Raw genomic sequence first — 286,182 nt, 5'->3', positions numbered from 1 at the left:
AAGTACCCAAGTGCAGCTTTACACCTCGTACTGAACCATTTCACTTGTAATTTTCACCCAAGTTTTAATGTGCCTTTGCAACGTTATATGCAAAATAAAACACGCCACTGTTAGGACACGTGCGAAGTCCTTGTCCGCCTCATTTTTCATCATAATAGGCGATTATTACTTCTCCACCAGGGAGGCTCCAACCGTAACAGACTGGCTTTGCGAAAATGGTCGTGGGGACGGATTTATGATTTCCACAGCCTTGAGAGAAGGAAAGCGCTAACAAGGGGTTGGCTTCTAAGCCAATCCTGGCTGCCTCCAGCAGGCGACGCAAGAGGGACAGGGTTGGTCTGCCACGGGCCGAGTGGAGGTGACGGGTTTCATATCCTTGTATCAATCACTGCGAAACAAAAGGAAAATCCTTTCATTAGGCTAAAAGACAGGCAGGAGGAGAAGAGGCTGCTTGTGACAATTCCGGCAGACAGATGGCTTGGGCGATACTGCCTTGTTAAAAACCAAGGGGGCTGGGGGAGATCACAAATCAGCGAGCCAGTCTGCGGATCCTCTAATTTGGAGTATTTTGCTTGGTCCTAATTAGAGAAGAGCAAGTACTGTTGTTTGGGGATGTACCCCCTCCCAGCGTTGATGTGACTACCCTTTATTTTTGTAGTCATGTTGTAACTGTGTGTGTGTGTGCCTGGCTGAGCTTCACTGACTCACTCGCTGACTGACTCACTCACTCTTGCGGGGAGTCATAAACATTGTTGGGGACATCCTGATACGACAGCGTCCTGAAATTTGGCACACTCAGTGCAAGGCAGTCCGATTAGCTGAGAGATTTGGGGATCTGTGCGAGAATCTCCCTAGCACTATATAGCAGCTGGGGCAGGAGGGGGTGTCTGAGTCGAAATGGGGGTGGGGGTGCTACTTGGTCTGAACTTTGAGTCAGAAGTCCAGGACACAAGCTCAGTGGGGAGTGGGGCGAAAGCAGGCTGTAGTTAACCATTTGACATTACCATCTAAGTCACCCACCCCCAACCTTTTGTAGAGTTTGAAATTATAAAAACAGAAGAAGAGCCCTGCTGGATTGAACCAGTGGCTCATCTGCATCCCATCTCAGACAGTGGCCAGCGAAGATTCCAGTCCAGTAGCACCTTAAAGAAGAATTACATTTCCAGGATATGAGCTTTTGAGAATCAAAGCTCCCTTCGAGAGTCAAAGCATAAGTCAAATATTATTATTAGCTCCCTTCGTCAGCTAGTGGAGAAGGCCAGCAAGAAGGAACAGCGGCCGAGGCCACCCTCTGTTCTCCCGTGGCTTTGTTAATCAGAGGTTTGTCTGTTTGTGTCCGCAAGTCGGAGCCAACTTGTGACCCTGTAGGGTTTTCAAGAGACGTAGTTGGCTGTTGCCTGCCTCCGCATAGCAACTGTGGCATTCCTTGGTGGTCTCCCATCCAAATACTGACCAGGGCCAACCCTGCTTAGCTTCTGAGATTTGATGATGTCGGGCTAGCTTGACCGTCCAGGTCAGGGTGTTCCGGGGTTTTATGAATTTGTATGAATTTAACTAAGACCCGCCCTCTTAGTTAATTGCACCATTGGCCTGCTGTGTGGGGAGCAAAGAGGAAGATTTAACCCTCCCCTCCCTATTCCACTTTTCTGACCCCCAACAGACCCCCTCCCTATGGTCTTCTTTGGAAAGTTTCCTGTTTGTGCTGCCAAAGTGAGCAAATAATAGCTGTGGAGAGTCGGTGAGTTTGGGGAAACGAAATAGGAAGAATATGATAACCATCTCGCCCACTGACCCAGTCCTGCTGTTTACCAATCAAAACGCTCTTGAAATCCATTCATGGGTTATCCAGGACTAGAAGTCTGGCCCAAGTAGCCCTTCGACTGGTAGAGCTCCTTCCACACTAGAATCATAGAATTGTAGGGCTGGAAGGGACCTCCAGGGTCATCTAGTCCAACCCCCTGCCCAATGCAGGAAATCCACAACTACCTCCCCCCCCACACACACACACCCAGTGACCCCTGCTCCATGCCCAGAAGATACAAAAATACAAGAATCAATCTATATAAATATAAAGTGTATTCAAGTGCAAAGTGACCAGTGCTGATGTACTTCTAATATTCATACAAAATGTTCCCGTATACAAAATAGTTATAAATATTATTATTAAAGACACACAAAACTGTTGTCAGCCATATAGATAAAGTCCACAGATTCTGTTATGTAAAGTTAGTGTCTTATTCTTTATCCTTTGTAGCTAAAGCCAAGAAGAGGATGACTTTATACTTACAGAGCTTGATTCTTGTATTTTTGTATTTCCCTCCAATTGTGGTTTTCCACTGAGTTGTTTGGTTTTCGATATTGGGGGTACCTTCTGTTTGGTTACTCCATGCCCAGAAGATAGCAAAACACCGTCAGGATCCCTGGCCAAACTGGCCTGGGGGAAATTGCTACCTAACCCCAAAGTGGGAATCGGCATTACCCTGGGCATGTAAGAAGGGGCCACAATAACCAAGCAGTGATGCAACCCTTCATGCCCTCCCTCTCATGCTCTGCCCAGGTTCACAGCATCAGCATTGCTGTCAGATGGCCATCTAGCCCCTGCTTAAAAACCTCCAAAGAAGGAGAGCCCACCACCTCCCAAGGAAGCCTGTTCCACTGGGGGACTGCTCTGTCAGGAAGTTTTTCCTAATGTTTAGCTGAAAACTCTTTTGATTTAGTTTCAACTCATTGGTTCTGGTCCAACCTTTTGAATGGCCACTAGCTGAATGGCATCCAAGCCCAGCACCGTCCTAAGGACCAGAAAAAATTATATCATGTGCCACAGGACTTGGACTTTTGTTCTACTGCCGGACTACCTGCCTGAAACTTCCCACAGTAGCCGAGAAGCTGAATGTTGGTACTCGTCTACTGGCAATTTTTAAACAATCCAAACGGGATATTTGTACATATTTTCCTGAAAGTACAGGAGGACTGTGGTGTTTCCAATCTATCTGGTAGTGGAGAGTGCCGTCAAGCCGTAGCTGAGGTACGTTGACACCTGGTGGCGTTTCTGTGGCAAGAGAGTAACACGGGTGGCTTGCCATTGCCAGCTTCTGCAACCCTGGTCTTTGTTGCAGGTCTCCCATCCAATTACTAACTAAGGCCAACCTTGCTTAACTGCTGAGATCTGACATGATAGGGCTTGCCTGGGCTATCCAGGTTAGGGCTGCAGTCTATCTAGAAAGGTAGAATTTGGCACATCGGTATCTTGCGAAAGCTGGAGACTGTTACAGTGAACGTAAACACTTAGAACATGAAGTTTTCCTTTTCACAAAAGCCAGTTTTGCATCACCAAGCAAGCTGAGAGTGTCAGAGCTTCTGTGACTCATTATGTTCTTTAACCAGATTATGATTTAATGGGTGGGGGGGGAGACTTCCCGTTGCCGAGAGGTGTATCTGATGCATGCAGAATGCGAGCATCGTTCACTAGCAGGTTATTGCCACAGACTGAAGCCAATTTTAGTGATGCCCGGATGTGTCCACACAACCCAGGGGATGAAATTTGTTATACGTGCTGTCCAAGACAGGCCGACTAGAAAACTTGCAAGACAGGCATTTTTGTGCACTTCTTACTCAAAAAGAGGTGTATGTATTCCAAAGTGGTTAAGGTGCTCCTACACCAATGAGAAATTTGAACTTTGGTATATGTCTCGTCTAAGACTGTGAGGACTGTGGAGATTTTTACGTCTAGTGTTCTAAAGCTGAACCACAGAGCTTTTTTTAAAGAGAAGGCAGAAGTCTGGCAAAACAGCAAGAAAATTTCACATAATACTAATAATAACATTCGATTTATACACCACCCTTCAGGACAACTTAACACCCACTCAAAGCGGTTTACAAAGTGTGTTATTACTATCCTCACAATAATAATCACCCTGTGAGGTGGGTGGAGCTGAGAGAGCTCCAAGAAGCTGTGACTGACCCAAGGTCACCCAGCTGGCTTCAGGTGGAGGAGTGGGGAATCAAACCCGGTTCTCCAGATTAGAGTCCCACTGCTCTTAACCACTACACCAAACTGGCTCTCTGAGGTGCCAAGAGAGTTCTGTTGCTCTTTCAGACACCTGTCATTTGGGAAAGAGGAGTGAATTCCTGTAGTATTTTCACCTTTCACCCCAAAGTGGCTTACAACATCCTTCTCCCTACCTCTATTTTATCCTCACAACAACCCAGTGTGTTAGGTTTTGCCACGGCTTTTTTTCAGCTGGAACGCGGTGGAACGGAGTTCCGGCACCTCTTGAAAATGGTCACATGGCTGGTGGTCCCACCCCCTGATCTCCAGACAGGGGAGTTTAGATCGCCCTCCGCACCGCTCCAGCCACCAGCCATGTGACCATTTTCGCCGAGGGCGATTTCAACTTTAAAAAACTCCCTCCTTGTTCCAGCTGACCCAAAGTGACGTCATTGTGCGGTCCTGAGTTCCACCACTGAGTTCCACCACCTCTTTTCCCAGAAAAAAAAGCCCTGGGTTTTGCTGAGAGTGAGTGGCCCAAAGTCACGCCACAAGCCTTCCCATAGAGTGGGGATTCGAACCTGGGCCTCCCAAATCCCTATCAAACACTAACCTCCACACCACACTGGCTCCCTGTGTATCTGTGCATCTTCATTCACCAAGATACATATATACGTTCACCATGTTCTTGACCGGCCATACGTTAGATAGCAACAATCTACACAGGTTTCCTGCCAGAATTATGACCCACCTAATTGTCCAAGCACAAGTTCCTTAGTACAGCAGTATTGGAGAGGGGTGTGTATGCAAAGAAGAAACAGTCCAACCGCTGCGCCCCAACATTTTCTGCAACATTTCAGGGCATCTTTCGATTGTTTCCACGGCCACAAATGCCACGAGAATGACCCTGACATCCATGGATTTGCTGACACAGTGAAAACACCATTCTACAGTTGCTCGAGTAGATAATAATAAAATCGAATAGGTTACAGTAACCTCCAAATGAAAGGATGTCCCTTTTTCAGGGGAGGAAAATTGCTGGGGGCGGGGGGGGGGGGCGGTCCCTCAAGATCTGAGGTGACCTCCAATCCGAGCAGAGGTGATAATGTCATTTGGGGAGGGGGGGGACAAGCCCACATTTAAAAGCTTCCTAGGGCTATCCCTGGGGACTCTTGTAGTGAAAGGCGAAGCAGGTAAAGAGCCAGCCAGGCTTTCCAGATTCTTCACATTTCGTTCTTAAATTTTCCTTTGCCTAACCACAGAGATGGCCGTTTGTGATGCCGAGCCCTCTCCTAATATAGCCGCTCTTTGTTTTGGTGCCAGAGCATGTGGTCCTCCCTCCCTCCCCGGCCACCAAAGAGTTAAAAAGGCTGTGCCTTGAGCAAGGATGTGCAAGCAGCAGGCTCGGCCGATGGGTTTCTATGGCAACCTCACACTCTGCTTTCTCATGCTACTTTAGCACTTCTGTTGCCTAGGCAATAGCATCCCGGGGTGTTGTGCATCTCCAAAGCTCCTGTTTTGTTTTTGTAAAAAAGGGGGGGTGCTGTTGGAAAGGCCCAGAGGGATAGGAGGGGAGTGGTGTTGGGGGTGGAGGGGGAGGAAATCGATAAAAAGGCGTCAAGATGAGTCAAGGAGCCTTCCCCAAGACCTGCCATGACCTCCTGGGAGAGGGCAGCCTCTGAGATAGACATCCAGCAGGCAGCAAGCTTTTTCAGGCAAACCTGCTCTCTGGGTACCTTGGAAAATGGGCTGTGATAGGACAGCCCCCTTTCCCTGACTGCTCTCCCGCAACTGCTCAATTATCTCAATGTTGAGCAGGAGTGCCCTTGAAGGAGAACGTGGCACGGCAGCGAGGCCTTCTTCCCACCCTGCTTCATACAGTCTGTGATGTTTCCTCAACACTCCGTTTCCAAAATCAAACGAAAGTCTTTCAATATGATTGCTCCTGAAAGCACGTCATGAAATGAACGCGGTTAGTCTTCAAGGTACCACAGGACTTTGGTTTTGCTACAGTAGGCTCAGGAGGCTACTAGAGGCGTCATGAACTGGGGGAAAGGGGTTCGTTGCGGTTCGTGGTTCATTGCGTTTCACAAACCACGAACCACCATGAACTCGCCTGGTTCGCGAACAGGTTCGTTTGGTTCGTCGGTTCATCACTTCCAGGGCTGCAGAAGGCCTGCAGAAAGCCCGTCCCCCCCATTGCCTAGGTAACAGATTGATCAGCACCAGGCCTTCTGCAGTGACAAACCGAAAAATGAACCATAAAAACTAAAAACCATAGCGGTTCGTCAGAAACGAGCTCCAACGAACCGCCGGTTCATGACCAAAAAAACAGCCCAGTTTGTGACAAACTTTGGTTAATATTTCGGTTCGTGCCCATCTCTAGTGGCTACACGTTTCTCTAGCCATGATGCTACGTTTCAAGAGACTCTCGCAACATCCCAAAGGCACCCAATAGCATGACGAAGAAATATGGGGCCCTGCAGGCCTGAGTAGCCTTACGTGGCGGGAACCACCAGAGGCGAGAGAGGCATTTTGTTATTCCTCTCCCCTCTTCCTGCGCTGTGGTGCCCCCAAATGCATCCCTCTGTTTGCCCCATATATACTTGCTGTTTCCGTTCATCCACCTTGGAGAAAAGTAGAGCATCGAACATGGGGACACGGTTGTGGTGAAAGCAATTTGCACTCCACCCCAGATGCTGCCCCCCCCCAACCCTTAGCTACAGGGATATCGTATATAGTTACAACCTGCCTTTGTGTGTGGAGTACACAATCCTCTCCACCCCACCCTAATACTATTGCAATTTTTTTAAAAAAAAACACCTGTTCCCTTCATAACTTCCCAATATCCACAGTGAAGGGCACAGTTGTTAAATTATGCATCTTCTGTTACCATGCCCTGACCTGAATAGCCCAGGTGAGTAAGATTTCATCAGATCTCAGAAGCTAAGCAGGGTCAGCCTTGGTTGGTAATTGGATGGGAGACCTCCAACGAAGACCAAAGGTTGTAGAGGCAGACAATGGCAAGCCACCTCTATGAGTCTCTTGCCATGAAAACCCCACCAGGAGTCACCGTAATTCAGCTATGATTTGAGGGCATTCTCCACCAATCCATATTACCATATTCCTTCACAATTTAAAATATTATGAACAGGGCTGGGGGGTGAAATTGGCTTTGGATAACATATTCAAATACCACCACCCTATTCTAATAAAAGGCTGCACAAGCTTCCAGCAGAATCACAGAATCATAGAGTTGGAAGGGGCCTTACAGACCATCTAGTTCAACCCCCTGAAGATTGATTCCAGGGGCAGCTGTTCCCAGGGTTGGCTCCATGGAGGTGGGAAGAGAGAGAGAGGTAAATCATTTCTTTGTCCTGCCTCCAGTGAATTGCCCTCCAGTCAGGGATTTTTTTCTGGGAAAAGAGGTGGTGGAACTCAGTGGTGGAACACAAGACTACACAATGACATCACTTTGGGTCAGCTGGAACAAGGGGGTAGTTTTTTAAAGTTTAAATCGCCCTCGGTGAAAATGATCACATGGCTGGTGGTCCCACCCCCTGATCTCCAGACAGAGGGGAGTTTAGATTGCCCTCCGTGCCACTGCATAGAGGCCAATCTAAACTCCCCTCTGTCTGGAGATTGGGGGCGGGGCCACCAGCCATATGACCATTTTCAAGAGGTGCCGAAACTCCGTTCTACCGCGTTACAGCTGAAAAAAAGCCCTGCCTCCAGTTAAACCCGGCTCATCCCACTTCAAACTGTCGGTGGAGGATTGTTTGTTAGAATATTTCTCCTGTTCATTAAAAAAAACCCAAACTGTCCCTCCTTTCATAAGAAAAACTAGCCTCTCAGGAGGAAGGGTTTTAGCCTTGCCTTTTCCCTGCCTTCTAACTTTCCTCATGCTGAGAGGTTTTATTTAATATGGAAAGGCATTCCAAAATTCAATTGCCCAGTTGTTCTCTGAAGTGGTATAGTCCAGGAAGAGCTGTACCACCCTGTGTTTCTGTTCATTTAATCCAACCTGGAAACTGTGGCCCTGACCTAGATAGCCCAGGACAGCCTGATCCTGTCAGATCCCAGAAGCTAAACAGAGTTAGCCTTGTTAGTAATTGGATGGGAGATCTCCAAAAACGGCAAATCACCTCTGCTAGTAGCTTGCCATGAAAACCCCACCAGGGGTCGCCATAAGTCAGATACGACTTGAGGGCCGGATTTTGTTTTTTCAGAAGCTGTGGCACCTTATCATACCTTCCTCCATTCAAAGTGAAATAGGTGCTCTTCAATCAAAGTCAGGTTGAATTTCCATTGGCATTCCTTCAGAACCCATTCCCCACATTTCCCCAGTGTCATGAGAGCGGGCACAAGTACGTTCCAGTTCTCAGCACCCCATCCTGAAACAAAATTATGCAAAAGAAAGTGGAGGGCAAGGGGAGGAGATAGGCCAGGCTACGCAAACGAAGGAGCAGGGCTATACAGGCAGGGGCTGGCTCAGTTGTCAAAGCCTCCCACCGAGTTCTGCGATACAAACTAAATCAAGTGGTAGAGGGAATTGGGCCCCTACCAACGGTTACCAACATCCAGGTGGGGCCTGGAGTTCTCCCGGAATTACAACTGAACTACAGACTACAGAGATAAGTTCCTCCGGAGGATATGGCAGCGTCAGAGGGTGAACTCTAGAATCACATCTCCACTGAGCTCTTTCCCCTCCACAAACAATACCTTTGCCAGACACAGCCCCCAAATCTCCAGGAATTCCCCAACCACACTACCCCTACCCCAAACAAAGTCGGGCACTATTCTGTCTGGAAGAGCAGTATATAAGCACAGTTATTATTATGAGCTGCTGTGGCATAGACATTAAGTGGTTGGGCTGTCAATCAGGACTCTGCTGGTTCGAGTCCTGCTACTGCCATGAGCTCAGCAGATGGCCTTGGGCAAGCCACTCTTCTCAGCCCAGCTCTGCCAATGTATTGTGGGGATAATAACACACTGACCATATACACCACTCTGAGTGGGGCACTAATTTGTCTGGAAGAGCTCTATATAACTGCAGTTATTATTGTAATATTGCACAAGGGGGCAAAAACCTGCCTGCCCATTCCTGGCCTTCTTCAACCTGAAACCCCATGGCGGGTGGGGGGGGGTTAACTGTACCCAGGCCCAGCGGATGCAACAAGGCCTAGCCCCACCCCACCCACCCCACACTTCAATTTCACCTGTTTGTAATGGTGAGCCTTTCTTCTACCTGTGACAAAGAAGGCTTGCTTACTTTGGAGTAAGCACCATTAAATATAGGAGCCTTACTTTTGCGTCAGTAAGTACAGGACTGGGTGGCAAATCCCTTTGGTTTCTTCTCTTTTTAAAGTAGCTATAACCAATGCTTTTTTAAGAAACGGACTTGGAGCAAAGAAAGAAAGAATCATTCAGGTTGCCAACTCTGTGTTGGGAAATTCCCGGAGATTTGGGAGTAGAGCCTCACCAAGAATATGATGCAATAGAGTCCACCCTCCAAAATACCTGTTTTCTTCAGGGGAACTGATATCTCTAATCTGGGAATTGCAATTGAAGTTGCAATGCCAGGAGATCTCCAGGCCCTAGCCAGAGTCTGGCAACCCAGGTGTAGCACAAAAGTGTCATATTCTGGAGAGAAAACCCCAATTTGCAATGGCCAGAATTCTTGTACCATCTTGCCTGTAAATGAATCCCCCAACCCTGTTCTGAATTCTCATTGCCCTCTGGATGAAATTGAAAATGGTGCCCGATGCAAGACCACTACTTGAGGAAGACATGGTGGGGGCAGAGTAGATCCTGCTCCTATTGAGGGTTAAGTCTTTTTTGCATGCCATCTGGAAATATTTCAGGAATTTGATGAACGCTGTAGGGGGAGGGGCTGCTTTGATTGTCAGGAACAGGCGGAGAATGTCTGACGTGTGAAAGGATGAGTCGAGTGGGAGAAAGACCAGAGCGTCCTCTCTCTCCTTCTCGGTGGAGGGGATAGCTCTGTTGTTGTTTTTTTTACTAGGGTGCATTCATCATAGAAGACCAACTGAGCAGGGACGGATGGGATTTTGGAGAACAATTCTCCACAATTGCCAGTTCCTGAGCATTAACTCATACTAGTCAACAACACCCAGGCTCCATGTGTGTGTATGTGCCGTTGTCTCCGACCTATGGCAACCCTATGAATGAAAGACCTCCAAAACATACTATCATTAACAGACTTGCTCAGATCTTGCAAACTGGAGGACGTGGCTTCTTTTATTGAGTCAAGCCATCTCGTTTGAAGACTTCCTCTTTTCCTACTGCCTTCCACTTTTCCTAGCATTATTTGACTTTTCCAAAGAATCTTGTCTTCTCATGATGTGACTAAAGTACGAAGGCCTCAGTTTTATCATTTTAGCTTCTAGGGAGAATTTGGGGTTTATTTGATCTAGTGTTTGTTTGTTTGGCTTCTGGAGGACGTGGCTTCTTTTATTGAGTCAAGCCGTCTCATTTTAGGTCTTCCTCTTTTCCTACTGCCTTCCACGTTTCCTAGTTCAGACCATGGCCTGCCCAATTTAGGGTTGCCAGCTTCTCAACTGGCCTCTGTAGCTGTGCCTTTAAGAGATGCCTGCTATGCAGAAGGCAATCAAGTTTGCAAATTGAGGTGCCGGGTCTGCAGATTGCCAAGAGGCAGGATATTTCAGTAAGTGTTGTTCTCCATGCCATGAAAAGCGTCACCTGCTTGTTTCTGCGCTTCAAGATGCACTCAAAGGCAGAGCTGATCATTTTTTAAAAAATCCTTCCCTTGGTTCTATTCTTGGCTTGCTGATTTCTCTATCTTCCTAATCAAACTAGGGTTGCCAACTCTGGATTCAGAAATTCCTGGAGATTGCTGGAGGAAGTGGAACCTGGAGAATGTGGTGTTTGATGGACTTCAGCGGGGCAGGGCTCATTTCAAGGGGGAACGCACAGGAACTCAGTTCCGGAAGTTCCCCAAAGAGGTCACGTCAGGTGGCCCCGCCCACCTGACTCGCGGCCATTTTGGGCCCATTTTGGCCTGGATTGGGGCTGAAATGGCCTGGATCGGGCCTCTGGCGGGTGGTGGATCACTCTCCCACTCATCAGCGGCCCGATCCTGACCATTTTGGGCCCCTTTTCAGCCATTTTCAGCCCCTTTTTGCCATTTTGGGCCCAATTTTAGCCCTTACTGGCCAGGATTGGGTTCCAAACAGCCAGAATAGGTGATGTCAGGGGGTGTGGCATATGCAAATCAGGTATGCTAATGACACACGTCCAGTGATGGCAAGAGGCGTGGCATATGCTAATGAGCTGTGCTAATGAGTTGTGCTAATGAGTTCCTCCAGCTCTTTTTCTACAAAATGACCCCTGCAGCGGGGTATAATGCCACAGAGTCCATTTTCTCCAGGGGGACTAACTGAACTCTCTTGTCTGGAGATTAATTGTAATTCTGGGAGATTTCCATGCCCCACCCAGAAGATGGCAAACCTGAATCAAATTCACCAGCTGACTGGTAGATCCCATGATTTGCCTCCAGAAGAGTCCTGTGTTCAAATTTAGCATTGGAAGGGCATCTCAAGTCACCGGTCCTCCAGTCCTCTGCTTGCACCTCTGAGAACATTTGAATTACAGTGACTCCTTTGGCCTTTGGCTGAACCCAGGTGACATTTCAGCCCACCAAATCAGGGTGTTTTTATTTATCTACTTCATTCATAACCTTCCTTTCTCCCCAGCTGATATTCTAATACACATTACTGTACCTAAACATAGAGGAAACCCACCTTCTCCCTTTCAGATTTCGTAGGGTGCATGATATTTTTCAAAGCCTGATTTGCACATTCATCTTTGATGATGACAAAGGGTTAGTCTGTGGTAGAAAATAAAACAAAAGCCCAGAGGCACCTTTAAAACTAACAACTTTTATTTCCAGATGAGCTTTTGTGAGTCAGAGCTCACTTCTTCATATATGTACGGAAATCAAACTGAGAAGTTTTCTTATGGGGCAAAATAGTAGTCTGGTAGCACCTTTAAGATTAACCAACTTTATTGTAGCATAAGCTTTCGAGAACCACAGCTCTCTTCATCAGATGCATCATAGTAAAGAGTCCAGTAGCACCTTTAAGACTAACCAACTTTATTGTAGCATAAGCTTTCGAGAACCACAGCTCTCTTCGTCAGATGCATCATAGTAAAGAGTCCAGTAGCACCTTTAAGATTAACCAACTTTATTGTAGCATAAGCTTTCGAGAACCACAGCTCTCTTCGTCAGATGCATCATAGTAAAGAGTCCAGTAGCACCTTTAAGACTAACCAACTTTATTGTAGCATAAGCTTTTGAGAACCACAGCTCTCTTCGGCAGATGCATCATAGTAAAGAGTCCGGTAGCACCTTTAAGACTAACCAACTATATTGTAGCATAAGCTTTCAAGAACCACGAAGAGAACTGTAGTCTTAAAAGTGCTACTGGACTCTTTACTATTTTGCAACTACAGACTAACATGGCTAACTCCTCTGGATCTTATGGGGCAGGTTACCGGGGTGGGGAAGGAGGAATTAAGGCAGAGGGTGAATGTGGTCATTACACTTTTATGTGTAGATTCACTATGTGGCAGAAAAGGAGGTAGAAAGGTGTGAGCTTGTCCCATGAGAAGGATTCTCAGTTTGAGTTCCATGCATATCAGAAAATGTGTGGTGAATCACAGAAGCTCATCTTGAAATAAATGCTGTGAGTCTTTAAGGTACCACTGGACGTTAGTTCTACGTTCATCTTTGTCACTTAACTGCTGGTACATATTAGGGTTCCCAACTCGGTTGGACAATGCCTGGAGATTTTGGGGGGAGGCTGGGGAGAGTGTGGGTGGGGGAGGATCTCAGCATAGACGTGGAGCTATAGTCCACCCTCCAAAGCTGCCATTTTCTTCAGAGGAACTGATCTCTGTAGACTGGAGATCACTTGGAATTCTGGGAAATTTTCCAGGCCCCACCTAAAGGTTGGTAACCCTAACATGCCATCATGCTAACATGTATGAATGCCATCACAGATCTGTCATGTTTGTAGCCCATCATAACTCCGAGGAGCTCAGGGCAACATACATTCTTTCCCCTTCACTATTTTGCATTCACAACAAGCTTGTGTTGGATCCAGACAAACGTTTTCCATGGGCATAAGGATTTCCACCTACACAGTGTGAGTTTCCCACCTTCCCATGGTAGCCTGAAATGCCTCCTGAAATCCTGTTCATTCTGGGAGAGAAAAGACTCCTAGGAATAGTATTCTGGGCTGCTGCAGGGGAGGAGAAATGGGAAAATTGTGCCTGCAGAAAACCTTAGCCTGGATCCAAGCTCTATGAGGTAGGTTAGGTTGAGAGAAAGGAGCTTCATGGCTCTGTGGGGATTTGAACCTGTCTTTCCCAGGTTCAAGACCAGGACTCTAACTCAGGAGTCCCCAGCCTTTCTGAGCCTTCAGGCACCTTTGGCATTTTGGGAAGGGGTGGCGAGCGTTGTGCTAAAATGGCTGCCACGGAAGGCGCCAAACCCAAAATGGCTGCTAGGGAAGGCAGAGCCAAACCCGACACCTCCTTGCAAAAGAATCACAGAAGGAGAATAAAATGAAATGAAGGAAAGGGGGGGGGGGAGGAAAGGGGGGGACCAAAAAAGAGAAAGGGGAATAAAAAGAAGGAAAGCCTGAAGGGGAAATGGAATCACACGCTGCCTAAGAGAGGTACTTTCCTGTCCACCCGATTAGCCAGGGACTGTGGCTACTATTGCAGTGGAAACCCCTTTCATTTGAATGAGGGCTGACAACAGCATGCCTTTCCTTACCATGGCCCCATCCATCTTCTCTTAATGCTTGGCAGGTGTTAGGGGAAGCACTGGAAGGCACCATGATGCATACAGGTGCCACATTGGGGAACCCTGCTCTAACCACTAGTCCACACTGGCTCTCCTCTAATGCCACAGATGGATCTTCTATCATCCCCGCAGGTTTGATTCCTCACTCCTCTGCTTGAAGCCGGCTGGGTGACCTTGGGTCAGTCACAGCTCTCTCAGAGCTCTCTCAGCCCTGCCTACCTCACAGGGTGATTGTCATGAGGATAAAAATAACACACCTTGTAAACCGCTCTGAGTGGGCGTTAAGTTGTCCCGAAGGGCAGTATATAAATTGAATCTTATTATTGTTATTAATTCTTTTCAATGAAGTCTGTTCACAGATGCAGCTGCCAGATTCCACGGGTGGGAAATCAAGCGATGGCCAAGAACGTGTGACTCAGCAGGGCCTGTGCTTTGCAACCTGCCAAGAGGAAAGACAACCAGTCTTGGAGGCGGCAAACCCCATCAGTTCTGGCAAGGCACATGCTAAGGCCTCCAGTCGTGTTTGTAATAGGGTTGCCAGCTCCAAGTTGGGAAATTCCTGGAGATTGGTGTGTGTGTGTGTGTGTGTGTGTGTGAAACCTGGAGAAACCTGGAAAAAGTGGGGTTTGGGGAGGGAAAGGACCTTGGCATGGCATAAGTCCATAGAGTCCACCCCCCAAAGTAGCCATTTTCTCCAGGTGAACTGATCTCTGTGGCCTGGAGACCAGTCGTAATTCCAGGAGACCTCCAGCCACTACCTGGAGGCTGGCAACCCTAGTTTGTAAACAAGCCGTGCTTCTGCCCCTCCCTCCCGCCTCTCCTGCCCCCCCCCCCATCTCCCCAGGCGTATGTATTGTGACAGCCTCAATCTGGCGCCCCTTCCCGAACTGCAACATCCACCTCCTGTTGGGCCTGGCTGCTTCCTCTTTGCTCCAACTCTCATGCCGTCGGTTGCCACGGCAACGCTAGCTATGGCGACAGACGGAGAGATGACAGCTTATGAATATGGACGAGCAGCGGCAGGTGAAAGATTTCTGCCTGCGGGGGGGTGGGAAGAAGCAGGTCAAGTCAAAGCCTCAACGCCGAAGACGCTTTACAAGCGCGGGCACCTGATCTGCCGGTGTCAGGTGAACCAGGGGTCAGTTCAGACATGCAGGTACCTCCATTTCTCGTCCCCGGTGACTCACCACAGAGCGCACACACTGGCTTCAATATAAGCACTGAGTTTAAAATGGCACAAAAGCTCCGGCGGTGGCATTTGATCTGCAGTGGTTCAGTCCATCAGATGATGAGGGGGCACGTGTGACCCGTCCCGTGTTGTTGGCGCTTTGAAATGGGCTCTTTGGGGGAACCTGAAAAATAAAGCCTGCTCTATGAGACAGAAAACACCTTGCACCAGAGCAGTTTCAGGCGGGTAGCCATGCGAGTCTGTAGTAGAAGAGCAAGATTTGGGTCCAGCAGCGCCTTAGAGACCAACTAGATGTCCAGGGTATGAGCTTTCGAGAGGCAGAGCACCCTTGGTCACACTCAGGTGCTACGGACCCGAATCCTGCCCTTGCAACGGGGCAGTATTCTGCCATGTGGTCTCATTCCTGGGCCAGCGTGAAAAGCACGAATGCAGCTGTAAGACAGATGGGGCGCAGGAGGGCAAAGGACAGGGGGACAGGAGCGCTCGGCCCGAACCAGCTCTTCCGCTGGTGCAGCACTGCAGGCTCCAAAAGGGAATATTAACTGTTCTGAATGGACAAAAGGGATTTTGTCCATTTGAGGGATTCAAATGTACAAGTTGCTCCCAGAGGATGCCGAGATGGCCCCAATCATGGACAGCTTTGAAAGGGGATTAGAGAGATTCGTGGAGGACGGGTCCCTCAGGGCCTGCCAGCTTAGCTCTCAGTAACTTCACTGCATGGATCCACAGGGACGTGAGTGAAAGCTTTATTGAGATTCTAACCGGACGGCACCGCAGGCGTTTCTTGTCAGGAATGATGCCCCCCCGCCCAACTAGGCATAACAAACCCTTCAGGCACAACTCCCTCTACTCTAAACCCCTTCCCCTTTTTAGCTAGGTCCCCATCTATGCGGAAATGGAAAGTGAAGAGAAAGTAGCATTGTTACAGCTAGTTCAGTTCAGCCTTGGCCACGCTGATAACCACATTCCTTCCTTAGCGTCTCACTGCTTCTCGAGCCGTTTCTCCGGCACTCCCAAAGTATGTCACAGAGGATCAGCTCTGCAGCCCGACCCCCCCCCCCAAATATGGCAGGGGCCACAACTCTGACAATCAGCAGCTTCTAGCCATGGGGATTAAAGGGAACCTTCACATTCAGACACACAGTCTCTGAATATATATGCTAAGAGGCAATGCTTTGGCCTCTGCATAGGGCTGCCAGGTCCCTCTATCCTCTCAGCGGGAAGATAGGGGCCTGGAGCTTACCCTCGTGTGCGTGTGTGCGCGCATGTGTGCACTCCGGCGGTAGCATGATGAAGTTACTTCTTAGGAAGTTATTAAATATTGGTTTGGAATTATTAAGATTTTAATGGGAAATTCATATGATTGTGAACAGGGCTTATTTCGAGGGGGAACACGCAGGAATGCAGTTCCGGCAGTTCCCCAAAGAGGTCACATGACAGGTGGCCCCGCCCACCCGACTCTTGGCCATTTGGGCCAATTTCGGCCTGGACTGGGGCTGAAACGGCCTGGATTGGGCCTCTGAGGGTGGTGGATCAATGTCCCACTCAGTTGCGGCCCGATCCTGACCATTTTGGGTCCCTTTTCGGCCATTTTCAGCCCCTTTTTGCCATTTTGGGCCCAGTTTTGGCCCTGAATGGCCAGGATTGGGTCCAAAACAGCCAGGATAGGTGATGCCAGGGGGTGTGGCATATGCAAATCAGTTATGCCCACGACACACTTCTGGAGATGGCAAGGGGTGTGGCATATGCTAATAAGTTATGCTAATGAGTTCCTCCAGCTCTTTTTCTACAAAATGACCCCTGATTGTGAAAAATATATAATTTTATAGTTATTAGCCTTTTACAACTGTTGCAGTACCTCTTTCTTAGTATTCTGCTTGTTAATGCTTCTGAGGAGTTGCGCCTGGCTACAGCACCATAAGGGTTGTTATTATTATTAAGGCTCTTTAGGATATTATTGGCTACAAATATCTTCACCATCCACAGATGTTTATTTTAAAATGATCTCTTCCCTAACACAATCTATATATCACCCTTTAGTTATCCGCCCTGAGCCCGCTCGCGGGGAGGGCAGAATAGAAATTTGAAATAAGTAAATAAGTAAAATAAACATCTGTGGATGCTGAAGATATTTGTAGCCAATAATATCCTAAAGAGCCTTAATAATAATAACAACAACTATTTTATTTATTTACTTATTTCAAATTTCTATTCTGCTCTCCCTGTGAGCGGGCTTAGGGCGGATAACAATGCACAGTACAAAAAGTCTAAGCATATATATAATACAGATATTGTAAGACCAGGCCAGTGCTCACAATACTGGAACAGCAGCTGAGATTTCCAGGCTGTACCTGGAGGCTGCAGTTCTTCACACTTGAATCCTGAATCCCACTTCACCTTTGCTTTAAAAGATCTCTTATATAATTGCAGAGGTTACCTCAGAAGCATTAACAAACAGAATACTAAGAAAGAGGTACTGCAACAGTTGTAAAAGGACTAATAACTATAATTTATATATCGCCCTTTAGGTTGACTTAACACCCACTCAGAGCGGTTTACAAAGTATGTCATTATTATCCCCACAAGAAAACACCCTGTGAGGTGGGTGGGGCTGAGAGAGCTCTGAGAGAGCTGTGACTGACTCAAGGTCACCCAGCTGGCTTCAAGCGGAGGAGTGAGGAATCAAACCTGATTCTCCAGATTAGAGTCCCGCATTGTTAAGCACTACACCCAACTGGCTCTCTTGCTGTGAAGAAACTGGACTGGAATGAACGAGGATTCCTACAATAATGTATTTTAACGTGAAGGGCTTGGAGAAAAGGCTGCAAGCACCCTTTAAAAAACATTAACAGGTATGCAGACTATGTACCATGTGCAGCCCATCCACTCAACCTTGGTGGAGTAAAGGCAGTGTCTACTGTGCCTGAAGTTTTTGACTATTTTGGTATTTTGCAGGAGCTATATATTTTATTTCTTGGATCTCCATGAGATGGGGAATTTTAAACACAGAACCAAGCTACAAGTGACGCCTGACACAGGTTAGACACTTGTCAGCTTCCCTCAAGTTTTGATGGGAAATGTAGGCGTTCTGGTCTTGCAGCTTGGCTCTCCGACTGCTGTCCAATGGACTTTTCATCTGTCACTTGTTCAACATTCCGCCAAGCTGCCTACATTTCCCATCAAAACTTGAGGGAAGCTGACACGTGTCCAATCACAGGGCTCACAGGGCAATCTAGATTTTTCCCTAAAGAGTTTAAGTGTAGCTAGATGGTCTGCACAATATGACACAGTCCGGGCAATTAAAAATAGATATACAGATATTTTACAAACTCTTCAAACATATTTTTGAAGATTCAGAAGAGAAGCCTGAATGTAAACGAGATACAAAGAATTTATACCACAAGTTGGTAAGGTCAGAATATGCTATTTTAACAGTTGTTTGGGAAGAAGTTCTTGAGTGTTTCAGCAAAACAAGCAAGAAACTCCAAACCCTTGGTTTTGATGTATTTGAAGGTTATCTTCTGCTATTATCTTTACTTTCATTTGTTAAAGAACTCCGAGAAAATTCAGCTGACTGGATTGCACACTATGAATCAGAAGAAAAAGGTTTGTGTGAAGATATCTTCACACAAGTTATTTTGATGCTTCCAAATGCATTGTTGCAAAGAAATGTTCAGATGGAACAAGTGGTAGGGCTTCTTTAAAAGGAGCTGAGAAATTTAGGATAGAAGTATAGAAATTTGTCAATTTTCCCTCTCTACGGAAGCTAAAATTGTATTTTGTAAAATGTGCTTCATGTAGTATGTATTCTCCTAGGTGTCTAAAATAAAAAGATTATATTAACTGTGGTCTTTGCTATGTCTTATTTTATCATTCTATGATGCATCATGCTTGTATACAGCGTTTCCCTAACTTTCATCTCCCATAACTCGGAAACGAGAAAGCATAGCCTAGGAAATTTTTATTCATCCAAGTGGCTTTGACATGTGAGATAACCCAGTACAGCTATTTTAAACAAAATCTGAGATGCAGCAGTTAAACTTTTTTAAAAATTGTGGTGATGTGCCATGTGCCCATTAGTTACTAGGGTTGCCATGTCCAGGTTGGAAAATTCCTGGAGATTTTGGGGGTGGAGCCTGGAAAGAGTGGCATTTGGGGAGGGGAGTGTTGGCACAGTGTGGTTTGAACTGTAGCTGAGCTATAAATAAGGCTTCCACACTCTTATAGTAGTAAAAGTGTATGTACAGTTTATTTTACAGTGACTTATATACAAGACTTTGTTCTCAGTGTCAAAGTGCTTCGCCAAGCACATACTGGAACAAGCTCCACACTTACACCAGAAACAGCTGGCTTATATACATTTATAGCACCCCCCAGTGTCCAATCCCAGCCCATCAGGTGAGGTGACTAAGCTGTTTCTTTGCTCTTGCATCATCCAAGGACCTGTCAAATAGATCTATTACATCAGTTATGACAGACAGACCTAAACAGCAAGATGCACACATGCTTCTTGGCTCATTATGTCAACAGGGAGGAGCCTCAATGGGGTATAATGCTATAGAGTCCACCCTCCAAAGCACCCATTTTCTCCAGGGGAACGGATCTCTGTGGCCTGGAAATAAGTTGTAATTCTAGGAGATCTCCAACCACCACCTGGAGGCTGGCAACCCAGACCTCGTTGCTGGTGGAAAGGGGTCACAGTATGGCCCATTTTCAAGGGCTCCGCCCCACCACCCTGTTCTCCGCCATTTGGGCCTCGAGGTCCTTGCAAGGGCAGCGAGGCCTTTTGGACCTTGTCGGATGTTGCCCTATTGTTGGTTGCGAAGGGGCCCCCATAACCGTTCAAGCTTCAGGGCCCCAAAAACGTAGGTCCGCCCTTGATTAGGAGAAAGGATCATCAGAGGTGAAGGAGGACAAGATTCATGTAGAATTTCGGGATGAGCAGAAGGCTGGCACAGTTCCTCCCTCGCGTATGACACCTGGTTTCTTTTGGCTGGATCCAACCAAGGTGCATCCAGTCCGGTTTCCAGTCTATCAATGGAAAGACGGACATATCTGGATGCTGACAAGCACAAGAGGAAGGCAATCGCATTTCCCTGTTTTTTGCCCCCTGCATCTGATCCTCAGAGATCTACTGCCTCTGGACACAGGATTTCTATTTAGTGTCTGCGGCTAATACCTCTTAATTGGCCTGTCCGTGAGCCAATGGACTGTATCACACCTTGTGACAGTGAATTCCAGAAGTGAATTATGCATCCTACACTCTTTTTTTTCTCATTCTGAGCCGATTGCCAACCAGTTTCCTTGGATAAGTCAATTCTGTTATGAGAGTCTTTGCCGTGTACACACACACACACCCCATTACATTTGCAGGTATTTAACTCTCTATGACATCTTTCAGCCCCCCTTTTTCTTAAGCAGACAGACAGCTACTGCTTCAGCTATTCCTTATATTCAGAGGCGCGCCATTCCTTCCCCTTTATGCCTAACGCAAGAATATTCCTGTTTCATAGAACAGACACCTCTTGGAAGAGTTTCAGGTGGGTGGGCAGGTTGGTCTGCAGTCAAAGAGTAAGCATCGTGTCCAGTAGAACCTTAAAGACCAACAAAATGTCCAGGGTATAAGCTTTTGAGAGTCAAAGCCTTCTTCATCAAACTAAGGGAGCTCTGGCTCTAGAAAGCATGTGTGTGTGTGTGTGATGTGCCATCAAGTCACCTCTGACCTATGGCGACCCTATGAATGAAAGACCTTGAAAGCATCCTATCGTTAACAGACTTGCTCAGATCTTGCAAACTGGAGGATGTGGCTTCCTTTATTGAGTCAAGCCATCTCGTTTGAGGTCTTCTTTTCCCACTGCCTTCCACTTTTCCTAGCATCTAGAAAACTTATACCCTGGAACTCTTGTTGGTCTCTCCACTGCTACTGGACTCAAACCTTGCCCCTTCTGGAACAGCCATTCGGAATCCTTTTCGCTCTCTTTACTCCAAAGATCAGCCCAACCTCATGTATCCACACAGACTTCTCCGAAGGGTATTATTGCATTCTGTTGATTCAAATAAAATACTTGCGATTTTATTTCAAGGTGGATTCGGGGTACCGAATTGCCCCTTATTAAGGGTTCTCGAGTCACATTTAATGCCAACACCCCCCCCCCCCCAAAAACATGCCTGGAGCCGATTGGCCATTTAGTTTCCAGGGAAATTTCCTGGTGGGCTGCTGAGCTAAGAGGGTCACTGGTGGCCGAGTCTAACAGCCACATCCAACAACGTTGCTCGGGCCTTGAGGCCACTTGGCTGATTGTTGATGAGAGTCATCGGTGTCAGCTCCCCACTGTCTCCTTGACTGTTAGCCGGTTGAAAGAGGAAGCTTATACAGGAGAGTTGTCAGGTGTGTCAGCCCCAGCGCTGCTTCATCATTGCAAACAAATTATAATTGAAAGAACATTTCTATTCTAAGTACTCATCCAGAGAGTTCGCAGCCTGCTGCTTCTCTGCATGATTTAGGATTTGCATCACCATAATCAGGTTCTGCAGATAGGATTCTCCACTGTCTGGAGAAAAAAAATGTCCTGTCTCTTTAACAGAGGCCTAATGGGCAGTTATTTACTCCCAAGCGATGAAAAGTTTAGCTGCCCACTTCCGTATATTAAGCCTCTACTAAAGGGACAGGACATTTTTGTACAGGCTTATCGGCAACCTTATCTACAGGGGATGGGCAACTGGCTCTTGTCTGCCAAGGGTCAAGAGGTGTCAGTATCCTAGGTGGTAGCAGAGCAGAGCAGAAAAAAAGTGTTCAACCCCATGAGGACAAGATAGGTAAAGGTAAAGGTAGTCCCCTGTACAAGCACTGAGTCATTACTGACCCATGGGGGGATGTCGCACCACGACGTTTTCTTGGCAGGTGGTTTGCCATTGCCTTCCCCAGTCATCTACACTTTACCCCCAGGAAACTGGGTACTCGTTTTACTGACCTCGGAAGGATGGAAGGCTGAGTCATCCTTGAGCCGGCTACCTGTACCCAGCTTCCGCCAGGATCGAACTCAGGTCATCATGAGCAGAGCTTGGGCTGCAGTACTGCTGCTTACCACTCTGCACCACGGGGCTCTTAGGACAAGATACATGCAGTATAATCTAACGCAAGAAAAGGTAAGTTTCACAGTTGGTAGCTGATGAGCAGGTGGGATGCTTGCAGTGCCAAATGAGCTTCTCAGCCTGACTTGCTCCAGGGCCGTTTTCACTTCCCAGTCTGCTCCCGTCTTCTGCCGCTCACTGGCTTAAGCTGTTTGGAAATATTGCTGGAGCTGGAGCGACAGAAGAGGTTTCAGAGGCAGAAGCCATTTTAACAACTCTGCAGGAGGAGTGCAACTGCGGGGGCTGCGCTGTGTGGGAAGTGTCTGCCTTCTGGAGAATGCAGCCTGTGTCGATGGCTGCTCCCCATCCGTTCCTGCTCAGCCAGCATACTGAAGAAGAAGGCTGCCACACAAGTCGCACCTCATCTGGAATCTGGGTCAAAACGTAAGGCTCCTTTTGGATCGGAAATGTGTTCGGCAAACTACCAGCTAGATCTCGGATGCTGCCATGAGCACCTAAGATTTCAAGGCACGCTTAACTCTCTGTACAACGTGATGGCATATGAAATGGTTTTGCAAGATCCACCCGTCGACCAAGGGTTTATTAGACTTCTTCTATGTCAAAGCAGCAATCCACTGATATCCCAGGACTAAAACCAGTGGAAATCAGTGACAGTGAGGGAATGAGTGTACTTTTGCAATCCAGATCCATCCAAAATTGGGTTGATTTTTACATCTCTGTGCAAAGGATATAGATTTGAGTAGCCTTAAGACTGCAAAACCCATGATATAGTGTAACTGTGAGCAAATTATGCATGCTCAAAAACCAGAACAACTTTATAAAAAAGATTTAAGTCTATAAAACCCATTATTCAGCACAGATACATGAGAAATGCATATTTTATTTTATTTACAAAATTGATACCCCACCTTTCTGCCCTCAGAAGGGCCACTAAGGCAGCTGCCAAATTAAAACATACATAATAAAATCAAATTTTAAAACCATTAAAACCAAACAAAAAGAAAAATACCATAGCATTAAAACAATTAAAACCAGAACTAAAATTCACACAAAGACATAAAAACAACAATTAAAACAGGAGGCAGGAAGGAAGGATCAAGTGAGGGAACAAACAAACAAAAATGTCTTCACCCACTGGCAGAAAATAGCTACAGAAAAGGGAAATCTCCCTGGAAAGGCAGATCCAGAATTTTGGTGCCACAACCAAAAGGTCCTCTCCTGATTTGCCACCCACCTAATCTCAGAAAGCGGGTCACCCAAACCAGGACTTCCAAAGATGCCTGCAGCAGTCAGATAGGTTCATAACAGAGTGTGTGTGTGGGGGGGGTGTCCTTCAAGTATGTTGGTCCCAAACCATATAGGTCACCACCAGCACCTTGAATTGTGCCCCTGAAACAAAGTGGTAGCCAGTGTAGATAGGCTAAGAGTTAAGCTACAAGAGACGAATTACACAAGGAGGAGCATGTGAAGGGAGTCGCAATGTTAGCCAGGAAGCTGAGTTTTAAAAGAGATCGGAAGGCTTTGTCAATTTCCCCTCTCTACAGAGCCAGGGATGTTTGTTTATTTCTTCTTTGCCTCTTAAAAATGGAAGTGAAATTGACAGTACCTTCCAGAGGCAAAGAGGAAATTAACAAACCCTCTGAGCAGGGATCTCCCTGGTTCTGTATAGAGAGGGGAAATTGACAAAGCCTTCTGATTTCTTTTAAAATTCAGCTTCCCTGCTAACATTGTGACTCCCTTCACCTGCTCCTCCTCGTGTAATTCATCTCTTGTAGCTTGGCTCTAAGACGAAGGATCTGGTCCATGTGACTCACTCCCGTCAACATTCTGGCTGCAGCATTCTGTAGCAACTTCAGCTATTATGCATTTATATACCTATTACCTTTGCTTATTGAAATACCTTTGAAAAATATGACTGTACTAACTTACACTGTGTAATCTGCCTTGACACTCAGTGAGAAAGGTGGAGTATAAATAACACAAATCAAATTAAAATAAAACAAATGGATAAACTAGTAACAGGTAGTAATATTAGGAGTGGGACTAGTAATATTAGGATTGTTCTGGGGTCTGGCTGCCTGGTTTAGAATTTGGTGAGCGGAAGGGGTGTGTGAGGAGAATACCACTCAGTAGATATGGGACTGATGTAATATTTCTGGATCCACTGACAAAGACTACCAGAGTGAGGGGTGACTTACAAGGCTTACAACAACTTTACTATGAAGAGCAACTAAAATGACTTCTAAAGTAGCACAGTCCTGGGGGAAACCAAAATGATATCAGTCCCCAATAGGGTTGCCAAGGCTTGGCCTGGCAACAAAGTGTGAGAGTTGGGAGTGGAGGTGGGAATGTAGGGGGGCATGAGAGAGCAGTAGCTCTAGGAATCACTGAAACTCTATGGTAAAGCTCTATGGTGATTCCTAGAGCTACACTTGTCAATTCCAGGTTGTTTTCAGAAGTGTTGTGCTGGAGCCTTTCCCCCCTTTTATTTTTCTCTCACCACTACAACGGATCAAATCCCTGGGAGTTTGCCCACCATCCATAGGCCAATGGTAAACCTAATCCTCTCTAGGCATCGCTGGGTTGTGATTCCTACAGAGGTGTGACACCACCGTCTAAGCCTGTTGACCTCCATGGCCTTAGAAGTGTGTAAGTCTGCTTATGCAGCACTATTCTAGAACTGCCTGTCATCTTGGGGCGAAGTCCTCAAAATGATCTCTTCCCTAACGCTGCTCAATATAAGGGAAAGCCTCTGAATTAAATGTTCTGTCGCTACAGCTGACAGGGGTGCGGACCGTTCTGCAGAGTTACACGTAGATCTTGCCACCAAAAGAAAACTGTTCTGTCCTTCCAAAAGTGTTGTTTGCGCCAGTTGATTCGGTCCAGCTAGCTAGGGGAGGGCTTTGCATTGGCTTTAAATTCGAATGACGACTTCTATGTGCTTGATGTTCGGTTCTTTTTGTTGCTGTTCCTGCTAAGAAATCAGGGTTGCTAACTGGCTAGGAGAAAAGTGTCCTGTCCTCTGAACAGAGGCATCATCATCATCATCATCATCATCATCATCATCATTATCATCATCATCTATTTGATTTATAGCCCACCCTCCCCAAGCGAGCTCAGAGTGGGTTACAATAAGAAATCAAATACAGAAATACAGTAAAATCACAGATTTTAAACATAAGCATATCAAGAAATATAAAAAGGGTGGAGGACTGGATCGATTTCTTATGGCTGCTCCTGCATGTGTGTGTGTGTGTGGGGGGAAGATGGCCATATAGTTCCCCCCCAGGTAGGAGACCAGCAGGGAGGCTCATTGATGGATTTAATGTTGGCCTCAACCTATGCCTGGCGGAACATCGGCACACTTTCCAACTCTGCCATAGGATTTTGAGCCATGGTGACCAGAATGATACACAGTGTTCAGATGAAGCTGCACCACATATCTAAGCAGGGGTACTGCAGTACTGGCGGCTTTATTTTCTTCCTTCGGGGACTGGATCCTCAACTCGGCTCAGAACAAGTCCGGCAGGATGAAAGCTCGGTGGAATCACACCACTGTTCACTGATTCCTGTTGTCTCAAGTGGCCTATCAGCTCTCCGTGTTCCCTTCCAGAATTTGCTTAAGCCAGGGCTTAACTTTTTGGTTGGTTCCTCTTATTCTCTCCCATGCAGTTCTCTTGGTTTCTCTCTCTCTCTCTCTCTCTCTCGGGTAGCATTCAATGATCACACACACACATACACCTTTGTGTTTCTGTCAGGGGAATAGAGATGGAGATTGGTCCAAAGTCCCCTAGGGATAACAACAGCAACAACAGTATGCATATATACTGGTCTTCTGGACAGATTAATGCCCCACTCAGAGCAGTGAATAAAGTCAGTGTTAGTATTATCTCCACAATACAGCTGAGGAGCTGGGGCTGGGAGGAGTGGCTTACTCAAGGCCACCTGCTGAGCTCATGGCAGCAGTGGGAGTCGAACCAGCAGAGTGCTGATTCACAGCTCAACCACTTAACCACTATGCTACAGCAGCTCTTCATGACTGAGCAGGATTTGAACCCAGGCCAGAGGAGCTTTGACTCTTGAAAATTCATACCCTGGAAACCTTGTTGCTCCTTAAGGTGCTACTGGATTCGAATCTTGCTCTTCTACTGCAGACCAGCACAGTTACCTACCTGAAACCGAGTCCAGTACTGGTGTTCATATGGCATGGTAAGGCAAGCCTGGCTCGGTTTGCTTTATGGCTTCCGTATTGAAGAACTGGCCCTCACGCACGGCGCTGCCTCAAATGAAGCACAGGCCATGAATTTTCACTCAATAACTCCCCTTGAAATTTCTCTCCCAGATTGCATCACATCCTGTTGGGGGGACCAGAACCATGCCTTGCCATTGAGTGCATCTATTTGCATTCGCAAGCCCTTTCTGTCCTTCTGTTCTGCCTGCAGCTGCAGGGGTGGCCGCCGCAGATCTCTCTCTAGAATGCCAAACGGAGGGGGCGGGGCTCTGAGCTGCAGTCTCATTCAAGAGATTTTATGAATAAAAATGACCTACGTGTGTGTCTGGCTGGCGTTTTGGTGGATCTGCGCACGGCTGTCGGCAAAGGGGCTTGCAGGTCTCCTGAGCCTGTTGGCACAGATGCAACCTCCAGCAGGTGCAAATAAAGAAAAGCATGCAGCAAGTATAAGCACTCTTTTACTTCTGTGCACAGTTATGTAACCTTCCCTCCACCCCCCACCCCGTCTGCACATTCAGGCCATCTCTCCCCAATGTCTTCAACACCCACACAATGTCTCTTTCTTTAGCCATTCATCAGCTGCACTCCTCCAGTTTTTATGCTCTTCCTGCAGTCTTCGACACGCTCAACGGCGGTGCTCTCCGTCCTCAAACTTTCGAAGCCTGGGCCCTCCTCCTTAGGGCCTCTTTTCTCACCAGGATGGTTCGCCTTCCCAAGTTTTCTCGCCCGCAGCAGCAGTTCCCCACGTCTATCGCGCCACTGCCTTCCCTCGCTCACTTCCACCAACTTGTCGAACTCACACTCCCCCTTGCACACCCACGCTGCGACACATCTCGGTTACACAACCACAGGGCTGGAGCTGTGCCTTCATCCTAGCAGTGCCGTCTTTCACTGGGCAGTCCTGAGAACGGCTCAGTTTTCCAGCTGGGGTGAGCCAGACGGACGGAGGGTTCCTGGGTACCCCCAAACTCTGGGTATGCGCAAAGGCGGTGTCCTCTTTTGCCCCCTTTCCCTGGCTGGCGGGGGTGTTTTCGCGCTTGGCCTGTCCCTTTGTGGCAGAGCTCCTAAGGAGGTAGCAGCGAGCGCTGCAGAGTTGCCTGCCAGAGCCTAGTGGAATTTCTCAATGCAGCCTGGCAGACGGAGCGGCGGTGCGTTAAGGAGCTGGCCGTGGTGCTGAATATTAATACTGCCCGTTTGCGCCAAAGGTGGCTTCTCGGCAAAGCTCGGGAGCTGCTCCTTCCTGGCTGGAAGATAGATTGGGAGCGGGAAATGGGGCGGAGGGGGGCGGGGGGAGGAAAGGAGCAGCCTCCCCCCCCCAGCCGTGCTCATTGAGAAAATGCTCTAGTACCATCTCCGCATGCTGTTTCTGCGACATCACCAGCCCATTGCAGAGAACAGACACAGAACTAAACAGGTTATGTAATATAACATTCCTGCTCCAGAGTAGCATCTTCCCCCTCCCCTCCTTTGAAGAAACTCGGAGGAAGGGATTTGTTCACACACACACACCCCAAAGTAACTCATAAAGGTGGCCAGATTGCCAGTGACCCATCCTGTAACATCTGGCTTCATCTTTTGACTTGATGTAAAACTTTACCATTCTTTGAGAGCCAGTTTGGTGTAGTGGTTAAGAGCACGGGACTCTAATCTGGAGAGCCGGGTTTGATTCCTCACTCCGCCGCTTGAAGCCAGCTGGGTGACCTTGGGCTAGTCACAGCTCTCTGGAGCTCTCTCAGTCCCACCCACCTCACAGGGTGTTTTGTTGTGGGGATAATAATGGCATACTTTGTAAACAGCTCTGAATGGGCATTAAGTTTTCCTGAAGGGTGGTATATAAATAGAATGTTGTTGTTGTTATTATTATTTCTCAGGTTTTGAATGGGGTGGGTTTCTTTTTCAGATGTAATGGGGAGAAGCATGGGCCTTGCTTGGCTTATTTATTGTTCTTAGTATTCGTTATTAACCTTGGGAAATCATATTTCATTCATTTTCATAGTAGCCACATTTATAACCACTACCATTATAGCCAAATGACCTGGGGCTGAGACTGACTCACTGAATGCATTTAGGGCCAGCCAGTGCCTGGACCCCAAGCCAACAATCTATTTCCTGTGGTTATATAATTTGTTTAGTTCCATCTTATTCTGGACATGGAAATGATGGAGTCTCTGCTTACAGGTTTAACAAAATGAACTCATGAAGCTGCCCTATACTGAGTCACACTATTGATAAGAACAGCAGGACTCTAATCTGGAGAGCCAGGTTTGATTCCCCACTCCTCTGTTTGAAGCCAGCTGGGTGATCTTGGGTCAATCACAACTTCTTGGAGCTCTCCTAGCCCCACCCACCTCACAGAGTGATTGTCATGAGGATAATAATAACACACTAAACTGCTTTGAGTGCATGTTCAGTTGTCCTAAAAGGTGGTATATAAATCAAATGCTGTTGTTATTGTTACTGTTGCTATCAAAGACTGTATCGTCTACCCTGACTGGCAGGGGCTCATCAGGGGCTCACGTCAAGGTCTTTCACATCACCTACTACCTTGCAACAGATATTAAAGTTTTGCTTTGTGCTAAATCCAAAAAATATATTATTAAATATCTTACATAGTAATATTACAAAAGTACACAGCAAACTTTTTAAATATATGGTGACGGTGGCGAGGGTAGTATATGCAACAAAATGGAAGGCAGACTCTTGTCCAGATGTGACTAAATGGATATACAAACTGTATAAATATGTATCTATGGCTAAATTAACTTCCTATATGCAAAAGAGACCATAGGAAAAAGGGAAATACCTTTTTGACCATGTAGCTGGAAATTAAGAAGAACTAAGAATAGTTATTATGGAAGGAGACCAATTAGAACATTAATATCTTATAATGTTGAAGATGAAACGTTGCATGTAAAATCTCAAGTATAAGTAAGGGATGGAGAAGAGCAAGATTCTGTAGCTTAAACATATTGTTATACAGTCAGTTGATGTTTATGTATTGTTTATTGTCTTTTTCTTTTCAAATAATAATTTAAAAAATATCACCCACTACATGAACTTTTTAAATTGGAGTTTGAACTTGAGTTTTTCTGCATGCAAAGCAGATTTTCAGCCATTGAGCCAAGACCTCTTTCCTTCTTTGGATGGACAAGAGTGGTATTTGATGAGTGAATAATAGTATAATCAGATAGGTAACGTGAAAGTAGGTTGCTCTGGGAAAGGATACACACAAAACTTGCCTTATAGTAAATCAGACCCTTGGCCCATCTAGGTCAATATTGCCTACTCAGACCGGCGGCGGCTCTCCAGGGTCTCAGGCAGAGGTCTTTCACATGACCTGTTAGCTGAGAGATGGCGGGGGTTGAACCAGGGAAGCTCTTCCACTGAGCCACAGCCCCTCCCCGGGCTTTGGTTAAAGTCTTAAAGAGGAACTGGAAAGTGGCTGCGAACAAAGAGAAGAAGGCTGCTTCATTACAAGTGCAGAGAAGTTACAGACAGTAGCGGAAGCTGGAGAAAAGAACAGTTCTAGAACCTAAAAGCAGCAGCAAGATCAGCTTTAAAGAAGATGACGCCAAAAAGGGGGGACAAGGGGGAGGAGAGGTCCCAGGTGCTTTGTTGTCAACAATCCCCCATAAATCACACGTCATTTCCAACAATGCATTTCATAGTAATTTCATACAGTCATTTCATCGAGAGCTGAGTAATCAGGCAGGGAGAGAGGACGGGTAGTTGCACAGAACGGACGAAGCAACGCCCTTCTTCACACCAGACATCATAAACTCAGGGAATTCACTGCTGCAGGATGTGGTGATGGCTTTGGGGTGGGGTAGGGCTCTGGGGTAGGTCAGCCTGCCTTGCATGCAGAAGGCTGGTGCGTTATGTGACTTTTAAAAGAGAGAGGCCTGCAGGTCCAGAGGCCGCGTACCTCTGAATGCCAGTTGCTGAAGGATAGCAACAAAGAAGGCTTTGGTCTCTTCTGGGGCCCTTGGGTGGCTGCACAATGCCAGAGAAGGTGGATCTTCGGTCACATCCAGAATGGCTTGCCTTCTGGTTAGCAATCTGTACTACGCCGCACCCATCCCTCTCCTTTCTTGGCATATCATCCTTGCTTTCCCCCTCTCTGTTTCTCCCCCCCCCGCCTGCCATTAGATGGTATGGCCCTTATACCAGGCACCTGGTTTGTTTGTGTGTGTTTTTTTTCTGCCAGGCATTACGGGCATCCCGCTGTACAAATGAATGGACGAACAAATAAACAACCAGCCACCGTCAAGGGGGAACACGAGAGAGCTTTCATGTGGAGTCTAGAGGTTTGTTTTGGTCTGGAGCCTACGACTGCACAGCGTGTTCTTTGCGCCGGTTGCATTTTTATGCCGAGTGGCTCCCACAGCCCCTAAGCAGCATGTCGAAGGGGCCGAGGAACCAGGCTGTAGATCACAGGTCTCGCCGGCTGACATTTTACGCGACCAGCGTGGGCAATAACAGGGTCTGCATTCTGATCACTCTTAATGGTGCAGGGCAAGGATCCTTTATCGTCCTTACACGCCGCTTGTCTGCGTCAAGGTGATGCAGATGCTAATTGATTCCCCCTGAAAAACCAGCAGAGGCTGTAGCAGCAACGCAGGGGGGTGGGGAAAGATGAATGGGGCTCTTTCCCCCCTTCTTCTTTTCTTCCAAGGGAACCATTCAGAAGAATATGGGAGGACAGGGGGAAAAAAGAGGCATTTGTGTTTGGCTCTTGCCTCACTCCTGAAGTTTTGAGAAGGGAGGTATTTTGTTTCTTGGAAAAGTGAGGGTGGGGAGACACTCCCCCTGCACACACATGAAATGGGGAGCGCGCCTTCCAAGCTTATGATGCAGAATGAGCAGAAAGCCTGAGCAGCACATCGCGGTGCCAGAGATGGGAACAAAGAGATAATTAGTGGGAGGGGGCGGGTGTCGGAAATAATCATTGATACCTCTTTTCTCTGTGTTTGTCAATAGCTTCCGCAGTGGGTATTAAGCATTCAGGTCTGACCTTCACTGGGCGTTCGTAAGGATGGCACCGCCGCCTTCTGTGCTTCTTCGAGATGATTCCATCGACTGAATCAGAAGCGGCTGTTTATTCCTCCTCTGCCCATGTCATGTTTTGAGTCCCCAAGATCTGAACGGGATGCTCATCTCACAGCTATGGAGCATGTGAAAGGAAGACTCGTTTCCTCTCCTCTCCACACACGCCCGTTTAACGCAGAGAGAACCAAAACAGCAGGTTCATCCAGAGAATCTGAGCTGGAGGAGAGCTTGCCGACAAAGCCTCTTCAGCTATGAACCTGTTCCAGGTGCACAGGTGTAGGTGGGGCGTTAAAACAGCCCAGGAGCAAGCCAAGCCATGCGCCAGAACTGGGAGCGCTGCAGCGTTTGCTCTACTCAGACCCCACCCTTGCTCTGGTCCATATCTGAGTTGAGAGGGCCCTGCAGCACGGCTTTCATCAATGTAAGAGTAGCTCTCTAGGGCAGTGGCCTGCTAGGAACCCACAAGATACCCAGGGTATAAGCTTAACTCTCGAAAGCTTTGTGGTAGAAAATGCCCTCGAGTCATAGCTTACTTATGGCGACCCCTGGTGGGATTTTCATGGCAAGAGACTAACAGAGGTGGTTTGCCCTTGCCTGCCTCTGCAACCTTGGGTCCAAACTACATCTGACAGAAGTTGGACACTTGTCAGCTTCCCTCAAGTTTTGATGGGAAATGTAGGCAGCTTGGCGGAATGTTGGACAAGTGACAGTTGAAAAGTCCATTGGACAGCAGTCGGAGAGCCAAGCTGCAAGACCAGGACGCCTACATTTCCCATCAAAACTTGAGGGAAGCTGACAAGTGTGTAACTAGTGTCAGGTGTCACTTGTAGTTTGGCTCTTGGTTTTTGTTGGCAGTCTCCTGTCCAGCTACTAACCAAGGCTGACCCGGCTTAGCTTCTGAGATCTGACAAGATCAGGCTCACCTGGGCTATCCAGGTCAAGGATTCCAAAGCTTATATCCTGGAAATTGTGTTCATATTTAACGTGCTAGTGGATTTGAATTTTTCTCTTCTGCAGAACAAAACTGCTACCCACATGAAACCATAAATCCAGTTTCCATAAATCCAGTTTCCACCACAGGTCCTGCTGCATCCTGACAATCTACACTGGAGCATTCGTATTCATGTGCTTGACTGCATTTTGCAAGAAGGGATATATGTCCATAGGGGAGAGGCTATGCCTCAGTGGTAGAGTGTCTGGTTGGCAGGTGGAAGGTCCCAGTTTCAGTTCCCAGCATCTCCAGTTGAAAGGACCAGGCAGAGGAGATGGGAAAGACCTCCACCTGAGACCCTGGAGGGCTGCTACCAGCATAAGTAGGCAATTCGTATCTTGATGGACCAAGGGTCATATTCAATAGATGGCAACTTCATGCGTTCATGACAGCAGGCTGGATCTTGGCAGGTGTTCCACAGGTAAGGGAGAAGGAGCCTTTCTCTTAATCATGGGGAAAGTGAATTGTGGGGGCTGTGGGGACAAAAGTCATGTATGGGATGGGGGTTGAAATGAGGAAGCGAATCAGGCCGGAGCAAGCAGAAAAGCTGGTAGGATCCAGGGCACCTACTGGAAATCCTCCTCTAACCCCCCAAAGCTGTTTCAAACATTTCAAGTGACAACAAGTTCAACTTAGTGCAACAGTCTGTCCCCAGGTGGCTTTACTTGCTCTGTGCTGGACTGTTAGCCTCTTTGAGGTAAGCTCCACACAGAGTTGCCAGCTCCTGGTTGGGAAATCCCTGGTGATCTGGGGGATGGAGCCCTGGGAGGCCAAGGTTTGGGAAGGGGAGGGACCTCAGCTGGATATAATGCCATAGGGTCCACCTTCCAACGCAGCCATTTTTTCCAGGGGAATGGACCTCTGTCAGGTGGAGAGCAATTCTAATTCCAAGAGTTCGCCAGCCAACACCTGGAGTTTGGGAACCATAGCTCCATACCACCAGTGTCCCACGTTCAGACTTTTTTAGTCATCAGGGTGCCTTGAAGTTGGTGTGGGCCAAATTCTAAGTTTCTAAGTCATGCGAAAGCACCCTCGTCATTCTGATGCCCCCTCAGACAGTGTGGGTGGCCCATATTTCTTTGTAATGTTCACATAGGAAGAAAAGACTGAAAAAGTCCATAAAGGGTTGTACAGCGACTCAAGAGCTAGAAGTGGTCAAAATGAAGTTCGTAATTGAATGCCTATTTTCATGCTGCTATGCTCTTCCCTTCCCTTCCGTGCTTTAAACATTTATACCCCACCTTTCCAAATAGTTCAATGTGGCTCCACTCTCATGTGATCTATTCCCTCTTCCTGAACACATCCACATCGGCCAGCAATGCCAATGGTTTTAACCTATAAGGCCTTTAGCGGACTGGGACCAGCATATCTAAGGGACCGCCTCTCAACATATACGCCCTGGAGGGTGCTTCAATCAGCTGGAAAAATATCAGCTGGTGATCCCTATAACAACAACAACAACAACAACAACAACAACATTCACTTTATATACCGCCTTTCAGGACAACTTAACACCCACTCAGAGCGGTTTACAAAGTATGTCATTATTATCCCCACAACAATAATCACCCTGTGAGGTGAGTGGGGCTGAGAGAGCTCCAGACAACTGTGACTGACCCAAGGTCACCCAGCTGGCTTCAAGTGGAGGAGTGGGGAATCAAACCCAGCTCTCCAGATTAGAGTCCCATGCTCTTAACCACTGGCTCTCAACCAGAGCCAGGGCCTTTTTGATCCTGGCACCGACCTGCTGGAACACTCTGCCTGCAGAAACTCAGGCCCAACCAGACATATTATCCTTTCATTGGGCCTGAAAGACAGAATTGTTCCACCAGCCGTATGGTTGTGGCTGGGGTGTAGGGTGCCTCCCCGCTCGCCTCCTGTCGTGTGTGTGTGTGTGTGTGTTTGTGAACCTCTCCAAGCTTTCCATCAGACTGGCTGCTCTTTCCACCTCCCACCCCTTGAATGTTAATAGGGCAGGGCATATTTTGGGGGCCGCCCTCTTGAGTTTTATTGTTTGAACTGAGTTTTATCATTGTATGATTTTGTGTTTTATGTATGTTTTAATGTGTTTTAACCTGGTTGTTACTCCACTCGGAGCCTGCCATGGGGAGAGCAGACAAAAAAATGAAATGAAATGATAAATGAAATCAATGCTCCCAATGTCTCCTTCCCTGCTACTATCTCTTAATTATTCTTCATTCTGTAAAAAAAACCATAGGTTGCCACCAAAATCTTTTCCCCCTTCAACCAGTCTCTCAACTTCAGGGACTAAAAATGCAGTACTTTGTTCCTGGGGGCGGGGGGGGAGGGAGGGTCTATGCCCATATCCACCCATCAAATAGTTGTGCGATGGTAGTTCCTGGCTGAAATTTATATTCTCAGCCGCATGGGGGCTGACTTGAACCACAACTATGGTATATGGATTCTTCTGCACCATCTTTCCGAAAGGGCAAACAGTAGCTCTCTGGGGCCTGTTTCTGACCAGGAAAATGGTGGATGGGGGACAATTAAGCCTTAGGGTTGCCAGCCTCCAGGTAGTGGCTGGAGATCTCCCAGAATTGCAACTGGTCTCCAGGCCACAGCGATCAGTTCACCTGGAGAAAATGGCCACTTTTGGGGGTGGACTCTATGGAATTATGCCATGCCAAGGTCCTTTCCCTCCCCAAACCCCACTTTCTCCAAGTTTCTCCAGGTTTCACTCCCTAGATCTCCAGGAATTTCCCAACTTGGAGCTGGCAGCCCTATTAAGCCTCCTCTTCCTACACACCTTGGTCCCAATCCAAGTTGTTTCCCCCCTGAATCTAAGTTTCAGCAAGGACTTTCCAGTGACTGTCCCAGAGCAGACTTGAGTATGTACAAAGAGAGTGCCTTGTTCTATTATTATTATTATTATTATTATTATTATTATTATTATTATTATTATTATTATGCTACAATAAAATTGGTTAGTCTTAAAGGTGCTACTGGACTCTTTTTGATTTCGCTACTACAGACTAACATGGCTAACTCCTCTGGATCTATTATTATTTATTTATTCGATTTGTAATCAGCTCTTCCCACAAGCGGGCTCACAGTGGCTAACATGCATAGAGTCAATGCAGTACAAATATATCCACAGTTAAAATAACATTATATAAAATATAAGAACAGCGTTTAAAACTGGTAGCAATACAGCAACCTTCTCCAGCAGCACTATAGTGCAGCCCTCTATATTTATATAGTTAGACCCAGTTCAATATGCCCAAGGCTCTCTCTTGGTCCTTATGGGCAGTTGAAATCCGTGTGAGGCAACGCTGGTAATACACTGTGTTTAGTGGGACTTAGGTTAGGTATGTTCTGCTATTTCTCTGGTATTTCTCTGAATAAATACAAGACAGACATAACCTGTTCCAAAGAGCTGCTTCAAAATGGGACTTTGAATAGACAAGCCAAGGAGCTTTTAATCCCGGTAATTAAGGTCTTTTGCAAAACCTCTCACGCTGGTTTGTTCCTACAAGAAACAATCTTCCCCTTTGTTCTATAATTTTTAGCTCAATTCCACCCTTTCGATCAGCCCTGTAATAAGTTTCCGGTGGGTAATTGTGTTAGTCCATAGTAGCAGGACAAAATTTGAGTCCAGTAGCACCTTGAAGCCCAATTAAATTTTTCCAAGATATAAGCTTTCGTGACTCAGAAGAACTCACTTTGTCAGATACCCTCTAATAAGGTTTCTCATGACCACCAAACTGTACAGTAATATTTGTGAAAATTTTCACCCTTGTGAGGAGCCTTATAGCAAAAGTTCTCCCAGGTGAGCGCCATCTTCCTCCACCATCCTATGTTCAATTTTTTGAAGACAGTCTTCAACAGAACAATATTTTGTAATTGGACATTGGTTGCCCTCTCTCTTGACGCATCCGAGCTAGCGGCATCAAATTGCTGCTAGTCAATGTAACGCATAAAAAAGAGTTCCTAAGACAGCTGTTTTGTCTTGAGTTAGGAGAACTAGGCTCACTTGATTACCCAAAGGGGCCCTCAGTATCTGATGCCTGCATAACCCTGTCAGTATACCCTAATACAGACCTGAATTTTGCTGTTTATACCCTAGGCAGTTAATTACATTAGGACATTGATTTTGGAGCAGTGGCAACGATGTTCAATTCTTGAGCCTAGCTAGAGTAATGAAGCCAGCCAATAAAAACAGCGATACATTAGGGCTGGAATGCCAGTCAACTAACTGGCCCCGTGTTGCCAATTGACCACCTATGATTTGATTGCAGGCAAATATTGACAACTCTTCCACGAAGCCTAAAATGCCAGCGTATAGATGTCCGCTTTCACCTTTGTAAAATTTCATTTTGCTGTCATTTGTTAGCAAGGTCGGAGGCAGACTGTTTGCCTCTGCTTCCAGCCCTGGTGTGTGTGTCAAGGGAGAACACATTAGTACATCAGAGCGTCTCCTGCTGGCCACTTGCTACCATTGCAAGCATTTCAGAACCTCACAAGCGATCGCCGCAATTGAAGGTCATTGAATAGGAATGCTCAGGGTTAAATCTGATATTTGTAGTCTGATGCTAGAGTTTCAGGATAAAAGCCAAAGACCAGCAGTTCAATCACATCTTCAGAAACCTTACTCAACGTTGCTGAAAGCAATATTAAACAGGAGTCCACCACTGCCTTAAAGAGTTTAAAAAATATATGGATTCCTGCTTAATTTTGCTACAAGAGACTAACACAGCTCCTCTTCTGGACTTGAAAGCTATCATAATTCCTCACTTTAAAAAAAAGTTATTGTTTCAGACTATCTGATTTATTTTTGCAAGTAGCGTGTGTATGTTGTAACCCGCCTTGAGCATCAGACATAGTAGAGAGGTAGTAGATATGCTGGACAGACAGACAGACAGACAGACAGACAGACAGACAGACAGACAGACAGACAGACAGACAGACAGACAGACAGACAGATATTGAACCGATTGATGAGAAAGTTAATGCCTTATAAATACCTGGCTGGAATGTAGAATCAATAAATCAATTAAAGAGATTTGTATACCACTTTTCCTGTCGCTCAAAGCGATCTTGGTCAACATTTGACCAATCATTTGTCCAAATCATTTTTGACCAGCCAAACAATCTCTCTCTTTCTCTCCTCTCTCTCTTCTCTTCTGTAATTTGAATAATTGTTCTTGCTCCAATAGAAAACAGGGTCTTCCTGGCCTGAGTCTGGATAATTTTGGCTATTCCTCAAGTGCATTCGCTTGAGGATGTGTCAATAAAGTAGGATGTGTCAATAAAGTAGGAAATGGAGGTTCACAGGAGGCTGTGTGTCATAACTATGTATCAATCCCATTTTTTATTTCTGGACATATCTTTATAAGTTTTCACTGTCCTGGGGTAGCATCCAGAGTTAACTTGGGAAGAGGAGGGGAGAAGCAGAGAGGCAGGGTGGTGTAGTGGTAAGAGTGTTGGAATTAAGCAAATGGAACTTGGGTTTATACCCCCCCCCCTCAGACCTGAAATTCCCACTTGGGCCTTTCAATCAGTCAATGAGTCTATAGTTTTACAGGACTGGTGTGGGGAAAATATTATTCAATATCACTCCAGTGATGCTTTGAACAGGATCTGATGTATAGGCAATTATCAATTAATTAGTTCCTCTGGGTTTCTGATCAATAATAATAACAGTGTGCTTCTATACTGCCCTTCTGGAAAGATTAGTGCTCCGATCAGAGCAGTGAACAAAGTCAGTGTTATTATTATCCCCACAATCCAGCTGGAGAGCTGGAACTGAGAGGAGTGGCTTGCCCAAGGCCGCCTACTGAGCTCATGGCAGGAGTGGTATTCGAACCAGCAGAGTGCTGATTCTCATCCCAGCCACTTAACCACTACGCTAAAGCAGCAGGGACTAGCTGTTTTGTTAGCACTTAGCTGGCAGTGAATATGATCGGCCAAGAGTCACAATTACCTAGAGAAGGCTCATGTGATCAGCCTATGCTTGATCATATGATGCCATGTGCATTTCTATACTTTAAAAAGTGCTATATATTGACTCAATAAAAATATTGCAGAAACAAAGAAAACACAGGGACCACGAAAAACCAATCCAGCTTTTATGTTCCAAATTGTAGAACTGAAATATACAATGCACTGGAGCTTGATATATATAATTACTCTTTTTTCGAAAAAAGAGTTTGGAACAGATTGACTTTGAAAATAGAAAGGATTGAATGCTCATTTTGCAAGTGTATGGAAATGTTGTGGCTTTGGAAGAAGCATAACTCTTGCGAAACGGGAAAATTGCAAGCCGGCAAGCCCGTTGCCATCTCCAGCCGGGAGGTTTGGTGTTAATTTTTGACTCAGTAATTATATATATCAAGCTCCAGTGCACTGTATATTTCAGTTCTACAATTTGGAACATAAAAGCTGGATTGGTTTTTCGTGGTCCCTGTGTTTTCTTTGTTTCTGCATTGACTCTGGGATATCCCCCCATTTTTTCTTTCTTCCAATAAAAATATTGACAAAATATCAAATGGGGCTCAGGAGTCAGGGCCCACTACTGGATTGTTCATTTAGGACCCATTCTGGGCTCTGTAGCCATGTTGAGTTGAATTTATTACATTTGTATACTGCCCTCCCTGCACACAGGCTCAGGGCGGCTTACAACAACAATTAAATACAAAATTTAAAATATACACTTGGAACCACAATAAAACACATGAAAACCCATCAGTGACTAGGCATCAATGTTCACGCAAGAGGCTGTGCTGAAACTATAACATGCAGATAGTACAGATGGAGCAGTCACTCTCAGGGCAACATGGCGGGGGAATGGCTATCAGGTCAGGCCTCCGCCATGGACCTGGAGGAACATCTCCGATTTATTGTGGAACTGCAATCAATCCCACATTTCTGGATTGATATCTCCCCCCCCCCACCTCCCTGGCATTTGTATTAGAATGGTGATACAAAAAGTCTTTCAAAGGACTGCCCTTTCCCAACAGCCTGGCCTGTCAACTGAGACGCCTCTCCATGTGCCATCCTGACATTTCATGCCCAAAACATTCCGCATGGGCGAGTTATCTCCGTCGCTGGAGTTCTGAAGACAGTCTGTGCGGCTTCCGAAATTGTAGGCTGTGCCTTCTGTAGCTCTCTTCCTGGCCCCTGCCTTCGCCTTATGCAGAATGGCAGGCCCGGCTCACTGCTGTTTTCAGCATTTGACAAACTGCTGACAAATTGGAAAGGATTCCCAATCTGATGACTAGTTCATTGACAAAAGGAATCAAAGGGGGAAAGGGCTGCCAAGATTGTGACAGTAACCTTGTGGCTTATTTGGCAAGCCAGCTCTGGGAGTTGGTGGGAGGAGGCAGCGTTGGCCCCTGGCCTTTCTCTGATTAGGGGATGCTTTCCCCAGAAGCCCCCCAATTCCTGGAGCCACCAGCGCTACAAACAATATACATTGTGGAAGGCAGCACCGTAAGTGATAGTTAAATATATTTGCAGTTTTGCACGCCTTAAATTCACCAAGACAGAAAGGGGATTCAGTATGTAGCTACCCCAAATGAAATGACACCAGCCTGCTATTTGCTACAACTTTTCTGGAACATCTTTGAGAAAAAGGAGCATGCTGTTAATTTATTTATCTCCGTGGAAGAAGATCACGTCCTTAACTTTCTTCATACAGAGCCATCCAGGCATATGTTATAAACTCGTTCCCCTGCTCCATACTCTGCCCCAAAGTGTTTGCAATCTATATCTCGACTGTTATGGAGACAAAGGGGAAGTGGAATGCTAACCAAGAAGAGGAGAACAGGAGGAAGGGAACAGGGCAACATGAGACGAACGAGCTCTGGGGTGTGGCCCTGAGCGTGGTTGATAGGCATATGATGTAAGAACCTTGTGGGCGCTAATCTGGTGGAGAAGTGCTCAGTGCAAGGATGAGAATCCAGAATCTTCTGTACGCTGCCTAGCGCCATGCTGTCAGGTTCTGATTGCGTTTAAACCAAAGAGACTCCATTTTAATCTTGTCCGTATATTAAGTGTTTCTTTTGCAGGTGGCAAGCCTTCTGAGGAAAGCTTACAGAGAGAAGAGGAATGTTGTGTCTACACATATCTGCCTTTCCGACACCCTTGAGAAACTTTCACTTTCTCACCCTCGGGCCGATTGTTTTGAGAACTGAGGGGGAGGATGGGGCCTGCAGGGAACTGCTATTCTGTACCTCAGCTTTTGCTTGGCATTCGTAACAATTTTCAAGTTCAGCTAAGATCCGTGTATCTTGGAATGTGTACTCTATTGGTTGTTTATCTCCAGTAAAGCCTTTTGAAGTCAATGGACGTTTGTCTTATTGCAAGAGGCAGGCTGAGTTGCAACTTTTAGCAAGCCGCATTCTGACACATGCAAGAGGAAAAGCGAGACAGAAAAATACAGCTGCACACGGTTTGACTTCCTTTACGAGCCTCACTCGTTCTCGTTAACAAGTTCTCCCATTCTTCTTCAATCTTGCCCTAGACATCAGGGGCAATGATTTATCCCAGGTGTGCTTTGCTTGCAAAAATTCGAAAGTGCCTCGATCACTTCGCCCTTTGGTGATACTTTCACTCCTAGACTGTTGCAAATTTTATCTTATTTATTTAACAAAAACGTATATTTCATCTTTCTGCCTTCATAAGGGCCATCCAGGTAGCTAACCAATCAAAACATACATAATAAAAATCGTATGTGGTTTTCGAAAGCTTATGCTACAATAAAGTTGGTTAGTCTTAAAGGTGCTACTCCGGACTAACATAGCTAACTCCTCTGGATTTATGTGTTGATTTGCATTATCAAAATCAATCACATTTGGGGCTCGTTTGTAAATATGACAAAATCATTCTGGAGTGGTCAGATTACCCCCCCCCAATGCCCCCTATAAATATCTCCTATTCCTATATCTCTGACAAGTTTAAGTTCTTCAAGTCTATCAATATGCCTCCACCACAGTCTTTTTAAAAAACGTGTGACCACTTTTTAAGTCTTTTCCCATCTATCTTTTAATCTTCCTTGTGGTTTCTCTCATTGGCGCAATTTGTTAGCAGGGCTTTTTTCAGGGGGAACGCGGGGGAATGGAGTTCCGGCACCTCTTGAAAATACTCGGCAATCGTGCTTGAAAATGATATGATTTCAAAGAATCCCATGTGTTTCTTCCTCATTTCCCTCTTGAGAGTTCCGCCACTTCTTTTCCCAGAAAAAAACCCCAGTTAGCACCCTTTTGGAACTGCCACGTTCAGACCTGAACACCATGTGGTGAAGGAGATCTTGCTGGTGTTGAGAAGGATGGTGGTGTGTTTTCTGGCATCGTCAACACAATGCCTGCATTAACACAAGCCAAAATGGCATTTACCTTTCGGCCACAACAGCACATCTTTGCGTCATGCTTGGTAACGCAGTGGGACCAGCAATGCCAGAATTCTCCCTTCCCAATTAACAGCTCCAAATGCCACTCCTGCTGTATATCAGAACCACAACGGGAAAGAAATCTAGCACCTATGTCTATTTTCTTACCTGGAGAGATACAGTGAATCAGTGTTCTCTTGCCCATTGAAAAAAGCTGCTGTCCCCTCAAAGCAGCAAGCAGCCACAGAGCAAAAATAGCTGCACAGTGTGAAACGATGTTGCTTGGGAGAAAACTGTAGCAGATTATGGAACCGGAGAAGTCAGAGGAACAAAGCTGCAGGATTCGGAGGAATGAATAGACATTTGCCCAGCTTCCCTGGCATGCACATGTTGCTGAGCAAGAGAGGGTCCTCGTGAGAAAAACGGGACATTTTGAAGTTGGAATTTATTGGCAGATGACCATGTTGTGATGAACGGGGAGAGCGAGAGCCCTCCCTTGGAAGGGAAACAAGAGGACAAAATGTTTGTGGTAGCGGTGGGATTTGAGACTGGTGGCACTTAAGAGATTTTCAGAGGGTAAGCTTTTCGAGAGTCTCTAGCTTTGAGAGCCAGGTTGGTGTAGTGGTTAAGAGCATGGGACTCTAATCTGGAGAGCCGGGTTTGATTCCCCTCTCCTCCACCTGAAGCCAGCTGGGTGACCTTGGGCTAGTCACAGCTCTCTCAGAGCTCTCTCAACCCCACCCAGCTCACAGGGTGATTGTTGTTGTGAGGATAATAATAACATACTTTGTAAACCACTCTGAGTGAGCATTAAGTTGTCCTGAAGGGCGGTATATAAATTGAATGTTGCTGCTGCTGCTGCTGTTATTATTATTATAACTCCCTTCTTCACACAGCGGGAAAGGCTTTGCCCGGGGTTGTAGGCATGCTGTTCTTTCTACATATAGGGATGAATTCCAGAAAAGGATCTACTATGGCTGCTTTCTCACACATTGGATAATGCACTTTTATAATGCGCTTGAGCAACTGGCCGTTTCCACACTACTCACCTTCAATCGGAACGCCGCAGAACGTTGCAAAAAAAATTTGCAGAAGATAGCATTTTCTCTCGCGAGTTTTGTGCGACATCGCGCAAAACTCGTGCGAGAAAACGTTATCTTCCGCAGTTTTTTTCACAATGTTCTGGGGCGTTCCGATTGAAGGTGAGTAGTGTGGAAACAGCCATCGTTTGCAACGGAAGTCTCCATTTTCAACTTCAGCAACAGTTTCCAACTGGATTTTCAACTTAATGCCATTTTCATCTCCCCCATTTTATCCTCACAACAACCCTGTGAGGTAGGTTAGGCTGCGAGAGACTGGCCCAAGGTCACCCAGTGAGCTTCCATGGCAGAGCGGGGATTTGAACCTGGAGTCTCCCAGACCCTGGTCTGATGCTCTAACCACTACACCACACCGCTTCACGATGCCATGCATGGACTAATTTCACCATAGAGGAGCGTCTGGAATAACTGGCACCTAAATATGGAACATGCTTCAAGCATTACTTTACTCAAGAGGCCCTAATGTATTTCCCGGTCACAGTTGCATCTCCTCAAAGTTAGCTTGATATATGTGGCACTACCTCCACCGCATCCTGACAACAATCCTGTAAGGTAGACCAGGTTGCCCTGACTTGGATGGCCCAGGCTAGCCTAATCTCGTCAGATCTTGGAAACTAAGCAGGGTCGGCCCTGGTTAGTACTGAATGGGAGACCACCAAAGAAGACCAGGGTTGCTATGCAGAGGCAGAGATCCAGAGGAATTAGCCGTGTTAGTCTGTAGTTGCAAAACAGTAAAGAGTCCAGTAGCACCTTTAAGACTAACCAACTTTATTGTAGCATAAGCTTTTGAGAGCCACAGCTCTCTTCATCAGATGCATGGGCATCGGACTCCATGCATCCAACGAAGAGATCTGTGGTTCTCGAAAGCTTATTATGCAAAGGCAGGCAACAGAAAACCACCTCTGAATGTCTCTTGCCTTGAAAACCTCTGGGGTTGCCATGTCTGCTGCAATTTGACAGCACTTTCCACCACCAGTCTGGGTTGAGAGCTTATACTCAAGGGCACCAAGTGATCTTTGTGGCTGAGCAAGGACTGGAATCCTGGCCTTCTCTACCCCTCTATGTGCTACACCAAGATCTCTCTCTCCCATGCAAGGTTTTAAAGGCAGTCTTATTTATTTTAAAGACATTAAATTTATTATTCATTACTTATTTATTTATTAAATAAAGTCTTTATTTATTTCCTTACTTCATTTATACATCATAGGACTGCCACCAGTCTCCCAGCCTCTGCCCCCTGCTGCCACCCACCTGGCTGGTGGGAGGAAAGGCTCCTGGAGATGGGCCAAGGAGGCAAAAAACCTTCCAGGCCAGCGAGCAGCGAGCGCACTCCCCATGGGTGTGGTGATGTCACTTCTGGGAGTGACATCATCACACTCAGTGGCGGGCATGCGCCTGCCCTTCACAGGGCCAATTTGAATGTGATCGCATTGTGCCGTGCCAGGACCGCGAGAAGTTGGAAAAGGTGAGTGACAGGTCCCTTCCTTCCCGCTGAGAGGGTAAGAGGACATGGCAACCCTCATACCCCACCTTTGTCCCCAACGGGGACCCAAGTCGGCATCCATTCTTCTCTCTTCCTTTTTATCCCCACAACAACTCTGTGATGTAGGTCTGGCCAAGAGTGGGTGACTGGCCCAAGGTCAACCAGCAAGCTTCCAGGGCAGAGTAGGGATTCGAACCTGGCTCTCCCAGACTCCCTGACAACTCTTAACAGAAACCGAAAGGTTTCATGGGCACATCCACACAATTTTAAAGAAGTCCAAGGTGAAGCCAGTCAAAAGTCTAGATCTGAAGAGGAAGTGCTTTGCCCCACCCAGGTCTCCAGCCAGAGCTGTCAGCTTGTGTTAGAGATGCTGTGTGGTCCAGAAAAGAGCAAAAAGCCTGACCTGCAGCCAGTCAACTGCAGGATTCTTGGGGAACCTCCTTATTCTCGTCAGTGCCTGAAGATAGAGAGCCCCGAACTCTGCATGTACACCATCCCAGCAAGTTCCCTAGGCAAGGGGGAGGAATGTGACGTTCTTAATCTCGGAGTCTCCAGCTGCTATAGGCACACAGTGCGATTTCTCGGGTAAAAGGCACTGTTCCAGCCACCCTTGTTTGGCAATTTGCAGGTCATCCCTCTGTGTCTGTCACCTTCTAAGTTTAGCACTCGCTCTCCGATGGGCAACTACCGTCTCTGTGAAAAGGAAACTGCTGGATAGCAATAGAACGCTGCAGATACAGGCGACAGGGACCCTTCTCCAGACAGTCCAGTCCAAAAAGACGCAGAAGCCTGCAAGGTTACATGCCACTTGCAGGGGGATCCAGGCAAGATGAGGATCAAGGGGAGACGGAGCATCCGGGAAGGAGTGGATCTGATTGGCACTGAAGGAGCAGTCCTTGCCCTGTTGGAAGAGGTGCCTGCTTTGGGGAGGGGGTGTGCGCTCTTAGACCTGACTCTGCTTTGGGACAGACAAGAAGGTGCAACCAGAAGCACTATCTGTCCATTAAATCCGATGTGCCTAATGGACGCCTTCTTGGAGCTAAACAAGAGACGAATTACACGAGGATGCTCACGTGAAGGGAGTCGCAATGTTAGCCGGGAAGCTGAGTTTTAAAAGATAGATTAGTAAAGAATCCAGTCGCCCCTTTAAGACTAACCAACTTTATTGTAGCATAAGCTTTCGAGAGCCACAGCTCTCTTCATCAGATGATGAAGAGAGCTGTGGCTCTTGAAAGCTTATGCTACAATAAAGTTGGTTAGTCTTAAAGGTGTGACTGGACTCTTTAGTATTTTGCTACTACGGACGAACACGACTGCCTCTTTTGGACAAAAAACAGATAGGAAGGCTTTGTCAATTTCCCCTCTCTATAGAGCCAGCAAAGATTGCTCCTCAGAGGGTTTGTTTATTTCCTCTTCACCTCCTAGAAGAGGAGGTGAAACTGACACAGCCTTCTGGAGGCAAAGAGGAAATTAGTGTAATTCGTCTCTTGTAGTTTAGCTCTTAGAGATCCAGAATCTCACCATTGTCACCAATGCCTCTAGAGCAGAGTTCACCACCATTCATATCTTACATCCCAGCGTGGTGGAGTGGTTCGAGTTCTGAACTCGGATCTGGGAGACCCAGGTTCGAATCCCCATTCTGCTGTGAAAGCCTGCAGGGTGACCGTGGGCCAGCCATAGCCTAACCTACCTCACAGGGGTGTTGTGAGGATAAAATGGAGAAGAGGAGAACAATGTAAGCCACTTTGAATTTCCATTGGGGAGAAAAGCGGGGTATAAATGATGCAAACAAACAAAATCAGTTCTTCCATGTCTTTGAAATCTACTAATCTCACACTGTGTAAGCTGCTTTGAGTCTCAGTGAGAAAAGTGGACTATAAATAAAATCAATAAAAATAAAACAAATCCTGGGACCACAATGATAGAAACAGTAAGTCCGCTTTTTATGTTGTTTTAAGGACATACAAAACACAGCAGTATTTTGGGTTGTAAAATTTTATTGCTGTGTCTTTAAATGGACAATCTCTAGCAGGTAGGGCTGGTGGAACGGGAGAGTAGGAGAAACACTGAGCATGCCCCAGCTCACAGATGGATAGTCAGTGGCTGGTTGGGTAGGCAGGAGACAGACAGCACGTCATATTTGCACGTGGACCATGAACAGCTAAAAGACCAATAAGTGGGTTGTAGATCAAATCAAGCCTGAACTCTCTCTAAAAGCTAAAATGACAAAACTAAGGCTATCCTACTTTGGTCACATCATGGGAAGTCAAGACTCTGGAAAAGTCAATAATGCTGGGGAAAGTGGAAGGCAGTAGGAAAAGAGGAAGACCTAAAATGAAATGGCTGGACTCAATAAAAGAAGCCACGTCCTCCAGTTTGCAGGATCTGAGCAAGGCTGTTAATGACAGGACGTTTTGGAGGTCTTTCATTCACGGGGTTGCCATAGGTTGGAAGCGACTTGACAGCACATAACATGCACAGGAGGACAGAAGGAGAGCAAATTCTTAGTAATATTCTGAAAATTCTTCATTCTACCCACTCTATTTTTGTCTACCACTGCTGGTTAGAACCACTGCTCCAAAACATTCTGTTTCTACAGGGGGCTTCCCTCGGAGATGGCCTGGCAGCAGTGGGGGAACCAAGAGCACGCCAAGGCCAGTACACACGCTACTGGTATATTCCCAGGCCTGTGTCAGGGTGCTGATTTTGAGCTGCAATCCCCCCCTCCCCTGGGATTCACCGCTTACAAACTTTGCAAGACTACTGGTAACTAAGGCTATCTTACCAAGCTGCAAGGCTAATACTGATTTTAAGCATTTTATTCTGATGCTGATGACTTTTAAACACCGTTTCAACTTATTTCCCTGCCACCTTCTTGAAAATGTGACATGGACATATTTTTAATACCCAACAGCCTGTGTCTGGTCCAACCTTTTACATCCAGTATTCTCAGGGCTCATTTCGAGGGGAACGCACAGGAACGCAGTTCCGGCAGTTCCCCAAAGAGGTCACATGTCAGGTGGCCCCGCTCACCTGACTCTCGGCCGTTTGGGGCCTGTTTCAGCCTGGATTGGGGCCGAAATGGACCAGATCGGGCCTCTGACAGGAGGTGGATCACTCTTCTGCTCAACAGCAGCCCAATCCTGACCATTTGGGGCCCCTTTTCAGCCATTTTTAGCCCCTTTTTGCCATTTTGGGCCCAATTTCAGCCCTGAATGGCCAGGATTGGGTCCAAAACAGCCAGGATAGGTGATGTCAGAGGGTGTGGCATATGCAAATCAGTTATACTAATGACACTTCTGGTGATGTCAAGGGGTGTGGCATATGCTAATGAGTTATGCTAATGAGTTCCTCCAGCTCTTTTTCTACGAAATGACCCCTGAGTATTCTCATTCCAACAGTTGTCAATGGGGTGCCTCTGAATGTAGCACACGGAAGCGACGTCCTCTCTGTGGTATTTCACTACATCCTCTGGTGTTCAGAAGTGTACTGCCTCTGTCCATGGAGGTTCCATTTAGCTCTTGAGAATAAGGCCTGTTGCACGGGCAGTGTTGGTGATTTCGGGGCCCAGATCCAGGCTGCTTGACTTTGTAGGCTCAATGAGAATTTGCTTTTGAAAGTGTTTTGGAAATATGTTATATATTCAGGATGGGCAGCCGTGTTAGTCTGTCTGCAGCAGTAGAAAAGAGCAGGAGTCCAGTAGCACCTATAAGACCAACAAAATTTGTGGTAGGGTATGAGCTTTCGTGAGCCACAGCTCACTTCTTCACATATCCTACCACGAGTTTTGTTAGTCTTATAGGCGCTACTGGACTCTTGCTCTTTTCTACTGTTATATTTTCAGGCTGCTTGAATGTGGAGGCTCAATGTTTGTTTGAGATATGGCTACACACTTGATGAAGATCTTGGCGGAAACGGAATTTACATTTCGCCGGCCACCCGTTGGGTAGCAACCATCAGGAACTGACAAACAATTGCGCTTGGACTGTTGTTCGGGGAGTTGTTTTGCTCATTCATTGAAGCGTATTATGTACTGCCTATCTTGTGTAAGCCAGTCAGAAAATGTTTGGATTTAGACAATTTTTGTGAATCTCAGTTGGTTATGTTAATGCTAGCAGCTTTTGAGTAGGTATATTATGAGAAGGCAATTTTGTATATTTACATAAAGAAGTACATAATCACAGCTGAATTTCATAAGAGGACTCTAATTAAATTGTAGTAGTAGTGAGATTATCACGCTGGTTGTCCCTTATTCTTCTCATTTTTGTACCGTGATCTCTCTCTTTTTCCCCCCACTGGAAGTCCAATGCCTGATCTTTGTTGGAGGGGTAGAGCTGTGGGGGATCAGGTGCCCCCCCCAGAGTGAGGCCCAGGGCAGCCACCCCATGTGCCCATTGGCTAAAACTCCCCCTGCCCTGCCTGTTGACAGACCCCTGTTGTGCATTTTTCTATCCCATCCCATTCTTCAGCATATCTGGTTCTTGCTGTTGCTACTTGCTTGGAAGTTTAACTCTCCTCGAAAATTGGGTGGTGATGGGGGGGGGAATTCTTAGTCAGCAACTAAGGATCTAGTCAGGGAACAAGCCCCCACAGGTAGTTATTTCTTTCTGGTGCTCTCATTTGGTACTTCATCCATTAATCCAGCTATTCGGCACCCCTACTTCTCATAGCCTTTACCTCTGCTGTACTGTTTCTTTTATGCCCCAGTTTGCAAAGCGTACTCGGTGAAGCAGTGTCCACAAGATAACTTTACATGATAAAGATTCCATCAAGGGTTTTCTTCATACTTTCATTTGAAATGAAAAGGGCCCTGGAAGAAGCCCAGCAGAGCAGCTCCTGTGGTGCTACAAGCCAGTACTTCAGGGACCACTGCACTCCGTGGTACCAACAATAGATATAGTAGACACTGTGGTACCTTTGCCTCATCCCACAAAATGGCAGCCGTGCAGAAGGAGCCCAATGGAGAGCCGACACAGATTGCCAAATCTCCTCTCCAAAGCTGCCATTTTCTCCAAGAGGAGATCGCAGTCTTCTGGAGAGCTCCAGGCCCCACGGAGAGGTTGGGAACCCTCGTACCAAGGGAGCTGATCTTCGCATCTGTAGCCCACCCTTCTTCCAAGGATTCATCCGTCCACTATTTTATCCTCCATTTTATCCACTATGTGGTAAGTTAGGCTGAGGGACGGTGTCTGGCCAAACCTGCCAAACTGCCAGCGGCCACACCTTTGGAGGTGCTTGCTTTTCCACCAAAGAGCTTCATGGTGGTGATTTATGATTGTGTTATCTGTGTTGCGACTCCTGAGGAAGATATTTTGAAACAAGTTCTTTGCCTGGCTCCTTATAGAGTCTCTGGGCTCTTGTGCTCCTAGGCTTTCTTCCTGACACCTGTAAAAAAGAACATAAGTACCTTTAATATGAAAACAATTTTATGACTTTATATGTAGCGCTCACCTTGTACTCCATTACCCTGGCTGGTTGTATTGGTCCCCGCTGCCTGTTCTGATGGTATTACTATGGTACTGTAGCATGTTGCACTTTAATTGACTATACATTTGTTGTTACTTTTTCAATAGCACTTTATACTATTTTTTCACTGTGTTGACCTCATATATATTGCTTATTTTGAAATTGCACAGTTGAGCAGGGTTTTGAATCCACTTCTAGTCTGACCCTCGAACCCAGGATCCCTAGCGGGGGCTGTTGAATCTATGGGCTGTTCTGGAATTCTGAAAACAGGTAGTGAGAACCACCACAAAATGGCTACCCCGAGCAGCATGACCCCTCACAAAATGGCTGCCACGAGATTCCGAGTCCCAACCCAAAACACTGGGAGGTTCCACAAACGATTTGGAGATTCCAAACTAATCATCCCTCTAACAATAATAAATACTGCTAATAATGAATAATAATATTCGATTTATATACTGCCCTTCAGGACAACTTCACACTCACTCAGAGCAGCTTACAAATTATGTTATTATTATTCCCACAGCAATCACCCTGTGAGGTGGGTGGGGCTGAGAGGCGGAAGTAGCTGTTTCCAAATAGGTCCTCCCCTACAGACACAAATGTGAAGCCTCCTGGACAACTTCTTCCTCCAATGAAGTGGGGGGAAGCCAGGACTAGCTCTTTGCTTTATCTGTTTGTTTGTTTGTTTGTTTATATCATTTATAGTCCGCCTTCCTCACTGAGACTCAAGGTGGATTACACAGTGTGAGATTAGTACAATCAGTAGCAAGGACAAGGGCAGGCACTTCCATATAGGGTCAAGAACATCTCCATAAACAATGTCATAGGGTAAATGAAAGCAAGTTTTAAAAGACACAGCATTAGCAAGGATCCAATATGGGGTTGAGGAACTGCTGAAATAGAACACAATCAATTCTAAGACTGACATTAGACAACATGAAGCACAGGTAGTATATAGGAGCACATATTTAAAGCAACAGATAATATGTAAGGCAACATAGTGGTGAAGTCCATGGTCCCCAACTCACCAGTGAAGCATCTGAGACCCCATCCCTACAATTGAGTAAAAAGCCTTTTTGAATAATTCAGTTCTGCATTGTTTGTGGAAAGCCAGGAGCATGGGGGCTCTCCTGACCTCCTCAGGCAGGCCGTTCCACAGGGTAGGGGCCACCACAGAGAAAGCCCGTGTATGGGCTGCTGTTGATTTCACCCATGTGCAGGCTGGCACCAGCAAGAGACCCTGTTCGGATGAGTGAAGCTGCCATGGAGGGACATAGGGAAAAGGCGGTCCTGTAGGTATGCTGGGCCGAGGCAGTGAAGAGCTTTGTACATATAACTAATACCTTAAATTGAGCACGGTAACTGATAGGTAGCCAATGGAGCGACTGTAGGATGGGGGTGATGTTCAACCTCCTGCTCACTCCTGATAATAGTCGAGCTGCAGCATTTTGTACCAATTGGAGCCTCCTAGTTAACTTAGATGGGAGGCCAATGTATAGAGCATTACAATAGTCAAGTTTTGATGTTACCATAGCATGGATCCAGGTGGCCAGGTCAGCCGTGTCGAGGTAAGATGCCATCTTCCAGGTTAGAGTGAGATTGTAGAAAGCATTTTTTGCAGCTACCTTAAACTTGTTTGTCTAGTAGTAGCGCTGGATCCAGTTTTGCTTTGAGGAAGGGATGCTTTTTCCAAGATGCAAATGGATATCAGGAAATACATCCAGATCCAGAGCCAGTTTGGTGTAGTGGTTTAGAGCGCAGGACTCTAATCTGGACAACTGGGTTTGATTCCCCACTCCTCCACTTGAAGCCAGCTGGGTGACCTCGGGTCAGTCACAGCTTCTAGGAGCTCTCTCAGCCCCACCCACCTCTCAGGTTGTTTTGTTGTGGGGATAATAATAACATACTTTGTAAACCGCTCTGAGTGGGTGTTAAGTCATCCTGAAGGGCAGTATATAAACTGAATGTTATTATTATCTCTCTGCTGTAACCAACGTGCCACACTGGCTCTTCTAGAGCAACGCAATGCAGCTGAAAGCCGACATGAAAACAGATCAGTCTTTTGCTGTCCTTTGTGTTGGACCCGAAGCCAGGCAAACCAGTGCTGTCCAGTGATGCTTCATAGCAGGTGCCCTTTAGCTTAAAACACAGGTTCATCTCTCCGTTGCTTTCTGTTCTCCTTCCCTCCCTCCACAGCAGCCATGACACACAACATTTGAGCTGTCTCCACCTTCCATCCCTCTGGCTTCTAAAGATCCTTCTTTGATTTATATTCAGTGTTTCGAACAAGGTCGGAGGGACCATTTCGTTCCCAGAGGTACATCCAGTTCTGTGTCTCTATTCGCCTCACACATTCCATAACCTGGCCAGCAAGGGGGGAAAAATAATAATAAAAGACCTATCATCAAAGGACTTCTTGATTCTCAAGAGGTTTCAGTAGGCTCTGCATTCGTCTCATAGCTTTAGTTTGCTGGGTTGCATCAGAAAGAAAACGGGATAAAATTAAAATCCTTCCCAACCACGTTTTTTTCAGGAAATGCTCCAAGATAGAAAAGAGGCAGAATTTGGTGGTGTGGGAAGTCAAGTGTCAAATCCCCTCCGCCACAATATGACTCAAAGGGATGATCAAAAACAGGTCAGGATGTTGTCATTTTAAAAACTTGAGTCACATACTTTTATATTAGAATTAAAGCTACTCATGATAGAAGATCAATCCTATTGTTGTTTCCACTGGTTCCGATGGGAAACACATTTCTGGGCAAGTGTAGGGTCCAGTAGCACCTTAAAGACCAATTAGATTTCCAGGGTATAAGCTTTCAAGAGTCAAAGCTCCCTTTGTCAGATAAGAGGTAGGAGTGGAAATCCCTGAGCCTTGAGATCCTTGCATCTGACGAAGGGAGCTCAGACTCTCGACAGCTCACACCCTGGAAATCTAGTTGGTCACTAAGGCGCGACTGGGCCTGACTCTTGCTCTTCGACTACAAACCGACATGGCTACAAGCCTGAAGCATTTCTGGGCTTAACTTATCCTCCTATTATCCAGTTGCAATGAAACTTTCAGGGACTGTAGCCCCTGTCTGAGGAATTGTAGCCTTCTTTGACAGATGTCAAGCAACTAGGAGAAAGTGTTCCCAACTGACAGGGAATTCAAATTCTCTCTTGCAAAAAAGGCATACATTGGCATTTGTGTGAGCTTTTTCCTCCTTCCCCAGGATACTTGGGGGGGGGGAGCAAGGGTAAGGAAACCAACAAAAGCGGACATTGACACAACTTCTCAAACAGCATCATAGCCTCCATATGAGCAACCTGGCTGGCAGTGATGCCACGGAGACGTTTACGGTACAGAGAAGAACGGGAGGGATTCCAGAAGGCTGAGATAGGTTTGTTTCTGGAGGGAGACTTAGTATATGAAGTGTGTGTCTATCTATCTATCTATCTATCTATCTATCTATCTATCTATCTATCTATCTATCTATCTATCTGTCTGTCTGTCTGTCTGTCTGTCTGTCTGTCTGTCTGTCTGTCTGTCTGTCTGTCTGTCTGTCTGTCTGTCTGTCTGTCTCTGTCTCTGTCTCTGTCTCTGTCTCTGTCTCTGTCTCTGTCTCTGTCTCTGTGTCTGTGTCTGTGTCTGTGTCTGTGTCTGTCTGTCTGTCTGTCTGTCTGTCTGTCTGTCTCTATCTATCTATCTATCTATCTATCTGTCTGTCTGTCTGTCTGTCTGTCTGTCTGTCTGTCTGTCTGTCTGTCTGTCTCTGTCTCTGTCTCTGTCTCTGTCTCTGTCTCTGTCTCTATCTGTCTGTCTGTCTGTCTCTGTCTCTGTCTCTGTCTCTGTCTCTGTCTCTGTCTCTGTCTCTGTCTGTCTGTCTCTGTCTATCTATCTGTCTGTCTGTCTGTCTGTCTCTGCCTGCCTGCCTGCCTGCCTGTCTGTCTGTCTCTGTCTCTGTCTCTCTGTCTCTGTCTCTCTGTCTCTGTCTCTGTCTCTGTCTCTGTCTCTGTCTCTGTCTCTGTCTCTGTCTCTGTCTCTGTCTCTCTGTCTATCTATCTATTCCAATGTTTACAATCATTTTTTATAGATCCAGAGGAGTTAGCCATGTTAGGCTGAATCCACACTTCCTTTTTGTTTCTGTGCCTTTTTCGCAACTGCAGCACTGTTCAAGCAGATACTCACACACTTTCCCATTCTGCGTGTTCCCCACCATCACCGCGCCACAATTGCGCCTCCTTTCCATACCACGTGATAATGGCGGAATTCTGTTTTTGCCCGGCCCTTTTTTTGAAAAAAATGGGCTTTCATAGCGCATTTGCACAATAAAGAAAGGTCGGTATACCGGAAAACCTATTTTGTGAGCGACAGGGTTTCCGGAGAATGTTTTAATGTGACAAATTATTTTCAAATTTGCCTGCCATAACAACCAGCCAAATGTTAGAAAGTGGTCTGTGACGAGCAAAAAATGGGCAAATCAAAGTTGAGGGGGAGGGGATCTTGTCATTTCTTAAAAGTCAGAATATCGGTATAGCACAAAATTAACTCTTTTTTTTTTAAATAAGGGAAGTGACATGCGCCATCAACGCTGACGACGGAGGAGAGAACCTCCCACTATAACACTTTACTCAGTGGTGTGTGGAGAACTGACTGCGCCACGAAGATGCACTGGGAGGGTGAATGTGATGATGCACAGCATGGTAGCAGAATGAACCCAACTGCCATGACTGTGCAAGAAAAGCGGATGGTGAGTGTGTGTGGATTAGGCCTTAGTCTGTAGTCTCAAAATACTAAAGAGTCCAGTCACCCCTTTAAGACTAACCAACTTTATTGTGGCATAAGCTTTCGAGAACCACAGTTCTTTTCATCAGATGCATCCTTTTTATTTTAATTATACTTCATAAACAGTTACATCTATAATAGGGATAATTTTTGTACAATATTGATAATATTATTAATACAACTATAAATATAACAAATAAGTTTACTATATATTAGGAAACTTACCTGTCATGTTACAATCTTCAGATTTTTAACTAAGAACCAATATCTATACAATTTTAAGAATTTTACTGTTTGTTATTTAAAAGATTTGACATTATTTGTTTAGAAATCTTTGTGTGAGTTTACTGTTGGACTTATTAATTTAAAATAGTATGATTTATTGGATGTGGGGTTTGTATATCATTTTTGGTGATAAATTCAATAAAGGGCATCCATTTCCCATAAAATCCTGTAGTTTTTGGAAACTGTTCCTTGTTGAAGTCCAGCTGTAATTTTTTCTATAATTAGGTGGTCCCAGATTTTTATAAGCCATCGATCAATTGTAAGCGTTGTTTGTGCATTCCGTTTTAAAGTGTATATCAAGTATAACTGAAGTATGGAAGGATGCCAGATTCCACACTCTAGGACCCCAAAGCAGTTTCAGGGGAAAACTAGTTTGGGGGTTGGACTACAGGGTTGGAGGTTAACTCCTTGGATGTGAGTCTCATATGAAACAGGAGTAGAGACTTGAACAGCTTGCAGCGAGATGGCAGAGGAGGCCACGTGTCAGTTCCTGGCAGGTAGATCCCTCAGTCCCTTCTCCAGTGAACACACATGGGCTCCAATAGAAACGGCTTTATTCAGGATTTCACAGTTCAGGTCTGAACTCCATCACTGAGTCTAGTAGAAGCGACAATTCATAACAAAAGGTCAATGTTATACTTGAGCTTTCCCGCATTCCAGAAACGGTTACATTTTGGTGCGCAGGGTTGCACTGGTTCTGTGAGAACCCATTATAGTTATGGCTAAACTGTGAGTACACAATACTAGATTCCCAGCATCCGGGCAAAGTAATGAAGGCAAGTGCCTGGAGTCTCCAAGATTGTCTCTAGCTCGGAGAGGCATAGTTTTGTGAGATAACAGGGGGGCCCAGCCTGTCTAGAGGAATAACAGTTATAATATGGAAAGAACATGGCTAAGGAGAGAATACAAGAGGTTAGCATTAGACATTCAATATACGGTGGCATCAGTGACATAACAATCATGGCAGGGCTGTACACAGTCATGACATCATGACGAGATGCACGCCAACACCTGAGAAAGATGTAGGAAAGTAATTAGAGCCACGTCAGGCTGCATAAATTGCTACTAATCAACACATTTGAATGGAGGGTTGATTTGGGAGGTTACGGCCATACTTTTAGCAAGCTCTGTGTCTGACAAGCGGATTAATTTGAGAAACAGGAATGTGCAGAGGTGTCCTTCGTTGGTCTGGGAAACCGCTGAGGTAAAGCTGAGCGGGGCGTGGGGAGGAAAGGGAGTTTCTCTTCAGATAGTATAAAAGGTGGCATGGCATATAGCCCAATTTCAGAAGCTAAGCATGGCGAGGACTTGGATCTGGGACCACCAAGGAAGACTGCAGAGGAAGGAACCCCCTCTGCTTCTCACTTGCCTTGAAAGCTCATTGCTAGGGTTTCCCTAAGTCGGTTGCAATTCAGCGGTATGATACGTAGTAAGCTGAAGGGAGCAGATGGAAAGATAAGCAAGGTGATTATCTTCAGGAGAGCAAGAGGGGGCAGGAGATGACAGCGGCAGGAGATGACTACTGCCCCTGGACATAAGAAACTATCATTCAGTTCAAGTGGTGACATTTTCAACAGTCTGCTACGAGAGCCAGTTTGGTGTAGTGGTTAAGAGCAGCAGGACTTTAATCTGGAGAGCCAGGTTTGATTCCTCACTCCTCCGCTTGAAACCAGCTGGGTGACCTTGGGTCCTCTCAGAGTTCTCTCAGCCCCACCCACCTCACAGGGTGATTGTCGTGAAGAGAATAATAACACACTTTGTAAACCAGTCTGAGTGGGCATTAAGTTATTCTGAAGAGCGGTATATAAATTGAATATTATTATATTATTATCATTACAAATCACCGTGGAGGGTAAGAAAGGTTGGATAGAAATGTTTCAATAAATAAACGAGCGCAATCAATATATATATATAAGGTAAACCCCATACTCCTGTGCACTAGAAACCATAGGAAATGAAGATAGTTTCAGGTGGGTACCCGGGTTGGTCAGTAGGAGAAGAGAAAGATTTGGGTCCGGGACCCGAATCTTGCTCATAAAATGAGAAAGCTTTGATTCTCAGGATGCCAGATTCAATGCAGTGTGGACACAGAGTTCTTGCAGGGCCGGACTCAGACATGCCAAGCCCCTAAACCAGGTCAGGTTTAAGAGCAGCAACGCAAATATACTAGTGCAGTCATTTTTTAAGGGATTGTTTGTATTTAGAAGAACATGCCGTCGAGTTGCAACCAACTCATTGCAGCTCCATCCATTGGGCATTCCAGGCAAAAGGTAAGCAGAGGTGGTTTGGCATTGCCTTCCTCTGCAATAGCAACCGCGGCTTTCCTCGGTGGTCTCCCATCGAAGGACTAACCGTGGCCAACCATGCTTAGCTTCCAAGCTCTGACAAGATTGGGCCAAGCTGGACTATTCAGGCTGCTATTTGCCATGTTTGCTTTTTTCTCTATTTGCTCTCGTATTCGGAGGCCCCTCATAATCAGAGGCCGTGGCTTGTGCTCGGATCCAGTCTTGCCTGGGGAGGCCGCCCCTTTCTTTTCAACGGAGGGAGCAGCTCCGGGAGTGCAAAGGATTGCATCTTTCCTCCATTATAATAGACGAGGCCGCCTCATGTGTGCCTGTTGTGTACATGGGAGCTCAGGTGCACCTCAGGAGTCATTGGCTCGTGGTGACAGAACACCCACAGTCTTGTCTCTGAGCCACAAACAATGCCGAATTAAGACCGGTGGTCTCTACAGAGCTGCTAGTTCTCCACTGAAAATGTGAAAGCACATTATAAATACATAATGATTGTTTTGGCGGCCGCACAACGTGAATTCTTCTGGAGCCCTGCATTTGCCTACCTTTCCCTATTTCTCAGTTAACAAACACAGGCAGAAAGAAATTCATTTTTAGCTGCAAGCTGCACAAAAGCTGCCCACCTCACAGTGGCTCCGAGGACATTACAGTAACAGTGGGAGACGAAGTTCAAGAGTTTCCCTGACATCATCCAGTCTTGGACGCCTGCTGGGCCCGGAGTGCAAAGGATTGCATCTTTCCTCCATTATAATAGACGAGGCCGCCTCATGTGTGCCTGTTGTGTACATGGGAGCTCAGGTGCACCTCAGGAGTCATTGGCTCGTGGTGACAGAACACCCACAGTCTTGTCTCTGAGCCACAAACAATGCCGAATTAAGACCGGTGGTCTCTACAGAGCTGCTAGTTCTCCACTGAAAATGTGAAAGCACATTATAAATACATAATGATTGTTTTGGCGGCCGCACAACGTGAATTCTTCTGGAGCCCTGCATTTGCCTACCTTTCCCTATTTCTCAGTTAACAAACACAGGCAGAAAGAAATTCATTTTTAGCTGCAAGCTGCACAAAAGCTGCCCACCTCACAGTGGCTCCGAGGACATTACAGTAACAGTGGGAGACGAAGTTCAAGAGTTTCCCTGACATCATCCAGTCTTGGACGCCTGCTGGGCCCGGCCTGATTCATCGCTCTGCTTCGCGGCTTTTGTATTTCAGGCATTTGATGCTTCACAGAAAAGGTTTCACAAAGAACCGATGGCTTGTCCGTCTCTGATATAAAAACGGTCCCAAGTTCCGGAAACTCAGGGCTGTTCATTTCGCTCTTGGACATGTGTCTGTATCCAAAGGAACACTTGCGAAAGGCAGATTGGCGACAAAGCCAAAAAATGCTCTTAAAAAGCCCCCCTTTGCCTTCCTGTTCCCCTTTCTTAGCTCTAAAAAATAATGAAGAATGTTTTAGAGGAGTTTCTTTGTCTCTAGAGTGGGCAAGGAATAGAGTGGAATAAAAAGGAACAAGAAAAGAAATATGACCTATAAATAGCATCTGGCCCCAAAACTGCTTGTCCAGATTTCCTTCTCATTCACTATGTTTCCCCTGCTTAGATATTTGTTAGGGCCCCAATTCATCTTTGCATGAGTAAATAGGCTTGAGCGGGTGTGTGAGTTGCTGGACTGAAAACAACAGCCGTAGTTTGGCCGCACATTCCAATGAACACTGGAGTGCGAGTGCAGTCTATCTGCATCCCATTGCTTTGGGTGGGAAGCACATTCGAAATGGAATGCATTTGGGTAGGAATATCTTTTAACAGCTGGTTATTCAGATAGACAGTTTATTCTCATGCAGGTAATCTTATATGACCATCACATAAGTAGCACTATAGCTAAAGTGGAGCCAAAATGCATGGCTTCACTCTTCCAGAAGATTAGGATGAATGCCAATAGTATTTTTTGATGATGATGATGATGATGATGATGATGATGATAAGCTTTCGAGAACCACAGGTCTTCATCAGATGCCTGATCAGCTGACTGATATTGACACATGATCAGCTGACTGGCCGATGATCAGCTGACTGATATGAGGATCATTACTAGGAGCATGATGCATCTGAAGAAGAGAGCTGTGGTTCTTGAAAGCTTATGCCTCAATAAAGTTGGTTAGTCTTTAAGATGCTACTGGACTTTTTACTGTTTTACAACTACAGACTAACATGGCTAACTCCTCTGGATTGATGATGACGATGATAAACATTTGATTTATATATCCAGAGGAGTTAGCTATGTTAGTCAAACCTGTAAAGGAACAATAGTGCCTTCTGAGCCATTTCTGCCCATCATACCCTTTCCCCGCACCCAGGGTGGAGCTTCCAAACAGCAGATTGCCAGACAGCTGGCTGAATGGGCCTCTTAAAGGGCCAGGCACCATTGATCAGCTGACTGATACGAGGATCATTACGAGGAGCAAGTGTGGACACTGCGCTTGAAATGTTGGGGGGCTGAAACAGAGGGGGCTGGTGTTGTCTCCACCACGGGAAAAAAGATAGAGGGGTCAAGTTACAACCTAAAATGTAAAATATACTCCAAGAATCTATTTATTATGAGTGTGCACAAAATATAGGTTAAAAACGAGTGAAAAACATAAGGCCTGAATGGCAGACTACACACATATGCTAAGAATTGCTAAAACGTTCTCCATATGCAGATGATGATACAGTCCAATGACCAACCCAAAGACGGACCAGACGCGTTTCGGCCCTCAGGCCTTCCTCAGTGGTCAACTGTACAATATTTATAATCAAACACACCCACACATTCAGAAACCAATACCGAAATGCTCCGGATGCTTTATCGAAAACTCTTGTATTGTTTGGTATAATACCAATGTTGCTGCAGACCAAGGACTGCACTCACACAATGCTCTTCATTTGATATTGTATTCTGAGGCTTGGTTTCCAATGTATTTGGGCGTGTTTCATCAATCTGCAGTTGAAATAAAGTGGCACACTTCCTGCATGCCAAGCAGAGGCTCTTCCGCTGACCAACAGCCCTGAGTCTCAAGCATTTCTTTTTTTGTCAACTGGATAACCTTTCTGTCCTGTACATAAATATATTGGAATTAAGTGACAGTCTACAATGGGATGCTTTGACATCTATAACAGCAGCAGCAGCAACAACCGCCCTTCAGGACAACTTGATGCCACACTCAAAGCAGTGTACAAAGTGTGTTGTTATTATCCTCATGACAATCACCCTGTGAGGTGGGTGAGGCTGAGAGAGCTCTGAGAGAGCTGTGACTGACCCAAGGTCACCTAGCTGGCTTCAAGCAGAGGAATGGGGAATCAAACTTGGCTGTCTAGATTAGAGGAACAAAATAGAGGGGTTAAGTAACAACCTATATATATAAAACATCTTGCTAAAACATCTCATTCTTTATATATATATATATATATATATATATATATATATATATATATAAAAGAATGAGATGTTTTAGCAAGATGTTTATATATATATATATATGAGATATATGAGACGAATGAGATGTTTTAGCAAGTTTTTGTATATATATGTCGCCTGCCATTCAGGCCTTATGTTTTAAACTTGTTTTTAATCTACATTGGTGCACATCTATAATAAATACTTTCTAATGTATATTCTAATACTTTCTAATATATATATATATATTTAGGTTTTTACTTAACCCCTCTATTTTGTTCCCCTGCTTGTTTGGGTTCAGTTTGTGGGGATTTTCCTCCCACCCACCCCTCTTTTTTTTCTTCCTTGCTGTCTAGATGACAGTCCTGCCGTTTTCAACCACTACACCAAAGTGTCTCTCTCTTCCAATCTGCTCTCCCAAACATCTCCCCTAGATGTGCGTTGCCCTCGGAGAAAATGGTCACATGGCTGGTGGCCCCGCCCCCTGATCTCCAGACAGAGGGGAGTTTAGATTGCCCTGGAGGGCAATCTAAACTCCCCTCTGTCTGGAGATTAGGGGGCGGGGCCACCAGCCATGTGACCATTTTCAAGAGGTTCTGGAACTCCGTTCCACCGCGTTCCAGCTGAAAAAAAGCCCTGCACCTAGCCATTCACTGCGATAGCAATCTTTGAACTCTTTGGAATCGAACACCATGCTGAGCTTTCCATATGGACTGGATTGAACCCCTTGGCTGCCAGGTTCCTGTCCTTAGGATAGGAACTGGCCCAGCATAGCAATTTGGGGTGGGAGCGACATTGGTCCTGCGAGTATCTTGTGTATAAAACCCAGGGCCCAGAGGCCCAGATTATCTACATCTTCTGCAGCTCCCTTCCCTGACATTTACCACAAACAGAAGGAAGGAGTGAGGAAGGTCTGCTAAATCAGGGTCCCTCCAAAGCAAATAGCTCCAGAGGACTCAGGTAAGTTAGCCAAGCCACAGAAGGGGACAGACAAGCCGCACTAGCCCACCTGGCTGAGCAAAAAATTCTTTTCTGCCCTCTAATGTGGCCAGCTCAGCAGAGCTCAGCTCAACTCAAAGAAGCGTTCTTGCTAGACTGCAAAATTTCATTACTGCTTTTGTAGGGGCAGGGAGGGTCATGTTTGTTTGTCTGTCCCATTCATTCCCTGTCTTTTCATGCTCAAGGCTGCTGATAAAACCACCAGCCAAGTAAATCAGTTGAGCAAACCTGAGATTCATCTTACGGGAAATGACACATCTTGATGGGAAATTGAAGAGAAAACTTGGCGCCTGCTTCTCCATAACAGCAGCAAAGACCTCTCTGCCTTTTTCATTATTATCCTACCAAGGGGCTCAGACTTCTCCTCTGCTCTATCCTCACAACAACCCTATGAGGTAGGCTTGGCTTTCAGCCAACCCCTGGTCACTCAGTGAACTTCATGGATGAGCAGGAATTCAAACCTTGGTCTCTGTGCCCTAGTCCAGCAGTCTAACCACCACAGCACACCATCTGGGTTTGCTGCCAGCAATTAGAATCTTTCTTATTAAATGTATTAATCTCCCTTTATGTAGAAAACTAGCCATGCAAGGAGGATGGCTGTAGCCTGGTCTCATTCTTGACATGCTTATGCATTCAAGCATGTTATACTACGCAACACAGTCTGGCAAGCTTGCAGAACAAGTTTCACAGTACAAGCAACTTGACACATACCAAGCTCAGCCTTTTCAATACTCAGTGGACTTTTTCCTTATCAGCGTCTCCAATTTCTACCACAAAGCAAGGTCCAGGGGCAGAATGCACTTTGTTCCTGGCTGTATTTCACCTCCGCTGTCTTGATTTCATTTTATTTACTTTCTTTATACCGCACCTTTCTCCTCAGTGAGGACCAAAATCAACGGACATCATTCTTCTCTCCTCCATTTTATTTGCACAACAACCCTGTAAGGTAGGCTGAGAGTGTATGACTGGCCCAAGGACACCCAGCAAGCTACCACAGCAGAGCAGGAATTGGAACTTGAGTCTCTCAAATCCCAATTCAACACTCTAACCACTCCACCACATGGATCTCTGCAGCAGACAGAATTTGGGGGATGAATTCTGTCTCGGGTCTGATCCTTTCCCAAACGGCGTCACTTTTAACGATCCTCCAATCTCTCTGTCATGTCTGTACCATGTCATTGTTCCAGGTGGTGAACCATTGCTAATGCTGTACCTTAATGTCATTTTGCAAATGCCTTAACCATTGCTTTCGTTTCACAAGCATCCTGAGAACACAGCTGGCTTATCTCTTTCCTTTGAAGCTCTCCAAAGCGACCTTGCACTGTCTGAAATGTTGCAGGTTACTCTTATGCCTTTTGTCCTGTCTAGGCTGATGCATAAACCCTAGAGGAAATTCCCAGACCCTTTCTCGCACAAAGCTGTAGTCTAAGTGGGAGAGGGGAAATGATTGAGTATTTAGAGCTGTACTTTCTTCAAGTTTCTATTCCTATCAAGGAAGTGTGTGCTGCTTAGATGCTTTCTTGCCTCTGAGTAATTCTATGGACATATATATGGAAATGATTGGATTTCTGAATAAAACCATTTAACCAAGAGCCTGGACTTCTTGTTGCAATGGTACAGGGATCTGTCTGCCCTATCCTGTCATCCATAACCTGACACTCTCCATTTGCTCAACCCTGGCCAAGGAAAAAGATCAGGATGCAGCAGCAGGGAGACTGAGATCAACTTCCATGGTGTCCTAAAGAGATTGCAAGGGGTCAGTTAAACCTAACCCTAATCCTAACTCCATTGAAAATTAGCAAATTAAACAGCGCTCAAACTTGGCTCTGTGTTTTCAAGGCTAAACACATCATATAAGAGCACCTAGACACTGAACAGATACCCACAACAAGACATATGTCTTGAATCACTAGAGTTCCTACATGCACACACTCACTGACAAACTGTTGGCTATGGAGAAAGGCAAAAAAACCCATCCCTCCAATACAGCCCTCCTATCTGAGTAAAAAGCCTTTTTGAATAATTCAGTTTTGCATCTTTGCTGAATGCTAGGAGCGTGTGGGCTCTCCTGACCTCCTCAGGCAGGCCGTTCCATAAGGTAGGGGCCACCACAGAGAAAGCCATGTATGGGCTGCTGTTGATTTCATCCATGTGCAGCCTGGCACCTGCAGGAGACCCTGTTCAGATGAGCGAAGCTGCCATGGAGGGGCATAGGGAGGGAGGCAGTCCCATAGGTATGCTGGGCCAAGGCTGTGAACATCCATCGATCGATCGATCGATCGATCGATCGATCGATCGATCGATCGATCCATCCATCCATCCATCCATCCATCCATCCATCCATCCATCCATCCATCCATCCAAGATGAACAACTCAGACTCCTTTACAAACCAGGGCTAATTCACTCTCCAAAGTGGCAGCGCTGGGTCTGTTTGCCATCAGAGGAGTGTGCGAATCAGCCTTCAGGAGCTGGAGCTCCCTAGATTACAAAGAAGTCTGGCTAGTTGCAGATTCCGTGGAGAAGTTCCTATATTGGGGTGAACTATCACACGCTGCATTTGAGATCGTGGTTTTAACTTTTGCATTGGAATTCTCAAATTGTGTATTTTCTCTTTGTGTATTGTTGTTTTCATTCATTGTACCGCTATATAATGTTGTAATCCGCCCTCAGCCCACTGGCTCGGAGGGTGGGCAAGAAACCTAATAAATTAATCCCGGCTCTGCACATGCTCAGAAGCACCCTCTTCTTCTCAAAGCTCAAACGAAGTTCCGATTCTGACCAGCTAAGAACAAGAGACGTCGAAGAGGGACTACACGTTGCCGAAGAGGGGAATTATAGTGACGGCTGGAGGGGAGGATGCCGGGGTTCAGCAGCTCCCGGCAGCCACGGAGGTTCCCCAAGGGGATGTGCAGACGGTGTGGAGCGCAAGCCACGCTCCGCAGGGGTCCAGCTCCCGGGATGCTGCTGATGGGATGCCCAAGAAGAGCCCCTTTCTCCTGCCTGCCTGTCTCCCTAAGGGCCCCTCGCGGGTTTTACTGCAACCTTATTATCATTCCATCCTCGCCTCTTGATGTCACCGCCCCCCTTCCCTGCCACTAAAGATGGGGAGGAGAGGAGAGCCAGCTGGGGGAGGACCTTCCCCTCGCAGGAGCCCGGCCCGCTCAGCCCCGGATGCATGACTTCATCCTTCCGCCTGGGTTTCCTTTATGATGTAGGGCTGTCCCAAGCGCTCTGCTCAGACGCTCGCCGAGGCTGCTGGGCTGCGCACCCGTTGGCCGGCTCCCGTTGAGCACGGACCCTCTCCTGCCCGCCCTGGACTTCCAGCTCCTTCTCTTCCTCTCTCCCTTCCTTTCTCTGTGGAGCCCCGGGGGAACGGACAGAGCCGCCAGCATGTCTGAGATCCTGCCCTACAGCGACGAGAAAGTGGCTCGCTATGGCACCGACTCGGAAGTCAGCGAGATTTCCTTCAGCTGCCGCCTCCAGGACACCAACTCCTGGGGCAACCAGTCCAAGAGGCCACCCAAGCTGGGCCAGATTGGCAGAGCCAAGAGAGGTAAGCCTGGCCCTTCGGCTTCAGTTCGTCCATGCCCCCCCCCCTTCCCCGGGCACCTCGGCTCCCTTTCCCTACCGGCTGCTATAGATAATGGACAGGCGCTTCACTTCCCCGGAGTGCTGGGTTCCCACAATGGGTCCTTCGGGTTAACCTGAGCCTCTTTCGCTTTTGCGTGCGCGCATCTGTCTGCCTGGCGCAGCAACCAGATCTCCGAGCCCGGTTGCTGCAGGAAGTTCCAGCGCAGGGGGGGGGGGGGAGAAAGGAGATTGTTTTCCATGATGGTCCCCTAAGCCCCCCCCCCGGCCAAGATCCCCATTTTTATAGGCAGCTGGGCTCCGATCTGACCCCTTTGCCGCCCAGTTCTACCTATCTCCCTTAGAAGCAGCGCGCCCAGCGCCGGGCACTGGAGGCGCTCCCCCAGTTCGCGCCTCCCAGTTCAGCTCCTTTTGCACGTTCCACTGGCGGTGCTCACTCTTTAATCACCTTAGCGGGCTCCGCGCTCCCCGGCAACCATCTGGAAATGGACGGGGAGCCATTTTTTTCGGAGCAGATTTCACTACCAGTTGTTAGAAGGGGAGAGGAAGGGAGGGAGGAGATTGGGTGGGTGGGTGGCATCGAGCCCGAGAAGCAAAGACCCTCAGCATCCCCACGGGGAGGCCGATCTCCCCCGTTTCCTTCCCCCTTTCCACTCTGACGTTGTGGTGTGTGTTGTTCTCTCGTCCCTGCAGTTGTGATCGAAGATGATAGAATAGACGAGGTCCTGAAGGGGATGACAGACAAGTCGCCTTCCGGGGTATAAACCAGCAACCGAGGCGCCTGCACCCAGCTGCAGACTGATCACTGAATTTTTAAAGCACTTTTGGCTGTGCATGTTTGTTGGGACTGTGAACAACAAGGAAAGCAAAGGAAGGAGATGAGGCTGCTGGCGACACCCTCCACCCCCAACCCAGACCCCAAACCGAAGAGGTAACCGATGGGGGTCATCTCACCCTCCTCTGCACCCAACCGAGAGAAAAAAGGGACCAAGAGATCGTGTCACCCGTCTCTGTCCTGATTTACTAACGCACGACGCCCAACCCCGGAGTTGCATATTCCAGAATCCTTCCAGAAGGAGCTGCCTTTCGCGGCGCGGAGCTCTGGCGCCTTGGGGAGCTGTCCGTTTCAGCACCACCGCCCGGCGCGCCAAGCGCTCTCCTTCCAGCACCATCTTCTGACGCGCTCGCCGCTGGGGAGCTGTCCATTTCAGCACCACCTCCGCCGACGCGCTTTGCCGCGGAGATTGACCATTGCACCATCCCGCCCTGCGCCTATGCTGGGGCGGCTGTTTATTATTCCGCCTGTCCGAACGTTCTCTCCTGCCCCCCTTTCCCCCTCCTTTCTGTCCAATCCTTAGCAGAAAATTTCCCCTTTTGTCTTGGGTGACCCCCATGCCACGATACGAAGGTGCTGTTTCTCTGAGAGCTCTGAGCCATGGGATCGCCCAGTGCTCTCCGTTTTTAGGTGTGGGGGGGTCTCCTTTAGCAATGCACTTTACACCTTTCACTTTTGAGGGGGGGGGTTGGCTGTGTAGCTGATACCTACACAGACATAGAATTGCATACATACACACACACTTCTCTAAATGTAACCGGTTCATCGTGTTTGCTGTAATCTCTCTTGTATTTCCAACCCACAGCCATTCTGTTATATACAATACCCCCCATCCCACCCTGAAACCCCAAGCAGTTTGCAAAAATACCAGCAGTTTGGAAGCAACCCCAAAGCCAGCAGTGCTGAGTGGAAGACAGAGGTTCTGACGTGGATGGACTATAATCTAAAAGACAGTGATTGTTTTTGCTGTCGAGAGACATTTTTGCTCCATCTTTTTTGCATGAGCTTCCTGGTCTTGGTGCCACGTCTTGGTGCCACTAGTCACCCCCCACTATGGCACGCTTCTTTTTAACAGGAACTCCTCATATTTGTATTTTTATATCTGAATATTTGTTAACAACAATCTGCTAATGTCTAATGTCAGAACGTTGCATCAAAAGATTGTTTGTATTTTTTTCCCATAAGACAGACAGATGAGATCTTATAAGATGGATTTCCCACGGGAAGGCAGGTATATTCAAATAGAAGGTTCTCTCTTTAATTATATATCAGTATTGGACAGGACTTCTTGAATGTGTTTCAGGTTTTGCACACATCATCGTTAACAAGAAATGTATTTAAGAGTCTTATACTGTGATCAATGGCTTTGTTGATGGACTTTGTAGGAATATGATGAATTTAGAAAAAAAATAATATTGCACTGTTTATGAATGTGTTCAGATAACTTGCTGGTTATTTGATGCCTCTTTCTTAGGAGAGGATGTTCAGAGTTGTTTTTAATTTTGTACTTTAATTTAATTTAATTTTTTAAAAGAAGCTTATTCTTGTCCGTTGTGCATGAGAAACCATCCTCTTTTCAATAATATACAATGACATTTTATGAAGACAACGAAGCAAAAAAAATTGTCATGACATTCAAAGAATGACCCATTGTAAATTTTAATGCCATTTTTCACTGTACTGGTGAACAAAACCCAAATGAATAAATACATACATGTACTGAAATGGAAGCAGCCACGACTGAGTGTCTTCCTTGGCAAAGATGGAACATGATCCAGTATCCAGTGGACTTCAGTGCAAAGATTGCCACTGCAACTTTGGCCAGATACTTGGACCCGTTGACGGACAGCGCCAAGAGGCCATTTTTAAAGGCATCACTGGGAAATTGCGTAGGAACATCTTTGTGAGCCATGCTGAGCTGCAGTCCTTGAGACAGGTAACGTCTCTCTTTTTCTCTCGGGCAACATGCTTAGGGTATAGCAAGAACTGCTCAGGTAGACCCCAGGTTTTCTTGTTCTACGTCTCACTTTGGCTATTAAAACTTAAACCTCTGCAGTTGCCCAACTGGGATGGCGAGAATTAAATGACCTAGTTTTTTGCTTGATGGACAGAAAGAGAAATGCAGGCAGCCAAGCAGCTTGGGGATGTTAAATATTCACCAGGCCCCCTCAAAGGAGCTGTCCCTTTTGCCTTTGGGAGAGGGAAGGACTCCCGGGAGAAAGGAGGCAGTGTGGAAGACTGGGCACACTGGGTGGGAGCGCAAATTCCTCCTGCTTGCTGCTGCATTTTGTCCGCGGCCTTTCTCTCGAGGAGGCGGCTCTCTGCAGAGGAGAGAGGATGGCCTTTGGCCCACAAGAAACAGTCATTGGAACTAGTGAGACTTTAAATCCCTCTGCAGATTGTTCCTCTCTTGTGGACAAAAGAACTCAAATTGGGGGGGGCATGAATGAGCTTCATGGAATCCTTCCAAGCAGGAGGCCTTGGGAATGTCCTTCACAGCCTGGGGAAAATGCTTGCAGCGAGCAGAGGCGCTGAGAAAACGGGCTTGTTTATTTTGCCTTCTCTTCACCCTGGAATTGGCGGGGTTTCCTCTGTTTCTTTATCATCATACCGCCTTTTTGTTAAATCTCCAAAGACGATCTTGTTGCACATCTGCAGACAGCCAGTCCCTGCTGATGCCATCACTAAAGCAATGCAGTGAGCAGCAGACTCACATATGTGCATAGCTATGGGCCAGCATTCTCAAGTGGTGGGGGGAACCCTACGGAGGGTGATTGGTGCAGATAGCAATTCAGAGCCAGATGAAGGCAAGCGAGACAGCACGAACCCATCAGCCAAATGCACTCGAGTGGCCAGCTTCTAGGGGAGCTGTGTCTCACGTATAGAGAAATTCATGGCAATGGATGCTCTTGACTATTGAGGCATACGCTTGCACATACAAGGGTAAGCACCCACAAGTAACTGTGAAGCACCCCCGATTGCACTCATCCAAAGTACGCAAGCATCTTCCTTCACACACTGCAGCTGCATTTTCAATCTTCCATTGCTTGAAGCCACAGTTCCCAATGGTTAGCAGGGAGGGGCCTTAAGAGAGTTTCCATTCTTATGAAGTGTATAGCTCCTATGTAACTCCCCCGGGGGAAAGGCCTCTGGGCTTTCTGGACTTCGGTGTGTCATCGCTTCCTTGGTGAGGGATGCGTACCTGCGTCCTCAGCCTGCCATGCTTATTTCTTTGCCATGCTGCAGTCTCCGATGACGCGGCTCTCAGTGCCTCGGGCTCCTCTCAGCCACCGCTGGCTTTGCACCGGGACCCACTTTGCACGCAGACGTGTTTATTCACAGACCAATTTCCCTCTTCCTGGATTGCCACATTTAATTAATCATATCCCCCAGCACCCGAGATCCCCAGGTAGTCACTGCTGAGTGCCTCCTAGATCACATTTAGCTCTTTTTAGCAGTAATGGCTAAATCAAGCCCAAGCAGAAGTGCAAACAGCAGCAGCGGAGATCCCTCACCCCCAGAATCCAGGTAATCCACTTGTTTCCTCAGCACAGTTAACCAATGGAATTCATCCCCTTCGCTTGGTGCCATGGTACAGTAACAGTTAAAACGACTGATTTTTTTTTCTGTCTGTGAAGAAATCCTAACGTTAATGGTAGAGATTAAGGTTTGTCTTGCTTGCTTGGAGCTAGACAGCAGCCATTTTTAAAACCCTTGTTCTGTTCAGTGGCAAGTCCTAGGGAACGTCTTCAGAGTAATGGCTAACCTTCCTTATGTCATTGCTACAGAGAATTTGGTTTGTCCTTACAGATGCATACAATCGACAAGACTCTCTTCCCTTGTTTTTGAAGGTACGCTCATTTCTTTGGAAGGCTAACCAAAGCGACCTTGACAGAATTCCAGTTTGTACATTAAAAATAAGAGTTTGAGATCTGCATAGGTTTTTAAGCAGAAGCTAGATGGCCATCTGACAGCAATGCTGATGCTGGGGCCCCAAAAAGATCATGGAAGGGAGGGCAGGAAGGGTTGGACTAGATGACCCTGGAGGTCTATGACATTTCCAATCCTATGATTCTATAGTATCGAGTGTTATCTCCCAAAGAAATTAATTGTCCTGTCCTCCTGTCTTTGGATATCTGGTCAAGAGACCACATGGACTTCAGCGTTACTTACACCTCCCCAGTGCAGGCTTTATCTAAAGGCTTTTGATGGGATTAACATACTCCCTGTACTCATGTTACAGTAAATGCGTGTACAATCTAGGCATCGTATATACAAGATTTTTGGTTTGTATGCATTTTGAGTAATTCTTCTGTTCAACACGTTTGGCCAAATGTGCACGTCAGACCACATACTTATCTAAGTATTTGTTCCTGCTTCTATTTTTAAATCAAATGTTCTTCTTAAGAACATAAGAAGAACTCTGAACTAGATGGACCATCAGTGGTCCGTCTAGTTCGGCATCCTCTTTTACACAGTAGCAAACCAGCTGCCCTGGGAAGCCAATGAACGGGGAGCAGAGGCCAAGGCCTTCCCAGGTTGCCTCCTAGCACTGGGGTCCAGAGGTTCCTTAGAGCCCAACTAAACATTATGATTTTTCACTTGTTGGGTTTAGATTTTCTGACCTGACTTTTAGACCATCAGTCATACATAACAACAACATTCAATTTATATACTGCCCTTCAGGACAACTTAGCACCCACTCAGAGTGGTTTACAAAGTGTGTTATTATTATCCCCACAACAATCACCCAGTGAGGTGGGTAGAGCCGAGAGAGCTCTGAGAGAGCTGTGACTGACCCAAGGTCACCCAGCTGGCTCCAAGCGGAGGAATGGGGAATCAAACCTGCCTCTCCGGATTAGAGTCCTGCTGCTCTTCACCACGACACCAAAGTGGCTCTTGGACGTTTTCCAAGCTTGTGCGGGGCTGATTCAGAGGGGGACCACGGCTCAAAGAAATGGGACTTCAGCTTTCCTGCGGCACTGTTTTCCTGACCCAAAATGGCACCAGGGGTTATATTGGCCCTGTTGGCTGGTGGCACATGCATGTCTAGTTTGGCCCTTACGAGCAGCTGTCTGGTATATATGCAGGGCACACATATGGTCACTGTAACATCTGCAAAGTGCTAAAGAGAAGGCAGTACAATCGGGGTAGCTCTTGAAACTGTCTTTTTGGCCTGTCTCTGCAGAGCAAGAGACTCTCTTTTGGTGTTAAGATGCAGAACGTGAAATGTTCAGTCACTAGGATGCTACTCTATGACCTCAAACCTGGAGTTGTAGAATAGGCAACCTCTGATAACAGCGCCCTTTGGTGGACGCCAAATAAACAATGAGATAACGTTCACGGGTTTCTTCATGCGGCCTTTTACAGTTATGCACTATAAATCTGTGCTTTGCGCTTCATTAAGAAAAATCAAATTTTCCTCTCCATTTAAATCCCTCTGGAAGAAAAACCTGCCTGTTTATTTCTTCTTGTATATGATTTTGGCTCGCCCCGTGCTTCCAACTTCTAATACCATGGCACACAAGACCAAGACACGCTAGAGTTCAGGTCAGGCTGCTTCGTTCCAGTTTTAATAAGAAACTAGAGGTGGTTCTGCTGAAGTATATAAGCTGATAGATAAACCCAGGGTGGTCCCCCCCTTCTAATTTTGAAGTTTTGTTAGTAAACCTTCATAGCCAGCTCCCTTCTTAAGGGAGAGAAATGACAGGACTCTCCAAGTTCAGCGTCCTTCTCTCTGTTAGATAGGTTTTAGAAAGGAGGAGGCAAGTTGTGGAACATGGATTGGGGGGGAGGGAGAGTGATGGCTCAGTGGAAGAGAGCCCCCCAGGTTCAATCTCAAACCTCTTTAGTTAGAAAGCCCAGGTAAGAGGTGATGCAAAAGACCTCAGCCTGAGCCCTTGGAGAACGGCTGCCAGTCTGAGCAGGCAATGCTCACCTTGATGGACCCACGGCCTGATTCAGTACCAGGCAGCTTCATGTGTTGAGGTGGATCTATCAGATTTTCCCCGGGCTCAACAGCACTGCCACAAACAGGGACATCTTTGAAGGCCAATTTCTGGGGACCTGGCTCTCACCTGCTTGTAGAGCGTCTGGCTGGCCTCTGCTGGGAACAGCATGCTAGACTAGATGGACTGTGGTGTGATACAAAACAAGGCAGCTACAAAACAGTAAAAAATCCAGTAGCATCTTTAAGACTAACCGCCTTTATTGAGGCATAAGCTTTCGAGAACCACAGCTTCGTCAGATGCATCTGAAGAAGAGAGCTGTGGTTCTTGAAAGTGTATGCCTCAATACTGGTTAGTCTTAAAGATGCTGCTGGACTTTTTACTATTTTGCAACTACAGACTAATACTGCCAATGCCTCTGGATCACAGATAACTACGGCCATTATAGGCACCGATTCTGTAATACTGATCGTGGCCCTTAGCATAGCATTCTGAGAGCTCTCCAGTCTGAGAAATCTTATTTCTGTAATCTGTACACCAACCCTTCGACTTAGGCCAGCCGCTTCATCACCAAACGAACACACAATGCTGTCTGCTACAGAATCTGTGGACTTCCATTATCCTGGCCATCAGTAACTTCTTAGGTTTCAAGTGGCTGTCTTTTCCACCCACCCCCTTAAGACCCTGTTTAGCTGGAGGTGCCAGCGATGGAACCTGAGACCTTTCACATGCAAAAAAAAAAAGGTGCTCTGCCATCAAGGTCTGGAGAAGGGAGCTTTAACTCTTGAAAGCTCATACCCTGGAAATCTAGTTGATCTCTCAAGTGCCTCTGGACTCAAATCCTGCTGTTCTACTGTAAACCAACACGACTACTCACCTAACTGCCAATCAAGGTATGTCCTGCCCGAAAGGTAGGTATTCCCATAATATGGAAGAGGGATGGAGTTGGAGAGTAGGTTTCCTAAAGTCCTCTTTGCACGTTCAGGGTTGAGGTGACATTTGGAATTAGATTGCATGACCTAGAGCTAAACTACATGAGATAAATTACACGACGGCGCTCAAGTGAAGGGAGACACGTTAGCTGGGAAGCGTAGTTTGAATTTCACTTCTCTACAGAGCTGGCAAAGATCGTTCCTCAGAGGGTTTGTTGACAGAGCCTTCCAGGAGGGAAAGAGGAAATTAACAAACCCTCTGAGGAGCAATCTCTGCCAGCTCTGTAGAGGTGAAATTAACAAACACTCTGAAGAGTGATCTTTGCCGGCTCTGTAGAGAGAGGTGAAATTCAAACTACGCTTCCCAGCTAACATTGCATCTCCCTTCACTTGAGCGTCCTTGTGTAATTTGTCTCGTGTAGTTTAGCTCTCAGCTGCTGTCAGACCAGTTTGGGGGTGACATCTCAAAGCATGGCCTTTAATATCAATAGCACCCCCAGTCCCACTGTCACAGCAGGTCATGAGACCTGAAAGTGAGTGGCTGCTTGCAGAAACAGGCAAACGGACGTGTGTCAAGCTCCTTTGGAAGCAGCGGAAGCTCCTTTGCATTGATCCAACGGGAGCCTCGCTTGAGGCAGGTGTGGCCGCTTGCCAAGATAGCTGCTCCGTATCACATAGCAGGCAGGGCCCTTTTTAGAAAGGGAAAGATGATCCCTCGAATAAGCCATAAATGGAGAGGAGGGCAGGGAAACCATCTTAAAGTGGACAAAACAGCGAGGGCAGCAGCCAAAGGTCATCAACGATGGCACCTGCCACCACAGCATAAGGAAAGCCTGCCACGCCAGACCAGTGGTCCATCTATCCCGGCATCCTGTTTCACACAGCAGCCAACCAGTTGCCCTGGAAGGCCGACAGCAGGGACAGAGACCAAGTCCTTCCTCCCGCCTCCCAGCACTGGGACCCAAAGTCCAGTAGCACCTTTAAGACTAACCAGCTTTCGAGAACCACAGCACTCTTCATCGTATGCATCTGACAAAGAGAGCTGTGGTTCTCAAAAGCTTACGCTGCAATAAAGTTGGTTAGTCTTAAAGGTGCTACTGCTTACTATTTTGCAACCACAGACTAACACGGCCAACTCCTCTGGATTTTTAATCGTTGAGTAAAGCAGCATTTCCTTTTGTCTCTCCTGAAGCGATTTCCCCATCATTTCATTGGGAGCCCTCCAGTGCTACTGTTATGGGCGAAGGAGAACACGTTCTCCCTCTCTCACCCTGTGCAACACATGCAAGGCCCCCATCGCCCAACCGGGGCCCTGATGCAAAACTGTGGAACGCCCACCCTGCCAGCTCGTGTCTCCTCTTTGCAGTTGCTGCTTGGTTTCCTGCCCCCTCGCCTTCTGCACAGCGGGGGCTCGGTCGGGAGCCTCAGTCAGGGATGGTTGGCCCATTGAAGGTCTCTTGCCTCCCAGATCCAGGAACGTAAGGCGATGAACACGGATCCTGCATAAGAGCAGCCATGTTGAATCAGGCCCGTGGCCCAGCCAGCCCAGCATCCTGTTTCCAACAGTGGTCAGGTAGATACTGCAGGGAAGACCACAAGCAAGGCCTGCTGGCAACGGCCCTCCCTCCTGGCTGCTCCATCAGTATCTGAGCATCAGAGGCATTCTCCCTCTGGACCCACAACTCCCATTAGGATCTTATAACCAGCAACTGACCTATCTTCCATTAATAACAATTGTCAGGGCCAGATTGACGGAGGGACGGGGGGGGGGGGTAGCCTGCCCCTGGAGCCATCAAAGAGGGGGTGCCGGGCGCAGCTGCCAGCCACTGGGAGCACGCAGGTGGCTGAGCAGAGGGCTGGGAGGCTGACCACAGGACAGGGGGCACCCGGTAAGCCGGCCACCCCCTCAACGGGGCAGGCGAGTGGCATAGGCGGCCACCCACGCTGCCACCGCCAGCTCTGCGGCACACTGGGGCAGCTGGCTTGCTGCGTGGGTGGCACGCTCCGCCCTGCGTGATGACATCACAGAAGTGACGCCATCACGCAGAACTGGGAGCATGTAGAACCAGACTTGGGTTGCCCTGGGTGCCGACAACCCTAGATCCGGCCCTGACAATTGTGCTTATGTAACCTTCTTCTCGACAGATCAGTGCCCCACTCAGAGCGGCGGACAAAGTCAGTGTTATTATTATCATCCCCACAATACAGCTGCAGAGCTGGGGCTGAGAGGAGTGGCTTGTCCAAGGCCTCCTACTGAGCTCATGGCAGTCGTGGGAGTCAAACCAGCAGAACACTGAGTTACAACCCAACCACTTAACCACTATGGTGCAGCAGCTCTATGCTACAATGGCACAGCTTTGGGAGGTGTGAAATAAAGGTGCCCTTTGCATGATCCCAACCCCCTCTTCCTCATCACCAGGAATCCACGGTGCAGTGCCGACCATCTGATGTTATTTATTTGTTTCATTTATGCCTTTCTCCCTAATGGGGGCCCGAAGTGGATTACGGCATTCTCTTCTGCTTCATTTTATCCTCACAGTAACCCAACTCCATAGGTTATGCTGAAAGTGTGTAGCTGGCCCAAGATCACCCTGGGAGCTTCCATGGCAAATTAGGAATTCGAACCCAGATCTCTACGATCCTAGCCTGAAACTCTAACCACTATACCATGGTGGAAAAGGGTGGGGATGGCTTCTAGTTTGTGGTGGGAGTCCTAGTGAAACTCAGCACATTATTCTTTTTTTAAAAAATCACTCTCTGGTCAGAAATGGGGGCAACTGGCATTTGTTCAGACTCTGGGAGAAACTGTACCGCCTTTGTATTAAATCGGGGACGCAGAGCCTGTCAAAAAATCCAGAGATGAATCTGTCACAACTTCAGAAGAACTGGGGGGGGGGGGGTTGGCAGGCAGCAAAACAGGCACGCAACCCACTGCCTCGCCATCACTATTGTCTCTCGGAAGTTGATTCCATGGATCTATTCCGCTCACAGTGGCGCTTTCCTCTGGCCTGCAGCTCAGAGGGCCCCATGCACCTCCAACCCGATATACCTCCCTGCATACCCCTGTAACGACATTTGCATTCAGGAGCTTCAAAATACAGCTTACCCATTTCTTCAGACCTGCAGGTTTCATTCCCAGCCGGACCTGGGGGTTTGAAGTTCACCTGCATCCTGTAAGAACGAATGCATTTTACCTCTCGACAACCTGGGTAGTTATTAGAACTAGAGCTGATCACTAGCAGTACAAGCAGAGTTGCTCCAGTCTAAGCCCATTGGAATCAGGGAGGGGCGGGAGGGGGAAACAGTACTGGAAAGGGGATGCTGTCTGGTCCGCAGCCTCCTGGGAGGAGGAACTTACTTGGGCTGGGATGGCCCTGGGTGGGGGGCAAGCCCCAGGCCACTGGCCCACAGGGACTATTCCAGGTGGCTTTGACGGGGAGCAAATGCAGCTTCTGCCTGGCAAGTTTAAGATGGGAGCAAATCACTCCTGCTCAGTGGACGCCTGGGCAAGTCCTGGAAAAATGTAAGCGCGCTTCGCCTTTGCTTCTGTGTCTCCCCCACCCCAGGACCACAGAGGCTTTCTTCACGATTCAGTGCCCTTCTAGAACAGCCCGCCTCAACTGGGGTGAGGAGAGAGGGAGCAGCGAGTCAAAGCAGGACGAAAGGGAAGGAAAACTCTTCTCCATGGGAGGGCTGGTGGCGGCGCTGCACAAGAGAAAGCCCAGGCGAGCCATAGGAGCATACAGCAGGGGCATCTCTAAACGAACCTCCCCAGCCCAGCCCGGTTCATAGATCACCCGCCGGTACTCCCGCTGCACAGCGGAGCGCAAAACTGATGCCATCAAATTGGCTGTGGCTTCCGGTAGTTTCCTCGGAATAGCCTATTTGCTTGGGTTCCCCGTGGTGCTCAAAATGAAGAAGGCTGCACCCGGTCAGCCACAGAGCCGCGGGGGGGGGGCGGAGTCGCCCTTCCCCACATCCCCCCAACCCTCGAAGGGTGCGAAACGTGTCAAGCTGGCACAGAAACGCTTTCACGAATAAAGGAGCGAACAGCAAGGGAGGCTTTTTGCCAAGGGCTAGAAGCCTTCCCCGCAGCGATGAGACTTTGCCCTTCATGGGTTTCCGGCTCACTAGACCCTCTGCTCTGTTCTGCCTCAGCGGCTAAAGGGTTTTTAATCGGGCAGGCCCAAGGTGCGAGCTCCATCTCAGCATTTAGCGGCAGCGCGGGGGAGTCAACCCTGGAGGGCAGGAAGCAGGGAGACAACTGCACCGCCCAGCAGAGGCAAAGTGCAATTTCTCTCTCCTCTGATCATTATCGTCCATCAGCTCACAGATGGCTAGGATGAATTAAGGAGGGTTCCAAGCAGGACGGAGCGCCAGCACCTCCCGTTTTGAGCAACTGATCACCAGCCATGATGGAAACTCCTTGCACACGGAACTCTAGCTTGTCAAGGAGGTCAGAATGCTCCGTGTTAATAACGGATCGTTCCCGTCTTTATACATTAAAGTTAGGTTCGCTTCTTGCCGAGTGAGTGGCGTACGCTTTCTCTCTTGCATTTCATTCATTATTATTTGCAAGGGTGGTGGAGAGTGCCCTCAAGTCATAGCTTACTTATGGCGGTCCTGGTGGGGATTTCATGACAAGAGGCTTAACAGAGCCTCTGCAACCCCTGGTCATCGTTGGAGGCCTCCCATCCAATTAGTAACCAAGGCTGACCCTGCTTAGTTTCCAAGATCTGACAAGATCAGGCTTACCTGGGCTATCCAGGTCAGGGCCTGAATTCTTGGTGCTAACCTACAAATATAACATTTGCCTTGCTGGATCCTTTCCAACATGCCCACTGTTCTTTCTAACTACAGTTCGTTGTCCAAGAAGCCACCCACCCACCGTCAGTGACGAAGGCAAGGATGATCCTCCGATATCCCCATTATGGGGAAGTTCTATTCAGCTACCCTGATGTATAACAGCCCATAGTCCCACCTTCTATGAATTTGTCTAATCCTCTTGGAAGCCTTCTCAGTTAGCAACCTTCCCTGTTGCATGCGAGGGTGAATTCTGTTCCTGTGATGGAAGCTTGTCAGGGATCTAGAGCCAGTCAGGCACTCTTAGCCCAACTTACCTCACAGTGCTGTTGTGAGGCTAAAATAGAGAAGAGAACACCAAAAGCAGCTTTGAGCCCGTGTTGGGGAGAAAGGCAGGAAGTTTTAAAAATAATAAAATTATAGTTCAACAACAATAATAATAAAATGAAGTTTAATAAAATAAAATGATCACAAATGAGGTTGCCTTGTACTATATGAGACCCTTAGTTCACCAAGGTCTCAGACTGGCAATGGCTCTCTGGGATCTCAGGCCGAGCATTTTCTTGTCACCGAGTAGCAGTTCCTTTAAACTGGACATGCCGTGGATTGAGCCTGAAACCTTCTGCATGCTGAGCAGATGCTGTGCCACTGAGCCACAGCTGCCTCCCAAAAGATGAAGAAATCCCTTTTGTCCCTCTTGAACCCAGAGCCACGCTTCGCTTCCCTGGCTGACCCTGAGTTAGAGAGGAGGAAAACAAGAGTTTCCTGTGCCCTGCAAGAGGCATCCCTCGGGGGCTTGTCTGCAAAGTCCCTTCTCTCCTTACTTTAGGGGGATTTCTGCAGCCTTCAGGTGAGCCATGCCACCGTCTCCCTCAGCCTCAAGCTTTTCCAAGAAGCCGCTGCAGCTGCCAGGTTGATGCTGCACCACCACAGTTGGGGGGGGGGGAGTGCTGGGCCACCCACACAGCCCCAATCAGGAGAATGATGCACCCCGGTTTTTCCATTAGCTCTGCATGACTGAAGGGAGGGGGGAAGGAAACTAGCTCTCTCTACACCACACCGTCACTGCTGCTCATGACCCAGATTTATCTTCTCTTGTTCGGGCCGAGCCGGTGGAGGAAATGTATGCCGTACTTGGCAGCTGCCTCTCAGGGAGTCGTCAAAGTTAATTAGGTTGGGGGGCTCCCCCCTTGTGCTCTCTCTCTCTCTCTCTCTCTCTCGGGAGTGGGGGGGGGTCGATTTCAGGCTGAAGGTTTGCACCAGAGGCCCAGAGAGAACTTGTTGGGAAAGCAGGTGATGAAATTTTTCTTGAGCAAAGCTGTGACACCTTCGATTAGCAAGCACCGTTAGGAACCACTGTGGGATGGTGGGGCAGTGATGGACTGGCCCTGTTCACTTGCTAGCAGAGTTCTCCATGGGCCGCTACCCTGGAGGGCCACTGGTGGCTGAGAGGCAGCTGACTTACGGGGACCTGCTGCTCCGGCAGCAGTTACAGGGTCTGCTCGGCCCAGACCCAGGCCTCAGGGAAACGGTCTGCCCTGGCGTCGTCTCTGCCGCCCGCCAGATCTGGGCTGAGTGGATCCCGGTGCCACCAGCATTCCAGCAACCACTTGGATCAGCTTCCCACAGTAATGGAGAGTGCCGTCAAGTCACAGCCGACTTTCGGTGACCTCTGGTGGGGTTTTCCTGGCAAGAGACCAACAGAGGCGGTTTGCCATTGCCTGCCTCTGCAGCCTGGTCTTCCTTGGTGGTCTCCCATCCAATTGCTAACCAAGGTCGACCCTGCTTAGCTTTTGAGATCTGACAAGGTTGGGCTTGCCTGGGCCAGCTTCCTGTAGGACTGTTTTTAAAGGGACTAGGTCTCAGTAGTAAAGCATTTGTTTGGTATGCAGGTCTAGGGTTCAGTCCCTGACATCTCCAGGTAAAAGGGACCAGGTAGGAGCTGATGTGAAAGACAGATAAAGACCCTGGAGAGCAGCTGCTAAACAAGACTGAGCTTGATGGGCCAAGGGTCTGTTTCAGCAGGAGGCAGTTCCATGTGTACTGGCCCAGTCCTGGGGCAGGAAGGTTCCTGCTTGATGGTTCCAAAGCACTGCAGGAGTTTACTTGGACCAGTATTTTTTAACATAACAGGAAAGGGCTCCTAGGAAATGGCTAGGGTTGCCAACTCTTGGGGAATTCCTGGAGATTTGAGGGTGGTGGCTGGAGAGGGCAGCGTTTGGGGAGTGGAGGGACCTCAGCAGAATAGAGAGATCTCAACTCCCCACCCCTCACCCACCCACTGCAGCACAGTGGTTAAGTGGTTGGGCTGCAAATCAGCACTCTACTGGTTCGAGTCCCACTCCTGCCGTGAGCTCAGTAGGTGGCCTTGGGTAAGCCCCTCCTCTCAGCCCAGCTCCTCAGCTGTATTGTAGGGATAAGAACATTGACTTTGCTCACGGCTCTGGGTGAGGCACTAATCTGTCTAGAAGAGCGGTATATAAGCGCAGTTATTATTATTATTAACAAAGGCACAAATTATCTCCTTACACTTGTTATGTGGAAATTCCGTCCAGCTATCCTGATTTACAGCCGCCCACCGTCTCACTCTCCATAAATTGGTCTAATCCTCTTGGAAGTCCTCGAATCCAGCAATTGTCCCTGTGGCTTGTGTGGCTGAATTCTGTTCCTGTGATGGAAGCTTCCCGGGGAACCTTGGGCCACTCGCACATTCGCAGCCTAACCTACCTCATAGGGCTGTTGTGAAGATGAAATGGAGGAGAGGAGAATGACCTAAACTGCTCTGTGTCCCTGTTGAGGAGAAAGGTACAATATAAAAGAAGTACATAATACATTTCCACCTGTAACACAATTGCATTATGCAGTTTTCTGCCCTGGGAAACTTCAAGTGGGCAAGAACGGTGTGGGACATAGGAAGGTGGAACGTCTCTTTAAAATAAAACTCCCTGTATAGGGAAAACATGGAGTATTTTTTAAAAACTTGAACTACATTATATAATCATCGAACACATATCTCGACAGTCACCCACTATAGTCATCATTAATCATCTAGGTCATATATACACCTAAACAACATTCAAGGTATTGGTTATTACATATATGCCTTGGCCTTGGCCCAGCATACCTATGGGACTACCTCTTTCTCCATGGCAGCTTCGCTCATCTGAACAGGGTCTCCTAAAGGTGCCACCCTACACATGGGCAAAATCAACAGCAGCCCCCACATGGGCCCCTTGCCTTGTGCAACGGCCTGCCTGAGGTCAGGAGAGCCCCCCCCTCTCCTAGCTTTCCACAAACGATGCAAAACCGAATTATTCAAAAAGGCTTTTAAAACCCAGAGTTAAACAAACAGAGAATTGCATTCTGCAGGAAGAGCAGACAAAATCAATTTCATAGGATTTCTCTGCCTAGACGTCCCTTCGTGAGACACAAAATCAGGTAGCCTAGGGCAGGCGCCCTTTGATGAGATAGGGCAGCATGCGTCTTTCTGACCACAGGGACATGGCACAGAAAGCTGGCCAGGGTCCGATCCCCCCCTTCCTGGAATGCATTCACACGGTGAAATAAATTGGAACTTTGCCTCACACACACATCTGGACGCACACTAAACTGAATAAACGTGAATTTTAGAAATTTTAAAATTCTAGAGCTGTAAATGTGTTTTTAACTTGTAAAGGTCTATGGCCACATACAATAAATTTGTCTGTCTGTCTACTACCAAATAAGAAGCCCTACACTGATTTCTAAGGCCCTGATCCTTTGTTTCCAAGCTGCTTTGCCATTTTTAGTTCCAGCCTGAGAATGGGAGCACTGTTAGTTGCCTTTTGGAGACTGGGAATTGAGGAACGGTGGGCTGGGACAAGGACCCCAAATTAACTAGGGCAGGCGTCACACTTGAATCCAGCCCTCTCAAGGTGGAATTTAACTACCTGAGAATAACTGCTTACGAACCGGAGAACTGAAATATCGGAAACAAATTAAAAAACTCCAAAAAATATCCCCTCGTCAATACGCAAGTCCCAATCTGAGGATTCCTGGGGAGGATTATGGTTTCCTCTGCTTAACCTTTGTGTAAGATATGGGAATTGAGAGGTATACAGATCACGAAGACAGGCATTATTTGCAGAGAGCTAGGTTTCAATGGTAAGCACAGAAAATGAGGATCGGTGTATTGCACATCAAAGTGTATCGTTAATTGTAAAACGCTATAAAAGAGAGATTATTCCATCAGCCCCGGCCACCCCTTTCAGGAGAAGGCAACTCTGATTAGATCTTATTAAAAATCCACACTTCTGATGTGCAATTAAAGGCAGGTGCTAAAATCAATTAACACCGTCAACACTGATAAAAAAAAGAGAGATAGGAACCTGGCAGAGCGATTTATCCTTGTTCTTCTAGCCTTCTCAATGTGACCTGCCTGCGGAAGCCCACCCATTCCACCGTGTTTTATTGGGAACTATTTCTGTTCGTGCGAGCCTGTGAACTATGCAAAGATCTTTCTTAGCCCTGTGGCTGCATGCACGGGGATGGGGGGGAAACAGCCCATTAAATCGCACCAGAAAAAAAAGCTCCATCTGGAGACATCTAGGACGTGGGGGTGGGGGGAGGACATATGCCGGTTTCTAAGTGAGCATCACTATGGAGATGGAGGACTCAGAAGAGAACTGGGAACCCTGCACTGCCCTTTTCTTCCCTGGCGCTGGGCTTCCCAATTATTCGAGAGACAGAAACGGGATTAAAGCAATTTACTTGTGGCAGAGGATTAAAAAAAAAAAGTCTCTCTCTCTCTCTCTCTGCCTTTCTCCCATACACTTTTGGGAGATCTGCACCAGAGAGCAAGAGTGAAAGAGGAAACTCAGGTTCCTCCATCTCTCCTTCATCCAAAGATGGATGGAGAGAATTAAAATGATTCACGGGTTCTCTGGCAGTTTCATTAACAGCCACAAAGAGCAGGGAGCTGGACTCCCTCCAGAATTAGCTATCGGAGGGAGGCGGGCGGAGGGGAGCGGAGGGAATGAGTGCGGGGGGAGGGGTGCGGAAGTAGCCACACAAAAACCTTGGGCCACAAATGACCTTTCCACAGGCACGTTGGTGTTCCGCCCAGCCTGTCCTGAATCTCTGCAGAGGGGCAATGGCGTTGCAGGTGCAGCTCTGCCTTGACGAGAAATCCACTAGTCGCAACCATTTGGCTCTGTTCGAGCATGCAGCTGAAACGGTCCATAGCTGGATGCCATTTCACTGCCTGGGGCCCAACCTCTCCCCGGCCCCTGCAAAAGGAAGCCGACAGCCAGGTCAGTGGCTTTTACAGAGCAACTGGACTGGGCTTCGCAGCAAACTGGGATTGGCCACACTTCTTCTTCGGGGACCCCGATTACTACCGCATAGCCAAAGTCTGCTTCGAACATGCCTAATGCTCAGTGCTCAGCCTTGACTGCTTCCTGTTGTCAAGTCCAATGCTTTCTGGCTCAGAGCTTCCTCCTCTATTCGGTAACGTGCATAACATGGCGTCAAGCTGCAACCGACTTGCGGCAATGCCAGCAAGGAGCTTTCAAGGCAAGCGAGAGGCAGAGGGGGTTTTTGCCCTGGCCTCTCTTTCGTACTCTGCCCTTAAAAAGAAAGCAAAATTCTGTATCGGAGTTAAGACCAGGACACCGAACAGCGCGCAAGTGCCAGACTAAGGAAGGCTGCACCCTGCAATTGGTGTAAACCCTGAAAATTAAACACTTTGACAAGCTCTTACTTTGCATAATACACTCTTGTTTTTGCTAATCACAGAGAGGGGCAAGGCTCTTTCTGCTTGATCATTTCGATCCCATTTTTATGCTTGTCGTTCATTCTCAGCCTAACCTACCTCACAGGGTTGTTGTGAGGATAACATGGAGGGGAGAGCCTTGCAAACCACCCTGAACTCCTCGGAGGCATTGGGTGGTGATGGAATAAAATAATATCAATAATCTTCAGGCACACTTCTTCGCTTCTGAGATTATGGCAGGTACAGGCCACATATCAGAAAGCGTAATTTTGCAGCCAGGGAAGCTAGAAACTTTTTTTTTTTTTAAATGGAGGCTCTTGGAAAAATGCACATGCTTTTTCTGCACAAATACAGTATGCTTAGTCTCTCTATATGAGACACTTCAGCACGTGCTCGAGTGTAGGGAGATGCAATGTTAGCTGGGAAGCATAGTTTAAAAAGACAGAGCCAGCAGAGATCGCTCCTCAGAAGGTTTATTGATTTCATCTATGCCTCCAGGAAGGCTCTGTCAATTTCACCTCTCCAGTCCCAAACCGGGTGGGATCGCAACCAGAGGGCGGCAATGAATGGAAATGGGCTGGAGCTGCCGTCCAGAGCCAGGCCTGGACCTGGAGAGGTTATAATGGTTTTCCTTTTGGCATTTCACAGCCCCTTCACACAGCTTTGCCCTGCTGCTGGCTCTGTCTTTTTAAATTACCCTTCCCGGCTACCGTTGCATCTCCCGACACGTGTCAGATGTCTCGTGCAGAGAGACTCTTAAGAGTTCTGCTGATATTCTAAGACGACTTTCCATCCTAATTAGAAACATGAAAATATCACTCATATGCACGGCAAGGATGGATTGTACCCTAAATATGTAACTATGGGGAGGAGGAGACAAGGGGAGGGAATTGTGCATAACCACACATCTATTACCAACACAACTCATCCCCTTTTTCCTCTGGTTCCTCTAAGTCCAGTTTGTGACACAGCCACTTCTGGGATACTCCATTTCTTTCTCCAGCGTATGATACATCCACCCCGCCCAAGGACTCCCTTCCTTTCTCCATCATGTGACACAGCCACCCTTCCTGATGACTCCATCCCCATCACTGACACAACAAAATGTAACAAGGCACCAGAACAAAGCACACATATGTATCTATGCTTAATGTGCCCAACGTGTTCTAATTGCAGAAATCTAATTTCAGGCTGCGGAGTCCCGGGTATCTAGAGGGCCCACAGATCGGAGTGTCAAACCAATGTGTGGCAGCCAGGCAGGCAGCAGCATCTAGGGCCTTCGCTCGCCTTGACCACAGCTAAGATGTCATGCCATATGAAGAGAAAGGCCAAGATGACATCCGCATCGGACAGTTCCAGCTGTGCTTTATTAAGAAACAAAAAGGAGCATGATAAAAAACCCCAAGGGTCATGAGATGTCAGGGGGACCAAGCCCAGAATCTGGAGCTTTAGGGAGGTTCCTCTCCTTTCCAAAGACTGTTGAGAAGTTACAGCCCAGATTGGACCACTCCAATATAACTGGAGGAGACTAAAAATGTTAACAACAACAACATTTGATTTATATACCGCCCTTTAGGACAATTTAATGCTACACTCAGAGCGGTTTACAAAGTACGTTACTACTATCCCCAATTACCCTGTGAAGTGGGTGGGGCTGAGAGAGCTCTGAAAGAGCTGTGACTAAGCCAAGGTCACCCAGCTGGCTTCAAGTGGGGAATCAAACCTGGTTCTCCAGATCAGAGTCCTGCCGCTCTTAACCACTACACCAGACAAAAACAAAAGATTATGGCACAGCCAAAAGATTTTTAAAAACCTCTGACACCCCACTCCCTTTCCACATATCAGCTGGGAGAGAGGCTTTAGAGGAAAAATGTTCAATACAAACAGATTTGGCAGCAGAAAACGTTCCCATCCAGTTCCACGGGGAATTGACTCCTGTTGCCAACTGCAGAGAAAGCATTTGAAATTTTAAAAAAGCACACACACCCCAAATATATATATATATATGCAGGAAGAAATCCCTGAGAGCGACCCAGAGGAATTTTGGCTCCAGCAGTCCAAGGGAAGCCGTCCAGTACATGGTCCTTTTCCTTCGAAAGGTGCTGAGCCCCTCCGGTCCGGTGGTTCACAGGTCAATGGTGGAGAGGAAGTTCTCCCCTTCTGTGTCCTGAAGGTGGCGCGTGGGGGTTGGTGGACTGAGAGGCGAGTGGAGGCTTCGCCCCAGGGCCAGGTCAGACGGGGACAACTCCTCTCCCTTCTGCATGATGTAGAGAAAGTAATGGAAGCCGCTGCCGTATGTGACGTGACGGGTGGACCAGCCATAGGCGGGCTGAGCGTAGTGACGCTTGCGGAAGTGGGGCTGGGCAAACGTGATGGAGATGAAGCAGCCCTTGGGTCGCAAGACTCTGCTGACCTGAAAGAAAAGAGAGGCAAAGTTACAGAAGACCCCCATCGCTGCGCTCGCCGCATCTGGTTTTTCAGAAGATATGGGGGGAATCTCACCCATCACACCCACTCCAATCTCCAACAACAGAACCAGCAATACAAAAGAGCCAGTTTGGTGTAGTGGTTAGGAGTGGCAGGACTCTGTCTGACTCTACAAAGTAACCCTGGAGTTCTTTGGCAGTCTCCCATCCAAGTACTAAGCAGGGCTCCCCTGTTTGAGAGCCAGTTTGGTGTAGTGGTTAGGAGCAGCAGGACTCTAATCTGGAGAGGCAGGTTTGATTCCCCACTCCTCTGCTTGAAACCAGCAGGGTGACCTTGGGTCAGTCACAGCTCTCTCAGAGCTCTCTCAGCCCCACCCACCTCACAGGGTGATTGTTGTAAGGATAATAATAACAGACCTAGTGGGCATTAAGTTGTCCTGAAGGGAAGTATATAAATTGAATGTTGTTGTTGTTAAAAGCTTCATTTTCCTAATTAGAAAGCTAAACAACACAGAGAATACCATTCGCTTTTACAGGCTGTACATGGACTTGTGTTTGTAGAAGGGCAACAGGGTTAGGACTCCTGTGGGGTCATGCACCTCTTGACCTTCCAGCATAGTGGCTGGACTGTGAAGCAGCACTCTGCCAGTTCGACTCCACTACTGCCATGAGCTCAGCAGGCGGCCTTGGGTAAGCCACTCGTCTCAGCCCCAGCTCCCCAGCTGGATCATGGGGATAATAACAATGCTGACTTTTCAAGCATATACTGCTGCAGCATAGTGATTAAGTGGTTGGGCTGCAAATCAGCACTCTGTTGGTTTGACTCCTGCTATTGCCATGAGCAAAGCAGGTGGCCTTGAGCAAGCCACTCCTCTCAGCCCACTCTGAGTGGGACATTTTTTGTATAGAAGAGCAGTATATATGCACAGTTGTTATTGTTATTATTATTTGAATTACACGCAACAATCAATAATAAAGATCACATGTTATCATTGATTGGCCTTGCTAAACTGATACAAGTTTCCACCAGAGACCTAAGTATCAGCCGGGTATTGGTGTAATATGTATGCTGTTCCAAGTAACGCCGTCTTTTGCAGTTCTGTAGGTGTTATGTCAGAAAGCTGCAGTTTTTCCATATAAGTTGCTATAGTTTTAAAAATAGTTCCCACTGCCCCGATGACAATGGGGACTACTGTATTATCATTATCGCTGTTCCCCATCCTATGGTGTACACAGGTTGTTCAAACACAGACGAAACAGCCTTATACTGAATTGTACTATCAGTCCATCAAGCACTGTCTACTCAGCCTGGCAGGGGCTCTCCAGCGTCTCAGGCAGGGGTCTTTCACATCACCTAAACTGCTTGGTTCTTTAAAACAAGAGATGCTGGGGATTGAACCTGGGGCCTTCTGCATGCCGAGCAAATACTCTACCATGACCCCTCGCCTTGTTTGGTGAGCTAGAGAGCCAGTTTGGTGTAGCGGTTAAGAGCGTGGGACTTTAATCGGGAGAACTGGGTTTGATTCCCCACTCCTACGCTTGAAGCCAGCGGGGTGACCTTGGGTCAGTCGCAGCTCTCTCAGAGCTCTCTCAGCCCCACCCACCTCACAGGGTCATTGTTTTGGGGGTAATAATAACACTTTGTAAACCGCTCTTAGAGGGCATTAAGTTGTCTTGAAGGGCGGTACATAAATCGAATGTTGTTGTTTTTGCTGCTGTTGTTGTTATGGGTTCTCCAAGCCCATCCGTTTGATTTTCCAAATGAATAGCCAAGGGTGAAAGATCCCATTCATGGTCACCCAGTGGGCACTGCTGGGCTTGCAAAAGGGAGATCTGTCCAGGGCGGGGAGACTGTGCAGGTGCCCAGATGAGAACAGGCAGGTGCTACGGGGAATGTCACAAAACGGGCACCATTCTTCATCCCCGACAATGTAACATGGGCATAGTTTCTTGAGTACGAAGAAACAAGAACTTTAAAGATCTGAGGCCTGCCTCCGTGAACTCACAAGGCAGCCATGGGCAACTCGTACTCGCTCAAGCTACAGTGTGCAATATGGTGGTAACAACTCTTAGAAGGTTCAGAGGGGTTGCCAAGCTAATATGTACCAGTGGTCTTTGATGCTTCCAGACCCACTGAGCTGCCTTTGGTCAAGTCAGACCGCCAGTGCATTTCCTCCAACTGGTGGTGGCTCCCTGGGGCTATCTTTCCTGGCACAGCTGCCCGAGACCCCTTTTAACTGGGAAGATGCTGGAGCCAGAACCCGGGGCGTTCAGCAAGCAAATCACGTGTCCTACCACAGAGAGAGAGCCCCTCCCAGAACATAATTTCGAGCAACAATCTGGCTTTTAAATCTCCCTTTTTGGGGAGCACACATGAATCCCAGCACCCTCGAGAACGGAATGCCTCCCCCCATCTCCCCGGTTTGCACGGCAACCAAACTTCTGGATGTGCCTCCTGTCCTCAGCCCGCCAGGACATTCCCGAGCCAAGATCTTAAAGTGACGGCCTGTCCAAGGTACGGCTTGTTTAAAGCAGAGCGGACTTGACCCTTTTAATCATCATTTTCTCCTCTCTGGAACTAAGCTGCTGCTAATAGGATGGAAAAGAACATCAATTTTCTTGCTTGGCTTTATCCAAAGTCAAAGGCATTTACGGCCAGCGCCGGCGTGCTCGGCATGTTAACTCGGCTGCTGGGGGTTGGCAGCCAGCGCTCGGCTTGCTCGGCTCCTTCCCTCCCCTCACCCCCCCCCGCCGTGGCACCATGGCACGCCCAGCAGAGCCGGGAAACACCCCCGCATTCGGCTGCCCGGCCCCCGTGACAGGTGCGGATCGAATGCCCTTTCCTTCTCATGACTCACCATTTAACCAGAACAGCCTGTAGTGGAAGGCTGGAACAGCCCTCTCTGAATGGGGCTCAGGGGAGAAAGGAATGCGTGGATTTCTACAGCTGGGGAAGAGGATTTGGGGAAGGAGGGAAAGCATTATGATTGCAGGGGCCATGCTAACTTTTGAGGGTCACAATACCAGGATTTCAGATCCTTTCTGGGGCACTCATGCCTTACCACGGGGGCGCCCAAAGGAACGCCTTCTGTCATGCAGACATTTGCTTCTGCTGCAATCTGCCCGAGCACATCCTCTTTGGGCCAGAGAGCATCTTATGCATGAAGGGGAAAGAAGAAGCGGTACTACCATGATGAAATGGTGCCTTGATAAGTGGCTACAGTGTTAGTGTAGGCATCTTAAGGTATGCCATTGGCAGGGGGGGCAGAGGGAGACGGCATGGTATAGCCTGATCTTGTCGGATTGCGGAAGCTAAGCAGGGGTGGCCCCAGTCTCTGTTTGGATGGGACACCACTAATGAAGACAGGGTTGTTCAGAGACAGGCTACGGCAAATCACCTCTTTCTGTCTTTTGCCTTGAAAAACCCATGAATGGTGCTGCCATAAGGTGGCTGTGACTTGATGGCACACATCAAGGAATGGAGGGGGAGGGAGTAGCAAACTTTCACTGCAGGACAGCTGAGATGCGATGAAGCGGTAACTTATGGGACATCAAATGCACGGATCCTCTATAACGAACCAGCTACGGAGACCAGCTGTGACTCACGAAAGCTCCTACCCTACCACAAATTCTATTAGTCCTATAGGTGCTACTGGACTCTTGCTCTTTTTCTACGGCTACAGACAGACTAACATGGCTACCCATCTTGATCTAGTCACAGAGCGTAAATGAAATAGTAAATAAACAGCATTCTGTTTCTAGCATCAGCGACGGGCTTCAGAGAATCCGCAAACAAAGGAAACATCCTCCCCACGTCATTTGTCCCCGGCCGTTTGCACTGAGAGGTAGACTGCTTCTGAACATGGAGGCTCTTTTAGCCCCCCCTAGCCCTCCAGGATCTTGTATCATTTAGGCAGGCCTGTAAGACCGAGATGTTCCGCCAGGCATATGGTGGAGGCTAATTTTAGTCCATCAGTGCCGAGCCTTCCACCGGTCTCCCTCTATGAGGGGTTATGGAGGGTCCACTGCTGGCTGCCCCAAAAAGGGGTACAGCAATCTATCTGTTCACTACTAACTCCACTTTTTGTATGCTGACGGGCAGGAGTGCAGGACTGCCCCGTCTTGGAATGGTTTTATTAATTGCTGTTTTTATGCTGTGGTTATTGTTTTTATGTTGTATTTTAATCAATGTTGTACCTCTCCCTGAGTCCACTTGTGGGGAGGGCGGGTAAAAAAATATAATAAATAAATAAAATAAATAAATGCTTTTTTAAAACACCTGTCTTAAACTCACTTCCCAGCACCTTGGAGGTAGTGACTTCTCTAAGTTAATCACAGGTTACATGAGAAAAGACTTTTATTTTCTCTCTCCTGCCATTCAGATTGCCAACAATGGGGACTAGAAGCATGCTTAAGAAAACAAATGGGAGACTGGGATTCTTAACATGCCACCTTACGCATGAGAATGCAAAAAACCAGCCCCTGCTCAAGCCGCATGTGGAATGCAAACAGCACCAAAAGCAGGTAGGAGAGGGAAAGGAAGCATTCCCCGGTGCCCTGGGATCAAGTGAGGATAAGAGGATACAAAAGCCAGAAGGAGAGAGAGAGAGAGAGCGCGCGCACAGGGCTCTGCCAAAGGCAGACATGGCTTGCCAAAGAGGGTTTCACAAATCCGTACATCAGAGAAAGTCAAATTACATCTTTCGCTTTACAACAAAAGCGTCCAGCAGGACAAGGAGGAAAAATGATAGGTGGGAATGACACATAGCAGGCTCAGACTCTAAGGGAAAGGGGGACGTACCCAGGTTGACCAAGGTGGTCCCTGGCCCTAAGGAAGCCCGCCTCGCTTCAACCAGGGCCAGGGCCTTTTCAGTCCTGGCCCCAGCCTGGTGGAACGCTCTGTCAATGGAGACCCGGGCCCAGCGGGACATATTATCATTCCGCCGGGCCTGTAAGACAGAGCTGTTCCGCCAGGCGGTCGGTGGTTGAAGGGGATGGTGCCATGTCGGCCTCCCACCTTTGGGGTGGGGGGTTCTCCCCACCATTGCACCTTGATGTATTTGGTTAATTTATTTTATTACTGTTTATTGTATGTTGATTTTAGAATTATTGTTTTCTTATTTTTATTGATTTTAACTGTTGTTCACTGCCCAGAGCCCCTGAGGATGGGCGGTTTATAAATCGAAATAATAAATAAAAATAATAAATAAGGGGACAACGGCTTCGCTACAGTTATGCCAACATGTATTCTATGGCTAAAGAAGGCCAAAATCTACACTGCCCCCCCCCCTCCACTCCTCCAGAGTCACCCACTTGCTGCTGTAGCATAGCAGTTAAGCGGTTGGGCTGCAAATCACCACTCTGCTGGTTCGAATCTCACCACTGCCATGAGATCAGCAGCCCCAGCTCTCTCTATTGTGGGGATACTAATAACGCTGCCCTTGTCCACCACTGCTCTTTGTGGGGCACTAATCTGTCGAGGAGAGCAGCATTATAAGCGCAGTTATTATTACTTGTCACTCTCATAGGCTAGTTAGGCCAATTTTCTGCAAAAATGATTATTAAGCAAATAGAAGAATAAGCCTTGCTGGGGAAGAATCCCCCTGGCTTCTGCAAAGGGAAACCCTGCCTTACCACCTTCTGGAGTTCGTTGTGAGTGCTAACAAGAATGTGGATATGGGTGTGCAGGTAGATACGATGCATTTCGGCTTTCGCCCCATTATGCATTTTGGTAGCAGAGAACTTGTGATCATGGGATCAGAGGACCAATTTTCTCAGGGCTTAGCAACTGGTAAAACATGAAATAAAAGGTAGAAGTAACCGGACAATGCATAGAGTGGAAGGAGGTATTAGGGTTTTTTTTTTAGCTATCTGTATCAGGATCGTGATGTCAAACTTGTTCATAAATGCTTATTCAGGAGGAAGAAAATCAAAAACGGAGCCTCTGAAGAGCGCTAAGAAGATCTTGGCAACATCGCAGCAAATGAGGTTCGCTGAAGCGCAAAATGATCTTTGGAGTCCCGGTGGAAAGTTTGATGGCAGCTGCGAGGGAGGCCAAATTCTATGAAAGGAGAAGGGGGGCAGGAAACAAAACAGCTGGTATCGCCGTTCCTTTGTAGAAATTCAGGACATGGCCACATCTGGAAGACTCTGTAGAGTTCTGCTCACCGTTATCTCAAAAGGACATCGGGCTGGTGGAAAAGATACAGGTAAGAGCAACTGAAACAAGAGGGATTATAAGCGCTTTGCCTACAAGGAGAGTTTGGGGGCTTTTCAGTTCAGAAAGGAAATCCTATTAATGGGGAATATGATAATTATAAAGATCATTTCAAGAGGGTAGCTGTGTTGGTCTATAGTAGAAGAGCAAGATTTGGGCCCAGTAGCCCCTTAAAGACCAACTAGATTTCCTGGGTAGGAGCTTTCTGACTCTCGGAAGCTCATATCCTGGAAACCTAGTTGTTCTTTAAGGGGCTGCTGGGCCCAAATCTTGATATTTATAAAGTTATACGTAGGCCAGGGGATGTGGATGGCAAACTCTCTCTTTCTCCCACACGCCAGCCCTTAAAATCAGCGCTGAAATCAATGGACAGGAGATTCAGGGCGAAGGACTCCTTCGCGCCACGGTGGGTTAACTTAAGGGCTGCTAGATTTAGTAACCATCATGAGCTCAGATGGCTCCGAAAGAGGATTAGACAAATTCACGGAGGACAGCCTTGGGAGGGGCTACTCCCCCAGGATGCTTCCATGGTCCCTTTTAACACCAATGGCGGGGAAGTTGTGGCCGCAGCGGAAGCAGTTGGCTTCTTGCTGCACTTTTGGGCTTGCCAGTGCCATCTGAGACCAGCTGGGCCTGTGGATTGATCCAGCAACGGTGGGATCTCGGGTTCTGAAGGAAAGAAGCCTACTGAGATACAAGCCAGCTCGTTTAAATGCAGGAGGGTCAATTCTGTCTATCAACCATAGAGTGATTTGTGGGGGGGGGGGTGCATTCTCCTACCAGCGATGTTCAGGCTAGAAGTGTACACTGCCCCTCCCTCCACCAACCTAACTCTCCTTATGTGCCTCAATCATGTCAAGAGATTTCTTTGCTTTGCAGACCTAAACTTGAGAGTGCGGATACCAATGCCCCCCGCAACCCACGCTAATGGAACATTCCTGGTTTACAATCTCACCTCCAGAAGCGGGAACCAGATGCCCTGTGCTAGGGGTTCATGACAGTTTCATAACATTTTGTTTGTATGATGTGGTTTTATTATGACTAGAAGTGGGCACGAACCGAAATATGAACCAAAGTTCGTCATGAACTGGGCCAGTTCGTAGTTCGCGAACCGCTAGTTCGTTGGAAGGCATTTCTGATGAACCGCAACGATTTTTAAGGCAGTTTGTTTGCTTCATTTTTCGGTTTGTCACTGCAGACAGCCTGGCGCCGATCAATCAGTTACTTAGGCAATGGGGGGGATGGGCCTTCTGCAGACCTTCTGCTTACCCAGAAGTGATGTATTCAGGAACCAAACGAGCCGGTTTGCAAACCAGGCAATTTCATGCCGGTTTGTAGTTCGTGAAACGCGACAAACCACGAACTGCAACGAACCGCTGTTTCCCCAGTTCATGCCCATCTCTAATTATGACTTTACTGAATATCACATTTTTGTATCGGTTTTAACTGTTGTAATTGTGGTGAACCTCTTCGAGATCTTAATTGAAGAGAAGCTGTATAAAAACTGAATAAATAAATAATAAATACATTTTCAACGTTTGATTGGCCCAGAGGCAAAAACCAAGGGTAGAAAAAAGCCAAAGAGGCTGTAGAGGATCCAATACGCCCTCCTCTTCTCCCAGGGGAGCCGTCAGTTTATAGGAAATGCAGTTGCCCACAGCTAGCAGCATGGAACTTTGCCAGCGAGACACTTTGGGGGTGGCAGAGACAGAGAGAAAAGAAGGACTGCAGTCGATGCAGCCCCTCCCTCCTTTGGGGCTGCTGTGAATTTAGTGCAGAGAGCTAGAAAGGCAAGAGCCCCTGAGATTGAGGTTGCTCTTGGGTTTTCTCAGCTCAGCACCGACGAGGCAGTGGAGTCACATTTTTCATGTAAAATAAATGAATTAAAACCCCTGCTAATAAAAAATCTGCACATCAGAACAAAAGGTTCTCATCTAGTTCTTTGCACACTGAGCTAGTCTTCTGCATACAGGGAAATATTAAGGATGGGGAAGGTTCGGAAAAATGCCAGCCCTCCCTGCAGCCTGAAGCGGCACAACCCATTTGGCTGCCTCATTCTGCTCCCTGTATAGGGCTTGGGCCTCCACAAGATGCCAAGCCTGGAAGAAACCATTTCAGCCCACAACTGAAGGCTGCGTGCTCGAATCCATTTAATAACATCCCACCCACAGAAAGCTAGCAGTGAAAGGGGAAAGGGTTCCAGTCTAGAGTGGAAATTCTTGGGAGATTTGGGGAGAGAGGTACCTTAGCAAGGCACAATGTTAAGTCCACCCTCCACAGCAGCTATTTCCTCCAGGAGAACAACTGATTGCTGTAGCCTGGAGCTCAACGGTCATTCCAGCAGATCTCCAGGGTGCACCTGGAAATTGGCAACCCTAAATTTAGTCTCCCCTCTCTCTCCTCCCCCTTCAACATCCTGTATGGAGAAGCACATTTGATTCCGAGATACCAACAGCAGCCAGAACTGGCTCATACATTAAATCCCACAGACTTGGCCTTGTTTCTCTGAGCACGTAAAATGGGACTCCTTTTCTTCCGTGCATTCCTGGGACCCCTGCATGGCTCCCGTCCTGCCCCTTGGAGAGAACCTATAACCCTCCTTTTTCACCTCAACCCTGAGAACAGCACTCGGGCTGAGCCATCTCTGATCCTTCAAAGCCTGCCTCAGCCACTTCCACAAAATAATTTTTCTTTCTACCTGCCCCCATCCCAGGAATTACATAGCAAAACGCTTTTTGCAGGTTTAGATTAAATCTGTGTTTAGATCAAACACAGGGTGGGGTGGGAAGTGAAGAAGGTTTGAAGGGGAACTTGCTTCCCCAAGGCTGAGAGAGAACAGCTCTTCATAAACATGAAATTGCTTATTTTAATTAATTCCTTTATACCTCGCTTTTCTTCCCAAAGGCGACCCAGTGCCGCTCACGGCGATTTTATCCCCACAAGAACCCTGTGAGGTAGGTTAGACTGAGAGTGTGTGACTGGCCCAAGGTCACCCAGCAAGCTTCCATGGCAGAGTGGGGATTCGAACTTGGGTCTTCTGGGCTGACATGCTTACCGCGATACCACCTGGGCGCTTATGCTGCCTACAGCCAGAGACGTGAATCCGTCCCAGAAATAAAGTTGGCGCATACGAGGCCGCTGGCTTGGTGTGTAGCCTCACTGAACCAAGTGCGCAGCTGTGCGTATGTACCGGAACGGCTTTCTGATGGTTCTTTCGAGCAAGTCAAGGTCACGTTGTACTTGAAAGGCCAAGTTAGCCGAAAAGAGAGGCCCGCACATGCAAACTCTTCAGTTCTCAAACTAAATTAAACAAGAAACTGGGGTAGAACAAGAAACACAACACACTGCACGGAATTGGGAAAAAAATGTGTATCCGTGTGTTCCCAAGGACAGTCTTTATCAGACTCTGTATTTCAGAATTGTTTTTGTGCAACGTTTTTGGAACCTTATGTCTTTTCTCGTGACATATTATTTGGATCAGTTGTTCCAGTCACCAGGAGTTCCACAGGCCCATTTCATTACAGAATCCACCTTCCAACTGAAGACTCGCGCAGCAAGGAGCGGGTGGTGGATACGCTTTGCCTGGGATACCTCCTCTGGTACCACTTCCACAGTTCTCCAAAATTCTGCCCTACCCTACAATTCTGCCCTACCCTTCTCTGGTGCCGGGGGGGGGGGGATCCCTCGGCAAGGGTGACATTTTTTGTGCCTAAGTTTTTTCTCAGAGCTTGAGGAAAACCAGAAGGAAGGGGTCACCCATTCTGCGCTTGCTGCCTCTCTGTCTGCTCTACAGAGATCACCCTGGGATGGCTTCCCGCAGCAGGCGGAAGATGGGAAGGGGTCCCAGATGTTTCGCTAATGAGTTAGAAACCATAGATTTCACCATTATGTTGCCTTACATATTATCTGTTGCTTTAAATATGTACTCCTATATCCTACCTGTGCTTTATGTTATTTAATGTAAGTCCTAGAATTGATTATGTTCTGTTTCAGCAATTCTTCAACCCCATATTGGATCCTTGCTAATACTATGTCTTTTATTTATTTATTTATTTATTTATTTATTTAATTTATTTATTTTATTTGACTTGTATCCCGCCCTCCCCACGAATGGGCTCAGGGCGGCTCACATCATCATTAAAACACAATAAATGAATAGTCAACTTTAAAAACAGATTTAAAAACTTTTATTAAAATACTCCGCGCCATTATACACAGGCTACTTTGGATACTAATAAAAAACCTGCATAAGTCATAGCTGTGGATGAAACGCATGGCCGAGGGCAGTCATAGAAGAGGTGGCGATCTTAGATAGGATAAGGGGGGACACCCGCTGGTCCTCAACCAAAGGCCTGGCGGAACATCTCCATTTTACAGGCCCTGCGGAATTGTAACAGGTCCTGCAAGGTCCAGATCTCCAGCAGGAGAGCGTTCCGTCAGGCAGGAGCCAGGGCAGAAAAAGCCCTGGCCCTGGTGGAGGTCAGCCGGATGTCCCTCGGGCCGGGGACCACCAGGAGTTGTTTATCTGCAGAGTGTAGCACCCTGCAAGGGACGTAATAGGAGAGGCAGTCCCACAGGTATGCCGGTCCCCGTCTGTGGAGGGCTTTAAACACCAAAACACCTTGAACCAGATCTGGAACTTGTATTCATCTGCCCTATGACATTGTTTATGGAAATGTTCTTGACACTGTATGGAAATGCCTGCCCTTGTCCTTGCCACTGATTGTACTAATCTCACACTATGTAATCCGCCTTGAGTCTCAAGTGAGAAAGGCGGAATATAAATGACATAAATAAAATAAAATAAAGAAATGTCTAGCAGAGACATACACAAGGATTCCTAAAGGACCGGAGGGGGTGAGAAGGGCTGATCCGTGGAAACACCCACCAGAAGCAGTCGAGCAGAGAAACCGAGGCGGGGGGGGGGGGGGACACATCCCTTTGCCAGATTTCCCATGCCACAGAAGCCACTTAAAGTGGGAGCCGTTTCCAACTGATGCTCCGTCAAGGGGGCTGGGGAACAAAGATGGGGCAAAGCAGAAATGCAGTGGGGGATGGAATGGTGAAGCATGCCCACCCGCCGCTGTCCCAGCCAGGGCTGTACGGAGAGCCTCCCCCCCTCCAACACACACCACGAAGCTCAACAGGGATCCTGCCGGATTGGACATCTCCAATTAATAGCTGCCTAGAGGCATTACCTGTCCCTATGGCAACGCCTCTGCCGAGTCAATACCGATGAGGGTTTCCATGGAAACGGGGAGAACTAGCCGGTCAGATCTGGGGTGTGTGGTGCGGTGGGGAGAATCTCTAACTAAGAAGATGGAACTGGGGAAGTGGGAGGAGAAGCAGAAAGCAGCCCCTGTCCACAGGGCATCGCCCTTCCCTAGGCAAGCTCCGGGAAGTGCCCGCTTTTGGCCCCTGGGTCCCACCCCGGCTGCCAACCCCTCCCCCCCCCGGAAAGTTGCCAGCCCCTTCCCTGGAGCTGCGCCCTTAACCAGATAACATAAAAAGGGATTTTGCTGCCGGGGTGCTGGGCTTCTTGCAGATGGCAGTTTTCGGGCAGGGAGCGGTCGCCATGACAACTGGGGTGAGATTCAGGCTGGGTTGGGGGGGGGAATTGGTGGAGGGGAGGGGAAAAGAAGAGGAATTTGACCGCTTCAATTCGGAGGGTTCAACTTTATGGGGAAGTGAGGACAGCCAGGGGGCCATGCGCTACACTGCTGGCATCTCTTCTGCTGTCAGTGCTTTCATGGTATGTGCCAAAGGGAGCGTTTGCCTGGGGGGGGGACTGCACCCCACTGGCCTGCCCCTTTCCTCTCCCACCACATCTCCGCTGCCCACTCACCCCTCCCAAGGTGTTCTAGCTCCCTGTCTCTGCTCCGGATCCGATCAGGCAGGCAGGCAGGGAACCAATTGGGATTCGGCTGAGGTCGTGCGGGGCTTAAACCTGGTTGAGACGCTCCTGTGAAGGGGCAGGGTGTTCAGCGCGGCTCTGTCACAAACCAGTTTTGGCCCATAAAACGCCAGAAGACAAGAGGGATTCTGAGCTGCCTTCCATCACCCACTGAGTAAAGGCGGAATCGTCTTTCTCCACTCGGAAGAACTCAGCCAATGGGGACTGGCTCCGTGGGCTGAGTCCTACTTAGGGCTCGTTCATCTGCCTCCTCTAGCTCGCCTAATTTTGGTTTCTGGGGCTTTGCTTTGTACAAAACAAGTAAGCTAGCGGTGTTCACTTCTGCTGCACCGAAAATGTTATTTGGTTAGCTCAATAGTTGGTGCTGGAGAGTGCCCTCAAGTCTTGACTTATCATGACCCCTGGTGGGGTTTTCATGGCAAGAGACTAACAGAGGTGGTTTGCCATTGCCTGCCTCTGCAACCCCTGGTCTTCCTTGGAGGTCTCTCATCCAATTACTAACCAAGGCCGACCCTGCTTAGCTTCTGAGATCTGACAAGATCAGGTTCACCTGGGCTATCCAGGTCAGGGCAGATCAGTAGGTATCTATATTGAATATCAATGGTTATATTTAATATTATTGGACTGTGTGTTCGCTAAGGTGATGCACAGGACATACGGTAGCCATATGCCTCTTTTAGTTGATGTCACTGGCGCATGTGGCTCTCTGTAAGTTAGAGAACTAGCACCACCAAATTGAAAGACTCAACAAAGCTTCTTGGATGGAGACTGGAAGTCTTTTTCATCCTGCCTTTCCATCCACCTTGTTTGATCCTGCCTTTCTTTCCAAGTCGTTCAGGGCTCTTCTCCATGCCCTCCCAACTTTATCTTCCACAACAACCCGGCAAGGTAAGCTGTGCCGAGAGCTTGCAACTGGCCCGAGAACAGTGTGAGAGCCTTGTGGAAGAGGAGGGAATTAGGCATTCCTGATCTAAGCAGAAGGCTGGGGGGGGGGGAGTGGGTTTTTCCTGCCTCCTCAGCAGACTACCTGTGAGCCTCAAAAGTTTGTGGGGTGGCGTCACCCAGTTCTCAGAATCATCTTTTTGAAATTAATCTCTTAAACTGGCACTGCCCAGGGGATTCGGCTTAAAGGTTCAAGGGGGGGGGGGGCGGGCGGGTCACACGATGTGTCGCATTACAAGGTCTGTACCACGCCAACTTTGAATTACACACCCCTTAGTTTTTGCTCGGCCCTCAAACGTATTGGCTTCCTCAACTATGCTGTGGGCGTCTAGCTTTTGTAGACCTTGGGAGATTTTTCTCCCCCTTGGAAAGAACTGCCCCATCTCAGAAGGAGAGCTACAGATGTCTGAGACGCCTGGGAGCAGAGGAATGCAATGGGTAGGCCACGAGGGCGCGGTGGCTGCTCTTGCAGGACACAGCCATTGCAAACACTGGTCTCGATCCAGCCCACATTGGACTTCACATCCCACTAAGCTGGATCAAATCTGATGGTGCACATTGTCTGGATGACTGCAAACACACCATGAGGTCCTGAAACTTATTTAAGAAAAGTTTTGATTTTTCAGAAGAACACAAATCTAAGCCGCAAGAAGGAAGGAACAAAATTTCAAGCACTGAAACTGAGAAACCACTGGAGGTTCCGACAGCCACACATGGCCACTGCTGGGGGTCACCTGCTTCAACCAAAGCTTTGGCAGGCATCTTACCACTCACCTCCGCCAATACCTGTTCCAGGAGTATCCTGGCCTCACGGGATACATGCCACGGATCGGTTTCTTCTACCATCAGGGAATCCAGAGTGCCTTTCTCCAAGACCACATCAAAGCTTCCATCCCGGAAAGCCAAGGCCCGGGCATCCATCACCGACCAGTGGAGTCCCGGGCAGCAGGCGTAGCAGTCTTGCATGCTCGCAATGCACGCTTCCGAGTAGTCAATGCTGGTGATGTCTGCATAGCCAAGCTGGTATAGGTCGTAACTCAAAGCGCTGTTCCCACAACCTGGAAAGAGAGACAGTGCTGGGTTACATTCACAACTCACAGAGCCAGTTGTCACATCAAAGTAAAGTCAGCTGTGAAGTCGCAACTGGCTTATGGTGATGTCATCAGGGGGTTTCCAAGGCAAGAGACATTCAGAGGCGCTTTGCTGTTGCCTGACTCTGCAACAGCAACATTAGATTTATATACCGCCCTTCAGGGTGACTTAACACCCACTCTGAGCGGCTTACAAAGTATGTTATTATTATCCTCATGACAATCACCCCGTGAGGTGGGTGAGGCTGAGAGAGCTCTGAGAGAGCTGTGACTGACCCAAGGTGGCCCAGCTGGCTTCAAGTGGAGGAAGGGGGAATCAAACCCGGTTCTCCAGAGCCACCCTGGAGTTCTTTGGCAGTCTTCCATCCAAGTACTAAGCAGGGCTCCCCTGTTTGGGAGCCAGTTTGGTGTAGCGGTTAAGACCAGCAGGACTCTAATCTGGAGAGGCAGGTTTGATTCCCCACTCCTCCGCTTGAAGCCAGCTGAGTGACCTTGGGTCAGTCACAGCTCTCTCAGAGCTCTCTCAGCCCCACCCACCTCACAGGGTGATTGTTGTAAGGATAATAATAATAGACTTTGTAAACCACTCTGAGTGGGCATTAAGTTGTCCTGAAGGGCAGTATATAAATCGACTGTTGTTGTTCACTGCCAAGATCGAACGAGATTAGGCTAGGCTGGGCTGTCTAGGCTATTTTCCATATACATAGAGGGGAAAGAACTTCAGGCATAAAACAACAAATACTTCTAGGTCTTCGAGGGAGTAGATCTTGTACTGGGCAGCCATGGGGTGACTCCAGCAACTTGGTAGATTAACGCAGCAGCTGCCATACTGGAACTAGATGGACAGTGTAGTGTAGTGGTTAGCGTTGGACCCCAACCTCGAAGACCCATCCGAGAATGGGCAATCTTGGTCCAGTCACTCTCACGTTAACGTGCATTCGCAGGGTTGCTATGGGGATAAAATGGGAGCAAACGAGTCTCGAGCTTTGGAGGAAGAACAGGATAAAAAGCCATTGACAGAGAGAACGAAGCCTTTCAGGTTCAACCCACAGAAATAGCACCGGCCTTTGGGACCCAGATTGCTAAGAGCAGTGCTGCTCTCTGAGAGCCAGTGTGGTGTAGTGGTTAGGGCACTGGAAAAGAACCCGGGAGAGCCAGGTTCGGATCCCCGTTTTGCAGGACAGGACAGATCCCCCCCATAAAGGAGATCAAAAAATACGGCATTCTTGCTGCAAGACCAACTGGCCATGAAATGTTGGAGGCTCTCAGGATGTGGGGGGACAAAGAGATCTTTGATGCCAGAACATCAGAAGCCCTGCTTATTGAATACACAGAGACACAGGCAGGGAAATAAAAAGGTTTCATTCTCAGCAAGTGCGATGGCCTGAGGAAGCAGCAGTACTCAAAACTGCAGGTTGGGGAGGAATTCGCACCTGGGACCATCCATGACTACAACACAGATCATGAGTCAAAGTGTGGAGCAGTGGATAGGGGCTGCTGGAGCCAGGTGTGAATCCATCCTCAGCTCCAAAGGTCACTGGGAGACCTGTGGCTGGGCACAATCCCTTAGTATAACCTACCTCACAGGGTTGTTGTGACGACAGGGAGGGAAGAGAACGATGTACTACTTTGACAGCTCCTGTGGAGCCAGTGTGGTGGTTAATGTCAGATAAGGACCAGGGTTCAAATGTCTGCTCTGCCCTGGAAGCTTGCTGGGTGGGCCAGTCACACACACTCAGCCTAAACTACCTGGCAGGGTTGTTGTGTAAGGACAAAATGGAGGAGAGGGGCATGATGCAGTTGCTTTGGTTCCCCATCGTGGAGGAAAGTGGGGTATAAACGAAGCAAAATAAAACCAGGTGGTGGCTGTTACCCTCAACAGCCTCTGGTGTCAAAAGAGGCACCGGCTGAGAATCCGCCCTGCCAACTGCTCCCTAGCAGACTGAACTGGGAAGATCCAGGCTGGGGGAAGGGAGAAATCAGGGCCGAGTGGGTGCCGTGGATCACAATTAACTTAATTAGAGATGAAGCAGCACTTAATGAGCGGGTTGCAAAAGGCACGTTAATTACTTTTCACATTGGGCCTGGCATTTGCATGCCTGGCAGAGGAGCAAAGGCACTAGGATCCCGGCACTCGGTAACAGGCTGCTTTGGCATTGGCTCGAGCACCCCAGGATTGTAACCCCCCCACCCCCTATTCCATCTTAAAACTCAAAGCATGAAATTAGCTGTAGGGAGACTAGTTACACACTAGTAGATACATTTAGATACATTGCACAAGCACGTCTTCCCATGCAGAACTGGGGGCAGAGATTTTGTTGCTGATCTGCCTTGTAAGTTTCTAGCCCTTATCAAGGCAAACAGCAACGGGCACATGGTGAATGAAATAAGCAGTGGCGGTGGGTTGGTACCATCACCGAGTGTGGTTTAAGGGTCTCCAAAAGGATGAAGTTTCAATATGGGAGCAGAACTTCTGGGAACGACACTCGAGGCCCTCGGAGAGGCGGCCACTTTCAGCCACAAAATAATCCTAATTCCCGCCCCCCCCCCCCTATTTATTCACATTATAGTCCACCGTTCTCACAGACTCAAATTCGATTACAGGATGTGCCTCGATTCATTCATAGATTATACATCTATTAAACAATGTAGTAGGACATTTTTCTAGTTAATTTTTATTTCATTAAAGCAAAAAAGGGGTACAGAAAGAGAGGAGAAAGAAGGGGGAGAAGCAAAACAGTTACAAGACTATGTGCTACAAGGGTTGTTAAAATACAGAGTTAAAAAAAAATAACTTTTACCAATATTAAAATAGAAATTAATATAATTATTGAGCCTAGTGTATATTTTCTCATCTGTACTACACACACAGAATTCAAATCTGTTCCTGCTCGTTATCTAATAGTTAAAAAACTCATTACTTCATTATCACTCCAAGTTATCCATCCCATTTTAACAATAACAATTATTGGTTGTTGTGGGTTTTCCGGGCTGTATTGCCGTGGTCTTGGCATTGTAGTTCCTGACGTTTCGCCAGCAGCTGTGGCTGGCATCTTCAGAGGTGTAGCACCAAAAGACAGAGATCTCTCAGTGTCACAGTGTGGAAAAGATGTTGGCAGGTCATTTATATCTACTCAGGAAGGTGGGGTTGGGCTGAGACAACCTCCTCAGGATACAGTGAAGCCTCCCTCCATTAGCATTCCACACCCTGGGAAACTCTTACAGGATGACTCAGCCCAAACCCACCTTCCTGAGTAGATATAAATTACCTGCTAACATCGTCTCCACAGTTTGATACTGAGAGATCTCTGTCTTTTGGTGCTACACCTCTGAAGATGCCAGCCACAGCTGCTGGCGAAACGTCAGGGACTACAATGCCAAGACCACGGCAATACAGCCCGGAAAACCCACAACAACCATCGTTCTCCGGCCGTGAAAGCCTTCGACAATACAATAACAATTATTAACAATATCACTGCTTATTTCTGAATATAACTGATTAACATGGACCTAACCTATTTCTATTCCTTATCTTGAACAAGAAGAAAGAAAAAATTCTTATTTCCCTTCTGTATATCATTACCTTATACTTTACCTTTCAATAACAGTATTGACTTTATACCGATATTTCCACATTATACAATCTGTTTCGCTAATTATTTACCCAACCTACCAATTATCTTTATCAAACTGTCTTAATATCAAATTATAAAGTGTGTCAAGCAATGTGGCAGGACGTTTATGTGACGCTGGAGCTGCTCCGTCAACCAGAAAAAAGCAACCTGCCTGCTTCCAGGCCGTTTGGATCAGAGAAACTTGGCTCTATGCAGAGTTACTGCAGTCTAAGCCCACTGAAATCAATGGGCTTATACTGGAGTAAGTTTGCACATGACTGCACCACAAGTCTCTCAAAGATACAGAAGCACCTTGCCTTTAGTCTCTTGCCTAGCCAGCATTGCCACTGTGGAAGTAGAGTACGGTTGGAGACTCGAGTGGGATAAGACATACGGGCAAGATCAAGGGGGCAAGTCTCGTTGCAGAACATACCTCAAGCAAAACCAGCTGATCTTATCACTGCAACTGGGTTGCGCGTGAAATACCGAATGCTCCCAGTTGCGATTTCCATCGGAAATGGGTTTATTTTATTCAAGGACGCATAAGAGAATTTTGCAGTTTCGAAGGGGTTTGGCAAAGCAGCCACGTCTCCGGTGCTGAAATGGGACTCTTGGACTGGCTTGCCATTGAACAAGGGGTTCTCCCAGAGGGGGGTCATAGAGAATTCGGAGTGAGGAGCCACCAATATGCGGATGACACCCAGCTCTACTGCTCCTTTACGGTGAAGCCAGGTGGGTCTGGGGAAGTGCCGAAGAGACACCTGAATAAAGCAATGGTGTGGACAAGTGCCAGTGAACTGAAGCAGAGTAAACTGAAGCTCAGACAAGACTGAGGTGCTGTCAATAAAAGGGGATGTTACTTGGGGACTGCAGAGCTGCCTTGTCCTGGAGCAGGCAACAGTCCCACTGGAGAAGCAGGTTCACAGGTTAGGAGCGCTACTGGATCTTGGCCGACACTTGGAGGCTCACATCTTCTCCGTGGCCATAGTGCCTTTTATCATCTTTGGCTGCTTTGCCAGCTACGGCCGTTCCTTGAAACGTGTGATTTAGCCACGGTGGCCCATGCTCTGATCACATCACAAGTTAGATTACTGTGATATGTTCTACGTGGGGCTACGCTTGAAAACAGCCCAGAAACTTCAATTGGTCCAAAATGCAACGACCGTACAGGGATTGTATCAAACCTATCTGCACTGGTTTGCAGGCATAGTTCACAGTGCTGGTTCTCACCTTTAAGGCTCTAAATACCTATGAGACAAAGTACCCGAAGGACTGTCTCCTCCCGTACTATCCAGACTGCCAGCAAAAATATGCCTCCCACGCCCTGCTCTCTGTGCCCCTGCCTTCAGAGGCAAGGCAAGTGGCAACTAGAGACAGGGCATTTTCTGTGGTGGCACTTTACCTTTGGAAGGCCCTCCCCTCAAGGCTCTTCAGGCACCTCCTTCACTTTCTTTCAAGCGCCAGGCAGTCTTTTTACCTAGTCTTTTTATTAGGAGTTTTTTATCTTACCAGCTTTTTAAGATCCAGAGGAGTTAACCGTGTTAGTCTGTAGTTGCTAAATAGTAAAAAGTCCATTGCATCTTTGAGACTAATCAACTTTATTGAAGCATAAGCTTTAGAGAACCATAGCTCTCTTCATCAGATGCATCTGACGATGCATCTGACGAAGAGAGCTGTGGTTCTCGAAAGCTTATGCTGCAATAAAGTTGGTTCGTCTGAAAGGTGCTACTGGACTCTACTATTTTGCAGTTTTTTAAGAGTTTACTTCTTTTGCCTGACTGCTTTTATGCCGCTTGCATCCACTGGCTTGTTTCTGTACTGCAATGTTTTTCAATTGCAAGCGGCCTCCAGCAGGACTCTGATGAGGCGGCACAGAAGTATCCTGAACAAACGAACAAATCTCGCCTGTGAAGCCTTTGTCTCGACCTCTCAGGCCAGAGCGCCATTTCGCTGTTGCACCCGGGCCTCTGCCCTTCCCTTTGCTTTGAAGATAACCTCACAAGTTCTTCAGACCCAAGGGGCTTTGCATTATATCACTCCTCCAAATATTTAAGCCTGGGCATAATCATTTTTATGAATATTGTGCCACAGATCACACCGGCAAGGAATCCACCTGTATCGGCATGTTCTGAACTCTCAGACGGGCTTTGGGAGGCGCCCGCTGCTTGCTTTGCACTGGGCTGAATTTGATGCGGCATCTGCTGTGGGAAGTGCCCTTTGCCCAGTATGCATCAAGGCCTGATCCGGCAGGTTGCACAGTGACCTCGGAACATGGAGTGGGGTAGCCAGCAGGTAAAAGATAAAGGTAGTGCAAGCACCTGTGCAAGCACCAAGTCATTACTGACTCATGGAGGATGTCGCATCACGACGTTTTCTTGGCAGACTTTTTTTTGTTAGGGGTGGTTTGCCATTCCCTTCCCCAGTTGTCTACGCTTTACCCCCAGGAAACCGGGTACTCATTTTACTGACTTTGGAAGGATGGAAGGCTGAGTCAATTTTGAGCCGGCTTCCGCCAGGATCGAACTCAGGTCGTGAGCAGAGCTTGGGCTGCAGTACTGCAGCTTACCACTCTGCGCCACAGGGCTCTGGTGGGGGGGGGGGGGTAGCCAGTAGGCCTCTTCAAAAAAGAAGAGCCCTTCCTATCGCCCCATATGCCTACCTGAACCCCCAAATCTGAGCAGTGTCAAAAAGTGTTTTTAGTACAGTGCGAGAAGACGGATGGGGAAACCCTGGCGCATGCACATGGAAAGGAGCGGTGGATAATACTCACAAGGGGATCTTTTCTGTGACTCAGCAGACAGAATCCTGCCATTCCTGGCTTGACAGAGGAGCCACCACAGTCCCACAAATCGTGCAACTCTCAACTCACCCCCACTCCTCACCCCCCAATTTCCCAGCGGAGCAGGAATGTGGCTGCCGTTAATCACATATCAGGCAGACCGATCCCTCTAACAGGATCAGGCGATTAGACCCAGTTAATCCCAACCTGCTTGGAAACGCTAGTCTCTCTCCCAATATCAGATTAAGGAACTACCAGGTTAAAAGCTACAGCCGCAGCAGCGGCCGCTGGATCAGAAAGATAAAGCATCAGGTAGGATTAATGTGGGCTTAGAGTCCCTCTTCTCCCCGGCTGGTGCTTTCCCCAACCCATACGCCCGGATTCTGTTAATGTGTGGGTTACAATTTGGGCGGAGGGATGTTGCAGAGAGCCCAAGAAAGGTCCGATGAAGCAACAAAGATATACCATGTGAGGCAAGGCAGAAGCAGAGACCCTGCTTGGCTACAGAGAGGCGGGCGGGGGACGAGCCGCAGATCGAGATTGCATAACTAGCCGGGCTTTCTAGGGACAGAGCTGTGCTCAGCTGGTAGCACGAAGCCGAGTTTCATGATCAAAGCACTCCAAATTGAATGCTGGAAAGCAGCGAGGATGGCCAAACTGGTGCGCTACTGCATGCCTCAGGCCAACTCCGACCTCTGCCGGGTCTGGCAAACAGCAGGTGGGATAGGGTGTCAGACCGGGACCTGGGATGGTCCCAGTTTAAATCTCCCTCTGCTGTGAAGCTTGCCGGGTGACCTTGGGCCAGTCACCCTCTGGCAGCTTACACTACCTCACAGGGCTGTTGAGAGGATAAAACATAGGCGGTGAGAATGACACACGCCATCTTGAGCTCCTAAGAGGCGTGCCGGGATAAAGATGTACATAAGCTTTCTTCAGAAAAATCATTTGCTTCAAATATCCAACTAAGCCACAGGCACACACTGCTTTAAAAGGGGATTAGGCAGATTCATGGAGGATGGGTCTATCAGCGGCTGCTAGCCATGGGGACTAAAGAGAACCTCCGCATTCAAAGGCAGTCAACCTCTGAACAGCAGTGGCAGGAGGCAATGTCAGGGGAAGGCCTCGGCCTCTGTGTTGATCCTCCAGAGTAACTGGTTGGCCATTGTGTGGGTGGGACAGGATGCTGGACTAGACGCACCACTGCTGTGATCCAATGGGGCTCTTCTTATGTTCTTATCTTTTACATCAACCTGAACTGACTGCTGGTTGGCTTCCGGGACCAAGTCAAAGAGCTGGTTTTGGACTTTAAGGACCAAACCAGTCTGGGATAAGGAGACCTGGACCTCCCTTCTCCTGCTCATCAGAGGTGACCCCGATCTGTACATCCTTGTGGTGGGTGTCGACATGAGACCGGGCCTTCTCAGTGGTGGCACCCAAACTACGGAACTCCTTTCCAAGGGAGATTTCTCCGGCTCCCTCTCCCTAGGACTGACTGGAGTAGCAAATCAATGAAGCCATCAGGGGCTGTGGGGAGGCTTCGGCTGCTTTCTCTGTTGCCTTTTGTGTTGTCGGTGGCTTTATCTTGTGGCATTTTCTAGGAGTGTTTTCAGCGGCTCGTTGCTGGAAACCACCTTATGAATTCCCAAAGGCAGGACAGACGTGTTTCAAACAAACCAAAGCAGTGCCATTTGCTGGCCAAGATGTGTGCATGGAATTGTCGAACTAGGAGAGGCCAGCTAGACTGCCCCTTGCTGCAGAACGGGGCCCGTCCACCTGCCCGCCCCCAGATTAAACTGCACAAACCCAGACCATGGTGTGCCATAAACAGAAAATCTGATGCAAAGGGCAGTCTGATGCATCCATCAAGGGAACCTGGCTGGAGGCCCGGAGGAATGGTGTGGTGGCTCCAAAAGACACAAGAAGTTCACACAGCGATGCTTACAGCAGGTAATTCTCTGATGTGACCTCCACCTTATGGAATGACGTTCTTGATGAGAAAGACAGCATTCTCCTGGCTTTCTACAATCTATGCAAAACTGAATTGTCTAGGTTTTTTTTTTTTAAACACAGAGGCAGAAGGGATACACCGTAAGGAAAAAGATCAAAAAACCGCTTTGGTAAAGGGATAGAGACTGCAGACTATACTACTGTGTACTGTTGCTGTAAGAATGTTCCTACTAGGTTACTTCTGTGCTGTTTAACATGTCATGTTTAATTGCTTACGCCTTGTTCCCACATTGTTTACAGCTTAGTATCAGATTTCTAGTTGCTTTCAAACTTCTGCAATCCAAACCTTATTGTACTGTTTATTGGATATCCCAGCCACTGATCGTATTGACTTACACTGTGTAATCCGCCTTGAGTCTCAGAGAGAAAGGCGGACTATAAACCACGTGAATAAAATAATAAATAATGCCCACTCATCATTTAAGTCCACGGAAACGTCATGACATCAGTGGGGGCCTGGATGACTCCCTGTTCTTCCATAGCCATGAGAACTAGACACTTTTTTAAAAAGGAACAAACACAGAGATTCCACTGAAAGAATCCATTTGTGCAGCCTGCACATTCTAATCTACAGGAGAAGATTGCATTAAAGTATCACGTAAATTTCTTCTTTAACCAGATGAACTCTGAGCTTTCCGCATACGAAGGAATAAAGCCATACAGAAACATCTGGGGGGAAAAGAAGTAATATTTAAATAGATACTCATTTGGAAATACATATTAAGAGAGAGATAAAAATATACCTGAGACAGACGCAGCCAAAGCGAGCTTGCATATTTAAGGCACATGCAATTAACAAACTGCATATCATTTCCATGGCAGATGCCAAATCAGAGTTGGCGGACAAGCGCTTCTCGCTCTGATATTCTTACTATTAGCCGCCAACGAGAAAAGCCTGAGTCAGCCTTGGAAAAATCCAAACAGATGGGCTCAACTCACAAGAGATGAAAAACAATGACACCTGGGCACGCCTTTAGCTTGCCTCTTGGCTTCACAGCCTTCACGCGTCTCCAGTGTTACATTTTCAGCTTCAAACAGAACAGTTAAAAGAGTTAGAAACTTTTACTTCTAAGCAAATGAAAGCCAGGTTCTCCCCCCATAAGAGAAAAGAGTCCAGTAGCACCTTTAAGACTAACCAACTTTGCATCTGACGAAGAGAACTGTGATTCTCGAAAGCTTATGCTACAGTAAAGTTGGTTAGTCTTAAAGGTGCTACTGACTCTTTTCTATTTTGCTACTACAGACTAACACAGCTAACTCCTCTGGATCTCCCCCAAAAGAGGGTGCAGCATATCTAAGCAGCTGCATCTTGCCTTTCATCTAGTAATACTAACCAGGAGAACGGTGCCAGACAGCCTGGTGGCTTTCGAGAATGTTTAAATGAGAAGCAAGTTTCTAGCACTTATGAGTCTACGGAAAAGTTTGGAAATATGTCAGCTCAGAAAGAGGTTTGATGTGAAGGTTTTTTTGGCAGTCAGGTGACAGGGTATCCAAGCCACTGCACAGTCCTTATCCCCTTCCAATATACCCAAATGGTTCCTAAGCCCTGCCCATATTCCCAGGTTTGTTCAATAGGTATTCAAACAGCTGCATTAAATTAAAAAAAACAGGACTCCCCAAACACAGGGAAACACCCTTAAAGCTTACTAAAGACTCCTGCTATAAGGAGAGGATGACCAACAGGCTGACTCAGTAATTCTGTAAAGCTATGCCCCCATCAGGAACAGCCCTCAAAGGGGAAATCACAAGACAGGTTTTAAATAAATAAAACAAACAAACAAAGCAAAGAGAAGCATCCATTTTAGGGGACGCCACACTGCCCTCTGGTGGCAGCCAGGAGGAATTCGATGTTGCGCGTTCACAAAATGTCACCCCTGCAGTAGAAGCGGACGGCTTGTTGCTGCACCCATGTGCCTTCCCGTCCATCTCCCTCCACCCCCGATTGGCATCTTCTGTGCATAATAGGGAGGGAGTGATCCAAGAACACCCTTCCTCGCTATAGGGTGGAAAGCAAGGAGGAGAAGGCGAGGGGAGCCATTTCTCTTGCCGATCGTTTCAGGCGGGTAGCAGTGTTGGGCTGTGGTAGAAGAGCAAGATTCGAGTCCAGTAGCACCTTAAAGATCAACTAGATTTCCAGGGGGTGAGCTTTCAAGAGTCAAAGCTCCCTTTGTCAGAAACCTTTGCCAGATTTCTCTTGCAAGCCGCCACACAGGCTAATGTATCTGTATCTTCCAGGCAAGCTACTTCTGACTCTAAAAAACCTGGTACCTTTGAGGTGTTTTTAAAAAACGTTTCGAGTCCTCATATTTGCAAAGAAAGCACGGAATTGCCTTCATGGATTTTCTACCCACCTTCTTCCTTACCAAAATAATCAAAATGTTATTTCAAAGCTTGGCTCATGGAAGTCAGAACGATAAGTTGTTAATCGCTGGGCAGGCCTGGCAAACACGCCCAATTTGTGCAATTCATCCAAATTGCACAAACTAGGTTTCTACCTAAAAAACACAAAACGCCTCCAACTCGCAGTTTCTCTGAGCCACTTTGCTTTGCAAGGTAAGGAACTAGATGCCTGCCAAAGCTCAGGTGGCCAGTGAGTCTAGAATCTCACAGGGAAACCTACAGTCCTGTCAGCATCAGACCAGACAGCATCTTACACTGTATACCTCCTTCCCTTAAACATCTGAATAACCCTTAAGATGCCTCAATGCAGTAACTACTTACAATTCCCCAAAACACCCCCTCGCTAGTCCAGATCTGAGTCACTGCTACCAAGCTTGAAACTGGCATTGGAGCAGAGGGGAAACTGAGCAAAATGGGGGTTGGAATAACAGCCATAAGATAGCAAAAACAGAGCTGTCCACCCCTCTTCTCGTCTTCTTTCCTTGTGGCAGCACAAGGCTATGTTGCCAAATTAGCCACGACTGACCAGAGATCTGGTCAACTCAGCACTGCCATGCCGCCTGCCAGTCACCATCAGACCATCGGATGAAGGGAGCTCTGACTCTTGAAAGCTCATATCCTGGAAATCTAGTTGGTCTTTAAGGTGCTACTGGACTCTAATCTTGCTCTTCCAGGGCAGATCAACACGGCTACCCACCTGAGACCAACAACTATGTATCGCTCCTGCCCTCCAGTGGCTGAAGGGTGACAGTACAGCATTCTTATGACAACCATTTCCACTGTACAGAATGTTTTACAGTGCCATCCTAAGTAGATCTATGCAGAATCCTACTCAGGCCTATTCAAGGGGCTTTCTCCCAGGAAAATGTTCCTAGGATCGCCCTGTTGGTTGGCTTAAAGAGCTGCTAAGAGGAAGTTCGTGGCTGAGGATCTAGTTATTTGACTAGCCTAACCTAACTCACAGGGTTGTTGTTGAGGATAGAGAAACCTAGAATGACGTAAGCCGCTTTGGGTCCCTGTGGTGAATTAAGGCGGGGTATAAATGAAGTAAATAAATAAATAAAATAGAAGCCAGTGGTTGGTCTGGATTATTTTAAGCCCTTTGTAATATTTGGATTCATGAATCCTGCGGCAAGGAGTTCCAGAGGTCACTCAAGCACCACATAAAACACTTTTCATCCATCTTATTTACTGATCACCACAACAGCCGTGCAAGGCAGTATTTTTTTTCCCTGTGTACAGATGGGAAACAGAGGCGGAGAGACAGACTTCTTAAGGAGGAAGTTAACCAGGCATCCTATACCTGAGTTTAGAAGAGCAGGCAAGACCAATCCTGCCAGGGGTGCCTAGCACCATAACTAAGAGACAGACTGAAAGCTGCGAACGCTGCTGCATAGCAGAACACACTCCTGATATTGTGGGGCCACACAGCTGCTCAGTAATGCTGACACCTGACACTGACTTTGGCAATTCTATTCCCCTATCATCAGGTTAATGAGTACTTTGGAATTCTTGACTTAGCAACCAAGAATTAGGGCTTGCACCAATAGCTCCTTTTTGCAGCGCTACGGTACATGGGCTATATCTGAAGTCCCCACACTTACTGAGCCTGCGAGTATCTTAGGAATTCTGACACAGGGTGGTGGGAACCCCAAAATGGCTGCCACAAGAGGCGGAGCCAACTCCAAAATGGCTGCCACAAGAGGCGGAGGCAACCCCAAAATGTCAGGGAGCAAGGCTGAGCATAACTCTCACAGGAACTCTTCAACATTTCAGGCAGCAGCTCTGCTTAACAGCATGCCTCTTTAAACGAACATACTGTTTAGAAATATTCTCTTGCTGACGTACAACTGACCTTCAGTCACTCAGTGAAGATCTTTGTGCTATGGCGGCAGCTGCTGCCCAAACACTCGTTTTTTTCCTGCATAGCCAATCACATCTCCAACGTCAATCAGAAGCCCTGCCGGGCAAAAGCCCCCCCCCCCCCCCGGCCCGTCCACTTTCTAAAAACACTTGGTAGGTGCTGGGAAAAATGTTGCCCACAGGTGCCACGCCGAAGACCCCTGGGCTAGATATTACAGTCACCTTTTATTTACTTATTTGTTGAGAGAGAGTGTGCAAGAAAGAGAGACAATATGCTGGCTTCCAGTCTCAGCATTTCTCCAACATAAAACCTTTTTTGCTTAAAAATATTCCAGCCACTGGACGTGCCAGTTCAAGCTCATTCATCACCTTTCCCATAACCTGGGGGAAAGAAGGCCGGTCTCCATTTCTATTAGATTTACCTGCATATGGCCAGTAAAAGCTGCCAAAGGCAACCAGGCAGAGAACTCTTACACGAACAGGTGGTTTTTTTTTACCACAAATACCAATATAGGTACATACAGGCAAGCAAGACTGGTAACTTTTGTTGATTTACAGAATTCACTGTGAGAGGTTGTTTTACATAGCAAAACATTTTTGCCCATAAACAGTGCAAACTTGGTATTATTCTCTCCGGGCCCCACCTGGAGGTTGGCAAGTCTGCACCTAATGTTGGGGACTGGGACAACAGTGCCCTCAGGAGTTAGCCTTTGGCTGCAGCAGGAACAACGTCTTCCAGTTGCCTGACGTGATACCATCTGTGGGTGCGTGTGGTGGGATGGAGAGCCCCAAAATCCCACCCCCCAAAACCCACAGCTTCAGTTTCAACATCCATGCTTCCGCAAACCCTACCCCATGATACAAAAATGTGCATTAAGGACTCAACGTGTTGCAACCTCAGAATCCACGTTCTTCACCTCTCGACCGGCCTTGCTGTGAGGAAGCACAATGGAACTTTTCTTGATCTTTCGCCCCATGGACGTCTATAAGTTGCCGGGCCAAGAGACGAAACTGAACAGGCCTTGAAGAACCCTCCAAGATGGAGAAAAATTGGGATGCCAACTCCCAGTTGCAAAATTCTTCGAGATTTAGCATTGGGGCCCAGGGATGGAGGGGCTTGTGGAGAGGGCGGACCTTAGCAGGTTATAATTCCACGTAGTCCACCTTCCAAAGCTGCCATTTTCTCCAGGGGAACCGATCGCTCTTGTCTGTAATTCTGACAGCTCTCCAGGACCCAGTTGGAGGGTCAGAAACAGCTCATGCAAGGCCCACTGATCACAGTCTCTATCACCCCCCCTCCACCCCGGGGGAAGCCACCTCTGGGTTGGAAAATTCCTAGAGATTTGGGGGGTGCAGCCTAGGGAGGGCAGCGGTCAGGGAACGAGGCGGATCTCAGTGGGGTATAATGCCATAGAGTCCACTGTCCAAAGCAGCCATAACAACAACCACAACTGCACTTACGTACTGCAAATTAATGACCTAGTCAGCGTGGTGAACAAGGGCAGTGTTGTTATTATCCCTGTTAGGGGAATTTTTAAGGGAATCTGGTTTTAGAAAACCCCGGTCAAGGCAAAATAAGAAGATTCAGTTGACATAAGTGGCAAGGTTTATTCAGATGCAAGTCAGACAAAGCACACAAAACATGAATAGTAAGAACTTTATCAAAGTATCAAAGGACTAGGGGGCCCCTATTGATAGGAGACCTAAAACGGTAAATTGTGTCTTCCTGTCTTTCCTATTATCAATGTTCCTGCTAAGGCAGTAAGGTTGGCACATCTACATACCATCTTTAAAGATAAGAAAAGGCAACAGGGAGTATATCTTGTTATAAAAACCAGATCTCCTGTAGTCAAAGGCATGGTCACTTTAGGGTTGAAGGAAGTTTCAAACAATGGACTTCAGCCTTTCTATTTTTCTATTTGCCAAAGTGCATTTATATTAGAGAATATATTTATTGTAATTACTATTTAGCGTTGTCAATAATTGTATTTTTGTATCGAGGATTGGACATCTATATTTATTCTCCTACATATATACGATTTATTGGAATAACTATATTTATTGGATGAACGAAGATTATTGATGGTCCTTGAGTATATGTTAGCTATGTAAGTTGTGTGATTATACTGTTAGTTTAAGAGCTTCTGTAATAATTATTGTGAGAAAGTGGCTGATGTTATTGTTAACTTGTATGTTTGCACTTATTATTTAAGCACTTGCACTTTATATAAAAATATAGATAAACATTTCAAAATACTTTAAGGTTCACATAGAGAATCTCTGTATCTACTACAGGGACTGTTGTTTTGTTTTCTACTCGCGCAGAATCCTTGGCAACAGGCAGAAGGCAAAAGAGACAATCTTACTAACCTAAAATTTCTAAATCTTAATTTTTCTCGATCAATCCCCGCAATACAGCCAGGTTGCTGGGGGTGAGAGGAGTGCCTTATCCAAGGCCACCTCCTGAGCTCATGGCAGTAATAATAAATAATAATGACTGTGCTTATATACAGCTCTTCTAGAAAGATTAGTGCCCGCTCAAAGCGGTGAACAGAGCCACCTACAGAGCTCAGGGCAGCAGTGGGATGCAAACCAGCAGAGCGCTGATTTGCCCGATTTGTATTACTTAACCACTATGCTAGAGCAGCTCCTAAGAATAACTGCACTTATCTCTCTCTCTTCTGGACAGATCAGTGCCCCACTCAGAGCAAAATCAAAAAGAGTCCAGTAGCACCTTTAAGACTAACCAATTTTATTATAGCATAAGCTTTCGAGAATCAAGTTCTCTTCATCAGATGCCTGATCAGATGTTTTGATCAGGAATCTGATGAAGAGAACTTGATTCTCGAAAGCTTATGCTATAATAAAATTGGTTAGTCTTAAAGGTGCTACTGGACTCTTTCTGATTTTGCTACTACAGACTAACACGGCTAACTCCTCTGGATCTATGACCACTCAGAGCAGTGAACAAAGTCTGTGTTATTATTATCCCAAAAATGCAGCTGGGGAGCTGGGGCAAGAGGAGTGGTTTGTCCAAGGCCACCTGCTGTGTTCATGGCAGTGGGAGTCGAACCAGCAGAATGCTGAGTTACAACCCAACCACTTAACCACTATGATGCAGCAGCTCTATGCTACAATGGTACAGCTTTGGGAGGTGTCAAATAAGGGTGCCCTTTGCATGATCCCAACCCCCTCTTCCTCATCACCAGGAAGGCACCGTGCAGGGGCGGCCATCTGATGTTATTTATTCGCTTCATTTATACTTTTCTTCCTAATGTTGATTTACATGTCAACCACCTAACCTCTATGTTACAACAGCTCATAATAATAACTCCGATTATATACTGCTCTTCTAGGCAGATCAGTGCCCCACTCAGAGGTGAACAAACTCGGTCTTAGGGCCAAGCTACAAGTGACGAATGACACTTGAACGGCAACTGGATCAAGTGGAGGGCAAGTGAACAGGGAGGAATACACTTGCTGTTCAAGTGTCATTCGTCACTTGTAGTTTGGCCCTCAGTCGTACGGTGGGATACATCTGGGGAGCTAGGGCTGAGAGGAGTGGCTTCGCCAGGGCCGCCTGCTGAGCTCAGGGCAGTCGAACTGGCAAAGGAGGGAGGCTGCTCTCTTCCTTCTCAAGACCAACTGCCATTCCGGGAGATCTCCAGGCCCCACCTGGAGCCCGGGAGCCTGCCCGGCGGCCACTCACCCAGCACCAGGATGCGATCGGTCGGGCTCAGCTCCGCCTCCAGCTGCTCGCGGAAAGAGTCCAGGCCCCCAAACCACTCGGCCGGGGTGGCTCCCTCGTCCCGATAGCGCGACTCCCAGAAGCTCCGCTCCCCGTAGCGGGCGTTGGAATCCGGCAGCCGCCGCCGAGGCTCGCCCATCCTCCGCCGAAGCCCCTCTCCGCCCACGTGCGTTGCACAACCCACGTGGAGCTTCCGGTGGAGGCCGGTGCAACCGCGAAAGCCATCCCCCCCCGCCCACAACCCCTTTTTCTAGGTCCTCTAAGGCAGGCTGGAAGGGGAGTTGAGGAAGAGCCGACGTGGCTTCGTCCTCTCCTGTGTTAGGGCTGTACCAGTTCAGAATGCAAGAGAAGTCCGCGGGGTGCGACCTCCTTCTTACAAACCACATCGAAGGTGACGCATAGAAGGCTAGCAGTGCAATCCTAAACAGAGTTTCTCCAATGATTTTAGGGGGTTTAGGCTGGGATAACGCTGTTTAGGATTGCCCCGCATTTTCCCTTGACGAGCTACTTTTCTGCGTGCGAGGGTCTATTTTTGGACCGAGTAGCAACCGAACTGTAATGTGAAGGGGTGCAGCCCAGGGATAGAGTTTGCCACGTCAGTCAGCGAGAACTAGGAACATGATCTCTTGCCAGTGCCACAAAGAAGCCTTTCCTCGGATTCTTCTGCGCGCATTTTTTAATCAATTCTCACAGAAATTGACACTCCAATCCTAAAAAGAGTTACTCCTGTCTAATCTTATTGAACTCAGTGGTTTTAGAGTGGAATAACTTTTTAGGATGGCACTGTGAGCTTGGGTCTTAGACTTTAGAGGCATGGGTTACACTGTAATCCGCCTGAACTCGCAGTGAGAAAGGCGAACTATAAATAACATAAATAACGCTGACTTTGAACTTCCCTATTGTTTATTGAATCTCCTAGTTGTTTACAGGAATTTCAATGGGCTTAGGCTGGGATAACTCTGTTTAGGATTTCCCTGTTATGCATTGCTTTACACTGTGGCATCTCGCCTTAAAATCGGACTCGTTGATTGGGGTTGGGGGCGTTAGGTTTAGGGGCTAAAACCTCAAGTCATTAAAGCGCACAAATAAATGCCCCGTCTCCAAAGCGCAGCAAGAGTCTTGCCAGTCTCGAAGGGGAAAGCGCGGTGATTTGAAAGCCGCGCTCCGCCCTCGCGGAAGGGCCGGTGGCGTGGCGCCTTCCAGCCAGTCGCTTGGCGCTGCGTCCTCGGGCGTGGCCGGGCGGGACCCGGCCGGGCCGGCGCCGAGCGTGCGCCCGGGAGTGGGAGGCCCTTGGCCGCGGCGTCGGCTGCCAGGCGCCGCACAGCCCGGCGGGGAGATGGCTGCGGGGCCCGGGCTGCGGAGGAAGGGCGGCGCGGGGCTGGGGTCGCCCGTCCTGCGGCAGAGCCTGCGCCGGGCCTGGCAGGACAAGCGCCGGGTGCTGCTGGAGCCCCGCTACACGCCGCTGGTGGCCGCCTGCCTCTGCCTGGCGGAGGTGGGGGTCAATCAGTGGGTCATCCAGCGGGTGGCATGTGAGTGCCCGCGCCAGGGGGGGGGTAGGGAGGGGGCCGGGGCTGTTGCCAACCTCCAGGTGAGAGCTGGCGATCTCCCGGAATTAGAACTCCTCTCCAGACTGCAGAGATCAGGTCCCCTGGAGAACATGGCTGCTTTGGAGGGTGGACTCCGTGGCAGTCTACCCTCCATCCCCAAACTTTATTCTTCCCTGGTTGCACCCCAGATCTCCAGGAATTGCCTAACTCTGAGCTGGCAGCACTAGGCAGGGCAGAGGGTGGAGGAGTGATGTGCCCTGGCACATCTTGAGGGATGGCATGTTGGGGATGGGTTCACTGTGGCTCTGAGCAGAGGGGGCATCAGCTCAGGGTCTCCTGTGGGGTCCGGAGAGGGTCTGGTATGGTGGGTTTCATATAGGGCTTGCGCAAGCGGCATATGCTGCCTGCCAGGGTTGAACAGCCAGATTCAGGTCCAGCGGCACCTTAAAGACCAAGGAGATTTTCAGGGTTTAAGCTTTTGACAGTCAGAGCTCCCTTTGTAAGGGCTGGATAGTGAAATTCATGAAGCTGCCTTCTGTAGAAGGTCTAGGAATGTCAGTATTGCCTGGCAGTATGGTAGAAGAAAAAGGCATGAACTATAAACACAGAGCATCAAGAGACATGTCAGGAAGAGAAACGAGGGTGAGCGGACAGGTGCCCCAAATCTGGAATAACTGGTGCTTGGTGATGGGTCTGTCAGAGGTTATAGCCCTGAAAGCCACCTGGGTTGCCAGCCTCCAGGTGGGGCCTGAAGATCTCCTGGAATTACAACTGATTTCCTGATGAGAGAGATCAGTTTCCCTGGAGAAAATTGTCGCTTGCAAGGGTGGATGCTATGGCATCACATTCCTGCTGAACTCCCCTGGCAGGTGCCATCCCTACATTTCTGGAAACTTCCCAACCTGGAGTTGGCAACTCAGTAATCAGGAGGCGGCTGAGAAAATGGCTTCCAGATCTTACAAAACTTCTGCTGCATGAAGTTAGTACAACTCAACTCCAATTTCTTCTCAGTTTAGAACGGAACCTCAACACAGCCCATATTTCGGTGGTTTTGTGGTGGTGCTGAAATTTGCATTGCGTTGTGAGCTGGTCTTGTGGTGGATACAGATATTGACACTGCCCCAGGGTGGAATTTTGCCGGGTCAACGCAATCTGCATTCTGTAGTGATGACCTAATAACCATTTGACCAAGTGGTTTCTTACTATAGTGCCCATGTAACCTCTTGATGAGCTGGTTTTGCCATTCACTGGATGTAGTTATGTTGTGAAATGGTTATTAGTACCCCCCCTTCTCTGGTCATACGCCCTCTATCACCAGTCTTGTATTTGCTGAATTATTGAAGACTTGTAGGCTGTCTGTCTTCATGCCCATCTCGTTCCCTCCCAGCTACGGAAAGTTTAATCCCAGGAGGCCAAATGAAACCTCTCAGAGCCTTTCCAAACATGTAAAGAGTTCAGTAGCACCTTTAAGTCTAACCAACTTTACTGTAGCATAAGCTTTCGAGAACCACAGCGCTCTTTGTTGCATCTGACGAAGAGAACTGTGATTCTCGAAAGCGTATGCTACAGTAAAGTTGGTTAGTCTTAAAGGTGCTACTGGACTCTTTTTGATTTTGCTACTACAGACTAACACGGCTAACTCCTCTGGATCTATTTCCAAACATGGCCATTTATTTATTTACTTTATAGTCCGCCTTTCTTGCTGAGCCTCAAGGCGGATCACAAAATTTTAAAATGATGCAACAGCCTAAAATGTACAATAAACAGCGCAATAAGGTTGGATTACAGAAACTAGGAAGCAATGCAGAAAGAGTGAGCTCATGCATACACTAGACAGTGCCATAAAACTGTGGCGCCATTCCCTTTCTAAAAATGCCCGCTTGAACAATTTTGTTTTACGTATTCTGCGGAACGATGCGGGCTCGGGAGCCTTCTTGACCTCCTCGGGAAGGCTGTCCAGGCTGTAACGAGACTTCAGAGAAAGATTCCACCAGGGAGACACATGTGCGGAACGGGAGATGTGCATGGAGAACATGGCGCATGGTGTGATAGATCCTTTAATCGCTTTTCGTGAGACGAGAGTCTTTCCAGCAGCTGAGCAGAGCGCCTTCTCTGTGTGACTTCTCCTGTGCTCTCCCTCTAGATACAGAGATTGACTGGAAAGCTTACATGGATGAGGTGGAGGGCGTTGTGAACGGGACCCTGGATTACACCCAGCTGAAAGGAGACACTGGCCCCCTTGTGTGAGTGCCAGTTACCCCTCCAGAGTCTAGGGTTGGACTTGGAGTGGGGGGGGGGTCTCCTCTGAAGCCTGACGCTTGGTGAGAGGAGCAGCGGCTTTTCCTGTCCTCTCGAGCGTTCTCATTTTTCTCTCTCTTCGCAGTTATCCAGCTGGCTTTGTTTATATCTTCCTGGGCCTGTACTATGCCACTGGCCGTGGCACCAACATCCGCCTGGCCCAGTACCTCTTTGCCGCCCTTTACCTCGCCACGCTGCTGCTGGTTTTCCGCATCTACAGCCGGACCAATAAGGTCAGTAGCCGGGCGCGGCATCTGAAGGATCGCTGAAGAGCGTTTCTTCTTCTGTCAGAAACGGGAGCCTCCAACCAAACACGTCATGAAGGGGAAAGATAAAGTCGGGAGAGCACAGGGCTGCAGATGAGGGCAGAAGGGCAGGAACTCTGGGAATGTTCGTTGCCAAGGTTTCGATTGCTTATTTTGATCAGCACCGTCAGTGCAGATTGCATCTTACAAAATAATAGCAGGAACGAAGGCAGATGCCTGTCCGATGGAGCTTAAATTCTAAATTGATGCCGAAATGGTGGAATTTGTAGATTTGGGGCAAACTTACGGGCAAGTGCTTTTTTAACAGAAGTTAAGTTTTAGGTAGGTAGCCTTGTTAGTCTGCAGTAGAACAGCAGGATTGGAGTCCTGTGGTACGTTAGAGACCAACAAGATGATCAGGGTGTAAGCTTTTGAGAGTCAGAGCGCCCTTCTTCAGACACAGGGAACAACAGTAGCTCTATCTATTTGTGATGCCTTTATGCAAACTTGACTACGAGCAGGCTGATGCAAACATTGGTCGATGAAGCGGCAGCAATAGCAATTATCTTTTCTGGGTGAACTGTAGCCAGAATTTTGATTTATAACAAATGTTATACCCCCGTCTTTGTCCCTAGTGGGGACCTCCTTCCCTGCTTGTATCTGAGAAAGGGAGCTGTGACTCTTAAAAGTGTACACCCTGAAAATCTTGGTGGTCTCTAAGGTGTCACTGGACTCAAATGCTGCTGTTAATAGAGGTTGCGAACCACAGTTCTTTTTGCGGCTCGTGCGCATAAATGCCGAGGAGTCTGAGAGCCAAGCTACAAGTGACGCCTTACACAGGTTGGACGCTTGTCAGCTTGCCTCAAGTTTTGATGGGAAATGTAGGCGTCCTGATTTTACAACTTGGCTCTCCATTACAGCTGCAAGACCAGGATGCCTACATTTCCCATCAAAACTTGAGGGAAGCTGACAAGTGTCCAACCTGTGTCAGGCGTCACTTGTAGCTTGGCTCTGAGACTCTAATCTAGCATTTCAGAGCCCAACATAATCTGTCCCCTTTCATAGTCATGGGGGGAAAGTCTGGGATGAACAATCAAGGCTTATGTTGAGCTTCTCGTAGTCAGAGAGATGGATATCTTCGCTTAACAAAACTCCTAGCCACTCCTCTGGGAGGTTCAGGGCACCGACACTCACTGACTGCACACGTCACAGAAATATAGTTGGCAGGCATGCACCTGTCAAACAGGAATTGCATCTGTTTGGCAGATGGAGCTCCCTGGAGGACACATCTGGTGATACGTTGCCACTTTTGCCAGCAGGTCCCTCCTTACGTTTTCTTCTTCATGTGCTGTGCCTCCTACCGCATCCACTCCATCTTCGTCCTACGCCTCTTCAACGACCCCGTCGCCATGGCAATCCTTTTCTTGGCCGTCAACCTTTTCCTGGAGGACCACTGGTCTTGGGGCTGCTTCTGCTTCAGGTGAGACCCTTTCGGGGCTGGTTGAGCCACTGAAGGCAAACAAATAACAGCAAAGCGGTACTTGCAGAAGGCTGAAATGCAGAATTGTGGAGCCCACCTGTTGCATCAAAGGCGCGCGTCGCTCAGCCTTTCCTTGCATGTTCTTCCCCACCTGCCTCACTCTCCCCGCCCCTGGTTATTAGCTTGATTTCTCTTTGTGCCCACTACCCTGCAAGGAGTTTGGTTTTCCTGCGTTGTTTTGGGGAAATGGAAATCGCCAGTGGGCAGTCCTGCTGTGCTGTTTTCATCATGTGGTGTTTGTGATGTTCTACTATTGACACAATGCTAAGTCGCGTGTGCAGGGAACTTGGGGACTTGAATGGACCTCGCATTGCTCTCAGGCACCAACGCCGTCTCTCCTCTTCCAGCCTTGCAGTGTCTGTGAAAATGAATATCCTGCTCTTTGCACCGGCTCTCTTCTTCCTCCTGCTGCAGCGCTTTGGCCTGCTGGGCACCATTCCTAAGCTCGCCATCTGTGCCGTCTTGCAAGTAAGAGAATTCTTTTCCCTCCGTTTTTTTACAGATAGAAGAACCTGGCTGGGAGCAGAGTCTGGCCTTGCTGGTTGAAAGGTGTTACCTTTGGCCATGACTAGTTTGTGTTTTGTTTCTGCCAGCTAACGTGGGAGGTTTGGATATTTGTTACAGTGGGTTTAAAAGCAGGCCTCTGAAGTGAGAAAGAGGGAGGCCGTATGGGTGAGTGAGGTTTGCTGTGAATGGAGGGTAGCTGTGACCTAGCGGGTGGACTGAATTGCCGTTTTTATTCTGACTGTTGAGGGAAAATAGACTATCAGCTTCAGTCAGTCTGTCAGGAATGTGTCTAGTTCAGAGGGTCTGTCAGGTTCAGTCAGTCTGTGTGGAAAAGCCTGAGTGAACCCATGTCTGTGTGGTTAAGAGGAAGGTTCTGTTAGTGAAGAACTGAGGGAAATAAATCTTGGTGACGGAGTCTGTCCTTATTTTTAACCTACGTGGCAACTGTGTGGAAATTAGTCTTTGTGACTGGGTCTGCGAACAAACATTTAAAGATCTATACCTAATCTGAAATCACCAAACTTAAGAATGGATTCTGAAACCAATACGCTTATCAATACTCTGCAACCACTATGCATGCATACTTACCAATTCCTAACATTGTCCTAACAAATTGTTGTCTTTTTCAGAGAGTTTTGTCTTCTCATGATGTGGCCAAAGTACAATAGTTTTGTCATTTTGGCTTCTAGGGAGAATTCAGGCTCGATTTGATTTAAAATCTACTTACTTGTCTTTTTTTACGGTGATGGTATCTGTAAAAACTCTCCTCCAGCACCACATTTTGAATGAATCAGTTTTCTTCCTGTCAGTTTCCTTCATTGTCCAACTTTCACATCCAGACGTAGTATGCAGGCAAATAAACCACCCTCTGTTATAAGTGGAGAAGAAACTTAACATCAACAAAGCTTGGAAGAAGGGTTTTTTGACGGGAGGTGGGGGGAACAATAGCCCTTTGTCATATAAACGCAAGGCTCACTTACCATTGTTTTGCAGTTAAGAGTAAACGACAAAACATACACACTGCAGTTCTCTTAAAAGGTTCAGTGCCAAGCTGAGCTGCAGCCCAAACTACCCCTAATGGGAGAAGGAAGGTGAAAGTAGTAGGAATGTGGGAGAGGGTGTTCTTTGTATTGCTTGTCTTCTCACAGCTGCGCTGCATCATGAGTTTTGTAGTCCTGAGGCAGCACAAACAGTCACTGGAGCATCTAAGATTGCAAAAATACTTGTAGCTCTCATGTGAGCAATAACAATAGAGAGCTTTAGGGATGAAAGCAGAGGATATGAAGCAATACAGACTTTAGTTACCCCGTCTGCCGTGTCAGTGTGTGACGTTGCAGTAGCAGGACCTCAGATTTCAACCAAATCTTTGCTTTAGGTGGCCTTCAGTGGCAACTCTAATTGTTAGTTTCACCTGTGGGGATTTGACAGCTTGAAGCATCTGACCACTTCAGTTCCTCCTTTTCCCTGTGAGATTTCCCAGATTCTGTAAGGAAATGAGGAAGCTGAGGTAGTCGGATGCGTCAGTCTGTCACACTCCAGCAGGTGGCACTACCTATTAGCTGTATTCATATGATCGAATATTCCTTGCAAAACCAACAAGTACTGCAGGCAGAAATGCTGTGTGCAACTTTCTCTCCTTCAAACACAGCTTGCCTGGCATCATCTTCTGGGGATGGGGCACCGGACCTTTCCCTCCCACATCTGCACCCACACCTGTCAGGCTGCTAAAAATTCACGCTCACATTTATTAAAATATTTGTATGCTGCCCTTCCTGCCAACCTCCTCTTAACAAGGAAGCTTCAAGGCACTGGTGTTTCTCGCAGGTGGTTCTGGGGTTGCCCTTCCTGGTTGTGAACCCTGTTGGGTACCTGACCCGTTCCTTCGATCTGGGCCGTCAGTTCCTCTTCAAGTGGACAGTAAATTGGCGGTTCTTGCCGGAGGAGGTTTTCCAGCACCGGGCATTCCATATGGGGCTACTGATGGCTCACCTGACTGTTCTGGGGCTTTTTGCACTAAATAGGTGGCACAGGTAAGACGGTGCGTTACTGCTTGCCTTCCGGGGGCGGGGGGAAGCATGGGGAGGAAACAAAAATCTCTCAGGTTGCCTCTAAGCCCCTAAGCATAGTCTAACCTACTCTTATCGAAAGTAAGCTTTGCTGCATCGGGTCCAAGATCAACATGGGATAAAATGGGACTTCCACAGGCAACACATCTCCCTGCAGCCAGTACACAGATTTCATTTGGATTAATTATATTCAGCAGTCCAATTCTATGGCTGAATATTCGGGTGTTTGTAGGAGCAGGCCATTTGCTGGGGCCTGCGTCCTCCTAGACTGCCAACCAACTCTGCCTCCTGCCTCCTCCTCCTCCTACACGGCTGTGCTTGGTCTGTAGTAACCACTTGGTTGGAGCTGGGGCAGAAGGACTTGGGTTCAAATTCAGACTAAACTGAAAAGCTCAGTTGTAAGAATATAAGAAATAGCCCTGTTGGGTCAGGGCAAGGGACATCTAATCCAGGCACTGGGAACAGTAGTCAGGCAGATGCTCCTGGAAGCCAAGAGAGTGTGAACGTAAGAGAATCCATCCAGTTTAACACTCTGTGTCACACAGTGGCCAAAAAACCCAGGTGTCATCAGGAGGTCTGCCAGTGGGGAAGGGACACTAGAAGCCCTCCCACTGATTGCCCCCCCAAAACCACCAAGCGTACAGAGCATCACTGCCCTAGACTGAGACTTCCATCTATACCTTGTGGCTAATAGCCACTGATGGACCTCTGCTCCATATGTTTATCCAATCCCCTCTTGAAGTTGTCTGTGCTTGAAGCTGACACCACCTCCTGAGGCAGTGAATTCCATGTGTTAATCACCCTTTGGGTGAAGAACTACTTCCTTTTATCCATTCTAACCCAACTGCTTAGCAATTTCCTTGAGTGCCCACGAGTTCTTGTATTGCGAGAAAGGGAGAAAAATACTTCTTTCTCTACCTTCTCTATCCCATGCATAATCTTGTAAACCTCTATTATGTCACCCCTCCATCGTCGTTTCTCCAAGCCAAAGAGCCCCAAGCACTTTAACCTGTCTTCATAGGGGATGTGTTCCATCCCCCTGTGTGAAAGCAACAGCTTCTCTTGGTTGTTGTCCACTGGCATCCAACAATCCAACTCTGTCAGCCTGGGAGATTCCATGTAACTATGTAGGCTGATTGCTATTGGTAGGGCTGTCCTCTGCTATCTGTTGGAGACCTCTCTAGTTATTCTCTCCCCGCCTGATCTTCCTGAGACTGCATGACAAATGTTTGTAACTAAGATAAGAGATTTTCTGCTAGGCTTACGGTGACTGAGGCAGGTGAATCACCCAGCCAGCCTGGGGGGCGGCAGGCGTGTGCCCCCTCAGTTCTGTTGTCCATTCGAAGGTTGGCCACCCTGTCCCACTTGTGCAATATGTACACTGCACTTAGGATGTTTTAACAAACTGTAATTTATTTTTATGCTACCAGTGTTTTATTTTTATATATCTTAATTGTTGTGATCCGCTCTGAGCCCACTTGCGGGGAGAGCCGACTATAAATTTAATAAATAAATAATAAATTGCCCACTTCAGTCAGTTTGCAAGGGATGAGCTAAGTTGTGACCAGCTTCCCCCTGCCCAGCTATGCCTTGTGTATACGAACCTTGCAATGCAGAACAAATAGTTCCAGCTTCCTCTTCAAGGGATGGCAAAAAGGGCCAAGGATTGCTAGCCAATCTGAGTGGGGGCAGACTTCCTTTGCTGCCTCTCAAGTGGGTGATCGGACACCCCCAGACCAAACTTGAGCAAAACCATCCGCTAAGCCTTCACAAGGGAAGTGACACGTGGGCACATTGCCCAACATCGCATCTCTAATTCGGGCCAGTTGAAACTAGAAAAATAAACCCCTTCATATCTACTGTGCAGGTTGTGGGAGAACAGTTTTCTCTGATCTACCAAAAGATAACGGTTGTTTCTCTTTCTCCCCTCCCGGCAGATCTGAGGAAAGCATCTGGTCGATTCTGAAGGGTCCAGCTGAGAAGAAAAGCCCCCCACGGCCTCTCTCAGCCAACCATATCCTTTTCCCACAGTGCGAGGCCAGAGCCCTGTGGGGCCTGCTTGTTTAGGGGGATGGAGTGGGAAGAGCTGATGGTCCATGCTGAGGTCGGGCCTGGGGCACAGAATAGCTGTCCTCTCGGAGCTTTGTGTGGTATGGCCTTCCCTTAACCGAAGGCCACAGATAGTCTTTGCTCTCTTCACGTCCAACTTCATCGGCGTGTGCTTCAGCCGCTCCCTGCACTACCAATTTTACGTGTGGTACTTTCACACTCTGCCCTACCTCCTGTGGTGCACACCTGCCAAGCAGCCTGCTCACCTGCTAAAGTAAGAACCTGCATGGATTGGCTGGGGAAGGCCTTAAGGCAGTGGTCACAACTCGGGGTCAGCTCACGCAAGCCAGCCGTTGGTTTGTTTTCTCCACATGCAGTGTATGGTTCAGGGTGAACGGTGGATATAGCATGCAGCTAGCTAGCATCTCTGCGTTCATAACAGAATTCTTTCTTCTAACTACCCCAGTCACAGAAATGGTTCTGACCACTGCAGGGAAGGACATTTGTCAATCCCCTTTCACAACTAGATTTCTTCTTGCGGTACTCTAGAGGGGGCGGAGTGTGCGGAGAACCTAAAGAGCCAGTCCTCATCTCCCACTTCCTGGCCTATGAATTTTTGATGCAATTTCCCTTAACTTTCAAAAGACTATGGAAATATCTGACTGCAAAAATCTGCTCCCCCCACCCCCGCTTTTACCCAGGTCCTAGGATTCAGCCGCTACAACTTACTCAAACCTTTCCAGGGTCAAGCAGTTTCTGTACACAAGAGCGGGCAGAAGTTCAGCAAACTGCAAATTGCTTCCTCCATTTTTGATCTGATCAGAATTCTGTATCTAAAGCTAGAGTTTAGTGCAGATCTCAGGAGCTGCCTCGTGACCGCCTAAAATCCTGAGAACGAAGGTAGCCAGAGCAGCCCACTGCCACCTGAATGCTGTCCTCAGTCGTCTGTTTGCTGGCGCAGAGTTACATAGCACTTTGGGACAAATGGCTTCATGTGCATCCTCTCTGTCCTCCTTGCAGCAGCCAATGTCTTTCAAGCTTCCTTTCTCTGCCTCACCTCTTGTGCAAAATGGGGATAATGGTAATCTCTGTCATGTGGTTCTTGAAAGGATGTACAAGAAAATGGTCGTAAACCTTGTAAATTCAGTGTATCGGGTACCCAACATTTTTGAGCCTTTGGGTATCTTTGGAATTCTGATGCTGGGTGGTGGGCGCAGCCACAAAATGGCTGCCGCAGGTGAAGTCACTCATCAAACGACTGTTTCGGGGGCAGAGCATGCACTTGGAGGAAAGCCAAGAGTAGAGGAGAAGGGGGTTAATTTTAAAAACACATTGGAGAAGGGGAATAAAGGTAAATAAGACCCAACACTGTGGTGGCAGCTGGTGGTGAAACGATGTTATTTTAATCTGCGCAGCCAGTCAGCTCTCCAGTGGCGAGTCTTGCATCTAAAGAAGGGAGCTCTGACTCTTGAAAGCTTACACTCCAAAAATCTTGTTGGTCTCTAAGGTGCCACTGGACTCAAATTCTGCAGTAGCCAGCCTTTCTGGGCAAGACCCCACCACTTCCTAAAAACACTTGGTGGGTGCCATTGGGCACAATTTTGGGGGATGCCTGGAACATACGATATAAATAACACAATAGCCCAGGGGTTGCTATAAAGTAAAGAGCATAAGACCCCAGAGTGAGGAAGCAGAGCAAGTTCCAGGAGCACCTTTTCAAGGAAATATTGGGGGCGGGGCAGAGAAGGCAATATTAAAATTAGTTTGATTTTGATAAAAAGCTCCAGGTTTAGATGACAGTGTTTTTCTGACTGGTTACTCCCAGAATCTAAGAACCTGCCTCTGGCCTCTTCCTCTTCCAGGGTGCTGATCCTAGGCTTGATCGAGCTGTCCTGGAACACCTATCCTTCAACAGTCTACAGTTCAGCCGCCCTCCATCTGTGTCACGGTGTCATCCTTACACAGCTCTGGTACGGCACAGCGTCCTCTCCAGCAACAGAGGAAGAAAGGCAACCATCGAAAAAGGCTGAGTAAGAACTGGACAAGAACTGCCTTGCAAGCCAGTGAGAGGCCCAGGCAGATAGGATGGGTTTGGGTTGGACATCGCTCTAGAAGAGCTACGGATGGCCGTATTCCTGTCCCTCCTGGAGCCTCTTGCTTAGAGCAGCCATACCCCCTGGCCCCAAAGGGTCTTCCTGGATGGGGTGCGGGGAAGGTGGTGGCGAGGAGAGTGCAGCCGACGTACTCTCTAGTATTAAGGTGGAGCGGCTGGGTTCTGGGGCGAAGCCTCTTGCCTCTGTTTTGTGTGACATTGCAGGAGTGTATGCCATAGAATGAGGCCTATTAAGAATCACACCTTTAAAGGAATTTGTATCGGTTTAATCATAAGAATGTGACTCGTTTCATGATGGGTGTTGGCAAAGATTTATACATTTTACGATTAGGGCTGCTTTAAGAAATGAATTAAGGCTCTTCCCCCTGTTTGCAGAGCATGAGTGGAATTGTAAGTGAACTAAAATCTCTCTTCAATAGAAAGCTTTTCTTCATTTTTAGAATGTCCTCGTTTTTCCACAAAGGGAAAAAAAAATCAATGAATGACGTTAGCCTTCTGTGTTGTTGGTTGGTGGAGCCAGCGAAAGAAATTCCTGGCTTTTTGACAGAAGTGGAGCAACATTCCCTTTCAATGTAAAAACATAAGAACATAAGAACATAAGCAAAGCCATGTTGGATCAGGCCAGTGGCCCATCCAGTCCAACATTCTGTCACACACAGTGGCTAGAAATCCAGTGCCATCTAAAGGACTGTCAGTGAGGCCAGGACACCAGAAGCCCTCCCACTGCCTTCCTTCCAGCACCAAGACAACAGAGCACCACCTCCCCACAAAGAGAATACCATCTATCTCCTGTGGCTAATAGCCACTGATGGACCTCTGCTCCATATATTTGTCCAGTCCCCTCTTGAAGCTGGCAATGCTTAAAAAAACCTATTTTTTAAAAAATGTTCTGCTGCCTAGGCTCCCAGCTGAGATACAGATGCATACTGCCACTGGTATTGGAGGGAGTAGATATCCATCATGACTAGTAGCCATTGATAGCCCTGCCCACTCTCGTTTTAAAGCTGGTGGCCACCACCACATCACCAGGGTTCCATGTAACTCATTTTGAAAACCACCAACTATCCTACACCCTAATATACGTGTTTGATAGGTCTCAGCTGGGTACAAGGGGCGATTCCACATTGGCTCTCTGCAGAAGGCTGGTGTATCCTGAAACTTTACTGTTAAGTCATCTCAGAGGGATATAAGAGCTGGTATGGTCATCCAGGGCGACCACGGAACGGAGCTATGAAAGAATATGCTCGACTCTATAGACTCTGAACCAATCCTCTTTATTGGCACCCGCTTAGCCAAAGCCCACCCATCCCTTTTCACACGTTGTTTGGGTCGTAGCACAGCATGTTCAACTTGATGTTCTCATCCCAGTGGCGGAGCAGCAGGAAGAGTTGGCGCGCAGCTCCTTTGAGGGCAGCAACATCCACCCCTTCTGGCAACTGCTGGACCCGCAACCAGGCGTCGGCCTTGGCTGCCAGCAGCTCCCACTCCACAAAGAACCCAGCACAGCGGTGCTCCAGCCATGCCAAAGCTACCGCCGTAGCCCAGCTCATGCTCTCCAGGTCACCCTCTTCTGCCTCGAGGCCCATCTCCTGCAGGCTGATGCTTGCTTCCGAGGCGTCGGGCGACTGGTCGCAGGCATCGGTCTCGGAGCCCCGTCCGCTGTCTGCCTGTGCCCACACGGCAGCGCTCAGCACCTCTGAGCAGGTGCTCTGGGAGTGCGGTGAGCCTGGCTCCATCACGCCGTCCTTGCTTGTTCCCACGACTTCTTCAGCGCCCTCTGGGGACGGCAAGTTTGCCGCTGGTTTGGGGCTCTTCTTGGCAATCAGCACCCAAGGGGAGGTGCTGGAGGCAGGGCTGAGGCTGGCACGGTGTGAGGCGTAGGGAGAGGCCCGGCGCAAGCGGTCCAGTGGGATCTGAACTACCTCTGAGAAGCTCTCGCTCAGCTGGAACATGCCCGGGGCCTGCTGCAGGTGCACCTGCCATGGGAAAAGGTGGGTGTGAGTTACTGAAATTTCTGGGGATATAATTTTATTTATTTATTTACATTTCTAACTTGCCCTTCCCGCAAGCGGGCTCAGGGCGAGGTACAGCAGTTATAAAAATACAATACAAATATTAAAACAATTCATAAAACGACAGTTCATCATAAAATCAACAAACAGATAATGACTGTCCCAAGATGGGGTCAATTCCAGATTCCTGCCCATCAGCATACAGGGGGAGGGAAGCGGACGGATAATGTACTGCAACCCATATGTGGGGCAGCAAACGGATGGGCACTACATAGCCCCGTGCTGTACCCATATGTTGGGCAGCCGGCTGGTGGACACTGTATAACCCCACACTTAGTGGGAGGCTGGTGGGAGGCTCGGTGAGGATCTCATGCTGGCCTCAACCATACGCCTGGTGGAACATCTCCGTCTTACAGGCCCACCGAAATGATAAAAGATCCTGACGGGCTCGGGTGTCCTCAGACAGAGAGTTCCACCAGGTTGGGGCCAGGACCGAAAAGGCCCTGGCCCTGGTTGAGGCAACCGAACCTCAGGGACCACCAGCAGATGTTTTCCAGCTGATCGGAGCATTCTCCGGGGCACATAACAGGGAGAGGCGGTCCCTTAGGTATGCTGGTCCCAGTCCGTTTAGGGCTTCATAGGTCAAAACCAGCACCTTGATCCGAATCCGGAATTCCACGGGGAGCCAGTGGAGGGAAGCTTCCTGAGGGAAGCTGCTGTATCCTTGGGCATCGCTTTGGCAGGGCTGGCACTAGAGAGGTCCCCACTGAGCTGTGCTTTCAGACTCAAGCGGCAGGCTGACCCCTTCAGAAGGAGGGTGAAAGTACAGCTGCTATGAGTCTGTGCATTACCATTCCAGCGCTGCTTTTGCATGGTCCCATCCCAAACTCTGCCAGGGGGACCGAGTGGGTTGTGATGCCGTAGATGTGCTCGTTAGCTACCCCCAATGGAGCTAAAGGACGCTGTGATTAGCACAGCCTTTAGGCACTCTTACCAGCGGAAGGTAGTCGTGAATGGCACTGTCGCAAGGGGAGAGTTCACTTGGCGGGGTCAGGCACTGTGGGCGGAGGGCCAGTCCTTGTCCTCGTCGCCGGCTGATGCTGAACCTGCAGAAATGAAAATAGGCTGTGTTAGGTGAGTGTTAGATCAGTTCTGGTTCATACGGAGGCTGGTTGGACATCCAAGGAAGGTATGAATGTGATGCAGCCGATCTGCCCTGGCAAAAATGGGCTGCAGGCCGAAGGGTAAAGCTGCAGATAATCTTCATTCTGGGTGATAGGCAGTCTCTGGCATGCATGCGTAACAGAGGCACGCCAGACCATTTTGCTTGGTCCATAGCACTGGTAGTCAGCCAAAGCAGGTGAGGCACGCCCCTGCGATACTGGCAGTTTGAGGGAAGGCAACCCCACTTACATGCTGTTTTCCAAATGTGACCACACTATAGGTTGCATAAAGGTGCTATGATAATGGACGTTTTGTTGTCATTCATTTTCTGAATAACTTTTAAGATAGAATTTGACTCTACCCAGTACAATCAAAATTTCTTTCCTGAGAGTTATAGCCGGTTCAGACTCTTATTAGTGCACATGTGAAGTTGAGAGTTTCTTTTTCTTGCTATACTGTGCAATGCTTTCCAGTTACATACAAGCCTTGACTGCATACGCTTTGGGTTCCATGCTCCTCTTCTCCCCGTGTAGTAGAAGTGAGCTGTGACTCACGAAAGCTCATATCCTACCACGAATTTTTTTAGTCTTAGAGGTGCTACTGGACTCTTGCTCTTTTCTACTGCTACAGACAGACTAACACAGCTACGCATCTTGATCTTTCTCCCCTTGTGTCAAACGATGGCTGGATTAGCCTCCCAGTTTCTATTCATGAAGCTACCTCCCTATCATTCTTCAGATTCCTTCTCAGAGAGTCAGTTTGGTGTAGTGGCTAAGAGTGCAGGACTCTAATCTGGAGAACCGGGTTTGATTCCCCACTCCTCCATTTGAAACCAACTGGGTGAGCTTGGGCTAGTCACAGCTCTCAGAGCTCTCTCAGAGCTCACGTCACAGGGTGATTGTTGTGGGGATAATAATAACATACTTTGTAAACCACTCTGAGTGGGGATTAAGTTGTCCTGAAGGGCGGTATATACATCATATGTTGTTGTTATATTATTATAGAAGAAAGTGGCTTCTTTCTCCATGTTTTCTACTGCCTTCACTTGTCCTGATCTCCATTTGGCTTTCTCCATCTTAATCACCTCGGCTTGAGCCATCTGATTATCAAATGCTCGAGGCAGGGACTTCTTCAGTTCTGTATTTTGAAGAGCACCAAGCACATCGTTGGTGCAAAGGCGTGCATTTAAATAGTAATAGTAATAGAACGTCCACTGGTAGCTCACAGCCAGTACTGGCCTTTCTCATCGGTGGGTGCTAAAGAGATGATAAATTCAGAGGATCATCATGGATGTTGCCATTCTCTGAGTGGCTGCAGCCTTTCCGTCACAGATCTAAGAATGACCTTCCCACATATTCACAGCTTTCCAGTCCCCTGTCCTAACCACCAGTTAGCTTTGAAAAATTTACCTGGATCCTACAAAGTTCTCCACTGATTTCTGGGAACCCAGAGAGACAGGAGAGGGGCTAGGATCAAAACCTACAACAGCAAAAGAGAGACGAATTAGGAGCTGGGAAATTGCAGACAGACTTGTGAACACGGCGCTGCCTTTCCACAGGGCTTACTATTATTGTGGCTGCATTCACAGGGCCATATCTTGATTCAGGGGACCCCCCCCTTCAAGAATTGGGTGCCTTGCATAGCACTGATCCCTTCCTAGGGCCCGCAAAAGAAGGAAAAAGTATACACGTTTTTTAAAAAAGTGTTCAGTTTCCACATCTCACACTAAGTATGAAATCCCACTTTTCTTGGTATACTTTATGCACGTAGGGAATACCCAACACTGAACATGTCTATCTGTCAGTTCTAGGGACGGCAGTCCATGGCAGAGAGACCCCTCACAGCAAATACTCCAGTGCATTAGATGAAAAGGTTTTATTAAAGAGATCCACTAAGGTCATGGGTACATCCATAGATAGGTAAGTTGGCAGGAATGAGGATACAAGCAGATGCACTTTGATATAAGGAGCATGATTCCCCCCTCCCGTTGGGTAGTTAGCAACTAGGCGCGAAAATCCCAAAGTCTCATGCGAACACAATAGCTTTGTCTGGGCAGAGAAAGGTAAAAGACTACAAGGAATCCACCTCCCTCTGTCTCTTGTGAAAAGTTACCATACAGCTGCAAGGTCCACAAGAAGACTCCAGAGATAACAGGCTCAGCATTAGTACTTTCGTTTTTAGACAGGCCAAGGATGGCATGATTATAATGGTTACAGTATATGAGCATGACATAAAAGCACACAGGGTATTAATACATTGATCAGATCAATACAGAGAGCAGAGAATATATGAATGGCATGGATGAATGGTAAGCAGACATGACACCTAAGTGAACCTAAGCGAACATGACTTACCTTCAGGAGAATTTTGCTTTTCATGGGAAGTGGGAGAGGCATTAACAGGAGAAGAAGGAATCTCTTCTGAGAAAGAAAAAATAACAGTCGCTGACAATTTGGGGGAAGTTTGGTGATTTTGTTAGCAGGCTACCTAACGATTGTAAAACGTGCAAAGCTAGGACAGGAGACAAAGCAAGACTCAAATTCAAATTAGGAGGCGCTGTGTGGCGGCATTCTAGATGGTGAAAAAGGAACCCGGGTGCAATTGCCTGACCAAAGCTACAGGGACTCAAGGCTGCCCCACCATCCTTCCTCACACCCCAAAGACTGGGCAAAAACAGAATTCCTGCGGAAAACATGAAGAAGTGTACTTTTTTTTTTTGCAGTGGGGCGTCAGTGTATATTGACCACAGCAACAGCAGAGTGCAGACCATGCAGATTGTCCCCTGTGAAAGAAAAACTTGGAAGGGGTAATTTTGATTTCAAAAGAAGGTTCGTGTGCCCTCCCTTCTCATGGCACTAATCATATTTAGAACCAACTGCAATAAACAATGAAAACCCCTTGGGGTGTTTTCCACATCCTACTTAATGGCTCTGTGAAGCAAGCCACACTGGCAGCACTAGCGCAATTGGATAGTGTCCATGACAACATCAGCACATGTCCCTCCTAGCCTATGGACATGATTTTGTGCGGCCTGTCAGTCTCCAATTGTTTTCCCCATTCTTTTTGTGTCCACGTCGTCATTCTCCCTATTGCTCTAATTTATACTTCCTATATATTCAGTGCAATCTTAAGCAGAGTTTTGCTTAGGATTGCATTTATTGTTTTTTTAAAAATACCCTCACTAGTCCTCCCCTCCTCCCATGTAAGGCAGCAAGCCTAGTTGCACCCCTTTCCATTAGGTTGAGATGGGGCCAGTGCAGTGCAAAGAGACAAATCTTTTGTTCCTCGCCAAGAAAAGAGAATCATGAAAAGTCTTTTTAGAAGCAATAAATACAAGATGTTCAAAGCACAATAACAGAACACAAGGACTGGCTAGTCCAAATGACATCTGGCATCACTGCCCTCCTTCCCGCTTTTGGGATTTAGACATTCAACACACTTCAGTAATACATGTTGCATTGATAAAATGTTATGAGCTTGGGCTGCTTACTATGAGTGGATCCAGGGCTTTTTTTCAGCAGGAACGCTGTGGAACGGAGTTCCGGAACCTCTTGAAAATAGTCACATGGCTGGTGGCCCTGCCCCCTGATCTCCAGACAGAGGGGAGTTTAGATTGCCCTCCACGCCGCTGAGCGGCGCGGAGGGCAATTTAAACTCCCCTCTGTCTGGAGATCAGGGGGCGGGGCCACCAGCAATGTGACCATTTTCTCCGAGGGCAACCTACTGAATTCCCCCACCTCTTTTCCCAGAAAAAAAGCCCTGAGTGGATGTATTACCATGTTTTTTCCTATAGTGTCAACTGAGAACGGGGTTAAGCCTTGAATGAATGAATTTATTTATTTGCGGTCAGAGACCATTCCAATGGCAATACATCCTTAACAATCAATAGAATAGTTAAATCCAGCGTAAAAGTGTAAAGGACATAGAAAAATACATTTAGCATTTAAAATCTTATCTTAAAATGTATATAGTTCTCTGGGAACCGCAGTAATTCTAATATTTAAAACATTAACGTTAAAATAGTTAAAATCGTAAAAACAGCAGGGCAGACTATGTATGGCTATACTTTTTATTATAGAATTTAACCAAATGGAGACAAAATTTGGCTATTTGCCTGGAGACAGCTGGATTTTCATCAATTAGGAGTTTCTCCAGGCAGACCTTATTTGCCTCTGCAATTGGTCTGTCTAAGAGTGGGGAAATAAACTTGTCCCTATAGACTTGATGGAAAGGACAGCGAAAGAATGTACGAATAAGTGATTCCACTCCACCAATGGAGCAACGGCAGCGTCTGTCCTCATATGGGATCTTTCTATATTGAAGGGATAACTTCACATCAGGCGGGTTAGGCCTTTAACTCAGGCTGCTTCCGCACACATTGGATAATGCACTTTCAATGCACTTTTCTCAGTCGTTTGAGGTGGATTTTTTGTTCCGCGCACAAAAAGATCCGTTCCAAATGATCTATAAAGAGGATTTGAAGTGCATTATCCAACGTGTGCAGAATCACTCAGAAAGAACTTTAATATTCCTTCAGTGGCTGCAGAAGTTCTGCTGCTTAGGCAATCTAATGCAGAAGGTGAAGACAAGTGTTTTGTACAAACAGAGGGAGCACGTGTCTAAAGGAAAACAGAGTGGAAAAGGAGACTGAGGAAGAAAATGTAGCTCGCTAAGCAGGGTTCAGCTTTAGCGACTGTTCTCTTGAAATCGAATGCCAAAGGCCAGTAGATGTGCTACTTGATGAAGGAGTGCCTATTTGCTTTCACGGTGATTCCGCACACGTTGGATAATGCACTTCTAATCCTCTTTATAGATCATTTGGAATGGATTTTTTTGTGTGTGGAACAAAAAATCCACCTCAAACGGTTGATAAAGTGCATTGAAAGTGCATTATCCAACGTGTGCGGAATCAGCCACTGTGTTCTCCTTACATGTTTCTATATGAGACAGAAGATGTTGCAAATGCCCAGGAATCTTTCATCCAAAGCTCTGGAACTTTTCACTGCTCAGTTGTGTGTAACAGTATGTTGGAATAAAAGTCCACTGACTTAGTGATGTCTTTGCATTTTTGACTGCTGGTGCAAAGCTTGTTAGATCAATGAAGTAAGAATGTAGATGTACCTGTAGATACAGGAGCATAGTCCAAATCCTCTGAGTCCTGCCTCCGCCCCAGACCTGCTGAGTAACTACGTTGACGCCGGCTGCCACACCGGGACCCTTGCTGGTAGCTATACAAGCCCCCTAGAAGAAAACACATTTCATCCGAACAGTCAGAAACTTGCTTCATTATCACTGCGGTATAACCGAGTTCACCGAATCTTACTTCCTGTGCATTACTGCTCACTAATTTATTGTATTATGAATAAAGATAGGTTGCATTCTGCATGCTTAAATCTTTTCCTGGCTGCTATCAGAAATCCTTGCTCCCACTATCAATAGTCTGGTTCAAACTGGGGGGGGGGGGGATTGAACTTAAGTGTGCAATTAAAATGCAAGGAGAATGTATTTGGTCCAGGTTATCTGGGACATAATGGGAATGGGTCAAAAAGCACTGCAAGTTATATCTCCCTCTGGATGTATGTGTAATGGTTTGAATAAAGTGAAACTGTTCTTTGCAGCTGCTATTAAGGGAAAAAACTGGAGGCGACAACTAGTTTTGTTCTGGACGTAACTGATTTGGACCTGTGTGAGCTGCTGCTAGTCTTCTTCAGCCTATGGAGGTTTAAACAAATCAGGCAACTAACACTCTGTTGTCTTGAGAAAAATGAACCCAACAAATGCTGCTCCAGAATTCCTCCTCATTCTAGGAAGGAACAACAAAATGTTATGACTGCACAATCTCAGCATTACAGTAGTCATTAAAAACGGTTTCTAGGACCTTTGATAAACTCCCGTTAAAGTGGAATCGAATCCAAGGAATTACAGCCTTAAATCAAGTGGCACGTATTGTTCCAACCGACCTGTGCTGCGAACCTCAAGGGCTGCAGGTAAGATTTCCTGAGTGGAAGAATCCACAGGCACCATAGAGGTATAAATAGAGGGTGTGTTACAAGCCTTGCTGGACTGGATAGCCTTAAGACGGAATCTCCGTGAGAAACCTGGAAAGGAGAGACAGTCACAGCAATGGTAAGTACAGGAGAGGCAAAATTGTGAGCTTCCCAGGGCTTTTTTTCTGGGAAAAGAGGTGGTGGAACTCAGTGGGTTGCCCTTGGAGAAAATGGTCACATGGCTGGTGGCCCCGCCCCCTGATCTCGAGACAGAGGGGCCCCTCTGTCTGGAGATCCCTCCCCTCTGTCTGGAGATCAGGGGGCGGGGCCACCAGCCATGTGACCATTTTCAAGAGGTTCCGGAACTCCGTTCCACCACATTCCAGCTGAAAAAAAGCCCTGGAGCTTCCTATATGTATATATGCACTTTCTAAATGTAATTTTAGTTGGTTGCTGCTAAGAGCATTCAATTCTCCACTAGACAATCCTTCTCTGTCCCTGCTAAGTTCTGAGATTTTCAAGCTTATCTCTAAAGCCCATAGGAATTAGAAATCTGTTTTTAAACAAGACGATAGTAGACTAATGCTGCCGATGAATTTTGTGCAATGTACCAGATTCCCATGCTTGTGCGACACAGTTATATAGGAAGCTCCAGGGCTTTTTTTCAGCTGGAACATGGTGGAACAGCGTTCTGGAACCTCTTGAAAATGGTCACATGGCTGGTGGTGACCAAGGCTACACACAGACTCCAGGGTGTTGGGCAGGCTCACCATTTTCTAGCTCCGCTTCTCTTTGGGCGACGTTCTCGTTATCCCGGATGACGGAGCTTGCTGTCAAACGGTGAAGCAGTTTGTCCCAGGCTTTGCTTTGCTGATGCTGTCTGGACGACTCTTCTTTGGTCTGGCCCTCTCGGGAAAAGAGTAAGGAGTCCAAGGTGGCTGTCAATTCCCAGGAGACTGGCTTCCCGGCACTGAGTGCATGGATCACAATCTGGCAGCGAAGGGATGGCAAAGGGCTTGCTTCGGTCTCCCCGTGCTCCGTTGCTGGCGATGGGCTGAAAAAGTATGGGGGCTCCAACAGAGTGTCCCAGTCTAAGTGGGCTGGGGACAACAAGTTGCCTAGGAGACAGTAAGGGAGAGTGGGGAAAAGGTCAGAGGACATTAAAAAGACAAAAGACTTTGGAGGAAACATGCCTCAGTGGGGAGAGTACATGCTTTGCATGCTGAAGGGCCCAAGTTCAATCCCTGGGTTCTCCAGTGGGAGAACAGTATCTGCATATATTGGATCAGGGGTCATTTCATAGAAAAAGAGCTGGAGGAACTCATTAGCATAACTCATTAGCATATGCCACGCCCCTTGACATCACCGGCAGTGTTCCATTAGCATAACTGATTTGCATATGCCACACCCCCTGACATCACCTATCCTGGCTGTTTTGGACCCAATCCTGGCCATTCAGGGCCGAAATGGCAAAAAGGGGCTGAAAATGGCCAAAAAAGGACCCAAAATGGTAAGGATTGGGCTGCTGCTGAGCGGGAGAGTGATCCACCACCCATTAGAGGCCCAATCCAGGCTGTTTGAGCCCCAATCCAGGCCAAAATGGGCTCAAAATGGCTGAGAGTCAGGTGGGCGGGGCCACCTGTCACGTGACCTCTTTGGGGAACTGCCGGAACTGCGTTCCTGCGTGTTCCCCCTCAAAATGAGCCCTGTATTGGATCCTGAGATCTGAGAGAGCCATTGTGAGCTTGAGTAGATAAAAAGGAGGCAGACGGGTTAGTGGAGCAATTCAACGTAAGGCAGCTTCCTGTGTTTATATGACGTCCAACCTGAGCTTATCCAAATGTCTCTGGAAGGGGGAAGGGCATCCCTGTAGGCTGTTCCTAGCACCTGGTGCTCCAGGCATACACATTTCCCTGGGTTTGCATTCAGTTACTGCAACTACAAATGTCCTGCAAAACCTTTTGCCCCCAAGTAAATGCAATGGCCATCCATTCAAGGAAGGAGGTATATTTTACCACACCTGTACTAACTCGTGGTCCAGCTGGCTGCAGGGGATATAAGATTTATTTTGCCTCTTGGCTGGATAAAACTGTTGAGCAGGTACCCGCGGGGATGTATGTGACCCACTGTGAATTTACGTGGCCATGCATGGAAAAAACGGGCACCTGTGTTACCTTGGCAGTCAGGATCAACTATTCCCCATTTAACTCATAACACCGATTTATCTCAAAACTTCCACGCATGTGCACCTAACTTCCCCCTCCCTCCACCACTCACCGGAATCAGCAATGCTCTTTCTCATCTTCTGCAAGTCAGGCCCAATCTCATCTAGTTTCCCTTCCAAGGACCGGTTCCGTTTCTTGGAGACTTTCTCCAGGGCCCGGCGCAGTCGATGGGCATCCAGTTCACCGTGTGGGGATGAGAAACTGCGTCCAGAGAGGGCAGCTCGGGCCAGCACTTTATTCCTTCGAACCAGCTCTTCAGAACTCAGGGCCACTGATACCTGAAGGGAAGCACAGACGAGAAGACTGAGGCTGGGGAAATACACGGAAGCTGTTCCTAAGACCACTACCTGCAATGAGATTGTCTTCTTTGTGTGTGTGTGTGTGTGTTATGTGCCGTCAAGTCGCCTCTGACCTAAGGTGACCCTATGAATGAAAGACCTCCAAAATGCCCAATCGTTAACCAATTTGCTCAGATTCTTTTACCAGAATGCAGTGCTGGACTTACTGTACTTTTTAACCTTGGAGTTGTCTAGAGGGCTCTCTCAGGTCCTGATTAGATGTTACTCCTGTGTCCTACCTGATCCTCAGTAACATGTGACTGTCCTTGCACTGCATCTGGCCTCCTGTTTACAGCTACTTAGGTTTGACTGATCAAAACAACTTGCTCTCACTCCCGGTTTTGTCTGCAGTTGAGTGTTAGCCAGTTGATGGCACCATCATTTCACTTCTAGTTGCCAGTGGATTATAAGGGTGGCACTTGGGGAGAGCTTACCCGCACACTAGCGTCAGATACGCCTCCAGCATATCTGTTATGGGTTATGGATTTCTTGCTGCAGCGTGTAGTGTACCTCTGAGAACATGCAGAGGGAACCTGTTTTGCTGACTGGTTCCTAGCTGCTTATTTTGCAGGTGTTTTGGTTACCATTTCCTGACCGGCCTGAGAACGTGGCCTTGAAGTTCCAGCAGAGACAGCACCAACCTTCTAAGAGACTGAGCAGAGCTCATCTTTTCCCTCTCTGCTTTGGCGGCCGTTGGGTCCTAGTGGTGCCCATTTGCGGCAGGTTGGGGTGTGCCCCTAACCCTTTTGGCGCCTCTGGAGCTCCGTGGTTGTGCTGGGCTGGATGGTAGTCCCTTTGGCATCTCATGAGAACCCTTATCCACTTCGTCTGGCATGGCACAGGTAGCGAAGGTCAGGACTCTGGTTCCAGGGGTACTTTTAGGACTTCAGCCAAAATGTCAGTTCTTGCCCGGTATTTCCCCCCAGACACTTCACTGCATCACTCAGGTGTATGGGTTAAAGTCTCTTTATTAAAGAAGAATACTAGTATCAAGATGGTCAGACAGGATCATTGGCTGAAGTGACTCAAAGTAGCAAAGCAAGGTTAATTATAGGACAAAGTCCATGCCCCCAGTGGGAAAGAAAGTCCGTTAGGATTTTGGCGCACTGAGCCAGGGAAGAGGGGAGGAGGGAAAAGATGAGCTCTGCTCAGTCTCATAGGAGGTTGGAGCACTCTCCTTCATCCTTGTACCACACCATGTATGAAGAAGCCAAGTTAGGTTTACAAATTCTCATGTAGACACCATATGAAACAGCCCACGCACAGTCGCTTATTCCCACGGCCACTAAGACATACGCATCCAGCCAGCTCATTGATATTGACATGGAGACATTCTGTGCAGATCCAAAAGAAAGACATGATGATGTGTACTACATGAAGATAATTTTAGGTGGGTAGCTGTGTTGGTCTGTGGGTAGAAGAGCAAGATTTGGGTCCAATCGCACCTTTAGAGACCTACTGATTTCCAGAGTCAAAGACACTCGAAAGCTCATACCTGGTCCATAAGGTGCTACTGGACCCGAATCTTGTACTACATGCTAAGGACAGTCTCTGCTATCTGCTTGATATCCATAACTTACAGACTCCACACTTGTGGGCTCGATACACAAGAATAAAAAAGAATCTTCCCCTTTCCATTTCTAGTAAATAATTCGGTCCTTGGAGGGAAAATATTAAGTGAGCAACAGCCTGTAGAAATGAAGTGGGTACAGTAAGGGGGGGGACTTCCATGTGCCTCACCTTAGTCCCAGCCGCCTGCTGAGCCTGCGGAATCGGAGCAGACTTGGTGGAGGAATTGCAGAGGGACACACTCTTCTGGCCTTGTTGAGAGCAGCCTTCAAGAGCCTGGGCTAAGGAGCCTCCCTCTGGGGGTACATCCCTGGAGCCAGTGGACTCACTGCTGGTGGAGCTGTGGGACAGCAAGCCCTGGCTACGGTCAGTGCTGACCGAGCAGTGGGTGAGCACGTACTGTTCCTGAATATAGGAGGGTTGGTAAATTCGCTTCCAGATATCTCCACCTGAAATAAGACGCATACACCTGTCTGTTAGGGCCACCGGAAGGGCAAGATGAGAAAAGAGAACTTCCAAGATTTCCAGCACACCACACATCTCTGTGTATGCATGTGCCGTCAAGTTGCAATCAATTTATGGTGATCCTATCAAGGGGCTGTCAAGGCAAATGAGAAGCGGAGATGGTTTGCCATTGTCTTCGTCTGCAGAGTCTTCCTTGGTGGTTTCCTATCCCAGTACTGACCCTACTTAATTTCCGAGATCTGACAAGATCAAGTTATACCATGCCGCCTCCCCCGCAACCAACCGCTGTGCCACACCCCTATGTCAACCAGAAATGCCAGGAACTGAATCTAGGGCCTCCTGCTTACCAATGAGTTCTAAACCAATGAGCTCAGACTCCCTAATTCACTTTCATAAGTTCTTTGTAGTGGAACTGGAGCAAAGTTCACACATTCGTGGTCCAACGTGAATGCGCCCCAAAGGAAAGTGCCCAAACACATCGCTTTCTGCTCCAAACTGGATACCCTCCTCCCACAGCTCTACTTACTCTTCATGGACTCTTCTGTGGCCCCAGCAGAGAACTCCAAGGATATCTCACGGGAAATTTCATGAAGGGCTTTATAAATGTCGTGGCTCTCCCCAGATGGATTTGAATGGGCGGCTTCTTGACCTATTGCCTCCTCCTCCTGGGACTGGAACACCGAGCCTGTGGAGCCCTTGGAGAGGCTCCGGCACAGCGGCTCTCTGCCCTGGGAAAGAAAAAAGGCTGGAGATATATTATTGCTCCAGAGGAGTTTATTATTGCTGGCATTCAAAGCCTGTACCATAGGTGCTGTATGGAGGAGAGGGGGAAAGCCACACGGAGTCATCCACCCAACCACATCATGGACTAGCCAATGCTCCTTGTAAATGGCTGCAGAAGTTCCATCACAATATTAATGTGCTTGGAGGTGGGGTGAGTAGCAGCCAGGAAAGAGCAAATATTTTTATACCAATTTCAGAAATACCCATCCCACTGGCTTGAACTCAGCTATCCAGGCTTTAAGGCTCTTTTCCAGAAAAGCGAGCTCAGAAGTGGAAAAATAAGAACTGAACTGGGCCACTCACGTGCACAACACACGTATTCCACCAGTTATGGTTTCTAATGGGCAGAAATGCCCACCTCCTTCCATCTGGGGACAGACTGGCTGACTGGGTGATGGGTCACCTGGCTGGCTAATGATGGAAGAACTTTGGTCAGAACCAGCAAGGTAATTCTTGGTTGGCACAAAGAGAGAGAAATCCTTGTTGGCCCTAACTAGACATTCAAGACTGCTAGGAATTTGGGTAGAGGGCAAGTCCTAGTTCATTTTTTTAAAGCTGATGAGGTGGTATACCTGCTTCAAGGCTATACCACTTCAGACAACATGAAAGGAAACATATGCTTCAGTGTATCTTGGTGGGAAAATAGTCCCTGCTTGTAGAAAACTAGTCTATCAACCAGAAGGAGAGGCTAGACGTCTTCTGCCTGACAGCTTGTTTCCTTATAAGAAGCCCATCCCTCAATGAGGTCACCCTTGAATGGATGCTCAGTTATTGCCTTCTTGTCCCGGAAGCTGGCAATGTGGTAAAGCGTGCAGTAACTGATGAGCCGGTCTCCAGGATACAGGGCAGCAATCTCATTGGGCGACAGCAGGGCCTCCATAGTGTCCGGCACATACCAGTCTATCGTGATGTCACTCACAGCTGGCTCAATCGCTTTCTTCAAAGACTTCATCAGCTGGGAGGGCGGAATAGGAGACATTTACCACTTGGGTCTAATTTCTCATCACCGTATTGTTATTTAGAGAGTTCTGAACGCTGCGTTCTCAGAGTAACTCTTGAAATCAGAAGACTGCACGCCATTCTTGCCTTAAAGACCAACTAGATTACCAGGGATAAGTGTTCAGGAGTCAAGCTCCCTTGGAGCCAAGCTACAAGTGACGCCTGACACAAGTTGGACTCTTGTCAGCTTACCTCAAGTTTTGATGGGAAATGTAGGCGTCCTGATCTTACAGCTTGGCTCTTCATTTAATTGAAGTTTACAGAACCCCCCCCCCACACACAGACAGCGGAGAGGAAGGGGGGCACCTGATGAGAGCCCAACATCTGCACTCCCTTCCCGACTGCATGTTCTCCCTCCCATAGACTGCCGCTCTTTAAACTTCAATTAAATGGAGAGCCAAGCTGCAAGACCAGGACGCCTACATTTCCCATCAAAACTTGAGGGAAGCTGACAAGTGTCCAACCTGTGTCAGGCGTCTCTTGTAGCTTGGCTCTTAGTCAGAGCTAGACTGTTGAAAGCTTATACCCTGGGAATCTTGTTCGTCTTTAAGGTGCTAATGGACTCCAAGCTTGCTGTGCTGCTGCAGATCAACACGGCTACCCCCTGGAAACTTGAAATCAAACCATCAAATCAAATGACCTGAGGATGGGAGAGATGGTTTTCCTTTTACTGCTGGATATAGGATGGGAAAGATGGTTTTGCTTATCTCTCCCATCCTCGAGCTTCATCTATGTGTATGCTACAAAGAGGATTCCCAAAACACAGAGAAGGACAAGGAGAGATGGCTAAAAAGATAGGAAGTCCATGGAATTATCTCAATGCTCTTTCTGTACTAGGCTATTGGTTAAGGTCCACTGTCTTAAATGATCAACTATTGTCCAAGCATGGGATTACCTGCTAGGGAAGGATTTCTCCAGGGAGAGGGAGGAGCAGGTGTGGAATAAGACCGATGGGGATACATTGTGGAGAACTACCACTATCTGACACTTCTGTAGCACTCCTCTCGTTGGGGTTCACTTTTGAAACTACCACTTTTTTATTTTGACTTGATTTATTCTCTGCCTTTCTCCCCACTGGGGGCTCAATGCAGCTTACATAATCCTCCTCTCCTCCGTTTTCTCCTCGCAACAATCCTGTGAGGTTGGTTAGCCTTAGAGTGTGTGACTGGCCCAAGGTCACCCAGCAAGCTTCCACGGCAGAGTGGGGATTCGAACCTGGGCCTCCGAGATCCTAGTCCAGCACTCTGACCCTTACACCACACTGGTTATCATCAAAGCAAAGGCACATCTTTGAAAGCAATAATCAAGAGTGAGTCTCTGAGCACATACAGAGTAACTATAGGGGACAATGAACGCCTTTGAAGATGTAGTGGTGGTCTCTGCGCCCCAAGTTGAAAAGACTTGTGGAGAGAGTGGTTTAGCAAATACTTTGGGGGATCTAATGCATATTCTTTGTCCATCCAGCCCCCAACTCATAAGGTGGAGCCCAAAATCTAGAGAGCCACCTGCTCAAACGGCTGATTTGGCAAATGTCGGTGTGGTTCCTGCATTTCACGGCCTGCTCCTCAAATGTCATCTCCATCCTCAAAGATCCTGATGTTCCCTCAAAACTATTGGCCACAATCGCACCTATCCTGGACAAATGATTCAGTCTAAGAGGGAACGGCTTCAGAAACATCCCTTGATTCTGGCAATTCACGTTGGTGCTTTGGCTGCTTTAATGCAGCAGAAAGGCCATACAGGCCACAGTCCCTAAAACAAGATGTGTCAATCAATGGCCCAGTCCCTGCGTTGTCCTTGTGTGGGAGCTAGGGCAGCAATCGCCTGGTGGTTTCAATCACACAGAGCTAAGCCACGAGTGATGCTAGACACGTGCTTTTTAACATGTTGGGGACGCAATTTTGCCTGGGAACTGTAGTTTTCAAAGACAGAGCTGTGCAGGATAGTTGGGGGAGAAGAACTTTGCAATTGTTTTCTTGCAATCTCAATAGAGAGCTAAACTACCAGCCTGGGAACTGTAGTTTTCAAAGACAGAGCTGTGCAGGATAGTTGGGGGAGAAGAACTTTGCAATTGTTTTCTTGCAATCTCAACAGAGAGCTAAACTACCAGCCTGGGAACTGTAGTTTTTAAAGACAGAGCTGTGCAGGATAGTTGGGGGAGAAGAACTTTGCAATTGTTTTCTTGCAATCTCAACAGAGAGCTAAACTACCAGCCTGGGAACTGTAGTTTTCAAAGACAGAGCTGTGCAGGATAGTTGGGGGAGAAGAACTTTGCAATTGTTTTCTTGCAATCTCAATAGAGAGCTAAACTACCAGCCTGGGAACTGTAGTTTTCAAAGACAGAGCTGTGCAGGATAGTTGGGGGAGAGGAACTTTGCAATTGTTTTCTTGCAATCTCAACAGAGAGCTAAACTACCAGCCTGGGAACTGTAGTTTTCAAAGACAGAGCTGTGCAGGATAGTTGGGGGAGAAGAACTTTGCAATTGTTTTCTTGCAATCTCAATAGAGAGCTAAACTACCAGCCTGGGAACTGTAGTTTTCAAAGACAGAGCTGTGCAGGATAGTTGGGGGAGAAGAACTTTGCAATTGTTTTCTTGCAATCTCAATAGAGAGCTAAACTACCAGCCTGGGAACTGTAGTTTTCAAAGACAGAGCTGTGCAGGATAGTTGGGGGAGAAGAACTTTGCAATTGTTTTCTTGCAATCTCAATAGAGAGCTAAACTACCAGCCTGGGAACTGTAGTTTTCAAAGACAGAGTCGCACGGGATCACTCGGGGAGGGTGCTTTGCAATTGTTTTCTTGCAATCTCAACTGAGAAAGGAACTACCAGCTCTTCCCCTCCCCTGCCTCCCTGCCTAGGGACAATGCTGAAAATTTGCTTGGGGCTCAAACAGGATAATAATGCAGGGGGTCTGAGAGAACTTCTTTGTTTTTTAAAAAAAACCTTTAAAGCAACCACGTGGGGCTGCTAATTTGATTGCAGAAACGATGCTAGAGGAGCTTTAAACCTTCTGTACTATTTTCCAAACTAAATTTCCCTCCCTAAGTCCTGGTGTTAGTTCTATAAGGGAAACGATGGTTGTTGTGGGTTTTCCGGGCTGTATTGCCGTGGTCTTGGCATTGTAGTTCCTGACATTTCACCAGCAGCTGTGGCTGGCATCTTCAGAGGTGTAGCACCAAAAGACAGAGATCTCTCAGTGTCGTAAGTAGATGTGCTTTCTTGTTCCGAAGTGTTTCCAATCTCCGGGTCTGTTGGAATGTTTCCTCCCCGTAGAGGTGTTCGATGTATTGTCGAAGGCTTTCACGGCCGGAGAACGATGGTTGTTGTGGGTTTTCCGGGCTGTATTGCCGTGGTCTTGGCATTGTAGTTCCTGACGTTTCGCCAGCAGCTGTGGCTGGCATCTTCAGAGGTGTAGCACCAAAAGACAGAGATCTCTCAGTGTCACAGTGTGGAAAAGATGTAGGTCATTTGTATCTACTCAGGAGGGGTGGGGTTGAGCTGAGTCATCCTGTAAGAGTTTCCCAGGGTGTGGAATGCTAATGGCGGGAGGCTTCACTGTATCCTGAGGAGGTTCTTTTGCAACAGGGCAACGCAAACAGGGCACAGTATCTTATTCCAGGACACCAAAATACTGGACAACACTTCCAACTACTTTGTCAGACTGCACAGGGAAGCCATTGAAATTCACAAGCATAAGCAAAACTTCAACAGGAAAGAAGAAACCTTAAGAATGAACAGAGCATGGTTTCCAGTTCTGAAAAACACCAGGCTAACAAAACATTCTATCCCCGACAATAGCCCTGCAGAGAAGATTAGCATATCAAGCACCAATCCATATGCAAAAGAACCTCCTCAGGATACAGTGAAGCCTCCCGCCATTAGCATTCCACACCCTGGGAAACTCTTACAGGATGACTCAGCCCAACCCCACCTTCCTGAGTAGATATAAATGGCCTGCCAACTTCTTTTCCACACTGTGACACTGAGACATCTCTGTCTTTTGGTGCTACACCTCTGAAGATGCCAGCCACAGCTGCTGGCGAAACGTCAGGAACTACAATGCCAAGACCACGGCAATACAGTCCGGAAAACCCACAACAACCATCGTTCGCCGGCCATGAAAGCCTTCGACAATATATCTATAAGGGAAAGTTTGACAGTATGCATGCATACACCAGTAAAGGGCCTTGTCCCTACTGTGGGAAGGCAGGGGAGAGGAAGAGCTGGTAGTTCACTTCGCAATCTGTTGAGATTGCAAGAAAACAATTGCAAAGTTCTTCTCCCCAGTAATCCCGTATGGCTCTACCTTTGAAAACTACAGTTCCCAGTTAAAACTGCATCCCCGACACGTTAAAAAACATGTCTGGTGTCACTTGTAGCTTAGCTCAAAGTATCCTTCATAGGCAGGGCACAGCCATTAAACATCCTGTGATAAACTAACCAACCCAGTTCACACTCATGTGGACATCACCTCAGTTGCCAAATGTCCTCCTCAGTAGATGTCAAACGTCCACTGATTTTAGTGGTTCTGAACCCAAAATGAAAAGTATTGGCCATGGAGAACAGCACATACCTTTGGTTGTAGCCTTTCACCCGGGCTTAGGAATTCGGCTTGACCTCTGCTCACCTTAGCCATTCCCCGTAGGAGCCTACGGCAGGCACCGCTTCCCAGACCAAAGGTGAAACACCTGTGGGAAAGGAATATCTGAGCTTCAGATGGAGGACTGCATCACAGCTGATTTTATTCCATTCCAGAGTTCTGTCGGGAACTGCACTATCTGCAGTGAACACATTTTCAATCTCATTATGTCTCAATGAAAGCTATGCAAGATCAAAGCTATTATTTCAGTTTTTAAAGAAAGGGAGGCACAAAAGGCTTTCTTCAGACCATACTGCGAGTTCATGTCAGAGAACAATTCTGACCCAAGATCTTCAAATTGTATTAAGAGAGAAGAGGGATACAATGCTTTAAGTATCTGGAAGTCCCGTTACCGTGTTTAATACAAATATGCATTGTGCTGTCCCAAGGTGAACTTTGAAAAAACTAGTTCTACAAGTCTGCAGTATGGCTTAGTATGAGTTGGGGAAAAGTGGGCTGTGAACAACCCAGCTCTACGAATTGCTGTTATTGTAGAAATTTATTGCTGTGTCTATTGATGTTTTTATCTGTTTTTTAAGCTAATTTGTTTATGTTATATTATATATGTTGTATTCAGCTCCGAGCCTATTCGCAGGGAGATCGGATTAGAATCAGGGGAAAGGACCACGACTGGCTGGTGAACCAGCATTTGATTTGTTGACACGTATGTGTGTATGACAAGTTGTGAAGCTGGGATCACACAGCAAATAGGCTATGTTCCCAGCTAATGTGGTCTATCTGTCTCTTACCCTAAACCATGTAACTTCTCTCGTATGAACTCTGCTGTAGACCCAATATCCTTTGGGGAACATTGTCCCCCCTACAGCCTTATCTGCCTTCCATCAGGCACTGGGTTTCTTGCTTTGAGCTAACCCAACATTGCAGGCAAGGCCAATGGGGTTGTGAATGCCCTAAATAGCCTTTGGCAGGTCCATCGCCTCTCACCATCAGTTATAAAAGAGTAAAGAGTCCAGTAGCACCTTTAAGACTAACCAACTTTATTGTAGTATAAGCTTTCAAGAGCCACAGCTCTCTTCATCAGATGCATCTGGTTAGTCTTAAAGGTACTACTGGATTTTTTACTATTTTGCTACTACAGACGAACACAGCTAATTCCTCTGGATCTATCACTATCAGTTGCAGTACCAACAATATGGGACTACGCGATTGTCTTACAAGGCTGTTACAAGGATTTCAAAGATCATATATATATATATATATATATATATATATATATATATGTTTTGCTCCAAACACCTGAAAATGTAAATGCTAAGAATGACCCTTTGTCTGTCAGAGCTTCTGTCCATAATGAAATGAAGCTAGAATTGCCAACTGAGCTGAAATTCGAACCCAGATCCAGCTTTCTTACATACTGGAGGATACTCTTATTCAAAGATTAAGCGCTACATGCCTGCAAACAGGACCTCCTGTACACCAAGGGAGAATTGTACCCCTTCAACAACAATAACAAAAGGCCTATTCCTGATAAATGGTTATAGTCCTCCATACCTTACAGTGCTGGCCTGCCTCCTGATCAGCTCAATAACTTTGCCTGTGTTGCTCACACTGGCATCTGTGAAGATAAAAAGCTGGCGTGGATATCCACGGTGAAGAGGTTGCCCCAAGATCCAAGACAGAGCACCGAGGAAGTCCGTTCCGCCCATGTCAGCTCGTAGCTTCTGAATGTGTTCACAGGCCCACCTGAGGGACTCCTGAAGACATGAGAGGTTCATGGATTACAAGGAGCAGTGCCAGGCAAACAGACTGGGCCAAACTCTTGGCACAAAGGATGTACGCCCCCCCCCCCCGAGACTTATATGAACCCTGTGCCAAAGTCCATCCATTCTGTGGCAATTCTGCACCACGAAAAGTTAGGCCACAACCTAAATGGCCTTAAGGAATTAGTTTGCATTCTGTAATTGACTACTGCTGGGACGAGGAGCAATCAAACACAGCATTGAAAAAAAAACCTCTGGAAATACTGCCTTGTTTATTCTCTGGTTTCTGAGATTTCATCAGGTATCAGCTACACATTTTTGAGCTTTCTTATAAATGTCTAGAACCTTTTTTAAAAAAAGACTCTCAGAATATGCCAGAATCTGGAAGTAGTCTTTGTTTTTAAGTGTGAAAATATGCATCTAGTTCTCATGGTGGCAGAAATAGAAACTCTAGGTACAGAGTCCATCATTAACTGTGAAGAGCCACAGCATCTCCATCTAAAAGGACCAGGCAGGACGTGATATGAAAGACCTCAGCCTGAGACCCTGGAGAGCTTCTGCCAGTCTGAACAGAGAATATTTGATGGGCCAAGGATCTTATTCAGTATAAGGCAGCTACATGTGTCCATGTGTTCATTAACATTGTGGGTAAAACACTCTGTATAACCCTAGAGGGCAGCCCCTTGCCTCAGTAGGTTTAGAGTTTAAAAAAACTTGTGTGCCCCCCCTGAATAAGTTTAATTTTGTGTAAAATAAATCCAAATTCCTTTTTTTCAAAAACATGCAAATTTTTACCCACTGGTCCTTTTAACTGGAGATGCCATGGCTCTTCACAGTTAATGATGGAGTAGAGACCTCTCCCTGCCTTACTTCCTCACCACTTCCAGTTTGGTTTAGTGGTTAAGAGCGTGGGACTCTAATCTGGAGAGCTGGGTTTGATTCCCCACTCCTCCACTTGAAGCCAGCTGGGTGACCTTGGCTCAATCACAGCTTCTAGCTCTCTCAGCCCCACTCACTTCACAGGGTGTTTTGTTGTGGGGATAACAACAACATGCTTTGTAAACTGCTCGGAGTGGGTTTTAAGTCATCCTGAAGGGTGGTATGTAAATCGAATGTTGTTGTTATTATTATTATTATTATAATTTTTTACTAGAGCCACCAGCAATTCAGCTTGGGACCTCTTACAAGGGAACTACAATTACAGCGATCTCCCGATGTTTATTTGCTTTTTGGTTGATGGAACAGGACACACAATAGGAAGGCAAAAGCCTCTGGCAAGGGGGTCATAATTTTTGTATGCGTATAGAAATCCCCAGGCGGAATCGCTCTGCAATCGAGGCAAGAGTGTTCTAGTTTGCATAATGGATAAAAGCCAAATGATTCAGGTTTTCCTATCACATGAGGACTGATGCTGTCTTGGGACTGTGGGATCAGACATCGATCCCAAATGTTAGAAGAGACCTTATCAACTCTCTCCTGGTGGCAGCTAGGAGTGCAATAGCAACCAAATGGAAAGACCAATCTCCACCTACTACAGAACTTTGGTTTACAAAAATCTGGAACCATTTGATAATGGAAAAAATAACTGACAATCTACATCAGACGGAATAGCGATCTTCGGGATCAAACTTCTGGGAAAAATGGATCCCATTTTATGAATTCATAGAAGCAAGAGATCTGCAACCTCCCTCTTCACACCACTCATTGTTAATGTATTAAAGTTGAAGCACTGTGTTAATATTTGTAAATGCAATGTCTTATATTTGTTTGTTGTTTGATTATTGTTACAGTTCTAAAATGGAATAAAAATATTTTAAAAAAGGACTGATGCTGTAACATTCTTCTCCAAGAAGGAAACCTGAATTCATGACCAGCTGTAACAGACTGCTCCACAGCAGTTCGGCACGCTCGTATTAACGGGCCAACTCCAGTTACTCACACTATTGCAGGGCTTGCTTGTTTTGAAGAGGGGCTTGATGTTGGAGCCAAAGCCAGTAATATTCAGCAAGGTGTTGGAAGGAAGGCTCTTTATAGCCACCAGTAAGGCATCCTACGCAGGAGGAAGGGGAAAAGTCAGAACTAAAGCGGTAACGCCCATATGACCCTGAGCTGATTGGTCCAGGCTAGCCAGATCTTGGAAGCTGTGTCCTGGTTAGTACATGGATGGGAGGCCACCCAGGGTTGCTATGCAGAGGCGGGCAACAGCAAACCACCTCTGTTCATCTCTTGCCTTGAGAACCCTATGGGGTCACCATGATGTGACTTGATGGCACATGACACGCATATGACCACAAAGAATAAACCTTTATCATGAGACCCAATCTCACAACCCTCTCATTTGCTGCAAGTTCTCTGGGGTCCCTTCCCTGATTATCTGTTTTATGAATTGAAAGCAAATTGCAATTAATTTCCTTGGGGCAATAGCCAAGTTTTGCAGCCAAATAAAACAGGAGTCCGGAGCACCTTAAATAATAATAATAAGGAATAAATTTTGTTAACCTTTAAGACATTACTGGGCTCCTGCATAATTTCTATCCTGAAGGATATATTCAGTAGTATTTCTCATTTAGTCTGTAGGGACGTTGCATTTTCCTGCATGCAATGTTCTGCCCACAGGAAAATGCAATTTTTTCCCTTAAATAAAAAAGAAAGAGAAAATGTTTGCTAGAACTAAGCAGAGTAGTCTTACAGGAGAACTAGGTCTAGAATAATGAAACGAAGTTACAAAGAGGAAGGAATTGTAGAGATGGAAAATGAATATAATACACAAGTACGTAATTTTGTTTTATATTATCTTTCTTGATACCCCCCTACTATCCCGTGGTGTTATGTTTATGTATATATTTTTTATTTAAAATTAATAAAAAGCATATGGGGAAAAAAAGGAAAATGCAATTTTTTTCCTCCCAGCTGTTTCTTCTATTGTAACTGAGAATGCTGTGCGTAATGTAGTTGTAGCAGTCACAGTGCCCAGGATTTCACTAAGAAGTGACTCTCTAGAGTAAAACTACCTTGTCCACAAAGCCCTTGCCTGCCATTTGAAATGATATGAGACTTTTATTTTTTTTAAAAAAAACTTTACTATTTATTCCAGCACAGTAACCCTCACCCAGCCTCATTTTAAAAAACAAAACAAAAACGAAGCGGAAACAGTAACAACAGTAAGGTTTCCATTTCTCTTTCTACTTCTACTTTCTACTTCTCTACATTTATCATATACATGTGCAGGGAATCCTAGAATTCCCATGGGAATGTTAACAATTCCACACAAGAATGGTTCTTCTCATCTGAACACTCAGGCACACAAGCATCTAAATTCAATTGCCAAGTATTTATTGTTTTTGTCTAAAAAGTGGGGGAATTTATATTTTTGGAACATTCTCAAGTGATTGACATTTACCAAAATTTGGGACGTTCTCTGAAATGTGCAGTGCTGTGAATGAGATTAGTCTGTTTCATGTCTGCAACCAAAAGATGGGCCCATTTCCACACTCCTCACCTTCAATCGGAACACCACGGAACGTTGCGGAAAAAACGCGGAAGATAGCGTTTTCTCGTGCGAGTTTTGTGCGGCATCGCGTAAAACTCGTGCGAGAAAACGCTATCTGCTGTGTTTTTTTGCAACATTCTGTGGCGTTCCGATTGAAGGTGAGTAGTGATTAGTGTGGAAATGGCCGTGGTTAGACAGATGAGGAGGTCTTTTCAGGTTGCAAAGTGAAACTGACAAAGCTCGTTCACAGAGCTGTGAGGGGTGAAATTGTTTTCAGCACAGGCTGAGAGCCAAGCTACAAGTGACGCCTGACACAGGTTGGACACTTGCCAGCTTCCCTCAAGTTTTGATGGGAAATGTAGGCGTCCTGGTTTTACAGCTTGGCTCTCCATTACAGCTGCAAGACCAGGATGCCTACATTTCCCATCAAAACTTGAGGGAAGCTGACAAGTGCCCAACCTGTGTCAGGCGTCACTTGTAGCTTGGCTCTCAGAGTATGTCAGTCGTGAATCACTTTGTCACATGCTCCTCAGATGCCACCACTTCTAGCAGTGGGCCAAGCCAGAATGTGCAAAGTTATGATCAGCACTTGTGACAAACCGCTCACAAAGACAACTAATACCTTTCACACCCTGTTTGACAGCAAGCTTACCACGAGGTTTGGGTGAATTAACCCCAAAATGTTGCTTAAGAAGGCACCACTCTGTGCATACTTATGTGCTGTCAAGTCACAACTGACTTTTGGTGACCCCAGCAAAGGGCTTTCAAAGCAAGTGGGAAGCAGAGGTAATAATAATAATAATAATAATAATAATAATAATAATAATAATAATAATAATAATAGATTTATATTCCGCCCTTCAGGATGGCTTAACACCCACACAGTGCGGTTTACAAAGTATGTTATTATTATCCCCACAACAAATCACCCTGTGAGGGGGGTGGGGCTGAGAGAGCTCTGAGAGAGCTGTGACTGACACAAAGTCACCCAGCTGGCTTCAAGCAGAGGAGTGGGAAATCAAACCCGGTTCTCCAGATTAGAGTCCCACGCTCTTAACCACTACACCAAACTGGTATTTTGCCAGTGCCTTCCTCTGCAGAGTCTTCCTTGGTGGCCCCCTCATCCAAGAACTGACCCAGCTTATCTTCCGAGATCTGCCAAGATCAAGTAATACCATGCAGCCTTCCCTCAAGAAGGCACCCCTAATGACAAACCATGCAATATGAACTTGCAGTGTTTTTGTACTTTTCTTGCAGAAACTTTTACAAACAGAATAATGAAGGTTAATTAGCCAGTCTTGAATAGGCACAACAATCCAGAAATGTGAAGTACCATAATTAAGTGGTCAAAACGGATGACTCCAAGCAACAAGGACTGTTATTCCTACCCAGACATGCCTCTAGGCGCTTCCCAGTCCACCCTCCTATCTTTTGAATGTTTCTAACAGCTTCCTAACTCATTAATCACCCAAGACTGGCAGACATCCAAACCAATCTGAACTACGGTTGTAAACAAGACTTCATAAGATGTGGAATTTTGTTCATTCTTCAGGGTTGGGGGAGAATGGGTTTGTGCAGACACTGGCGCTGTGCAGCCCATCTCAAATCGTTCCTCTATCATTCAGAACTGGGAAATCAGGGAAAGGCAGGAGAGTAGCTCATTACCTTGCCCAGGTCTTACAAACAGGGAGGGCTAAAATGTGAGACCTCTTGTTTGGTGTAGTGGTTAAGAGCGTGGGACTCTAATCTGGAGAACCAGGTTTGATTCCCCACTCCTCCGCTTGAAGCCAGCTGGGTGGCCTTGGTTCAGTCACAGCTCTCTCAGAGCTCTCTCAGCCCCACCCACCTCACAGGGTGATTATTGTTGTGGGGATAATAATAACATACTTTGTAAACCACTCTGAGTGGGCATTTTGTCCTGTAGGGCGGTATATAAATCGAATGTTCTTGTTGTTGTTGTTGTTCCCTTTAAAATGCAAAAAACCCCAATAAGGAATCAATGCAAAAGAATACTCCTCACTTCATATATAGTAACAAGCTATAACATACTAGCACAAAAGGGTTTTTTTTTGGCAAACCTAGCAGATGCCACAGTTCAAGACTGCAAAACTGTTGTTCCTTTTCTATAAATATTTGGCAACTGAATTTTTTTAATGGTCTCTTAGGTTGAAAAAAAAATCTTCTGGTAGAGTAAATGAAGACTTTGCTGCCAATGCAAAGAAATCCCACACGAATGAAGAAATGCTCTAAGGCAGAGTATCAGAAGAGTCATTCCTGATCATGCAGGTTTGTAAGATGATCCTTCCTTGAAATCAGCCTGATGTTGGCCGAACGTCGTACGCTCTCCACAGCCTGGGCTTGGATCCATCAATGTGCAAGTGGAAACATAAACAACCTTAGTGCAGTTCCAATTGCACCGAATCCTGGGCAACACTAGCACCGTCCTCAATATACATTACAGTGCCCAAAAAAAGATGGCACAAGAGCCAGTTAGGTGTAGTGGTTAAGAGCAGCAGGACTCTAATCTGGAGAGCCAGGTTTGATTCTCCATTTCTCTGCTTGAAGCCAGCTGGGTGGCCTTGGTTCAGTCACAGTTCTCTTAGAGCTCTCTCAGCCCCACCCATCTCACAGGGTGATTGTCGTGGGGATAATAACAACACACTTTGTAAACTGCTCTGAGTGGGTGCTAATTAGTCTGGAGGGGCAGTGTATAAATCAAATGTTTATTATTATTATTATTATTATTATTATTATTATTATTATTAGTTGGTGATGAGAGACCTCGATGGAGAAACCTTCAGGGACCAATGGTCTGATTCAGGATGAGGCAGCTTTGTGTGTTTACATTATGTTGCTTTAAACACACCTATCTCTGCCGTGTAGGAGATTTGGAAGCAGAGCATGAGAAGGGATCTCAACAGGGGCCATTTTCACACGTCTTACCTTCTGCCGGAACATCATGGAAGACAGTGACTTTGCGCGCGAAATCGTGCCAGGAAGACGCTGTCATCGCGGAAGACAGCATCTTCTCACGCGAAATCACGCCAGGAAGACACGATTTCATACAAAAATCCCAGACAACAGCGTCTTCCTGGCATGATTTCGCACAAGAAGACGCTGTCTTCCGCGATGTTCCGGCAGAAGGTAAGACGTATGGAAACGGCCAGGGTATAATGCTATAGAGTCCACCCTCCAACGTAGCCATTTTCTGGAGATCAGTTGTAATTCCTGGAGATCTCCATACTGGCAGCCCAACCCTGGGTGCTGAGCGGCACCCCATTCTTCCACTTGAAGCCAGTCAGTCACAACTCTCTGGGGCTCCCCCAGCCCCACCCACCTCACAGGGTGGGTGTCATGAGGATAATAATAACACACTTTGTAAATCACCCTGAGTGGGCGCTAAGTTGAAGGGTGATATATAAATCGAATGTTGTTATTATTATCTTGAGAAAGCAGAAATGCAAGTGGGGATACCATAAATCTGACTTAGCGTAAGTGGCTACTGAACGACTTCTGAAGGCGCCCCTCTAATAAAAGGTAAGATCATCGACTGACCGTTTGCGCACATTCTCTGTGGTGGGTCCTACCTTGTGGAACAACCTGCTGGAGGCCAGTAAGCCCACCTCCCCAATCGTTTAACAGAATGTGTAAAACAGACATTTTAAGGAAGGCATTTGGATTAGAAGAGCAGTGGTATAATAGAATAGCTCAGGAGGTCGATTTTATAAGGGAACTTGATTGTAGTCTATTGCAATATTTATAGTGTACATTTCCTTGCTTTTACTGCATTGGCTTCTCCCTTTGTAACCGACTCTCTGCATTATGGTATGTCTTGCCTTAGACAGTTGTTTGCACTGTTTTCCAATTCTTCATTCCTAGTCCTATTGCATGGTTTGCTGGACATTTTATGCTGTCTGGTTTCTGTATCTTGTAATCTGCCTTGAAAGGTGAACTATAAATGAAACAAATACTGTGGCCTTTCCCTTGTGTTTCCTGCTTGGGGAAGAGCTCTAGGGGATCTCACCGCTGGCCTGGGCTCATTCTTACGACTGCTCTGCAATGTATAAAGATATCCATAGTGCCAGCCTGAACATCAGCTGGGAATACCTGGAAGCACACGGCAGTGGCGCAATGCATTCTCCAGCTCAGCTCAGCTAAGAGGTAAAGCTACGGATTTCACCAGCTGGTCACAAGACAAGTACCAAAGAGACAGGATGCCAGTCTCTGTGATTAAGAGCACAAGGCAGCCCATTTTCTACCATTGTGCCATCCACACTGAGAGCCAAGCTACAAGTGATGAATTACACTTGCCTGGCAAGTGAACAGACTCACGTGTATTCCTCCCTGTTCACTTGCCATTCACTTGCACTCACTTGCACTCCTCTTGATCAAGAGGACCATTCCACTGACATCCTGACCCACTAAGAAATTACAAAACTAGTTCCCTCCACACCATATATAGTAGCATCAGAGCAATGCATCCCACTGTCCATTCATTCTATCCAAGGCTTTTTTCTGGGAAAAGAAGTGGTGGAACTCAGTGGGTTGCCCTTGGAGAAAATGGTCACATGGCTGGTGGCCCCGCCCCTTGATCTCTAGATGCCACGTCGCGGAGGGCAATCTAAACTCCCCTCTGTCTGGAGATCAGGGAGCGGGGCCACCAGCCATGTGACCATTTTCAAGAGGTTCCAGAGCTCTGTTCCACCGCATTCCAGCTGAAAAAAAACCCTGATTCTGATATACTGAGGAAAGGAAAATTTTTGAATGGTATATGATAGGGTTTTTTTTAAAACCAGGTCTTCTTATGAAGAACTTTTTAAAAAAATCTGAAAAGGACAAGAGGACCAACTGTTTTAGGTGGGTAGCCATGTTGGTCTGTAGTAGAAGAGCAAGATTCAGGTCCAGTAGCACCTTAAAGACCAATTAGATTTCTAGGGTATGAGCTTTCAAGAGACTCAGAGCTCCTTTCATCAGATATGACAAAGGGAGTTCTAACTCTCAAAAGCTCATACCTTGGAATTCTAATTGGTCTGCAAGTGGACTGATTGTAAGCAAAATATTTAGTGTTTTTTTTCTTGTAGGACTAAAAAGCTCATCTATAAGACTGGCGCCACATTCAGGGAGGCCATCTCATTTATCTGCTTGGCTCTTGTGTTATTCTTTACGGTCAGGTTTCCACAGATGCCCACCTGCCTGCATTTACCTTGATCCCATCGATGCTGGAGCCACACATGCTTCCACTTCGGTCTATGAGGAAGAGCATTTCCCTTGTCACCGTCTGGAAATCCGTAGAAATGTTGCCCACCTCAGGGCAGAAATTCAGCATCAAGACGGGATTCTGCAAGATGTCTTTGTGGAATCTCTTCTGAACAAAGGCCACCTAGGAGCAAGAGAGAGGCGGAAACTTGACCTGTTCTTTCTCTTATCTTTGATGCTCTCGTACTTTGGGGGGGGGGGAGTGCTGCCTTTTGTCCTCTTTATTTCCTTACAGCTAATCTATAGATTCAGAAAGAAGTACCTAGTACAATATTTCTGGGACTCTTCAGTTTAAAACATAGGTAAATGAATTGTGCATCTGGATAATCCGTGTTTTTTTAACAAAAAAAATCACATAAGAATAAAGCATTGCATTGTTTGATGTATTGTCGAAGGCTTTCACGGCCGGAGAACGATGGTTGTTGTGGGTTTTCCGGGCTGTATTGCCGTGGTCTTGGCATTGTAGTTCCTGACGTTTCGCCAGCAGCTGTGGCTGGCATCTTCAGAGGTGTAGCACCAAAAGACAGAGATCTCTCAGTGTCACAGTGTGGAAAAGATGTAGGTTATTTGTATCTACTCAGGAGGGGTGGGGTTGAGCTGAGTCATCCTGTAAGAGTTTCCCAGGGTGTGGAATGCTAATGGCGGGAGGCTTCACTGTATCCTGAGGAGGTTCTTTTGCATATGGATTGGTACTTGATGTGCTAATCTTCTCTGCAGGGCTATTGTCGGGTGTAGAGTGTTTTGTTAGCCTGGTGTTTTTCAGAACTGGCAACCATGCTCGGTTCATTCTTAAGGTTTCTTCTTTCCTGTTGAAGTTTTGCTTATGCTTGTGAATTTCAATGGCTTCCCTGTGCAGTCTGACAAAGTAGTTGGAAGTGTTGTCCAGTATTTTGGTGTCCTGGAATAAGATACTGTGCCCTGTTTGAGTTAGGCTATGTTCAGCCTAACTCAAACAGGGCACAGTATCTTATTCCAGGACACCAAAATACTGGACAGCACTTCCAACTACTTTGTCAGACTGCACAGGGAAGCCATTGAAATTCACAAGCATAAGCAAAACTTCAACAGGAAAGAAGAAACCTTAAGAATGAACCGAGCATGGTTGCCAGTTCTGAAAAACACCAGGCTAACAAAACACTCCACACCCGACAATAGCCCTGCAGAGAAGATTAGCACATCAAGCCCCAATCCATATGCAAAAGAACCTCCTCAGGATACAGTGAAGCCTCCCGCCATTAGCATTCCACACCCTGGGAAACTCTTACAGGATGACTCAGCTCAACCCCACCCCTCCTGAGTAGATACAAATAACCTACATCTTTTCCACACTGTGACACTGAGAGATCTCTGTCTTTTGGTGCTACACCTCTGAAGATGCCAGCCACAGCTGCTGGCGAAACGTCAGGAACTACAATGCCAAGACCACGGCAATACAGCCCGGAAAACCCACAACAACCATTGCATTGTTTATTGTACGTAACGATGCTGGATTGCAGCATTAGAGAACAATGCAATAAATACAGCATGATATATATAATGAATACTGCCTTTAATCCCACGATCGTTAACTACAACCTTATTACTTTATTTAAGGTAGCTGTTGAGAGCCAGCATACATATTCCTAAAAATAGCCTTGCTGAGTTTTTTGAAATGGCAGTCACTACTTCAGTGTGCAAAGTGTTTGGTTTTACAAACTGCATGTTATCTGTGCTTTTTAAAAATTATACTTGCAAGCAATCCAAATATATTGCGAATTTTAGAAAATGCTTCCCTGTGTCAAAACTCCCTGCTTATGAGAAGCTTCTATGTCAGGGAGAAGAGATTAAACCTAACCTTCTTCCAAACACTGCTTGAAGGCAGACTCAAATTTATTTATTTACTAGCTTGATACCGTGCTTCACTACGGTATTTAACTACTTTAAATCCAGTTACCACTTTTCTTCAACTGTCTGCAGTTTCCTTGACCTGATTTTTACCTCAGAACACAGAGTTCCACAGCTGACCAATTGGGGGGAGGGGGTGCAAGCAGGCAGGAGCCTGCCAGCCATACAGGAAAGCCAGGCTCACATGGAGATTGGCAACCCCAGTGAACTTTGAGGGGAAGACTGGGAGGTGCATTTCACCTCAGGACACATTCAATGACTCCCAATAGTAACTGCAGACTGTTTAGAATGTTAGGGGTGAGGACCAGTCAGGCTGCATATGCAAATGACCTTGAAAGGCTGGCCCAATTAGGGAAGAGTGGCTGAGCTGGCATTGGGTCGGGGTGCGAGCAGGCAGCAGCCTGCCACCCACACAGGGAAGCTGCATCCCTTTGGGAACAGATCCCTTTTTACCCCTTAGGGGGCGAATTTCTTAAAATCCCTTCTTAGTGGGTGCTTACATCATGAAAGGAATGTTCTCCCCAAATTTCATGTTTCTAGGTCCAGGGGTTTGGGCTGGGCATTGATGGGTCAGTCAGGATACTTGTCTTTATATATATAGATAGATATAGATATAGATATAAAGACAAGTATCCTGACTGACCCATCAATGCCCAGCCCAAACCCCTGGACCTAGAAACATGAAATTTGGGGAGAACATTCCTTTCATGATGTAAGCACCCACTAAGAAGGGATTTTAAGAAATTCGCCCCCTAAGAGGTAAAAAGGGATCCGTTCCCAAAGGGATGCGGCTTCCCTGTGTGGGTGGCAGGCTGCTGCCTGCTCGCACGCACGCACGCACGCACACACGCACACACACACACACACACACACACACACACACACACACACACACACAGAGAGAGAGAGAGAGAGAGAGAGAGAGAGAGGAGAGAGAGAGAGAGAGAGAGAGAGAGAGAGAGAGAGAGAGAGAGAGAGATTTACTTTATTTATACCCTGCCTTTCTCCCTAGTGGGCACCCAAAGCAGTTGACATTGTTCTCCTTGCTTCCATTTTATCCACACAACAACCCTGTGAAGTATGTGAGGCCCAGAGTGTTTGACTGGCCCAAGGTCATCCAGCAAGCTTCCATGGCAGAGTGGGGATTCGAACCTGGGTCTCCCAGATCCTAGCCCCTCACTCTATCCACCACAATCATACTGGCTTTCGATCCACATGATCAAGCGGCAGCAGGATCTGCACCACCTACATGCTCCAGTCACATTGTCAAGCCCCTTCTACTGAGGCTGTGGGGGTGTATCAAGTGCTGGGCCTCAATACCTGATCTGAGGCTACAAGGCCTCTCTCTATCCAAGGGTTCTGGTACCACCTGGCATGTTTTTAAGCAGTTGGTCAGATTATTTCCACAACCAGAGAAAGTTCCCCCTCCCAGCCGGTCACCTGTCTCTCCCCATCATTGTCTTTTTTGGCAATTCGTGTGTAGTCTCGACGGTTCCTGATGTGAGCCTCGTATTCCTGGTAAGTCATGGCACCATCTTCAATTATGAGGTGTGGGTGATGAGGTTCTTGAAGAGGCAAAATTGAGAAAGATGCACAAGAAATCAGAATGGTCTGGTGCGTGGAAAGCTGGCTCCTTGGGTCCAGTTTGAATCCCTGGCCTGAGCCAGACTCAACAGACAACCTTAGGCAGCTCGTTGCTCTCAGTAAAATAGACATAAACAGCATCTCCTCTTGGAGGGTTGCAATTATCCTATGAAACTGCCTTAAACTGAGTCAGGCCATATAAATCAATCTAACACAATATTATTTACTGTGAATAGCAGATTTTGGGGGTGCCTGAAAGTTCCCAGGGGGCTTCCCACCCACTCACTCATGTGTGTCACTTCCTGTCTGTGCATTCTTCCCCTGCCTTACTCGTAAGCCTTCCCATTTTTCCCCTGCCCTGATGGCCTTAGGCTGTGTGTGCTGCTGAGATCATGGGTGGCAGATCACTCACAGGGAATGGGCATGTTGGAGGGGGGGGGTTGGCAACTGCCAGAAGCCCGTGGCCCCAGCAGCTGCCCCAACTATGCTGATTCCAGCCCTGCCTGTATCTCTGATAGCATCCAAGTGCCTCCCCTCAGGTGGCACACAACTTTATTTGAACTGCAGTTTAAGGGTCCTTTCTGACAAGGTTTCTCCTCATGCCACTCACACTCCATTAGAAGCCCTCCAGATGTCATGTGAGAGGGTAGACAATGCAGCTCCTCCCACACCAACAATGTCCCAGCAGACACGCTGCAGTAGGCCTCCTATCACTAAGGTTAACAGCAGTATGGGTCTTAATAAGTGCCACATAGGAGTACTAGCATCTAAGAAAAATGCACCAAACATTAAAAAATCAGCAGTTACACACATGAAGTGGCCTTATACCAAATCAAGCTATCAGTCCATCAAGGTCAGGATTGTCTAAGACTGGCAGCTGATTTCCAGGGTCTCAGGCAAAGATTTTTCATGTCACTTACTGCCTGGTTCTTTTCATTAGAGAAGCTGGGGATTGAACCAGGCACCTTCGGTACGCAAAGCAGAAACTCTTTCACTGAGAGCCAAGCTACAAACGATGAAGTACAAGAGGACTGCATGTGAAGAGAGTCGCAATGTTAGCTGGGAAGCTGAGTTTTAAAAGAGATCAGAAGGCTTTGTCAATTTCCTCATTTCTACAGAGCCAGGGAGATCCCTGCTCAGAGGGTTTGTTAATTTCCTTTTCACCTCCTAGAACTGCAGGTGAAACTGACAGGGCCTTCCAGAGGCAAAGAGGAAATTAACAAACCCTCTGAGGAGCTCTCTCTGGGCTCTATAGTGAGAGGAAATTGACAAAGCCTTCTGATCACTTTTAAAACCCAGCTTCCCCGCTAACATTGCAACTCCCTTCACGTGCAGTCCTTGTGTAATTCGTCATTTGTAGCTTGGCTCTGAGCTACAGCCCCTCTTAGGATTCCCTTCTGCTAAATCAGGAGTCTTCCTCTGCTGAAGCAAGGCTCTTGACAGAACAGAGTTGTAGGATCTACTCCTCAGAATACTTCCTTGGTGGTCTAGAGTCAGTACTATAGATCTAGAGGATCAAATAGCTTAGTACTATGGGGCTTGCCCTCTCAAGCGAGTTTCACCTGCAAGGTGTACTATGGAACTTTTGGCTAATGTAAATAAATTACACCATATTCTAGCTCAAAAGGCTTCTCTTACCACAAGGATACAAGATGATTTCCAGGTTCCTGTCACACCTGTGCTTCTCTGCCAAGGTAATGCATATAGTTGAAGCTGAACTGGCATAAGGGTTTGCGTCAGCTTGAAGAGCATGGGACGGGCTTTCCAATCCTGCAGGAAATAAAGATGACGATAAGTGAAGGCGATTGCCCGCACTGCAGGTTAGCTTGCTGCTATGCCCCCCAACCTTTGTCAGATGTATACAGCTTTACTTGTTTTACAATAAGAGAACGGCAGTTCACTCATCTACGCTCATTGAAGCCAAAATATGCATCACATATTTAGATAAGTTGGATCCAGAAATGCAGCCCCATGGCAGCTGTGTACTGCAGTTTTTAAAACAGATGCCAGCCCAATTCAGCTCGGAACTGTGGCAAGGGGAGCTCCCGCCTTCCCTCTGTGCCCGATTTCCCTGAGACAAAGCAGAAGTCTCTGCCAGGGCTGTATGTTCCTGAGCCAAACGGCCATGGCAGAGACTTCCATTTAGCTCAGGAAAATAGTGTGGAGGGGGAGGAAAGAGCCCCTCCCCGCCACAGAGCCATTCCGAACTGAATCCGGGCCCTGCTGGTTTTTAAAACTACATTCCCTGCAGCTTGTGTGCGGCTGTGAGGAAAGTGAATCGACTTGCCCCAAAACATATTGTGTAGTTTGGTACTCAAGTTACGTGGTATCAGAGGACCTGTCTAGGTGAATGAGCTATCACAGATAGGAAAGTTGCCCCGACGGGCAGGTTCGTAGTTGACCGCAACGACGGATTCCAGTGAGCGGCATTGTGCTGGAAGTGATGTAAGACAATACTACTGACTCCTCATCAATTCTGGGGTGGCGGTTCCAGACATACTGTGAAACTTTAGTATATAAGCCTTGCTGGATCAGTCTAGTGGTCCATCTAGTCCAATGTCCTGTCTCACATGGCAGCCAACCAGTTACTATGAAGGGCCAACCACAGGGCACAGAGGCTGAGGCCTTCCCCTGGGGTTGCCTCCTGGCACTGGCATGCAGAAGTTTACTGCCTCTGAACATGGAGGTTCCCCTTAGTCACCATGTCTAGTCTTCACTGTTAGACCTCTCCTCCATGACTCTATCTGAGAGCCAAGCTACAAGTGATGCCTGACACAGGTTGGACACTTGTCAGCTTCCCTCAAGTTTTGATGGGAAATGTAGGCGTCCTGGTTTTACAGCTTGGCTCTCCATTACAGCCGCAAGACCAGGACGCCTACATTTCCCATCAAAACTTGAGGGAAGCTGACAAGTGTCCAACCTGTGTCAGGCGTCACTTGTAGCTTGGCTCTAAGGCTCTTTTAAAGGCATCTATGCCTGTGGCCATTGTTATGTCCTCTGGCAATGAATTCTATTTTCATTTTCAGATAAAAACATCATGGAAGAATTGATAAATATTGCTTTCTGGATGTGTGGGTCTGTTTATTACTAAAGTGTGTATTACTGACCACTGAGGAAGGCCCTTGGGCCGAAACGTGTATGGCCTTGTGTTGCTCATTTGATATGTTTATCAACTGTATTTGGAGAATGTTACAGCTTATCTAAAACTTTCCTATGTAGCCTGACATTCAGGCCCTTTGCCAGCCACAGCTGCTGGCGAAATGTCAGGAACTACAATGCCAAGACCACGGCAATACAGCCCGGAAAACCCACAACAACCATCGTTCTCCGGCCGTGAAAGCCTTCGACAATACATTCAGGCCCTTTGTTTTTAATTTTATTACTATGTACACTGTATAATAAATATTTTAAATATGTTTAATATGTATATATTTCAATTGTTATCACTTGACCCTTCTAGCATCTACAGTATATTTCGGGTTGAGTTGTGGGTTTCCACCACCCCTTTCTTTGTTTGCAGTGAATTCCACATTTCAATCACTCGCCATCAACCGAAGCACGTGGGAACTAACTCTCAGAAATACACACGAACACATGAAGCTGGCTTATACTGAATCAGGTCATTTGTCTATCAAGGTCAGTCTTGTCTGACTGGCAGTGGCAGAGCATCTTTGGTGTCTTAGTTTGAGGTCTTTCACATCACCTTCTACCTTTTTTTAATTGGAGATGCCGGAGACAGAACACGGGATCTTCCACACAGGGGCAGATTGGCTATTAAAGGTAAAGTCTTGGTGAGCCGGTGGCTTGGCTATCCCTCTGGGCCAACCCAACCCCTGAGGGGTTCTATGCAGGGGGTAGCAGCTGCTGCTGCCATCAATAACTCAGCAACCCCCACCATGAGGAGGGTGGGAGCAGCTGGGAGCTGCTCCTTTCCTCTGTATCTGACAGGGTAGGACCGGGCCTCTCCTTCCTCCATCCTCTCCACTGAGGAGCAAGGCTGAGCCAGGGAGCAGGGCCCTTTTCAGGGCCCTTTTGGTCTCCCAGGATGCAAGAAAATCAGATGCTCTACCACTGAGCTTCACTCCCTTCAATATTTAGATACTGAAAATTTGCATATTTTTCAAGGCATCATACAAACCTAATTCTAAGATAAACTGGATGGCTCTTTAGTTAGAAAATGTCTGGAGATATGGGGGCAAAGCCTGGGGAGAGCAGAGTTTGAGGAGGGGAGGGACCTCAGCAAGGTATAATGCCAACGCTGCTGTTTTCTCCAGGGGAACTGATCTCTATGGCCTGGAGATCAGTTGTAATTCTGGGAGATCTCCAGCCAACGCCTGGAGGTTGGCAGCTCTATATTTGGTAGTAGAACAGTATTACTAAGCCTTCAGTAATTTGAATCATGTATGACCAGGGCTCATTTTGAGGGGGAACATGCAGGAACGCAGTTCCAGCAGTTCTCCAAAGAGGTCACGTGTCAGGCGGCCCCGCCCACCTGACTTTAAGCTATTTTGGGCCCGTTTCGGCCTGGATTGGGGCTGAAACAGCCTGGATTGGATCAGTGCCGGGCAAGGGAACCCTCCCCTGCTTAGCACTGACCCGCTCTGGGCTGTTTTGGCCCCAAACCAGGCCCAAAAGAGCCCAAAATGGCCTCTTTCAGTCATTTAGGGCCCCTTTTTGCCATTTTGAGCCCAATTTTGGCCTTGAATGGCCAAGATTGGGTCCAAAACAGTGAGGATATGTGATGTCAGGGTGTGTGGCATATGCAAATCGGTTACACTAATGACACACTTCTGGTGATGTCAGGGGGCATGGCATACACTAATGAGTTATGCTAATGAGTTCCTCCAGCTCTTTTTCTATGAAATGACCCCTGTGTATGGCATTGGTGGGGGAATACACATTTTAAATGTTTTGTAGCAATTAATTTCTGGGGCTCTCTTCTGATTAGTTTCTTGCCTGCTGAGGAACGTTGAAAATAGGTCAGATCTATTTAAGATACATAGCAACTGAGAGTCCTTCATAATGCAAATAAGCACAAATTATTCCAGAGGGGGAGCTCTGTTAGTTGATTGCAGAAGAATCAAACCGATGCACAGTGGCACCCTAAAGACCAACACATTTCATTCCAGCCAAAGCTTGTGTGAGTCAAAGCTCACTTCTAACTGCTAAAGATAGCTTTCAGTGAAATCCTTAGGGTTTATTTAGGTTTAGGATTAAACCGGATTTCACTGTTTGACTCACTAAAGCTTATGCTGGATTAAATTTTGTTAGTCTTTTCAGGCCTCTGGAAGAAGCAGAGAGAAATGGGGAGAAAAAACCCTCAACAAGCTTTAAGTTATAATTTCATGAAATGCCTAACAAGTGACATATCACAGGTATGGGGCCAGACTTGCCGTCAGATGCATATTGAGAAACTAACCTTAAAAAGCGCTTGGCACAGTGAAGGAGAATGAGTTTCTGATTTCCCATCCACTCTGCTTTCATCAGCAGAAAGGGCAATGGGGGGGAGCTTTTGCCCCTCTTCTCCAGTGAAAGCAGGGTGAGAGGGAAAGCGGAAACTCCATCTCCCCCACCCCCTTGCAGCGCTTCTTCACAGTGCCAAGTGACCAGCACTTTTACAGGTGAGATCCCCAATATATGCCTAACTGTGGTCTGGTCACGCACCTATGACTAGACACATGTTGGCACTATAATGTAGTTACGCCCTCAGCTAGCCAGAATTAGATTTTACTTGAAGGACTCACTCTAGAAAGAGAGCTTGCTGCACCAATTGGAAGGAAACTGAATTTGTAAGTTGATAGGGCTGTCCCTATTTCTCAGAAAACTGTTCCATCTTTGTGCTGCAGTCTGAAATCTACCTTATTCATAATTATGCAATTAGGTTACTGTTAAGGAGAGGAAGTTATGGACAGTCCCACTAAAGCGAATAATTTGTTTTGGGGAACAGAAGTCAGCAGTTGCTGTTCTAACGAAGCAACAATAAAGAACTGTGGGCAGTTCCTGGGGAAATCTCAGAACCCCCAAAGAGACTAAAGGATTCCCCCCAGTTGCGATATGAGACCCTGCATAGATCTTTGCTTGTATCAGGTCTTGTGGAAGAAAATATACACAAACAAATAGATATACATTTGCAGGGCTTTTTTTCTGGGAAAAGAGGTGGTGGAACTCAGAACCGCACAATGACATCACTTTGGGTCAGCTGGAACAAGGGGGAAGGTTTTTAAAGTTTAAATTGTCCTCGGCGAAAATGGTCACATGGCCAGTGGCCCCGTCCCCTGATCTCCAGACAGAGGGGAGTTTAGATTGCCCTCCACGCCAGGGCAATCTAAACTCCCCTCTGGTGCAGAGGGCAATCTAAACTCCCCTCTGTCTGGAGATCAGGGGGCAGGGCCACCGGCCATGTGACCATTTTCTAGAGGTGCTGGAACTCTGTTCCACCCCGTTCCAGCTGAACCCCCCCCGTACATTTGCATATTTTATGCAGGCCATTCCTTGGCAGGAGAATTCTGTTGTTTTTACTAGGCACAGCTCAGGTAAGCCCTGCATGATCCCATCCACCCCCAAAGCCCCCTATTTTCCCCATCTTAACAATAAGTCTCTTGTAATATTCCTACCACTCCTTGGGAAGGGTTTATAAAATTATGCATTGGATGGAGAAAGTGGAAAGAAGGCGCCTTTTCTCTCAGAAAACTGGGACTCAGGGACAACCAATGAAGTTGATGCACAATAGGTTCAGGACAGACAAAAGGAAATACTTCTTTACTCAATGGCTGATTCCGCACACGTTGGATAATGCACTTCCAATCCTCTTTATAAATCATTTGGAATGGATTTTTTCATGTGTGGAACAAAAAAAACACCTCAAATGATTGATAAACTGCATTGAAAGTGCATTATCCAACGTGTGCGGAATCACCCAATGAGTAATTAAGTTGCAGAATTCACTGCAGTGACAGCCATGAGCATAGATAGCTTTAAAGGCGGGGGGTGGGGGTAAGATAGATTCACAGAGAGGCCCATTAGTGGCTTAGAATCTCTCTACACGAGACATCTGACACGTGAAGAACATGTATAGGGAGATGCAATATTAGCCAGGAAAGGTAGTTTAAAAAGACAGAGCCGGCGGCAGGACAAAGGCTTTGCTGTACACTAGAGCTGTGGGAAAGGGCTGTGAAATGCCCAAAGGGAAACTTCAGCCCATTATAACCTCTCTACGTTCAAGCCGGCTCTGGAAGGCAGCTCCAGCTCATTTCCATTCCTCGCTGCCCTCTGGTTGCCATCCTACATAGTTTTAGACTGGAGAGGTGAAATTGACAGAGCCTTCAGGGAGGCGAAGATGAAATTAACAACCCCTCTGAGGAGTGATCTCAGCCGGCTCTGTCTTTTTAAACGATGCTTCCTGGCTAACATTGCATCTCCCTACACTTGACCAACTTGAGCCAAGGCGTCTCGTGTAGAGAGAGACTTAGCCATTGTGGCTGAAGGGAGCCCTCATCTACAGAGGCAATAATCCTCTGAATCCTAGCGCTTGGAGGCAGGAGCAGGAAAGTCCCTCAGGCTCTATGCCCTGTTGGTTGGCCCTCCAGGACACCTGGTTGGCTTCTGTGCAAAACAGGATGCTGGACTATATGGACCATGGGTCTGGTCCAGCAGCGCTCTTCTTAAATTTATATAGGCTTACAACATGGTTCCCAGCAAACCGTGCTAGCCCAGCAGCTTTATGCAAAATGTTGGTACTGTCGTTGAGGTAGATATTTTTCATCACCCGGTTTTTATTTCTGACACAGAAGCCATTCCTCAGCATGGCAAGACACTTTTACTAGGTTGAAACACGGTCAGGCTTGGAGTGCAGCCTGTAAGGAGGGATGGGACTTCAGCCAGCTCCTAATGGGATTAATTCCCAAGCTGTCTCAAGCAGGCTCTACCAAGCTGCTTCTGCCTCCCCCCTCCAATTCCCTCCTTTCTCTCCCACATTTATCTGTCATTAGATAAAACGACAGGCTCAGCAAAAAGAAAAAAAAGGTTTTAAGGTAAGATATTTTAAAAGAGATTTCGATTCTTCCCCTGCCCTGTTCAAGAATAAATTATCATCTCCTTCCAGTGAGCTTCTCCATAAATCCTTCACCTGCCGTAGCCAACTGCGTGAACCCCTTCTGGAACGGTTTCATTCACCGCCACTTCCTTGGGCCCTCCTTAGTACAAAAAAAGATCCTCCCTTGTCCTAGAATGACATTTCCTGATGTTAGGGAGGATGCAAAGGGGAGTAAAAGGCAGAAGTGGTCAGAGTCCAGCTTTCCCCAGCCTGGATAGATGGGGGCTGAGACAAGACCTGGCATTGCACCATTGACCAGCCAACTGCTGGATTAGTGTCAGGTGGGTAGCCGTGTTAGTCCGCAATAGACGAGTAAGATTTCCAGGGTATAAGCTTTTGAGTCAAGTTCCCACTGGAAAGCTTATACCCTGGAAGTCTTGTTGGTCTTTAAGGTGCTAATGGACTCGCATCATCTACTGGATTATGGATGAAATGAATAGAAGGAATCAGGGCTAATTTTGAGGGAGAACGCGCAGGAACGCAGTTCCGAGAGTTCCCCAAAGAGGTCACATGTCAGGTGGCCCCGCCCACCTGACTCTCCGCCATTTGGGGCCCATTTTGTCCTGGATTGGGGCCAAAACAGCCTGGATCAGGCTTCTGATGGGTAGTGGATCACTCTCCCGCTCATCAGCAGCCCGATCCTGACCATTTTGGGCCCCTTTTCAGCCCCTTTGCCATTTTGGGCCCAATTTCGGCCCTGAATGGCCTGGATTGGGTCCAAAACAGCCAGGATAGGTGATGTCAGGGGGTGTGGCATATGCAAATCAATTATGCTAATGACACACTTCTGGTGATGTAAAGGGGGCATGGCATATGCTAGTGAGTTATGCTAATAAGTTCCTCCAGCTCTTTTTCTATGAAATGACCCCTGGAAGGAATACTGAATGGTCCTTCCACAAACGCCAGCACCTATATTTCATCACATGCCTCTCTTTGTGTATATCCTTCTGCCTGCTATGCATTGACAATACTATTAGATGCCGTAAAGCTGATACCCCTACCTCAAAATTTGCTAGTCTTACAGGTGCTACTGGACTCTTGCTCTTTTCTAATGCTACAGGCAGACTAACACAGCTACCCATCTTGGTCTGCTACAATACTATTACACTCAATTACAATGCAGCTACAGAGGTTTAAAGGGGCAGATGGTAGGGTGGGAAGGGAGGAAGAAGGGATATTTCCCTCATGCAGTAGAAAAGAGCAAGAGTCCAGTAGCACCTATAAGACTAACAAAATACCACTAAAGAAGTGAGTTGTGACTCAAGAAAGCTCATACCCTACCACAAATTGGTTAGTCTTACCAGGGTTGGCGCGCCCATAGAGGCCAGGTAGGCAGTGGCCTCAGGCGCGAGGGCACTGGAGAGGCGCCGGAGGGGGTGTCGGGGGCGGAGGCATGCGCTGCGGAGCTGGCGTGGCTGGCCCGCAGCTGCTGCAGCCAGCCAGCCCTGTGCCGCTGCCACTGCCACACGACCCAGCCAGGTGCAGCAGCCACGAGCCACTGCCGGGGCGGTGTGCGGAGCGTGGAGCAGCCTCCGCCCGCCACCCCAGCCATCCGCAGGTGAATGCCCCCGGCTTGCGCTGCGCGATGACATCATTGCACGATGACATCATTGTGCAGTCCGTGGTGCGCCGGCAGTGAGTCTTATAGGGGCTATTGGACTCTTGCTCTTTTCTACTGCTACAGACAGACTAACACAGCTACCCATCTTGATCTTCTACAATACTATTATACTCAATTACCACCAATTGAAAATTCATTGCAGTGGCCTTAGGCTGAACTACATTAGTGAGGCTGTAAGTTATACCTTCTCATCCACTAGCAATGCACGTATAAAGGCAGCAGAGGCAAATGCAGGCACTCATAACCACCTTACACCACACAGTCCCTGGTACAGAGTGGATTCTACCTTGCATGCTGCTAATGCGACAGGGTTCTTGATTTGCAAAACAGAAATGTTCAGGGGATTAGAAGCGTAGTATAATGGATCAGCTCAGGAGGGTGTTTTCATTAAGGAAGAGCATTGTAGTATATAACAGTGTATCTATCAGATTTTTCTGAATTCCCATCTCTCTCTCTCTCTTTTTTTTTTTAGAAAAAAGCTGGGATTCAGACCCCTTAATTGCAGAGATATGCCTTTCCCCTTATATCTCCAAAATAGAAAAGGCTAGAAACTTTTTTTTTGAAAGCTGAGGATTCAGAGAACATTATCGACACATTGTTATAATGCTATAATAATATTCAATTGCTATTTTTTAAAAAGTCCCCAGTGTACAGGAGCCTGCTTGCTGCTTCCTTCCTGTGCTAAGGCACCATTTCTATCTTGTAGGTGACTTGAAAGAAACCTAGAGCTAGTGATGATGGAAAGATACGGGAGTCCCCCATCACTAACTGCAATAATTCTTGGATTGGGGAAGGCGGAGGAGGTGGGAGGATCAATGGCAGAAGACATGGACATATCTACGCTTGTAAAAAGAAAGCTGCATTTACCAACAATTTTCTAAACTTCTATCAAGCCACATTTGCTTAATGTTCCTTAGCTTTGGTACTATATTTGAAGCACTGGAACTCTGACTCTCAAAAGCTTACACTGTGAAAACCTTGTTGGTCTTTGAGGTGCCAGTGGACTGGAATCCTGCTGTTCTACTGCAGACAAACATGGCCACCTAAAACTATCCTTGGAAACTCCCAACTGAAGTAGGAATTCCCCACCACCACCACCACCACCACCACCACCCTGCAGCTTTTGGACCATTTAAGCAGTGCTGGTACCTGACCAACTCCCTTTTTTGCGGTGTGGGTTGCTAGGAAGAGATGGGGAATTAGTGCAGAAAAGGCATACATAATAGAGGGCTGCAGGTTTGGCCCTCTATTATGCATCAAAAACAGAAGCAAGGAGAATACACTCCGAAGGCAAATACCTGCCAGCAAGCAAGGTCCCTTAACCAGCATTTCAAAAGCGAACTCATAGGGAAAGGGGTTGTAAACATCCCCCTTGAAGATATCGGTGTCTCTGGGTGGCAGGAGGAAGGACTGCTCGCTCTTCAGCCCGCTGGATCCAAAACAACTGGTGGAACTGGCGCAAAACAGAGGAAAATCACAAATTAGATCTGCCTGGCATGTACAAGCTTGGCATGCTCAGCTTGCTAAGCAGCCTTATCTTGAAAGAGCAGAAAACAATCCATTATGTGGCGTGCGAAATGTTGGCTGCCCAGCCTGAGGCGTGCTAGGAAGTTGTCGCATGGGTGCGATTTCCAGGCTTGACTGGGAAAAAGCAAATGCATGCTTAGAGTGAGACTTTTTTAAAAAAAATAAAGAGGGGCAGGGCTCATTTCGAGGGGGAACACGCAGGAATGCAGTTCCGGCAGTTCCCCAAAGAGGTCACATGTCAGGTGGCCCCGCCCACCTGACTCTCGGCCATTTTCAGCCCCTTTTTGCCATTTTGGGCCCAATTTCAGCCCTGAATGGCCAGGATTGGGCCCAAAACATCCAGGATAGGTGATGTCAGGGGGTGTGGCATATGCAAATCAGTTATGCTAATGACACTTCCGGAGATGGCAAGGGGTGTGGCATATGCTAATGAGTTATGCTAATGAGTTCCTCCTGCTCTTTTTCTACAAAATGACCCCCGAAGAGGGGAAATACCAGTACAAGTTTAAAGGAAACCTCATTGTTCTCCTGATCCATAGGAATGTATCCCAGACAGACAGCAGTACAGAAAGGCTACCATTTTTTTAAATAAGGAGAAATTCTATGAGGGTATATTTTAAAGAACAATTAGCAAGAAAATTGTAAGGTGTTGTGTTTTTTTTTCTTCAGTGTTAAAGGGCCCGTTTTCAATAGCTTTGCAAAACCCTGGTAGATGTGAATTGTGAGTCAGGTACATTTTTTGTCATAATTTCACAATTGAACTCTGCACAAATCCACTCAAGCCGCATGGTTCAGCATGCCACTTTGGAAATATAAACTGTTCCTCGAGAAGATGAGAATTTAAAGGGGCTGGCTGTTTGATATATGAAGCACTAGACAGATCTCAGAAGCTAAGTAGGATCAGCCTTGGTTAGCAATTGGATGGGAGACCACCAAGGAAGCCCAACGTCACCATGCAGAGGCAGGCAATGGCAAACCACCCCTGTTAGCCTCTTGCCTTAAAAAACCCATCAGGGGTCTCCATATGTCAGCTGCAACTTGATGGCACTTTTCACCACCATTATAGATTAGAAGATGAATTTCTGCTTCCACCATAGAAAAGAGACACAAATTTATCAATGTTGAAATAGCCAATCAAGGGTCAAACCTCCATAAACCAAGTAACCCATAATAAGCTAGCTGCTGCCTGAGCATCTGACCCAGACTCCCTGCAAATGCTATTTCTGGTCTCTTCAGCTCATTGGCCATGATAAAAATGGCAGTAAAAAAAAAGAGAAATTCCATATTTCAAAACCTTTATCATCTCTTTTCTCCTTCAAATCTTTTCTAATTCATAAAAGCCTCCTTAAGGGAAGAACCTTCCCAAGACTTCAGGCTGCTCTCCATTTACTGCTGCTGTAGCATAATGGTTAAGAGTTTAGGATGTAAATCAGCACTCTTATGGTTCAAATCCCACTACTGCCATGAGTTCAGTAGGTGGCCTTGGGTCAGCCACATCCCTAGATTCCCAGCTGTATTGTGTGGATTATAATGACATTGACTTTGTCCATTGCTCTGAGTGGGCACGTGGTATATAAGTGTATTATTATTATTATTTACCCACTAGATAACCAATTGGCAGTGTTGCCTATGCTGAAAAAAATTAAGGTTGTATAGAATGTGAGAGACCGTGCTTGGAAGAACATCCTATAAGGATTAGACTACGTGATGCTGGCCAAAAATTGAGAGCCTATATGGGTAAGGTGGGATGACTCATGAAAGCTCATACCCTACCACAAATTTTGTTAGTCTTATTGGTGCTACTGGCCTCTGGCTCTTTCATATGGGTAAGCCACAGTTCCCGTAAGCTTTTCAGTCCTCTTTACTCTCTGCTCCTCCGCCCCCCGAGACTCCGAGAAAGCCATGAAAATCACCATAGGGCCAACCTGTCGTCACACAAGCCTCTCGCCTCACTTTCACTTTCAGGGACAGATAAAAGGAAGGGTGTGAGCACGGAGGGGAAGATGACACGCAGGGCGCCGTTTGGGAGGGTTGCCAACTCCTGGCTACTGCTGAAGACCACAGTCAAGGTTTCTGAGGGCCCAACGGGGCCAGTGCTCATGATGAACATGGAACGCGCCAAGTCTTCATCGAGGATCAGGTGACCTGGGTAGAAGATGGAGAGTCAAGAGATGCCTTCCACACCAAAGGCATATTCTCAACCATGATTTGGATGTTAAATTATTTAGACATATGGAAGGAGCCTAAATCTCTGCGCTACTCTCTAGAAGCCATAGCTCTCATTGAAATACTGCAGTGATGTATAGCCCCTCCCTCGTCTTCCCACCCGAAAGCCACCATTTGGGCGGCAAGACCATGACACAGATGGAATTGCAACTCTACCCCAACATCTCTGTGGAAACCCTATTTATCTGGCCCGTCAAAATGGCACCCCAAAAGCAAGTGCTGATGTAACTTTATTGGTACTAGAACCCATGGGATGTACCTTCTAGTTCAGACCTAGCTCTCACTAACTTTAAGTCACAGGTTGTAAACCTATCTCTGGAATGTACCATATTAGGGTTGGACAATACCTTATAAGATTAGTTGGGAAAAATAAGCAGAATGTAGCCATAGAGGTTTAAAGGGGTAGATGGTAGAGCGGGAAGGGAGGAAGAAGGGATATTTCCATCATGCAGTGGAAAAGAGCAAGAGTCCAGTAGCACCTGTAAGACTAACAAAATACCACTGAAGAAGTGAGCTGTGACTCACAAAAACTCATGCCTTACCACAAATTTTGTTAGTCTAGTAGGTGCTACTGGACTCTCGCTCTTTTCTACTGCTACAGACAGACTAACACGGCTACCCATCTTGATCTTCCCTCATGCAGTTTTCCTGCCAAAAGTCATCTCCTCCAAGCTGATTTTAATCCTCACTCTGGTGTGTGTGCGTGTGTGCAGGGAAGCTATGAGTACTCTTTCATCTTGTGTTCAGTTTCCTTATTGGACATTAGCCCGTTTTTAAGCTACCGTGATTTAGAAAGGCTAGGCTATGCAAGCAGACATAAATCACATAAGGGCAAACACTTATAAGGGGCTTTCACTGAATCTGTGGTGTTATCTATTTCACAGCCATAACTTGGAAAAATGGGAGTTAAAGCACAGGGCCCTTATGGCCTCTTAAAACATACATCGAGTTCACTGTTTGCCAGAAGATCCACCCCAACCACATGTTTTTTAAAAGGCAGAAGAACTGCACTTAAGAGAAATTTTGAGTGGCGTGGGTTTCCCCTCAGGGTACCTGACTAGCCATCCTAGAACCAGAGCTTCAGACCTGAGCACTGGAAAATATAATAATTTGCTTTGTAAGAAGGTACAGGGTAAGTCAGTCTACTTTATTTGGTTATTAATTAGGCTGGCAAACTACATCTCAATTTGGGTCCTTAAATAAGAATAAGGAAAAGGGATTAAGAAGAGCCCACAACACATGTAACAATAGAAACTAAACTCTTTTACAGTGGGATGCGATCAGGGCTTTTTTTCTGGGAAAAGAGGTGGTGGAACTCAGTGGGTTGCCCTCGGAGAAAATGGTCGCATGGCTGGTGGCCCCGCCCCTGATCTCCAGACAGAGGGGAGTTGAGATTGCCCTCCGCGCTGTTGCGCGGAGGGCAATCTCAACTCCCCTCTGTCTGGAGATCAGGGGGCGGGGCCACCAGCCATGTGACCATTTTTAAGAGGTTCCGGAACTCCGTTCCCCCGCATTCCAGCTGAAAAAAAGCCCTGGATGCGATTCAATCAAATCACAAGAGGATAACCAGCCTGCTATGTGCGAAACAGGATTGGTGTGAACTGATAAGTTTGAACTTGCCATAAAAGTCACTGGGTAGCTATAGTGAGTGACATCCATGGCTAACTCACCTCACTGCTTGCCAAGAGTCTGCAGAATAGATGGGATATAAAATGCAATCAGTAACAGAAAAGACCCGCCTAGAAGTTTCAGCGAGATACTAAAGAGTACTTATATAGCACCTTTTCTTAACAACTCCAATCATTTCACAATTATCACCTTTGCAATCCTAATGACAGCCCAGTGGGATAGGCCAGTATTATTCCTTGCATTATGAAGAGAGTCCTGAAATACAGCAGCTTCACTCAAGGCTATAGTTCTTGGGGAGAGAAAGTTTGTGGCAGAGCGGAGACCTGAACCAAAACGCCTCTTAGATCACAGCCTAAAGTCCTCAGGCTCTTTAATGGAGCAGATTTCACACTGTTGGGACAGAGCTCTCGGAATGGGGAGCTGCTCACTTTATCACACAACAAAAGCAGAGGAGCTGTAACCTGACACAACTCTTCTACCCCCTGCCCAAACCCTAGGCTGTTTGAATTGAGTGTTAGCTTTGATTCAAGCTCAATATAGAAAAATAGAAAACACAGAAACAGTTTTAGACTGGAGAAACTCTGCTTAGGATTTCACTGATAGAGCTGGAAGGGATCCCAGCAGTCATCTAGTCCATTCCCCTGCACAATGCAGGAAATTCACAGCTATCCCCCCACCCCAGTGACTCCTGCTCAATGCCCAAAGGAAGGCAAAAAACCTCCAGGATCCCTGGCCAACCTGGCTTGGAGGAAAATTCCTTCCTGACCCCAAAGTGGCAATTGGCATTGCTCGATTGTTATTATCTCCAGTTCTGGGATCAAAACTTTGCAAAAGAGAAGTAAGCGTAACTCACCATTGGTGCAGCGCAGAGGTTGGTTCAAAGTGGAACTACAGTCAAGGCAGCAGTCCTCTGCCCTGTGCCGGTTCTGGATCTGGAAGGTGAAGGTTCTGCCTCCTGTCACAGCTTCAAAGCCTGCCACCACCTCTGACTCTTCCAGTGGATAAACGAATACTCCTGGGCAATGGAAACCGCCTTAAGTGTCGTTATTAGAGATGGGCACGAACCGAAATACGAACCAAAATTAAGCACAAACCAGGCTGGTTCGTGGTTCGCGAACTGCGGTTCATCAGATCCCATTTCTGATGAACCACCACGAACTTTAGGCTGGTTCGTTTGGTTCATTTTTTGGTTTGTGACTGCAGACAGCCTGGTGCCAATCAATCAGTTTCCTAGGCAACAGGGGATGGACTTCCTGCAGACCTTCTGCTGGCCTGGAAGTTACCTTCTGCTGTCCCGGAAGTGATGATTTTCTGACTTGGATGTGATGTTTTCACAAACCAAGCAAACCAGTTCGAAAACCAGGGACAGGTTCGTGAAAGTTCGTGGTTTGTAAAATTTGATGAACCACGAACCACATGGTTCATTTTTTTTCTGGTTCGTGCCCACCTCTAGTCGTTATGCAGTAGAAGAGCAAGATTCAAGTCCAGCTGCACCTTAGAGACTAACTAGATTTCGAGGAGATGAGCTTTTGAGAGTCAAGATAACTCATATCCTGGAAATCTACTCGGTCTCTAAGGTACCACTGGACTCGAATCTTGCTCACTTTAATGACAGTCCACCCTCCCATTCAGTTTGCTCTTCCTGCATGCCAGAGCTGAGCTACCTCCTCTTTGTAACTCTTGCAGCAGTGAATGATGGACAGACTCTCTCAAACCAACTTCACCCACAAACCCATACTCCGTCACAGTCCACCAAATTATTTCCCTGTAACTCATCTTAATTACAAGAACACTAAAAGGCACTGTTGAACAGATGGATTTGCTTTCAGCTGGTCTATTCAATGAGGAGGACTCTCCACAAAAGAGCAGAGAATGGTGGCTGATCTATGGTAATAAAAGAAGTATATTATAGAGCACGTCTACCTGAGTTCTGAAGCAGCAAAAAGAATGCATCAAGGACCACTACACTGCTTTTAATATCAGAGGCAGCACCTACCATCAATGCACGCACAATGCGCTGTTGTGACTCCAAGAAGCTCTTACCTTCTACAGGCTCCTGTTCCAAGTTGATGTAAGTAAGGTACGCAGTGAATCCCAGCGAATACCCATTGGCACAGGCCTTCACACACGAGCTCTTTAAAGGGAGGGCAGTCCAGGTTGGCAGGCAGTACAAACCTGGCATGGTCTTCAGGTAGAACTATCAAGCTCCACCCCCTGCAGCTATGGAGATGACAAGAAGAAAGAAAAAAAGCCAAGTGGGGAAGCCAGATCAATGAAGGAGGAAGTGGGAGAAATGGGTCAAAGTGGAATAGAGTTTGGGAGAGAGGAGAAGTCCCACAATCTTTATAGGGGAATTAAAAAAATGTTTATTTATAGTCTGCTTTTCTCACTGAACATTCTATGTTCAATCATAGGCATCACATTTTATATTTAACATTTTTAAGGTCTTAGTTTTATCATTGATCTATATCCATGTTCATTATTCTTTTCTTAATTTCCAGCTACGTAATCAAAGAAATCTCTCCATTTTTTCCTGAAATTCTTGTGTTGGTCTATTGTGCATATTAGAAGTTAATTTAGCCATAGAGGCATATTCATACCATTTATTTGTCCATTCAATTGCCTCTGGACAAAATTCTGTCTAAGACTGACATATTAAACCATACAGAAACTACCCAGTAGGATCATGTTTACTGCAACAGAGAGATTCAAACTTTCCAACCTACTTGTGAAAAGTGGGCTAATTTGCCTGTCCAGATGTGGACTGCTTTGATCTTTATGTGGTCATGCAGTCCATTCTTTGCTTTGTTGGCTCACAAGCCTGAAACAAGTTTTTTCTGGAAAGCAGAAGCTTTGTAATAACCCATGGAAAACTAAGGTGGTAGACTGAGAAGTTTAAATGGCCCAGGGATAAACCGAGTGGCCCGCTCTGCAGGGGCCATTGTGGTCAGCTTCACTGGTGATGGGTAAGGGCTCAGCTCGTTGCCTCTGATCACGGGCTGTGCATGTTCCTATCCACCAGCAGCCCTTCTGGGCAGCAGCATCCCACCCACCTATACTCTATAATCAGCCTTAATCACGATTTTGACAGCACACACCTGTCTCTTTGTTGAGAAATGTGTGAACGTTCTAAGGACCCAGAGGTTGTGGCTTGCTTTGAAAAGCAAAAGGCACAAGTGAAGGTGATCAGGGCCCAGTGAAAGCATTGGAGAGCAACCCTAGCTTTGTTCATGCTGAACCTTCACCCAGATAGAACTGGGAGGTGTTGCATAATAGACTTGTGTTACAGTGATCTGCTTACAGCACTATTAGATATTCGCTTATCCAGCAATAGCACCTGAAAACCTGAATGCCAAGCAGAGGTACCACCTGTTATTGCAGAGGATTTTGAACTTTTGCTGCTGGCTTGGCGTAACTGCTGTGTATCAGTCCTGGTAGCACATTTGGACTAGAAACAAATCAATCAGCGTGTGAATCTGTGCTGAGCCAATAACCACATTACGATGCCGGGTAAGGGGGGGAGGAATCTGAGAAATGTTCTTAAAAGCTTTTTTACTTCTTTCTAATGTGTACTTACAAGTTCAGAGAATGGTGGCCCAGACACCAGAGTATTTACTGAACAAGTAAGCAATTTATGAATTAGTAACAACCAATAAGCTATCAGGTTCAATTCAAAATACAGGTCAAAATGTATGTATATTTAAATTGTGATTTATGAAGTGCACTTTGGATTCCTTGTAGACATTTGTTTTGTACCAAAGATCTAAGCCACCTGGGAGGAGCCCACAATGTGTCTGCCTTAGTACCTAGGGAAGGAATGTTGTCATGGGGAGGGAGCTAACAGAGTTCTTCCATATGGTCTTCCAATCTAACCAAACTAGCCTGGGGCGGGAAGAACATACACTGTAGGAGGTCCTGCACCATGAAGGCAATATTACAAGGGGTCCTTTATCAGAAGAGGCCAGGCTGTAAGGGAAAACATCATATTCCAAGCAGTAACAAGTTACTTTTGAAGAAGAGGTACAAGCAAGGAGTATAAATTATAACAACAACAACAACATTCGATTTATATACCACCATTCAGGACAACTTAACGCCCACTCAGAGTGGTTTACAAAGTGTATTGTTATTATCCTCATGACAATCACCCTGTGAGAGCTCCAAGAAGCTGTGACTGACCCAATGTCACCCGGCTGGCTGCAAGTGGAGGAGTGGGGAATCTCCACTTGTCCAGATTAGAGTCCTGCCGCTCTTAAATTCCACTACACCAAATATGTTGTTAAACTATCTGGATATATATACTGTGTGTGTGTGGTGCCTTTAAGTCAGAGTTGACTTATGGCGACCCCTGGTGGGATTTTCATGGCAAGAAACTATCAGAGGTGGTTTGCCATTGCCTGCCTCTGCAACCCTGGTCTTTGTTGGAGGTCTCCCATTCAATTACTAACCAAAGCCGACCGTGCTTAGCTTCTGAGATCCAACGAGATCAGGCTCACTTTGGCTATTCAGGTCAGGACTGGTGATGGTGAAATGGCCAATTTTTTGTGTACTCACTATGCCAGTTTGAAAATCTCTTTGTACATCTGCTCTCAAGGTTGTAGAGGAGTAAGATTTGGGTCCAGCAGTACCTTAAAGATAGATTTCTAGGGTATGAAATTTTGAAAGTCAAAGCTCTCTTCTTCAGACACCTGGAAATCTAGTTGCTCTTCAAGGTGCTACTGAACCTGAATCTTGCTCTTCTACTATGGATCAACACAGCTATCCACCTGAAACGATCTCAAAGTTGTGTCCACAATGAGAACGCAAACAGAACGTTGGAATACATGTGTCTGGAACTGGAGATGGTACTGGCGTCCATGTTGCCGGGATTTTGCACTCGATGCTTTCCCATCTCAGATTTATCAGCGTTAATAAGTAATCCCTGAACAAATATTCTTGTCCCTTCTCTCATCTTAGTACCATTTGCCCATCCATGAGTGCAAATAAATCACCCTGGCAACCTTTGCGGGTGGCTTATGGGGGTGGGGACAGCAGACACTGCCCTTTAGAAGAGAGCAACCCTTGTGGTCTCACAGAATGTCTGGGCTTTACTCACAACTCAGAAGACCAGGAGGCGGATCCATGGTTCCAAGTGATCTTGTCTAATATATGTATGTATATGCAGTACTGACTACACTGGCAGGGTTCTGGCCAGCTGTCGCTCATGTGAAAGATGGCATGGAAAAACAAACAGCGAACGACTCAGCCCTGAATATTAGACTCAGTATTTGTGCTTCTCTCTGGAACACAAAAGGTGACTTGTTGAAACAGATTGGGAGGGACGCAATTTTGTTAAATTCACTGCTACAGTCACAATGACAAAAAGACAAAAGACGGTGTCATCAAGAATATTAACAATCAAGACTTCAGGGTGGACTTTAACATAGTTTCAAGGGATTAGAATTATATTCCACAGATTAGGTGGGGTGGGGAATGAATTCAGAAGCACGGGGATGTAAAATGCAAAGCAAAACTGGAAGCTAAAAAAAGGCAATAATACAAAAAAACTAGGACAAAATGTAATATAAAAAAATGGATGCTGAAAGATGTTAAAGTTAAGGCTGCAAGCTGTAACTGGCAGATCATTCAATGAAATCTTTAGTTTGGTTGTTCTTAAACTCTCAGTATTCCCTACTGAGCATGCAACATTATCATTGAATTGCCCCCCCCCCCCAAACATAAATAAAAACTAGGACAGAAGACAAAGCAACTTTAGGTATATTTATGACATGTGCACTCAATAAACAGATCTCTTAGGCTTATATTCACTGAGATCCTATTGCGTAACAGATATGTACTTTTTAAAGCTATGTTTGATATTTGCTTGTCAACCTAGGTGAGCAATAATACTTCTCTGCTGGCCGTCAAAAGCCATTGAAAAGGATAATGGGCTTCCTAAAATCCTGAATGTCCCCTCTCCCGTAGTTCCAAATGACACTCAGAATTCGCGGATCATTCTGGGAAGGCTATACGGTCCCCATTAAGAATCTCTGCTTTAGTTGATTAAATAGGGATCAGTTTTAATCAATTATGCCCTTAGGTTGCAGCCTACTTATTTACAGTGCAATCCTAAAACTGAGTTAAGTCTTCCAAGGACACTGACTGCTACTTTTGGAGGTGATTTAGGGTTTTTGGTTCAATTTATATTACAACAGAAAAAGAAAATATTAAAGACAGTCTTTTCTTAACATTTAGAGCTAGTTCTTGTTTGTTAGATTGTAGGTTATCTTACAGTCCCTTCAGTGCATCCAAAGAGATACCTATAAATTTGTATTCAAACACATTTGTAAATCAAACAAATGAGTAGATTAACCAGTTCAGATGAGGAAATCTCCAAAAAGCAAAGCTATTGCATCATGTCCTCCTCTGAAATTTCTATAGTACGGAGCTGGCCAGCGTAGGAAGCCTTAAATTCGTTCTTCTTTGTGCATAACACAGAGGTACCACCTCGGCTTCTTGCTTGCCTTGAAAATCCCTGGCTGGGGTTGCCATAAGTCAGTTGCAACTTGTTGGCACATATGTATGTACTGACTCTGCTGCCTTTCTCCAAGCCACACCGGATCTGGGACCGCTGCAAAACTTTCTTTACCTCTTGGGCTCACTTTCTATGCAGTTTTCCAGCCAAAACAACTTTCCCCCTCTGCAGCTTACTAGCAATTACTTTCGGAGCACTTCAAATACTCATGAATATTTCAAGCTGTTCTGAAAGAAGGGGCCATCACAATTGTTCAGCCAATAGCTAGAGCATGCTGCTGACTGGCAGCACCATTCCAATGTTCTTCTGTATGCTCTATTTTCCCAACATCTTTTATACGTTTGCAAAGTTGTTGAGGACATAAAATTCTGGTCCCTAGCCTGGTTTTTGTGGAGCAAAACTCTCTGGGTTGAAGATCAAGGACCTGGAGCCAGTCTTGTGGAGTGGTTGCTAGTTTAGCAGGTTCTGGCAGATCCAGGAACACATTTCAAAACAAAGATGCCTACAATGCAATGCAAAGTAGAGACACACCCTTCTTGAAATCAATAGGTTTAGAAGGGTGTTATGCTGCTTAAGACTGCGCATCAACAAATAACAGAAAATACACAGCTATGAGGAACAGTTTGCCTTTTGATTATTTGGGGAAAAAATTCTTTTGGTAGATTGGCAACCTCAGTTGTGAGTGTGTATTATGTGCCTTCAAGTTGCTTCCGACTTATGGTAACCCTACGAGATAACAACATCCAAAACATCCTATCATTATTTAACAGCTTTGCTCAGATCTTATAAATTGAAGGCTGTTGCTTCTGCTTTCAACTTTTCCTGGTATTATTGTCTTTTCCAGTAAATTTTGTCTTCTCATGATGTGTCCAAAGTACAATAGCCTCTGTTTTGTAATTTTAGCTTCTAGGGAGAATTCAGAACCAGATTTAAGAATTGGCTTAAAAGAACATACTAAACTAACAAATTAGAATTCATGTCTATTGCAGAGAAGTCTCTGACTGTAGACACTGCAATAAAGCAGCTATGACCCACCTATCAACACAAGACAGAAGTCAGCATGCCTCTTTTATATTAAACATAGGGTTGCCAGCCTCCAGGTGCTGGCTGGAGATCTCTTGGAATTACAACTGATCTCAAGCCATAAAACATCAGTTCCCCAGGAGAAAATAGCTTCTTTGGAGGGTGGACTCCATAGCATTATACCCTGCTAGGTCCTTCTTCTCCCCAAACCCCGCTCTTTCCAGGCTCCACCTGCAAAATCTCCCAACCTGGAGCTGGCAACAGGTTCAGAATATGGCAGAGAGAGGTGAACGAACAACTGCCTGTACGTCTCTCCAAAAGAATTCTGAGAAATCAAAAGATATTTTCCTGAAATTCAGATGGTGCCCCTAAAATAAGTGATCGGTGTAGACCCAGTGACTAGCATAGAACGGCTGTGGACTAGCAATTTCCACCCTTTCTACTGCAGCCCCCACCCATGTTGCTCCTCAGGGTCTTCTATCTCTCAGGAGTAGATTTTCATGGGGGAAAGGGAGGGGGTTAGAAATTGGGAAACGGGAATTGATTGTAATGTGAAATCAAATGATTCTAATTCCAATAAAAATTTTATTAAAAAAAAAAAAGAGTAGATTTTCATGGAGATCAGCGGGACGCAGTGCTGGAGGGGTGCGGGAGGCAGAAAAGTTCTTTTGCTGGAATGAGGACACTTTGTAACCTGGTTTTCTCCTGTCTTTTTTTTTTAAGTATAAATTTTATTTATTTAAACTATAAACAGTAAACTTAAAAGACAGAAGAAACACAACAATCTAAAAAAACCCACACTAACAACACATATAAACTTGAAATAACAAACAAGACAAGCAGCTAATAATAATAAAAGTATAGTTTAGAAAGATGAGAAAAAGGGCAAAACTAAACTACTCCACTGATTAAAGACATTGCCTTAGTTTTTGGTTGAATGGAAGCCGTTTATAGACTTTTTACATGAACTAGATAATAATGATTTTATGATATCTGGATTTATGGATTAAGAGTCAGGAATAATAGAAAAAAGAGGGCTCTTATGTTTAACATACACTTTGAAAATGATATATATTTGTTGCGGAGAAAATCGGAACTCAATTTGTAATATGTAGGGCAGATCCACATGCCCTCAGAGTGTCCTGGCATTGCGCTAAATGTTTGCTAAACATCCGGAAGTATAGCAATTTCTGAAATCGCACTAGAAAGACGCTATACTTCTGGGTGTTTAACGAACATTTAGCGCAACGCCGGGACGCTCCAAGGGCGTGTGGATTTTCCTGTAGTCTCCTATCTTATAAATGATGGCTAAGAAGGAGCAGGGGCACCCGTCTCCAGGAATCCTCCTAGCTAGTTGCAGCAGTGTTGAATTCAGTCAAAGCACTTCTAGACCCCAGCCATGGAAATCCCACTTCCCTACTCTCAAGGGCCAAGTACGACATTTAAGGGCTTCAGCTCTTCACTCACAGTCTGTGTGCGTATGCAGAAAGAGAGAAAGTTTTAAATGTGTTTGTACTCGGTTTCTAATGATCATGCATGAAGGCTGAGTTAGATCTTCATCTCAAGCTTCCTAAAGCAAGACCCTCATGCTTCAAACGAGACTCAGGAAATCACAGAAGGCCACTGAAGAAAGATCCCCTCTCCACACATTCTCAAGAACCTGTGCAAAGATGGTTTCCTCGCTATTTGCCCCGACACCAATTGGCTAGCGCTTCACTGAACTGTTTACTAAGGACTTATCACAGAGGCTCCAGTAGCTTTTATTTTTTTTAATCAACAGTACCCTTTACATTTATCCTACCAAAGTAAACAGAGCCCATCTGGTCTTCACATGTTTTATTCAGGCAGCTGCAAGGCAGTTAGTAATGAATAAACACATTCAGAGGTTTTCACCTTGTGATTCTCGTCTCCCTTCAAGCCCCAGAAATACAGGAGCTGGTAATATATTTATTAAGCTCCAGGATTTCTGCTATTTTCACCCTAGTAAGAAATCTTATTTCGCTTGTCTAGGAAGCAGGGAGGGAAATAAACGTGCATAATTTTTTTAAAAAGCAGAGTATGACCCCCTCCTCCCACAGTTTAACTCAACAGGTGTACATCCACACAATCGCTTGTATGCATGAACAGGACTGAAATTCATCCATGTAGTAACACTGCCCATCGGCTATTGACTCTGAGGTGTGGGAGAAAGAAGAAATTGTCGCGGAACTCCCTATATTGCATCTACCCAGAAACCTGTTATTTCCATCCATGATCAGAAAAAGTAGTGGGAAGAATAAATAATTAGTATTCTCTTTTCCCCAAATGGCAGGATATTACAAGACTGATATGGTTAGTTGTTGTTGCTGTTGTTTTAAATAGGAGTAAGCTCTGGAAACATGTGGTGTTTGGGGGAATACATGGCTGATTTACAAATATTGATACAAGGTTAACAGGTAGAAAGCAAGTGGAGTTCACAAAGCAGCATTCTGAACCTCAAGGTTCTTCAGATACCCTCAACACACCAAGCTGCCTTCTTTCTCAGGCCCAATTCAAATGGCACAAACTTCTGGACTGCCTTCTCTCATATGAACCTGCTCATCCACTCCAGTCATCTTTGAAGGACTTGCTTCAGGTGCCCCTGCCGTTTGAGGCTAGATGGGTGACAACCCTAGAAGGGGTCTTTTCAGTCATGGAGCCAAACTGTTGGAACTTCCTCCCCAGGGAGCTTCGTCTCCCTGCCCCCTCTATTATTGTCTTCTGCAGTGGGTGAAGATTTTTATTTTGTTTGGCATACCTCCAATAACTGTTATTGGCTTTCCTTTCTGGCTGTGTTATATGTTCATGTGTTTGTGTTTTTATTGAATTATTTTAAACTAGCAACATCGCCTGTTGTGTGAAAAAAATACAACGGGCTCTAGAAAGGCCCCCTTCTGGTGGCAAGTGGGCACTTCGACATGGCCTGGAGGCCAGAGTGGGAGAGCTTGAGGGGAGGCACGGGGAGGAGTGTGTAGGCCATCGATTTGGCGGGCCCCCTCCCATCAGCAAGCAGGCGCTTTGCAGCGGCCTTGAGGCCAGAGTGGGAGGGCTTGAGGGGAGGCACAGGGAGTAGTGAGTTGACCATCGATTCGGCAGGCCGCCTCCCATCAGCAAGCAGGCACTTTGCAGCGGCCTAGAGGCCAGAGTTGTTGGCAATGCACCTGCGCAAGGGTAAAAAGTGAGTCGTTGCCAATACGGCTTGCCTTTTATATAGTAGGATATTATTTCAAATGTTTCAATGTTCAAATGTTTTCATGTTTGCCACCTCGAGGACCTTATTTGGGTTGCAAGACAGCATAAAAACATATAAAATAAAATAAAAACTATTCCTTTCAGCCACTATCCCATAAGTATGAGAAATGAAATAATGTGGTAAAATATGTATAATCGATCTACATAATGAGGTCCAATTCTCTGTGGGTTTTAAATACGGACCAGTTGAACTATGCTTAACAGTGCAATCCTAAGAATACTTTCCTGGGAGTAAGCCCCATCAAATAGACCTGAGTAGAATTCTGAGTAGACCTGCTTAGGATTGCTCTCTAAATATGGTAAATGCTGACAAACCCTGAATGTCAAAAGCTCAAGGGACAGGACAGAAAATACTGAAAGGGACTTAAACTTGGTATGCCAATAGATATTTTTAGACAGATATTCAAGAAATGCAACTGGGACTTTCAGCATTCTCATGAGAATGCCAGCATCCACCAAAGTTCTGGACAATCATGGAAAGCTGATAATGAATTAGCGGGCAACGCATGGACTACGGTGGGCATTTAACAACAATAAAAACCCTGCTCCTTTTGGCACATGACAACAAAACCAAACTCTTCTCATAATCAGCCCAGGCGAGGGGAGATGGGCACCCCTCTATGTCCTTCATTAACGTGGAACTGAGAGCCAAACTACAAGTGACGTCTTACACAGGTTGGACACTAGTCGGCTTCCCTCAAGTTTTGATGGGAAATGTAGGCATCCTGGTCTTGCAGCTGTAATGGAGAGCCAAGCTGTAAAACCAGGACGCCTACATTTCCCATCAAAACTTGAGGGAAGCTGACAAGTGTCCAACCTATGTAAGGCGTCACTTGTAGTTTGGCTCTGAGTAGCTTGTTTTCCACCTCTTTGTGAGAGGCAGGATGAGGAATCTTACTTGAGGGAAAAATCAGGTTTTTTCTTAATGCTCTGATCTATGGTGAGAAAGAGGGGTATCTTATTTTTGAGTGATGTCTGAGGGTTATGGGGGCATGTGAGGCAGAAGGAGATATGGTAGTGAGAGGGGAAGAGACAGGGTAGGAAATTGGAGCTGATCTCCCTTATGTTCTCTCTTGCTAGCTGCCAAAACACTGTTCTATCTGATCTGAAGCTACTGTGGAGTGTCAGGCTGGTAAAAGGAAAATTTATCCTCCTGGGTGAGCAGGCCAAGGTGGCACGTATTATGGAGATCTGGGTGGGTGAGATTAAAGGGGTATATTTTCCCCAATTAATTCCACCTGGACTTTCAGTTCAGCTGTAGCCAAGGCCTGGTGGGTGGAAACGCGAGGTCACTGTGATCTATTGCAATTAGATCCCCCCCCCTTGCTAGGCACTGTAAGCTATCCAGCTGTTTTCACATTTCAGTTGTGATTCCCACCCTTCTTTTAGCTCAGAAGCGGCCTTGGTCATCTTAGTTAATGACGCGTGCCACGAAAGGGACACGGATATGTTCATACCTGTTTGGTTTTTTTTTCCTGAATTCCCTGGAAGGTACTGATCTCAGGTGGATCTGGTCCTTTGGGGAAGGGGCACAATGGTGGTAACAACAACAACTACTACTACCGTGTGCTTATATACTGCCCTTCTGGACAGATTAGTGCCACACTCAGAGCAGTCAGTGTTATTATTATCCCCACGATACAGCTGGGGAGCTGGGGCTGAGAGAAGCAGGGCTCATGGCAGTAGTGGGAGTCGAACTAGCAGAGTTCTGATGTATAGCGCAGCCACTTAACCGCTATGCTACAGCAGTTAGGGAACTGCGGTTCTTCCCAATGGCATTTCACATTCCACATGGTTTGATGTAAGCTGATCTGGGTTTCCAATGAGGAGAAAGTTGGGGAATAAATAAAGTAAATAAATTTCCTATGTAACATTTTAGTCTCTCTGTGAAATCTCTGGGGAAGGCCACCTGGAGATTTAGGCACAGTGTTATCAGTACGCAGATGAAACGATCCTGCTCTGCCTCTTTCTTAATCTGGTTTTAAGGAGGGGTTGGATTTGCTCAACTAGCACCTGCAGCAGCGGTGGGTTGGATGAAGGTGAACAAATTCAAGCTTAGCCCTGACAAATGACAAGTGTATTTAGCAGGGGTTTGGCTAATCCTGGAGGTTACAGTCAACAAGTGCTGGGTGAAGTTTTACTCTCTGGGAAGGCCCAGATCTACAGCCTGGGCTTTCTTCCTGATCCATCGCTGATCCCAGATGATCAGGAGTACCTTTTCACCCCCTCAGAGCCAAGCTACACGTGACGCCTGACACGGGTTGGACACTTGTCAGCTTCCCTCAAGTTTTGATGGGAAATGTAGGCGTTCTGGTCTTGCAGCTTGGCTCTCCATTTAATTGAAGTTTACAGAGCGGCAGTCTACGGAAGGGAGAACATGCGGTCGGGAGGGGAGTGCAGGCATTGGACTCTCCAACCTGTGTCAGGCGTCACTTGTAGCTTGGCTCTGAGGGCCGAGCTACAAGTGACAAATGACACAGGTTGAACACTTGTCAGCTTCCCTCAAGTTTTGATGGGAAATGTAGGCATTCTGGTCTTGCAGCTTGGCTCTCCAACTGCTGTCCAATGGACTTTTCACCTGTCACTTGTCCAACATTCTGCCAAGCTGCCTACATTTCCCATCAAAACTTGAGGGAAGCTGACAAGTGTCCAACCTGTGTCATTCGTCACTTGTAGTTTGGCCCTGAGTCTGGTATATCAGTGGCAGCCATTCCCAGAGAAGTCTGGCCAGCTACAATTATAAATCTTGGCGACTTCCAGCTTGGATTATTGTAATGTGGGGCTGCCTTTGAAAAGTTCCCAGAAACTACGGCTGGTCTAGAATGTAGCAGCCCATCTGTAGGCAGGCACAATCTATTCAAATCATATTACTCCAGCCTAATTCTAAGTGCTCGGTTTTGATCTTTAAAACTCTATGTCAGGCCTGCTATCCACAGTACTGCCATATTGCTTCTGAGTATCTTTAACTGCTGTTTTTTCTAGTGTTATTTGTCTGCAGGTTCACAGAGAGCTACCGAAACATTTGTGTTCCCAGGACGGCCTTATCTAACGCAGCTAGCTACAGACCTTGGAGGAGTCTTACTTTCGCATTCCCAAGCCTCTGCTTTCTCTAGACTATGGGGGGGATTTAGAAAGGAGGGTTTGATATATTACAACATGAAACTAACACGTCATTCTCAACAAAGCTTTGTGTTTGGCCAGAAGCCTTCTTGCCTTTGGATTTATTATGGACACCTGTACTTTGAATATAATCTTTCAATAAAGACCCTTTTGACTCAAGAGACCTTGGAGTTCTTGCAGCAAGGGGTGGGAGATGAAATCAGAGTAACTTGAATTCCATAGACTGACACTCTAAATTGTCTGGGATCAAGGAATTGCAGGGAGAAGTCCTACCTCATGTTCCACCACCACCAGAGAACTGCCAGGCAGTCAAATACCAAGATGGTGGAACTTCCTCTCCAGGGAAATTTGGAACCCCTCTTAAAAGTTAGCCTCTTTCAATAGGATTTGGGTATGAATTAGTGTTGGTAGCAGATAAGAGATGCTGCTGATTTTTGCTTTCACTACATTTTGGCACATTATGGCTTCCTGGCATTTTAAATTTAATTGTGTTTATTCTTTGTATATTTAAAAATCCTTTGTATATTTAAAAAATGCAAGCCCCTTGGAGTGTGTTACTAAAAGTAGAGTACATTAAAAATAAATCCCTTCATAGGATCTCTATGAAGGGATTTATAAACCCAGAAGGGGAAATGAAAGGGCAAGAATTTCTTTCTCAGGAAATTTAGAAACAGGTAACCTGCATGTCTGGAGCAAAGGCTCCGTAATTCAGACCCCCACCCTTTAGGTCTCTCTGGAAATGTATCTGGCCATCTGTTCTTTCCAATGTTTTTGTATTAGAATGGCATTTTGCAGTTCACATGAACTTCATTTATTATGAAGCAAGTGAGATGAAGGACTAGGGCTGCCAGCCTCCAGGTAGCGGCTGGAGATCTCCCGGAATCACAACTGGTCTCCAGGCCACAGAGATCAGTTCACCAGGAGAAAACGGCTACTTTGGGGGGTGGACTCTATGGAATTATGCCATGCCAAGGCCCTTTCCCTCCCCAAACCCCACTTCCTCCAGGTTTCTCCAGGTTTCACCCCCCAGATCTCCAGGAATTTCCCAACATGGAGCTGGCAACCCTATGAAGGACATACCTTCCAGTCCCTGTTATCTTCCAAAGGATATCATCACCAACCCAACTTTCTTGTTCAAATATACAGTTCTGGAGAGCAACTGAAACAGCATTTCTTGTTACTGTTCTTTTTTAAAATGTATTTTCAGTTTTATTTTTTGTCCTGCAATCTAGTGAGGCTGGGAAAGGAACAATTGATGACGAAAGAAAAACAATATAGAAATCTCAAACATTTCCAGTTGAAGTAGGAGAACGGGCATACTTTTACAAAAATATAATATAGATGGAAAAGGTAAGATAATTAGGGTTAGATATGGTTGCCAGATGGGGACTGGAGATCTCCTGGATTTACAACTGATCTCCAGGCCGCAGAGATCAATTCCCCTGGAGGAAATGGCTGCTTTGGAGGGTGGGCTCTATGGCATTATACCCTGCTGTGGTCTCTCCTCTCCCTATACCCTGTCTCCCCCAAGCTCATCCCTAAAATCTCCAGGAATTTCTTAACCCAGAGTTGGCACCCCTAGGGCTTGAGCACCTTCCCAATGAAGCAAGGCTAAAGAAGTTCAGGGATTTCTAGCTTGAGGGTGGGAAGAATAAAGGGGGACATAACAGAGGTGATCCATGTTGAGATGTAATAATATCAGAAGTCAAAAGCCACTCAAGTTTGATGGTGATAAAGCACCTTTCTGCAAAACATGGAGTTCACTATAGTTTAGATGTTTTTTAAAAGAACTAGACAAGTTCATAGATAATATATCCATAAACAGTTATTAAAAGGGAGAGAGAGATGTAATTTCTGTTTTCAGAGACAGTATAATGGGGACAAAGGCAGTCAAGAACATAAAACCAACCATTCTAGCTCAGACGAATGATCCATCTAGTATTTATTTATTTTTTAGTCTGCCTTTTTCACTGTGACTCAAGATGGATTACACAGTGTAAGTCAAATATGATCACCAGCTGGGACGTTCAATAAACAATACAACAGGGTATACATTGCATACATTTGAAAAGAAGCATAAATTCGAATACAGGAACACAGAAACGAAACATTGCTGAAAACAAAAAATAAGTAATTTGAATAAGACATATTAAAGAAGCAGAAACTATCCAGTAGGAGCGTACTTGCAGCAACACACAGTATGAAGTAGTGGAGTTATAGTCCTAGGCAGATGTTGTAGGAGGCCTATAAGCAGGGTTCAGAGACTCGAGCCTCCCCATGTTATTACCTCCTTTTGAATCCAATTAAATTGGGGGACATCGGAAGATGCTTTGGTAAAGGGATAGGAACTGTAGACTATACTACTGCGCATGGTCTGTTGCTGTAAGTATGCTTCTACTAGGTAATTTATGCACTTTTTAATGTGTCATGTTTACGTGCTTAGGCTTTGTTTCAGCATTGTTTTAGCTCTGTATTTTCAAATTTATGCAATCCAAACCCTACTGCATGAGCCATTGCATGAATTGACTAACACTGTGTAATCCCCCTTGAGTCTCAGTGAGAAAGGGGGACTATTAATGAATGAATGAATGAATGACCTATGGGAGAATATGCCAACAATTCTTTACCCTTTGAGTCTATCCTTGTTTGTCTTGAGAATACTGTCCTATTAACTTTGTTGGATGTTCTAGTATTATAGGCGAACGTTCTCTTTGTCCACGTTCTCCATCCCCCACAAAATTTAATAAACTTTTATCATGACCTGCTGATGAGGGCCCAGAGGCATCTAGCTGGCTGATGCTGGAAGCAGAATGCTGAACTAGACAGAGTGTTGCCTTATCTAAAAAGGCAGTTCTAATGTTAAGATAAACCTGTTTTCAGATTTGTTCAATTGCCATCAGCCTTTTTTGCAAGTTAACAGGAGGAAATTTGCTAGTGCAATATTCCAGAAGCTCCCATCTGTTGTTGATAGAGAGGTCAGGAATGGACATAAAAGCATTAAAGGTGATTGAAACAGGTACTAATCCACAACAAATAAGTTAGTGGATAAATGCCCTTTGCCAGGGTTCTGGCAGAGATTGTGGCTCAGTGGTGGTGTGTTTTCATGTGTTCTGCTTAACCACAATTGCCCTGAGCAAGTGTGGAATTCAGAGTCAGTCAAGGATTTATCTTTCTGTTTTAAAACAACCATTTTCCTTGTCTCAATGACTGTAGAGGTGTGCATAGGCAACCGTGCCTGGCGAAATCTCGTATCCTAGAGCAAGGCTACATACTCAGATTTTAGTGCTCTGCATGAACTCGCTCATAGTAGTGACAAATTGGTCATTTAATGAACCAGGATAGTTCCTGCTGGGCTGCTTTCTGGGAGGGCTTCTGATGGCCAGAACCAAGCAGAGTCAAGCCCCTGTAGTTCTTCTTATGCAACAGGGGCTACTCAGTTCAGACCTTGCAGCAGCAGTGACTGGTGTTGGCTCAGAGCCAAGCTACAAGTGACGCCTGACACAGGTTGGACACTTATCAGCTTCCCTCAAGTTTTGATGGGAAATGTAGGCATCCTGGGCCGATTCCAGGTGACTAACCTTAAGGCGTTTCATGCCGCCCTCTTCCGGATCGCGACGGGGAAAATGCGAAATATCGCGTTTCCTCGCGCGAGTTTTACGCGTCGTCACGCAAAACTTGCACGAGGAAACGTGATATTTCGCATTTTCCCCGTCGCAATCCGGAATAGGGCGGCATGAAACGCCTTAAGGTTAGTCATCTGGAATCGGCCCTGGTCTTGCAGCTGTAATGGAGAGCCAAGCTGTAAAACCAGGCCGCCTACATTTCCCATCAAAACTTGAAGGAAGCTGACAAGTGTCCAACCTGTGTCAGGCATCACTTGTAGCTTGGCTCTCAGTTGTCATCACCCATGGGCAGCTGCTGAGCTGAGGCCCATTACTGGTGCTGCTAGTTGGGTCTGAGCTGAGGGGTGCCTGCTGTGTGTGGCTGCTTCACTTGGCTTGCTCCGAGGGACATTTTAACTTCCCAGTCTGCCCCTGTTCCCCAGCCACCAAGTGGAATCAATCCTAAAAAGAAAGAGGTGTGTAATTTATAGAATTCATCCCATTTTTTTTTCCTGGTACAAAATTGGAAGGGTAGAGCTACTACATATTGGCCGAAACCACACTTCCTTTTTGTTTCCGTGCCTTTTTTGCAACTACGGTGCTGTTCAAGCAGATACTTGCACACTTTCCCATTCTGCGTGTTCCCCGCCATCACCGCACCACAATTGCGCCTCCTTTCCGTACCACATGATAATGGCGGAAATCTGTTTTTGCCCAGCCCTTTTTTTTTTTTTAAAGGGCTTTCATAGCGCATTTGTACAATAAATAAAGGTCAGTGTACTGGAAAACCCACTTTGTGAGCAACAGGGTTTCCGGAGAATGTTTTAATGTGACAAATTATTTTCAAATTTGCCTGCCATAACAACCAGCCAATTGTTAGAAAGTGGTCTGTGACGAGCAAAAAATGGGCCAATCAAAGTTGAGGGGGAGGTGACCTTGCCATTTCTCAAAAGTTGGAATATCGGTATAGCGCAAAATTAACTTTTTTTTTTTTAAAAGGGGAAGTGATGTGCGCCGTCAACCCTAATGACGGAGGAGGGAACCGCCCACCATAACGCTTTACTCAGTGGTGTGTGGAGAACTGACTGCGCCACGAAGATGCACTGGGAGGGTGAATGTGATGATGCACAGCATGGTAGCGAAATGAACCCAACTGCCATGACTGCGCAAGAAAAGCGGATGGTGAGTGCGTGTGGATTTGGCCCATTGTTTCAAGAGAAGCCCTCAGTTATCAAACCCCCTCCCAAAAAGTGGGTTGGAGGTGCTATTATGGTTCCCTATGAGAAAAGGCTTTGCCCCTGCAATGAAGGAGGAATTGAGACTGTAGACCACGTTCTTCTACGTTGTCCCTTCTATCAGGATGCTCACATCAAGCTCATTACTCCTTTGACCAATAGCATACCTGGAAGAACGAGCTTGGAATATGCTAGGCTACTTCTAGAAGATGGAACTCCAACCACTACAGCCTCAGTTGCAAAAGTTTGTGCAATAGCCTATAAAATCTGCCAAATGCTCTCATTATTGGAGTTGATATAAATACCACCCTTTTATATTACTGTTTTAATTAACTATTTTAATGTTGTGCTATTTTTATTAATAATGTTAACTCTGTAATTTTGTAGTATTTCTTTTATGCTGGTCTTTGACCGTATAATAAATTTGATTTGATTTGGTTCTCTGGCAGGGAGGGGAAGAAAGATGAGTGTCAGTGCAACCCCTGGCCAATGTTGCGTCAACAGCAAATTTGTTACTTAACAACCGATAAACCTCCCCAATCTTTGAAACCTTCCAGGGAAATGTTCACTCTGAGAGACAATCTAGTAGTTCCCAAGGCAGGCCCCTCTTTTCAGTAGCAATATGGTTGTGGAAACTTCATAACTGCTTAGATTTACCCAGGGCTTTTTTTCTGGGAAAAGAGGTGGTGGAACTCAGTGGGTTGCCCTTGGAGAAAATGGTCACATGACTGGTGGCCCGCCCCCTGATCTCCAGACAGAGGGGAGTTTAGATTGCCCTCCGTGCCGCTCCAGCAGCGCAGAGGGCCATCTAAGCTCCCCTCTGTCTGGAGATCAGGGGCTGGGGCCACCAGTCATGTGACCATTTTCAAGAGGTTCCGGAACTCCGTTCCACCGCGTTCCCGCTGAAAAAAAGCCCTGGATTTACCTGTGGCATTACTTGGACTTTAGAATATGGAGCTCTGATCAAGATAATACATACTAAAATAGTCTCTATTACTATATATGGATGTGAAAGTTGGACAATGAAGAAAGTTGATTCATTTGAAAGGTGGTTTTGGAGGAGAGTTTTACAGAGACAATGGATGGCCCAAAAGACAGATAAGTGGGTCCTAGATCAAATCAAGCCTGAGTTCACTCTAGAAGCTAACCTGATGAAACTGAGGCTATCGTACTTTGGTCACATCAAGGTGAGACAGGACTCTCTGGAAAAGACAATAATGCTAGGAAAAGTTGAAGGCTGTAGGAAAAGAGGAAGACCCAACATGAGATGGCTTGACTCAATATTGGGAGCCATGGCCTTCAGTTTGCAAGATCTGAGCAAGGCTGTTAATGATAGGGTTTTTTGGAAGTCATTAATTTATACGGTCACCATAAGTGGGAAGTGACTTGATGGCATATAACACACACACATCCTGGAAGAAGGCTGTGGTTTTTAATCTCATTTGTGACTACTATTTGTTTATATATTTGCGGATAACTTACATGGATAAGCAACTAAATTTCCAGGAGATAAGCTTTCAAGAGTCAAAGCTCCCTTCCTCAGATACAAAGAGTGGAAAAAGCTAGGAGTCTTTCCCAATTCTTATATCTGACGAAGGGAGCTTTGACTCTTGAAAGCTCATCTTCTGGAAATCTAGTTGGTCTCTAAGGTGCAACTGGACTAGAATCTGGCTCTTCTACTACAGACCAACTTGGCTACCCACCTGAAACAAAAGTTTCATGGATAAATAATCAATACTACTGCATCCTTTCTCAAAAGTGGAAGAGATCTGCATTACACTGCTGGACTGGGTTCTGCGAGAGCTAGGTTTGAACCCCTGCTCTGCAATGGAAGTTTGCTGAATGAGGGTCTGTGGCTCAGTGGCAGTCCCCTGAATCTCCAATTAAAAGGATCAGGTAGTAGGTGATGCGGAAGAACTCCGCCTGGTAATTTGGAGAATCGCCGCCAAACTTAGTAGACAATACTAGCCCTGATAGATGTGATTCAGTATAGGCAGTTTCATGTGTGACCTTGGGCTACTCATACACACTCAACCTAACCTACCTCACAGGGTCGCAGAGAAGATAAAAGCAGAATGATATAAGCTACTTGGGGTCCCCACTGAATTAAAATAAAAATCAAATCCATGTAATCCTGCTACGTAGGTCCATTCTGGCTTAACTGGAGAGTCAGAACCATGCCAAACAATTTCTCACCGTTTTCTGAGCTCCACACAAGAGGTAAATTTATAAACCATCACCTAGAAAGTGCTACGAAATCAGGTAGACACATTAGTATACAGAGTGTGAACAACCCCACAGAGATCATGGAGCGCAGCAACAAGTGAACAAAGATGCACAATCAGTCTAGCTCACCTTCTAGGCAACTGGAAGATGGAGAAGCGTCAGGAACAAGGCGCCGCCAACACAAACTGATGAGATTTTCCTTTTCACGACTGTGAGATAAGGACATTAGGCTAAAGCGGGATTATCCGAGATACTTCACTGGCTGCCCTGAGACTGCCCTTACTACATACACTAACAGTGAAATCCTAAGCAGAGTTACTCCAGTCTAAGCCCATTGATTTCCATGGGCTTAGACTGGAGTAACTCTGTTTAGGATTGCATTGTAAGGTCACCTGTACATATCCCCCCCCCCCCAATTCTCCTCCTTTCTGCAACTTGAGGCTACCGACAATCCCCCTCAAGTTATTATATATCTATTCACAGAACCCTTTCTCTCCTGTCTGAAGGGAGGTCTAAAATAGATAAACAGACTTTTGGACCTACTGACAGAAATAGTTAGAACAGACATGTCAGGCATTAAGATGGAGCCTCCTGCCGGGATCCACCATCTGTTCGCAGCACTGCCAGTAAGTCCGAGCAGAAAATAGGAATGGAAAATATCTAAAAAAGCCCCGAATCAAAGGAAATGCCTGCCAAAGTTGTTCTGGATTGGTTGCACAGACCTAGGAGTTTGGCACAAAAGAGAACTTGATTTCACCCGTCTTCTTGGGTACAATTTGATTGCTTTTACTAACAGCGCAACCCTAAGAAGAATTACTCCAGTCTAAGTCCATTGAAATCAAGGGGCTTAGACTGGAGTAACTCTGTTTAGGATTGCACTATAAAACTACTAAACATCTGATCATACCTGCAGTATATACATTCAGCCTAATGTGTCAGTTTCCAGGAAATTAGGGAGAATCCGTCCAACTAACCTCAAACCCAGTCGCTTGTATCAAAAAGATTTCCAGTGCTTTTCTCCCATTTCTCATTTTTTTTTTTAAAAAAAACCCAGCTGTGGAGCAGAAGGATCTCTAAAAAGAGTCCTATGTGCTTCCAGTTAAAGATTTAACAGAGGTCTGAGGACATTTACTATGATGAGTGATGGTAAATTATTAATATGGTACATATTCAATACATAAAGTGCAGGTCTGTCTATAATGCAGCAGCAGCTCCTGTCTACACAGCTGAAAGGCTGGTGTGCCATGTTCCATTTGCTGCCTTCCCGGCTCGTAAGATGTGGGTCACGCCTGCAATATGGGTTTCTTGGTCATTAGGACAAATAGAAGAGATCCTCTTTGCGAAGCCATTTTTTAAAAGGAAAAAAAAGAGAGAAAACAGAAGCAAGCTAAAGTTACTCTGTTCTTATGGACCAGGCACATCCTGCTCACGAGAGGCTCCCCAAAAGAACAAGGGTCCCAAATAGCTGCTGTCTCCCAATGCTACTGAGCTCCTCCCACTCTTTTTGCTACCCTGCAAAGTTACTCAACATACGTGAATGTTAAGGGCTTACCTGGAGAATGACACGCCGTCTGCAATGTTAATCTGCCTGGTTTAAGATGCATTAATGGGGATGAAATCAGCACATTTCTGTACGGGCGCCTGCCATCCAGGCTGAGATCCTAGCCTCTGCTCTTCTGTTTTCAAGAAGAGAATTGGCAGATACCTCCCTCCTTCAGTGGCTTGCTTACACACATAATCTCTCTCTCTCTGCTGCAGACTCTCTCTCTAGTACAGGCTTCCTCAGTGCGGTAACAGCTCTCTCTCTTTGCTTCCTCAGAGCCAGAAGTAAGGGAACTGAGCAGTTCCAAGCCCAGCCTAATTAAAGGGCCAGCCATCCGTACAAGTCTGGCCGCCGGGAAAAAGAGAGCTGCGAGGTCTCAGCAAGTACTGTCTTGCTTCTTCTCAAGCCTGCTTGTCAGTCAGATGTAGCTAAGGAAGAGGGCAAAAATCTCAAAAAGGATCTACTGGGGACAAAACACTGGGCGAAGCCCGTACAAATAATGTAAACTTCAACAACTGTATACCGGACCAAAAGACTCCAGAATGGGCAGCAGAATGCAGGATTGTTATACAACTTTAAAAACACAACATACTTAATTTTTATAGCAAGCATATGGTTTTCACAGAATCAGGAATATTTTGAAAAGGACAGGGGAGCACAGAGCAAAGAAGAAGCAAAGGGTCCACTGCAGGGGCCAGAAGGAAAGCAAATTTGTTTCAAAGCTTCCAACTTTCAGAAATTTGTTCACATCTCAAGAGCTAGAAACTCTGCTAGAAGAAGCCAAAGCTGAGAGTGCCTGGAAGACAAGTTTCCTGCCCAAACAAAAAACCTCCGATTTTATACTGAGTGACTATACCACAACACATTTGGCATACACACAAACTGTCCATTAGGACCGAGTCAGGGCTGATTTTGTGTCTACTAGTTTAAGTCAGTAAAGAACAAGGAATAGCTTTTACCTTCATGTCCTGTTTGCAAAATTGCCAGGGTAATCCAGCTAACCTCTTGAGACAGATGGATCTTTGGTATAATCTAGCAAGACTATGCTTATGTTCTTATAACCCCTCTGGTGCCCCCATACTCACCCCACTTGAAAAGTATGGATTTTCCAGAAAGAACTGCTGGAATTGGAGTTGTACTGAGATGCCTACAGTAATGAATATTGAACTTTACGATGGTGAACATTTTGAAGATTTGGGAAATACACTGCAACTATTAAAAAATAAGCCAATGTACTTGGCCATTATAGGCGCTAATCACCAAGGCACATTTTTAACTTGTAAGTGTGAAGGGGCTATCACAGTCTGATACCAATGGACAGAGCTTTCACATCATAGTAAACAAAGTCCTCTCCAGAGGGGACAGTTCATTCATTCGGCTGCCAGCGATCAAAAACAGAGAAATCAATCAATATAGATAATGTATGAACCATGTCATAATTGTCGGAAAACACATGTTTTGAGGCTGGATATGATAAGGCTTTCTTGACATAGCACATCCAAGCAATTATGTGGACACTTCCGGTTCCTAAATGAGCTTCTTAAGTACTCACAAAGTCCTGCCTCCATTTGAAAACGTTTATACCCTACCTCTGCTTGGGTTATTTCAGGTAATTAAAAAAAATTAAATTTGATTTTTTTCAAAAAAATGAAGCAAAATATACAGAGTGAGCGCCAAAAAATTCAGCAAAATAATTCAGCAATTGTTCCTTTCTGTTATGAAACAATAATAAAAACAACAGCAACAACAACAACATTAGATTTATATACCGCCCTTCAGGACAACTTAACGCCCACTCAGAGTGGTTTACAAAGTGTGTTGTCATCATCCTCACGACAATCACCCTGTGAGGTGGGTGGGGCTGAGAGAGCTTTGAGAGAGCTGTGACTGACCCAAAGTCACCCAGTGGGCTTCAAGCGGAGAAGTGGGGAATCAAACCTGCCTCTCCGGATTAGAGTCCTGCTGCTCTTAACCACTACACCCAACTGGCTCTCAGATGATCTTACTTTAAAAAAAAAAAACAGCCTAGGCAAGGGCTGCAGTGCATGAGCGCTGCAATCTGTCCTAATTGTAGATATTCTGACCATTCATGAAGTATAAAACAAGATCGTAGCGTAAGGACTTGTGGTTAGCTAATGCCCCTCCCCAAGACGAGGGAAGCAGGGGAAGAATCCAGTAGTACATTGGTTTTGTTGTCTATTTTTAGCGGTATTGCATTTTTGTTATTATAATAGTCTGTAAACCACCTCAAATACAATTCTTTCTGGAGAAGCATTACAGAAATACCTTAAATGAAATACAGACGGCAGCATTTGACTAATAGTTGTGTGGCTGGTCAGTCCCATGAATTGTTGATGTCCCGATGATCATCCTGAAAGAAATATAATCTTAATCCGCTTTCCCTTCTGCTCTCCCAAGCGCTGGAAGAACAACAAGGAAGGCAGATTTTAGACCTCACCATACCAGGCCTGTGCTCAGTAAACCCTCCAAATAATGGAGGGTTGTATTGAGAATTCATTCATTAAATAAATATGTCAGAGCACTGCGTATTAAATCCTGAGCTCTTATCATGAAAGCTCCTGCCCTACCACACATTTTGTTAATCTCATAGGTGCTTCTGGACTTTTGCTCTTTTCTACTGCTGCAGACAGACGGACAAGGCTACCCACCTTGATCTCTCTAGATCAAATTAGGGCCAGACTACAAATGACGAATGACACAGATTGGACACTTGTCTGCTTCCCTCAAGTTTTGATGGGAAATGTAGGCAGCTTGGTGGAATGTTGGACAAGTGACAGTTGAAAAGTCCGTTGGACAGCAGTCAGAGAGCCAAGCTGCAAGACCGGGACGCCTACATTTCCCATCAAAACTTGAGGGAAGCTGACAAGTGTCCAACCTGTGTCATTTGTCACTTGTAGCTTGGCCCTTAGATGTGATGACAACTCTGTGTTTAAATCGGCTGCTCCTATTGTACAAAAAGAAAGAGATATGGACCCAGTTTAACAAATGGGGGCTGTGGATGGGGGGCACTGACACTTCCTTGTGTACACAACTTCCCGTGTTACAGCTTCTCTTCCCTAGGGTTGCCAAACTTCAGCTGAGGCCTGGAACTGATCTCCAAACATCCCAGTCCCCTCACTGACGTTTCTCTCCTCTTCCAAATCCTTCCCTCCCCAGGCTATGCCCAATTTCCCAACCTGGAGCTGGCAACCCTAATTTTCCCATGTGTTTTTCTCTTAACAGAGGTCACTTCTGATATCAGAGGTGGGGGAAATTGGATGGAGGAAAGCAAGTCACTAGCAGGGTGCAGATTCTGAACTTCTTACCTTTGTACCCCTTTTGCTGATATCTAGGTTGCCAGTCTTCAGGTAGTACCTACAACCAATGCAACCTCCCCGGAGTAAACAATTCCAAAATTGTTACAAATTTTTGACAATTTTATAGATATAAAGTGCAACAGTGCTCAATAATAAATCCAATCATTATCTACTATTCCATCAACAGATATAAATATGTCTTACTAACAACATCCAACTGGTGGAAAAGACCATAATCTGTAAAGTCAGTACAATTTCTTTACAAAAATACAAATTTCATACAATCATATTTCATTCCAACATGAAGAATGCATACAAGTGTTCAAGCCGAATTTATACAAGAACTGTAAAGAACAGTCTCTGGAGAATTCCAAAGTATGTAGAAGTCTGCGTTTCAAGAAGCCACGCGGCTTCCAAAATTTTGAAATTGTTTACTCCGGGTAGGTTGCGTTGGTTGTAGGTTCTATATTCCCGGAGCAGCTCTTGTGTGTTCAGTCTTCAGGTGGTGGCTGGAGATCTCCTGGAATGACAACTGATCTCCAGGCTGCCTTGGAGGGTGGACTCTATGGCATTAAACCCAGCTGAGGCCCCTCCCCTCCCCAAGCCCTGTCCTTCCCAGGCTTCACCTCCAAAATCTCTAGGAATTTCCCAGATTGGACCTGGCAACCTTACTATCATTGGATTTGCCCCATTTCAGAATGTTGGGACACTTCCATGTTTAAAGACAGAACTGCTGCCATCAGAACTATCTTGTCCCTTTAGTTAGTTTTGGGGACTTACAATTTTTTACCAGGCTCCTGCATTACCCAACTTGTACATTTATCACCAAAGAGATTACTTCCTTTCCAAAAGCAAATTTATTTGCAGGCTCCAGTACACTCAGGGCTTTTTTTCAGCGGGAACGCAGTGGAACGGACTTACGGCACCTCTTAAAAATGGTCACATGGCCAGTGGCCCCGCCCCTTGATCTCCAGACAGAGGGGAGTTTGCCACCGGTGCAGAGGGCAATCTAAACTCTCCTCTGTCTGAAGATCATGGGGCAGGGCCACCAGCCATGTGACCATTTTCACCGAGGGCAATTTAAACTTTAAAAAACTCCCCCCTTGTTCCAGCTGACCCAAAGTGACGTCATTGTGCGGTCTTGAGTTCCACCACCTCTTTTCCCAGAAAAAAAGCCCTGAGCACACTAGAAAGAATAGGAAGGGTGCAGCACCTGCTGAGCTGTTCCTCTGCTCCATGTGGTCATACAGTTCATCCTTGTGGCTCTGAAATAAGAAAAAAAAATTGCTGACTGTGGCAGAAGGAGCAGTTCATCTTTTGGCTGCCAGCCCCCTCAATGAACACACAGTTCCTTTATTGTGCGGCTCAGCAGCACACACACCAATCTCATCAGAAAAGCCCCCATCAGCAAACCAATTAATCTCGAGACTTCCCTTTATCTTCTCTAAAGTTGTGGGGTTGCCAACCTACAGGCGAGGCCTGGGGACCTCCCAAAATTACAGCCGATCTCCAGAGTGCAGAGATCAGTCCCTCTGAAGGAAATGGCAGCCCCTGTGGCATTATTTGCCCCTGCGGTCCCTTCTCTCTACGGACTCTGCCCTCCCCGGGCTCCCGAAATCTCCTGGAGTTTCCAAACTCAGAATTAGCAAACTTTTCTCCTTGTCTGTTGTGCTCTATATATCATCACACAGATTTTTATTTCTTCAATGTTTTGAGAAAGCAGCAAGTCTCTACAAACAATACGTGTGCTATTTCTTCCCTCGCCTCTTACCAAATCCATGTAGCATAGTATTGCTACTCTAATAAGTTTCCACACCATTTTATATACAGAAACATGCAGACGAATTGGTCTCTGGATACATTGGGATTTTCTGCATTCTATTTCACTCATGTTCAGGGTTGCCAACCCAAATATTTCTCTGAATCATTAAATACAAATCTGGAAAGGAATGCTAGGTTTCACCAACACATTCTCCTCTCTGTCCTTTCATTCACTCTCATAAGGTTACCAACCCAAGGTGGGGCCGGGAGATCTCCCAGATTTACAACCAATCTCCAGACTACAGAGATGAGTTCTCCGGGAGAAAATGGCTGTCTGGGAAGATGGACTCTATGGCATTACACCCTGCTGAGGGCCCTCCCCAAACTCTATGCTCCCTAGGGTCCACCCATTAAAAACACCATGAATTTCCCAACCCATAGTTGGCCACCCTGCCATGCAACACACCTGGAGAGCTGCTTAATTCAGCAAGCAGGGGTCAAGTGCAAACAGAAGAGATAAGAGCAAGGCTCATTTCGAGGGGGGACTCACAGGAACGCAGTTCCGGCAGTTCCCCAAAGAGGTCACATGTCATATGGCCCTGCCCACCTGACTCTTGGCCATTTTGGGCCCGTTTCGTCCTGGATTGGGGCTGAAACGGCCTGGATCGGGCCTCTGACAGGTGGTGGATCACTCTCCCACTCAGCAGCGGCCCGATCCTGACCATTTTGGGCCCCTTTGCGGCCATTTTCAGCCCCTTTTTGCCATTTTGGGCCCAATTTCGGCCCTGAATGGCCAGGATTGGGTCCAAAACAGCCAGGATAGGTGATGTCAGGAGGTGTGGCATATGCAAATCAGTTATGCCAATAACACATTTCAGTGCTGTCAAGGGGCGTGGCATATGCTAATGAGTTATGCTAATGAGTTATGCCAATGAGTTCCTCCAGCTCTGTTTCTACAAAATGACCCCTGGTTGGGACTAAACATTACCGCCAACCTGCGTCTGCCACCAAAGCAGCAAGCTACTGTCTCCTTTTCTCTCTGGTAATGCATGTCATCATATTTCTTTGCCATGGAAGTGGTAACCACTGAAGTGCAGCAGGGTGAAAAAACAGCTGTGACAGCTGTAGTCTGTAGCTACGTAAAATTCAAATATCTATTACTCTCCCACCCCCAGTACAAACAGCAGTACATCCTTTGCATGGATGTATTATTTTCCTAATCTTTTGTCACTTGGAAACTGTATTTCCGACCCACCACCTCACTTTCTGCCCAATTGCTTTTGGAGGGCCACGCATACTGCGGTTAGGCAAGTATCATAGCTACCTATTGGCCAATGCCTGTAAAGTCACTAGAAATGAATAATATAACACCTCCAACCATTTAAAGTTTTTTAATGTTCTCTTTTTTAAAATCATTAAAATCATTCTTTAAATCTGGCCAGCGATCAATAATCCACTTAGACCACTTAAGTACAGAAGATCACATACAACCTTATGCTGCATCTGGTTCAGCTGTAAAAAAAACAGGAATAGCTAAAGCAGAACCAAATAAGCAACTGAAAACCAGCATGATCCACAGAGAATCAGCTGAAAACAACCACAATGAAGACCTAAAAAACAACCACAATAACATCCTGTTTTAGTCACAGCTTGCCAGATCTTGGAAGCTAAGCACAGTCAGTTTGGGTTAGTCAGGGCTTTTTTTCTGGGAAAAGAGGTGGTGGAACTCAGTGGGTTGCCTTAGGAGAAAATGGTCACATGGCCGGTGGCCCCACCCCCTGATCTCCAGACAGAGGGGAGTTTAGATTGCCCTCCACGCAGGTGGTGCGGAGGGCAATTTAAACTCCCCTCTGCCTGGAGATCAGGGGGCGGGGCCACCGGACATGTGACCAGTTTTGAGATGTGCTGGAACTCCGTTCCACTGCATTCCCACTGAAAAAAAAGCCCTGCTGTAACATAACATTACTGTTGTTTTGAGCTCCCCCCCCCCCGCAATTGGCCATGGTCATCTACAATTTTGTCTAGTAAAGACCTGATGTTTTTATTTCTAAACAATGGCCCTTTCTAGACGGCTTACCTGCCCCCGGAACGTCGCGCCATGTTGCAGGGAAAATGTGAAATATCGTGTTTTCTCGCACAAGTTTTGCGCGATGTCGCGCAAAACTCACGCAAGAAAACGCGATATTTCGCGTTTTCCCCGCAACATGGCATGATGTTCCGGGGGCAGGTAAGCCGTCTGGAAATGGCCAATAGCTTTTGTCCTGAGAGCCATTGTGGTGTAGTAATTAGAGTGTCAGGGTAGGATATGGGAAACCCAGGTTCAAATCTCCACTATGCCCTGGAAACTTTCTGGGTGAACTTGGGCCAGTCATACTCTCTCAGCCTAACCTACCTCACAGGGTTGTTGTGAGGATAAAATGGAGCAGAGGAGAATGCTGTAAGCCACTTTGGGTCCCCCTGGGAAAGGAAAGTGGGTTATAGATGAAGTAAATAAATGTTTTGAGCACTTTAAGGACAATGATGATCCAGAAATTTTATGAATAAAATAAAATCCATTTCTATCTGAAAAAGGAACACTCAAACCTAATTATTTTTCAGAACTGATAGAAAAAGCTTTTTATTTAATTAAACTTTTTTGGGGCTGGTGATAAGTAGGAAGCCCTTTTAACGGCTTGCATTGCAACTCTATTCTAAATTGACTGAATGGAATAACTCTGCTTGAGACTGCACCATAATTGTTTTAAGAAACTATGAGTTTTAGAGCATTTCTTTCTAGGTTATATCTACAGTAAGAGTTTTTCCTTCTCCCTAGGAATTCTGGGAACTGTAGTTCTATGAAATTTCAAAGAGACTGTTCTCAGCAGCACCCTCGCCAAATGACAATTCTCAGTATTTTTGAACTAGCATGAAACTGATATAAATTTGTAATGCTGATAATGATAATGAGTAGCGCACCTGGCCCAGTCAACTACTGAAGGCACTCCAGGTTTAGCTACCTCTCCAGCCTTGGTGGATGGGCCAAATAACACATTGACCCCCTGGTCATATAGTCAAGAAGTGATTTATGAGGAAGATAAAAAGAGAAGTTTAAAGCAACTTAAGAGAAAGCGCAGAATAACTGAATTAAAAATGCAGTAACTGAAGTCTTTAACCAGACTTCCGTGGTTCATAATTTTTTGTATATTGGTCGTGGTACTGTAATAAAAATGATGATGATGATGATGATGATGACTTCCGTGGTTGCCAGTTCTTTGGTAGAATTGGACAAGGTAAACAGCAAGATCTTCCTATTTATTTCATTTATACATCACTTTTCTCCCCATTGGGGACCCAAAGCACCTGACGTCTAATCCTCGGAGGTTAGTTAGGCTGAGAGTGTGTGATGGCTGAAGGTCACCCAATCAGCTTCCATGGCAGAGTGGGGGTTCTAATCTGGGTCTTCCAGCTCCTTTTCTAGCACTCTAACCACTGCCCGACGCTGGCCCTAACTACTATACACACTGCCCCAAGACTTGGTTGCTCATTCAGTTGTTGTTGGAATCCTAGGGCAACTTTCAGTTTCTGCCTGCTATTGGTAATGTTCTGCTCCATGGTCTCAGAGCCAAGCTACAAGTGACGCCTGCCACAGGTTGGACACTTGTCAGCTTCCCTCAAGTTTTGATGGGAAACGTAGGCATCCTGGTCTTGCAGCTGTAATGGAGAGCCAAGATGTAAAACCAGGACGCCTACATTTCCCATCAAAACTTGAGGGCAGCTGACAAGTGTCCAACCTGTGGCAGGCATCACTTGTAGCTTGGCTCTCAGTCTCCTCTGACGCTTCACCAGTTCTCATAGACCTGCTGAGATCCTCTCTCAGTCTCTACTTGCATTCCCTCATTTTTACCAGCCTCTCGACTCTTTTCCTCTCATTGAGAACAGCTGTTGTCCTAGATAACAGTTAAGAGGCAAGAGCTGCTGGGAAACAGTCCTTTTCTCAACTTTACTCTCACACCCAGTATCCTCTAAAGTGGAGAGGGAAGACAGCATGTTATAGCCCAATCTCAGAAGCTAAGCAGGGTCAGTATGTGGATGGGCAACCACTGGGGAAGACTCTGCAGAGGGAGGCAACGGCAAACCACCTCTGCTTCTCGCTTGCCTTAAAAGCCCCTTGCTGGGGTCACCATAAGTTGGTTGCGACTTGATGGCACACATCTTTTAAGATTGGCTAAGTAATCAAATAAAATTTAATTTACAAAAAACAAGGAAAGAGGATGCATAGGAGGAAGGTTAGAAACATTTAGCTGCGTTAAGATCTGAAAGGGACGTATCATACTTCATGGGAAAATATTCATAGGGAAAAAATACAGTAGATAAAAGGCCCTATTGAACTCTCTGCAGGGATGGAGAAATAAGAACAGGATAGTCACTCCCACTTCAGATCCCACCAATATTGTATTTCCCAATGGATTACAAGAGCCCCGTGGCGCAGAGTGGTAAGCTGCAGTACTGCAGCCCAAGCTCTGTTCACACGACCTGAGTTCGATCCTGGCGGCAGTTGGGTTCAGTAACCGGCTCAAGGTTGACTCAGCCTTCCATCTTGCCGAGGTCGGTAAAATGAGTACCCAGCTTCCTGGGGATAAAGTGTAGATGACTGGAGAAGGCAATGGCAAAGCACCCTGTAACAGAAGTCTGCCAAGAAAATGTCATGATGCGATGTCCCCCCATGGGTCAGTAATGACTTGGTGCTTGCACTACCTTTACCTTACCAATGGATTACACTGGACTAGGAAACTGACCTCATCTCTCTGAAGGCAAAGCTGGAATGGAACATGTTGGCTGAATAGGGACATAGCCTCTAATGAGACAGGCCAGGGATCTGCTTTATAGACTTTTAATCAGGGAAAAGTAAATCCTATGCAGATGGACTCACACAGCTGTTGTGAGGTTTCCCTAGCAACCGTAACCTTGAATTTGGATATTAAGCAGCAAAAAGTGCAAACTGACAGAGACCTGTTAATCCGCAACCTATCCAAAAGGGAATAAGGTGTTCTATAGGGTCCATGTGACTTCCTGGGATGAAAGATCTAGGGACATTGTGCTTAAAACAAAGTGACCCTGGTGTGCATGTGAAGGCTAGAAAACAGGCATTACCTGTGAAACTCGGGAATAAAATTTCACACACTTTAAGGTCAGCAGGTAGATATGCCTCCCGAAAGGAACAAAAAGGACATCAAGGAAATAAACTAGCATGTAACTGGAAAAATAAATATTCTGTATACTGAATTTACAAATTGAGCTATACTGCTATGAGATATTTTGCAGGATTTAACTGCAGAATGTATTTTTTCCTGCTTTCCTCCTCTGAGTTTTATTCAATATGAAGCGAATAAAGAGGGAATACAAGTGTAATGCACAAGTTCAGAGCGGGAAAAAGCCTCTCTCTATTAAAAAAAGAAGTCTCTGACATTATGTTAAACTCATAACTAGGGTTGCCAACAATCTGGAGAAAAAAATGTCCTGCCCCCTAGATAGCAGTTTAATGGGATGCTTTTTTCCTTCATGCCATAAAAAGCTTTAGATGTTCATTTACACACATTAAGCCTAATGTAAAGAGGCAGGGTATTTAACACCTGTTATACTTGCTAGGATTTATAAACATTGTACCAGTCAAAGACGGTTTTGTGACCAATCAAATGCTAATTTTTTTTACACATGTGGTGGTATTATGCAAGGTGCAAGAGAAGAGGGGAAAGAGTTTTATTCAGATGTGCTGCCCCTATGCGTTTCGCCTAAGCTGCTTCAGAGGGCTGTGTATAATTGTATCAAGCACAGCCAACAGCCACTGAAGAAGCGCAGGTGAAATGTGTAGAGGCGGCGTAACTGAAAAAGATCCAGAGGAGTTAGCAGTGTCTGTAGTTGCAATATAGTAAAGAGTCCAGTAGCACCTTTAAGACTAACAAACTTTTTTGTAGCATAAGCTTTCAGGAACCACAGTTCTCTTCGTCAGATCGATGAAGAGAACTGCAGTTCTCAAAACCGCACTTGTACGTGGCCTAAGCTATTCCTTGCTGTCCTTTGGTGTAGTCCCCCAATGACTACACAAACATGCAGTTGTTTGAGAAAAAGAAAGCATCACCCTGGGGCGCTAGTCACAGCAAAAGGAAAGCAGCAGCTTCCGCCAGAGAAGGAAGGAAAAGAGAAAGAAGCCAGACTTGGAGGCCAAAGAAGAAGAAAAAGCCTACAACACCCGGTATTCCCAGGCGGTCTCCCATCCAAGTACTAACCGGGCCCGACCCTGCTTAGCTTCCGAGATCAGACGAGATCGGGCGCGTTCAGGGTGGTATGGCCGTAGACGTTTTAAAAGTCTGCTGCCGCTGCTTTTAATCAAGCCCCAGCAACACTCCGAGTTCTGCTTCGCAGGCGTCAGCAATCCGCTCTCTAGTCTCTACCGTGCCAAATTCCCGTCTCTCATCTTCTGCGCTTTCTTGCTTCTCCGCTTGCTCCCAGGCGTTCAAAGCTGGTGCACCTTCTGTCAATGGACCCTTTTCCATGATGTTTTTCCGAGTCTTGTTCTCATCATAACAACTCAATAATTTGATGGAAAGAGGTATTCTTTTCATTCTAGCGTAGCTTGAAGTTACCGAAATTTGGGAAGAACTTTTTTTAAAAAATTGTATTTCATCCATATCATAGAATGATGTGAATTTCATTTGTTGACAAGCTCCATTTTCTAGAACAAGTTTTTGGGGGTCCTACAAGAGAGTGAAGAGGGCAAACATAAACTCAACATTTAATTCCGTTGAAGTTGATGTGAACTGCTCCTAAGTGAGCTTTGAAGTCTTGAAATACCTGGATAGACTCCCTGCCTCATTACCAATGCTTCTGGACTCTTCACTATATAACCGAATAAATAACAGTCAACTACAATGATATCAACAAAAAAAAACACCGATCTTTCCAAACAGGAAATCCCAGAAAGATCAGAAACACCCTAAAAACTAACAATTATGGTGACGTCTTTCAGGGGAAATTTGAATGAACAGCGCCATCTCCTGGTGAAAGTCTTCCATGGATTAGAAAGGAGAATTTGTTAGAATTCTGGCAAATTTGTTTCAGAAAAAGTGAGTTCTAAATTTGCACTGACTTACCAAATACTGCAGTACAAAGATTACTAAGAGATATCCCTAAATTCAGAGCCATCTCTGCCTGATAGTACAGATCAAAAACTATGCGCAATGGGACCATACTGAAACAGAACACAGGTTTCAGCAAAATCCCTGGATAATAAAACCAGGTTTGTGGAAAAATGGGGAATAAAAATGGACCCCTAAAAACTTGCATAAATAAGAAAGAACAACAACTAAGTAAATGATGAAACACTTCTCTTAGTGCAGGGATGTGACCGAATCCATCACTGTTTGGTCTCATTGAATAAAGACTCCTGAAAGGACTGAGTTTATGTTGGAGGGGAGGAGTAATCTGAGGACAAAACTGTCCCTTGATCGGCACAAAATCTAGTCCTTCTCGGAACAGACAGTAATACTTCAAGGTGCAATCCATGATGAAAGGAAAGGAACAGTTGCCCTCAAACAAGGAGAGCTAAAAAGGGAAGGACAAAGGATTTTGATGGGAAAACGGGGGGGAAAAATCTCCAGGAAGAATCCCAGCCAGATATTAACCAGATCCAACCTTACATAGCTTCCGCACACCGCGGAAAGCCATGCCTCGCCATCGTAGAGAGGACACGGAGCATGACTGATCACTATTGGGGATCCCACGGGAGGGAGATTTTGTTGGGAGGAAGGGTGCAGACAGAGTGGACGTGGCCTAAGCGATTCCTCGCTGTCCTTTAGTGTAGTCCCCCCAATGATGCAGTTGTTTGCGAAAAAGAAAGTATTGCCCTGGGGCGCTAGTCACAGCAAAAGAGAAGAAGCAGCAGCTTCCGCCAGAGAAAGAAGGAAGAGAATGAAGCCGGACTTGGAGGCCAAAAGAAGAAGAAAAAGCCTACAACACCCGGTATTCCCAGGCGGTCTCCCATCCAAGTACTAACCGGGCCCGACCCTGCTTAGCTTCCGAGATCAGACGAGATCGGGCGCGTTCAGGGTGGTATGGCCGTAGACGTTTTAAAAGTCTGCTGCCGCTGCTTTTAATCAAGCCCCAGCAATACTCCGAGTTCTGCTTCGCAGGCGTCAGCAATCCGCTCTCTAGTCTCTACCGTGCCAAATTCCCGTCTCTCATCTTCTGCGCTTTCTTGCTTCTCCGCTTGCTCCCAGGCGTTCAAAGCTGGTGCACCTTCTTTCAATGGACTCTTTTCCATAATGTTTTTCCAAGTCTTGTTCTCATTATAACAACTCAATAATTTGATGGAAAGAGGTATTCTTTTCATTCTAGTGTAGCTTGAAGATACTGAAATTTGGGAAGAACTTTAAAAAACATTAGCAGATTGTATTTCATCCAGATCATAGAATGATGTGAATTTCATTTGTTGACAAGCTATTGGTATTCTTTTCATTCTAGTGTAGCTTGAAGATACTGAAATTTGGGAAGAACTTTAAAAAACATTAGCAGATTGTATTTCATCCAGATCATAGAATGATGTGAATTTCATTTGTTGACAAGCTCCATTTTCTAGAATAAGTTTTTTGAGGTCCTACAAGAGAGAATGAAGAGGGCAAACATAAATTCAACATTTAATTCCGTTGAAGTTGATGTGAACTGCTCCTAATAAGCGAGCTTTGAAGTCTTTTGAAATCACTGGATAGACTTTCTGCCTCATTACCAATGCTGATTTCTCCACACTCACTACCCCTCTGCATACCCCACCCTACCCAGTCACAGCGCTATTGTCATTCACCATTTATTGTCATTCACCGGCTATTGTCATTTAGCATCTTAACTCTCCAAGATATAAGGACAGATGGACTCATATTCTATCTGTATCTGAAGAAGTGTGTTGTGACTCATGAAAGCTCTTTCCCCACCACAATTTTTGTTAGTCTTATAGGTGTTACTGGACTCTTGCTCTTTTCTACTGGATAGACTACAGTCATTTGCACAGGACTGCCATGTAAGTCACTCGAGTTGTCTTTATTAGCCTCAGAAGAATGCTGTGGTGTAGCATCAAGTTTATTCAACCATGTTCAGGCTTGGTCTTTCATTGTAGTCTACATATTTTTTGATGAAACTTAAACAAAATCTTAGGGGGGAAATCCCATTTGAATTGTATTTTTTCCTTCCTCAATCTACCGACAACTACTTCCGTTTTAATATCAAAATTGTCATGAATTATAGTGATTATTTTCTCTTTTAAATTAAAATTTTGGCATAGAACTAATATGCCTGTGTCCAGAGTTTTGGTACAGGACAAACTGAATGCACCTGATATATTTCATCTATAATAATGTTTTCTGAATCCGCTATGGAAACCATCCAAAGAATAAGTCAAATTGATTCCTTTTATGTTCCCCTCAATAGCCTATTGTTTGTTTTTTTCTAAATCTTTTATTGTAATTTGTCTTTTTTTATTTGTTGAATTCTAGCTTCATCAGGTTTTTTACATTCATTACATTAACTGGTCATTCTTTTCTACCTCCTGAAATGTTTTCAGTTGTGTTCAGTATCATATCAAGCACAACCTTGAACTCCTCAAATTGTTTTATGCTTAAAAGTGTTGACGTTTTGTGGAAAGTACTGAAATTCTGTGTGGCAAATCCAACTTATTTCATTCAGAATGTTATCCAATTCTCTTTTAATATGTTTGACATTCATTTCTATTAAAAATGCAAGTAATTTTTGAAAAATGGTATTACCTGTTGCACACATACCTTAATACTGCACTATTATTCCCATTAACGAAAGCTAGTATTGAATAGCGGTTAGAGTGTAGGACTAGGAACTGTGTACACCCAGGTCAAAATTCCTGCTGTGCTATGGAAACTTCTGGGTGACCTTTGGCTAGACACCCAATTTCAGCCTAACCTTATCCCACAGAGATTTTGCTGGGAGCCTCATAGAGAGTTCAGATGAGTTTGTATTAATTTGGTTGGGCCTAAATAATGGTATTACATCATTTTTGTTTTTTAAAGACTTTCCCCACTAAACACAGCCTCCTTTCTCATATATTTGTCACACTGATCATGCTGTAAGAGAACCCAATTGCTGAACAGATCCTGACTGGAGGAGACACCATTTAAGTCAAGATCGAAACTGAAAAAGCAACTAGTGGAGCAGCATGAATCACACAGTGGAGGCATGCCAGGGCACATCTCTGTCGGTTGTCCCTGCAAGGACCGTACGGTACAAAATGAATACACCTTTTAGCCTAGCAGACGGGAGACTTGACTGAAGGCAAAAATCCATGGAAGAAGAGCTGCGAACAAATATTAACAAAGGGAATGGGGAAAAAAGTATTTATGGGTTAAGCAGGCAGAGCCAGAACAGACTAAAGTTCCATCTTTTTTGTCATCCAACAGCAACTGACTTATAGACAGGGAGTGAAGACAATCACATTCCCTCAGTGCTTGCCCCCAGCTTCTTGTACTCCTCCTGAGTATACTGCCTCTGGATATGGAGGTTCTACCGAACTTTCATGACTAATATCCTCCATGAAGTTGCCTAGTCCCCTTTTACCATCACTTAATCTAGTGGCTTTGACGGTACCCTGCAGCCGTGAATTCCACAAGTTCATTATACTTTTGTAAGAAATAGTATTTCAATTTATGGATCCTGAATCCACAGCTGATCAGTTAGGCACATGACCCAAAGACTTCAATATGATGAGAATAAAATTCACTACACATCTCATTCATACCATTCATCATTTTATGTAGGGCTTTTTTTCAGGGGGAACGGAGTTCTGGCACCTCTTGAAAATACTCGGCAATAGTGCTTGAAAATAATATAATTTCAAAGAATCCTGTGTGTTTCTTCCTCATTTCCCTCTTGAGAGTTTTGCCACCTCTTTCCCTAGAAAAAAACCCCTGATTTTATGTCTTGTAATCATGTATTCCACATGCCGACCACAGCTCAGTTTAGGCTTCCCAGTTGCTTGCTGGTGGCAGGCAGTCTCCCTCTGGAGTTTGCCCCATTACTTGCCAATCGCTGGAGATCGGAGGGGGTGACTACCCCCCCCCCCCGGAGACTGCCCACCACCGGCAGGCCTCCCAGGAAAGCGGACCATGGGCATGCTCCTGATGGGGTGTGACAATGTCTCTTCCTGAGGTAACATTGTTGTGCTGGCTGCAGGCGTGCCCCCACGCTTTGCTGGGCCAGAATTAGCCCTGTGCAAAGCGTAGGAGCATGCCTGTGACCGGTGTGATGATGTCACTTCCTGGAAGTACCAGGAGCATGTTAGCAAAGTGAAAGCATGAAATCAAGCACCTATAGGGCACAAGATAAGTGCCAGGTCCCCCCTTCCCGCTGGGAGGGTACAGGGACCTGGCAACCCTAGCTCAGTTTCATAGCAAAGCACTGTGACTCAGGGTCCAAGCTGGCCACCTGAAATGGCTTTGCCTTGGACCCAAGGCCGGTTCCAGGTTTTAAGAGGCCCTGAGCAGTGTTCTGCTTCAGGCAGGCACAGGCGTCCATGGGGTTAACTTCAGGCAGATAACGGAAGGTGGCTTATCAGAGGCAGCATGCCAGAGGCTGGATGCCAGTGTAGAATAAACAGGGTCCGTTAATTGCACAAGAGGTGTTCTAAGCAGGCCAAGATCAGTTTTCCGAGAAAGCAAGTCTGATAATTGCAGTGAAACCATGTCCCAAGGAATGCATTGAGCACCATTGACAGGGAGGCAAGGCTATTTTCCATGAAATAAACTTCTGAACTTACAGTTCTATCATCCAGCTTGGGCGCAATTCATGTCTCAGCATGCATGAGATGAGAGCATGCATGTCTCGGCATGTATGCATACCAACTGAGGCTGAGAATAGCACGAAATCCCAAGGTGTCCATCTGGATATCTGCAAAGGGCTAATTCCAAAGGACCACCTCAAAGGATATGGGGCTACAAAACAAATGGAAACAGGTATCATGTAGGGGTGCCACCTCTAGGCTGAGAGATTCCTGGAGATTTGGGGGTGGAGGCTGGGGAGGGCCGGATTTGGGGTTTCAAAGCTGCTATTTTCTGAAGGAGAACTAATCCCTCTAGTCTAGAGATCAGTAATTCTGGGAGAACTCCTGGCCCCACCTGGAGGTTGACAGCCCTAGACAGCAACTGTCTATTGTTTATTGTATACTTTATTTTCTAGTTTGCATAGTTAGCGGTTCTCAGCTTTTGTTTTTTTCTTCTTCTCCTACAGTCTGCAGACTGTAGACCAACACAGCTACTTACCTGAAGCGCCAGGTTAGAAGACACCAAGATTAAAATCTCTGCCCAAAAGCTCAGTGCGTAGAAGGCCAGTTTTGCTCTTTCAGCTTCTCCTGCCTCACGGGGTTGTGGGAATAAAAAGGAGAACGAGAAAAGGTATGTGTGTCATCACGAGCTCCTTGAAGGAAGGGCAGAACGCAAATGTACAAAATAAATAGGTTCAGCATCTGACCCTCTGGCTCACGGAAACTTCTGCTGTAATAAATTAACAAATCACAAAACTGCACACCTGGAGATGAAACAGCCTTGAGAAATTAGGAGAGAGCATCTCGACAGAGGGGGATAGTGGGAAAAGAGTTCCCAACTCCAGGTTTGGGATTTCTTGGAGATTTGAGGGCAAAACCTGGGGGGGGGGCAGGGTTTGGGGAGGGGAGAGGAGGGAGCTCAGCAGGGTATATTGCCATAAAATCCATCCTCCAAAGCAGCCATTTTCTCCAGGGGAACTGATTTCTGCAGGCTGGAGATCTCCCAGCATTACAAGTAATCTCTATCCTACCTAGATCAGTTCCCCTGGAGAAAATGGGTGCTCTGGAGGGCCTCTCCGCACCCCTCCTCCAAAATATCCAGGAATTCCCCAACCCAGAATCACGGCCCTAGGTGTAATTCTAGTAGATCTCCAGGCCCCATCTGGAGATTGGCAATCCTAGGTGGGAAGGAGCTGCAACACTTTGGAGATGAACAGTGCAATCCCAAAAAGAGTTACTCCAGTCTTAAGCCCTTTGAAATCAATGAGTTTACACTGGAGTAACTTTATCTAGGATTGCACTTTAAACAACCTTGCGAAAGTGAATAGGAGTCTTATGATGTTTGCCTCAGACTGGCAAGGCTGTCTGTTTATAATCTAAAGTTTGTCCGTGTGACGCTTGATAAACGGAGCAACTCTAAGAGCGCTTTCACGGGAGTAAGCCCCTCTGAGCACAACGGAGCAGGATTCGGAGTAGACCCACTAAAGGACTGCTCCGCTGAATCCGAAAACTGGCGGTTTTCGAGATTTTTAAAAGAGGCCGCCGGCGGATTCCCCCCGACCAATCCCCTCCGTCTCGTTTCCCTCACAGAAAAAAACCTTTAAATTTCCCGCCTAAAAACGCGCCTAAATGAAGATCCCCTCCCTTCCCGCCGCGCGCTGATCCTCTGCGCACGCGCGGCTTCCGGACCCGCGCGCCCTAGAAGAGGGGGCGGAGCTATCGGCCCGGAGGCGCCCAATTTGCGCGCGCAGCTCTGGGCTTCCCGTTGTGTTTCCAGCTGCGCCGCGCGGACGACGCTGCAGGGTCTGCGGAGGTGCGGCGCTCGCCTGGGTTTGCGGGCTCGCGCGTGCTTTTTGCAAAGCGGGGAGGAGAAGGAGCGCGCTCCTGGCTCTTGCAGCTGCTTTTACTCCTCCTGGGGCAACTGTGCAGTACTTTTTAACCTAGGGCTGCCAACTCTGGGTTGGGAAATTCCTGGAGTTGGGGGGGGGGGTGGAGCCTGGAGGGGTGGGACCTCATTGAGGTATAGTGCCATTGAGTCTACGCGCCAGAGCCGCAATTTTCTCCAGGGTGAAGTCTGGAGGTCAGTTGCAATTCCGGGAGAGCTTCAGGCCCCCGCCTGAAGGCAACGCTACTGGGGAGGGGGTACTGCCACTGACCTGCGTGCCTTTCCCCCACCTGCTTGTTTGTAAGTGCTCTGTCCTCCATGCTCTTGGCTGTATGTGCTTTCCAGCATCCTCAGGGACAGGGGGTGGGGGTAGCTCATGAGGGAGTGTGCGAAGGATGCACAGGTATGTGGGTGGGCACAGAAGGGGAGGTTATCTGGGTGCTCTCTGCCCCAGGCCTCTTAAAATCTGGAACTAGCGCTGAGTCCAGGGCACGGTTGCCAGCTCCAGCTGGGAAATGTTTGGAAATTTGGGGTGGGGGTGGAGCCGGGGGGAGGGTGGAGCTCAACAGGTTATAATGCCCCAGAGTCCACCCTCCCAAACAGCCGTTTTCTCCAGGGAAACTGATCTCTGTCGTTTGCTGATCAATTGCAGTTCCAGGAGATCTTCACGCCCCACCTGGAGGTAGGCAACTGCAATCCACGGCCAAGCCATTTAAGGTAGGCAGCTTGGGCTTTGGGCATAGCGTTTTGCTGTGAAACTGAGCTGTGGTCGGCATGCAGAATATCATCCGAAGTCCTGGTTGCCTGATACTCAAGAAGACTACTGTAAAGAGCTAAAGGAAAGCACAGATAAGGGCAACCAAAATGATCATTGGGGCTAGAGTATCTTTACTATGGGAAAAGACTAAAACCTTAGGGGTCGGAGTGGTGGCCGAGTCACAGTTATAAAATGATTGATGTGAAGGAAGTGTGCAGTGAATTTTATCCTCATTATCTGAAGTCTGCATTATCAGCAACAGGTTTAGGATCTATACTGTTTCTTACAAGGTGTAATGAACTTGTGGAATTCACGGCTGTAGGATTCAGGTGGGGCCACTAACTTAAGTGGTGGTAAAAGGGGACTAGGCAACTTCATGGAGGATTGGTCCACCGGTGGCTATTAGTCATGAGGGTTCAGTGGCACCTCCATATCCAGAGGCAATCTACTCATGAGTACCAGAAGCTGGGGGCAAACCTTGAGGGAGCGTGATTGTCTTTGCACCCTTCCTATAGGCTGTTTGCTTTTGGAGGCCAGAGAAGATGGCTCTTTAGTCTGTTCTGGCTCTGCCTGTCTAACCCCTAAGTACTTCCTTCCCTGTTCCCTTTGTTAATTTTTGCTTACAGGTCCTCTTGCCTTCAGTCAAATCCCCCATCTGCTTAGCTAAAGATGTATTCACTTTGTATAGTAGGGTCCTGGCAGGGACAACCGACAGAGATGTGCCCTGGCATGCCTCCACTGGGTGATTCATGCTGCTCCACTAGTTGCTTTTTCGGTTTCGATCTTGGCTTAAATGGTGTCTCCAGTCAGGACCTGTTCAGCAATTGGTTTCTCTTTTTTCATGTTCAGTGGTGACAAATGTATGAGAAGGGGGCAGTGCTTGTATTGTCGAAAGCCTTTTAAAAAAGATGTAATGCCATTTGTTAGGTCCAACCAAATTAACAACACATTGTGCAAGCTTTTCAAACTCATCAGAACTCTTTACGAGACTGGTTGTTACAAAACTTAAAATTTTAGTCCGATGGGAAGCTAATATTTCAGGCCGTGATGTTTATGACCTCATCTTACAAGTGTCCTTTGTGAAATGCATCCAGGCACAATGCTAACTTTTATTGCTGGTGTCAGATTGCAGCATGTTCTCTGAGAAGAGTTGTTTTGATGGCGTTCACTCTTTGTCCACTCAGAAATCAAGGAAGGGGGGTGGGTGGGGCGGGAGAGGATGCAATGGAAAAAGAAATTTGATTTTTCTTAAGTGTTCCTGTGTGTTTTGCATGCAGCGGCAACAGAAGATTTCCAACAGCATAACTTAAAAAAACTTTCAATACCAAATATGAATATTACAGAAAATTAAAAACCAAAGACAGACATAGTCTAACAAAATACAAACGGAGCATGGCAAAACTATGTTACAAGAGCCATCTAAATACCGTGTCTTATCCAGAGATGGTTGAGGTTCTTCTATATAACAGGCCTGCATATATTCCAAGTGAGCTGTTAATACATACTCGCAAGGTCATGGACCATAGAAAATTGACATAACCATAGCTTCCAGGTTGAAACAAAGTTCCCTAAAGCCAAGCTACAAGAGATGAATTACAAGAGGAGGAGCAGGTAAGGGGAGTTGCAATGTTAGCCAGGAAGCTGAATTTTAAAAGATATTGGAAGGCTTTGTCAATTTCCCCTCTCTACAGAGCTAGGGAGATGGCTGCTTAGAAGGTTTGTTAATTTCCTCTTTGCCTCCTAGAAGGGGAGGTGAAACTGACAGAGCCTTCTGGAGGCAAAGAGGAAATTAACAAACCCTCTGAATAGCCCTGGCTCTGTAGAGAGGGGAAATTAACAAAGCCTTCCCATCTCTTTTAAAACTCAGCTTCCCAGCTAACTTTGCGACTCCCTTCATGTGCTTCTCCTTGTGTAATTTGTCTCTTATAGGCAGCTTATCTCTAACTTAAAGAAGTTAAAAGTATGACTAACCTATAAGGCAGTTGCCTCCAACATAGTGCCTGTGGGTGCCATAGTGCCTGCTGACATCTTTCCTACCACCTGCCAAGTATTTTTAGAAAGTAGGTGGGTCTTTTGCCCAGTAGGGTTTATATTTGGCTGTTGGAGATTTGCTTGTTGCTTTGGAATCAGCTACCACCACATTACAAGAATCTTAATTGTGTGACTGTAGGTAAGCCATGGCAGCCATGTTGTGGCTGTCTCCACCTCCTGTGGCAGCCATGTTGTGGTTGCACACACTGAATTTTGGAGACCCCTGCTGTCAGGAAACTGTTCGTTAGAGCATTCCAGGTTTAATTTAGTTTATTTGATTTTTAGCCTGGCCTCCCCACAAGCGGACTCAGGGTGGGTTACAACACTAGTAAAAATACAAGGAGTACCAATAAAAGCAACAAATCTCAGAAGGTATAACTTTCAGAATTTAAAATAAAGAATATGAATTCCAGCGTCCCAGGATGGGGCCCCTTCGCACTTCCTTGTCCACCAAACGTAAAAAAGCTGTAGGCCAGTGTATATCAAGATTTATAGTCCCACTGGTTGTAAAACAGTCTCCACTTTTTCCCTTAGTAATACCTTGTTACGATGACTAGACATCTTTTTTTAAAAAAATATGGGAAATAATTGCTTTTGTTCAGAAATATGTATGTTGAGATTTCTGGTTGTTTTCCTCGCATATTTCATTGCAAGGGCCCTTAATGACGTGAACAAGTGGTCTCGGGTTAGTGTGGTAAAATCTTTGTGTACACATTGTTTTTCCATCACCTGTATTATTAAATTCCTTCATCTTACATGTAAACTTGTGTTGTGTGTCGTTCATACCGGGTAGGTTGGCTCCTGGTAATACTGGCTGAGTGATAATGGGTGAAGTTGTGTTGCTGTGTACTAGATTTGGCATCCTTTTAAAACAAGTAATAGTGTTTTTGTCACATCTGAGGATATTCCATTCAATATACTCCACTATTTAGTTTTGCTCTTACCGAGTCCATCTGTTACATGGTTAAAAGAGAAACTACATACCACTCTCTCAAGGTCAACTTTTTTCTTAGTATTGAAGCAAATTATTTTTGCTATGAGATAAAGCCCTAGAATACGTTAGCTATAACCTATGCTCGGGTACCCTCTAGTGGTCAAGATACGGCCCTAAACCTAGGCCTCTTTCTAGAAGTATGTTGGCACAATTCCTCCTAAATCTAAGAAATTGACTTGTATAGTAAGTTTTTCTTAATATATGTTACGTGGTGATGATCAGACCTCAGAAAAGGGTTTATCTGTAGGGTTTTTAAAGAAAAATATAGGTCTGTACAGACCTGCCTGTTGTTGATGTTAACCACAATATCCAGGGAATTTATCTGCTCCTTACCCAACCACTGTATGGGTGTATGGTTCAGGGTAGCCCAAACTTTTGGGAAGATGCAAAGGGCATGCATGTGTTGCAGTGCGTTGTTCAAATGATCCGATGTAATCCTCTGAGCTTCGTAGGAAAGTCCCAAGTTGAAGCTCTTGGTGCCAGAACCGGTGTTTGGGCTGAGTGTGCCAAGTGTATGGGAATATGAATTAGGGTCACTCAAAGCTTTTTCGGGGATCCACCTGAGGGCACCCCACTTTGGATCAATTAGTGCAGAAACTAGGCTTTGAAATGGGAAACCGCATAGGTCCCCTTGGGGGGCAACGTCCCCTGAAAGTGGGGGCCGTGTATTTTGTGGTTGTTCAAATCTTATCATGGAGTGTGGTGCATTGAAAGCATCATCAGTATTTGTGGTTGGATTCACAAATACAAGGAAATAAGAAGTGCAAATAAGGAACGTCCCACACGTTATTCCCACGCATTCTTCAGGAGATCTTATACCTGGTGTGGCCAGGGATTAATCTGGAATCTTCTCTATTCACAGGTTAAGACCAGTGTGGTGTAGTGGTTAGAGCGTTGGGTTAGGATCTGGGAGACCTTGGATCAGTCACACATTCTTGGCCTCAACTACCTCACAGGGTTGTTTTGAGAATAAAATGGAGAAGAGGAGCACAATCTAAGCTGCTTTTTGTCCCCAATATAGTAGACGAAGGTATAAACAAAGTAAAAGCAAATAATGCAGTTGATATATTTTGAGCTTGGTGTCTCTAAATAACCATACTGCATTTACTTGCTTGGGAAGTGGGGATTTTTTTATTCTAATGCCCATCCATGCTGGAAATCATGGGTTTCTCTCACCAGTCTGAAGGGAAGAGGCAAGTATGTGATTAAGTAACAATTTGCCCACGAGTAACTCTCACGTTGGTGCATGGAAAAATGTAAATTTGCACTCTGGGAACACTCAGAGGTTAAGATAAAACTACTTTTTGAGCAAGATGAAAATCTTCCTGGGTTTTGACTCTCGTAAGCTCATACCCTGGAAATCTAGTTGGTCTTTAAGGTGTTGCTGGACCCAAATCTTGCCCTTCTACTTCAGACCAAACACTCGAAACGCAGTTCACATGTTGGTGTGAGCGGAACAAAGAAACATTTCCTGTGGTGGCCTCTAGAAGTACTCAGTCCAGTGTCAAGGAACCATTTGGTACCTGTCTAGTAATTTTTCATGGTGGAGAATAGGAGGGGTCTTAAAGGAAGAACGGTGCCCTTTGTTAGAGGTTTGGATGCTGGCAGGAGATAAAGGAGCAGGTAGCTGCCGCTGGAGTGAACTTTAAACTCCTGGAGGGTGCAGGACTTTTCTTCCTCTGTGGATTTGGTGTGGAGCAGTGGATTGGCTGCTGTGAAGGACTGTCTCTCTACCTCCACCTGTGCTCTACCAATATATTTGTAAATAAGAGAGAGACAGCAAGAGAAGGCTCCTGTGCTTTCTCCTCTCTTCTACGAAGGGGATCAACCCAGGTAAGTGGTGGCGCCTGGAAATTCTCGCCGCTCAGGTGAGCGGGGCATGCGTAACAGTAATAATAAAACCTATCTTGCTAAAGAGTAAAGTTTCTTTTCCGCAACTGTACACTATTTACCACTGTGCAAATTCCGTCTTTGAGTGGAAAGGAACTCTGCAGGAACTGTTAGCCCCATTTCCTGGCTCTTGAATATCTTACGTGGTAAACGCTTTGGCTTTTGAGCATTTGCTAAACATCGCTCTGCTTACTTTTAAGCATAGGTTGGCTTGTTGGGTAAACTTTTTTGAGGGGGTAAGACCTCAGTCAAGCTCCAGGCACTCTGCATTACTTTCAGAACCTTTGGCCACGTTCTCCTGGGGCACCTGGGAGGGCTGGGAAGTGGTTTTGTCCCTTGCCTCTCAGGTAAAAGGAGGTACCAGATGGAGGTACTGCTGTTGTACCCGTTGCTATTAATCCTGTAGATTAACGGATTTTCGTATTGACTTCTTGTATGACTGCAAATTCATGATTGTATATAGTTTAATAGTTTATTGTTATAAAAAAAATTTAATAAAAAAATCCTGTGGGATGCCTCACACTTCTGCCTGGTTCCCAGTAGTTTTGAATATTTACATGAAACCACTAGGAGTTGTGGTCTGAGGGCTTGGGTGGGGAGGAGGGGAAATGTCACGAATAACTTTTCAGCAGAAATGGATATGTTTAATTTATACCCCCACCTTCCTCCGCAGTGGAGACCCAAAATGGCTTACATCGCTTTTCTCTTCACAACAGCCCTGCGAGATAGCTTAGACAGAGTGTGTGATGGCCCAAGGTCACCCAGCAAGTTTCTGTGGCAGAGTTGGGATTTGAGCCTGGGGTCTCCCAGATCCCAGTATGATACTAACTACTTTACCAGTGATACTCAGTGTCTTGATTTCACTGATTTGCCAGCAAGGCAGGGTAGAGGAGGATAAAACCACAATATATATATAGAGAGAGCCAGTCTGGTGTTAAGAGTGGTAAGACTCTAATCTGGAGAACCGGGTTTGATTTCCCCATTCCTCCACTTGAAGTCAGCTGGGTGATCTTGGGTCACAGCTCTCTCAGCCCCACCCGCCTCACAGGGTGATTGTTGTTGTAAGGATAATAATAACATACTTTGTAAACTGTTCTGAGTGGGTGTTAAGTTGCCCTGAAGAGCAGTAAATAAACAAGTTATGAGTTGATCTGATTGGATGTGCAGCTCAAATCAGAGCCAAAATTAACATCCTTATTTATGGCCGTTTCCACACACATTGAATAATCCACTTTCAATACGCTTTAGTTATCCTTTAGAAGTGGATTTTTTGTTCCACACATGGAAAATCAGTTACAAATGTTCACTAAAGCGTATTGAAAGTGGATTATTCAACGTGTGTGGAAACAGCCTATGTCTTCTCTCACAGTCAGAGGAATATTATATTCATCAGTCCAATGCGAGACGGGCAAGTGATACCACAGGGTAACTGTGTACTGAGGTGCCACAGAGACCTCTATAGAACAGTTAAATTCTTTTGAAACCGATGAATGGACAAGCATATCCACAGCAGATCACGCACAGTTCTTTGGGTATGTTTGTAAGGCGCTGCTAGCCAAAGCCAGGGTTTTGGTAAAAATAGCTGAAAGGTTCAAAATTGTGTTCCCCGGGCTGCGGCCTAGCTCAGATATGTGGTGGCTGCGCTGATTAATAACACCTGTGGAGCAGTCTCTTGAGTTCCCCAGAGATTCGACCTTGGGAGGCTGTTCTTGGCGAGGCTCCAAGTTCACTCCCTAGATTTTCTCACAGCCGAAACGGTAATTAACAGCTCAGCCCTGGTTGGCTCTTGAGTTGCACTGAGTCCTAAAAAAAGATGGCTTCTCAGCTCACCCAGCCCGACTCCATTCTTTGGTACTCCATTCTCCATCGTGCAAGTATGGTGGCGAGAAGCCGAAAGCCACATGCTGTTCGTCCCCTCAGCGTGTCCCTTTGCCGAACCAGCTAGGCATGGGAGATAAGCAGCAAGAGGGACACCAAGCAGATATGCTTCGGTAGCTAGCTCTCATGTTTTAGATTTTATGTTGCAACAGTAAGGTTTTCGTATTTTAATGTCTGTTGCCTGTGTAAGAGGGCTTAAACCTAAATAAGCGTAACTTTTATTTAAGCTGAGTCTGGAATTCATGACTTGGGCGTAGGGTTGCCAGGTCCAGGTTGGGAAATTCCTGGTGATTTTGGGAGTGGAGCCTGGAGAAGGCAGGGGATGGGGGAGGGGAACTCAGCAGGGCATAATACCATACAGTCTACCCTCCAAAGCAGCCATTTTCTCCAGGGCAACTGAGCTCTATGGTCTGGAGATCAGTTATAATTCCGGGAGATCTCCTGCTATCACCTGGAGGCTGGCAACCCTACTTGGGAGTGAGTAGACCCCAGAACAAACTCCCGAGATTTGAAAGCCCAGACCTTTGGAAAAGGGAGAGCTTTTGGTCTCACAAACACAAGGAAGCCCGTCCTCGTCCTCCCTGCCTGATTGCTGAAATGGCCGTGATCGCTTAGAATTAGGAGGAAGGGAGGTGGCCATCCCTTCAATGTTAAAAGTTGTGTATCGGTGTTAAGTGCCTCTTTTTTCCCTTTAAATGCAGGTAAGATAAGGGTAGCACAGTATATGATATGGTATTACTGAGGGAAAAAATGGACAGCTATGCATTTGTTTGTAACATTTAAGCACAGAAATGTGAGTGCCCTGATAAAAAGGATTCCCCCCTCACCTCTGAGGCCTTTTTCATTGGGACAATGGTGGGGGGTAATGATAAACATTGATAGTCTTTTGCAATAAAATAAAACAAAACTCCAGTGGCACCTTAAAGACTAGCAATGTTTATTTCAAGATGAACTTTTGTGAATTAGCTTTAGATGGGTCAGTAGTAGAACTTGACCTGAATCTTTTGTGGGTTGCATCTCTAGATATGCAAACGGAACATCCTGGGAAATCTGATGGGAAAGTCTGGGGAGGTGGGGAGCCAAGGCTTGGTGTGAATTACATCATGAGTCTGTGAAGTGTAAATCTCACTGTAATGATGGCACCAGTTCAAATTCCAGAAATTGGTCCAATGAATTATTAGTAGAATGCAAGCCCTGTGCCCTGCATTGGTTCCTAACAGGCTTCTAATCACAGTTCAGAGGGCTGGTTTTAAGTATCTAAAGCTTTATCGCTGTAGTCTGGCTTATCTGGGAGAATACCTCTTCCTTATATTGATGCTATCCGAAGGAACCCTGGTTCAAGAACCATGTTTGGGAAAAAGTCTATTTTGGTAGTAGTGCCCTTTTCGTAGAACTCCCTCCTGTAGGAGCCTGCCGGGTTTCGATTCTCAGAAAACCATTTTTTGTTTCAGGGACATTAAGGGTGGGTGGGATTAACTATATCTATATCCACCTTCACCCCAGTTTATTAACCTGGCAAATGATTAGTTTTGTTTTAAAAGAAGCATGACTTTTCCCCTGTTCTGTTTGTGATATGTACTCCATCTGGTATGTATTCCACATGACATTTGGCTTGCATAGTTTAAACTGATATTTTTTTCAGGGTGGATTTGATTCAAATTGAATCGATTTAAATTATGATTTACTCAAATGGGAGGGCTGCATTGTAGGGATGGGGTCTCAGGTGCTTCACTAACAAGTTGGGGATCATAGACTTCATCACCATTTTGGGCTCATATATTATCTGCTGCTTTAAATATGTACTCCTTTGTACAACCATTGCTCCATGCTGTCTAATGTTAGTCCTAGAATTGTTATGTTTTGCTTCAGTATCTCTACTGTGGCTTGGATCCTTGCTAATGCTATGTCTTTAAACTCTTATATGTTTACCTTTTGGTATTGTATTGAAATGTACTAACTTGATACTGATTGTATTAACCTCATACTGTGTAATCCGCCTTGAGCCTCAGTGAGAAAGGCGGACTATAAATGACGTAAATAAAAAAAAATTAAAAATCACGATTTAAATCACTAGTCGGTGAGACTAGATTTAAATCATGGTTTTCTACATAAAAACTCAATTCTTTTCTACATAAAGACTCACATTTAGCTCCTTGTGCAGATCTATTCTACTCCTAACAATCTTCTATTCATTGAATTTTTTGAAACTTAGCACTTAAGAGGTGGGTTGGTTCTGTATACAAAGTTTGCAAAGGAATAATGGGATTAAGGCCTTTTTCTCAACTGTGTATGTTTATTTTACAACCTTTTTACTGTGAAGAAGAAGAGAGATGATCTCTGCAGACACAAATTCACAGTTTTGTGAACTAAAACCAAGCATCTGTGATATAATATCTTCCAGATAGAAAAATTGTCCAATAATCTTACAGAAACCTCTGGAAGAGCATGACATTGTGAATGGATTAATGGAATTTGTTTACCAAGAAATTTAAACATTGCATGAATATACAGCCTCATGCTACATAATTAAAAACTAATCCTTATTTCATGATGATAACCTTTGGACTATAATGTATCTTAAGTAGAAAACTATCTTTAGATAGATTTTTCCTCAAAAAACATTTTACAAAAATCCAATTTTAATTAAAAAATCGGATTAATTTTTTTTTTTTTAAATCACGGATTTTTATCCACCCTGATTTTTTTTGTCCTTTAGAGCAAATCGCTAACTGCCTGTGGGCTCTCTGGACCCATGTTTTGGAGTACAAGTATTGGGAATAAATATCTTCGTAACTGGTAAGGGCTTATACCTTAACTTTTTTTTAAAAATTGAAAGGTGAGCTTCTCAGGAAGCTGAATTGTAGACCTGCTTCGATTTGCTTGCCTAGAATCTCAGCATTCTAGCGTTGTCAATCTCTGGGTGGGGCTTGGAGATCTCCAGGAATTACAATAGGTCTACAGCTGACAGATCAGTTCCCACAGAGAAAGTGGCTGCTTTGGAGGGCGGGTTTTAGAACACCATACCCTCCCAAGGTCCCTCCTCTTCCCAAGCCCCACTACCCGCAGGCTCCACCCCCAAATCTCCAGGAATTTCCCAACCTGGAGCTGGCAACACAACCCAGCATGTCTTTTCGGTTTGTGTCAAAATGACTGGCATTCAGTGGTCTTATGTTTCTTCCTGAGCGGGCTGGAAATGCTTGACAGTACTGCTGTTTTGCTTTCTTTCCGTGGACCAGACCCACTCCGGTTGTAGTGCTCTTTGTATAGCTGTATGAATACTCGGTGGCTGCCTTCCTGCCCAGGGGAAGGCATGCTGAAAAATGACTTTGGTGCAAATATATGTATGTGTTAACGAGGTCTGGGTTAGAAAGAAAAGGTCCCTGTTGGATCCCAAGAAAGCCACTCAATTCTAATGATTATTCTAACACAATCATCTCCTAAGGAGGTCTTCAGGGGTTTAAACCCCAAGAGAGATGCTGAGATTAGAATAACAGCCATCAGAGGAAAGGCCCCTCATTTAGAGGCAGAGACTTGACTCTGAAGTAGAAATGGTGTCGTTCCTGATATTCTAACCCTCTTTTTTTTGTTTACACAGCTATATATTATTCTGGCATCTCTTTCCTGAGCAGTGGGGGGAGTTCATGGGGGTCTTCCCAGGGTCACTTTCTTTAAGAGGAAGAAGGCTGTCTACAAACAGTGCTCATTTTTGGTTGTAAATTCTTGGATGATAATGGTATGTAACCTTATTGCTCTACTGAGCAAAGTTGGACGCTTCCCTCCGACTTTTGAGGCTGTTGTTGTGACAGAAAGCTGCTGAAGTTGGAGGAATTAGCTGCTGCCTATGCAAAAAGTCTGCCAAGAAAACGTCATGATGCGGTGTCCCCCCATGGGTCAGTAATGACTCGGTGCTTCCTTTTTACCTAAGGAAGAATGTATGTCAGCACTTGATAGTTTACACTTGCAAATATGCTCGTGTTACTAGTTCAAAGGAAAAAGTACTAGTCCTCCTGCCCGTACAAAGAAAAAAGTACTAGCCCTCCTGCCCGTACATGTGTTGACACGAAAAACATCTTTGGCTGATTTATTTACAGAATTCATACCCTGCCTTCCTACTGCCACAGGGACACCAAAGAGGCTAGCAAATTAAAAACCGTATGTAGTAAAAATCATCTTAAACTGTTACAATCAGAATTATTAAAATCTAAACTGAAACTGAACTAGACGTATAAAAACCAGCAGTTAAAATATCAGGCAGGAAGGCGGAATCAATAAGGGAATGCCATATGGAACAGGAGAAGTCTTTACCCACTAGTGGAAGACGGCAACAGAAGGGGACAGATGTGTCTCCCTGGGGAGAAAGTTCCAGAATTCTGGTGCCACAACTGAGAAGGCTTTTTTTTGGGTTGCCACCTACCTGATCTCAGAGCCAGTTTTGTGTAGTGGTTAAAAGCAGCAGAGAACTAATCTGGAGAACCAGGTTTGATTCCCCACTCCTCCACTTGAAGCCAGTTTGGGTGACCTTGGGTCAGTCACAGCTCTCTGGAGCTCTTTTAGCCCCACCTACCTTGTGGGGGTAATAATAGCATACTTTGTAAACCGCTCTGAGTGGGCGTTAAGTTGTCCGGAAAGGCAGTATATAAATCAAATATTATTATTATTAGAACCACCTGAAGCAGGGCCTCCAAAGATTACTGTTGCAGTCAAGTAGGTTCATAATGGAGTAAGTCAGTCCTTTGGGTATAGTTACCAGAATATGATCTTCCTCTCTGCCAGTTAGCAGGGAAATTGTAAAGGTGGCCAATGTTGCAATCCTCATATTGTGGATGGGAGAGAAATCGAATGGTTTGGACCCTCATGGATTATTTCTTGTAAAGGTTTTTCCCTCGCCACAAGAGGCTTAGGAAATAATCTCCAGTAGCAAAATGCTTCTACAGGATCCAGCACAATGTATGTTGCATAATATGCCAAGTGGGCTTGGAGCTGAGGCAAGATTTGAACTGGGGCAGCCTGGGTACCATCTCTTACGGTAAGTAAAAATAGAGGATTACTGTGCTAGCCAGTTTAGAGAAATAGCTTAACTAAGTGCAATTTAGCAGAAGTCCTCTAGTCTGTCAACCATTTGTTTATCAATGGTTGTCCCTTGTGTCCTGGAGACTCCAAAGGCCATTGAGCATTATGTATGGATAAGTACTTTGTCTTGTTCCGTAACAAGAAAATTGCAGTTTCAGAGCTGCGGGGAGTTTGCATTCGTATGTAGATGCCCAGCTATCACAGTGGGCTTTAATAGGGCATCCCGAAAATCTCTGCAGAGAGCAGTTGTCCTTTGCACGTCTATCAAAACTAAGAGGGCCTTGCTGCATCTTAAAGGGCCTCTGGCTTGCCCTTGAAAACTTGTGCTTCGATAAGTCTGTTGGACTTCTGAGCAGGCGCAAGACTCATTTTTGCATTTACCGCAGCAGGCTAATGTGACTACCCCGCTGGAGAGGTTTTGCTTCCTGTTGTGTGGGCAGTTCGTCTCCAGCTTGGAGTGATTCACACCAGCTTGGGTTAGATCCTTTGGTGTGGTCTGAATTTCACTTCTGTTAGTGCTCTTTAATGTGCCACAACACCTTTTTCTTGCTTGCATTCTGACTTCACCTAATAACATCTCTCCCCCCTCCACCTATAACTTCTGCTTTGTACCTGTATCTTTGTATGATGTGCCACAAAGAGCAACCCTCCGTGCCTCTGTCAAAGTGGGCTTTTAGTCACAGAATGCTTAAGAATAATAACTGCATTTCCATACCACTGTTCTAGACAGATTAGTGTCCCACCCTGAGTGGTGAACAAGGTAGTGCTATTTTTATCCCCATAACACAGCTGAGAGGAGTGGCTTACCCAAGGCCACCTACTGAGCTCATGGCAGGAGTGGGATTCGAACCAGTAGAGTGCTGATTCGCAGCCAAACAACCTCTATGCTACGGCAGCTCTTAGTATATGCAATAATAATTCTTATGCAATAGTAATTCATAGATGATTCTTTAAGGTGCCACTGATCAAACTCTGTATGGCTGTAATAGGCTGTCCCTCCAGGTCTGGTTTTGAAGAGGAGACTAGATGATTTGGGGGCTGAGCCATTATGTTTCTTGTGTCCTTCTTGCTTCACGTTTGTGTTTTCTTGATGTTTTCTTAGTATTTCTTAGTGGTTTTTTAACAGCTGTTCATGTCAAATTTATGCGGTGCTGGATTATTTTTACCATTCTAGGCTGCTGTTAGATGTTTATTCGGTGTATTAAAACTGCTAAAGCCGTTCTATCCAAAGATGGGCATCAACTTCTTTTTTAGGGAAAGGTATATGCCACCCCTCCGGGGACCCAGGCAGAATAAAGAAAATACTGAAATAAATTACTAGCGAGGCCCCTCTTCCTGTGTGCCTCTGGGGGCACAGCAAAAACTAATTGCCCAGCCAAGTGATTCATTATCTCCCTTTTGTTATAAATGGGGTTGGATGACACCACCTCTCCTCCTGGAGGCAGCAAGTAGCGGGCATCTTTTGCGTTGCATTGAAGTAGGGGAGGGACGGCGGATTAAGGGGTTTATATGCCACGTCTTCTTCCCTGCTGCAGGATTCCAAAAACTATAGTGGTACTACGCTTTTATCGCTACCAATCAAAATACCTAATGAAAGGTCTACCAAAACATCTTGGAAGTAGCCAGAGGTCTATAGTTCCTAACTCATCAGCAGTATGTTGGGGGGCGGGGAGGCATTGCTTGCTTATACATAACTCTCTGACTGGCTCCTCCCCCTTCCTCTATGCAGGGGAGGGTCTGTGACCTGCTTTAAATGCTCTCTGCTGAGACTTGCAAATTAGTCTCACCAAGCAGGCTGTTTTTTTACTAAGCCATGTGTTACCTTTTATTCATAGAATCATAGGGTTGGAAGGGACCTCCAGGATCATCTAGTCCAACCCCCTGCACAATGCAGGAAACACCTACCTCCCCCCACACACACACCCCCAGTGACCCCTGCTCCATTCCTCTGATAGCTACGCTTGCAGTATAGGACATGATTTCTGTGGCTGTGTCCCAGGAGCTCTTCACGAGTGTGGAGCTGCTTTGTGGTTTGCTGTCTCTTTCAAAAAGGCCTTTTACTCAAGATAGGAGGGCAGTATTGTAGGGAGGGGTGTGTGTGTGTCTCATATGCTTCACTAATGAGTTAGAGACCATAGACCTCTCTGCTACGTTGCTTTGCATATTATCTGTTGCTTTAAATATATACTCCTATATACTACCTGTGCTTCATGTTGTCTAATGTCAGTCCTAGAATGGATTATGTTATTTCAGCAACTCTTCAACCTGTTTTGGATCCTTGCTAATGCTATGTATTTGTATTTATTTGTATTTATTTATTCTGTGTATTCACATTATCCTATGTAACTTGTATTGATTTATCCTATGACATTGTTTATGGAAATATCCTTGATACTGATTGCACTAATCTCACACTATGTAATCCGCTTTGAGTCTCAGATAGAAAGGCGGACTGTAAATGAAATAAATAAATTAATAAACAATTAAGAGCAAGATTTGTGTCCAGGAGCACCTTAAAGACCAACATGATTTCCAGGTTATAAACTTTTGAGAGTCAAAGTTCCCTTCGTCAGTTACAATTTCATGGTTTGACCTGGCAAGGTAACATCTGGGTTAGGTACCCAAAGCCTGTACAATACTTTGAAGTAGGCATTTAGCTTTATTATTTTCTTTCCTGTCTTGCAGAATTTCTGTACTTGAAATCTTTTGCACAATTCATTAATAAGCCTTATTAATTATACTTCTGCAGTATTATTTGTATTCTGGGGCTTCAGTCTGAATCCTATACTTTGGCCTGTTTGGCTTCTGCTATCAAATGATTGTTTTTTGTGCAACTCTGTCTGCAGGCATCCTTCCTTGCAGGGGTGACTTCTTAACTAACACTCTGAAGTGCTGGACTGCTCCTCTGTCTCTAAGCTTAGAGTTAGTCTAGAGGGACTGGTGGTGACAATTACTACCCTGTTCTTGGCCCAGGCTCCTTGAGGAGTCCATGATAATAGGGACTTCTGGCACACCTGTCTGAGACTTAGAAATAACTAAAAGGGTATGGTAACAACAGTAATGTTAAATATTCTGAGAGGACATGGGAGCTTGTGTGGTTGGCTGGGAGAAGAAACACTTTTTACTTTTCCTCTCTCATCACTGCTCTTAGCTGTTATACTATATTGAGTTTCTGGGGGTGGGAAAACCACAGGCTACCCAGACAGTACAGTTACGGCAGAGTCTTCTCAAGCCCTTGAATGTGTGAGAACTCAAAGCTTCTTCCAACAAGTCTCTATTTCTGAATACCTACATTGGTTCCAAAACCAATGAGGCAAGCCTCTTCTCTATTTATGTTATGGATTATTTAAAATCATTGGTTTGTCAAGCTCCCAGCTTTCTGATTCATATGTTTATTGAGAAGGCGGGCATAGTAATTGTGTGAACATGCTTTTGCTGCTCAATAGAGCATCTAATTACATTAGATTTCAATAGGAGAGAAACATCTGATCAGGTACTCCAAGGGTGCTTTGTAAAGTACAACTTACATCTTGTGTAACAGTTGTGAAATTAGAGATTTCTGTTTTAATTCTGTGGACATGTAAGGGAATTAATAAAACCACTTGCATGAAGATTTCCAGGAATCTTGCATACACGTTTGATTCTGGAAAGAGCAGCCCATTCTTCTTGATTGACAATTTAAGTGTAGTCACAATCTGCTAAATAAATACAGTATATGACATTTTATGTTTATGGCTTATCCCCAAAGCCACTTATTTTTACCCTGGTAGATTCTTTTAAACAGAAAAAAAAATGTTTTATCAAGGCTCGTGGTAGCAGTTTCACAAGTGTGGACTTTAAAAAAAACCTGATTTAATTTAAAAGGATCAGATTATTTAAACAATATATATTTTTATATACCCTGTTGCCTGGACTCACAACAATACCTGGATTTCCAGCAAAATCATTGTGCATTCCATTTTGGTTGGCCACCTGGAAGGGAGAAATGGGCACTTAATGAAATCACTTTTATTAATCAATGGCTGAGAAGGGTTGAATTCTAATGCTTCTATCTGATTCTTAGTAAAATCAGCCCGGCCATATCCAGAATCATGTAAGGAATTCCTTTTATTCAGTCATGAAAGGCTAGTAAAATGACAGCACGGTGGTAGTTATAAATATTTAGGGCCCACTGTATTTAATGGGCCTTGTTTCCAAGTCAGTGTGTACAGGATTATAACCTTAGTTTGCTAAGTTCAGCAACGTACAGAGACATTCTTGTGGCATCATAATGACAATCCTATTTATTGCGGATCTGAGCCGACTTGATAGATGCGTTTGTTACAACTAACCCCTATCGAGTGGCCTAATCCCAGTTTACCCAAGAGACCTGAACATTCTATTATATATATACAATCCGATGTGTGGTAAAGCAGAGTGAATGAATGCCTTGCGAGCACAAGGGACTAACTGGTCTAGAAGGTATCTTTTTGCAAGCTGGTTTACATTTTCTTTATTTTGTACTTGCAGAACAAGAATTCCCCCAGAGCTAAGCAATGGGCAGGCCCAGGAAAACCGCGGACAGCGTGTCCTCCCCACGGCCTGCTGCTACAGCCCCAAAAGCTGCCCCGTCAGCTCCTCGATCTTCAGCTTCATCCAAAATGACAGCTGGTGGCGGCAGAGCTTCAAGTGCTCCGGCAGCGAAGACTGAAGGTAGCAGACGAGGACAGGGAGAAAAGCTAACCTCTGCCTCAAGCTCCAGTGGAACAGGGCAAAGTTACCAAACTAGGTCCACAGCTGCGCACAGCAGCAGCCAAGGAGATGCGAAGAGCAGCCGTGGAGCCAGAGCTAAGACCTCCACTGCCTCTGGAGGAGGAAAATCACATGCGGTGGCCGCCGAGATCTCAGACAGCGCTGCACGCCCATCACAGGCTGCAACCAAGAAGCAAGGCAGAACAAATGATTTTTCTCCTCCTCTAGATGTGGCTGAAATCGAGAGCAAGACACGGGGTCAGCGAACAAACCCCGAATGGTACAAATGGAGGGAAAACCGCATCACGGCTTCGGTGGCCCCCAAAATTGCCAACAGCAAGTTTGTGAATGGGCGGAGCTCTGAGGTGCCACAGTCCTATTTGAAAGCTGTAGTGGACTCGGGCTCCTCTGTCATGACCCCAGCCATGTCTTGGGGTGTCCGGAATGAGAAGAAAGCCGTACAAGCATACGAAGCGCTCAAGTCGACCAAGACTAAGTCGGTGACGGTTGACAACTGCGGGATCTTCATTGACAAGGATAAGTCGTGGCTTGCCGCCAGCCCTGATGGGATTGTCAGAGAAGCAAAAACCGGTAAACCGCTAAGCGTTTTGGAAGTCAAGTGTCCATATAAACACAGAGATAAGACAGTGACAGATGCCTGCAAAGACAAAGACTTCTGCCTGAAGAAGGAGGGTGAGTCCTACTCGTTGAAGAAAAACCACCCCTATTACACACAGGTGCAGTGCCAGATGGGCGTGACTGGCCTCAAGAAGGCAGATTTTGTTGTTCACACCAACAAAGAGACGGCCATTGCCCCGGTGGATTTTGATCCTGTTTTCTGGGACTCCACTGTGCCCAAACTGGAGAAGTTCTACACTGATGCTGTGGTCCCACACCTGGAACAGAAGCAAAATGTCGCTGCTTGGGCTAAAGAAGAGTAAAGCTGCAGAGATGTCCAAGCTTCTGCAGTCCCTGAGAGATGTGCCTTCCACCAGTAACTTTACACGGTCTTCTGGTTTTTCAACCCAACTGCAGAAAAAATGGTTAGTTGCAAATGGTGACTGAATTCCTGCTATATCCTACTTTTGCCTGAATACCAGCACAGCTACAGTAGATACGTCCTTCCTTTTGGACTTCTAGGCAAAGCAAGCAATACTTCTAGTTCTAGATCTGGGCGGAGGTTTTGAGGTTGCCACAGTGACTCCTCCCTGTTGCAAAAGATGATGTTGACCCCAGCCAGATTTTCCTCACTTCTGGAAACAGGTTGGCGGGCAGGGGTACGATTGCTACTCTTCTGTTTGCCAAAGGTCATTGCACAACCAGCTTTCATCGATAATGCTAATCATTCTTGAGACGTATGCAGATGATGGTTCTTTTCTGAGAAATGCGTCTCCTTAATCTACAGTTCTTGTGGTGAGAAACTCTGGGCCGAAGTGGATGAATGACTGGATAACCAAGAGCCGGAGAACGGGAAGATCTGATTCAAATCTGCAGTGCGACTGAATTGTGTGGCCCTCATACCTAAGTAAGCATGCAGAGGGACTAGGCTGCTGATGTCATCCACAATATTTGTCCTGTTGCTCTGCAGAGAACAAAATGAGGTGTTTCCTGTTCTTGCACCTTTAAAGATATATTTTTTTTGTGCTGTTCTCAATTGAGTTACTGTTTCAGTACAAGAGAGTCTGTATCTCAGCTATTGATGCCGTTTTCCTACATATCCTCTTACATGATGTTTCATTTATATTTTGAAAGTCAACTTTGAGAATTGCTACTTTATTTAGAATAGTTTAGTTTACTATCAAACATTTGTAAGAGGGCAGAGCCAGCCAGATTGTATGCTGTGTTTTGGTTTGGCTGTGAGTACTGTTATGCAAAAGAGTAAAATAAAAAAAAAATTCACCTTGAAAAATGTGTGGTCTTATGATGTGCTGCTGAAGGCATAATAGGAGCACGAAGGTGTATGGAAATAAGGACCAATGCTCTTCTCATGAAGGAGGGAGATTCGAGTCCTGTAGCACCTTAAGAGACCAACTATGTTTCCAGGGTATAAACTTTTGAGAGTCAACACTTATCAGATACCTGAGAAAGGAAGTATTGACTCTCAAAAGTTTATACTTTGTGGCAACTTTGTGGGTCACTTAAGGTGCTACTGGACTCGAATCTTGCTCTTCTGCTGCAGATCGACGGCTACCCACCTGAAACTCATCTTAAATGAGCTCTGAAGAGGCAACAGGGAATAGAGTGGTTGGAAAAGGGACATGAAATGGGAATCGGGGATGAAAACCATTAAATGTTTACATGCTTAAATGGTAAGGATTTATCGTATCCTTCTGAAAACACAGGAGCAGCTCCCACTCTTTAACGCTGCAGGGGCTGTGGTGCCTGGTAGGTGGAATCCGGCCTTGATGTCTTTTGGGTGGGAGCTGCAAGCTGCTCTTGGGAGGATCTCCCAGGGTTAGCAGGCTGACCCCATTCCATGCCCCTTGTTGACATTTGGTCCTGCCATGGGGTACCTGCCTAAGCAATCTCCTGCCAACAGCCATCCTAGGGCATGAAAAGAAGCTGCCAGTGAAAGATACCAAAGGCAGAGATGGCGGTAAGGAGCCCCCTCTTCAGCAAATTTCGCGGCCTGGAGAAGGGAGCAGAAGCCCTTCCCCCTTCAGCTTGATCTCTCTGAAAGGGTGGGAGACTTCAGCTCCCCCTCTCTTAGTTATTAAGCGGGTAGAAGTTAATGTTTAAAAGACCACACCATTTTTGATCATTTAAATCAGGGCTGGACAGCCCCTGGCACAGGTACTAACAGCAGCAGGTCAGAACATTGCAGCTTGGTTGCCCAAGCCACTGAGGCCCCGGTGTCTGGTACAGGAGAAGGCAACAGGCACAGTTTGTGTTGTTGTGTTCCAGACCTCCGTAGCTTCCAGCCAAGCCTAAGGTGAATTTTTCAGGTGCTGGCAAGCACTGCCAGGGTCGGATCATATTCACATTTATTTAGCAAGTCCCAGTTTAATGGTGCTGCTTCTTACATAACAGCACAGGATTGCAGCCTTGGATACATGAAGCGGCCTTATAGCGAGTTGGCTCATTGGTCCATTCAGCCCTGCCTTGCTTATTCTGGAAAGCGGCAGCCCTGAGGGCCTGTGCCCTTAGGAGAGATCCTTTTATCTGGAGGTGGCAGTACTTGGTCACCTTCTGCATGTACAGCCCATTGGTTTACCACGAAACAACTTCTCTTTTCTCACCCCCCCCTTTTGAAAGTGGGATAATTCTGTAATCTGCTTCCAGTATTAGGTTTTAAGGTGTCCTGTAATTTGGTTCTTGGAAAACTGGTCAGCTGCTGTAGTTGGCTACAGGAAATAAAACGTTGGCTGCCAAGCCTAGTGACAATTTATATAGACGTCTCTGCTTGGACAGGCTTGTGGAGGAAGGGAGCCGCTGCTGGTCTTTGCAAACTGTAGAGCAGGTAGATGAACAGAATGGCACAGAATGCATTTGTGGAATAGGTAGGGCTGCCAGGTCCAGATTGGGAAATGCCTGGAGAGGGTGGGGTTTGGGGAGGGGCCTCAGTGGGGTATAATGCCAGAGTTCACCCTTCAAAGCAGCCATTTTCTCCAGGGGAACTGCTCTCTTTGGCATGGAGATCAGTTGTAATTCCACATCTCCAGCTGCCACCTGGAGGCTGGTGACCCTAGGAATAGAGCCTTTACCTCCTGGCTTCTAATTGGCCTGCCTGTGGGCTGAGACCTCAGCATTATATAAAGCCTGATCTCAGATTATGGTCCCCCCCCCTTTAAAATAGGAGCCAGTTTGATTCCCCACCCCCCGCACAGTACAGCCGTTTTTGCAGTGGGACTGCTTTGTTGTGATCCGCCCTGAGCCCGCTGGTGTGGGGAGGGCAGACTATAAATTGAATAAATTAAATTAAAATTAGGTAAAGATGTATTGGAACAGTTCAGTACTGCCTCTTGGTCAAAAAACAGATGGCTGATCATTTCATACATCATTTGAGTGTACAGATGTCAGGTTCTCCATCTGTCTCCTTAATACAGGGAATTTTTAAAATAGCATTTAAGCACTAATCTGAAAGAAATGCCAATTTGCAGTTGGTAGATAACATTTTCGCAGTGGGACTGCTTATCAGATGGCACCTTTTTATTCACAAACATCCCTCTGCCTCCCTTGTAGAAAATTCTTTTTAGGATATAACTTGCGTTTTCTGCTCACCGCTTCAACACTCAACTGTTAATGCTTAATTACTACTTAATGTGCCCTGACAGGCAGCTATTATGGAAAGGGAGGTCAAGTGCCAAGGGCCTTATTTAACCCCAAATGCAATCAAGCGAGTTTACACAAATTGGAAGGTGTACTATGCCTACCATCACCACAAGTTAACGCTTGCCCAAACTTGCAGTGAAATAAAGAATGGTGATTTAAAAAATTATTAAAGGAGATTAATAGTTATAATTAAAAGTATTTTTATTCTATACATATAATTCCAGACATTCAACAGGAGACAAGGGCCAGCATATACTACCGTACATCTTTTAATAGAAAGTGACTATATAAACTAGAAAAGTGTAAACATTGGGGGGAGGGGGACACCGACTGAACCATGGGGCAAGTCCTTAGAGCCTTCCTGCAGCGCGACAACTGGGCAGCCTGTCCCTCTTAAGTAGCCATCTTGCAGAAGAGATTTGTTTCAAGCATGGCTATTGAATGAAATGCAGGACAGAGAAGGCACACGGGATCGAAGAAGAGGTCTGGAGGGCTGGATTGTAGCCTTCTCTCCAAAAGAGAACAAGGAGCAGTGGTTTGCATAGCAGGTTTTTCTTTTACAATTCCTCCTCTACTACCCAGGTGGAAGATCCTGAGCAGGGAAAGAAAGTTGAAGAAAAAAAAAAGCAGGACCCAATCTGCTTTTTTCAGTGCAGCTCACTGCCACGGAGATGGTTACTTACCTCCCCTACCCCTCTTTGTACTTGCAAAGTCACCATTACCTCTTCCACTAATAGCTTTGGTCTTCTCCCACACTGCCTGTTTTTTTTCTTTCAACTAAGACAGTAGTGCAACGGGTAGTCTAGAATGGGAGGAGGATACATGTGGAAATATAGCTAGCCGTTTTCTAAGAATCTGTGTACAAAATATTTACATCGAGCAGACAGTCACCTCGCCTCTGCCCTCCAATCAGTGGACTGGGGCCATGCCAGAAGCGATCACCTCCACCTCCAAGTAGGATGCCAGTTGGCCAAGGCTGCCATTCAATGAGTAAAGAAACAGGAGCTGCTGTTTCTGACACGCCTCGTACTTTGGAAGGCCAACTGCCTTTAGCTCTGTGCTTTATCTCAGAGAGTGGTTTCTGGCGCTGAAAACTGACTCGTTTTAAGGGTTGGTTCGGGCTTTGTCAAAGCACTAAGATGACTGGGGTAATAACCACCCAAACTCAAGTGGCGACTATACCACACCAGGACTAAATCTGGGCTAATCCCCCTTAAGTTTACTGACGAAAGGCACCAAGCTGTATCTGCAGAATAGCAAAGAGGCTTTTTGGCTGACGTAGTGCATTGTGCACTGGAATCCACCAAACCAGTCACTTGTGTCTGCCAGGCACCTTTGCACCTGCTACTCCGGTGTAACCCTGAGATCAACAGCATCACCTACAAGCTCTTTCAAGAAGAGAACAGCGCCCACCAGCCTTGAGATACTTTTCACTGTCCTGCAGTCTGAAAGCATAGGGGGACCCCCACTTTCATTGTAGGAGCATGCCCCTGCCCGGGGATCAGTTCCCGCATTTTGATTGTCTTGCTTCTTTAGGATCCAGTTTGACTTTAAAGGGAACCCAGCCACCCCTCAAGCCAGAGTCAGTCACAAAAGCGCTTGCGTGGCACAGTGCGGGCTCGGTTGGAACGACGGATCTCTTGCTTTGCATCACGGCATCGCTGGCAGATAAAAATGTCAGGCACATTGGATTTACGTATCTTGGCACAGGAGAGATGAATCCAGGTGAAGCATTCATTGCACTCTATCATGGGTCTCCCAGCAAAAGGCTTTAAGCAGAAGCAAGTGATCAGATCCCACGCATCATCCTCTGCAAGAAACACAGCAACATTAAACAATATACATTCCAAAGACTTTGGAAATAACTTCTATAGCTGAGCAACTGACCAAGACAGCTTAGACTGTTCTTTACACTGAAGGCTTATCCCCTCCCCCATAAACCAGCCCAGCTAATGTGCAGTGGCATTTGCTCCCCCCACTGGAAGCTTGCAGTATTACACACTACTTACCATCCGCTTTGCTGTCCGAGGGAGCAGGAGCAGCAAACTCTTCACAGGATGCTGGTTGGGAGAGAGAAAGAGAGACCACATAAACAAGAGCGCCCATATCTGCCCTGTTATTCTGGTTCTGCTGCTTCCTGTCAACAAAAGTACTTGAAACAATTATTTTCAGTTCCCACCACACTACAATCAAGAAACCTGCAATCTGCAAAACGTTCTTCCTGCAAATGCATGGGCAAAGATGTCCAGCCACAGTATTGCCTGCTGAGTGGGTAAAGCTGTAGCAAAATGGCAGAACAGATGCTTTGCATGCACAACGTCCCACCCATTCGATCACCAGCATTTCCAGTTGAAGTCCATGCAGTGGAGTGGTTAGGGCGTCGGTCTCTGATGGAGACCCTGGTTCAAATCCCAACTCTGCCCTGGAAGTTTGTGTTCACAGGGTTCTTGTGAGGATTGGGAAGGACGGGACAATATACCGCACGGAGCGTGCAGGAACGGCAGGAGGAAAATGAACTGAAAAAGCAGAAAGTCCTAGGTAGCAAAACTTGGGACCTTAAGGACACCCACTACATTATGTGCCTACTTACTGTTGAGCTGGAGGCCATCTCTACTGAGCTCTTCCTCACTGCTCTGCTCTCTCACGCTCCAGCAGGCGAGGCTGATTCTTCCCTCCTTGCATGTCCCCTGTTCCTCAGGCCCAAGAGCTCCAGTCACTGGCTTTTCAGCTGACTGTTGTTCACACATCCAACCTTTGTCCTCCTTTATGTATTGCTCCAAGAGGGATCTGGCCTGCAGTTCTTCCCTTGGGAGGCAGGAGTCAAGCTCCTCTCCTTTCCCATGAGTCTCTCCTCCTGGCTCTACCCTTTCCTGCTTGGTGTCCTTCATGCTCCCTGGCATCACTCTCTTGTCAGCGTCGTGGTCCAATAGGAGCTTTTTTGCCAACTGCTTCTTCTTCTTAGCTTGATGGGGCCGGGTAGGGCAGAAGCTGCTGGAAACGTGGGAGCTGCTCAGGAACAGGTCCCCCCCAGTCCCTTTGCATTTAGTGTTCCTGCTTCCTCCATCATCAGACAGCACCTGGGAGTCACAGGATTGTGATGAGGCCCAGCTGTCACTATCTCGAGTGCTTCCTGTGCTGTTCTGGGGGCTCATGTTGCCCCTAAGAGGCCACGGCTCATTCTAGAATGGGAAGAGAGAAAGACATCAGGAGGCCTGCATTATTTCAGGATTTGTTTTTCATTTCATTAAGATTAGAAACCAAGGTGAAAATGAGAATGGGAACCCCCAACTCTGACCAGAAACGGACAAGCTGGAAGACACCCAGATCCTCAGAATCTGTCAGCATACCGTCTTACCTCGTTTGGGTATGGGATATAGCCTGCATAGGCTAGCACAAAGGTGCAGAATTGGTTGAAGTCTTCAACCGTTCTTTGTCGTTTCTGTGGTGGCTGTAGAGATACAAAATTTCACCGGCAAGTCAACCAACTGAGAAGAGTTCCAGTTTCACCTGCCCAGATCCAGAATCCATCCTCTCTAAAACAAAGACCCTTTCCTCCAGGCGCTTGCATCGACTAATGCTCTCAAAACACACCATTCCTTTAGCTTAAAAGATGTAACACGGGAAATTAAGATTCCAGAGTTATCTTAATAAAGGAAAAGAATACACGAAACAGCAAAGATTCCTATTACCTGTAGATTTGATACTGCCTGCAAAATTTTCAACTCAAAATGCAGTAAGAAATATACAGCAGATTCCACTACTGGGATTTCAGAATATCAGGAGAGAAGCGTCTGGAGAAAGGAACTATCCTTCTACTGGATAATAACAGTAGTCTAGAAATGTCAGGACATTTCCCCTGAGGATTTCCTATCAGGACCAACAAAACAAGATTTAGCTCCCCCTCCCCAAGACAAAGGGAAGTAGTAGCAGATCAAATTCTGGCCACAAAAAGGGAGCTGGAACAGCACTGCCATTCTCCTCTCCTCTCTAAGCATGCCAGGGCATCCACTCAAAGGGAAAAGCCATCAAACCAAAGCTCTTTATGCAACTGCTGAGCAGAGCTTCAATGTGAGTAGTACAACTCCCTTAAAGCAGACCACACCTGCATCTCCACTGCCCCTGATCTATGTGAGCCAACCCCTCCCCCCTCGAGCTGGCAGTAATCCCCACACACACCTGCCTGCTGCAGAAGGAATCCTCACCAGGGATGGGGAAAGCCTGCAATCCCCAGAGTGGGCATTAACTAAGAACAAGGTTGGGGAAGGGCAGTGTGTGTCTGCAAACACGACTCTGGAGTGCATGCTCCTAAAGGAAAGACTCTAAAAGGATAAACAACTCTACTCGTCTCTCTCTTACTAGACCCTACTGGTACAGCCTTCCCCCCACCTAAAGCCCACAACTGATGCTCAAAAAGGGTATGCGAGGGGATAGAGAACAGAGGCTACTCCTACAAGAGACTTAGTGGCGGGGAGAGCAACCTCCAAAAGAGAAACCAGGACTCTGCAGTGCTATCCATGCTCCTAAAGGAAAGGATTTAAAAGGATAAACAAACAACTATCTGCACCTTGGACTCCTTGTCTCTCTCTTACTGGTCCCTTGTGGTGCAGCTGCCTTTCCCCCTAAACTAAAGCCCATAACTGCTCCTCAAACTAGGAGGAGAGAGATGGGAGGTTATTCCTGTAAGAGACTAACTTAGGCATGGGGAGAGCAACCTGTAACAGAGAAAAACCTCCCCAAGTGACCTTATGGTCTAGCCACTTTTGGCTTTGAAAATCCTAACAGCTCTAGAAACTGGAAAAAAAGACTGCCCCCCCACTAGGTTCCTTCTTCCTTTTAGGGGTGAAGGGGCTACCCTAACCCAGATTCAGAGGAGCGCCTATTGAATTGCATATCAGACCCAACCCCAAGATGAAAGGATGGAAGAAAGCAATTCGCTTTTCCCGTTGGACAGAGCTTAAAGTGTACAATTACTTATTAGCGTTTTTCTTGTTGCTACTTTCCAAAGGATAGCCGTGTTGGTCTGTAGTAGAAGAGCAAGAATCGGGTTCAGCGGCACCTTAGAGACCAACAAGATTTTCAGAGTGCTCAGGGGTTTCCCCTTCTTCCTATATCTGAAGGAGGGAGCTCTGCCTCTTGAAAGCTTACACCCTTGAAAATCTTGTTGGTCTCTGCTACTGGACTCAAATCCTGTTCTTCTGTAGACCAACGCGGCTCCCCCCCCCACTTCCCGGACCTTTTTAAAGGGCAACCGATGCCTAAGAAAGGGGGTTGCCCGCGGGTCGGGGAGGGAGTGCAGGTGGGGTGGAAGGGGGGGGGTGCAACCCATTTCCTATCCCCCCCCAATTTAGCAGCTTCTCAGAGGCCGGGCGAAGAAAAGCGAGAGGGGCGGCGCTTCCGCACGCACACCTGATGGCTCCCAAAATGGCGCCTGCGCGGCCGCGGCCGTCCCGGCAAAAAACCGGGAGGGAGCCAGGGGGCGGAGCCGCTCTCGCGCCAAAGGCGCCCCGAGCCGGAGCCAAACAAACAAACAAGCGCCGAGCGCGTCTCTCCGCCCCCGCCCCCGCCCCGCACATTTCCCCACAGGAACTAACTGGCCTCGCGCCCCCCCTCCCCGCCCCCAGGCAGAAGCGCCCCCCTCAGGCGGCCACACTGACCGGCTCGCCTACAACTCTCCCTCCGCCCGCCACATTTCCTCACAGGAATTAACACCCCCATTCTCCATAGAGGCCCCCCCTCTCATGTGGCCACTCAACCCGGAGAGAGTTCAGCATTGGCCGCCTCATCTCCTCACGGGAATTAACAACACCCCCCCCCCCGCGCACACACGCGCGCGCCCCTCTTCTCAACCGGCGGGGGGGGGGCGCACGAAGGGCGGACCGGCTCTTTCCCTCCCCCCACCTTTCCTCACGGGAATTAACATGCTCCGGTCAATGGGGGGGGGGGGAGTCGTGAACGTTGACCGCCCCCCAACACGCGCGCCTCTTCTCAATGGGGTTGGGGCGTGAAGTGTTAACATACCCCCCCCCCCCCCGCAGACAGAGGCTCCCTCCAGCCGCTCTTGTCAACGAGCAGGGAGGGAAAATGCTAAATGCTGACCGACCCCTCACATCCCTCCCCTTCTTCGCCCACCCCCTCAAAAAAGGCCTCCTTCGCCCCCCTCCCCAATTTCCTCACAGGAATTAACACCCCCCCCCCCCGCACAAGGCTCCCTCCCTCCCTCTTCTCCGTCGCCGCCCTACAAGAAAGGCGCCTCATCCGCGGCCCCGCCAAGTGCAGGGGGGGGGCAGGGAGGAAAGGCGAAGGACGGCGCCGGCTCCCGCCCCCCCCCCCCCACTTCGGGGCAGCGGAGGAATGGCGCGTCTCCGTGGCCCGCCCGGCCGGGGCTGAAGCGGAGGGCGCCGCCCACGCGCCCGCCCGTCCCTCCCTGCCCCGCGGGGTCCGGCCTCCGAGGGCGCCCTTCGCCCCACAGGGCCGCGGCGGGGCGGCTCGGCACTCACCTCGTCGAAGGCGGGGTAGCCCGGGCTGGGCACGGGGCTCGCTCCTGCAGGGAGAGAAGAACGAGGGAGGCGGCCGTCAGCGCCGCGGCCGAGGGAGCCGCCAACGCCAACGCCGCCGCCCCGGATCGGAGCCCCCTCCGCCCCGCACACCCCGCGCCCCCTTCCCCGCCGCCTCTCACCTGCATCCTCCTCCGGGCCGCTCATCCCCTCGGGCCGCGGATCCCACACCCAGGCGCCTTCCCCTCGCACCGTGCCCGGCGGCGGCCCGCGAGAGCCCGGCTCGGCAAGGTAGGCAGCGGTCAGGCGGGAGGCGGAGGGAGGGAAGGTCCCGCTGGCTGGCTGGCTGGCTGGCGGCGGCGGCGGCTCCGGTTCTCCAGCCCGCTTCCAGCAACCGGCGCCGGCTCCAGAGCGGCAACCCCGCCTTCGGCCCCGCCTCGCTCCTTCCAGGCAGGGCTGGCGGGAGGCGGAACCACCCGCGGCCGGAGGGGGGGGGGAGTCGGGAGGGAGCTTTCAGAGCGAGAGGAAGCCCCGACGCGCGATCGCCGCGCCGCCTTCCCTCCCCTCGCCACTTGGGCTCGCCCATCAGCTGGGCGGGGGACTTGGCGGTGGCTTCCTTGCTACCTCCCTCCTGGCTCGGGTCGCCTCTCCCGCCACCAGCAGCATGGGAGGGGGGGGGAGGGAGTGTGTGCTTCCTCCTCCTCCTCCTCCTCCTCTTTGCAAGATGATTATTGAGAACAGGGGAGGAGACTCCTAAAGGGGAGGATTCCCCCTCTCCGATCTCTAAGCATTGGAGCCGGCCTGCACTGAAGGAGGGGGGTGGGATTTCCCGGAATCAGCGTGGCGCCTTTGCACCCAGCTGGGCTTGGGAGTGTGAGTCGGGGGACAGCTTTGCTTTTGCTTTTCTCTTTGGGGGCGCACCGGACCAGACCGTAGCGTGCCCAAAGCGCTCGCAAGAAGGGGCTCGGCTGGAAGGAACTGAGGTTAAGGTTGCCATCTCTGGGTTGGAAAATTCCTGGAGATTTGGAGGCTGGAGAGAGCACGGGTTGGGGAGGGACCTCGGAGGGGTGGGCAGTATAATGCCATGGAGCCCACATTCCAAAAGAGCTATTTTCTCCAGGGGAAGTGATTTATGTGGTCTGGAGATCAGTTGTAATTTCAGGAGATCACCCGAAGGTTGACAACCTTATTTAACCGTGGGGGTATTTTGCTCCCGCTTCGGGAGTGAATTTTCCTTGTTTGCTTTTAGCGCTATCAATTTGGGGTGGCGCGGGGCCCCTCCCCCCAGCTTTGACTCTTGAAAGCTCATAGCCTAGTTGGTCTCTGAGGTGCAGCTGGACTCGAATCTTGATTTTTTCCCAGGGGGAACTGATCTCTGTTTGGAGATAAATTACAATTCCAGGATATCTCCAGGCTCCACATGGAGGTTGGCAACCATATTTGTAATGTGGCCCAGGTACAAGGAAAAGCCTGCCTAAAGAGGTCTGGGAAGGTCCCATTTTCCTGGCTGTGCACAAAATCTGCAAAGCAAAATTATTCAGAGGGGCATTTTACTCAGATAGGAGGCTGTACTGCAAGGATGTATTAGTAAATGGGTAGGAACTATAGACTGTACTACTGCGCACGGTCTGTTGTTGTAAATATGATCCTTCTGGGTTTCTGTGTTACTTAATATGTTAGGCTTAGGATTTGCTTATGCTCTATCCTGGCATTTCCTCAGCTCTGTATTGTATTTCCTCTCATTTTCAAATCTTTGCAAATTTGCATTTCTATATACTATAACATTTGCTTATTGAAATTTCTCTATTACTGATATATTGACTCACACTGTATAATCCAGCTTGCATCTCAATGAGAAAGTTGGACTATAAATAAAAAAAAAATAAGAACAGCAGTGACCTAACTATCAGGAAACCCCTCCCTCCCTATTGGGGGAAGGCCATCAATAGCCTTTTCTTATTCAGAGTAACCCCTCCCCCGCCCCCACCAGTGATCCCCACTTTTGAGTAACCAAGTAGAGGCTCCTGCTTCATCCTTGCAATCCTGTACACCTTCGTTTTGGGGGGAGTCCTGTGGCTTAAGTACCCCTAAGCTCAAGCTGATGAGGAAAAAAAATTCTCAGCGAAATCCTTGCTGTAGGTGAGCCCAAGCAACTGGGTCAATAACCTAGCCTTTATACTACTGAAGAAATGTTTTAAATGTAACATGTATCCTCTTTTGTTCATTCTGTATGGTACACACCCGGTGTCTAGTTGGGCTGGGGAGCCCTGGCTTCAAACCTCCCCCCCCCCCACACTGTGCCATGAAGCCCACTTAGATGTTTTGGAGCCGGCCACTTCATCTTAGTCTACCCTACCTTACAGTTTCAAGTAAGTAGCTGTGTTGGTCTGCAGTAGGACAGCAGGATTTGTCCAGTAGCACCTTAAAGACTAACCAGATTTTCAAGGTATGAGCTCCTTTCTTCAGCTCTATCTGCAGAAGTGCTAATGTATCTGCAGAAGTGCTACTGGACTCAAATTCTGCTGTTCTACCTTATAGGGGTGTCGTAAAAAACAAAGCAAGGAGAGCCTTGGAAGGAAGTTGTGAAAAAAGAGAGAGACTGAGGGGGTCAAGATGGTATCTTACAGTAAGTAGCCTCGTAGCCCTGGTGTTATATGTAACATTCAATCCACATAGCTCAAGGGCATGCTCCCACTGAGCCAGAATTTGGAGTAAGGGGGTTCTTCAGCCTAGCAGTGCTCTGCAGTGCGCACTGTATAGACACCAAGAGGCTCAAAATCCAGTGTATGGAGGGGAGACAAAGGCAGGCCACTCTAAGATCATGAGAAGACGAGTGAGCGGTACCTGTACTAGACAAATAAATAAAATACATTTGAGAAAAACAAAGGCCCTGCTTTTGTCTTCCTTTCCGCAGACAAAATCTGCCTCAGGAGAAAAGGAAGGCAGGCACCGTAACTGGAACACTGGAGATGCCCCAGTCTTGCTGCTTGCCCTTCATCCATGAATTTTCCTCCATGTAAACACTAGTATTATCTTGAGGTGAACCTAGATGCCCCCCCCCCCCGCCCGCCGCCACCCAACCTTCTCCTCTCTGCCTGGTAATTTAATATTGCAAGGGATTTCTACATGGCGGAACATTCAGTCCACCCTCCAGAGCAGCCAGGCTCCCCCACCTTCATTATGAAGAGGAACAGTCAAAAGCCAGGCATTACAGCAGGCCTGGGACCAACCCTCTAGCAGCCAGTGTAGGGTAGTGGTTGGAGTAGGATCGGAGAGACTCAGGTTCAAATCTCCACTCTACCATGGCAGCTTGCCAGTTGACCTTGGGCCAGTCACTCACACTACCCTATCTCACAACATGGTTGTGAGAATAGAGGAAAACAGCATAAGCTACTTTGGGTCCTTGTTGGGGAGAAAGGTAGGGTATAAATGAAGTAAAAAATAAATCTAATGAGTAAGTTTGGTGTAGTGGTGAAGAGCGGCAGGAGTCGAATCTGGAGAACTGGGTTTGATTCCCCACTCTCTCACTTGAAGCCAGCTGGGTGACCTTGAGTCAATCACAGCTTCTTGGAGCTCTCTCAGCCCCATCCACTCCACAGGGTGATTGTCTTGAGGATAATAATAACACAACTTTGTAAACCGCTCTGAGTGGACGTTAAGTTGTCCTGAAGGGTGCTATATAAATCAAATGTTATTATAACTGCAGTGGAAGGTCTGAACAGTTGATCTATAGGAGCACAAACTAGGTAAAGATGGCAAAGCACTACACATGCTCAAAAGTAGTATAGAAGCAAAGAAACCACCTCTGAAATACAAGGACCACCACAGTGGGGAAGGGGTCCAATGTCTTAACTTCAGTGTCCAAAATTAAATATGTTTATTTTGTTACTCACACACCTGATTGCCTGTCTCTTACTAAGAAGAAGGTTTTTGCTGCAATCTTGAATCGTCTTACTAGAACATCAGTTCCACTGAACTCAACAAGCACACACAGAGTTGCAAAATACTTTCCTTTTCCTGGATGGTGTTTGATTTTTTCCCTTCTTCAAGTTGCAATTAATGACTTGGTAAGCTAAATGAACACTAACCTACCTCATTGAGTTGTGAAGATAAGGCTGTGAGCTGCTTTTGGATCCCATATTAATGAAGTAAAATAAATAACACATTCATTTTGTAACAAACAGGTTCAAAACAGACTGCATATATCAAAGCAGCTGCTAAGAGGCGACTCTGAAGATCAGCTTGAGCCATTTTTAAACAGATAAATCAATCTTATTGCTGGGTGAATTTAGAACAATCTTAACCACGTTGTTCAAATCTTGAGAACTTTGCTTTATGAGGCAGTACAGAAATATAATAAACGTAACAGAAGGTACACAGAAGCAAAGAGCTTCTATTTATTTACTTCATTTATACCCCAACTTTTTTCTCTGGGGGAGTCCAAAATAGCTTCCCTCATTCTCCTTTCTCCCATTTTGTCCTCCCAACAACTTGTGAGGTAGTTTAGGCTGAGTGAGGGTGACTGGCCCAAGGTTATCCAGTACATTTCCATGGCAAAGTGGGGTCCCCCAGACACTAGTTGTACACTGTAACCCCTACACAAGATAGACAACTTAAAATCCTACTTAGGAGGCATTGTTAGGCACACACTATGCCAACAACAAAAATACACACAGAAGGTTGGATCCAGTACAGCATCTGTGCAGGTGTAAGGACTTTGGCCTTGATTCCCGCCTCCCACAGGAGCCTAAATTGCCTTCTAAATTCCTGCTTTGAAAGTGGAGGGGGAGGTTAGCCCCAGGAAGGAACTGCATCTCCATGGGAGGCTAGAAAGTCATGTTCTGTGTGCCTAAGTGTGCGCCTGGGGAAACTTTACACTGGCTTCATCTCAGAAAGTGCTAGTTTTCAAATTTCTGCAGTCCAAACCGTATTGCATTTTTTATTGGAAGTCCCAGCCTGTTGGCTGTATTGACTTAACAGTGTAATCCACCTTGAGTTTCAGTGAGAAATAACGTAGTTCAGTAGCAGCCAAAGTGTCACAAATGGAGCCCAAAGTTAAAAGGAAGTCCAGGTGTGTAATATTGTACAGGCATATCTCCCCACACCTTGTTGGATTTTTGCTTTTAGTCTGTTGAGCTAGGAAGCAGGTGCTAGGACATGACAGGTAGGAAAGAGTGTCAGCCTAGATAGCTCATAAGAACCTTACGCTCCGCTCTGGCATAGACTTGTACTAGTTGTATTGTTTTGGGCATCTATGCCACAGGGGGTGATTCCACACGAGTGGTTTTCCGTGCTTCAGCTTCCAAATGGCCTCGATTTTTTGTTGTGTTTCCACACGTGGGAAGGCAATCCTAGCAGCAGCTTCGAAGTCACTGCAGGTTTTGTCTGTTTTTTTTTCCATCCTGCTTTTCCCCGACTTATTTGTCCATTCGCAGCAGATTAGGGATTTTAATCATGCAAAATTCTTTATCCAATGTTCTCCCCTTTTCTCTCACCCTTCAAATCAGCTTAATTTGATTGGCTGATCATGTTTTCTTAGCCACACCCACCACCCTTTCCCTTCCCCCCCTTTAACAAAAAATTATAAAAAACGTTGCAATGTTTCTACAAGTCCTGTGTAGAACATATATCCTGACACAACATATCCTGTGTCACATGACAACAGCTGACCAATAATGGGTCCGTTTTTCAACGCGCCAAATTTGTTACTTGTTGCTCGCTGACAGCTGACAGCTTTTGAGGCAGAGGGAAGGCGTGATGGAGGGACCTCAGCGTTCAACTGGTGGTCGAGGCGTTTCATGGAGGGAGAAAGAGACCCTGGACTTGCTGGATTTATGGGGAGAGGAGAAAATTCAGGAAGCCCTCTCCGTTTCACATAGAAATAAAGATATTTTTGGACGGATTATCTGAGCAGACGAGGGAAAGGGGACACTACAGGTCGGCAACTGAATGCTGAACAAAATCTAAAGCACTCCCGTCGGGAGTACAAGCGGGTGGCAGTTCACAGTAGTCGTTCTGGCAATGCCCCTGCTTCCTGCCCATTCTACCGCCAGATGGACAGAATATTATGGGGTGATGCCAGCATCAAACCTCGGCGTGTGGCTCGGAGCCTGTCATTTCACGAAGCAGAGGTGGCCAGGGAAACGAGCATGGCTGACGAATCTGAGGAGTTTTTTTCTCAGGAATTTCATACAATCAACTTGCAAGATCTAAGGTCCTCATCTGTCTCTGTGCATGGTAAGTTTTAATTGTCCCTTTTCTGTTACTGCTATGAGGAAAAAAAGTGAAGCAACGTCTCAACACACAACCGTAGCTTCAATTGGGTATTATTCCGGGGGGGGGGGAGCCATGGTGCATAGAACCAAAACGGAACCCTTTATTGTTGATAGAAGGGTGGCATCCTCTTTATCTCCCCCTTTTTATATATATCCCAGTGCCAACTGCTGAGGACATAGAAGAGACACCGGACCGTATGGAGGCCATTCTGGAGAATGGAGGCGCCTCAGACGGTCCTCAAGCAGGTGAATGTGGTGTGATTAGCAAAAGTATGCAGCAGTAGTGATGAGAAACGGAATCCTTGTACTGGGCAATATATATTATCCCATCTAGAAGAACTGAAATAAACGATTGTTCAGCTCTGCATTATTTTTGCCATCATACTGCTTCCTCACCTAATTTTCCCCCTTTCCCATTTCACTACCAACCCTTATGTATGAGATGCACATTTCCATGCAGCTAAGGGATGGAAATCTGTACAGTGGTCATTCGCAACAGTGTAATTTGTTTTAAAACCAGCTGTCAATAATCCTCCCTATGTGTCTGTGTTCTTTTCCTCCCAAGTGGTTTTGAAAAAAAAAAAATTACCTTATTTAAAGGGGTTTTTCTTCTCTGATGAACATACCTGACTGACCACTCCCGCAGACCTGCCTGACGAAGAAGGATCAGCAGAAGATGGGGAACATTGCCCTCTGGCAGAAAACAAGACATCAGATGTATCTACGGGTAATTGCCTGCTCTGAAATGCTTCCCTTCGAATCTGTACTCCTTTTCTAAAGTTATGTACTTAGGAGATGTTTATCAGAAAGGGTAGAAATAGAAACAAGCTGAAAATAAGAGTAGGTATCTCTTGCTTCCTTTTCCACAGCTGAGAAGTTTCCTCACAGGAAGAATTTTCAGTATTAGTAGGAATGTACATTTACCTGTCATACTCAGGGGGAATTGCTGGAATATCTATTGAAGCCATGTTACCATTTTTAAAAAAAATGTCATAGTGGTACAAAGGAATGGGTAACACGCAACTGAAACAAAAATTAATTAGGAAGGTTTTTACGAATTTTACTCCTTACATAATTCAGTAACAGCTATTGTGCTTTCCTCCCTGTTTCCTTCCCTTTTGAGATCATCAAGAACAGGCAGCAAACCTGTCAGAACCATCTCCTGCTGCCATTATTAATGCTGTAAGAGCAAGAAAGTGCAGAGTAGCAGTGCTTCATGATGTGGCACAGCGCATGATTGACCAGTCTGAGCAGGAGGAAACCCAGTGCCAACTTAGAATTACTGAAGCCATGCGGGAGGAAAACCGTAGGCATGATGCGTTCTTAGCTGAAGCGGACCGGCGGCACAGGGAGATGATTGAGGAAGCACGACAGGACAGATTGATGTTCAGAGAGGTTCTCACTCGTAACATCACTGATCTGTTGCTGGGTGCTTCTCATAAGCTACTAGAGCACCAAATCCTGCCCCAAATCTCTCTGTTCTTCAACACTGCCCTCAGCCTCAGGCTACTGGTGCTAGAAAACCACGTAAACGGAAACGTTACGTGGGGTTGGGAATATAGAGTAGTAATGAAATTTGGAATCCTCAACATGCTACGATGCACTGCTGTACATGCCTGCAGTGATGATACAATGTTGATTAGTCCCTAAATGTCAAGCATCAATACTGCAGGCAGCACTCCAGCAGCTTTACCTCAAGGTCACACACGCTGTTCCACAGATACCAGCTTACGCATCACGGTGGACTGCCTGAGTCTTCTTTCCTTCAGAAGACTTACAATCTCCATGAAGGTTGCTCTCGTCATATGGAAGCTGCTTATCCAGTGTTCATCATCCCAGGAGGTCAAAACAAAATTGTCCCACCAGTCCCTACTATATACCCAGTAGCGACGTGAAACAGTAATTCCAGAGAGAGCTATCCATTTCTGATGTTGTCGCCGAGTATTTCTCCTGCGTTTGAAAAGTTCTATTTGCGACCTTTTTGGGCGCTGATAGAAGGAACTCTCTAGGAGAGCCTGCCCTCTGGCACACATTTTTTTCATGAACATAGTGCAGGCATCGATCATGGATTTCATGGCAAGAATAATCACGCATATCGCTGACAGTATATTCACAGCTCGAGCCCTCATTTTCACAGGAAAGAACTGATACCAACCACCACACTGCCCTCAACACCACCAATCGCTATACCACACCGCTCAAGAAGAAAGCGGGAAAGATAGAGGCGGGGTCATTGGTAACAATTTTCCCTCCCAATGCCAATAGCCAATACTCATTCCACAATATCGGCGGGAAGTGCTCTGGCCTATCCAATATGTTTGTTTGATGCAACGTTTATATGTATCAACGTGTTTTTGTGAGCATTTTTTTTTAATGTGTTGGTTTGATGCAACGTTTATACGTAGCAACGTTTTTTTTGAAGAAAAAAAACCCCGACATGCATCATTCGACACTTCCCCCGGAAAAAGCGACGAGGAATCGATTTTTATCCTGGCAAATTCCGCACGATGGACTTTGAGCATGATGAAATGAAATATCAATGCGAAACAAAAGCGTTAATGTGGAATCGGGGAGCGGTGGATTTGTACGACTCCACTGCAGCACGACTGCTCAGAAAGTTCGATCAAAATCGATTATGCGGAATCCCCCAGGGTGGCCATGCCTCTTACGTTCTCTTACATACAGCACATTTGTATCAACTGACTTCCACTTCTGCTAATTTCACATATTGCAAATTTGCTAAGGATAAACCGGGGGGGGGGGGGCCTGGGTTGACCAGTCAGGAGACTCAGGGAGGGACAAAGGCATAAAGGAGTTTAGGTCCATTTTGTTTTCAAGGCCTTCCTTCCACAAGATGATGAGGACAGGACACCTGCTTTTTTTCAAAGCTAAAAAAGCTGAGGACAGAAAATGTTGCTCACAAAAGCTAGATTCTTCAGCACCACAGGGCATTTTGTGGGGTGAAGTTAAAACTGGCTTCCTCTGGGCACACCCACCTCTATCACCGTCGGCAGAGGTAAAGGCAGACTTGGTAGAAAATAGAAAATGGAAGAACTCCAAAGCTAGAGAGATTCCGTTTTATTTACAGAGCAGCTTCAAGTGTTGATGAAGAGAGATGAACAAGTGCTTGACCGTTAAGCAACATAAAACCATTTTATTTGTAGTATCACTAAGACAGGGTGCGTTAGCTGGGGCAGAACATAGTCCTGCGTGGAGTTTAGACCTTGAAGATTTTGGAGACCAGAGTGGGTAATGCTGAATATTAGCTTCTACAGAAGCTTAGCCCAAGGCCACAAGAAGAAGGACCACGATCATCTGGGCAGACAGTAGGGCGAGCTGCTGTATTTCCCTCCCTACCAGACTACTTTGGCTTATACAATGCTTGCCCCTTCCAGAGGTCACAGCCAAAGGTGAAGAGGAAGACACAACCACCTTTCAGAAAAGAAAGGTGTTGCCTTCTGAGCAGGAAAAACACCAGGGCAACTTAAGGCAAAGCCTTGACGAGAGAGATGCTTCCCTAAGAGGATCTTGATTGGCACGTGAAGAGGTGGCACCTCTTTGCTGCAGAATATTGGAGGGCGGAGAGGGGGGGAGGAAGGAGGCTCACTCCACCTCAACCATTTCAAAGCTGGGTTTACAGCTTTGCCTCATTTCTGGAGACGCTACCGAAAGTGCAGTACAGAGCAGCATTTATGCCCAGAAACCTCCTCCTCTGCTCTTTGAACATGGCAGCAGTGGCAGATTTTATTCTACAACCAGACATATGGAAAGAAAAGGGATTGCTGGCAGCAGACTCCCAACGCACCCACACGCCCTTCCACGAAGCAGCCCAGGACACTGTCCGCCCTTCTCTTCACTGTCCTTTGGTCCCTGCCCAGCAGAGACATGACACCGATCCAGCAGCAGCAAAAGGGAGATTCCCTTTCCTCCTCCAAATCCCTTCTTGCACACCACCCCTCCCAGCAGACACTGGTTTCCAAGGGAAGGCTTCATCCAGCTGATTGCACAGCAAACATTCACATGATGTAGGCAAAGTCCCTGCTGCGCCACTGGTTGGACGAGGACCACTGTGCAGCCTGCTCCACTCCCAGCCAGCTCACACGCAGTCCGGACAGCTGCTTTATAGAAAGCCCTCCTTCCGGAACTGCTCCTGCAAGATGTTTCTATACTCGTCAAAGCCTCCATCGATGCGCTGCACGGTGCCATTCCCGCACACCCACAGCTCCTGACACACCAGCCGGATAAAGCGCTCATCGTGGGAAACAAGGATCAGGCCACCCTAGGACAAGATGGACAAACAATACTTCACATGGTGGCTGTGGGGTGGTGGTGGAGGGGGGTGGGATTGTGGCCACACCAGCCCTGCACCCACTATCATAATTTGTAACTCATTTTTATCCCCTTTCTGCCATGGGGAACAGCCATCACATTAGATCTGCTTATGCATTAAGGAACTCTATTAATGCAGGTTTACACTGAAGGGAGGCTCTGCATTGTGGCTGCTGCGCCAACAGGGGTCAGATATGCACATGTGCAGGCTTGCTCATGTTTGGCAGGGAAGAATGTGCATTTCTCTAGAACATCTACAGCTTGGGAATTCTGGTTCAACAATAGTCACATGTGCTATATCACCACTGAGAGACAGTGCCCCTGAAGAGCTCCGTATCACTGATAGTAGGTGAAGCAGCACTGAAGCTGCAGGAAGTGAGCATATCCACACAGAACCGCACAGAGATTTACCCGGAATTTGTTCAGTGCCTTTGCCAAAGACTCAATGGTCTCCATGTCCAGGTGGTTCGTCGGTTCATCCAGAATGTAGAAGTTGGGGCTGAAAAAAAAAACCCTACGTGAATCTGGGATGTGCTGGGAAGAGTGCCAGCCCACAACTCAAGAGGCACATCTCAGCTTGCCGATAGTGAACCTGTAGCATTAAGACCACCTGAAAGCTCAGTGGCTGGCCAGACGCTCCTGTGACACAAACCCATCATTGCCTAAGATAAGTACATGACACCCAGGCTCTCTGAGAAGATAGCATAGCAAAACACTGAGCGGGACCCTCCTTGTTTGAAAAGGTGAGAGGCCACAGCTCAGCCAGAACACATTGCATGTGGAAGGCCCCGAGTTTAATATGTGGCACATCTAGTGTCAAGGGGTCTCCAAACTTGGCAGATGGACCTTTGGTTTGACCCAGGATCTTAGTATCTCTTAGTTCTAAGCATGGTCTCTGGGAAACAACTGGCCTAAGGCATTATTCAGTATGAAGGTATGAGAGCCAGTTTGGTGTAGCGGTTAAGAGCGCGGGACACTAATCTGGAGAGCCAGGTTTGATTCCCCACTCCTCCACTTGGAAGCCAGCTGGGTGACCTTGGGTCAGTCACAGCTCTCTCAGAGCTCTCTCAACCCCACCCACCTCACAGGGTGTTTTGTTATGGGGATAATAATGACACACTGTAAACCTCTCTGAGTGGGCATTAAGTTGCCCTGAAGGGTGGTATATAAATTGAATGTTTTATTATTATTATTATTATTATTATTATTATTATTATTATTATTATTATTAAGGGGCCATAACTCAGTGGAAGAGGATGTCATTCACATGTGGAAGTGCCAACTGTGCAGGAAATAACATGCAAGTTAAACAAGGGGAACGTTCAAGGACTCATTTTCTCCCCATTAAGCACAACAGACTCCTACAGCTCTAAGATATAAAACGCAGAGAAAGAACAGAAACATCACCAGGGCATGGTCATCTGGGCAAATGCCACCCGGCTCTTCTGGCCTCCGGACAGGCTGGCAACAGGGCGGACTGCCAACTCTCCAGACACCCCATAGCATCCCAGCTGGTGACGGTATTCCTCCTCTGTCTTCCCTAGAACAGACAAAGAAGGCGTCACAGCACAGCCACGCTGCATCAGGGACAGGATCACTATACTAGGGCCTCTTGAACTCCGTGTCCAACTTGATCTGGGCATGACCGTGTGACATTCAGAGAAGATCAAAGGGGATCATACATTAAGTGACAACTAGGAAAGAAGGCCAATATGACACAAAGCCTGCCTGCCTGGTCTGAGAAAGAAGAACCAGATGGCGAGAAAAGGGATTTGTTGCGTTCTGGTCATTAGACAGTAACGGGTGAATTACAGGACACCCGCTTGTACAAAATACTAATAATGTTCCGAAAGCAAACTAGGTGCTGTACAGAAGATGTGTTCTTGCCCTTTAAATGATTGTAAGATACTGTAAATCTTAGAAAAGCATAACAACGGCTGTTACAGTGATACAGATTAGAGCTCATTATACTGAAGCAATACATATGTATTCTAGTGAACTTCTGAACTCTGCATGAACTCTATTGTAGTTTTTTTCTCACTTGTTATATAACCAACACAGGTATACTTTCATCTTTGACAGCTAATTAAAAGTGGTGGACAGTGTCTAGATTAATGTCCTCCAATCATAGAATGGACCAGTGCTGATCTACTCACTTAACTCTTCCTGTCATTTTTCACAGATTTATACATTTATTTTGCAAGTTGGATATAACGTCAATTTCTGGTTAATTAGAATGTTATACAATTTAATTAAGTGTTAAACCAATCATAGTTTATCTATGCGATCACATGAAAAATAACTTAGATTTTTGCATAAGATAACCTATAAAAATTGCCAACTCAGATAGTATGTCAGAGTTTTGACTGAAAGACATCTCATGAGGACCTAGGTGAGATTTTTACCATTGCTATGGGAATCTTAATGCATTTTGTACAGATTTTGATTGATTTAAACTTAAGAGTTAATTAGGAAATGTTAGCAAACCTAATTCTTATTGAACTTCTGTGTTCTATCTTTGTAGGATTTATATTAATAATATATGTTTTGATATCTTCTTTAAAAGTCTAGAGTGTATTTCAATAAAGATAAATAAATAAAAACTCTAGAAGGACTCTGTGTCTTGATGGGAAAAAGTTTTGCAAGAAGAACCCTATAAATAATTTGTACTGATAAGCAGTGCTGTTTAAAAAGCAAGTTCTGGTTTGCGGGTCTTAACTAAGTGCTGAAAGCTGTCCAGGAGTAAAGATAAATGTTTAGTCTGAGACAGTGGAAGCCTTAGTAAGACGTGGATAAAAATTCATTACATGGCCTCAAAGCTGACCACATAGCACCTAGTTTTGCTAGAGAGTGGTGTGAAGGGCTGTGAAGAGTGTGGTCTCCATTGCAGTTTGCTCCACCAAGCTGAGATCTCTCACCATACATTCCCACAGGAAGCCCCAAAGATCACCTGGGAACTTCTTTGCGAGTAACTCCGTGGCACTAATGTCCAGGTCCAACTGATCGACATGGTGCTGACTGAAATAACCGATCTTAAGGTTCCTGCCAACAAAGAAAGAGAGAACTACTGTAGACAGTCTTTCCCCAGATATGACCTCCTGTTGCTGACAGGGCCTGAGGGAAGAAACAGCTCTTCTGCTTCCCTTCTGCATTAGGTACAAGTGCCACATTCTCCCTCAGCGACAGAAGGCAAGTACTGCAGTTGCCTCAGGATATGTGTTATCCACAATTCCTACGCTGACTCTGCTTTGGGCAACAAACCATGTGCTGAAGATCCCCCAAATCCCTCCCCCTCACGTTTGTCACTGCTGGGTCTCTTCCTTACATTATGTCTACTCTGGGTATACAACCCTTGGATTAATAACCGGCCATTACTGATGGCATCACCAATCCTCCTGGAGTCTTCAGCCACACACACAGAACTCTGGGGGGAAGGGGCAGAGCCTGGACTTCAGAGAAAAGGGGAAATAGTGAGAGACTTGGGCTTCTGCTTTCCCAAAACCACAAGGTGATCTCTCCCAAGTCTGCGGCACATCCCAAAGGACTGGGTGTGGGTGGGAAGGCTGGTCAGTCTCATAACTGCTACTCTGGACATCCCAAAGAACTTGCAGGAGGGGATGTCTGTGCCGGGCATCAACAGCAAGGGGTGGTGACCAGAAAAGACTGGGAATGGCGGAACTCTGCTTATACTTTACTGTTCTTGTAAGCAGAGGCTGAAACTTCAGCTATTAGCACATGGGGTGGGGAAGGGGGCCTGGAATTGTATGTGATTGGTCCTTGAGAACCAGCAGGTCAATTTAGTCGCTGGAATATGCTGTGGAAAGTAGACGGAATTTCATACTGAACTCCCATACCTTAGTTCAGTTTCAGAATGATCTGGATTTTTGTTCCAGAAAGTGGCCAGAGTAATGAAGGGAATGGAGAAAAAGAGCACAAGTCATTTAAGAAAGGGACACGAGTTTTAGAGTGGATGAATTGGATGGCGGGGGTGGGTGGGGGTGGTAGAGCCCAGAAAAGCTGACACTTGGCCTCCGACTGCTCTGCTAATGTCTAAAACATTGAATGAAAAGTATCCACCTTTTGGGATGGCGATTCCCCCCTGCACCCAGAAAGACCAGAAACTTGCTTTATTCGTTAAAAAAGCAGGGACATTCACACAGTCAAAAACTGCAGCATCTGAAGGAGCCAGGGTCTGCCCTTCAGACCACCACCAGAGTCATGTTGGCACCCTCTGCCAGACAGCTAAAGCAATTCCAATGAGGAAAAAAAGGTTGTTGTCATAGCTTAACAGCACATTTGCCGCTTTCCATAGCTGACCCTCCCCACCACAGCCCTCCCCAGCTCCCCCAAGCCCGCCTGCCCCTTTGTACCTGTGGGCATGCCTGATCCCTTGGACAGGCGCCAGGTCTCCCATCAGGATCTTCAACATAGTGGACTTGCCAGCTCCATTCTCCCCTACCTAGATGAAAGGATGAAGGACACATCTCCAGAACTCTGTCACTGGCCTGAGAGTCTGTCAAGTGAGGAGAAGGCAGTCTGGGGTACAGAGCACAGGGGCAGCAGTGATCAGAAATCTTAGTTTGGGTCTGCTATGCTTTCCTGTTTAGATACGTAAAGGTAAGCCTGTCACTTTTCTCCTATCGTACCTGAAGGATGTGAGCTCTGTCTTAAGGAAACCCGTACTGGAATAAATGCTGTTGGTCTTTAAGGTGCCACTGAACTTCTATTTCGTTCTTCCTCAGACTTACCCAGCTGACCCACTAAAGATAACAAGGCCAAATTTCAGTGCAAAATGCAAATCTGTAGGAAGCATGTGAGCCTCCATGTCCAGAGGCAATATGCCAGTTGCTCAGAGGAGCAGCAGGCCCTGCATGGGTCTGATCCACCAAATGACTTCAGAGATGGTACGCACAGGCTGAAGCAAGGACAACACACCTGCCAGTTTTAGAGAATCGAGTTGGGCTAGTTTTCATGAAACCATTAGTACTTCTTGCAATCTATCCGAAAATAGTAACGTGGCTACAAAAAAAGCGGGGCCAACAGAGTCCTTGACATAGGGACACCCAAGTGAGAATTTTCCTACAAAGAGCTCTTAACAGTTTGGTAAGAGCCTGCCTTTTTAAGTGGAGAGTGATTGGAATTGGCCAAACCATTTTGAATCTCCCTGGAACCAAAGCGGCATCACAGCCCTGTCCAGATTTATCAGGCGGCCGGTCTGGTCACAAAGCCAAGTGTCACATTTGGGTCATTTCTCAGCCCTGCTGTCCCACTCCTGCCAGAAAACCCCTTTCCATACCACGCAGATGCGGGATTCCAGGTCAGCAGAGACAGAGAGGGAGTGGAAGATGTAATGACCAGGCTCGTAGTAGAAGTCCACTTCATCCAACTGCAAGATGGGAGGAGAAAATTTCTCGAAGCCATCAGGGAACCTGCGGAGGAAGGGACAAGGAAGCTGGGTGCAAAAGGGAGTAGCAAAATGTTCCCCTCACCTTGGGATCCTTGGCAGGGAAAATTACAGTAGTATTAATTACTGGGCTTGTGTTACTCTTAAATAAAATATTTAGCAGTATAACAAAATAACATTTGCAACATTATTAGAGGGTTTCAAAGATCGTTATCTTAATCCCGTTAGACAGGTTAGAATTATTATCCCCATGTTGCCAATGAGTGAACTGAGGCTAAGGTAAAGAGACAGAAGTTGGCCTAAGGCCCCTTATGGATTTGATGAAAGAGACCTGATTTAATCCAAGAACTTTATGATTTGCAGTTGCATCTCTTCAGCATTATAATACACCGGCTGTCTAGTCACCACCAGTAGCCAGAGTAGTGTAGCATGCCAGGAATATGCATCTCCCTCCCCTCCTTGCGACATCTCAGGGTTGCTGTGCAGACTCAGAAATAACGCACCTTTCAGCCTATTAGCTGCAGTATCCCACAACATACTACACAGCAGGAAGTCAGAAGAGGAGACTAAAGAGATGGACATGCAGACAATTTGCAGTCTGTGTGTGTACATGAGAGCCTGCATCCAAGCATCGTTCTATTATGGAAATTCTCTGCACACACTAAGATTTGGAGATTGCACCTAACAAACTGCACATAATGAGCATGGTTAAGTAAGCCAAGGCAAAATTTGTGTCCCCCTGATATCAAGCACATTGTGAGCAATCCCACCAGTTTTTCAACTCGCTGCCTCTCGTCCGCATTCTAGATATGCAAATCTAAACTGGCTCATTTGCTGAACGAAACACGCTGGTGTCCAATGCAACATCCTAAGGCAGCCAGTTCTCCGCCAACAAAAGCATACTTAATACGCAAGGCTTGCAAGACCAAACTGCCTCTTGAACCAGATGCCATGAAGTCAACAGTGTGCTTCATGGTCTTGAGACTGAAGAATCAGAGCACGGTAGGATCCAGGCAACAGCACCAGTGGATACTTCCTGTGTTTTTGAGTTGATGTCTCTAAGCTTTGACATTCCCAGCTCCATGCAAAGGGGCGAGAGGAACGGTTCTCCTTGAACATTTACTCGGTGGATGGGGGAAACGGGGGAAGAAATGCAAGTCGCACATTCCAATTAAGAACTGCTTACTTCATTATCACCTCAGATTCCTTGTCCACGGGTTTCAGCTTGGGTCTAAGAAACAAGCGAAAAAACAACTTATCACAAGAGGAAGGGATACTTCCTCACAGGCTGAGCCCAACCTGAAGCAATTTAGGATTGGAGAAAATCTTAGGACAGGAGCCCACCAACCCTGTCTGACAGACAACTTCTGACCCAGGCTCGCAGCAGCCAGTGAAGACAGCCGAGAGCAAATGTTCCTCCCCCCCTCCCCCAATCCCGAGATCATTCAAGCTTTCTAAGGGCCAAGCTACACATGACGAATGACACTTGAACGGCAAGTGTATTTCTCCCTGTTCACTTGCCCTCCACTCAATCCACTTGCCGTTCAAGTGTCATTCGTCATGTGTAGCTTGGCCCTAAGACTTGAGAGCTGAAGAGGTCTGTTCATTTCTCTATGCTCAGTACGGATCAAAACGAGCTCCCCAGGTGGCTCCCTGGACCTCTACCCGTTTATCTGCCTTCCTTGTTTATTATGCAACCAATGCTCTCCTTCTGCCTTGTAATGGTCAACCCAGTAACTTCCTGAAGAGATTCTCTTGTCTTAAATCTATTTAAATGCAGCACTGAATCCAAGAAGGGAACCCTTTTGATATCCTCGTTACCTCAGTGACTTTTACAGAACATCTGTGCGCTTATAATGCACAATTTTATCTACTTACTTCATTTATAACCTGCCTCTCTCTCCAAAAGGGGACCCTGTTGTGAAGATGACAAACCCCAAATGACTTGTTGTTCTCCTGCATTTTCTCCTCACAATAATCCTGTGAGGCAGATTAGACGAAGAGGGAATGACCGGCCCAAGTCCACCCACAGCAAGCTCCGTGGCAGAGTGGGGATTCGAACCTGGGTCTCCCAGGTCCTGGTGTCACACTCTAACCACTGCACCACACTGGTTCTCTGGAGAAGGGAAAAAACCTGCAGGATCTATACGTTGATGTGCATGATTTGTGGAGAGAGAAATGGGAGGTCTCCACAATACAGAGATGTCTCATTTCTTCTGATCATTCACGTCAACGGTTAGATGTTATAATTTCCCCTCCACCTCGAAACAGAATTGCGCAAGCATGCATCAGCCACACTGTCCCTTCTCTTCTCCTGCCACACACAACCCAGCTAGGGTGGATACTCACAGTTTCTCCAGCAGTTTGAGCTTGCTCTGGACTTGAGATGCCCGGTTTGCATTATAGCGGAAACGGTCGATAAAGACCTATGAGACAAGACAGAACCAGAGTTTCTCAAGCTGCAAGAATGGCTTCAGGGATAGGTCTTAAAAGTAAACCTAGTTAGGATCACTGAAGTCAAGTACATCTTGTTGGTTTTAAGTAGGACATGCTTTCCAAAATGCAAGACTTGGAATTCTCCTTTAGTCTTGTAATGGGGCCCAAGAGGAGTATCGACAATCTCTTCAACCACCGAAGCTATATGGAGGCCAAACAACCAAATCAGCATAACTATCAGAGTGAATCGTCCTTTGTATACAACTCAAAACACCGGTATCCTGATACTACCTCCCGCCCTTTTCAAGTTTTTCGTCCCAGATTACAGACAAATTAGGGCCCATATCTAGTAAAGGCTCTCAAAGTCAACAGTGTAGGGAAAGAAAAGCCTTCCAGGGATTCTCTCTCAATTTTCTCCCGAATGCTTGACATTTTGACTTCTAGTAGGTGCTCTACTACTTCAAGACTCCTGTGAGGTAGTTTAGCTTTATCTTTACGGCTACCCAGATGGGCCTGAAAGTCTAGATCGTTAGATTTCTTTACCAAAGAAGGCTATGCTAGGGGACACTGGACTTGCATGCACGAAAGCCACGTTGGGTGGGACCACAGTAAGGAGAACTGGGCACTGCGGAGTGAAAAAACTGGCTGAATCCAACCTACTACAAAGATTCCCTTAACTTACATTAATTTAGACCGGTCACAAAATGAATCCTCTTAGTACAGAATCTGGATTACACTCATACAGGATTTGTTTATTTCAGTGCACACTGCGTAGGGGATGTCCACCATCCACATGAAATCCATCAGTCATGCCCTTTGTGCTTGCTCATTTGCAAGACCCCAAATACCCTTGGCTCCCCCTATACCTGGATGTGCTCCCGGTATTGCTGCTGGGCCTCATACTCCCGCTGCTGGTTTTTCAGCCTCTCCTCCTTGATCTTCATGAAGTTCTCGAAGTCGCCACGGTAGCTGTCGAGCCGTTGCGAGTGCAGGTGGATGACGTCAGTGGCCACGGCATTCAGGAAGTTCCGGTCATGGGACACCACCAGGATGGTAGACTGCCACGTCTGGCAAGGCCAGCAGGACAGAACGTTAGCTGGAGCACAGAGATCGCTCAGCTACATCTACAGGCCTAAGCTGGCTTCCCAAAAGAGCCACAGCTTAATGTTTATACTCCATCAAGCCCCTAGGGGGAGGACCCCCCCCCACCTCCAATGAGCTTGGAAATTATTTCTATGGCTTTCCACTGCCACGCAGACCTGCAGGTAGTTCTCCAGCCAGATGATCGCCTTCACGTCCAGCATGTTGGTCGGCTCTGGAATTGAACACAGTGGGCATTCTTTGGCAAGGGATTCGGTAGTTAAGAAAAGATGGCAATTAAGAACACAGAACAGCGTTTGAGGATGCTTGGCCAATGGGGGGTGGGGGGGCGGGGGGCAAGGAAGGCACTGATCCTGGGTTCAAAGCCCAACATACGCCATTTAAAGGAGCTTAAGTGGCAGGATCTTGGAAGTCCTCTGGCTGATACCCTAAGGGAGCTGCTGCTGCGTAGCATAAGCTGCACTGGGTTAGACGGACCAACAGGCTGAAAGCGCAGTCATTTCCATTAAGAGAGCTCGGCGGACGGGCCTGCTTGCATTTCTGGCCCCCTTGACTGCTGGACTTGGGGCCAGTGTGGAATGTCATCACACAGCACATCGGCCAGGCTGCCAGGGAGCAGGAGCAGAAAACCAACACTTCTATCAGGCGCAACCAATGTTTACAAGGCACTGTCCAAACACTGGAGTGGAATATCACACTTTGGGGGTGGTGGGGGGGGGAGGATGTTGGATCAAGACTCAATTGGCAGTTGCCATCTCTTCCCCCTCCCCCCTGCAGACCTTCCTCTTGCCATTCCTTGGGGTCCCCTACCCCAAGGAGTAGAATTTCACAAAGATCAGTGGGCTGCAGTGGAAGGCAAGTAAGTTCCATTCTGTCATTGGAAAATTACGTCTGGATTCAACCCGAACATTCTGTACTCCATACAGTGACTATTACTAGGGCCGAGCGAAGGTGTTTTATTGACCAGTGTATTGCACATGTCAGTGGTTTTCAGCCAAGATGAGAAACTGTGATCCTACAGAACCAGTGGGGTTTTTTCCTGCCTTTTCTTAGGACCTATTTCCTAAAGAGGAGAAGGGAATGGCACAGTATAGGTCAATCTCATCAGATCCTGGAAGCTAAGCAGCTTTGGTACTTGGATGGGGGACCACCAAGGAACACTTACGGAGAGGTAATTGCTACTGTGGGCGGGAGGGTGGCATGGTATAGCCCGATTTCATCAGAACCTCAGAAACGAAGCAGGGTCTGCCCTGGTCAGGCTTCCTCTGTAGAGGAAGGCAATGGCAAACCACCTCTGCTTCTCACTTGCTTTGAAAGAGTTTTTCTGGGGTCGCCATGTCAGTTGCAACTTGATGGCACATATGTACATATGGGGGGGGGGGTCATGCCCTCTACTCTCTCTGCATGTATTCTGATAAGACTTGCAGGCTGGGGAGATGAGGTAACAGCGGAGAAGGGGCGTCCTCCCTGATTCCAAAGCTTGGCTTGAGAAGCCTTCTGGTGCTAGGTTCATATTTCTTGTCCCACCCTCTTTGAGGCGGCTGCCCAAGATCCTGGCCTTGACATCCCTGAGCTCATAATTCTGGCTCCCTGTTTTCCATTCACATAACATTCATGTCACACACAACAGAGCGAGTCCCTGGTCTTTAAAATATGGATCACTGGCATAGTCTGGGGCTGGTGTATGAATAAGGCCTAACCTAAATGGATTGTGCTATGCTAATTTCTTAGAGGCAATCACATCAGATTCTATGGCTTCTTCAGACAGTGAGTCCAGTACAGGCCTGCTGCTCCCAGTATTTTGTGATGCATGCCAGCACACGGTGCATACAGACTTAACTCAAAAGCTGAACTTTTATTCCACCACCCCCAAGATAATTTTAAATCATTTATGTGCATTAGTAAACCTCGGAGCTCATTCAAGTAGGATAATCCCACATGCTTCCAGGCTATTCTTAGTGATATATGGGGGATTCAACTTTGCAACAGTGTATGTAACTATGTACGCATTTAATCAAGGAGTCGTGCATTTTTTATGGTTCAGTTCAGACCCCACCCCACAACCAGAGTCGGGAGGATCGGGAACATGCTGACGGGATCTTTCTCCCATGCCCTGTTCAGATTCCCTCCTTATTCTGAGAGTTGACCAAAATTGCCCTGATGACTAATCACGGTTTGCTTGATTCAGATATCAGAGCAAATTCTGGTTAAAACAGCCTGGAAATGGCTGGTATTTTACATGGGAGAGCAGTGGAGGGCAAAGCAAGCCTACAGCATGCTCCTGAATGTCCAAATCTGATTTGGAGAGCCCTCTGATTTGGAGCCCGTGGTCTATGCTCCGTCCCCCTCCTTCCTCCCACATGCAGCCAGGAAAGACTTACCATCAAGCAGTAGGAGGTCAGGCCTGACAACGTTGCAACCAGCCGGAGGAGGGGTGGAGAAGAGGAAGACAAGACAGCATTAATATGAAGTCTCAGGATGAAGTTTTGCTAGAAAAACTGTCGATACTGTTAATTCTTACAGCAGCTCAAGTGACTCAACACTGCTCTGGCAATATCTGGACCCCTTCCCCAAGGATACCATCGACCATCCCCAACTTCAACCATTTTTGCTGGGGGGAGGGGGTGTTTCAAAAAGTGCCCTGTATGTATTGGCAATTGCCACTTCAGCTTAGCTTTGGTCTCCAGAAGCTCTAGAATCTGGTGGTTGGTAATGCCAGATTCAGTAACTCAAGCCCTACAGTTATGGATTCATATTCTAAGACTGAGCACCACCAGCAGTGTAACTTCTGGATGCAGTCGTAATGTAGCAAAATACACAAACCTGGCGAAGAGGGCACGAGCTAAAGCCAGCCTCATTCTCCAGCCTCCTGAGAACTCTCTGGAGAGAAAGAAACAGGCCCCGGCAGCATCAGATACCCAAAATCAAGTAGACCAATGAGCCCACAGGTAAAGGCAGGTGACCTTATAGTTTAAGGTCCACCGTTCAAGTTCTCCTCTGGCCCACATGGTAATGTATAGTGGGAGGAGCCCAAATTTCTTCTTAGCTGGAAGCCTCACCCACCAACCTCAACCACTGCTGGAAAGATACAACCTAAGGTAGAAGCCACCTACTTGGTTGTCTGCTGTTGCATCTTTGCACTGAATCCCAACCCAGCCAGAATGACAGACGCTCTATAGAAAGAAGGGAAGGAAAGGGAGATCAGCGGATGAAGAGAATACTGGAAATGAGAAGCAGCAAGCCATGAACTCCGTGCAGAGGAGCTGTTCTGAACACTGCTGCACAGCTGAAAAGGCATTTCAAGAAACCCGACCCAGCTCATCTCTGCCCCCTTTCGAAAATCACAGCTATTCCAATATGTTCAGTTGGATGCAGGGCACAAGTGCTGCTCTGAGCAGACCCAAAACTTTAACTGAGAGTTTTTAAAAAAATGTAAGGTGAAACAAACTGCTTGGCAAAGTCCTGGGTGTTATCACAACATACATTTCACCACACCCAGAATCCCTTAAAGTGATCCTGTGACAGCAGTCCTGCGCAAACACGGCATCAAAAACTGGTCAGCCGCACAACTTTCTAACTGGGAATCAGTTCACAGAAGATCAGAAGCCTAAAATATCACCTTAAAAGAGGCTCTTTGTCTGGCTCAAATTACATTGATTTCTTAAAATATTTACACCCCATGTGATGACATGCATACTACTTATGGTGATCAATGGAACGATTCTTCTCCCTTACCCACAGGGTTCCCCCCCCCCAAATGCAAAGCAGTTTTGAAAGCTACTAGTCTGTGCAGAAAAACAGCGAGGCAGGGGGTGAGCGGCTGCTGAATCCCACATCTGCTCCTGCCATTAGCTTAGGTCCACCAAGTATTTCCACAGCACTACGATTCTTGCCTAGAGTTTCAGGCAGAGAGCTGTGTTGGTCTGCAATAGAACGGCAGGATTAGAATCCCTTCTTCGGATATTATCGGTATCGGAAGAAATGAGCTTTGATTCTCGAAAGCTTATACCCTGAAAACTTTCTTGGTTCTTAAGATGTCACTGGACTCAAATTCTGCTTGCTTACAGAGTGTGGTTTTCTCACTTCTTCTCTCCTGCTGCAATCTAGAATGCCCCACCCTCTGCACTCCTGTAAAATGCAGTTCCTAAGTGGGAATCTTTGCACCACAAAAACGCTCAGCCAGATCCCAGGCATTGGTTCCAAGCTGCCTTCTCCAAGCCAATTCTCAACCAGGATCTTTCCCCTTGTGAAAGTGGGAAACCAGATGAATGCCGAGCAAGTGGCAGGCACAGAAAGGATTAAGTACTCCACCTCCCCCCCGCTTCAGTTTGGCAGCCTCCAAGGCTGTTTTGCTCTTATAAAAAGCCCAATTGATATGGGGAGGTGGGAAACAAAAACCATACAACTGACCATCTCAAAGAAACAAATGCATTTTTAAACTCAAGCTTCTTTTCTATCTAACAGGAAACTGGTGATAGTTCCACCAATTAGCCTAAGAAGCGTAGGTAACATTTTATGGCAGTGGGTTTGTAATCTGGGTCCTGGATCTACCTCTGAAGGGAGGAGAGAATTAACTCCCCCCATCCTGGTGTGAGACAGTGCCACCGGTTGTCAAGTGGATACTGTGTAGCAGGTTCTTTTCAACTAGCAAGGTTTTAGAATAGCTGTCAGTTCCAAGGTTATAGTGGTCTCTGCCAAAGCATCAGGGTGTTTGTGAAACAGAGTGGCTGCAATCCCAGTGCTGTCAAAACCCCTCTCACATTCAGACGGGGAAGGGTCATATCCTAGCGGCAGCACACGTGTTTGGCAGGCAGAAGGTCCCCTGGCATCTCCAGCGAAGAGGATCAGGTAGCAGGTGATGTCAAAGACTTCTGCCTCAGACCCTAGAGAGCCGCTTCCAGTCTAGATGACCTTCTTGGATAAATGGTCAGATACAGTACAAGGCAAGCTTCATGTGCATTCCTGCCATCTTTACGCTTAAGGACAGCTGAAGGTATTCATCTGTCCGTCATGAAAGGGGCCTCATCTTACCTTGCTGGGGCCTTGTCTGCCTCAATTTCTTCCAGCCGGGCATAGATTTCTGACAGCCTGGAGCTTTCGGAACCATCTCCCCTGAAAAAAGAACAGTGCGGCAGTTGGTTGCCGGCAAGGGTTGGTCAGCTTTGCATCGGATGCCCGGGGACCAAAGTTACCTTCCAGAGTTGACCTGGGCTGTCAGTGCCTTCTCTTCCTTCAGCAAGCTCTCCCGGGTGGTGTCACACTCCAGCACGCTCTGCAGGGCTGGCGTGTCATCCCCTGCTACTTCCTGCTCTACGTGGAGGATGCTGATGTGCGAGGGGATCCGCAGGTTCCGGCTGGCGATCATCTTCAACAAGGTGGTCTTGCCCAACCCATTCCGGCCAACTAACCCGTACCGCCGCCCATAGGCCAGGTTCAGTTCTGCGCCTGTTAGGAGGACGCTGAAACGAGATAATGTGCAGTCCTCGAGACAGTCTTGGCTACCAACCCAGCACAAAAACAAGCTGCTCTCCCACCTAACTATTAAAGCTCTTGGGGGAGAGGCTGCAGCTCAGGGGCTGAGCATCTGCTTTGCACGCGGAAAGGTCCTGAGTTCCGCTCCTTGGGATCTGCAGCAGCAGGGGAAAAGATCCTGCTGTACTCAAGACCTTGGAGAGCCGCTGTTGACGGGAGTAGGCAGCACTGGGCTAGATGAACCACTGGCTGGGCTCAGCGTAAAGCAGCTTTGGATACGCTTGCTTACACCAACTCTGAGTCTTCGGAGTGCAGTGAAGGTGGCATGGGATAGCCCAATGTTGCCAGATCTTGGAAGCCAAACAGGGTTGGTGCTTGGATGGGGGGCTGCCAAGGAAAACTTACTGAGAAATAAGTACTACTGTGGGAGGAAGGTGGCTTGGTATAGCCCGATCATATCAGAAGTTGGAAACTAAGCAGGGTCAGCCCTGGTCAGGATGGGAAGGCTGGGGTGGCTGTGCAGAGGAAGGCAAAAGCAAACCACCTCTGCTTCTCACTTGCTTTGAAAGCCCCTTGCTGGGGTGGCTATAAGTCAGTTGCGACTTGACGGCACATACATGCATATGACACTAGTCTGCAATCCCACTCAAGCTGGTTCCCCCAGGCATCTTGTGGGTGGATTTATGGCTTGGCCAGCACTGAGCAGCCTGCTCCAAAAGTCTCATCCTTTCCAGCTTTTAATCCGACTCACCAGCAGCAAGAGCTGAATGCAACCGTGGGCTCCTCCTTTCTAAATGAACACAGCTCAAAAAACCCATCAACCTCTTCATACAGGCCCAGCAGACTTTCAACAACTTTTCCCACAGTCCACAGTCTCAGCACGCTGGCTGCCCACAAGCCTCCCCTCCAACGGGCTGCAGAGGACTCACCGCTCACCGAAGGACACATCAAAGTTCTCAATGCGAACGTCGTAGGACTTGTTCTTGCCCGAGGTTTCCAGGCGGGCCTCCTTCTTGCTGGCAGCTTGGCTGGCGGACGCCTCCTCAAGCACTCTGTCACCAGGGCAGCACAAGGGGAGAGCATTAACGCACAAGGAAGTAAAAGCACCTTTTCCCAAAGTCACAGAGTAGTTCAGCTTCCCAAAGCAAAAATAATACCTAAGTTAAGCCTGGTTCTTGCGGAGGTGGTAAAGCTTAAGTTTGAGAAGTACTATTTTAAGGCATGCATGACCACGTAGGCTTGTCATTTTCTCAATGGCAATGGTCACCCCCCCCCCCAATAATTGCAGAAGGAAAAAAATGGGAGGAAATGGTATAGATGATGATGCTTTAGGAATTTTCCCAGTGGTCTTTATCACGGAGATTAGGGGAAATTCTCAGAGCGCCACCCAGAAGTGACATCACTTCCTTCCTGAGACACCATCCTCCTGTCCCCCCACATCTCCCAGGATTTCTTAAACAGGGCTGGGAATCCTATGATGGAGGAGTTGCTGCACCTCAGAAACAAACGAGAAGGCAGAGCGTTCAGTTCTTTTCCTGCTATGCTAGTTTTCTATGCCCAAGAAAATGTTTTTGGATGAAGAAGCGTTCGATGATGCCAGCTTTCACCTCCTGCCTGAAGCGATACAGCTCAGGCGCAGTTTCCAACTCGGTGAGAAGCAGGCTTCAAAAAGAACTTCCTCCAATGCTTTAACGTTACATTTCCGGGATCACTTCAAGTAGGGATTTCTACTGCTTCTCCGTGGGAGAAAAAACAGCACACCCCAACCTTGGGAGGCCCATTTTGTGCAGAAAATGCTGATAAAGACAGGAAGGCAAAGGCCAGGGCTTGCTAGCTGGTATCAGCCGGGAGGAACCGTGAAGTGCTTTGTGACTGCCCAGCAGTGGATTGGGGGAAACCGTAGGCAGTGTCAAGGCAGACGCGGAAAACAGCAGCCATGACGATGTCCTTTATGTCCTAGCAAGATATTTACTGTTTACTAGCAGGCTGAAGGAGGCCGATTACCAGCAGCAGAGGGAGGCACCACAATCTACCTCCATTGCTGCTGGCACCAAACCATCCACTTCCAACAAGATCTGAGTCCGGTAGCACCTTAAAAGTATCTGAAGAAAGGAGCTTTGAGTCTCGAAAGCTTATACATTGAAAATCTTGCTGTCTCTAAGATGCTACTGGACTCAAATCCTGCTGGTACTTCTGAAGATGATGGCTAGAGCATTTTGTTGATAGAATTGGATGTTTCTCGTGCCAGCCTCTCAAGAAGCACACACCCCTCCCCCAGGATGATGAGCAGCAGGAACCATTTCTACTTGGTCGGGTCCCCTCACTCACAAGGGGTTGCACGACTTCACAGAATCTCGCTCTTGCTTCTTGTTCTGTTTTGCTTTGATGCGAGCTTCGGCCTTCTCTAGCTTCTTAGTGTTCACCATCTGCAACGTGGGGAAAGGGAGAAGGGTACAGAAGGGGCAAATGTCAGAGACGCTCTGCAAGGGAGGTCCTTGCTCAAGTTATCTGGAGCTATTTGTTCAAATGGCACAGTTCGGCTCCTCCTTTTACCATCTGACCACAGGGCATTCTGGGAGGAATATATGCGATGAACAAGGTGGGGGTGGGGTGAAGGAGAAAGAGGCATGAGGGTGGGTTTCGGATGATTACAGTCTGATCCCAATTTGATAGATATTGCAGCTGAATCAACTACCGCAGCAGAAAAAGTCAAAGGAGTTATGGTATAACCTGCTGCAGAAAGGAAAGTGAGAGGAAGCTGGCATTGTACTTGATATTCCAGAAAGGCATCAAGAAGGGAGAAGAGTAATGGGCCTCTTCTACTCCGCTGCACTTACTGAGGTTTGATCTCTCTTCAGCCACAGCCCCGGGAGCAGGTCCACACCGGAATCTGTAATCAGCATGACAGGAATTGAATGCATAGCTGTACAGGCATCAGCACCAACACAGCCCGTCCCGTCATGTCTGGATTGAAAAAAGCACCAGCTTGCATATATGATCAAAGAGAAAGCGTTCCTCGATCAGCTGCTGCCCAATGCATATCGGTTATCCAAGTACAAGTATGAAACAGGTTTCCGTTAATAAATTTTTTTAAAAATTCAAGTATTATTTTCCATGTATTCTCATCTACGTACAGTAACAATAGGATATGGCAGACCTTATGTAGCCAGCCCACAAGGATGAGACTATATCATCTTATAGGGAGGCAGAAGAAATATTTTGGTGGCTCGCACTCATTTGATATTGGCCACAAGCGTCCTCAACCATTTTATTAAAGTGACAAAAGAAATAGCAGGCACAGAATTAAAACATTTGAAGTCATACAGAGACAAAGATAGGAAGGCACAGGGAAGAATGCATTTCCTCAATGGGTTTGTAGGCTGTGCTCGCTCCAAGGATTTCAGACCAGAATACATAGCTGAGCGGTAGGCACTTGCCTAAAGTTGCCCAGTGCACTGCAAGGCTGAAGAAGGAGTTAAACAAGGTACTGTCAATCCAAGGTCAACATTGCACCGTATTGGTGGGGCTGTGGTTCAGTTGTAAAGTATTCGTTTTGCATGCAGATGGTCCCAGCTTCAATCCTCAGCATCTCCCGTTAAAAGGAACTGGGAGCAGGTGATGCAGAAGACCCTGGACCTGAAACCCAAGAGAACTGCTGCCAACCAGGGCAGTCATTGCTGACCTTGACAGACGACTGGTCTGACTCTGTCTAAGGCAGCTTCGTGTGTGTTTATTGGTTCTCACGTCCCGCTGTTGCTGTTCTGGTCAGCAAAGTTGGAATGGTGGGAGTCTCAAAGGTCAATGAAGCCTGGCCACAACCTGGACACCAAAGATACAAACCGCTGCTCTGTCAACAGGCGCTACTCACCGTAATTATCTGTGATCTTAGAAAGTTGAATTGGGGCATCAAGGAGCACTTGCCTGTCTCCCTGGGGGTTCTCACTGTCCCTGCCGGATAAAAAGGCATTTGTTAGAAGAGGCCCCACTATTTTTGCTCCAACTTACTACGGGTTCCTCTCACATCTGTGTCTGGGGGCGGGGGGAGCCTCACTTAATGTGAACCATGGTCATTCAGCGCAAAGAAATTACAAAGGGAGGGTACAAAAAGTACAAGTCTGCTTCTCTTGTGCAATTCTGCCCGAAAGACAATGCAGAGCCTCACTCCAAGGAGCCACTTTACACCTGTCTGAGTTCAGTCCCCTATGGCCCGTTTCCCAGTTGCTTTCAGTTAACACTTCGTGCGTCCTCCCTTACCCTGGTGTCAGAGAAAGGAAACTTACAGGTGAAGGGTGTTGTACATCTGCTGACAGATAGCGCGGATGTCCTCGTCATCTTTGGAGTCTCTGGCCACATCCTGCAAGAGCTCCCCGACTGCTTCAAATAGATCATCCACTGATTCGAAGTCTGAGCTGCCGCTATGGAGGACACCTGCCAACGAGACATCGTTCATGCGTGATGGACAAGCCCTCAAACTTCCACAACGCTCTGGACAAAGTTCCCATGCAAAGGTTCCTGTGTAAACTTAGAAGCTGTGAAAATACGATTACAGACTGTATCAAGTGAGTATCGCTTTACTCTGCTCTTGTTAGAACTCATCTGGAGTGCTGTGTTCAGTTTTGGGCACCAGTTTAAAAAGGATGTCGACTAGCTGGAATGTGTCCAAAGGAGGGCAAAGAAGATGGTGACGGGTCTGGAAACCAAGTTCTATGAAGAAAGGTTGAAAGAGCTGGTATATTTAGCCTGGAGAAGAGGTAACTGAGAGGTGATAGTACAGCCTTTTACAAATATTCGAAGGGCTGTCACTTGGAGGATGGAGTGGAGTTGTTTCCTGTTGCCCCAGATGGTTGTACCTGAAACAACAGGTTAAAATTAAAGCAAAAGAGTTTTCGGCAAAACATTAGGAAGAACTTCCTGACAGTCAGAGCAGTTTCTCAGTGGAACAGCTTCCTTGGGATGTGGTGGATTCTCATTCCTTGGAGGTATTTAAGAAGAGAGGAATTTTAAGGGGGGGGTAGCTGTGAATTTCCTATATTGTGCAGGGGGTTGGACTAGATGACCCTTGGGATTCACTCCAGCTCTAGGTTTCTATGAAAAGGTAGGACAGATTTTATTTAAAATATTCGTATCTTGCCTTTTTGCCCAATTAGGCCCGTAAGGCAGTGAATGCTTAAAGATGTTAAAAATCACCTTTAAAACAAATACATGTATGTCAAAAAGCAGTTAAAACCAGGAGGGTCAGTAAGGGAATACCAAACCAAACAGAAAGGTCTTCACCACTGGCATAATACAACAATAAAGGAGGGCAGATGAATCTCCCTCCAGCCGTTTCGGTGCACAAAGGATAAGGCCCGTTCTCAGGTTGCTATTCTTCTAGCTCAGATGATGGGGTATCTGAAACAGGCCCCCCTCATGGTCAGGCAGGTTCATAGGAGAGCCTCTCAGGCATTAGGAAGGAAAGGCTAGGTTCTCAAGGGACAGTTCTCACAAAGGTAAGCTGTCTGGATTAGGCCCAGAACAATTTAACTTGCTCGTAGGTGACCTAAAACCAGGGGATAATCAGTGAAGGGATCAGCTTATTAAGAGACAACAAATTATTTAGAATGGTGAATACTAGAGATGGGCACGAACTGGGAAAATGGTGGTTTGTAGTTCGTCGTGTTTCACGAACCACGAATCTGCTTGAAATTGCCCTGTTCTTGAATCGGCTCGTTTGGTTTGTGAATACGTCACTTCCAGGGTAGCAGAAGGTCTGCAGAATCTCCCCCCTCCCCCCTAGGAAATTGATTAATTGGCTCCAGGATGTCTGCAGTGATTAACTGAAAAACAAACCAAACAAACTGGCCTAAAAATCGTTGCGGTTCATCAGAAACGCCCTCCGACAAACCACCGGTTCATGAACCCCCCCCCCCCTAAAACCCAGCCTGATTCGTGATGAACTTTAGTTCGTATTTCAGTTCGTGTCCACCTCTAGTGAATACCAAAGCATCCCATGACAAGATCCACGATCTCTACAAAATGCGTCAACAAACAAGGTTCAATGTCAGTAAATGAGAAATGGTATAAAACTATAGCCAAAAAATCCACTGATGAACTAGCAATGACTATCTAAGAAGCAGATTTTGAGGTCATGGTGGATAATAAAAAATGCTAACTCAGTGTGCAGCAGTGGTGAAAAAAATGCCACCTTAGGGTTTATTTAAAAAGGGACTGAAAACAAAACAGCCAATAACCTAACACCCTCATGTAGATCTATGGTACAGCTGTCTTTGGAAGAGTGTGTTCAGTTCTGGTTGCAGTATCTCAACTGCAGAAAAGGGCACTCAAAATGATCAAGTTATTAGCAAGAATTTTCCCTATGCTGAAAGGTGAAGAGTGCAGGAATTCCAGTTTGGGAAAAAAAAGCTGGGTAAGGGGACTTGATAGAGGTTTATAAAATTGTATAAAGCAGAGAGTGATTTTTTTCCCTCCCTTTTCCATCATGCTACAACTCAGGGTCATCCAATGACATGGATGGCCCGAAGGAGCCAGACAAAAAAAGATGTACTTCTCACAATGCGTAAGTAATTTGTCGAATTCACTGCCACAGAACGTACAGAACGGCCACTAGCTCAGATAGCTTTAAAGGAATACAAGACAAATTAACGGAGGTCTATCCTTACGTCACACGTTCATTAGAACAGGCAGGATAGTAAAAATATTACTTGTAACTTTATTGATGCTGATGCCGTTTTTGAAGGATTTCTGCAGCCAAATGCTTCTCAAAACGTTTCAGAATTTTGGCTCCTAAAAATCAGAATTCTCTTTCCCCCCTAACCTGTGCTGAAGCATACAAATAAGTTTAAGCCATTATAAGGCCAACAGGATGCTTAATAACATCTCTGTCTGTTCCTCCATCATTCTTAGGCACAGGAGAAAGTTTATGGTGGCTCAGTGGAGAAGCAGCAGGCCCACAAAGGCAAGAATTTGTTAGGCTGGCACTACAAGGTAGAGGACCTGACACTAGAAGAAGATATGTTGTTTCCCAAGAGAATCTAGAAGTCTGGGGGGAAAGTCTCCTTCTTGGTAATCAAACTAACAGCCCCATCCTAGCTGCATTTACTCAGAGTGAATCCCATAGACTTTAACGACAGTTATTCCCAAGTAAGTCTGCTTATGGCTGCTGACTTGATATTTAATCCAGAGTAACATATATGCCTTTCTTCTTGGGGCAGCCCAGAATGGTTTAATAGAATCAAGGCAGGCCTTGGAAGGAAAAAGGGAGGAGGACAAAGACGGAGCAAATTTTTTATCGTTTTGGAGGAAGATGGGATCCAAGACTGCAAAGATGGGGTGAATCTCAAGCATCTTTCCTTGGAAGTAAACACTAATAGAAGTCAATGGGACTTGCTTTCCAAGATGACATGGTTGGGATTAGGCTGCAACAGAAATAAGTAAGACAAACAGCGAGGGCTGAAAGGTACTTCATCAAGAGTGATGGTTAAAACTACAGAACAAGGCAAGAGCTAATGGCAATCACACCGGAATATGAGCACAATCCCACACAATTGTACGTCTGTTCTGATATGAAGTGTACATGCATGCATTTTTCAGGACCTGTCCTTGAAAAATGCATGCAGGGAGCAGTCTGGTCCTTTCTAACCAGCATTCATGTGTATCGTAAAGAGTCAAAAACAAATCTGGGTATTGTTGTAACATACAACATGAAGAAGCCCTGGGAAGAAGGAGGAACCCCCCCCCCCCCCGCTATCAGTAACTAACTACTGACATACCCAGCATATACAGTGTTTGAAAGTTCGTACTCCGCACACAATATCTTATTGTAATCCTGACAAGAACTCTGTAACACAGATCAGCCTTATTACCCTCTCTTGCAGATAAAGAACCCAAGGCTGAAAGAAAGCGGTTTAGGTAAGGCTCTTTGTGGCAACTTTGTGGCAAGAGGCCGCAAGGGAAATCAAGTACTTACCAATTCCCTGCTCGATCTTTTAGCTGCTATGTTATGACCACAAACCTATTAAAGTATGTTGAGATCGTCATGTAACGTGCCATAACCAGCAAACAGTATAATTAGTGCCCCAGCCCAGATGGCCCAGGCTAGCCTGACCTTGTCAGATCTCAAATGCTAAGCAGGGCTGATGGGAGCCCACCAAGGAAGTCCGGGGTTGCTATGCAGAAGCAGGCAACGGCCAACCACCTCTGAATATCTTTTGCCTTGTAAACCCTACAAGGCTGACATAAGTTGGCAGCAACTGGATGGCACATCCCAGCACAGTATAATTAGCAGTGTTTTTTTCCCCCAGATAAAGGATATCAAATCACGTGGCTAGCAAAGACCTTTGCTGAAAATCTGAGGAAGTAAAGCCTGGCTCTGATAGCTCAACAGTCCGACTCAGAATCTATGATACTACTTCCTATGATGAAACGCAAGGCTTTTTTTCAGCAGGAATGCGGTGGAATGGAGTTCCGGCACCTCTTAAAAATGGTCACATGGCTGGTGGCCCTGCCCCTGATCTCCAGACAGAGGGGAGTTTAGATTGCCCTCCGCGTGGAGGTCAATCTAAACTCCCCTCTGTCTGGAGATCAGGGAGCGGGGCCACCGGCCATGTGACCATTTCCATCGAGGGCAATTTAAACTTTAAAAAACTCCCCCCTTGTTCCAGCTGACCCAAAATGACGTCATTGTGCGGTCTTGAATTCCATCACTGAGTTCCACCACCTCTTTTCCCAGAAAAAAAGTCCTGATGAAACATATTTATCACTTTTTAATCCATGAAGAACGCATGACCAGTACAGGTTTGAATGTAACTGCAGAAGACAACCATCAAGATTAAGGAATTGAAGCATCTTTCCAATGAGGGAAGACTAAAGAGTCTTGGGACTTGCAGTTTAGGAAAACAAACAACTGGTGAGGGCGGGGGGAGACAGAAGTTTATAAAATTGAGCATGAAGTAGAGAAAGTGGATACAGAGAGCTTTTTCTCCCTCTCTCCAAATACTGGAACTCAGGGACACCCAACACATTCAGGAGGAACAAAAGGAAGTACTTTTTTTTACTTAACGAGTAATTAAACAGCAGAATTTATTGCCAGTGGATATAGGAGAACAGATGGCTTTAAAACAATAATCGATGACTAAAGGGAACCTCCATATCTGGCAGCAGTAAAGTTCAGAATACTAATGTGGGAGGCAACATTGGGGAAGGCCTGGGCCGTTCCCACACATCTTACCTTCTACTGAAACATCGCGGAAAACGGCGTCTTCTTGCACGAAATCGCGTCAGCAAGACACAATTTCATGCAAAAAACCCGGATGACAGCATCTTCCTGGCGCAATTTTGCACACGAAGAAGCCGTCTTCCGCGATGTTCTGGCAGAAGGTAAGACGTGTAGAAACAGCCCTGGATTTCTCTGCCTAGTTTGTTGGCTGCTGCATGAAAGAGGATGCTGGCCGAAGAGGTGACCAGGAAGGACACCTTTTATGTCTTTGAAATTGACTGTATCAACTCACACTGTGTAATCTACCTTGACTTTCAGTGAGAAAGGTGGTCAATTAAAACAAGCAAACAAATACATCCGTCCCAGGTATGGTGGCACATGATTAACCTGGACATAATTACATTATTAACTCTGTCTTTTAATCAGTCACAGATTGAAACAGTTTTAACACGGGTACATCTCCCATCAAAGGGTTTCACTGTAAATGGCACAGCAGTGATTCAGCATCATTCCATCTCGCCCCAGCAGTGCCATTCTGGGCGTACAGAAGGTCCTGGGCTCAATCTCTGGCATCTCTTGTTAAAAGGATCATATAGGAGGTAATATGACCTCAACTTGAGATCCTGAGCAGCTGCCACCAGTAGAGTGGATAACACTGACCTTGAGTAGCCAATGGCCTGACTCCGTAGCCCTATACACACTTTACAGTGAACATAGGGGCTTTAACAACTTTATAATGGTCCGCTTCTCTTTAATGGCCAGTTTATATCTTGCTTATGGCCAATGGTTTGTGTTTTAATGGCCTATGTTTTAATATTGTGCTTTTTAATTGTAAGCTGCCTTGAGCAGGACTCTGAAACATAGAAATATTCGAAATAAATGAATAAATAAACATCAGTTTTCTAATCTGCATTCACCTTTAAAATATAACTGAGAAGCAACACCCACTAATTGTGCAATTGAAACCCCATGTTTAGCTGTTCCCATGTTAAACAGTGTAAAAATTACTTCATGCACACCCCAAGAAAAGTCACATGTATCTTTGTATGCAGATTACACCGGCATTCTCTGTAACGTGTGGAGAAGGGCAGGGACAAAGCAACTTCACGTATTCGACTTGTTTAGAAAGCCCTGAAAAGGGAAGCTTTGACTCTCGAAAGGGAATACCCTGAAAATCTTGTTCTTGAAGGTGCCATTCAAATCCTGCTGTTTAGAAAACGTGTTGGCTTTGGCTAGATGATCCCATCCCATTCACTGGAATTAACCTACAGTTAACACATTCATTAACGGTAGTTTTTAAAGTTGTTTTCCAAAGCCTTCAGTTTTGTTAACCACAGCCCCCGACTGACACGTCACGCCACAGGAAACTTAAAAAGGCATTTGGCTGACGGAGCTGTAGAGACTTTCAAACAGGGTTGCCAACCTCCGGGGGGGAGGGGGCTGGAGAGCTCCCAGCCTGACAGCTGATCCCCTTGCTGCAGCCACCAGTTCCCCGGGAGGACATGGCTGCTTGGGAGGGTGGAGACTGTGGCAGTATAACCCGCTGAGGTCTCTCTTCGCTCCTACCAGGCTCCACTAGGTTTGCCAACCTCCAGGCTGGACCTGGAGATCTGGAATTAAAGCTGACCCCCCTCCCTGGCTCCCTCCCCTCTCCAAACCTTGACCCCCAGCTACACCCCCAAATCTCCAGGAATTTCGAGAGCGGGAGTTGGCGACCTTCATCCAAAGAGACTTCTGGATAATTGTGTGTGGGGGGGAGGGGAGACATTAAAATCTCGGGGCCATTCGCGTCGGCGGAACCGGCGCTTCGCCCTGCCTCGTGATGCCGGTCCAAGGGCGGGCAGGGAGGCATTCGCTAGCCCTCCCCGTTCCCGGCTCTCTGCCCGCCTCATGAGGACCGGCGACCCAGGCCAGCCACCGCCTCGCCTCACCAGTCACGTAGTCGAACATCTCCCCGTCGAGTTCCGGGAACTCCCTCCGCAGGATCTCGGCGCAGGAGACCGCCATCGCCGCCCGGCCTCCTCGGGGCCTTCCTCAGACACCGGCTGCAGCCTCAGCTACGTCGCGGCGCCTGCTGGGAGATGTAGTCCGTTCCTCAGTCACCGCCCACAGCCTTAGCTACGTCGCGGCACCTGCTGGGAGATGTAGTTCATTCCTCAATCACAGCCTGCCGTATCGGCCGCGCTGCGCCGCCTACTGGGAGATAAAATCAAAAAGAGTCCAGTAGCACCTTTAAGACTAACCAATTTTATTTTATTGTAGCATAAGCTTTCGAGAATCAAGTTCTCTTCATCAGATGCCTGATCTGAACTGGTCAAATACAGAAGAGGGAGATATAATCTCTTCCTCAGTCACCGTTTACAGCATCGGCTGCGCCGCGCTGCCTGCTGGGAGATGTAGTTCCTCAATCACCGACTGTAGCGTCGGCTGTGCCGCGGTGCCTGCTGGGAGATGTAATCCATTCCTCAATCACCGCCTACTGCATCGGCTGCGCCGCCGTGCCTGCTGGGAGATGTAGTTCGTTTCTCAGTCACCGCCTACAACTTCGGCTGAGCCGCGCTGCCTGCTGGGAGATGTAGTCCATTCCTCACCACCAATCATCTCAACATTTGTTAGAAGAAGGGAGTTCTGATTCTTGAATTGCCTATACGCTGAAAATCTGCCACTTGACTCAAATCCTGCTGTTCTACTGCAGACCATCGCAGCTACCTACCCGAAACCAAAACACTTATATGAGATTTTGTGGCTGCAGTATGTGGGGATGGCTGCTAGCACAGAAGTTTTTCATTCTGAAATCCTTGGCAAATGGGTCAGTGGATATTGACCAAATAGAGATGCCATGGTTGGGGTGGTATACCTCGAACTGGTGCCTGCTGAGGGCAAACAACAAGGTGTAATGTTTCATCATGCACTGCCTGTAAGCTTCCAGGGGCAACAGGCTGCCTGGTGTTTTTCTTTTAAATTAATCACATAGGTACTCCACACTTTCTCTAAAGGGTACAGTTAAGGGTGATGTTTTTCATCTCCTCCATTTTATCCTTACAACAACTCTGACAAAGGGAGCTTCTACTCTCAAAAGATTATGCCCTGGAAATCTTGTTGGTCTTTAAGGTGCTATTGGACTTGAATCTTGCCCCGTGGAGTTTCACAAGGCTCTGTTTTATTTCCTGCGCTGTTCAACCATTGTTTAAAGCCAGGGCTTTTCTTCAGCTGGGACGCGGTGGAACGGAGTTCCGGAAACGCTTGAAAATGGTCACATGGCTGGTGGCCCCGCCCCCTGATCTCCAGACAGAGGGGAGTTGAGATTGACCTCCGCGCCGCTGAGCGGTGTGGAGGGCAATCTAAACTCCCCTCTGTCTGGAGATCGGGGCGGGGCCACCAGCCATGTGACCATTTTCTCCAAGGGCAACCCACTGAGTTCCACCACCTCTTTTCCCAGAAAAAAGCCCTGTTTAAAGCCCTTGGAAGGGGTCATTCATAATTTTGGAGTTGGGTACTACCAATATGCTGATGACACTCGGCTCTATACTGTCTAGACTGCCTGATATGGCTATAGCTGTCTGGAACCAGTGCTTGGCCGCTGTGGTTAAATGGTTAAGGATTAGCAACTCCACAACTGAATGCTGACAAGACAGAAGTGATACTGACTGATAAAGCTGAGTTCGAGGGCATTGTATTTGCCGTGTTTGGTGGCGTTCAACTGACCCTGACTGAAAAAGTTAAGAGTTTGGAGGTCATACTGCATTCTTTCTGGAGAAACAAGTTGATTCAGTTGCAGAAAATGCTTCTTTCAGATTTATTTCATCTGGAGGATGGCTCTCTCCTTTGACATGGCTAATCTGGCCCAGTTAATACATGCCAAAGAATCTCAAGGCTAGACTATACTATATGGGTCTGCCCTTGAAGACATCTCAGAAACTCCAAGTGGTACAGAATGCCATGGCTTGGTTACTATTGGGAGCTAGGCAGAATATGCATATTACAGATACCCTGCAGTTACTCCATCGGCTTCTGATTATTTTCTGGATGCAGTTCAAAAGAGAGGCTATCTCCTACTAAACCCTTAATAGCTTAGACCATACATAACTGCAGGACCCACTTCTCCAGCTACGCTTCACTGCGATAGTGAGGCCCCACTTCGAGTATTGTGTGCTGTTCTGGAAGCCTCACTTCAAAAAGGATGTGGACAAATTGGAATGGGTGCAGAGGAGAGTCAACAAGATGATCACGGGCCTGGAGACCAAGCCCTATGAGAAAAGACTGAGGGAGTCTGGAGCTGTTCAGTTTGGAGAAGAGGAAGTGGAGGGGAGGCATAATTGCTCACTTTAAGTATGTAAAAGGCTGTTAGAGAAGGAAATGGAGCTGTTGGCAATGGAGGATAGAGCTTGAAATAATGGGTTTAAACTAGAGGAGGGAAGGTACCGGCTGACGTTAGGCAAAACTTCTTCACGTTACGAGTAGCAGTGGAATCAGCTGTCTAGGGACGTGGTGGGTTCCCCCTCAGTGGCAGTCTTCAAGA

At 46.6% G+C, this 286,182-nt stretch overlaps 8 protein-coding genes and 2 non-coding genes across 18 annotated transcripts in view; 4 read left to right on the top strand and 6 right to left on the bottom strand.

Annotated features, from left to right (window-relative positions):
- The window catches only part of LOC129332866 (mitochondrial ubiquitin ligase activator of nfkb 1-A-like), an 8,998-nt gene extending 8,880 nt beyond the window's left edge, over nt 1–118 (top strand). The window contains exon 5 of the mRNA XM_054984163.1: nt 1–118. This exon is cut by the window's left edge and continues 3,620 nt beyond it. The gene's annotated coding sequence lies outside the window, so the exon portion shown is untranslated.
- Nucleotides 119–64,964: 64,846 nt separating this feature from the next.
- Nucleotides 64,965–65,926, top strand: CAMK2N2 (calcium/calmodulin dependent protein kinase II inhibitor 2). Its single transcript, XM_054982076.1, has 2 exons — nt 64,965–65,127; nt 65,856–65,926. The coding sequence occupies exons 1-2, from the start codon at nt 64,965–64,967 to the stop codon at nt 65,924–65,926; spliced, it is 234 nt and encodes a 77-aa protein (XP_054838051.1).
- Nucleotides 65,927–84,790: 18,864 nt separating this feature from the next.
- On the bottom strand, nt 84,791–116,598 carry EEF1AKMT4 (EEF1A lysine methyltransferase 4). 2 transcript variants are annotated; one of them, XM_054983702.1, is made up of 3 exons: nt 116,395–116,598; nt 99,706–99,989; nt 84,791–85,845 (listed from the first exon to the last, which is right to left on the bottom strand). In XM_054983702.1, the coding sequence occupies exons 1-3, from the start codon at nt 116,570–116,572 to the stop codon at nt 85,558–85,560; spliced, it is 750 nt and encodes a 249-aa protein (XP_054839677.1). In that variant the 5' UTR covers nt 116,573–116,598; the 3' UTR covers nt 84,791–85,557. The 2 variants fall into 2 exon arrangements, with proteins under 2 accessions (XP_054839677.1, XP_054839679.1); XM_054983704.1 differs by having other exon boundaries at nt 99,718–99,989.
- A 1,091-nt stretch (nt 116,599–117,689) lies between these two features.
- ALG3 (ALG3 alpha-1,3- mannosyltransferase) lies at nt 117,690–129,219 on the top strand. Its single transcript, XM_054983133.1, has 9 exons — nt 117,690–117,962; nt 120,124–120,223; nt 120,364–120,511; nt 121,843–122,003; nt 122,411–122,531; nt 124,395–124,600; nt 126,574–126,651; nt 126,816–126,959; nt 128,548–129,219. The coding sequence occupies exons 1-9, from the start codon at nt 117,770–117,772 to the stop codon at nt 128,717–128,719; spliced, it is 1,323 nt and encodes a 440-aa protein (XP_054839108.1). The 5' UTR covers nt 117,690–117,769; the 3' UTR covers nt 128,720–129,219.
- Nucleotides 129,220–130,091: 872 nt separating this feature from the next.
- VWA5B2 (von Willebrand factor A domain containing 5B2) lies at nt 130,092–200,608 on the bottom strand. Its single transcript, XM_054982741.1, has 23 exons — nt 200,553–200,608; nt 180,054–180,230; nt 178,864–179,025; nt 176,081–176,300; nt 173,927–174,081; nt 164,554–164,685; nt 162,772–162,896; nt 159,423–159,571; nt 154,894–154,903; nt 152,641–152,751; nt 150,493–150,695; nt 148,915–149,029; nt 144,117–144,296; nt 143,085–143,286; nt 142,265–142,542; nt 140,239–140,464; nt 138,732–139,079; nt 137,935–138,072; nt 137,096–137,215; nt 134,329–134,394; nt 133,384–133,453; nt 131,805–131,916; nt 130,092–130,774 (listed from the first exon to the last, which is right to left on the bottom strand). Exons 2-23 carry the CDS (start codon nt 180,190–180,192, stop codon nt 130,112–130,114), a joined length of 3,924 nt encoding a protein of 1,307 aa, XP_054838716.1. The 5' UTR covers nt 180,193–180,230; nt 200,553–200,608; the 3' UTR covers nt 130,092–130,111.
- Nucleotides 200,609–211,835: 11,227 nt separating this feature from the next.
- On the bottom strand, nt 211,836–211,954 carry LOC129332983 (5S ribosomal RNA). The gene has a single exon (XR_008597382.1). It is a non-coding gene; the product is annotated as a 5S ribosomal RNA (ribosomal RNA).
- A 1,647-nt stretch (nt 211,955–213,601) lies between these two features.
- LOC129332954 (5S ribosomal RNA) lies at nt 213,602–213,720 on the bottom strand. The gene has a single exon (XR_008597358.1). It is a non-coding gene; the product is annotated as a 5S ribosomal RNA (ribosomal RNA).
- Nucleotides 213,721–219,174: 5,454 nt separating this feature from the next.
- Nucleotides 219,175–238,567, top strand: LOC129332807 (uncharacterized). Of its 7 annotated transcripts, none has more exons than XM_054984070.1 (4): nt 219,175–219,243; nt 219,968–220,032; nt 229,582–229,661; nt 236,445–238,567. In XM_054984070.1, the coding sequence occupies exon 4, from the start codon at nt 236,471–236,473 to the stop codon at nt 237,605–237,607; it is 1,137 nt and encodes a 378-aa protein (XP_054840045.1). In that variant the 5' UTR covers nt 219,175–219,243; nt 219,968–220,032; nt 229,582–229,661; nt 236,445–236,470; the 3' UTR covers nt 237,608–238,567. The 7 variants fall into 7 exon arrangements, 6 of the variants coding, with proteins under 6 accessions (XP_054840045.1, XP_054840043.1, XP_054840046.1 ...); XM_054984071.1 differs by lacking the exon at nt 219,175–219,243 and adding an exon at nt 219,476–219,615; XR_008597338.1 differs by lacking the exons at nt 229,582–229,661; nt 236,445–238,567 and adding an exon at nt 220,699–220,757.
- A 2,554-nt stretch (nt 238,568–241,121) lies between these two features.
- On the bottom strand, nt 241,122–247,840 carry LOC129331717 (PHD finger protein 23A-like). The gene is made up of 6 exons (XM_054982155.1): nt 247,615–247,840; nt 247,436–247,479; nt 244,294–244,386; nt 243,529–244,117; nt 242,948–242,998; nt 241,122–242,748 (listed from the first exon to the last, which is right to left on the bottom strand). Exons 1-6 carry the CDS (start codon nt 247,637–247,639, stop codon nt 242,522–242,524), a joined length of 1,029 nt encoding a protein of 342 aa, XP_054838130.1. The 5' UTR covers nt 247,640–247,840; the 3' UTR covers nt 241,122–242,521.
- Nucleotides 247,841–256,834: 8,994 nt separating this feature from the next.
- Nucleotides 256,835–283,701, bottom strand: ABCF3 (ATP binding cassette subfamily F member 3). Of its 2 annotated transcripts, XM_054983647.1 has the most exons (21): nt 283,595–283,701; nt 276,730–276,877; nt 276,318–276,397; nt 275,287–275,339; nt 274,778–274,875; nt 273,379–273,501; nt 272,170–272,436; nt 272,009–272,089; nt 270,091–270,150; nt 269,801–269,857; nt 269,359–269,381; nt 267,136–267,191; nt 266,743–266,943; nt 265,790–265,866; nt 264,627–264,671; nt 263,333–263,465; nt 262,407–262,495; nt 260,987–261,078; nt 259,444–259,576; nt 258,448–258,535; nt 256,835–257,986 (listed from the first exon to the last, which is right to left on the bottom strand). In XM_054983647.1, exons 1-21 carry the CDS (start codon nt 283,668–283,670, stop codon nt 257,828–257,830), a joined length of 2,139 nt encoding a protein of 712 aa, XP_054839622.1. In that variant the 5' UTR covers nt 283,671–283,701; the 3' UTR covers nt 256,835–257,827. The 2 variants fall into 2 exon arrangements, with proteins under 2 accessions (XP_054839622.1, XP_054839623.1); XM_054983648.1 differs by lacking the exons at nt 276,318–276,397; nt 276,730–276,877; nt 283,595–283,701 and adding an exon at nt 276,132–276,265.
- Nucleotides 283,702–286,182: the final 2,481 nt, after the last annotated feature.

Source organism: Eublepharis macularius, chromosome 6 (assembly GCF_028583425.1).
Source record: "Eublepharis macularius isolate TG4126 chromosome 6, MPM_Emac_v1.0, whole genome shotgun sequence".
Taxonomy (NCBI): Eukaryota; Metazoa; Chordata; class Lepidosauria; order Squamata; family Eublepharidae; genus Eublepharis; species Eublepharis macularius.
This window is presented reverse-complemented; position numbering and strand designations above follow the sequence as displayed.

Coding starts and splice junctions, on each gene's coding strand:
- LOC129332807 (XM_054984068.1), top strand. CDS start 236,471: ATGGGCAGGCCCAGGAAAACCGCGGACAGCGTGTCCTCCCCACGGCCT.
- EEF1AKMT4 (XM_054983702.1), bottom strand. CDS start 116,572: ATGGGCGAGCCTCGGCGGCGGCTGCCGGATTCCAACGCCCGCTACGGG. Junction 99,990..116,394: donor CGATCGCATCCTGGTGCTGG/GTGAGTGGCCGC, acceptor CTCTCTTTCCAG/GTTGTGGGAACAGCGCTTTG. Junction 85,846..99,705: donor TGGAACAGGTATTGGCGGAG/GTGAGTGGTAAG, acceptor CTTTTCTTTCAG/GTCAGCAGAGTCTTGCGACC.
- ALG3 (XM_054983133.1), top strand. CDS start 117,770: ATGGCTGCGGGGCCCGGGCTGCGGAGGAAGGGCGGCGCGGGGCTGGGG. Junction 117,963..120,123: donor GGTCATCCAGCGGGTGGCAT/GTGAGTGCCCGC, acceptor CTCTCCCTCTAG/ATACAGAGATTGACTGGAAA. Junction 120,512..121,842: donor TCTACAGCCGGACCAATAAG/GTCAGTAGCCGG, acceptor TTTTGCCAGCAG/GTCCCTCCTTACGTTTTCTT.
- LOC129331717 (XM_054982155.1), bottom strand. CDS start 247,639: ATGAGCGGCCCGGAGGAGGATGCAG. Junction 244,387..247,435: donor GCTACCCCGCCTTCGACGAG/GTGAGTGCCGAG, acceptor GTATCTCTACAG/CCACCACAGAAACGACAAAG. Junction 242,999..243,528: donor AGATGGCCTCCAGCTCAACA/GTAAGTAGGCAC, acceptor TCTCCCAACCAG/CATCCTGTGAAGAGTTTGCT.
- VWA5B2 (XM_054982741.1), bottom strand. CDS start 180,192: ATGCCAGGTTTGTACTGCCTGCCAACCTGGACTGCCCTCCCTTTAAAG. Junction 164,686..173,926: donor GGGACCTTGCTTGCTGGCAG/GTATTTGCCTTC, acceptor TATTTCCTGCAG/GATTGGAAAGCCCGTCCCAT. Junction 138,073..138,731: donor AGAAGCGGAGCTAGAAAATG/GTGAGCCTGCCC, acceptor TCTCCTTTCCAG/GTTTCTCACGGAGATTCCGT.
- ABCF3 (XM_054983647.1), bottom strand. CDS start 283,670: ATGGCGGTCTCCTGCGCCGAGATCCTGCGGAGGGAGTTCCCGGAACTC. Junction 276,878..283,594: donor GATGTTCGACTACGTGACTG/GTGAGGCGAGGC, acceptor TCTCGTTGGCAG/GTGTCCTCCATAGCGGCAGC. Junction 261,079..262,406: donor GGGATCAGGCATGCCCACAG/GTACAAAGGGGC, acceptor CTTTGTTGGCAG/GAACCTTAAGATCGGTTATT.
- CAMK2N2 (XM_054982076.1), top strand. CDS start 64,965: ATGTCTGAGATCCTGCCCTACAGCGACGAGAAAGTGGCTCGCTATGGC. Junction 65,128..65,855: donor GATTGGCAGAGCCAAGAGAG/GTAAGCCTGGCC, acceptor TCGTCCCTGCAG/TTGTGATCGAAGATGATAGA.